The 286,014-nt window shown below is 46.5% G+C and overlaps 11 protein-coding genes across 15 annotated transcripts; 3 read left to right on the top strand and 8 right to left on the bottom strand.

Annotated features, from left to right (window-relative positions):
- Positions 1–25,745: 25,745 nt before the first annotated feature.
- Positions 25,746–34,836, bottom strand: RRAD (RRAD, Ras related glycolysis inhibitor and calcium channel regulator). The gene is made up of 5 exons (XM_063141007.1): positions 34,781–34,836; positions 33,196–33,589; positions 30,079–30,152; positions 28,711–28,915; positions 25,746–26,104 (listed from the first exon to the last, which is right to left on the bottom strand). The coding sequence occupies exons 2-5, from the start codon at positions 33,578–33,580 to the stop codon at positions 25,827–25,829; spliced, it is 942 nt and encodes a 313-aa protein (XP_062997077.1). The 5' UTR covers positions 33,581–33,589; positions 34,781–34,836; the 3' UTR covers positions 25,746–25,826.
- A 17,927-nt stretch (positions 34,837–52,763) lies between these two features.
- On the bottom strand, positions 52,764–72,258 carry TPPP3 (tubulin polymerization promoting protein family member 3). 2 transcript variants are annotated; one of them, XM_063141011.1, is made up of 4 exons: positions 72,208–72,258; positions 61,707–61,900; positions 55,112–55,265; positions 52,764–54,088 (listed from the first exon to the last, which is right to left on the bottom strand). In XM_063141011.1, the coding sequence occupies exons 2-4, from the start codon at positions 61,892–61,894 to the stop codon at positions 53,900–53,902; spliced, it is 531 nt and encodes a 176-aa protein (XP_062997081.1). In that variant the 5' UTR covers positions 61,895–61,900; positions 72,208–72,258; the 3' UTR covers positions 52,764–53,899. The 2 variants fall into 2 exon arrangements, with proteins under 2 accessions (XP_062997081.1, XP_062997080.1); XM_063141010.1 differs by lacking the exon at positions 72,208–72,258 and adding an exon at positions 71,226–71,335.
- Positions 72,259–86,083: 13,825 nt separating this feature from the next.
- ZDHHC1 (zinc finger DHHC-type containing 1) lies at positions 86,084–110,813 on the bottom strand. Of its 4 annotated transcripts, none has more exons than XM_063141127.1 (12): positions 110,432–110,813; positions 102,665–102,763; positions 101,202–101,420; positions 100,570–100,745; positions 99,090–99,191; positions 95,794–95,918; positions 95,322–95,480; positions 93,208–93,320; positions 92,297–92,382; positions 88,986–89,085; positions 88,067–88,184; positions 86,084–87,660 (listed from the first exon to the last, which is right to left on the bottom strand). In XM_063141127.1, the coding sequence occupies exons 3-12, from the start codon at positions 101,418–101,420 to the stop codon at positions 87,125–87,127; spliced, it is 1,734 nt and encodes a 577-aa protein (XP_062997197.1). In that variant the 5' UTR covers positions 102,665–102,763; positions 110,432–110,813; the 3' UTR covers positions 86,084–87,124. The 4 variants fall into 4 exon arrangements, with proteins under 4 accessions (XP_062997197.1, XP_062997195.1, XP_062997198.1 ...); XM_063141125.1 differs by lacking the exon at positions 110,432–110,813 and adding an exon at positions 106,791–106,963; XM_063141128.1 differs by lacking the exon at positions 110,432–110,813 and adding an exon at positions 106,791–106,963 and having other exon boundaries at positions 88,992–89,085.
- Positions 110,814–112,185: 1,372 nt separating this feature from the next.
- Positions 112,186–119,975, bottom strand: TMEM208 (transmembrane protein 208). Its single transcript, XM_063140868.1, has 6 exons — positions 119,899–119,975; positions 118,760–118,855; positions 117,143–117,202; positions 115,703–115,839; positions 114,916–115,000; positions 112,186–113,534 (listed from the first exon to the last, which is right to left on the bottom strand). Exons 1-6 carry the CDS (start codon positions 119,902–119,904, stop codon positions 113,397–113,399), a joined length of 522 nt encoding a protein of 173 aa, XP_062996938.1. The 5' UTR covers positions 119,905–119,975; the 3' UTR covers positions 112,186–113,396.
- A 245-nt stretch (positions 119,976–120,220) lies between these two features.
- On the top strand, positions 120,221–154,187 carry LOC134408701 (F-box/LRR-repeat protein 2-like). Its single transcript, XM_063141084.1, has 7 exons — positions 120,221–120,259; positions 139,750–139,851; positions 142,621–143,598; positions 144,689–144,904; positions 150,772–150,984; positions 153,057–153,274; positions 153,958–154,187. The coding sequence occupies exons 1-7, from the start codon at positions 120,230–120,232 to the stop codon at positions 154,130–154,132; spliced, it is 1,932 nt and encodes a 643-aa protein (XP_062997154.1). The 5' UTR covers positions 120,221–120,229; the 3' UTR covers positions 154,133–154,187.
- A 2,272-nt stretch (positions 154,188–156,459) lies between these two features.
- ELMO3 (engulfment and cell motility 3) lies at positions 156,460–186,482 on the bottom strand. Its single transcript, XM_063140939.1, has 21 exons — positions 186,277–186,482; positions 184,913–185,026; positions 184,382–184,422; positions 183,223–183,295; positions 182,822–182,872; positions 180,300–180,469; positions 177,688–177,787; positions 176,691–176,842; positions 176,024–176,102; positions 175,072–175,122; positions 174,629–174,751; positions 172,834–172,965; positions 171,155–171,259; positions 168,528–168,636; positions 167,210–167,346; positions 166,245–166,408; positions 164,294–164,406; positions 163,675–163,779; positions 162,668–162,750; positions 161,161–161,238; positions 156,460–159,195 (listed from the first exon to the last, which is right to left on the bottom strand). The coding sequence occupies exons 2-21, from the start codon at positions 184,988–184,990 to the stop codon at positions 158,983–158,985; spliced, it is 2,157 nt and encodes a 718-aa protein (XP_062997009.1). The 5' UTR covers positions 184,991–185,026; positions 186,277–186,482; the 3' UTR covers positions 156,460–158,982.
- Positions 186,483–189,269: 2,787 nt separating this feature from the next.
- E2F4 (E2F transcription factor 4) lies at positions 189,270–207,081 on the bottom strand. Its single transcript, XM_063141006.1, has 10 exons — positions 206,903–207,081; positions 202,253–202,362; positions 199,491–199,652; positions 198,618–198,661; positions 198,254–198,315; positions 197,451–197,739; positions 195,556–195,747; positions 193,570–193,617; positions 192,136–192,180; positions 189,270–191,332 (listed from the first exon to the last, which is right to left on the bottom strand). Exons 1-10 carry the CDS (start codon positions 207,029–207,031, stop codon positions 191,217–191,219), a joined length of 1,197 nt encoding a protein of 398 aa, XP_062997076.1. The 5' UTR covers positions 207,032–207,081; the 3' UTR covers positions 189,270–191,216.
- Positions 207,082–209,289: 2,208 nt separating this feature from the next.
- Positions 209,290–225,895, top strand: EXOC3L1 (exocyst complex component 3 like 1). Its single transcript, XM_063140999.1, has 13 exons — positions 209,290–209,341; positions 210,612–210,772; positions 212,010–212,229; positions 212,966–213,641; positions 215,183–215,300; positions 216,461–216,586; positions 216,724–216,824; positions 219,215–219,325; positions 219,454–219,595; positions 220,256–220,381; positions 222,924–223,079; positions 223,361–223,485; positions 225,709–225,895. The coding sequence occupies exons 1-13, from the start codon at positions 209,299–209,301 to the stop codon at positions 225,893–225,895; spliced, it is 2,292 nt and encodes a 763-aa protein (XP_062997069.1). The 5' UTR covers positions 209,290–209,298.
- Positions 225,896–235,516: 9,621 nt separating this feature from the next.
- Positions 235,517–236,518, bottom strand: LOC134408929 (leukotriene B4 receptor 1-like). The gene has a single exon (XM_063141442.1). It carries the CDS (start codon positions 236,516–236,518, stop codon positions 235,517–235,519), a length of 1,002 nt encoding a protein of 333 aa, XP_062997512.1.
- A 3,047-nt stretch (positions 236,519–239,565) lies between these two features.
- On the top strand, positions 239,566–250,651 carry CTRL (chymotrypsin like). The gene is given in 7 exon segments (XM_063141063.1): positions 239,566–239,620; positions 241,104–241,207; positions 243,217–243,296; positions 245,981–246,062; positions 247,604–247,784; positions 249,157–249,290; positions 250,404–250,651. Coding segments are annotated over 7 exon segments (798 nt in total). The 3' UTR covers positions 250,566–250,651.
- Positions 250,652–251,516: 865 nt separating this feature from the next.
- On the bottom strand, positions 251,517–280,255 carry PSKH1 (protein serine kinase H1). Its single transcript, XM_063140990.1, has 3 exons — positions 280,192–280,255; positions 275,850–276,868; positions 251,517–258,177 (listed from the first exon to the last, which is right to left on the bottom strand). Exons 2-3 carry the CDS (start codon positions 276,768–276,770, stop codon positions 257,860–257,862), a joined length of 1,239 nt encoding a protein of 412 aa, XP_062997060.1. The 5' UTR covers positions 276,771–276,868; positions 280,192–280,255; the 3' UTR covers positions 251,517–257,859.
- Positions 280,256–286,014: the final 5,759 nt, after the last annotated feature.

Raw genomic sequence — 286,014 nt, 5'->3', positions numbered from 1 at the left:
GGCGTAAGGGGCAGCAGAAGATTCATTCGTGTGTTTGGAGGGTCAGGGTGGGGTATCCTTTAAAAGCAAAGAGCTCATCACACAGGGGGGGAAATCACATTTGCTTCTCCGCCCACGCTTTTGTTCCTCATTACTTCCTATTTTGAAAGAGAAAGTAAACAACTTGCACATGGCCCATTCAGTGGACTGTTTTGGTCACGCTGCTTCTCTTGCACACAGCAGGAGATAGCGGCAACTTTTGCCTTTAAGAATAAGTCAGACTTACTGGGGTGTTTTTTTGTCACGCAAAGAAGGCTAGAAGGGGCAGGAGGCACGCAAGACACAGATGATGTCGTGAGAGGGACCCGCGAAAATCCATGACTGCCCAGTAACGAGCGTGCAATAAAACACTCGTCTGATGGAGCTCAAAGTCAGAATCAGGAATGTCTGGCAGGAGCTGCTTCTGCGCTCTGCGCTCAATTTTCCTGCTGAAATTGCTGCATTTCATTTCCTCTTCTTCCCTTCCCAACCAATGTGGCACAGTTTATTTTAAACTTTAAAATATTACATCCTTTCAAAAGGGGGGGGGGGGAGGGCAAAGTTTCTCTTAGGAGTGAAATTGATTAGACCAGAAGGCTTCCAACCTGATTTAGTCAATTTCAGATGTCCTACCTTAAGGACTAGAATTATGGGGGTCTAAGGGGAAGTGGCTGCAATTTAGAAAACGGGGCAAATCCACCTGCATTTGTATGGTTATCATGTAGTGACCGATGCCAGTTCAGGTCAAAGGCTACAGCAGCAGTAAGTAGAAGTTGCTTCTCTTCTGCCAAATCTTCTCTATGCTTTATGTCAAATGCTTGTGTTTTTCAAGCAGCTGCAGACTTGAATTAGACTGGAACCCTGTGATTTACCAAACCAAATACAGCTCACTGCATTGTACGTTGTTATGGTCTGTCCAGGGGTTCAATAAACCACCTGGTTTTGTTGTCTGCCTAGCAGCTGTGTAGTGGTCAATTCTAAACTGCAGGCACTTATTGTGACTGTCCCCATAGCCACGCCCCCAAGGAGGGGCCAAAATTTGCAGGCAGCTGTGTTAATCCATATCAACAAACCAGTTCAAGCAGTTTTCATCTCCACCAGGATCAGGGCTTTTATAGAGCTAATGGGTATCTGTTGTCAACTCAAGACCCAGCCACCTTAAATTTCTTTACATTACAGCAAGGAACAAGATATTGTGGCTGGGATCATCCATTTCCTCCTAGTCTTTGTTGTAACAATGGGGAAGACCTGCTGGATTCAGCCTGAATGGGTTGTGCTTCCTGGGAGGAAGCAGGAAGTAGTTAAGGGCAACACTCGCTGCTTCTGGCATGAGGAGAGTGCGGGTACAGCTCTGAGAGAGAGCTCTTTGCTTTAGTAACAGGTGGAAGTTTGTTTGGAAGCAGGGTCTGTTTGAATCTGTGGGCTGCAGTCATAGAATCATAGAACAGTAGAGTTGGAAGGGGCCGAAAAGACCATCGAGTCCAACCCCCTGCTCAATGCAGGAATCCACCCTACAGCATATTTGGTCCAGCTGCCTCTTGAATGCCTCTACTGTGGGAGAGCCCACAACCTCCCTAGGTAACTGGTTCCATTGTCGTACTGCTCTAACAGGAAGTTTTTCCTGATGTCCAGCCGGAATCTGGCTTCCTTTAACTTGAGCCCGTTATTCCGTGTCCTGCACTCTGGGAGGATCGAGAAGAGATCCTGGCCCTCCTCTGTGTGACAACCTTTTAAGTATTTGAAAAGTGCTCTCATGTCTCCCGTCAATCTTCTCGTCTCCAGGCTAAACATGCCCAGTTCTTTCAGTCTCTCTTCATAGGGCTTTGTTTCCAGACCCCTGATCATCCTGATTACCCTCCTCTGAACATGCCCCAGCTTATCTTCATCCTTCTTGAATTGTGGAGCCCAGAACTGGACACAGTACTCTAGATGAGGCCTAACCAGGGCCGAATAGAGAGGAACCAGTACCTCACGCAATTTGGAAGCTATACTTCTATTAATGCAGCCCAAAATAGCATTTGCCTTTCTTGCAGCCATATCACACTGTTGCCTCATATTCAGCTTCCACTACCTTTGAAACAACAGTGAAAATTCCAGCTAAGCTCAGAGGGAACTGGGAAGTCTGGGAGAAGTAGCAGATTTCCCACCATCTGGAGACTCCCCTGCTAATTAAAAAGTTCTAGTGTAACCCCTATGGAGTAGATGGTTTAGTCCCTTGGGCGGGGCTCTCACTTAGAGGGAGGAAGAAACAGCTAAAAGAAAGAACCAGTTCTGCTAAAAGCTGAATATTAGGGGGGAAATCTGTTTAATTATAAGCGCTTACCACCATGTATAAGGTAAATTGAACTGTTAATTGTGAACAGTAGCATTTCAAGGTGGTGGGGAATCATATATATATATATATATATATATATATATATATATTGCATTTTTTATATTTGTACTAATTATATTATTGCAGGGCTAATACTCTGAACTGTTGTGTTATTGGTTGGGGATTCCCCTGCAAAACAAAAGTTGAGAAAAAAACTCTACAAAAAGGACTTCCGAAATACTCAGCACCTGCAGATACACAACCATGCGGGACTGGGCTACAAGCAAGATAACCATGTTTTTGCTGTTTGCACATAGAAGGACAAATTATGGCATATTTCTGTAACTGGATGTTTACTAAAGACATATTTTGTTTAAGATATAGATAGATAGATTTCTTTGCAAATTTATTCTAATTAAGCCCCATAGAACCCACACGAGTAGAAGTTATACTAGCCCGGCTTCCCTACAAGCCCCGAGTCCACTACACCACTGCCGCCTGGCAGTACGAAAGAACAAGTGGTTCATTATCCTGGCAGGCTTCATTATGTGGCTAGTGGGTTGCTTGGCAGACCACAAGTTGTGCAGGCCTGCATTCAAGGGAGGCATCTCCTTTCAGCTTTGGAGTTCAACTTCCACTTTTCCAAAGGCTCCTCCGTAAAGTGTTAAGCTCCCGACGCTTGGCAAAGTGGTTTGACAACCCTCTTATTTCCTAAGCAGCTGGGATCCTTCCATTTCAATCGATCATGCTGTGGCCTTTTGAGGCATTATGTCAGGGATTTTGCCGTTTTGCTTTCTACTTTCCTTCAGGGAGAGCCAGATACACAGAGGCTGCGAGCAGAATGCGACCTCCGGGTGGAAATAAACAAAGAAGAAGTAGAAGGAAAAGAAAGAGAATGGCCAGGTTATTTTTAGCTGCTCACAATATTGCATCTGAACAATGACGAGCCAGATCTCATTATATTTTACATGCTGCACTTTATAAGCGAGGCTGGAAACAACATGGAAAACAAACATCAATTATGCTTCTAATGGGAGTTTATGGTAATAAAAACAACCAGAGCAAGCCAATATTTTCATTGCAGGTTTTTTAATCGATAGCAAGAAATGAACAGAAATAGATCTTTCCTCAATAATAGGAACCGTTTAGTTCTGTACGTGTGGGCAGTGCCATTCTTGTGCCTAATTTCTAACACATGCCAAGCATGCGTTTGCTTTGAAATTATGCCCTTTGTCTTGAAAGCCCTTTCCTAAAACTGCAAGCAGGAGGCCTCGATGAGGTTACCCAGTCTTAACAGACAGGTTCTTTGCATATGGTCAAGGGTAGTCTTTCCATATTATGACTTGAAATTTGGTTTGCATTTTAATACAAAATTCACACTTCTCGAACTAATATGTGAACGAGAATGCAGTTGCCCTTCTGTTTTCACATTTCTCCGGATGTTGTGACACAGTCCTCCAATTTTTTAAAAAAATGTTTACGTTAGGGCAAATTGCATACAAAAGGGCATATAATAAGGGGAAATGCAAAATTGCTTACAAAATGGGAAATTGCATAGAAAGATTTGTACAAATTTTCAGGCACATGAAAATGCAAATGGATTTCTAGGCAGACTTTTTTTAAAAAAAGGCAAACTGATAAAAACCAAACTTATAATTGAAAAAGGCACATGTTATAGAAAGCGAAATATCCCTAATTATGATGCCATGTCATTTTGCATGCCTACTATTTCCCACATATAAGAGGCATTCACATTTCTTCCAGTCTAACACAGGTATAGGAAAGAACCTGTACAAAATAATAGTAACTCTGCTTCCTCACACAATGTATTAATCAGGGCAAAACGAGATATGACAGTCATTGCACGAATGCTTAAAAGAATGCAAACAGCAGTACAAGCAGCATCAGGGCCATAGAAGTGCAAAGGGGAGTGTTATATTTTTCCTCTCGATGTGGTCCCCACAAAAATTGACATCAATCCCTCCTGAAGCTGCTATTTGCATGAGGAAGGAAACCTTGTTTGGCACCAAATAGAGATAATTTTTTTTACATCAGGACAATGGCAGGAAGAGAAGGGGTTAATTTTTTCTTCCACCCCTTTTTAAATCCTGGTACTGCTCAGCCCTCCCCCCCCTGCCCCCAGAGCTGCTATTTACATGTTAAACCATACATATGAATTGCATCCACACTGTTAATGCAAGCTCTAGCTTGGCCCTAACTATTTGGAGTAGGCTGCCACAAGATGGCCACTGCTTGGATGGCTTTAAAAAGTTACTTCTAGCAGCAGTTTATTAACTGCGATTGCTAAATTATACCAACGTGTTCAATGAGGCAGTATGCCACAGAATGCCAATGGATGCTGGGAAATTATGAAGAAAAAAGGCTCTTGCATACAGGCACTCCTTGCCGGCTTCTGAAGAGGCATGTAGTTAGCGTCCATGGGGAATACAATGCTAAACTACACTGACCTTCGACCTGCTCAAGCAGAGCCAGGGCTGTGGTTAAGGTTAGGCATGGTTGGGCACCAGCCAAGGCCCAAATCCGATAGGGGCCCACTGAAAAGAGCCCCCTGGAGTTGCTTCTCTCTTCACCATTGCAGTCTTTCACTCTTGATCAGAGAGTGATGGGGAGGAGGAGAAGCAGCAGCAGGCGGAGGAGATCCCACTTCCTACTTGTACACTGTTTTTCGAGCAAGCAAGTGGTAGCAATTATGAAAAAGAGGATGAGGAGCAAGAGAGCTGGTCACAATGCCTATGAGAAGGTAGACTCACCCAGGGAAGCTATCTTGACAAAGGGCCTTCAAAAACCTGGAACCGGTGCTGATTAAGGGTCTTCTCACCCATTTATCTTTCCAATTCTACTACAATCGCTGCCTTGAGAGCCACCGCCGCTCGTCCTAACCTCAACCTTTGTTGCACAGATGGGAAATGACATCATCTGCTACAGATTAGCTATTTCCGAGGAATGGAGGCAGCTTCACACCCAGCACATGTGCAGGCTAGATCTCCACAATTTATGCCTACAAGCGTTCCAGTGATTCATCCTCCTGTGACGTCGCCCTCGAATTCTCTCTGGCTAATTCAGACTAGAACATTTTCCTTTCACCCGCTGTCTGATTCACACCTGTGTCTGACACAGGATTTACTATTGTCACTGTCAAAAGCAAAATGAGGGCAATTTACAATAATTGTCTGTGTCATATCAAGCCGCAGTCGTTCGCAGCGACAGCGTGCGGCTGGATGAAATAATGGGCTGCCATGGAATGGTAGATCTTGAAGAGGCTAAAGATGACTGCACTCACATGGCTCGAGAGATTATTGTGTTGGGTGCAAGTGGGTAGCTTGATGGGAGGATATAATGAGTCATTCTATAGTTCAATCAGAAACTAACCATTTATGTACCCAGTCTTGAGTTTAATTGATTGGAACAAGAGGTGGGGAAGGAAGGAAGGCATCATAGCAGAGAACTGACATCACACTATCCAGTTTCAGATCTGAAGGCCGAACCCCACTGGACAGGGAAGATCTGTCTCTGGAAATCCTGAGGGTTTGTTTGGGCTTCTTTAGGTTAAAGGGAAATCACATTGCCCTACCAGGGCTTTGCTTCCTGCTTCACTTGTGCGATCGTAATGGGGCTGCATTACACAGCTGGAGAGGGGCAACCACTTGGTCTATAATGGAAAATTTCCCCTCCTCTCGCTGCTCATAGCCCTGAATGGGACAGCGCCCTCTAATGGGTGATTTGTAGTACAAATCCCCCTGTACGCAGTAGGAAATCCCGTGATATTTCAGCAGAATTGGGATATCACAGGTGGGTTTTTTTTTAATGGAATTGCCGGGGGAGGTGAGGTATGGAAGATGTACAGGAGGTTGCTGATGTCAAAAGGACCCACGAACTTCCGTAAGTGGCCAGTCATAAGCGTGCCTTATTTCACTTGTGTGAAGAAACCCACATTTTGTTTGTTTGCTTTTCCTTTAAAGCACGTGCAGGCAAGCTTGGAAAATGCCTCCAAGACCCTGATTATGTCTAGCTGGATATGAGAGCAATTAAGCTTCAACTTTCCAATGCGTTCAGCACACCAAGTGCAAAACGGCAAGATGTCAGCACCTTTTCCAGAGTTCCCTGTTAAAGCAGAGATTCTGTGCCTGGTTGTTAATCTTCAAATTCTGTCCCCCAAACGTTGCATCTTCTGTAATAAAAGCGACAGCATGGCATGAACCCAGAGATAACGATGCAGAGATAACGATTTCCACAGAAACAGAGTCAAATTGGAAAAAGAGTTTATCATCACCATCATCAACCTGCTTTTTTTTTTTTGCTCTTGTAAGGAACCCAAGGTGACCTTACATGGTCTTCCTCTTCTCCATTTTATCTTCATTACAACCCTGAGATAGCTCAGGCTACGAGTCCAGACTCACCCAGGTAGCTTCATGGCTGTGTGGGGACTAGAACTTGAATCTCCTGAGTCACAATTCAACACCCTAACCAATATACCACACTGGCTTACCATTAAAAAAAGTTATTCAAATACTGTTTGGGAATGATTGGGGGGGGGGGGCGTAGGATGACAGAGGAGCATTTTTTGCTTTCAAGCTACTGGAAAACTGTTCGGAAGCATCTGTATTTTACCGAGATAGCAGACTGCTCCATCCAACCTTGTTGTGTCCACTGTGATTGGAAGCAGCTTCTGAAGGACACAAGGTTGCTCCCAGTTCTGCACCCTGAAATCTTCTAAATGGATATACCAGGAAGTTAGCAAAGGCCATTATAATATGGTGGGTGGGAGAGGGCAGACTAGGGTGGCCATCTGTGCATCACTTAAAAAGAGGAAACAACAACATATAGCAGTTTGTATACAATCTGCCAAATAATTCTTCTAATTTAAATAGAAGTACAATAGATATCACAATGGCAGAGAAGACTGTGACCAGGTGACCTATGTGCCCACGCAGCCTGTTGTCCAGGTGTTATGGATAGACAACATCAAGGCCCCTCCTGCTCTTATGGGTCTTGAACTTTAATGTGGACTTTGACTGGACAGCCCTTCTGATAGAGGATGCCTTCAAAGAGAGGACTGCCCTCTTTACAGTAGGACACATGGCCAGCCTAGAGAGGAACCTCAAATACATAACTCTCACTCCAGAGTTTTTGTGTATGATCAGATTCACACGCAAAAGTTCAGCAACCATGGGCGTTCCCATTATCTTAAATGAAGGGTGTAGCCTGTACACACACAAAGCCATTTCATCCATTGAAAAAATGGGAAAACCTTTTCATGCAGGTCACCTCTAGTTTTATATTGATGCTATTAATCAGTTGTAAATCCATTGTATCTACTTTCAGTTTCGTCACAAAACTGAAATCCAAGCACCACACAAGGCGCGTTTCTTTCCCCATTTTTCAGCAACATAACCTCTAGGTGGCACTGTGATATAGTGAGATAGCACAAATACATAGGTTAAAAAAAGGGTTTTTTCACTTTCACAATTGAATGCTGCCTTTTCCCTGCTCTAAAAAAACTCGCTGAAAATGCTGGTTAGACATAGAAACAAAACTGGAGGGTCGTACATCGTCTAAAAAACCTGTAAACAATGTGAGTAGGAAATACCGAGCTCACGATAAATACCTCATGTATTTAGCCCTCAGGGACTCCCTACTTGGTCAAACGTTGGACAAAATGTAAACAAAGACTAACCAAGAGTAACCCAAATTTGCTTTTAAGCACCACTGATTTCAGTAGGAAACATTTAAGGATGTAATTAACGCTTCCCTTGAAACTAGCAGGACCGAAATGTGCCTTACATTGGCAGGATCATGTCCAACAATTCCTCCACGAAGTTTTGCTCTAGCACTAAGAATAATTAGAACTCATTCAAAACACGGAGGCTGCTGGTTTTCCTTTTGGGGGATGCGTGAAATATTCTCAACGCCCACACGTGGGCAAAGTAAAATCGAATCAGGGAGAGCGTGTGCTTGGCATCCATTTAGAAGGCGAAAAGCCAAACTGCGTTTGCAGATGGATTGAAATCCCAAATGGAATCACGGCGAGCTAAAAATACTGGCAGTGTGAAAAGGGACAGACCACTTGCAATTAGATAGCGTGAGGAATGGTGGACCGGGCCAAGAATAAACCATCCTTTATTTCTTTATTTGCCATTGCCATGGGGATGGAGCCACAAACCGCTCTTGTTTTAAACTTGGTGAAATGCACCCTGCCACCTGATTAGACAGACAGACATTCTTTCACCTCTGGTGTTGTGCAAAAAAGTTTTTAACAGCGAGAAAGTCAAGCAATTGGCAGCTGTGCTGATCAGGACCCCGTGAATCAGTGTTCAAATTAACAGAGTTAGAACCCTGTGCCAGAAGCCTCCATCTAATTTAAACATCCATGTGTTTATGTTACCGCTAATGTATTTCTTGGGTGCCTTTGTTTAAACATAGTGCCTTCTGCTGGCTGACTGTATCCTCAAACTATGTTGATGCGCTCATGTTCTCGTCCTGCCATGTGGGCTTTGCCCCTGTGTTGTGGGACAGCCAGCGAGAGCAGTCTTGGAGGGATGTTTAAAATAAGAGTTTTATTTCAAGTAATCAGGGGGGGGGGAGGGCTCTTCTCATTCCTAAATCTTCTCATTCCTAAGGGAATCCCTTCGGAGCACTAGTAAACAGAAACAATTGTTTGTCGCTGCCAAGTAAACTGTCCAATGATGGATGGAGAACATTACAGGCAGTATTCGGTAAAGCGACTGGGATGATGAAGTGATGGAGGCAGAGATTCCTGCGGGGCCTGTTCAGACATGAAGCCATGATCATATTATAAAAACAGCAGTGTCTGGGCTTGGGCGGAACAGTTGCATGGCCCCAAGGCTGGCCTTCCTTGAAGAGAGAGGTTGCTTAACTAGCAAACATGTGGACTCTTCCCAATCCATTCCAGCCTACATTCTGAATCAATAGTGGCCTGAAATGGTCCTTAGTTTAGGCTTCATACCCTTTTGTGCTTCCTAGGGTTGCTTCCAGACAGTGGAGAAATGGGGCTGAGTTCCCTCTTCCACTGGTGGGCCTTAGGGTGGCCACTTACTCATTGCCCTGTTGCATTTTCTCCCTCTGTCATAATGCTAGAACCCAATGGGGTCATCCTATTTATATATTTATTTATTTATTTATTTATTTATTTATTTATTTCACTTATATATCGCTCCCATAGCCAGGGCTCTCTGGGCGGTTTACAAAATTCTAAAATTAAGATAAAAACGAGTATATAAAATTTTAAATTCTAAAACACAGAACATACACACATAAAGCATTAAAACCGTTAAAAACTAAACGTGGGTGATTAAGATGTGCTGCCATATGCCTGGGCAAAGAGGAAAGTCTTAACCTGGTGCCGGAAAGATAGCAGCGTTGGTGCCAGGTGAGCCTTGTCAGAGAGATTATTCCACAGTCTGGGGGCCACCACCGAAAAGGCCCTGTCCCTCGTTGCCACACTTCGAGCCTCTCTCGGAGTAGGCACCTGGAGGAGGACCTTAAATGTTGAACGGGAGAGCCGTTCCATCAGGTATTGTGGTCCTAAGCCATGTAAGGCTTTATAGGTCAAAACCAGCACCTTGAATTGGGCTCGGAAACATACAGGCAGCCAGTGCAAGCGGACCAGAGCAGGTGTTATATGGTCGAACCTTCTGGTTCCCGAAATCAATCTGGCCGCTGCATTTTGCACGAGCTGCAGCTTCTGAACCGTCTTCAAAGGCAGCCCTACATAGAGTGCATTGCAGTAATCTAACTTGGAGGTTACCAGAGCATGGACAACTGAAGCTGTCTAGTAGGAGATTCAGGACAGATAAAAGGAAGGCCTTCTTCACAGAGCACGTAGTTAAACTCTGGAATTCACTACTGTGAAGGACAGGGGTGCAAATCTGTACCTTTAACTTTGCTGTTGCTATGAAGTTGTAAGATCTGCCCCTAGGTATGATCTGTGGTCTATTGTCCAAACTGGCTGTGCCAGGCTTTGGTGGCTGCCAGCCAAGGTCATCCCTGCCTCGAGCCAGTCCAACTCCCACCGGCACCTGGAGATTATCAGGGCAGTGGACAAATTAAAGGGATTCAGCTGTGGAGAAAAAAGGTGGCTTGGCCCCTACGGGAGGGGGGTGGGCTATAGCCCAGGAAGGGCACTGATTGGTCTACCTAGGTCATGGGACAGGGGGTCCCAAAAAGAGATAAAAAGCTCTATGAAGAAGATCCTCCATCTTCCTTGGAGGTGTTGCTTATGTCAAGTGGGAAGGTCAGGTCTGTGGCAGCCACGGAGGTTGCCCGGAGTTAGAAAGGGTTTTTATGTTTTGATGTGTGTGGTATTCTGGAGAAGGCCCACTGGATTTTGACTGGGTGTGGGGTCGTATGAATGCTTCTTGGGGTAATGGCTATGTATTAGAGCTTTCCCTCACCTTCTTTCCTCACTCCTCCTTTTCCACATCCCCACTTCCTCCCCCCTTATTCTCCCCCTTCCCATTTTAAAAGGGTCTGTTTTACGACCAAGGCCCTACGTGGTAGTTTTAGTGACTGCAATAAAGTTGCTTTGGTCTCTAAATGTGTGTCTGTGGCTTATTCCCGTGAACATCTGGCTCGTCCCGGTTGTGGACAAGGCAGGGAGGTGGGTTACCTGGGAGCGTAGGACGTTTGGTCCAGGAGCCTACCTTGCAGGGTTGTCAGGTGAACCCTGACTTCCTTTACAACTACCACAAGATGTGGGGATGGCCACCAATTTGGATGGCTTTAAGAGGGGGTTGGATAAATTCCTGGAGGAGAAGGCTACCAATGGCTACTAGTCCTGATGGCTATATGTTACCTCCAATATCAGAGGCAGTATGGCTATGTACACCAGTTGCTGGTGTACATAGAAGAAGAGGCAGTTGTCCTCCTGTCCTGCTTGTGGGTTTCCCATAGGCAGCTGGTTGGCCACTGTGTGTGACCAGAATGCTGGATGAGATGGACCTTTGGTCTGATCCAGCATGGTTCTTCTCATGTTCTTATACCCCCAAAAAGAGGAAATGCATTTGTATAGCATTTGCACATGCTGATATGTAAGATGTCAATTTAGAAATAATAACTATAATTTAAATAGAAATACTCCTTCTCGGTCTGCAATCCAGGAACTAACTGTTGATGGGCAACTTCAAGGCCCCACTCTCCATTTATGGGCTGTGTGTTTTTAATCTTTCAATCAGCCTTTGACTGAGCAGCCCTTGAAAAAAGAACACCTTCAAATACAGGCTATGCTGTGTGAAGTAGGGCACCTGGCCACCGCAGGGGCACTGCTGGAGGTGGCAGTCATCAGCGTGTTCCAAGCAGCAGGTCTAGTTTCTATTTTGATTTCCCACAATGCCCCAGATCGACGTTATGTAGTGGCATTGTGGGAAATTAAAATGGCAGCTAGACTTAACTGCCTGGTGCTACTTGAAGAACCAGGACCGAGGGGGGGGGGGGGACAGGTTTAAGGGAGGTCCAGGTTAGGTGCTGGGGAATGCTGGGAGTTTGGGGTCTAAACATGCATAGGATTGTGCCCTAAGAAACTCATCCCACTTTTTGACATCTCACAGTGGTTCTTTGCTTTTGATCTCGTTTACAGCAAATGTCCTTTTCAACACCCCTCGAGAAAGCTGGCCCATTGCTGCGGAATTTTCAGAGTGTCTTTTCCAAGATCCCAACCAGAGCAACGGGCCTTTTATAAGAAAACAGAAAAGGGCTGTCATGGATGTTCATGATCACTTACCTAAGTGGTTGTCTCTCCCACTGAGTTCAACAGGAGTATTTTATTCCCTAAAATTAGCTCCTTCCCAATGGCTGGTTCAAGTCAAAATCAAATGCCCTCCTGTGTGGCCTTCTGGCTCTGGGGCAATGGTTTTACAAATCCTCTGTTTTTTGGAAGGTCTCTGGTTCAAAAATCTTCTGGGGAACAGTTTGGAATCAATTAGAGTAATAATGAATACAAGGGGATTCTCCAACATGTGACCTGAGTTCTCGGATGTGCAGCTTGTGTTTGCTTCTTTCTGTCTATAACAATTAGCGAAACATTAGCTAATATGCAATTTAAAATGTTAACTAGCTATGTACAACAATGCCGTGTAGGGTGTCCCAGCCTCTAATTTTCACTGCAGGGAGGCTTCCTGATCGAAATAAACAAAGCAACCAACCCAGCAAATACAATATAAGTCAATACGACGGACCAGACTTACAAATCAGCACAATGCAACACTAAACAAACTGAACTTTTAATTTGTTTATAAGAAACCCCTGAAAATATTCTAGCCTCTCTTCTAAAAAACTTTTGAAGTTTAAAAATATACTGTGAAGTTTATCTGTCAAACTAACGATAGAACAGGGCAGCCTGAAAGAGAGAGAGACACACACACACACAGAGAGAGACTTCTTTTAGCTTGCTTATCTCCTCCCTGACATTTCGCCACCAAACATCAGTCAGCCAGAACGGCTGAACCGCCATCTACCACGGCAAAGGGCTATGGAACAATCCATCACATGGTTTCTATATTTTCTCTCTTGTTTACTGCATAAGTTCCATCCAACAGCAAATAAAAGGCAAGGTGCTAATCCCAAAGAACAAGGCACTCAGCTTCTCACATCCACACATACTGTTCTGGTTATCTCGACGTGGGAAGGGGGAGAGGCAATGAACAGCGGGTGCCATTGTGTACTTGTTCATATTTGCTCTAGCTTTACCAACTCCTCTCTGTCTGCCATCGCTTTTTCCCTAGACTAAAGATAATCTCTAGGTTGCTGCTTATAATGCAAACATTGTGCCATTTGTGTGAAAAGTCGTGTCCTTAAAAGACGGGGTGGGGGAGAGAGAGAGAGAGAGAGAGAGAGAGAGAGAGAGAGAGAGAGAGAGAGAGAGAGAGAGAGAGAGGAAAAAGCAATGCATATAATTTGCGTCTTTCAAACGCTTAGGCAAGGCCATTTCTAGGCACTTTGAAAAATTATTATTATTATTATTTATTTATATAGCACCATCAATGCACATGGTGCTGTACAGAGTAAAACAGTAAATAGCAAGGCCCTGCCGCAAAATCAGGGCACAAGCCCATAAGGTACAAATTTGCATAACATTTGCATTTGATAGATGGATGGATGGATGGATGGATGGATGGATAGATAGATAGATAGATAGATAGATAGATAGATAGATAGATAGATAGATAGATTCTATCTGTCTTCATTCAGAAGACACCTTAAACCACAGCTTTAGCCATGGTGGTTAAGCCAGAAAGCTGGGCTGCGTTCAGAAGACACCTTAAACCACGGCTTTAACCATGGTGGTTAACCCAGAAAGCCTTATTCACTGTGGTTAAAGCCACGGTTTAAGGTGTCTTCTGAACACAGCCTGGCTTTCTGGCTTAACCACCATGGTTTAAGGTGTCTTCTGAACGGGGCCAGTAATAGATAGATAGATAGATAGATAGATAGATAGATAGATAGATACAATAGATGCAAATTTTGGGCAGCTTCCAATGAAAAAACAAACACATTCTGTTAGGGCTTATTCTGAGCTATGGAGCCCAGTCCAGTCTATGTGGACTTGACCCTCTGTTCCAGCTCAGCGTGATAGAGCACATGCTAAGTATGCAGAAGGTTCCAGGTTCAATTCCCAGTTTCTCCAGGTAGGGCAAGGAAAGAATCCTGCCTGAAACCCTGGAGAGCTGCTGCCAGTCAGTGTTGACAATAGTGGGCTAGATGGACCAAGGGTCTGACTCAGTCTAAGGCAGCTTCCCGTGTTCCTAATGGTCTTCTCCGACTTTCTCAATGGGTGAATGGGGTGCTTTGGAAGGGTGTTGGTTGCAGAGCACAACTACAAGCAGTAGTCAATTAAAACACGAGTAAATCAGCACTGGAAATATAACCAGTACTGAGCAATACGTCTTGTTTTATCTTTACCAACTGTCTGTATTGACATTAAAAAAAAGCCTAGTTAGCGGAACAAAAATACATGGAAGCAATAAAACGGCGATGTTCTTCTCAGCCCATGTTAGAACTGACTAATGAGTCACAGAAAACACTCATTCAATGACAGATGGCCATTTCGACTGCTAACGGGGTGGGTGGGTGATATTTGTTATTTTAATGGAAAACAATGAAGTCCATGTGATTATTAAGAACTAGATTAGTTGTTTTTTTAAACAGAATCGAGGAGCATCCCTTATGTAACATGCTCCCTTGGCAGTTTGGGTGGGAGCATATTTTTGTTCCATGAAATATTTCACCCGGTTGCCTTTGCCTTTGCATAATGTCTTTTCTGGAGAGGGACTTTTGCACATCTGGCATGAAATCTCTGCATATTGTAGAAGAAAGAGCGAGTTAACTCAAGATTTGAGAGTGGGGGCTCCCTCAGCAAAATGCCCTCACTTGTGGCACTTATGTGTGGGTGGCTTCAAACTGCCCTACATCCCCTAAGCTACCCCCAAAGCTAGCTTGCCACCCTCAGGTATGCATGGGGTTGCTGCCTCCTCATCTGAGTTGAAGTAAGGTTCAGCAACCACCAGTCCCAGAGCCGGCCCTACCATAAGACAGTGTGAGGTGTCATGAAAAGGCAGTAAATAGTTGGTTATTGAATTTGTTGTTGTAATTTAACTGCCAGTGGTGGGGAGAGAGTTTTTTGTGGGATTTCCTGGCTATTGTGCCAAAATAGCATGGCTGGCTTTGGGTACTACACTACGCACTTTGACTTGGCTGTATGGGTAGGCAGTGACATTGCTGCTTCACCTCAGGCAAGAAAATGTCTTGGCCCTAGCCAGAATGGTCAGCCTCTGTATACAGACTGGAAGATGGCCACCATCCTGTCCTCTCTTGCCTCAGGCAGAAAAATACCTTGGACTGACCCTGATTGTAAACATATGCTGGGCTGGCCCAGAAACCATTAGCGAAGTGGGTCCCCATGACACCTCACCCCATTTTGTGGAGAAAAGTTATTCCTCAGTGTGTTTATGATCTGCCACCGGGCAGTAACTAAACTAGGGTGACCATATTTGGGAAACCAAAAAAGAGGACACCTAGCTGTCCTGCAGAAAGTACGTTATTCCCCCGCCACCTTAAAAAACCAGATTGGAGTGGAGGAGGGGAAAGGATTTCATTCTGCACCACCACCATCCACTCCAATTGGGGCCTTTTCTATAAGGTCCACGAATGACCCACTTTCCCCTTTAAGACCTCAATTGGAGCTCGGGGTGGGGGAATGATGTGCCTCAAGAAAGCATGTCATTCCCTCCTGCCATGCTAATGGCAGCCTTAAAGGGGAAGGTGTGTCATTCCAGGACATTATTGAAAATTATAGAAAATCCCCCCTGACACCATGGAAAGAACAAAAACCAGGACAAATCCGGGGAAATCCTGACAGTTGGTCACCCTAAACTAAACTTCTCCTTGCAGCGTGGAGAATAAGCAAGGTCTCTTATGATGAGCACTTCATTCACGATGCCTTACGGAACACCAGCCTCAGCACACAACAAAAAGTCCTCGTTGACATTTCAGCGAAGAGAAGCAAAGATGTAATCACACAGAGCACCTTATAACCCTCCAGTCTCTGTCACTGGCAATGCCTATTCTTGAAAGAGAGGGTTTTTTAGCAATTACCTGTGAGCAGAAAGGGAAGGATGGGGAGCCCACCTCCAAGCGGGTCAATGGAATACAATAGCAAATTAATGAATATTCCTCCATTGAGGAGGAAGGGCTCTGTGTGTGACTGTGTGCCCCTCACAGCCCTACTTGTGACAACGCATGTGGGTTGGTGTTTTATGAGCATGTTCTAGTGTTCTTGTGTGGGTGCATGTGTAATCAATAGTCTCCTACTGTGTTACCCATGTGCTTTTTCACCCCTTTATTCTTTTTCCTGCTGTGACTGGGACTTCATGCAGTCCTTTGTCAACTTGTTCTTTTATTCCTAATTACTAAGACTCGGGTCGTAGGATTCATTTGAAGGGCCTCGGGGCATCAAGCCGAATCTCAGGGCCTTCATGGGCCTACGATTTTGAGGGGGCCTACTCCAAGTCCCCCGGTAGAGGCAAAGGGGGACCCTTTGGTAAAGAATTGTTACAAAGTAGCTCTCCTGTGAGTGAGCAGTACCGACTCCATTTTGAGACAGCCAAAAAGCCACGGTGTCTTCACCCTCCCATCTCCAGCAGAGATGAGACAAAAGCACATGAATGGGAGAGAAATATAAACGAGACATATAACTGACAAATGGAGAGAAAAATAAACAAGACTGGCTGTATTGGAGCCAAGTGAAGCAGTCGTATTGTGCACCTTGTTTTTTGTTTACCAAGGGGGATGTCAGTTTGAAATGGGGCCTACATTTCCCATCTGGCCTAGGCCTATTACCAGCTTTGCCGGGCCCTGGGCTCCTTGGAAGTGCACAAGTGCACTAGACTAGCTGTCGCATGCCTGTCTGTTGTCATGACTGCACATGTAACTTGCACATGCAGCAGGAAACACTTATATATATATGCAGGAGCCGTAGATTACCCGGGCCATGCTGTTGCTAACTAGCCAGACAGAGAAGCACATGGAAACTGACCAACACATTGAAAGGGAACCTTTTTAATCCCATTTGTTTAAAGTTGTGGTATTCACTTGTTGGTAAGCAAAATGCAATCACAAAATGCAGCAACGTAGGCCTAATCTACACCAAGCAGGATATTACAGAATGAGAGCGGTATATAAAAGGCAGGAGCCACACCAAACAGGATATAGCAGTGCGAAAGTGGTATATGGTATCTGTCAATGGGCCTATACTGCTATAAAGCAGTAGTGTGGCTCCTGCCTTTTATATACCGCTTTCACAGTGCAATATCCTGCTTGGTGTAGTTTACGCTGTGGTCAAAGCAAGAATCAAAGGTCAAAGTCTTGTTTAAAATTGTACTTTTGAATGGTATGATAAAGATTCATCTATTGCTAAAGTTACTATTATGTTTTAGACACATTTAGGAAACTGAGTTTTTCTCCTGTGGGGAAAATAGCAGCTTTGGGAGAGGAAGCCATGTAGATTAGGAAAACTCTGGTGTAGTGTGGTAATTTTGCCACTAGATGGCAATGTTTCATGGAACTTAATGGTATTACCAAGAGGGGAAGTTTTCAATTCAAAATCAAAACCACATGGTCACTAACTAAAGAAGTACGTAATGAACGTGGAAAGATTCCAGAAGAAAGCCCAGTAAGGGTGTGAGTTTTTTCCTCTTAATGTAGAGACATCCTCAGTTGCCAAGAAATACTTCAGAAGAATTTTACTTCTTCAAGCAGTTTTGTTTGTGTCTTAATTCTGACTCAGGAGTCTTTCAAATCTCCTGAGAGTTGTAACTTTCCAGGGAAATGCTGGGAATGTACGCCTGCAGGCATATTTTCCAAGTGGGAGAGAGAGACCTGGCTGAGCTCAGAGATAGCTATTTGCAAGACATTGTGGATGTTTCCAGCACCATATGGCTTTCTAATAGAGTTTCATCAGGGAAAGGGGGATATTTATTGTATAAATAGGGAAGGAGTGGGTGATGCCAGTTTGCATGTAAATTGTTATATTCTCGGCCAAGAGCATGCATTCCCCTAGTCCCAAGGATGTGACTGAGTGCATACAGTAAGGCAATAGCCATGCTGACTGGGGATTATGGGAACACACCCGGAGGGCACACCAGGTTGGAAAATGATGCGGTAAGAGATGGAAGTATTATTGTAAGATTTAATGGTGGCAGTATTGCCGTCTATGATTTGAGAATAGCAGAGTTGGAAGGGGCCTACAAGGCCATCGAGTCCAACCCCCTGCTCAATGCAGGAATCCACCCTAAAGCATCCCTGACAGAGGGTTGTCCAGCTGCCTCTTGAAGGCCTCTAGTGTGGGAGAGCCCACAACCTCCCTAGGTAGCTGATTCCACCGTCGCACTGCTCTAACAGTTAGGAAGTTTTTCCTGATGTCCAGCCGGAATCTGGCTTCCTTTAACTTGAGCCCGTTATTCCGTGTCCTGCACTCTGGGAGGATCGAGAAGAGATCCTGGCCCTCCTCTGTGTGACAACCTTTTAAGTATTTGAAGAGTGCTATCATGTCTCCCCTCAATCTTCTCTTCTCCAGGCTAAACATGCCCAGTTCTTTCAGTCTCTCTTCATAGGGCTTTGTTTCTAGACCCCTGATCATCCTGGTTGCCCTCTTCTGAACACGCTCTAGCTTGTCTGCATCCTTCTTGAATTGTGGAGCCCAGAACTGGACACAATACTCTAGATGAGGCCTAACCAGGGCCGAATAGAGAGGAACCAGTACCTCACGTGATTTGGAAGCTATACTTCTATTAATGCAGCTCAAAATAGCATTTCCCTTTCTTGCAGCCATATCGCACTGTTGGCTCATATTCAGCTTGTGATCTACAACAATTCCAAGATCTTTCTCGTTTGTAGTATTGCTGAGCCAAGTGTCTCCCATCTTGTAACTGTGCATTTGGTTTCTATTCCCTAAATGTAGAACTTGGCATTTATCCCTATTAAATTTCATTCTGTTGTTTTCAGCCCAGCACTCCAGCCTATCAAGATCACTTTGAAGTTTGTTTCTGTCTTCCAGGGTATTAGCTATCCCACCCAATTTTGTGTCATCTACAAATTTGATCAGCGCTCCATTTTCTCTGTGGTTTGGCATGGTCTCGTGATCTCTTGACATTTGAAGCCAGTGAGAAAGTGATCCATACAAAAAGGATGGTTTAAAGTTCAAGAACCATAATAGGAAGGGGGAGCAGCAGGGCGGGCACCCCACTCCTACCCAAGTCAAGGTGTATAGTACCCAAAGCCAGCCACATTACTTTGGTACAGAATATCCCATAAGCACCTCTGCCCATCCTTGGCAGTACAAATACAATGACAACCAAGTAAATAACTAACAATTTGCTGCCCTTTTATGACACCCAAAATCTACTGCCTAAGGCAACTGCACCGCTCTGCCTCATAGTAGGGCCGGCCCTCATATCTCACCACAGCCACAAACTCTCTGGAGGCCTTAGACAAACTTCTCGACTGCTTTGTGCAATATAGGGCTATGAATACTGGCCTATCTTTCACGGTTGTCATAAGGGTTGTTGACCTACTGAGTTGTCAAGTACTTTGAACACCAGAAACATGCAACCTGAATATTAAGCAGAGGTATTTCAATATCCCGAGGAATGCTTAGCTGACAGTCCCTGTTCCTGGCAAATCTTTTTTAGCTCAAGAGAGTTATTCAGGAGTCCTCCTATCTATAAAAACAAAAACCAAGCCTGATTTACAATGCAATGTATTCATGAGCATAACCATTAACTGTGTCCTTGAGGAGATCCTGCGGTCACATTCACTCTGACGCGTTATTACGACTGGCGCATCACAATATATTGTGCTCAGAGAACAGCTGAGCTTTAAATAGTGATTTTTGAGCACATGCCGCCTTATACTTCTTTTCAAAAGGCATTTTCATCTTAACACTTATGAGAAAACAGCTGGAATTGTCTATGTCTCCAAGCCAAAAAAATAAATAAATCTCAATCTTGAAAAGCATCCTCCCCCCACCCAAAAAAGGCTTGACTGAAGTGCAAAAGCAGGGTTTTTTTTAAATAGCAGCCAAGAAGTTATTTTCTAATCCTGCCAGTAGCTGAAATGGGAGAGCAGGTTGAGATTGTGTGCATACCGAATACAAGTGAAAGTCCAATAAACGTCAGAGGTGCAAATCCCTGAACCCTGAAGAAGGGAGAGGGCCTTTTCAGTGGTGGCCCCCCAATTATGGAATGATCTCCCCGATGAGGCTCGCCTGGTGCCAACATTGTTATCTTTTTGATGCCAGGTTAAGACCTTTCTCTTCTCCCAGGCATTTAACAGCATTTAACAACATATGCTGAGTTAGTTTGGTTTTAACGGACCCCAGAATAGCTGTTTTTATAAGGATACTGCTGTTTTTATGCTTTTAACGTTTTTAAAATTTGTATATTTGTTTTTAATGTTCACTGTTTTTAACTTTTGTAAACCACCCAGAGAGCTTCGGCTATGGGGCGGTATATCAATGCAATAAAGAAATATAAATAAATATTTACAAAAGAACACAGCCTGCCAAGTGCCTTTGCTGTGCAATCATCATCAAAATGAACATGACCTGCACAAACACCAAACGTGCCCTGACAAAACTCCTGCTTTCTTCAGCTGGGTTGGGTAGGCATTCTTATCAATGCTGGGTAGGATGCAACTGAAGCATCCAGAGAGAGAGACATAAGGAATTGCGGCATCCATAACTAATACAGTGTGAACAAGGCAGGCCTGCTTGGTTAACTGTTCCAGTATTCAAACCAATCTAATCCTGGGGTCTCTGATACGATGTCCCTGGACACCAGTGTGCATATACACAGTTCCATGTTTATTTCGTTTCTTAAGATTTTATTTAAAAAAAACAAACCAGGGAGGGGACCTACACTAGTATATGAAACGTTGTTTTTACAGTCATTGAATGTTTTGTTTTTGAACGATTTAAACGTAGCAGTTTTTAAAACGTTTACTTACTTTTCTCTTTCCGTGGGAATGCATTCCTTTTGGCCACACTAAGAAAAGAAATCCGTTTTTTCTTTCCCCCCGTCTGCCAATTTCCCCTCCCACTTCCTCTTCTCTCCAAGAATCCTCCACTTACAAATAATCCAGCAAGCAGCCTCCCAAAAGTGAAACTAAAAGTGTCTGCAAAAAAGAGGCTTGAAAGAAAAAAAAACGGCTCCAACTTTGGGCGTGGAAATTACATAAACATGCCCCCAGGAATGTGATTGGCTAATTAAGAACTACAGGAAACCCATTTAATATGACATCAAACCAAATAGAACGACTTATTTCAGAGAAGTTCAAAATAAAAACCAGAGAACAGACAACAATAAAAGCTTATAAACTGAACGTCATGTGGTGAAATACACACACTTAAAAATGGTAAGACACATTCTAACTTGACTAGTGTAGATCCACCTCTGGCATGCTGCAAAGCAAAGTGCTGCCCTGTAGCACCATCTTGATTTGGGTTCCAAAGAATGGTTTTGTGTTATGGAGGTCAGATCCCACCTTGGCCTTGTATTTACATTCTTGGGAAAATTGCTTTTCTTTTAACCTCACCAGTTTGCATTTTGGGAAATGAATGTTTCAAATAGAGCACTGTCCACTGTAAAATAGTACACATGGCCACCCTAGTGCCATATTATGGAAATCACGGTCAGGGCCTTGGTAGCCTATTGAATCATCCCGCTCTGATCAAAATGACCTTGATCTCTGACATCTAAATAAATAAGTGCAGCATCGAGTAGCAATATTCTTGACTGCTCCCAACTTTTCTGCAGACTGCCTGAATGAAGCTTCTGGACTACCAGCAGTCCACAGAGTGGTTTGAGGATCTCTGATCTAGGGATATCCCCCACCTCTTCTTAGCTCTGCTTTCTAAAGACCAAGACAACTGTACACTCTCTGGGGGACAAAGGCATTCTAAGGCAGAGAAGAGCAAGCCTCTTTAAGAGAAAAGCTTACGTACCTCTCCCTTCTTCACCTCAACTGGCTGGTTTGCACATACCGATTCAAACACTTGATCCCTACAACGTCAAATTATGACATCCACATATCAATGGGTCATAGACCTTTCTACAGTAGAGAAATCAGGCAATGCACAGGTGTGTGTGTATTAAAGAGCTTCAATGTAACAAGTACTCACTGCTCTGATGAACAGATGCCAAGCAAGACCTCTACGTATTACCTGAAGAATTGCCAATTCAACGTAAATCAAAACGCATCTTCATGAACGGAGAGCAAAGACCCAGTCTAGTCTATAGGACAAGGAGGGGGAAAGTGTGATCCTCCAGATGTTGCTCCCAAGATCCCTCACTATTGGATATGCTGGCTAGTAGGGCTTTTGGGAACTGCAGTCCAACATCTGCAGTGCCACATGTTCCCCACCCATCCTAAAAAGCATATGGGACATTAAAACATAAGAAGGTAAGAAGAGCCATGCTGGATCAGACCAAGGATCCTTCTAGTCCAGTGCTCTGTTCACACAGTAGCCAACCAGCTGTCAGCCATGGACCCACAAGCAACAGCACCCTCCCACCCATGTTCCCCAGTAACTGGTCTGTAGGGCTTACTGTCTCTGATACTGGAGGCAGCCCATAGCCATCAGGACTAGTAGCCATTGATAGCCTTCGCCTCCAGGAATTCATCCAGCCCCCTTTTAAAGCCATCCAAACTGGTGGCCATCACGACATCGTGTGGTAGTGAATCCCATAGTTTAACTATGTGCTGTGTGAAGAAGTCCTTCCTTTTTTCTGTCCTGAAAATCCCACCAAGCAGCTTCATGGGATGACCCCAGATTCTAGTATTATGGGAAAGGGTGGGGGAAGTCTCCCTATCCACATTCTCCACACCATGCATAATTCTGTCCAACTGACATATAACGAACTGGTATTTAATGAAGGCTTGATAGGTTTAAGGGGCTCTTTGGAAACTGCAATGTTGAGCTGAAGCGTCATAGGAGGAAGGAGTAGGCAACTTTGCCAGCTTATTTTTAGATTCCCCAACACACTACTTCCCCAACTCAGAGAAACCCATACGCACATCAGGCCAGGTATCACCATGCAGCATCCTTGGGCAGCTTCCAAGTCTCAAGCTGTCATGTGGCCCAGCAGTACCTGCTCCAGGTTTTGGAGGGGCCTTGAGGAAGATGTCCTCAACAGGCCCCACTCCCTTAGTGGGACTCCTTTCTTAGAACCTGGTGTTCAGAGGAGGGCAACCAGGATGATCAGGGGTCTGGAAACAAAGCCCTATGAAGAGAGACTGAAAGAACTGGGCATGTTTAGCCTGGAGAAGAGAAGATTGAGGAGAGACATGATAGCACTCTTCAAATACTTAAAAGGTTGTCACACAGAGGAGGGCCAGGATCTCTTCTCGATCCTCCCAGAGTGCAGGACACGGAATAATGGACTCAAGTTAAAGGAAGCCAGCTGGACATCAGGAAAAACTTCCTGACTGTTAGAGCAGTGTGACAATGGAATCAGTTACCTAGGGAGGTTGTGGGCTCTCCCACACTAGAGGCCTTCAAGAGGCAGCTGGACAAGCATCTGTCAGGGATGCTTTAGGGTGGATTCCTGCATTGAGCAGGGGGTTGGACTCGATGGCCTTGTAGGCCCCTTCCAACTCTGCTATTCTATGATTCTATGGTCATCTGCTCCTGCTTCTTTTCTGTATCATTGCTAGAGCCAATGCAGGCCATGGCATCTGTTGTGTCTCTCCTAATTTCGATGGGAAGCAAATGATGAGGCTTGCTAAGTAATCCACAAAGCTTTTATTAAACAACAAATGCCTCTTCTACCTGAATAAAGGCTACCTCTTGGAAACAACCCCTGAGGCAACACTATGCAAACTAAGCAAGACAATTGTCCCTTCAAGAAGAGAAAGAAGTTACTTCTCAAATGCCCGTAACTTCAAAGCACCTGGTGCGGTGAGCGGTTTTGGCACAATCTCTCCGACTTTCTCAAGGCTTCTTTTTGCGCCGTGCGTTTCAGCTTCCGGCGGATTCTAGCATCAGTTAGTGTTTCAGAACGCTCGCTGCCGGAACCACCCTCACTTCCCACTGAGTCTGTAGGATTTGGCCTTGAGGAGATAAGCTCTGGAGAGAGCTGACTCCCAGCTGATGAATCGCCCGTGAGAGCTTCCTCCCCAACTGGTACAGGCTGGCTAGTGTCTGGCGCTGCCTCATCTATTTCCAAATCTGATTCTGATTGAGTACCTGAAACACCTTCTTCCAAAACATGAGCAGTAGGGTTAGACATGACACCATCTACTGCTCCGCCTTCTCACCACCACCATTCTCTGGGTCAGAGGCGGGTGAACAAGCCGGTAAAGAGGAGGGGGCTTTTGTGGATGGGCCGCTGATGGAGTGTCAGCTCTCCTCAGATGTCCTCGATGTGGGCTCTGGGGCCCACTGCTGTGCTAACGCCACCTCAAACTGGGAGCCTAACCCTGTTTAAATTAGGAATGCTTGCATGTGGGAAGGCATCTTGGGAGAACACTTAGAGTAGGAAGACAACCAACAGGAGAAGAATGTAGTACACTCCCAACACCCTTATAGTTCCTCAAAATTAAAGACTCTCAAGGCTGCTTTCCTTAAAAAAAAAAAAAAAACGCCTGTTGAAGTTTTGTTAAATGCTTTACAAATAACTGCTAGAGTATCCCTAACTTGGGGCAAACTAGACAGATGTATACCAGTTTGGTCTCAGGAAAGGAAAGGAACCTCTCGTGCAAGCACTGAGTCATTACTGACTCTTGGAGGGACGCCAGCATATATATGCCAGAGCGTGTTCAGAGGAGGGCGACCAGGATGATCAGGGGTCTAGAAACAAAGCCCTATGAAGAGAGACTGAAAGAACTGGGCATGTTTAGCCTGGAGAAGAGAAGATTGAGGGGAGACATGATAGCACTCTTCAAATACTTAAAAGGTTGTCACACAGAGGAGGGCCAGGATCTCTTCTCGATCCTCCCAGAGTGCAGGACATGGAATAACAGGCTCAAGCTACAGGAAGCCAGATTCCTGCTGGACATCAGGAAAAACTTTCTGACTGTCAAGGCAGTATGACAATGGAACCAGTTACCTAGGGAGGTTGTGGGCTCTCCCCCACTAGAGGCATTCAAGAGGCAGCTGGACAACCAGGTATGCTTTAGGGTGGATTCCTGCATTGAGCAGGGGGTTGGACTCGATGGCCTTGTAAGTCCCTTCCAACTCTGCTATTCTATGATTCTATGATTCTAATATCACACTGGACACATATAGTAAAAGACACTGGGAAAGAAAGGGGGGCAACGTAATAGCCTCTTATAATAACCAGAAATACTTTATTATAAAATCTGCATGTAAACAAAATAACAAATTAAACAGTTAATGAAAGTGCAAATTAACTTCAAAAAATTATATTTAAATCTATATATTTTTATTTCAAATGCACTTTGAATGGCACCTCTCCAGCCCACATTTAGTTTTTTAAAAGATCATTGCTTTTTTTTAATATATATTTATATTTATAAGAGAAAAGATTGTACGAGCCTGCGTACAAGTATTCAAGTTTTGCTCTGCAAAGGAGACGAGTTTATGGCGATATGCTTTCGTGTGTATTCCATGTATTTCCATGCTTATCTTTGCATCCCTGGTATCCACAGAATAGCTAGCAAAGATACACAATGAGAATGTAAGTATACAAAGCCACTGAATTTGAAATCGGTTCAGTGGCTTGCACAGACTGAAGCTTATAAACCTTTTGTTAAAAACCCATGAAGACACAGAAATCTCACTTCCAAGTCTTGCTTAGAAACCATAAGGCATGAAGGAGATCATTTTTCTCCCACTGTGTAGCAGTGTGTTCAGAGTCTTTTTTCCCCACCCCTCACTCTTAACAGTCAAAGACACGTTCACAACCCACACACTCGCAGCGTCTGGTCTGGCGGAGAGCCATTTTTAAAGCACTGACAAGTCGTGGCAGGACTTGGATTTGGCCTTAAACGCCATCTTCTTATTGTTCTTTGCCACAATTCTGCCAAGGAACCGCTTCGCCTTCTTACTGATGCTCTCCCTTCTCTTGGTGTTGGCCATCCGTCGGGCGTTGTCTTCTTTGCTGTCTTTGCGGAGACGGATTTGCCGAATGATGCCCTCGAAGAGGTCCTTGACGTTGTGATGCAGAGCGGCCGAGGTCTCGATGAACTTACAGTCAAAGACGACGGCACAGGCCCGTCCCTCTGTAGGGCAGAAGGAGGGCACCAAATTAACTAAAACAATAGCGGTGGAGAGCACCACACACCCTCTGCTCCCAAATACTGATGGAAACAGGACAATAGGCTAAGAGTCAGAAGCCACAAGACAGAAGATCATAGGAACATAGGAAGCCGCCTTATACTGAGTCAGACAAGCTGGAGGGGGTTTAGAGGAGGGCAACAAGGATGATCAGGGGTCTGGAAACAAAGTGAGGAGAGACTGAAAGAACTGGGCATGTCTAGCCTTGAGAAGAGAAGGCTGAAGGGGCTTTCCCACACTAGAGACCTTTAAGTTGCAGCTGGACAACCATCTGTCAGGTATGCTTTAAAGTGGATTCCTGCACTGAGCAGGGGGTTGGACTCGATGGCCTTATAGGCCCCTCCCAACTCAGTGATTCTGATTCTGAGACCCTTGGTCCATCTAGCCCAATATTGTCGACACTGACTGGCAGCAGCTCTCCAGGGCTTCAGGCAGGATTCTGTCCTGGCCACACCTGGAAATGCCAAGGTTGAATCTGTCGCTCTGAGCCCTCTCCCAAAGCAAGAGGTCAGGCAAGCAGGCTGAGGAAGAGAGCTCAGAGAGAGGGAGGAGGTGGGTGGGTTCTCCATTAAGGCCGCCCACCTGCCTGCCCACTCTCTCACTGTGAGGACTTTCCCAGAGCAAAAGATGGGGCAGGCAGCTGCTCCAGAGGGACCACCCACCTGCCTGCTCTCTCACACTGGGAGAGTGCCCTGGATGAGAGAGGTGCCCAGGCCCAAATTTGGTGCTTTGAGGGCTCCTTCCTCCAAGTGAAGCATTACAAGGTGGCCCCGGAGATTGCTTGTGTAGTCACCTCACAATTTATTGTTTATTTATTTCATTTATATCCCACCATTTTTCCTCCAAGGAACCCAAGGCGGCACACATAATACTCCTCCTTCTCTCCATTTTATCCTCACAACAACAACCCTGTGGGGTGGGTAGGGCTGAGAGTCTGTCAATGGCCCAAAGTCACCCAGTGGGTTTCCATGGCCGAGTGGGGACTAGAACCCGGATCTCCCGACTCCCAGTCCAACACCTTAGCCACTACACCACACTGGCCCAAATGCCTGGCTTTGGGGAAGGACCCCTCAAAGCACACCCGATCTCTCATTTTGGTGGGGTGAATAATGGGGAGTGGGCAGGTGGGGGTGGCAGTGGGCATCCTCTTCCCTCAGGCAGCGGGACATCTGGCACCACTACTACCAAAATTCTACTATTCTAGTACTAGGGGAGAGAAAGAAAAGATTCACTATGCATTTTCTCTATGCTGTCTTCTCCCTTATTTCTTGTTGCTTTTTCCATCCCTTACAAATTTAGTCAAGGAATTGTCTGGGTGGACACTTCTTCCCATAACATTGATCTGACTCTGCGTTTAAATCCAGCCCTTCTATTTCCTCCCCCTCCGTCACCGCCCCATCTCTAGGCTCCTCCCAAAGTGTCACAGCTTAAGTAGAGGGGAAAAGGCAATCACTCAGGGTGTGGAACATGTGCTTGGCATGTAAAAGATCTCAGCCCCCCTCCCTCGTATATCCAGGTAAGGCTGAGAAAGATTTCTGCCTGAAACCTTGGAGAGCCCATGCTGTCCACTGTCAACGATACTCGGCTAGATGCATGGGCCCATGGCGTGACTCAGTAGAAGAGAGCATCCTAAAACCTTTTCTGAACCACCCTCCCTATCCTGCTCCTACACTACAGTCAGATCTACACCAAGCAGGATATGACACTTTGAAAACAGTTTGAAAACAGTATATGGAGTGTGTCCTGGGCCCCAACAGTTATCACTACTGTTATAAACTGTTTTAAAGCACTCATGTAGATCCTGCCTACCACCTATTTCTATACTGGCAAAGAGGCTGGGTCAGCAGTGACATCCACCAGGACCAATGGGAAAGTCAGTGCATCCTGGCGCATGGCTTCTCTTGAAGCATTTTTGTAATGCCTATTAAGACTGGACACCTTTGGTGGTGGGATTTCACAGGAAGGTGGGAGGTCCCCCAAGCTGTGTCGGTAGTTTATAGTGCTTCGAGAAACTTAGATACTGCCACAGATAATGTGAACAAATTGAAATTGAGCCAAAGGGTCCCTGTTTTGCCACTTTTGCCAACCCCGTTGCACACGCCCAAATCGTGATTCAGCCCTTTATCCAGTCTACATCAGTTAATTTGATGACAAAGAGCTGGTTGGCTTCTCTACACTGGACTGGCAGTTGAGCATATGAACCAGCTGCCAAGCACTATGTTTGTACGGATTTTGCCTGGTGTGAGATCTAGGAAGGCTCTTTGGCACATGCAAGGCATTACTTGATCCTGCAGCTGAACAGTGGAGCCATGCATGTGTGGACCAGGTCAAACAGTGCAGAACCAGAGTTTCTGGTGGAATCTTTGCTTTTTTCCCCCCTGTAGCTGTTCTGATTTGTTTTGCCCCAGTTCTGCTGCAGAGACAAATGCATCGCTCAACAATTTAGCGCACTGATTTAGGAACCACAAATCACTATCAACAGAGCCTCACTAACTCCAAACAAAGTGTGCCCAATACTTGAGCTTATAGTAGGGTAATTAATGCCTCTTACCGTCCACGGAGACTTCCCGTGATCGGACCAGGTCGCTTTTGTTTCCTACAAGAATGATGGGGATGTCTTCCGTTTGCCTCGCCCTTCGTAGCTGGATTCTCAGCTCAGAAGCTTTCTCAAAGCTCACTTTGTCCGTCACTGAGTACACGATAATATAAGCATCCCCCATTTTCATACAGTGGTTTTGAAGCCATTGGCTATCATCCTAAATTTAAAAATAGGGAATAAAGAAGTGTAGGAGCAAGTTAACACTGGGTTAGGCGTTCTTGACTTTTAGACCTTCCATTTTAAAAAAGGGTGCAAAATCCTATGTATGTTTAGACAGAAAAAATGTCCTACAACTTCCATCATTCCCCAGCCAGCATGAGTAGCTGTGGAACGCTGGGAGTTGTAGGACTTTTCATTGTCTTAGCATGTATAGGATTGCAACATTAAATGCTTTTTAGAGCTTTGCACCACTGTTATCTTCTGCTGCTCAGTGAGTCAAGTTCTTGCATTTAAGGCATGAATTAAGTGTCAACTTCTTATTCTCACTTAATGAGCAAGCTGCTGGCCAATGGGCCCAGGTGATGAGCAGTATTTGCTCATTTGAGCAGCTACATAATAGCAGGTTTAAAGCTTCTACAGCCTAACTTCACTTGGACTGCAATCCTATGCTTATTTACCTGGGAGTAAGCCCCATTAAACTCAATGCTCCTTACTTCCAAGGAGATACACACAAGATTGTGATGCTAAGCTCTGGAAGAATCCATCCCAATGTTGTTCTCAAAACATACTATTAAGTTTAGAATTTGGGCTGTAATTGAGTTGGTTTTATTTATTGATAAATCACCTTTTACTGCAAATGCCAGTAATCAATCCAAGAGTGTGTGGATATATGCAGTCCTATGCACATTTATCTGGGAGTAAACCCCATGAACTCAGTGGGGATTACTTCTCAGCAAACACACCTGGGATCAGGCTGCATAGGAGTTTTATTGCTATGAAGTTTAAGGCACAATCCTATGTATGTTTAAACAGAAAAAAGTCCTACAACTTTCAGCATTCCCCAGCCACCATGGCTGGTTGATGTGGGAGTTGTAGGACTTTTTTCAGTCTAAATATGCATAAAGACTTTTTTCTGTCTAAAAATACATAGGATTGTGTCCTTAAAATATTACCAGTTGAAACAGGATGCTAGTGAACTCAATGAAGCCAAGTGCTAGAAAACAGTGACATCAATATGGCCTTGTAGGCCCCTTCCAACTCTGCTATTCTATGATTCTATGAATATGCTTGGATGCCAGTAATCACCAACGAAAGAAAACATTTTGGGCTATGAAATGGAATACAAGTGTACATGAGATATTTAAACAAGTAACACCTTACCTGCTCCCATATGTCAAACACCACAAGAGAGGCCTCTTCGCCATCCACTATAATAGATCTGTCATATGTATTGCCTGTAGGAGAAATTTAAAAAGCCATATTAGAACAGTTTTCCCCCCCACTATGGGCGTCATCACATGGGGGGAATATTGGGGTTCCTTCACTTCTCTACCTGCACATTTGTCCCTCATTACTTCCTCTTTCAAAAGAGGAAGTAAACAATGTGTGCATGGCCCATTCAGTGGGCCATTTTGATCCCACTGCTTCTCCTGCACACAGTGGGGAATAGCAGCAAGTTCCATCTCAAAAAACAAATCGGACTTACTGGGGCATTTTTTGTCATGCAAAGAAGGCTAGAAGGGGTGGGAAGTGTGCGGGACGTAGACGACATCATAAGAGGGACCTGTGAAAATCTTGAGTGCCCAGCAATGAGCGTGCAATAAAACACTTGTCTGATGATGCCCTATGACATTGATTGTAAACTATGTTAAGAAATAGATGTGTTGGGCTGCATTTTTCAGCATCCCCACAGCCTGAGTGATCCTAAATATATATATACATGCAGTATGATCTTAAACACGTTCACTTAGAAGCAAGTCTACGTAACAGGGCATATGACTGCTTTCTTAGAGAAACTTGTTTTATTTCAAAATCCTGGAACTCGTTTCAAAGCATACATGTCTTGGGGTGGGATACCAAGTCACTTGAAATATAAAATGTATCAGCTTAACTGGGTTGTTAAGCTAAGCACCACCTGAACAAACGAGAGATGGAGATGGAACTCCTAATCTAGAATATAAACAAAGCAACAGCTGTTACCCTTGTATAGCTTCCAATTATTTTCCCCTTCCAAATCTACTGTTGTACAAACAGTTCCAGTACAGAGATTGAAGGAAAAATAAACGGAAGGAATGTAATGCAAGCTACGATTTTAAAATGTTTTTGTTTTTACTCAAGTTTGGACTGGGATGGGGGTTTTCAATTGCCCAAGCCAAAAATAGCATGGGTGTTGCCCAAATATATACCACCTTGTTTCTTATACTTAGATTCAACAAACAAAATTTGAGCTTCTCTGTCTATTTTCTCTCCCAATAAGATAAAAAGTACATCTTTATGTCTACACTAGGTGAGATTGGGTAAGTGACAGTTTTAATACAAACATCCCAACTGTTCAGGTACTTATAAATTAATTAGAACCCCAAAGAATCTCTCTAAAAATAATAATTAAGCATCATTGGAGGAAAAAGAAATGCTATAAAAACCCACAAGACATTCTAGTAGTTCTAGGTAAGAACTACAAATAGTGTCACTAAACTAGATTTATTTACATGAACTTTTTATTGTTAACATCACTTCCATGGATATTTGTCTCCAGGAAAACCATGTTTTGTATTTGGAGTGCAAATTTTGTGTTGAAGTTTATTTATTCCAGGAGGCAGAAAACTGCAACCTGTATCAAATCTGAATCCTTTCCTCCCTCACTTTTTTTTAGAAGGTCTCTGTTTTAGCCTCACAACAATTCCAAGAAATAGACTAGGCTGAGAAATGACAACCCTGGACAGGTCACTCAGTGAGACTGTTCACCAACAGGGGATTTAATTTTTATTACTGGTTTGCCTCAAAAACAGGGCAATTCAGCACTTGAGTTTTGCAACAGGGCCAGAGAAATAACACCTCAATATTATATGCAGTTACTTTGACTACACCCAACTGTCTAAAGTGGGGGAAATTGAGGGTAAGCAACTTAGTGCGCTCCAGCTGTTTTGTCCTGCAGCATCCATAATCCATAATCATTGGCCATGCAGGGCTAGGGTTTATGGGAACTGTAGTCCAAAACACCTGGAAGGCACCATGATGCCTACTCCTTGAGACCCTAACCTGTACTTTAGAAGCCCTTGCTTGCTGGGTGATGGAAAGGTAGGGGGAAGCACTCTACACATGCACAAAGTCATCATTTCCTTAAGATGCTAGTTCCAGAACAGTCCACCTGTTCTGACCGGCCACAGCAATCCAAGATCTCCAGAAGAATCTGACACAGAGGTGTGCAGAAATGCTTTGCAACAAATCCATATGCGGGATGTTTTACATCTCGCTGGTTGTCGTCCTGTTTAAGCTGCCTTGGAAGTCATGCGTGTCTCCAGATATTGTTGGACTACAACCCCCAGCAGCCCCCAGCACAGCCAAACAAGGATGATGGGAGATGGAATCCAACAGCATCTGGACTGGGACTCAGGAGAACCAAGTTCTATTATTATTATTTATTTATTTATATAGCACCAACAATGTCCTTTGTACAACAATGTACAAAGTTCTAGTCTCCCGCACAGCCATGAAGCTCGCTGGGTAACTTGGGACTCTCAGCTTAACCTGCCTCACAGGGCTGTTATGAGGATACAAAGGAGAGGAGCACCATGGAAGCCACCTTGGGTTCGTTGGAAGAGGAAAGGAGGCCAGATATGTCATAATAATAATGATTATCACTTCCAAATTTGCATCCATAGATCTCAATTAGCATATGCAAATCTGTGTCCTTTGGGAGCGGGTGTTAATACATAAGTGGCCATCGTAGACTTGAATGTGTCAATTGGGGCACTGGGCTTTGGGGTCTCTCTATGCTCCACAGTATTATTCTTTTCATTTCTGCCCACTTTCTTCGAGGTCCATAAGGTAAAACTTTGAATTCCATGGCCCCTTATAAATTCAATGCACCTCATTTCATGATGGGCACCACAAAAGGAAGTGTAAATATATATCATGTGGTGTAGTGATTAGAGTGTTGGACTGGGAGTCGGGAGATCCGGGTTCTAGTTCCCACTGGGCCATGGAAGCTCACTGGGTGACTTTGGACCAGGACCAGACTCTCAGCCTAATCTACCTCTCAGGATTGTTGTGAAAGTAAAATGCAGAGGAGGAGGGTCATGCAAGCCGCCTTGGGTTCCTTGCAGGAGGAAAAAAGGTGGGATATAAATGTAATAAATAAATAAATAAATAAATTGCCGACTCCTTTTCCCCATCACCCGAGAGACAGAACCTGTTTGCTTCCCGCAGCGCAGCAGCGTGCATGCGCTTCTCCGCCCCGCCGCCGGCTGCCCTTTTCAGCCTCGCTCACTCACTCACCGGCCTCTTCCGCATCGGGGCAATCCTCGACGCCGCCGAAGATGCGGGCCAGGCTGGTCTTGCCCACGCCGTGCTCGCCCAGCAGGATGACTTTGTAGAGATTGATGTCCGAGTCGCTGCCCGAGGAGATGACGGAGTCGGAGGAGCCGTCGGACGCCCAGCCCTGCCGGTTCGCCTCCTCCTCGCCCGGGCTGTAGGAGGTGCAGCGCACCAGGCTGGAGAGCTCCCCGCGGGGCGACGGCGGCAGCGAGGCCTGCAGCTCCCGCTCGTCCACCGGCATGCTCCGCCGGTGCAGGTGCTGCTGCTGCTGCTGGTGCATGGCGAAGGGCATGCTGCCGCGCCGCTTGTCCAGGTACCTCAACTTGTCGCCGCGGTTCAGGGTCATGGGGCCGGCCTGGCGGGAGCCAAGGGGGAAAGAGTTCTTAGCGCATTCACACGAGACGTCCACGACTCCAGAAGAACCCGCGTCCGGGCTTTCGAGTCATGCGTCTTTGACCTGGCCGGTACAAAGAGGCAGGCATGCAGGAGGAGTGCAACGCTCTTCCACTCCGAATTGAATCCGGAGTAGCCACCCCCACACCCCAATGCCATCATAAGTCACACGGGGGGGAGGCACCCTGCATAAGTGCAAGGTTCTTCCACTCCGAATTGAATCCAGAGTAGCCACCCCCACACCCTGATGCCATCATAAGTTACACGGGGGGCGGGGAGGCACCGTGCATAAGTGCAAGTTTCTTCCACTCCGAATTGAATCCGGAGTAGCCACCCCCACACTCCAATGCCATCATAAGTTACACGGGGGGGGGGGAGGCACCGTGCATAAGTGCAAGGTTCTTCCACTCCGAATTGAATCCGGAGTAGCCACCCCCACACCCCAATACCATCATAAGTCACACGGGGGGGGGGGGGGAGACACCATGCATAAGTGCAAGGTTCTTCCACTCTGAATTGAATCCGGAGTAGCCACCCCCACACCCCAATGCCATCATAAGTTACACGGGGGGGGGCACCGTGCATAAGTGCAAGGTTCTTCCACTCCGAATTGAATCCGGAGTAGCCACCCCCACCCCACATCGTAAGTCACACAGCCACAACTAACAAATGTGTGGGCACATAGCCATGCAAAGAAAAAGGTGTTGAGGAGGGGGAGCGGGGTGTCCTTCACTCCTCAATAGGCAAGATTACAAGAGGGGCAGGGCAGTGCGTGTGTACCCAAAATCACACCGTTCTGCTCCAGGTCAGGCCATCTCCCGAAGCGGCGCCCACAAGGTCCAAGCCACTAATCCGGATCAGAGTTCCGACCCTCCCCGCGACGCAATGAGAGAAAGTGGGGGAAGGAAGGCGCCCTCGAAGCCCCCCCCCCCCCATTGCACACGCTTTAAATCGCGCACACAGCCGCAGCAGACCGAATTCTGTCAACGACAACCCCCTCCGAAAGGTCCTGGAGAGAACGGACCCGGGACATATCCGATCCTCTTGCCTCCTTCCCAATTGCTAAGCCGTCGAAACAAGCGCGTCTCGTCCCCGTCCCCCGATTCCCAAAGTTGCCCCACATTAACAACTACGCGTGCAAAAGCAAGCTTACCTCGGAAAGGCTGCGTACAGCGGAACTGGGACTTCGCGAAGCGCCCGCGACTCACTTTCCTTGCGGCTACTCAGCTTCTACTCCGCGCGTCACCAATAAAAAACCTTCCCAACTCCTCTTACCTTCCCGGCGCTTCTCGCTTGTATTTATAAGGCTTCTGCTGGCCCGGCTCCTCCTCGCATTGTGACGTCAGCATGAACCACAGGCCAACCAGGTTCTGAATTAGAATCCCTGCCCTCCCCTCCCCCCCCCCACTGCCTGGAAAATGGGAGTGGGGGGAGTGCGGGTGGAAGGTGACAGACAGCAACGTGTTTTAGTCACCGACATTTCTGCGCCCAGCGGAAAACCCGAATCGTGGAAGGCTTCCCTGCTCTTTTTAAAAATGGATGGAAAGAAACATGATTCCCAGTTATAAGCCATAAGCAGGTAAGCCACAAGAGATCTGGCAAGAAAGCAAGAAAGAAAGAAAGCAAGAAAGAAAGAAAGAAAGAAAGAGCAAGCTTTGGGAGTTACACAGAACTCTCACTGGCCAGAAAACGTTGAGAGCAAATAGGTAAACAGATATAAACATGGTTTTATTATTCAATGGATTTATTTTTAAACAAACAAACCAAAGTACAGAATCTAAGAATAGGACTATATGCCCAGAGTTCTGTGATGCACTGCTTCTTAATTAACAAACATTTGCATTCTAAGTAGTGTATTCATGCTGGAAATGTTTTCAGAGATTGCTTTAAATTTATGAGAATCACAACAATCAAATCATTAATACAGAGCTTACAAATTTAAACATGTAGTTTTAAGAATAGTCTTGTCTTTATAAAGTGACTGTCTTTTTAGTTACTATAGACTGATTGATCAATCGTTCTCAAGTTGGGTAACATCTTAAGCGTATATTAAGATGCATCAGGCAGTAATAGAAAGTGAAAAATTACCCTTGATTTGAACCAGGGTTACTGCAGCTTAAAACCAGAATGTGATGACACTGTCTCTGAGCATATACAAAGTAGTGTTTCCCAAATGAGTCATTTATGAGTCAAATGAGTCATTTATGAGTCAGGCATAGTTTGAGCCTCATAGTTATTTAATAATCATCCGGTACTTTTGAGTTGACCAAACAGGCCTCTGTTGTTACAGTCTCAATGGAGGGTAAAATACGCTAAGTGACTTGGCCAAGGAGATACAGCAAGTCTGTGGCAGAGTTACAAGTAGATTTTCTAGTTTAAAATCTTATGCTCTATCCACTTTACAATACTGCCTCTTGTGTACTTGAAAATGACAAGCTTTTAGAAATATTTGTATTTGTAACCACCTTAGCTCTCTGTAAAGCTGAATAACAGGTGCCTTTATTTATTTATTTCATTTATATCCCACCGTTTTCCCTCCAAGGAACCCAAGGTGGCATACATAAGCCTCCTCCTCTCCATTTCTATCCTCACAACAACCCTGTGAGGTAGGTTGGGCTGAGAAGCTGTGACTGGCCCAAAGTCACCCAGTGAGCTTCCATGGCCGAGTGGAGTCTAGAACCACTAGAAGAGGCAAATTGTTACCACCATGCCTGAGGGAGCTGGTCACCTTGAGGAACAGCCTTTCTCTCTTCCTTTGAAAGTAAATCTGGAATGTTACCATCTTCTGACAAATTGATTGCTGGCTGTTCTTGCTGCAGCTCTGGACTCCTTCCTGGTGCTCCTCATTCCAGAACGCATTAGGACACCCAGGTGGGGAACCTCAGGCCTCTGGTGGACCAGATCTGACCTTCTGGGTTCACAATCCGGAGAACCAATTGCCAGTCACTCTCAAGGGCCTCATGAAGTGTACTGGTATTTTGGTGGGACCCTGGACTGGAACCTTGGGTCTTAAGTCTGCACTGCTGTCCTAGAACCACATTATTCAAGGATTTGCCCACCTCTAGGCCCCCTGCCCACCATTTGTGGGGCACGTTGCTATGTATTATTTATTGTCTTGCTCTGTAGCTGCCTTATCGCATCCCTGCGATGGGAAGCTTCTGACTTGCTCCACATGCAGGGCTGGGACCATTTCGGCCCCATTCGCCTGACTGATTACAACGCCGAGTGTTAATGTGACAAAGAAAGGTCACAGGCCGCTCTCAGCAAGAGCCCTTGTCCTATCTCTCAACGAAGAGATGGGCTTGTCAGTTAGAATTAGTCGGAGCCACTGGTAAAGTAGGTGAAGACTTCCCCAGCTCCGTTAGATCAACTGGAGATGTCACCCTGCCAAGCTGTTCACTTCAACGGGCAGGGGTAAATCTCGCTTGAACCGACACGGCGCCCCGTGCACCTCCTAATGCTGTGCTGCCGTTTGCAGTTAGCTGCCATTCAAGCACAATTCCAGATGCTAGAATTAGGACCTTGCATGTTTTAGGCTAGGAACGGGCATGAGTAACTGCAGGACAGCGACAAGGACATACTCGCCATTAATGTATGGAATTCACCAGAGCCACAAGAGGTGTTGTTGCCCATTACCTTAAATCAGGGGTGGGAAGATTGTAAATCCAGATCTATTGGCAGTTACAGGAAGCCGGATTCTGGTTGGACATCAGGAAAAACTTCCTTACCCTTAGAGCAGCAGGACAGTAGAACCAATAACCTAGGGAGGTCATGGGCTCTCCCACACTAGAGGCAGCTGGACAACCATCTGTCAGGTGTGCTTTAAGGTGGATTCCTGAACTGAGCAGGGGGTTGGACCCAATGGCCTTATAGACCCCTTCCAACTCTACTATTCTGTGATTCTATGCTTTCCCCCATCCCTGCAGTAGACTCTGCAAAGCTTTCTAATTCCCAATTGTTTAACAACAAAAAAGGCTTAATTGTTTAACAACAAAGCCCACTCCTACCCCCACCTTTTCTAAATCAAATGGCTAAAAAAAAAGAACGCTTGGAGGAGGGGTGGTGGAAAACCAAGAGTGGGGTTTTGTGTGAAACGGCTGGGAGCTCAGCTCTATGGGCAGAGCATGTGCTTAGAGGCATTATTTATTTATTTATTTATTTATTTATTTATTTATTTATTTATTTATTATACTGCCCCTAAAGCCGAAGCTCTCAAGTCCATTAATTTTCAGTGTAGACCTCCCCTCCTTCCCCCTCCCCCCCACACTAATTCACACCTGGCACAGGTTGATGCAAGGTTCAATTAAAAAGTCAAAGTAAAACCTGCATTGCTCACCTTTGTCCATCCCTGGCTTAGAGTATTCAAGAGGGGCAGCCATGGTAGCCTTTTACAAGAAAAACAAAAGGGCATCTTGTGGTACCTTAAAGATGAACAGACTTATAGTGGCATCAGCCTTGTGATTAAGTGCCACGTGACTCCTTTATTTGTTTTCAGCTCAATTTTGAGCAAGGCCAGCATAACTTTGGCCTCGTTGTCCAAGCGGCTTCTCCTCTGTGAACCTTCATAGTCCAATGGAACTGAAAATGATCTGGAGTTATGCTGGAATGGTTCAAGATGCAGAAACCATCTATAGAAATGAGCTGTTACGTAACTCTCTGTTTCCAAGGAAATGTGTACCCTTAGCTTATGGTTACGTCTGACAAAGAGACTGACACACAGATAAACAGTTAATAAAGAAGGCATTTGCCAATTTGGGCCGGAAAATCAGAAATGATAAATAAGAGCCTTGCATTATTGTTTATTTATTTTGGCATTCATTTTTACTTGAGGCAGGGGGTCCATGCAGATGTATTCCTGGTCGTACTTCCATTGTAGGGTATCACATTATCTGGGTACTGAACAATAATTTATCACTCGGGAAATGTGGGGTTCTCTTAAATTCTCCTGCTTTAGTGCATCCAGTGGCAAGACACTCAAGCTGCAGTCCTAGGCATACTTACTTGAGAGCAAGCCTTAGCCTATGTGCAGATGTATATAAATTGAATAGTGATCCCACTGTAGAAGTGCATTCAGATAAACTTCCACCTTTCCTGGTTCAAATTCAGGGGGAACACTGCTATATATTTTTACAGTGGAGACTAGCTGTGCACAGCATTGAATGGCTGGAACTGGTGCTGTCACTAACCCATGCACCTGTTCCTCACCAAAGCTGCATTTCAGCATTTTTAACTAATATGTATGTATGTATGTATGTGTTCTTTTAAGGGGGATAATTTGACCAATGAATAAATGCACATGTACCACTTAAAAAAGAAAAGTGGATAGCCTGTATGAATCATTGGGAAGGGGGCACGGCAGATCACTGAAACTCTCGGTGTTTGATTTGCTAGCCACCTGTGAATGTTTGTTCAGCCTCTCCAGAATCAATACTTAGACTTTTGTAATATTATAACAACAGCAACAACCATTTTGAAGGTTGTTTTTCAACAATCTTGTTAAGATATTGCTTAGTGTTTGCTCATATTCATTACCTTTTAAAATGTCGTTTTTATTAAAATGTTTTCATGCTAGATCTTTTAAAAACATTTTATTAGGATGCTTTTGTTTGTCAGAATAGATGGGAATAGCAAATAGCTGGGGGGAAATGTAAAAGGGGTTCCAGTCTGAACTCTGCAAAATGAGAAACATCATTTCCATGGTATTACTCTGAGAGAGTCCATAGTTCCTCTGTTCTTTGAATGAAGCCTCCTGGGACAATAGTTCTCCCTGCTTCTTCTTCTTTTTTTTTTTTTTGTAAGGGCAGAAAGGATGAATCAATCAATTGGCACAAACCATTAAAAACTAGCCAGTCGTATTTTTTTTAATGGATTTCGTATGAGGATCTCAGCCCTTGCATGAATAGCCAACGCTGCTTTGGATACTGGACAATCTGCAGCAGAACCCTAACAGCCAGGTTTAAAATATATGCAGAACGTTTGGACTACGGTTAATTTCCATCTTCTATTAACTCATAATTTGCAACCCGAACTGTGGGTTGCCTGCTTCATGATCTCCTTGAATGCATTGACCCACCACTCACCCACCATCAACGTTCCTTGACTAATTGGGCACTTGCTCATGTCTGTGATTGGCTGCAGGGCCGCCAGTCAAAGGTAGGCGTGGTTTGGCACTTGCCAGCGGGGCACTGAAAAGACCTCCCTGGAGTTTCCCCTCCTCATCACCACTGAAACCTGATTGTTTGTTTTATTTATTTATTGTATTTATATACCACCCCCGTAGCTGAAGCTCTCTGGGCGGTTCACGTAAGATAAAACATTTAAAAGCAATATACAAAAATTAAGAACCACGAAAACATAACAAAATGTGCATACAATTAAAACCTCTGTAACAACTTTAGAAACAATGAGCCAGAAAAACAGGCCCAGGGTCATTACATATTGCTAAATGCCTGGGAGAAGAGAAAAGTCTTGACCTGGGGCCAAAAAGATGACAATGTCAGCGCCAGACAGGCCTCGTCAGGGAGATTGATCCGCAGTTGGGGGGGCCACCACAGAGAAGGCCTCTTGCTCTGGCCCAGACGATGGTGGTGGTGGAAAGGAGGAGGAGCAGACGCCCCTGCCGCAGATGCCCCTGCCTGCTTGCCCGCTGGCTCTCTGCCTGTCAAGCAAGTAACTGGTAGCAAGAATGAAGAAGAGGAACAAAGAGCAGCTCATGACAAGGGGGGTGGAAGAGAAGGTCGACTCACTGAGGGAGGGAGGACCATTGAGGCTGTCTCGCCCAACGATCCTCCAAAGCCTGGAGCCGGCACTGGTGGGCAGCATAGCTATTGGGACCATGGCACCCAATGCACACCACAAGGACAGAGCTGTGCAACAGCACCGTGGATGCAGGCACAACCGCTCCCTCTAGAAGCAAACTCAGCCGATGGGTGCCCACAAGACTGTAGCCAAAATGAGGCCGCTGAGGGACAAGAGGGAACTCCAAGCCTTGGAGAAGTACAATGAAAATTGTTTGAAAAACAATTCTAAGGAAGCCAAAAAAATAATAATAACTCCAAACACAAAAAGCGCAATGAAGATTGAGTAGGGGAGGCTGGGGGCTCCCATTGCAGTGGGGCAGTAAATCCGCTCCGGGTTTCAGTCAGAACTCTAAAGGAGCTATCCACCTTGGATAGCTCTGTTAAGAGTTCTGATTGGTTCTGACTGAAACCCGGAGCGAATTCACCGCCCCACTGACATAGGAGCCACCAGCCTCCACTGGGATTGTGCGTACTCAGTAGTCATTGGATGTGGAAGCAGAAAAGAAGAACAGGAAATTGAGCAGGGAGGAGACAGAGGGGAATAGCATCTCGGAAAAGGGCATGGAGCCCTGCCTGGAACCCTGAAATAGGAGCACTCCTCTTAGGTGACGAGAATATGTTGCAACATTTCGTTGCAGGTCCTGTTTGTTCCAGTTGTCTGCCTCTCAGTTACTCGCCTGCGGGAAATGGCTGCCGGCGGATGGCGAACAGCTTGGCTGCTCTTGGTTTTTCGAAAGCTTTCGGCGAAGCGAGCGTGTCACAGTCTGATTCCAGGCCACTGGTTATTTTTAGCCTTGGTCTTCCGTGATTTATTTATTTATTTATGTTCCTGGCGCGTGGCTCCAGATGATGTGCCCGAGTGTCAAAATTTGGGAAGCCTCTTGGTGCCTTGGAATGTTGGGCAGCTGATTCATAGAGCAGCCCTGGCGATGCGATCATCCGTCTGCTCCGACTGAATTTCACGGCTGGAACAAATTCAGAAGATGAGCTCAGAGTTGGGGTGGTTTCCCCCCACACACCCCATGATTTTCTTGTATACAATTTCAGGGTCAGGGGGCAGAAAGCAAAATATACATCATCTCTACCTTAGGTATGGATGGCATGCGAAGCATATTGTTACGGCCATTCAAGAACTGCATTATGGATTGTGCAGAATGGAAAAGAAGATGATCTCTTAGGCTAACATGCATTCTAATAAACCAGCAGCCTTCCCTCAACCTGGTGCTTTCCAAGTATGTTGGCCTGCTACTCCTTGTTGAAAAATCATACAGCAGAGTTGCCTTACACAGAGAAAGCGTGGCAACGCAGCATTTAATATTAAAGGCAATAAATGCAGACTAGAGCCAGCTGAAAAGGAGTTCAGATCAAGTTACTTTAGTAGTGCTTTTATACACTTTGTCAGAGAAGGCCATCTAATACTGTTTACCTACAAGCACCCGCTAAAGTTGGGTGCGTGAGTGTAAGTAAGCGAAGGTATGAGATATGGTTACTTGCTTCCTTCAGGGAGAGACCACATGTTGATTGTTGCAGAGGAAGGAGGAGGAGGAGGAAAAGGAAGGGGAGGGATCGGGGAAAACAACTGATCAGACAACAAGGAGGATTTTCAAGATAAGCAGTTGTTGATGCAACACATTCTCTATCGCGCTCTAGTGTCTGGAAACATGCGGAATTCCTATTACCCAACACTCTCATCATCTTCATGAGATTGTCATGGTGGCTGGGTAAAATGAGATTGTAGTTCAACATATAGAGGGTAGTACCCTGACCCGTCCTGCCTCACAGATCACGGTGTCCAGATATCATGTATTCCAGGACCTTGTCCTTCAGCTGTGGAATTCACTCCCCTTGCTGTTGTGGTTAACCGAGAGCTTGGAGGTGTTCAAGAAAGCTTTGAAAAACCTTTCTCCTTGAATAGATAGGTCTGTCTGGTTGTTCCTGAAGGAGAGCATGCTGATGGTCCTTGCGGTGGGCACTGCACACTTTATATGGTTTTATTTTAAGGTTTTATTGTTATAAAGACGCTCGGAGTGTGGCAACGAGGGACAGGGCCTTTTCGGTGGTGGCCCCCAGACTATGGAAAGATCTCCCTGATGAGGCTCGCCTGGCACCAACGCTGCTATCTTTCCGGCCCCATGTTAAGACTTTCCTCTTTGCCCAGGCATATGGCGGCACATCTTAATCACCCACATGTTTGGTTTTTTAAACGGTTTTTAATGCTTTATGTGTGTTTTAAAATTTTAAATTTGTATTCTTGTTTTTATCTTAATTTTAGAATTTCTGTAAACTGCCCAGAGAGCCCTGGCTATGGGAGTGGTATATAAGTGCAATAAATAAATAAATAAATAAATAAATAACCTTTTAAATCCAGTTAAGGACTTTTATTGGAACTATTGTATTTATTGTATTTTTGTAACCTGCTGACCTATTTTAATTCATGTACAGTGCTTTGTAACAAAGCGCTATATAAATGATGTTTATTATTATTATATTATTATTATTATTAGTAGTAGTAGTGGTAGTAGTAGATTGGAGACAGCCATATGGAGTGGAGTCGGGTGTGGCAACGCCAGTCCTTCTATCCTGCACATTCATTTTAGCTCTTTAGGTCATCCCAAAGGGGATAGTGCCCAAATTTAGTCTCCAAAGGTGAACAGAGTCTTCTATAATAAAACTATAATGTGGTTTTAGCTTTCTGATTGCAAATTATTTGCATTGTGGTAGCTGAAAGCCTTTGGCAATATCAGGCAGCCACAATGGATACTGATGCAAATAAGAACATAAGAGTCCTGCTGGATCAGACCAAGGGTCCATGTAGTCCAGTATTCTGTTTACACAGTGGCCCACCAGATGCCCATGGGAAACACACAAGCCAGTCACAAGTGCAACAGCACCCTCCTGCCCATGTTCCCCAGCAACTAGGAGGCTGAAACCATCAGCTGTTCATATCTTTGGATGCTCAGTTATTTTCTTTTGAAACAATTACTAGACATGATCTCAGACCCCGTTTGGGATTCAGATTTCATGATCAGTTCAGAATCAAAAGCTGAACTCCCCAACCTGTTTGGTTTGGGAAGTTGCGGCTTAGGTCAGCCTCCAGAAATGATTTGTGTTCTCACCCGGCTGTTGTGGTGAGTCAGCCCAGAAATTGATTCTATTTTGCTATCGGCCTCCTGCGCTGTCAGTCAAAACGGCTTCCCAGATTCCAAAGCCATGCCATTATGCTCCAACGGAATCTTTCCCATGGGGATTTCATTATCCACAGGGTCAGGTGGGTGCTCCAGGAAATTCCGTTTCAGCATTCTCAGGCGCTTCTCCATGTGTCAGTCTTGATGAATGGGGATTTCCAGTTGTATTTTTAAAAATATAGCACCAAGTAAGCACTTGGCTATTTATGCGTGGTTTTTAAAAAGAAACATAGTGATTATTCCTCACAACTGCAGTCTCACTGACCCTTCTGGTAAAGCAGGTTGTGCAGGGTTTTGTATTATATAAAAAACCTACAAACATAAAAACGTAAGAAGAGCCCTGATGGATCAGACCAAGGATCCAACTAGTCCAGCACTCTGTTCACACAGCGGCCAACCAGCTGTCAACCAGGTAACCACAAACAGGACACAGATGCAACAGCACCCTCCCACCCATGTTCCCTAGCAACTGGAATAAAAGGAGACTGCACTCTTCTTTAGTGAAGAAAAGGTAAATGGTTTACTCACAATATTCGTGCTTAAAAATGCAGGTACAGTGCAGCATTTCAAATCGAGTTTGTTCAATCCATTTCTTTGTTCTATAGTACCACCAGGAGAGTGTGAGAGCAAACACACAGCAATGGAGGAAGTCAGAGAGAGAGAGAGAGAGAGAGAGAGAGAGAGAGAGAGAGAGAGGAGCAGGAAACCACACTGTAGGCTATAGAGATCCTAAGGCCAGCTATGCCCCAAATTCCCACACATTAACTAGCTAGCCGCAACACTGCCCCCTGCCTGTAAGTTGCAGACAGGTTGCAATATTCCCAGCACACCAAATTTAAGCACAGATTTCAAGGGGCAAGATTGAAGCGCACGTTTGGTCACCCCACTGAAAAGGGCAGAGCGTAGAAAGTGCTTCATTTTAGCAGGCTTGACTATCACGTTTTCAATGGGCAAGATTTAAGCACATGCTGAGCTGTCTGTTAAAATTGACGGGACACAGAAACACACTTAATTTTATCTGTATTGGCTATAATCACCACACAGAAAGCAATGTCACTGTTTGCGGTCTCAGGATTTGGAGGCAGAGGCTGTAGACAACTGTTTTAGTCATCATGGTCTAATTGTATACAAAATAGGCACAGCGTAGCCTTGGTGTACTGACTGGTCACATTTTACGTATTTCCTCCTGACGAGAAACCAGTGAGTAGAAGTTCTTCAAGAATGAGGCAAGAATGAGGCAAGAATTCTATGCCTTTCCCCCCTCATATTAAGACAATTAGAGACAAATAATATTTCATCTGATTTCCCAGCTTTCCGAGGGTGATGGACGTACGTAACTAGGCAACAGCAAAGACTGCCGGCTTTTTCCAAGCAAGGCTGTTTGGACTGATCACGCACAGATGTAGAGGTGACGCCTCTACCCTTCTAAGAACATGTTCACTGAATGGAACAATGGACGTGATTTTTGTCATGTGGATATTTGTCTTCATGTTGCACAGAAAGAGGAGGCAGATTTTAGGGGGCTGGCTCCCGTACCGTACCATTTCCCGTGGAAGGTGAGCAATCCTATTTCTGAGTGCCCCCTCATAAATGCTCCCTGAGATTAGTAAACTAGCACATCAAGGAGGTGACCCCTAGCAAATCTTTCTCTCTGGAGTACTGGTTTACTATATGTCATGCAACAGTGGTACAGTCTGGAATTCTACCAGCATGTGTAAATCAGCTCATACAGTAATCAAGTCACACAAGGAAGTGTAAGATTGTGTGGTCCTTTTAACAGCAAACACACCACCATTGCTATCCATCTGATCAGGCCACATTGGGAATACTGTGTGCAGTTCTGGGTACCACATTTTAACCGGAGCATATGCAGAGGAATGGTGTGCGGTCAGGAAGCTAAACTCTACGAGGAAAGTTTGAAAGAGCTGAATATCTTTAGCCTGCAGAAGAGAGGACAAAGGGGTGAGATGATAGCTGTCTTCAAATATCTGAAGGAGCTGAGTTGTTCTCCAGAGGGTAGAACTAGAACAAATAGGTGGGACTTGCAAGGGAGTGGAGTTCAGTTAAACATGAGGAGAAATGTCCTAACAGTAAGAGATGTTCAGCAGTGGAATGCCTCGGAAGATGGTAGGTTCTCCTTCAATGTTAGTATTTAAGCAGAGATCACATGGCCATCTGTCAAGGATGCTGTAATTGCATCCCACATTGTAGATCCTGCATTTAAAAGGGTTGGACTAGATGACTTCCTAGGTCACCCAACTCTGTAATTCAATGATTAATCTAGTGCTGGTGCCCTTTGTAGCCTTCCTCTGCGTCAGCCAGGTTGTTCCCTGAGGTCATCTTTGAAGGTTCTCCACTGGGCGATTCCAAGTGGAGGCTGGTGGCTCCGATTTCTGTGGAGCTGTGAATCCATTCTGGGTTTCAGCCTGAAGGAGCTATCCAAGGTGCTGGACCTGTTTGGTGGATAGGGTTAGGCAAAGTGAGATGGTCATCTCAGGCAGCAGATGTTGGGAGGTGGGAGTGGCCAGCAGCCCCCTCACTGTTCTTCTCTGTGGGAGGACAGAGCTGTGTGAACCATGCAAGCTGCCCTGCAACCCCTGAGCTAGCGTACTGCTCTCAGGTGAGGAGGACACTGTCCCACCCTCACTGTTGAAGTATGGTTCAACTGTCAGTCCAGTTGACTTCAGTATGTGGAATGGGAGGGCGCCATCTTGTCCTTTGCCTCAGGCAGCAGCATGACTTGGGCTGGACTAGCTTTGCTTCCCTGTCGCTTGGAAGCTCTGGGCCAAATTATAGCTTTGTACGGAAGAGTTTGTTCTTCACCCATGTTGAGGAAATCATTACTTTGGTGTCTGACTGAGTGGTGACAGGGGCTGGGGGTAAACACTTGATATGTCCAGTTGCTGGGAGAAAAGACAAGTAAGGGGAGACATGACAGAGGTTATAAAATTATGCGTGGTATGGAGAAAGTGGATAGGGAGACATTTCCTCCCTCTCTCATAATACTAGAATCCAGTGGGGTCATCCTCTGCAGCTGATGGGTGGGAGAGCTAAAAGGAAGTCCTTCGCACAGTGCTCAAGTAGACTATGGAATTCTCTACCACATGACATAAGGACGGCCTCCAATTTGAATGGCTTCAAAAGGGGATTACGCAAAATCATGAAGTATAAAGCTACCAATGGCTATTAGTTCTGATGGCTATATGTTACCTCCAGTATTAGAGGCAGTAGGCGAATGTACACCAGTTGCTGGGGAACATGGGTGGGAGGGTGCTATTGCACTCATATCCTGCTTATGGGTCCCTGGTCGACAGCTGGTTGGCCACTGTGTGAACAGAATGCTGGACTAGATGGACCTTTGGTCTAATCCAGCAGGGCTCTTCTTATCTTTCCACATTCTTATGCTCTAGGAACAGCCCAAAAAATTCGGCATGGATTTGTCTTGCAAGATTTGATACTTTGGGCCTGTTCAGACAACATGTTAAGTCATGGTTAGGCCGCTAAACCTTTTGCAGCAAATGGTTAGCGAGCATGTTTAAACCATGGTTATGTAGCCACCATAGTTAGGAATGGTTCACATGATGCTGTAAGCCATAATGTTTAGCTCAAAATGCTTAACCACCATAGCTTAGCTTAGAACAGGGTCTTTGTGTAATTCTAGGTGACCCTAAATGCAGTTTATTCTGGCCACCATTTCTATGCTGTTGTCCAGGGTAAGCTTAGGGCACTAGCCAATCTCCTCCTCCTTGCTGAAAATCGTGATGTGAGTGAGGTGAAAGAGATGTGCCAGAAGTGGGACAATTTATGAACCAGGCTTGCTGCCAGACGAAGTGTTTATATTTTTCCAGAATGAATTCCCACCTGCATAAATCTCTAGCCCCATCTGGTGGTGAGACAGTCACATCGGAGCCTGAGCTACTGACTGCATCCTCTTTAGCTCATTTCGTTCATGATTCTGGGAGAAAGAGACCCTAAATGTGCCTCCTAGGAAGTATGTTGCTCCCCTAAACTCAGTAGGGACTTACTTTTGAGTAAATGTGCTCAGGTCAGGCTGTACTTTTGAACTACACAGAGCTCTTTGTAGATGTAGGTGTCTGAAAGAAACATTTTTAAATGGCATTATGGGTGCTCCCAGAGCAGGCTTTTTATCAGGCCATGACCTTGCTTCATTCACAGAGTCTTACAGGTGGTCCAGATGACGTCTTTCCCTTGTAACTCTCCCGTGTTTCCTTCCCGCCCGCTCCCTCGTCTGTCTTTTTCCATTCTGCAGAGAACCCATCAGATGGAATGGACTCAATGCAGACTCCAGGGCCATGTCTATACCACATGTCTATGCCATGTCTAAACCACACCGCTTTGCCTCCTGTTTTCCCCAAACCCCGCAGCGTCACTACTGTGAAGTGGTGGCAATAGAGTGACTCAGGAGGAAGCTGTTTTCAGCTGTTTCTTTTCCCCCAGTGGTAGGGGGAGGCTTCCCAGCCTGGCGCTCTCCAGAGGTGCATGACCACAACACCCATCATCCCTTGCATCATGGCCAACAGTCAGGAATGCTGGGAGGTGAAATCCTCTCTATTTGACCCTGGTTAGGCCTCATCTTGAGTATTGCATCTGGTTCTGGGCACCACACTTCAAGATGGATGCAGACAAGCTGGAGCGTGTTCAGAGGAGGGCAACCAGGATGATCAGGGGTCTGGAAACAAAGCCCTATGAAGAGAGACTGAAAGAACTGGGCATGTTTAGCCTGGAGAAGAGAAGATTGAGGGGAGACATGATAGCGCTCTTCAAATACTTGAAAGGTTGTCACACAGAGGAGGGCCAGGATCTCTTCTCGATCCTCCCAGAGTGCAGGACACGGAATAACGGGCTCAAGTTAAAGGAAGCCAGATTCCGGCAGGACATCAGGAAAAACTTCCTGACTGTTAGAGCAGTACGACAATGGAATCAGTTACCTAGGGAGGTTGTGGCCTCTCCCACCCTAGAGGCATTCAAGAGGCAGCTGGACAACCATCTGTCAGGGATGCTTTAAGGTGGATTCCTGCATTGAGCAGGGGGTTGGACTCGATGGCCTTATAGGCCCCTTCCAACTCTACTATTCTATGATTCTGTGATACTTTCTGCCCAACCCTGCGATAGAATACCAAAAGTGCATTGGCCATTAAACTAATTCCCTTTTGCCCAGAAGATGGCAGTGCTGCATGTGCTACTTCCTGTGCGCCTCTGCCTACTTCATTGTGCAGCGCACTTGAAGTGTTGTTGTTGTTCGCTTTTACTGTCAGACGAAAATTATATTCTCCTTTTACAACCTTTCTGCTAATATGGTTTGAAAAGCTCATGTTTCAGTGTGCTTGTATAAAACAAATAGCTAGTTGTTGTTTTTAACCACGGTAGTTTAATATAGATAGTTCAAAAATATGGTAAGTGGAATAGAAATCTATTAAATAAAACAAACATCAGGTCTGTATGGCCCCAACCCATCCTTTTCTTGGCGTTCACTTGAGCATACAACTTGTCTAATTTCCTTGAGCCAGCTGACGTTTCTCTGCTTGTGGAACACTTAGAGCCACGGTGATGTAGTTGTTAAGAGTGTCAGACAAGAAGCATTTTTACACCAGGCTTTTATCCCACACCTTTACTGAGGCTTCTGCTTCCCAATTCTTTGTGGGATTAAGATTGGTTCCTTTACACGTGCTCCCCCCTCCCCGCCCCCAGTGTGGGTGTTTTTCTGCCTTCCTATACATTTCATTATACAACCACTAGATGACATTGTGGTGCGGCAGAATTGTGCAGTTTACACAAGACTTATTCTGCCATTTATACCGGTTCCAGGTTTTTGTGGCTCTTGGGCGTGACTCGCTCCGTGGGCCCCTCTCTCGGTGAATCGATCTCCCTTCCATTGCCATCAGCTATCATTGCTCTTCATCCTTTTTCTCGTCATTGCTACCGCTTGCTTGCCAGCCAGTAAGCAAGTAGGCCACGGCATCTGCTGCTCCTCTTGACATCACCACTATTAGGCCAGACCAAGAGGAAGGTGAACAAGCAGGGTGCAGTAGTGAAGAAGTGAAGCAAACTCCAGGGGTCTCTTGTCAGTGGGGCCCTACTGGAACGTGGACCCTCAGCAGGTGCCTGAATAGGCCTACCCTTGACTCTGGCCCTGACGCCCACGGCAGCCCCTACCTGGCTGTTCATAGAATAGAATCATAGAATAGTAGAGTTGGAAGGGGACTACTCCTTTCGTCGCCAGCTGAAGACCTTTTTATTCTCTCAGTATTTTAACACTTAATTTTAACTTAAATTCAAATTTTACTGTTCTATTTTAATCTTATATCAATCTTGCTGCGTGGTTTTATCCTGGTTGTGCTTTTTATACTGTATTTTGTATTTGTGCTTTTAACATGTTCGTTGTTTTATTATGGTTTTAATTTTTGTGAATCGCCCAGAGAGCTTCGGCTATTGGGCGGTATAAAAATGTAATAAATAAATAAATAAATAAATAAATAAAAGACCATCGAGTCCAACCCCCTGCTCAGTGCAGGAATCCATCCTAAAGCATACCTGACAGATGGTTGTCCAGCTGCCTCTTGAAGGCCTCTTGAAGGCCCACAACCTCCCTAGGTCACTGGTTCCATTGTCGTACCGCTCCAACAGTCAGGAATTTTTTCCTGATGTTCAGCCGGAATCTGACCTCCTGTAACTTGAGCCCATTATCCCGTGTCCTGCACTCTGGGGTGATCGAGAAGTGATCCTGGCCCTCCTCTGTGTGACAACCTTTTAAGTATTTGAAGAGTGCTATCATGTTTCCCGTCAATCTTCTCTTCTCCAGGCTAAACATGCCCATTTCTTTCAGTCTCTCTTCATAGGGCTTTGTTTCTAGACCTCTGATCATTGTGGTTGCCCTCCTCTGAACACGCTCCAGCTTGTCTGCGTCCTTCTTGAATTGTGGAGCCCAGAACTGGACACAATACTCTAGATGAGGCCTAACCAGGGCCGAATAGAGAGGAACTAGTACCTCACGTGATTTGGAAGCTATACTTCTATTAATGCAGCCCAAAATAGCATTGGCCTTTCTTGCAGCCATATCGCACTGTTGGCTCATATTCAGCTTGTGATCTACAACAATTCCAAGATCCTTCTCGTTTGTAGTATTGCTGAGCCAAGTATCCCCCATCTTGTAACTGTGCCTTTGGTTTCTATTCCCTAAATGTAGAACTTGGCATTTATCATTGCTGCACAAAGAGCAAAAAGGCTGCTTGCTGAAATGCAAGGCTGCCCTGAGAGATGCCACCAGTAGCCTGGAAGCTACATTCAGCTTGGCAGTTGCCTATTTTGTTAATAGGCCTCTGTTTCTTCCAAGCCTTGTGGCAATGCATCCTTCCGGGGAGCAAGCACCAGCTAGAAGGGAAGGAGATCCACGCTGGGAAAGGACGGAGGCTCGGGCCGGTTGAAAACGGGGAGCAGGTGAGTAGCCGGGTCAGCTGGGATGGATGGTGATGCTATCTGCAGAGAGAGAGAGAACCACGTGTGCGTGTGCATTTGGATGTGGTGAGGGTGTAACCTGTGCCAGGAAAACGGATAACAGAGGCAGATGTGAGGGAGAAAATAACAGCAAGGCCATAAAAATCCGCAGCTGAGGTATTGGCCCACACAGACTCCGAGAGGCCCGGCCCAAAGCCATCCCCGTCGCAGGCAGGGAAATTCCGCGCTGGCTGTAAAACAGCACCCTCCCTCAGCTGGTGCTTCTCTTCAAGCCCACAGAAATAGCTGGACACCAGGAGAGGAGATGCCAGCAATACTCTCCCTGAAGGAGACGCAGAACTCTACCCAGACGGGGGTTGTCGGCTGGCATTTCCCAAGGTGCGAGCAGCGCCAGGCTAAAGGACAGCCGCTGGACCTGCATCTGGAAGCCCTGCATGGCAGAGCTGTGGAGACCTGCCCTTATAGACCGAGTCTTGGTTCATTTAGCCCAGCATTGTTTGCACCAGCTTTCCCCAACCTAGTGCTCTCCAGATGGATTGGACTGCAACTCCAAGTCCCATCATGCCAGGCTGTCAGCTGGGGATGACTGAAGTTGTAATCTAACCCAGCGAGAGGGCGCCAGGTTCTGGAAGGCTGGTTTGTGCAAACCAACAACGGCTCTATAGGGGGACTGGGAAAACTGGAGGGTTTGAACCAGGGAGTGTCTTCATGCAAAGCACGCCGCCTGCCACTTCTCTGCAGCCCTTCTCCACAGTGGCAGCATGCCTGACCCACATGCAGCTTCCCCCCATTTACCCAACAGTCATAGAGGGCCACTGAAGATGGGCCCAGGAGATGCCCTACCCTTGGTTCTAGCAGGGAGGCTGGGGGATTTGGGCCTTCATGGAAAGAGGAGGAGCCAGTGTGATGCAGAGAGACAGTGTGGCGTAGTGGCTAAAGTGTCGGACTGGGAGTCGGGAGATCCGGGTCCCCACTCGGCCATGGAAACCCACTGGGTGGCTCTCAGACCAACCCACCTCACAGGGTTGTTGTTGTGAGGATAAAATGGAGAGGATGAGGAGGAGTATGTATGCCGCCTTGGGTTCCTTAGAGGAAAAAAGGCGGGATATGATGATGATGATGATGATGATGCACTCAGATATATTTCTGGGCCTACAGCAGCTGAGATGCAACCCCAAGGATGTGGTTCCTCAGGTTGGCTGCAGAACATGGAAAACAGAAAGAGTTTATTGTAGGCGGGTTACATCTCAGTGCTACGTACAGAATTGCATTCCAGTATAGCGGGAATCCCGTAGGTTCCATTTTATATCAAGGAGCTCAGAGTCAAAAGCCTCTTTATCCAAGGCCAACCCAAGGCCCTGCTGTCTGAGGCGAAGGAAAAGTGGGCGCCCGCTCCCATTCCATGTACAGAATCTGTCGGGAGAGGCAGACAAATCGGTCGCCAACACTAAGGATGAGGCAACATCCTGAAGGCAGCAGGCTAGACAAAGGGCCACCGGGTAGGCTGCAAGGCCCACGGCTCTCTCCTCGGACACCTTGCTGCTGCGACTGCCTCACCCTAACGATAGGACTGGCCCTGTCCTAAGCCCAACCGAGAAGGTTTGGGTCTCCTTGAGAGCTGAAGAAGGTGCGCGTGCAGTTAGAGGTACGGTGCTTAAAAGGTACAGTCCTTGCAAAATGATTAGAAGTAGCACTTTATTTAATATACTGCTTTTCTTGTACAGCACAGAAGCAGTGAGATGGTGGCATAGGGCAGCCGTATCCAACCTAGAGCCCTCAAAATGTGTTGGGCTACAATTCCCATTATCCCTAGACAGTGTAGCCCACGTGGAGGCTGTAGTCCAACACATCCGGAGTGCTCCCAGCCAGGGAAGCCCACCACAGCTGCAAGTGGCGAGTGAATGAGGGCTATGAGCAATAGAGGCTGGCGGCTACGATGTGGGTGGGGCTGTGAATCCGCTCCGGGTTTCAGCCAGAACTCTAAAGGATCTACCAAAGGTACTGAACCCGATCCGCAAAAGGGGTTCTGCACCTTGGATAGCTCCTTCCGAATTCTGGCTGAAACCCAGAGCGGATTCACAGCCCCACCGACATCGGAGCCGCCAGCCTCTGCTGGCTACGCGATACTCTCGGAAGCCTGGGAACGGTGGGTCAGGGTCGCCATCTTGTTCCCCTGACAGAAGCTCGGTGCCTTTAACAGCAGCATGACAGGCAGACGTTCAAAACAAACAAAGCTTTCCCCGTGGTACAGAATACTCCCGTTATTAGCACTAGTGAGCAGAGCAGGGTGGGTGGGAGGCAGTGTGTGTGTGTGTGTGTGTGTGTGAAGCTACAGAAGCAGAGGGCAGCTGTGGGAAAGGGTGGTCCAGAGTGACGTTCAGGGAACGAAGACATCTGAGGTATAGAGCAGGGGTGGGCAAAAAGCAGGTCTCCAGATCATTCTTCTTCAGGACTTCCAACTCCCAGCAGTCCTGGCCATCGACCACGCTGGCAGAGGCTTCTGGGAACTGAAGTTCCCAACATCTGGGGATCTACCTTCCGCCCACCCCTGGCGTAGAGACCCTTGGTAGGTTTCGTAGGAGAGCGTCACAGACGTGCAACTGGGCTTGTGTAACATTGGGAAACCAACACAGGGCCTGGTCGGACGGCAGCCGCCTGGGGGCAGGCACCCCTTCCAGCTCCAACTCCAAGGCTGGGGGAGTAGGCCTGACGAAAGCCGAACCCCCATGCGGGAGGCGTGTCATTAGGGCGGCCCCTCCTCCAGACGGGCACGGGGTGGGTGGGGGGAGGGAGGGAGGGAGGGGGCAGCTGCTCCTATTTCTTCACTTTGGCGTCGTACGTGCCCGCGTGCTTGTAGGCCGACACGTAGCCGCTGGTGTCCACGATGTTCTCGCGCCCGCTCTTGCCTTTGCCCTTCCCGCTCTCGTCGAAGCGCTCCTTGTGAGAGCCCGTGTACTTGGTCGTGTCGGTGAGCCTCTCCACAGCACCCACGGACTTGGCTTTCTGCCAATTACAAAACCGAGGCAGGGGGTCAGAAGCAGCCTTTGTTCAACACGGCACCCGCCCCACCACCTTGGAAGGCTGTCACCCTTTGCTACCTGTGACAGCCTTCCCTAGCCTGGGGCCTCCAGATGGGCTGGACTGCAGCCATAGCAACTGAGGAAGCTGCCTTAGACGGAGTCCAGCCCAGTACTGTCGACACGGGCTGGCAGCAGCAGCTCTTCAGGGTTTCAGGTCGGTTTCTTTCCTCGCCCTACCTGGAGATGCCAGGGATCGAACCTGAGACCTTCTCCAGGCAAAGCAGGTGCTGCACCACTGAACTACGGCCCCATCGCATCTAATAGAGGCTGTGCCAGACTGAATCAAGCCACTGATGGGGCCAGATGAGTACTGCCTATCCACCAACTAGTAACAGCTATCCAGAATTAGGTTGCTAACCTAATCTACCTCACAGGGTTGTTGGGAGGATAAAATGGAGAGAAGCAGGATTATGTATCTCACCACGGGCTCCTGGAGAGAAAGGTGGGATATAAATCTAATACATATACAAATTGGGAAGAAGACAGGCAGACAGAGATTCTAAAGAAGCAAGCACAGTTGCACATACATGAGAAGTGAAGGAAGTGTGTGTATGTGTGTGTGTTGCTATTCCTATTCCCTGCAGACCTATGCAAAATGTGTATTGCACAAATCAGCGTGGCATCACACGCAGGAAATTTAGAAAGCAATGCAGGTGCCGCTTGCAGAATCTCCCTCGGTGAGCTTAGATTTGAACCCAGGACCACCACTATGAAAAGATCCAAACCCAGTCTAGCCCTTGCAGCATCACCCATCAATGCTGTGACTCTCCTTGGGGATCACATCCTTCTCGGCTTCCCAACCACACTTGCCCTGGTTCCGACACTCTTGTTTCCCACCCACCCCCACTCCCACCGGAGGACTGATTCCTATGCCCCTCCCAAGGGCGTTCTTTCTTTCCCCACAGACCCTCCCTCCCTCCCTCCAGCAGTGCCAGAAGCTACTCACAGTGACGCCCACGTTGGTGGGTTCTTTGCCTGCCACCAGCTGGCAGATGGATTCAAACGCTTCCTCCTTGCCTTTGTCCTTAAACCTCTTTGGGGCCAGCTCCTCCAAGGCCGTCTTGAACTCTGCGTAGTTTATGACTCTGGCCGTCTTTCCTCTGGAACGGAGTGGGCACAAGGGGTTCAGAGCCACCTCACAAGACACAGCTCCCTACAGGCCGGGCGACGTCTACGTTCACCCCTCAGCCCTCTGAAGCAACACAGAACACTTCTGCTCATCTTCTGCATGGCAACCCTTTCAGATATTTGACGTATTATTTTCTTCCCGATCCTTTGGAAGCGTGTGCGTATTAGCCTATGCAAAGTCTCGCCTTGTCAGTTTCGTAGAACATGACCTACTCCATTTTGGAACTTCCTTTGACAAACTGTAACGTACAAGGAAAGTGACAAGGCGAGACAGGAGAATCTGCCTTCTTGCAAAGCATTGTGGGGAAACCAATAACAAGAAGAAGAAATCTGTGGGGCTCAGAGAAACCAGATAATCAATAAATGGAATGGAAACTTTAAAAAACACCCGGGATTAAAAAAAAATGAAATGAAAGATGTAAGAAGGAAACTCTGTAATCAACCAAGTGTGGGGAGGGAACGGGGAGAGATATAGAATAAGTATTGATGTGTATAGTTTTATGTTTTATTTTTATTCTTGATTTTTGAGTTCAATGTATTTAATAAAATATTTTTAAAAAATAATAAAATTATGAACCCACTTGATTATTCTTGAGGCACCTAAAAAAATATTTTTAAGGTGGCAAACAAAGGAAGAGCTCTGAAAAAGGAGATCAATCCTTTTTCCTGGGAACGTTTCCTGCTATACTGCAGCCTTCTTCAACCTGGGGCGCTCCAGATGTGTTGGACTGCATGTGTTGGCGCTCCAGATGTGTTGGACTCCAGATGTGTTGGACTTTAGTCCAACACATCTGGAGCGCCCCAGGTTGAGGAAGGCTGTGCTATAGGGATGAAGAGACAAGACAGGCTGCCATGCAAAAGACACTGCAAGCCTGAGGGGAAAAGAGGCCGTGCCAAGTCACCGCACACCTGCTCGTCTGTCAGAAGTTCCGTGGGTTATTCAGTGAGCAACCAACCCATCGTAGCTTGTTCCCCAGGGTGGCTTAGTGTGACATGCGAACCGGCCCACTGACATCAGGGTAGTGGAGGGGAAACCCAGGGGTGCAGCTCTGGGACTTTTTTCAGAGCACGAGTGAATACATTGTCTGCCAGAACCCTAATGTAATTCATGGACCCTCTTTGCTCTGGCAAGCGAATGAGCTGATAATGAGGCTTCACAGTTGTTGGTGACAAATCAGCATATATATAATCAGACAATGGGGGAAATAATCAGAAGCTGAACGTTCCTTTCCTTGTCTTCCATGGGGCTCGCAGTCCGAATGCTAACACTTCTTTGCAAGGTTGTTTGCATTTTTAACTAAAAGTGAAAGGTTGCATTTCAGCTGGCTGAAGATATTTTTTGCTAAGTCTCAATGTGTGTTGTTGTTTTTTACAAGTGGTACCTATGGAACCTGCTCAAACTGGGAACCTTCTAAATGGAACCTTCTCAAACTGGGGAGAGGCAACGAGTGGGGTACCGCAGGGCTCAGTCCTGGGCCCAGTGCTTTTCAACATTTTTATTAATGATTTGGACGAGGAGGTGCAGGGAACGCTGATAAAATTTGCAGATGACACAAAATTGGGTGGGATAGCTAATACCCTGGAAGACAGAAACAAACTTCAAAGTGATCTTGATAGGCTGGAGTGCTGGGCTGAAAATAACAGGATGAAATTTAATAGGGATAAATGCCAAGTTCTACATTTAGGAAATAGAAACCAAAGGCACAGTTACAAGATGGGGGATACTTGGCTCAGCAATACTACAAAAGAGAAGGATCTTGGAATTGTTGTAGACTGCAAGCTGAATATGAGCCAACACTGTGATATGGCTGCAAGAAAGGCCAATGCTATTTTGGGCTGCATTAATAGAAGTATAGCTTCCAAATCACGTGAGGTACTGGTTCCTCTCTATTCGGCCCTGGTTAGGCCTCATCTAGAGTATTGCATCCAGTTCTGGGCTCCACAATTCAAGAAGGACGCAGACAAGCTGGAGCGAGTTCAGAGGAGGGCAACCAGGATGATCAGGGGTCTGGAAACAAAGCCCTATGAAGAGAGACTGAAAGAACTGGGCATGTTTAGCCTGGAGAAGAGAAGATTGAGGGGAGACATGATAGCACTCTTCAAATACTTAAAAGGTTGTCACACAGAGGAGGGCCAGGATCTCTTCTCGATCCTCCCAGAGTGCAGGACACGGAATAACGGGCTCAAGTTAAAGGAAGCCAGATTCCAGCTGGACATCAGGAAAAACTTCCTGACTGTTAGAGCAGTACAACAATGGGGTCAGTTACCTAGGGAGGTTGTGGGCTCTCCCACACTAGAGGCCTTCAAGAGGCAGCTGGACAAGCATCTGTCAGGGATGCTTTAGGGTGGATTCCTGCATTGAGCAGAGGGTTGGACTCGATGGCCTTGTAGGCCCCTTTCCAACTCTGCTATTCTATGATTCTATGCAGTCAAAGAAGTGATCACCACTGAGTTCAGTGGAACTTACTTCCAGGTAATTGTGCACCTGACTGCAGTCAGGCCCTGTAAACTTCATTGCGAGATTTTATTACTGGTTTGTTTTGGACAGCTGTGTTTTATGACGGAGTTTTTATAATGAGAGTGCTAGTTCCTTTGAGTACAAATAATATATAACATTAGTGCCCAATAGCCGAGGATATCTGGGAAGTTTACAATTAAAACCATAACATACAACAAGATTTAAAACTTTTAAATTTTTTAAAAAGATCATAAAAAAACGGAATAAGTTATAGTCCAGGGAAAGCTTGTCTGAAAAGATATGTTTTCAGGAGGTATTTAAAGAAGGCCTGATTAAAGAAGGCCTTTAAACATGTGATGCCGTGTTTAAAGGATGTTACATGTTCTGCCTCCTGAACCGCACAAGGGAAGGAATTCCAGAGGGGGAGTGCTATGGTGACCATATGAAAAGGAGGACTTGGCTCTTGCATCTTTAACAGTTGTATTGGAAGGGGAATTTCTGCAGGTGTCATTTGTATATATGGAGAACCTGGTGGAATTTCCTCTCCGATACAACAGTTAAAGCTGCAGGTGCCCTGCCCTCTTTTAAATCTGGTCACTCTAGTAGAGTTCCTGCAGCTTTAACTGTTGTGATGAAGAGGGAATTTCACCAGGTTCTCCATATATACAAATGACACCTTCTGAACTTTCCTTTTCTAGGCAACTGTTAAAGATACAGGAGCCCTGTCCTCCTTTTCATATGGTCACCCTAGTGAGTGCTGCTACAGAGAATACATATATATATATATATATATATATATATATATATATTGCTGGGAGTGTGACTGGATTTTTTCGCTCCTGCAGTTTAAAATGCACCATTATACCACTGGCCCATGAGCAAACACCAAGTGCATTTCCTAAACCCCTGGCTAAATATCTGGGATTTGGGCTTGGATTTTAGAGGGCCTGATCCCTGGGAAGATTTAAACCTCAGTTTCTCCCTTTTACACAAATTAACTTCTAGCTGCTGCTGTTGCTGCTGCAACCAAAGTGCTTTTCCTTACAAGAGAATTGCGCTAGCAAGTAATCGGTCTAGCCATGTTTTCTGCCAGCACCAAATAGCAGCTGACATTGAGCAGATAGAAAGGACAAACAAAAGTGTTCCTGCCAATATTGCTGAATCAAACCGGGACGGCACCATTGAGCAACATGCTCCAACTCCCCAGAAACACAGATGTGATACACAGCTGTGCCAAATTAAAACTGGCATGGAGCCAAGGGAACTGTGTGTGTGTGTGTGTGTGTGTGTGTGTGTGTGTGTGTGTGTGTGTGCGTGTGCTTATTTTGAAACTGGTATTTGGTGCAGAAACATAAGCCTCATTTCTGTGGGATGGATTGTTTTCCAGTGTGCCTGCATCTGGGCAAAAGACAAAGTGTATTCTGAATATGTGCAGAGTTTCTATCTCACCTTTGATGTGGGTTTTCTAGGGGGGGGATTAAGTGTTTGATTGGGGGAAGTGTGCTTAGTGAAATGAAGTGCGCTTAGTGTGATTTACAGTAAAATGTTATATTCAAAACAAATTCAAAACTTTACTTGGCAGTTTTTTTTATCAAGTGAAATACTTGTAAATATTTTAAGACTTGATAACTTAATAGCATACCCTTCCCTTACAACGTTATTTAGATTTTAAGGAGGGAAATAAAGGCACTGAAAACTTTTAACATATTTGTTCCAGCATGAAGGAATCTGTGTCTCAAGATTTCCACCTTTTAAAAGTTAATCACAAGTTTGACTTTAGAGCTAACTGTTATAGAAACCATTCCAGTTTTCCAATTTGTATTGAAGTCACTCACAACATTACTAATTAATTTTATAAAAAACAACGCATTTCTAAAAATGGAGCAGGGGAATCCATCCCACATCACTGCACACCATATTGGCTGGGTCCCCACAACACGCTAACCCACACTAAGTGCTTAAAAGTGGGTTATTGTTGAACCGTGGGTTTGTGTTGTGTCTGAACCCAAGTCGTTTTCTGCAGTGTGTCTTCTTAACCACCTAAACAACCCAACAACAAACCATGGGTTCAAATAGTGGCTTGTTTGAGAAAAATAAGCCACACTGCACAGTTCACAAGTTCCCCTGTGGAAAATGTCCTGGTTCAGACAACACGACAACACACAATAACAAACAACCCATGGTTCAACAACAACCTACACTCAGCCACTGAGTGTGGGGGTTAGTGTGTTGTGTGAACTCAGCCACTGACTCACTACACCTAAGGCATATGGGATCTAAAGGTCTCTAGCTTTAAATGGCAAGTCACCATTCATGGTGAATGGGGATATGCATATACCTTTAAATTTCAACCATGTAGGAAACTGGTTTATACCAAGCCTAGTATTGTCTATATTGTCCCGGTTTGCATGTCACCGCAGCAACCTGTGGGTTATTCAACCCACAATTCAAAGGGATGCATGCCGATTGCAAGCCGATTGCAGTTTCTGTAAACTACCTCCTATCAGCCTGATCGGAGGTTGTGAGCATGACATGCAAACCCAAACCAATGTGTTACTTAGGGGCTAAACAATCCAACAACAAACCATGAATTAACCTGTGATCTGCTGCCATTACATGCGAACCTGTAGTTTTAATTTTTGTGAACCGCCCAGAGAGCTTTGACTATTCGGCAGTATAGAAATGAAACAAAATGAAATAAAATAAATAAAACTAGCCCAGCGGGATTCAAGGGTTTCAGTGAGGGGTCTCACCTGGCCCTCCCTGGGAGATGCTGGCAATTGAATCTGGGCTCTTTTGCATGCAAGGTTGCCATACCAAGGAAGTGCCTGAGTCAGTTCTCAGGCACTCTATGGCGCTGCTCCACTGAGCAATCAGCCTTTGGGCATTTCCCACTTTCGATGTCTATGTATATTGTGGCAGAACCAAATAATTTGAATGCACTATTTGCCAGTTAACACGTTTTAATTCTTCAATAGTCTGGAAATTGTGGTGGCCACGTTGGGTGAGGTGGCCTGGTTTGTGGACAACACCAAATTATTTGAGATGGTCCAAACAGAAAGGAGATTGCAAAGAACCGAGGGAATGTGGCATTAAAATGGCAGCACGGGTTCAGTGCAAGCAAGTGCAAAGTAATGCACAATGTAACTAACTTCACAAATACACTGATGGGGTCTCAGCTGGTGGTAACAGACCAGGAATGTTTTGGTACAGAGCTCTATGGAAATGTCAACCCAGGCTGCTTTTTTTTTTTAAGGCAAATTCCATGCTGGGGATCCTTAGGAAAGGAACTGAAAATAAAACCGTTAATATCGTAATGACTTTATGTAACCTAGGATGTCACCACATTTGGACTATTGTGTAATGTTCTGGTCGCAGCACCTCAAAAGGGCATTGCTGAGTTGGAAAAGGTGGAGAAAAGCGTGCCCCAGATAATCAAGGGGCCGGAGCAACGTCTACGAGGAAAGGTTGCAACTTTCAGAGCTCTTTAGCTTGGGGGGAAAAGGAGGCTAAAGGGAGACACGACAGCCGTGTACAAAATTAGGCACGGTGTGGAGAATGCGGAAAGGGAGACATTTTTCTCCCTCTCCCATCATACTAGAATCCAATGGGGGTCATCCCATGAAGCTGACTGGTGGGAGATTCAGGACAGATAAAAGGAAGGACTTCTTCACACAGCGCATAGTTTAAACTATGGAAATTACTACCACAAAACATAGTGCTAGCCTAAAGAGGTCTGATCTGGCTCTTTTTATGTCCTGGTGCTCTTATGCCCACCTTTGGCTATTTTAAGGGTGGGTATTTCTTTTGTACCCAAGCTCAAAATGGGAAGCATCAGGGCTGTGGTCCAGACTTATCCAGGGACTTGGGTTCCTCCTAAAGCTTCCCCTTTTCATAAATGAAATGTTGGCACAAAGCAAGAGGAGTTGGAAATGGGACGGGAAGAGGCACTTACTTCACCTTGCTGAAGACAATGTCGACGTCTGTGCTGGTGACCCCTTTGCCATCAATGACTTTGCAGTCCTTGCAAAGCTTGGACCAGTTCTTCCCATTCATTTCTTGCCCTGTAGCTTTGGTATCTCCGTAGATGGCGAACTTCCGGAAGCTCTCCTCCAACGACGCCACATCTGTGCTCTCGGCCATGATGCTCTGTAAACACAGGGGCGTCTGCTCAGATCCGGGCCACAGGCATTACAGGTGCCCTTGTGTGGGTGCAGAACTCTTTCCGCCCGGGGCGAATCCCCCTTCGGAGAAGCTCTTGGAAATGCGGGCAGTCCTTCCTGTGGTGGGCAGGGCTAAAGGGTCTGGGGCCTAAAATACTAGTGTATTGTAGCTTAATGCTCTTTCTGCCATTAACTAAGCCTTAGAGCAGAGCTTTCCAAACTGTGTGTCGCGACACGTCAGTGTGTCAGCTGCAGTGTGTAGGTGTGTCACGCAAACGTAACGAGAAACCTCTGAGTCTATGTGAAATAAGCAAGACCAACTTGCATGCATTTTTACGCAGCAAAGGTGCCAATTAGTATGGTGCACTCGTATATTCCCCTTCCGTCATATCCGTGTATGCACACCACGGTCGAGGGAATAATACAGGTACTGCGCATGCGCAGTATGCATAATCGGGTCGAAACGGCTGATTCCACGTCACTTCCGGTGAAGCGACACATTCAAGAAATTCCATGGGTCCAGTTTTTTGATAGAACACCGTCTCAACCGCCGCTTGATCACAGCTCGACAAAATTGGTTCAATTTGAAAAGTCTTGGAAATGTATGTTATGATCTTGCAAATCATATATTTTAAAAAATATAAATGAAAGGTTTTCATGAGATATGTTGTGTCCCCGTACATTTCGTTATTACAATTTGTGTATGTGTCCGTATCTCTTATAAGGGGTTAGTTTAACCTTCAGTTCGCTAGTAAAACTGAATTACTGTGTCGCGAAATGATGCATGTCTAAAAAGTGTGTCACCAACATGATAAGTTTGGAAAGCTCTGCCTTAGAGCATCTCTACATTGGGGGTGGGGGTGTTCCATAAAGTTCAATGAAACAGTGCCATCTAGAGGCTGCATTATATCCCACAATAATTTTAAATAGTGATGATCTCTGCTCTTTTTAAAAGCAAGATTACATGGGGAAGGCATGGGAGATGTCCTGGAGGTTGACAGCGTCATGTAAATGACCCGTAAACTTCCTTGACTGGCCAATCATGAGTGTGCAATAAATCACTCATGTAGAGAAGCTCTTAGGAGAGGTGTTTCAACAGTTTAGAATGGGGGGAAACTGCATGAAAGATGGGAAGGGGGAAAGAAAGGGGACGTAGCCATCTGGGGCAAAGTTGAGACCCAGGAAGGCCAGATTTGCCTTCTGTCTTGGAATACACACTTTCTAAAGCCCATGTGGTTGTTACCTTTTTCTCCCACTCCCTCAATGCAGTGCTACTTGCTATGTGGATCTTTTACATCCCATGGAGAAAAGGGGCACAAGCCTATGCATAATTATAGACAGAAAAAGGTCCTACAAATCCCATGCTGGCTGGGCAATGATGTGAATTGTAGGACTTTTTTCTGTCTAAACATGCACAGGGTGATACCGTGAGTCACTCAACCCTCTGTTTGTTTAAATCCAAAGGTCAGCATAGAAGTCAGACAACTAGACTCTACTACTGAACGTGATTACCGATCAGAGTCTTAAGGTGAATCTTTCCTTAAATAGATAGTCTTAAATAGCTGGAACTAGTGAGAGGGTTCTGTTGAGTTCAGAGGGACCGGGAACTGCATGCAAACTAAACTGAACAAATGCAGAGTCTGATACTCTGATTTCTTCCTTTTATAAGCCACAAGCAGGCTCCTATTCTTCCTTCCAGGCTATTATTATTATTATTATTATTATTATTATTATTATTATTATTATTGGTGTACAGTATTGTCCTGAGTTGAATGAACTCCGCCTTCCCCATCCTGACGCCCTCCAACTGTTTTGGACTCCCATCAGCCCCAGCCAGCATGATCTGGGATGATGGGAGTGGTAGTCCCATCAAGACTAGTCCAGCCTGGGTCTAGCCTTTGTTCCATCCATGGCATTCTGAATGGATCAAGGAATGGATCTGCCACAAACATTACCCCAGGTTCAGAACCAGTTTCATGTCACTTTCAGGCTCTCTGACATATTAACAGCCTCCAGGCACGTGTTCTGGCACTGATGTGGAGACTCTCTGTGTAACTATGAAAGATCCAGGTGGCAACTGGTGCTACATCTATCAGCCACGGTGTACAAAAGCCCCAGGTGTGTGGAGATGGGAAAGACCTTTGCACCAGCCTCCGTTGGGGGTCAGCAAGATGTAGGTCTTTATTTATTTATTTTATTTATAATATTTATATGCCGCTCCCCATTCAAAATTTTGGAGTGGTGTACAAGATAAAATAAAAACAAAATAACACAGCTTAAAATAGATTTTTAAAAGAAGCAAAATGAAAAGTGAACCATGAACCGTGGCTGGTCATTAAGGAACAATGACTTTTTCAGGAGGCACTGAAAATAATACAAAGTTGGTGCCTGGATCTTAGAGAATCATAGAGTTGGTGGGTATGAAAGGAGGAGGAAGAGGAGGTGGAGAAGAAGAAGAAGAAGAAGAAGGAGGAGGAGGAGGAGGAGGAGGAGGAGGAGGAGGAGGAGGAGAAGAAGAAGAAGAAGAAGAAGAAGAAGAAGAAGAAGAAGAAGAAGAAGAAGAAGAAGAAGAAGAAGAAGAAGAAGAAGAAGAAGAAGAATCCACACAGTCATATAGATCTAACCCCTCTCAGCCCAGTTCCCCAGAGTGGAGAACGCTGTTTATCTTCTCTGCATGGACATGCCTATGAATAGGTGGGTTATCTTAACACTCTTTCCTGGAATCCTCTCTTTCTCTAGATCCCTTTGTGTTAGGCTAACAAGCGTCACGCCTGTGAGAAAGATCACGGATCCTACTCTGTTCAGAGGCCACAACACAAATACAAGGGAGCCAACAAACATTCCTAGATACCATGGAGATGCTAGATGCTAAGCTAGATGAGTAACATTTACAAGCTTGTTCTAAAAACTGGACACACACACCTTGCTTCACTTGATAGATAAAAGAGACAGACCCGGATTTAAACAAACAGCTCAAGCTCCATCAAACCTAACTTGGCTTTCAGGGAATGGGGGAGGATTTAGAAGCCAGTGTGATGTGGCAGTTAGAGGGTCGTTTTAGGGCCAGGAAGATCCAAGGTCAAGTCTCCCTCAACCATGAAACTCACTGTGGGTGACTTTGGGCCAGTCACTATCTCTCAACCTAGCCTACCTCACAGGACTGTTGTGTTTTGGGGTGGCTGGAAAATCTACCTCTCAGGATTGTTGTGGTGGGGGTGAACCTCATACACTGCCTTCAGCTTCTTGAAGAAAGGGTGGAGTTAAAATAAGGTGGGAGGTACAGTCCCTTAATACAAGGGACTGTATCTTCCATGGAAAGTTCCAGAAGGCTGGTCAACTCATGAGGTGCATCAGCGTTGGTTTCTCCAACATTCATCAGTGTTAGGTGGACAAACGTCACACATTCTTACAAAGCCCTGCTTCACTCTGGATAAATGCCGACACCAGTTGGTGTGCCTGTGTGTGCCTGGAGATGTTTCCTATCTGAAGCCAATTCCCTGCAAGATTTTAGCAGGGCCTTTGGTCGTCCAATCCTTCCCTCAAGAAAAGCTCTCCATGTCTCATGGACGTTTGCCCTTAGTTACCCCTTTCCTTTGGCTCTCAGCCAGGATCCACCCATGCCCGGGGCAACCTGTTCGGTCACCAGCCAGCCTGGACGGGTTGCCAGGTCTAAGACCATAGTTACAGCCTGACATTAAACAAAAACAGGCGTGTGGGCTTGGCTGCTGGGGCGGCCACAGTTTGTGTTGCCTGGCGACAGTTGCTATGGGCGGGCTGTGCTACTTGGACGCTGTTGCCGTGGGGAAGATGGTGTGAATTAGCGTGTGTACTTAACTCCACACAAACAGACAGACACACACCACACACATGTGTACGAACTTTCCTCCCTGCTCAAAACTTTCCTGAAAATGAGCAAGGAGAGTTCAGGGATCACAGCTCAGGAGAAGGCTCAAAGCCATGCATGCAGCCACGGAATTGCGCCAGTGCGCACATTCTGTGCACACACACCTATATGCACGGAAATATATGCCACAGGTGCATGAATGCACAACTGTAAACAGAGGGGCCGAGATAGGGAATACTCAAGCCGCTGGACATGAACGTACAAAAAGACTCGTTCTTTTGTAGAGCCATGAGCCTTGACACAGAATTACCTGTGCAGACAAACACACGCGTGTGTGTGTGTGTGCACCAGTAATTAATTTCAAGCAACAGAAGCGCAGTGGCATAAGCTTGCCCAAGATCTGCGGCCCTCATTATTCAAAAGCCTCTTCCATAATTCCATATGTGGAGGTGAGCTAAGGTTATTCTCTAGTGGCAGAAGAGCACTCTGTGCATGCACAGAGGCACTGCCCTATTACTTCATATGTTCTAAGGTTCAGGCTTGGCACTGAAACTAGTTCCTAGTCATATTGGCTCACATTAAGTCATGACATGTATATAAATAGTCCTATGGGTGCATTCAGATGCTGACTTTTCAATTTAGTACAAACATGTGCTTTACCCCCGAGTATGGCCCAAGTGATACATGCAGTACAGCCAACAACATCTTTTCTAGAAATTAAAAAGTATACTTTGCCACACATTTGCGTCCCAGTGTTCATTCAAAGGCCTCAGAACAACATAGAAGGGTTTCATTTTATTCTCACAACAGCCCTGTGGGATAGGCTAAGCAAATGGATACCGACTGGCCCAAGAACAGCTGCGTGGAGATTCGAACCTGGGTCTCCCCAGACCCAGTCCAACAACACAACCTTCCCCAGTCTGGTACCCTCCAGATATGCTGGACTGCAGCTCCTGTCATCCCAACCAGCAGGGCCATGTTGGCTTGGAATGATGGGACTTGCAGTCCAACCCATCTGGAGGGCACCAAGCTGAGGAAGGTGACTCTAAGCCCATCTCTACACTCCATCTCCTCTCCCCCACTTCTCAAGGATGTTGTGCCTGCACACATATTTATAAGGCTGAGGTTGTATTTTTAACCATTTTGTGTACCCTGCAGCATAGAAATACCATGAATAAATACTAAATAAAAGAATTCATGCACAAAACCTGGATGTCACCTTTCCAAAGAGGTGCTTTTGACAGCAAACACAAATGATGGACACAAAGAAGGTACAATTTTTTATTTTATTTTTTAAAAAGGTCATTGAACCTCCCCTAAAATGCAAACAAACAGCCCAAAGCATCTGGAGGGCACTCAGTTGGGGGAATGCTAATTTAGGGACACACGCTTTATCTGAAGCTTGCCGTCTGAGAGCACCCTTTTACCCCATAGTTGTGGGTTTTTCTTTTGCATTTCAGGGACACTCACCTGCCCATCAAATTTGACATGTTTACTGTGGGCGAACCCACTGTAGTCACAGCAAACATGACTGACATGTAAACTATGGAGTAGCCAGGTAGAGGAGCTGCAGCACTTAATCCTCATCTTTATTTAAAACATTTCTTCTATTCTGTCTTTGACCAGTTGCCCCAAGTTATTGGCTCAAGCATCGCTCAAGGTATGTAGTGAACCTTTCACTGGGTTGCCTAACCAGCCTAGTTATGGCTCACGGTTGGCTGGGGGTGTCTCTCCAAAACTCCTGGATACATAAACAAATACAGACGCACAACCTGTGCTGGCAACGTGACACCCTGGTTCAATTCAGATGCCACACCAAAACCGAGCATAAAGCACGGTTTGCACATCCGCTTGGAACAATGCTTTGTGTTTCTAGCCAATCCCAGTTCCTGATGGCCCTTTTGAGCCTTTGATGGGACTCTGGGGTTTGTTAACTTTTAACAATTTAAGGCTTGCAGCAGCTTCCCCCCCTCCCAACCCTGTGACAAACGCAGTCGAAGCAGGCAGGGTGGAAGGATTTTCTTTGGCAATCCAGACCATCAACACAACCACTCCAGCCGAAGAAATACTACTACTAGACACATTTCATGAAATCGTGCCATTTTTCAGCTCTGAGCCTAAGGTATTCCTTATTTCTGCCCTATATGGCCTATGGTTCTGCAATCTCTTAGAATAATGGAATATCCCCCCAAAAAAACCTTGAAATAAGGTGTATGCTTAGATAATATTTAGTCAGTTTTAAGAAGGAAATTGACAAATTAGAGTGTGGTGTGGAGAACAGCGATCTTCAAATATCTGAAAAGCTATCACACTGAAGACAGAGCAGACACGTTCCCTGCTGCTCCAAAGTGGGATACTATAACCAATGGGTGGAAATTGCAGAACAGATTTTGGTTGAACATTTAGAAGTAACTTCCTTATGGTAAGAGCTGTCTGACAATGGAGCAGTCTACCAGCAGAGGCCAACTGTATTTGCATTGTGCATGCAGATCCAGCTTTGAATAGGAGGGTTTGGCTAGATGGTCTTTAAAATCCCTTCCAACTCTAACATTATTATATGTCGCTATGATTAATTCGTAATCTAGGCCACAGTCTTATGCATGTCTAGACAGAAATACATCCTACAGCTCCCAGCATGACCTAGCCAGCTAGGAGCACCTTTTTATCATATCAGGATGTTTTTAAATTGATCAATTAGAGGCGCAACCCTACGCATGTTTAGACAGAAACAAGTCCTGCTGGCTAGGGCATGCTGGGAGTTGTAGGACTTATTTCTGTCCAAACATGTATTGGATTACGCCCCTAACTGATCGATTTAAAAATACCCTGATATGATAAAAAGGTGCCCCTAATTAACGACACAGTGTATTATTTTTAATCTGTATGTTTGTTTACTAAAAGTACTTATTAAAAAAACCTGCAGATGTCAAAAGCTATATCTTAAAAGAAAAGAGATTCTTTCATTGCCGTTTCTGCAATTAGGTTGGCTGCAAGACATGAACGCAGCGTGCTTTTTCTCTTTACAGGGATTGGTTTTTCCCACATGCCAATGTACGCGGATTTACGCTGCCACTGTATGCACAGGAACTCGGAAGTAAAGCGCAGTGATTTCAACGGGGCTTTCCCCGTAGTAAGCGTTCACGGGCGTGCAACTAATCTTCAATCAAGTGGTAGTCCTAATATTTACCATTCAGCTCTGCCTTTTCTCCAAGCTGAGCTCAGTTGTGAGAAGCCAACGTGGGAGAAAGAATATCACCAGGCCAGAACAATGTCAGTGACGCTCAGAGGAGAGCGTCTTGCTGACCTAATTCCTGACAGCGTGTATAATTCAGACACACACAAGAAGGGAGAAGGGCGTTTTCACGCATGGCACTGAACGCATCTTTTTATACTTTCTCTTGCGCTGTTGGGGTATGCTTATGAATACCGGCAATGCAGAACAAAACAAACAAACCAAAAAGAGAGCCACTTTTAGGACTTCCGGAAGTTGCCTTATATCAAAGACTGCTTGTTCATATAGAGCTGCATTGTCTGTTCCAGGGATGCCTTTAAGCTGATTTATTTATTTGTTTCATTTCTACACCGTCCAATAGCCAAAGCTCTCTGACCGGCTCATGAGATCCATTTTATTTTTCACTAGAACTTGCAGTCCACCAAGCGAAGCCAGGTGCAAAATAGTGCTACTAAGGACCACGAACGAATGGAATTGAGGACCAAGGTGCTCTCAGCCCAGGAATTCGTTTTCAGGACCAGATCTTTGGCTCATACATGCATCCTTTCACACCCAAATCTACTCCTGCTTCCCCACAAGCCTTCTTGGGTTTGGCAGCCTAAATTTAAGAGAGGGGAAAGGCTTTTTGTTTTTCGCTATTGTCGCACCATGCAGAGTCAGAAATCCTGGCTGAACCACTGCAAATTACCCAGAAATCCACCAGTAAATCCCAATCCACCTTCTGCCTGGCTGGTCTACTCTGATTGCCAGCGGGTCTCAGGGGTTCTTCTTGCACATCAACTAGGATGTGATCCTTTAAACTGGAGATGCTAGGGCTCAGACCTCTGACTTCCTGCATGCATGCCTTGTGAATCTTAGGAAGGTTTTAAATTGAATAGGCATTCTAGTCCAGGAATGGCTGAAGGCAAGCTTTGAACCATCCCTGGACCACTGGCCAGTTCCCAATGGGCCATCCATCAAACAGCTGTTGGTTTGCTGCAATTCTCATGTAGATGGATGGGCTAAAGTGTGTCTCTAGTCTGATCCTACAAGGCGCTTCTAGTGTTCATAAGCAAGCGCGCGTTGAAGAGTCCCTAACACCAATTAGTGATGCTTCAAAGGTTAAAGGCACAATCCTAGGCATATTTAGATAGCAAAAAAAGTCCTACAACTCCCAGCATTCCCAAGGCATCCTGGGAATTGTAGGACTCCCCCCCCCCCGCCTAAACACGCACAGGATCGTGCCCTAAGAGATTGCACATTGTAAATGTACTAAATGCATTGGTTGATAGGGTGGGAAGGTTTCGAAGAAAAGAAGTGGGGAAATAGAAAAAGTCCAGGTGAAGTCAACCCACAGGGTTCTAGAGTCACTGCAGACATTTTCAAATGTTTACAGGCAATGCAAAAAGTAATTTCAGGCATCAAGTGCAAAGCAAAGCAAAGCAAATAAACAGAAAACCCCTCTAAAGCTGTAGTTCTATACCAAATGGAGAATCCCAGGAGTTGCTGGATTTTTTTCTTTCTTTCTAAGCATGCATAGGAGTGTGTGTGAGATATATACCAGCCTTTCGAACATACTTATAGGGAACTAGAGATTCTCATCGGTGTTCGTTAACTGTGAGCATGAAAAAGGAGGGGGGAGGAGGAGTTATTCCGAATTAGTTAGACTGGAGCAAAACGATGTCCTCATTTTCTGCACACTACAACAATAAATAACAAGAAGTAGGGGAGATCCTCCCAGCGCCCCAACGGTAACTATTACGCCTCGACAACCTCAATCCTCCGCACCAGGTTTACTCGGAAGTAAGCCCCGACGACTTCACTGGGATTTAAGAACATAAGAAGGGCCACGCTGGATCAGACCAAGGGTCCATCTCCGCCAGCATTCTGGCTGACACAGGGGGGCCACCAGCTGCCCACGAGAAACCCACAAGCAGGACAGGAATGCAGCAGCATGCGCTTCCCAGCAGTACCCGTAGATCGCCACCTTTAATCACGAACGAGCCGACATCCAAGAAGAGCGTCGGTGGAACAGACGGGGCGGGATGGGCAAGCACGCCTAGTGGTTGCAGGAAAGGGATTTTATTTATTTATTTATTTATTTTGCTGCTGCTGCTGCGAGCGTGGGGATGGAGAGACGGCGCTCCTGCAAGCCTCCGGCTGCAAGCCTGCAGAGTTGGACCCCACCGGCCCCGTCACCCTGCCTTACCTTACCCCGGCTCCCAGTCCTGCTACCCCGCACCGCGCGGGCCTTACCCTGCTCGCCTCGCTCCAACCACCACGCTGCGCCTCCTCGCAACCCCCGCTGGCTCTCGGTGCGCGCTGCGGCCGTCGGGGCGAGGCTGTTGATTCTGGTCTCCATGGAGACCTCCGGGACACAGCGGGGGGAGAGGAGAGGGAGGGAGGGAAGAGCGGGCGGGGACTGGAGCCCGGGGGGGCGGGGGGCAGAGGGAGCGCCCAGGCGCCTCCCTCCCTCCCTCCCGCGGGGCTGGACGACGCATCCACACGCGCGCGCACCCAGGCCGCGCTGCAAAATCTCGGGCCCGAAGCCAAACGGGCCATTAGGGCGAGGGCCGGCCGCGGTGACGCCGGAGACCTATTGCTGGCTCCGGAACATTCGCGTGGAGGAGATGGATGGCGGCGTCGCAGGTTGCGGGGAGAACCAGCAAGGCGTCGGGTGGGGTTCGCTCCTGGACCTGCCTTTCCCTTCTTGCAGGGCGGGGGGGAAGGAGAAAGGGAGGGGGAGCCCTCTCTCAGCATATATATATATGCATTCCCTATTCCCCCCCCCCTCCAAAGCTACGCCATCGTTTGGTCTGAGCTCCGGGACCCATTTTGCAATCTGTGCTGTATAATAAAAAATAATGTGTATAATAATAATAATAATAATAATAATAATAATAATAATAATAATAATAATAATAATAATAATAGATCCGCGCCAACATGCAGAAAGCAGTCATACAAACAGGCGCAATAGTCAGTCAATTCCTGAAGCAGTAAAAGACAGCGAAGTCATGAAACGCCACCGCGAGTGAGAAAAAATATCATCATCAACAACATCATCATCTGTGTGTATAATCTCTCCCCCCGCCCCCCCCCCCCAAGCTTCCCTGCATCCATTTACATGCTTAGGAATCATATATTCACCACCAGGTTTTATAAACAACACTGGTGGTGGTGGATCCCTGGAGTTTTTCCTTTCGTTTTCAATATGCCAGGAAGAAAAGATGCTCACCTTCCTTTCCCGGTGTTGTCTGCTGCGACTGGGCGTGGCTGTCCTCCTCCTCCGCCTGTCCTTTCGTCTTCTTTTGAACCGGAGATGACAAAGACGTCCGGATTTGCGACCTCCCGCAGGTCCTCTGACAAGAACTACTTCTTTCACTCTTTTTCTACCCGCTCCCCCACCCACCCCCAATGCTCACATACCTCCCAGCCCCAAACTCTCCGCCTCTTAAATCATCTTTCAGCAGTTTATAGTACAGGGAATAGCAACCTCTGAACATGTGCAGAACGCTTTTCTTTTTGTACGCAGGGAGCGTGGAAGAAGAAAAGCAGTTGGCACATGCTCAGAGGTGAACCCTTGGTATCAACTTGCCCTTTACTGAATAATGATCAGAATCAACCCCATCACCTGTATGAGATGGGGGGGCACGAATGCGTGGTGGGTTTCAGGTCTAAAAAGAAACTATTAGACTCCGTTGCCCTGCCTAGAGTGTCTCTCTGTAGCCCCAACTTGCTATACTACCAATTATTAGAGCAGTACGACAATGGAATCAGTTACCTAGGGAGGTGGTGGGCTCTCCCACACTAAAGGCATTCAAGAGGCAGCTGGACAACCATCTGTCAGGGATGCTTTAGGGTGGATTCCTGCATTGAGCAGGGGGTTGGACTCGATGGCCTTGTAGGCCCCTTCCAACTCTGCTATTCTACGATTCTATGATTTGGCCTGAGAGGATAAGCTGTCAGGTGAGCAATTGTGTTGCTAGGCTCCAGACACACAGATTGCATAACATGTGCATATGCTAATTTACATCTATATGCAAATTTAGAGATAATTGCTAGGATTTATTTACATTTCACAGAAGGCAAAGCCAGCAAATTAATTTCTCATGCCAGTCATCCCAAATAAAATACATTCTTTAGTTTGCATCCCCAAGATGTTCCCAAATCAAGAATTCTGCTTCCTTTCCCCTTAACTCGCCATCTCTCGTGTCGTATCCACCACCCACCATCTCCTCCTTCTCTCTCTTTCCCTCCTGTAGGAAAATTGCCCTCTCCCGGTGGAGGCTGGTGGCTCCGATGTCAGTGGGGCGGTGGATCCGCTCCAGCTTTCAGTCCAAACCAGTCAGAATTCTAAAGCAGCTCTCCAAGGTGCTTTGCACATTTGCACCCCACAAAGGGGGAAATGGACCAATGCAAAAGTCAGTGGGAAAGAGATTAATCCCAAACAAAGCTAAAATGCTCATTTGCCAACTTAATTTCTCAGAACAAATAACTGTTTGTAGAGACTGCTATTTATTTTTATTCATTACTTTTATATCCCACCTTTTTTTTCCTCTTGCAAGGAACCCAAGGTGACGTACATGGTCTTCCTCCTCTGCGTTTCATGCTCACAACATGCTCACAAGGTAGTTTTGGCAGAGAGTCAATGACTGGCCCAAAGTCACCCAGTGAGCTTCATGGCCCAGTGGGGACTAGACCCTGGGTCTCCTGAGCCCCTGTCCAATGCTCTAACCACTACACCGCACTATTACAGGTAAGGAGAGATATCCTGGGCAGTACCGAATAATATAAACATATCAATTCAAAGGTACTTTAACAGCGGAATCCAACACAGGTCGACTCAGACGTATGTCCCATTGAGTTCAATGGGATTTACTTCCAGGAAAGAGGGTATATGGGATTGCAGCCTAACACTGGATAGCCTCTTCCACTGGGATATCTTGTCTTTTCTTTGGCTCCCACACAAACGTATTGTTGGTCCATTACTAACCCAGCATAGTATTATTATTGACAATGCCATCTAGCAAGCAAAACTAAAAGGTGATGAATTATATTACAGTGAGAGGGCACTTTCATAGAACGGTCAGGATCCATCGATTCACTGGGCTATTTTTGTTTGTTCATGCCATCTTCAATTAAAAAAAAAAAGATTTAAGCTAAAGACAGCATCCAGGACTAGTTTCTATTCTGCTAGTACAGAAGCTATTACATAGGGCAGAAATCAGAATTGGAATAACTACTACTACTACGACTACTATTTGTACTACTTCTCCTCCTCCTCCTCTTCCTCCTCCTCCTCCTCCTCCTCTTCTTCTTCATCATCATCATTATAATTATCATCATTAAAAAGTTCTAGCCCATAAGGTAGTGAAGATTGCCCACACATTTTTCAAAGTTGGTAAAATCTTACAAAGCGAGAATAGATTTTGAGTAGGACCTCTTGGACTCCAATTTTGCTTATGAAGAGCAACAGTTCCAAACACCCAAGCCTCCTGCCACACACGATGCAGAGCATTCGTTCACTGAATGATATGGTAGAATGATCTATACAACTTCAAAAAGGTGGGAGAGGTATCCTATTTTAATGCCCCCATATTGTGGAACTTTTTAACAACACATTTTAACAACAATTTTTCCTTTCCTTTCCTTTTTAACAACAATTCCCTGCAGATAGAAATCTAGCAGACCAGATGGAGGGATGGAGCCGCCCCCCCCCCCCAGCTCTCTTTTTCTTCTGGCAGGAAATGTTTTAGGTGGAGGAGTATTTGAAAATGGTAGCCCCACCTCCAGTCTGAAGCAGTACAATTCACGCAACTATCTTAGGGCTCGACTATCCGATAAATGTGTTAACCAGACCTCGGTTTGCATGAGGCATCAGCCAAGCCTTGCTGTCCTCCATTGGGAATGTCCCCACACTGCAGAAGAAGATCACTAATGGCAGCAAGTAATCCACTCATTTAGGTCAAAGATTATCAAATTGGAGAACCCCTTCTAAACTTCTGGCCCTGAACCTTCCCCTTTAAAACTTTTTTGCCCTGGTGTCTGGTGCTCTGATCAGGTACCGGGCAGAGCCATTTTAATTTTCCACAACACCCCTGATGTAACAGGAGAGGAAGCAGCAGCTCTTTCATTGTGCTTAGATCACTGCATTACCTGCTGAACTTAGCTGAATTTACCCTGCTTAGCTTTGTAACTTAGGTGACTGAATTTTTCCTCCTCCTTTCCAATCCCTTTTTCTTTTGGGGTCATGTCTTTTTACATTGTACGCCTGATGGAAACTCTTATTCCTGAACTTTTTGTAAACCAGTTTTGGAGAGCCTCCTTTGACTGGAGAGTGAGGTTAAAAATGCTGCTGCCGCTCTAGAGTCTAGAGCATTGTGGGAAATTAAAATGGTTCTGCCTAGCACCAGAGTACAGCCGTTGCCTGCCACCAAGGCCCACCGAGGCAGCAAGGCACCCAATAAAGGGCACATTTTAATACAATTTATATTGTAAAATTTCCACAAAACAAAACCACAAAGAGGAAAAAAGAGATTATAGCTACATAGATTTGAATATAGCCATTTCATTGCATGCATATGAAATATGTGTGTGATATATAAACGCACATATTTTGAAAATACAGCTTTCTAAGAATTGTACATCAACAAAAGCAGACCAAATATCCCTATCTGTGTCCGTTTTAATTTCCCACAATGCTCCTGAAATATATCACCCATTCAGATGTTGAAAGCGTTGTTAGGGCTTCAATCCATTGCATTATAGGCGGTGAGCATTTCCCCATTTAATGTTGTAATATCAATCTTTTCAGCTGTCAAAGGGGGCACGGAGAATCCATTTGCACTGGACTTTCAGGAAGCAGTTGAAGAGGACCTGCACATCAGTAAACATTAAATAATAAGGGCACTTTGCAGAAACCACTCCACTCCCCACTGCAATGTGAAGCTCTGCCTGTTCTAAGGAGCACCAGGGATCCTTTGAAAGCCACGGGCCTAACTGAAAGTAGCAAATCTCACCCTTGGACAGCAGAGAGCTCAGATGAGCTGAAGCAGGTGACGGGAACCCAGCGGCTGCTCTCCCCCCCCCTACTATTATCATGTGTGATTAACTGCTGAAGCAGAGGCCTTGTCTGGGCGGATTGCCAAAACCATGTGCCAGTTCTAACAATTCCTATCATATATGGGCGCAACATCCAAACTGTAGCCAAGGCTGCAGCTCAGTTTGCAAGGATCTGGTCTTTGCTGCTATGCTTCCAGCTACCCGTTGTGTAGCTATCCTGTTTTGAAGCACACGACCCCGTTGTTAAGCAAAAACTGACAGTGCAACCAGCAACTTGCCGTCTGGGAAGCCCCACAGTAGGACAGGGGAGAGCACAGCACTCTGCATCAGCTCAGCTGCGACAAACTGCCCTTCAGCTCTTCCTGCCCCACAACTGTGTCCTCAACGGCTCTTCGACTTGGTCACGATGTAAATTTGGGTGCCTGAATTTTGCTTGCGTTTTCCTCTTCCTTCCCCAAATCTCTTCCTTTTATTTCACACCATTCAGATTGGAAAACATTCTGTATCAGGTGGAGAGCTACCATGGGCAGAGGGGGATGGTTTTACTTTTCACAAAGTCACCCTCTACACAAGGCAGACGTCAAGGGTATTATTTATTTCATTTCTATACCACCCAATAGCTGAAGCTCTCTGGGCAGTTTACAACAATTCATAAGACAATAAAATACAGCATAACATTAATAACAAAAATTTAAAAAAACAGCTAAGCTCAGTTTCAATAAAATACTAGACCTGTTTAGATGACTGGCATAAAGTCCCCATCCTATGCCTGGGAGTGGAGTCTTGACCTGGTGCTGAAAGGATGACAACGTTGGCGCTGTAAGGGTAGGGCGAGGGTTAACCGGACCTTGGGACTGGCATGTCTTTTAATTTATGAATTTTATGGTTCCCTAGGAAGGGAGATAAGAACCAGGCAGCTGGATGAGGGGGAGACGACCGGAGCCAAGCTGATTGTAACTGTTTTGTGTCCTTGAGTGATTAACCATCCCGGGCAGAGGTGTGAAGAAACTCCACGCATCAAAGCTGAAGGGAGGGGGGAAGGAGCAAAAAGAATAGTATAAAGACGTTCCTGTTATTAGAACAGGGGGTGTCGGCTGAGTGCGGTGTGGGTGACGTATGACTTTGTAGTTTTAGTTTTTAGCTTGCTTGGTCTGGGTTCTTATACATTTATGCATGCTTTTATGGTTTTATTCTACTAATCCCATGTATTCCTACCCTTTTCCAAATAAATGGTCTTAAACCTCATCTTGTGTGAGCTGTGAGTGTCTGAGCCTGGGGATCCGTGCTAAATCCAGTCAAGAGCCAGCAGGTTGCTGGGCACTCTTCCTTTACAGGCGCCAGGCGGGCCTCTGTGGGGAGCTCATTCCAGAGTTGGGGGCCACCATTGTGAAGCCCCTCTCCCTTGTTTCTACCTTCCGAGCCTCTCTTGGAGGTAGGACTCGGGGGGGGGCAGATGTTGATCGTAGTGTCTAGGTACGCTCAGGTCAAGAGAGGCATTTCACCAGGTATTGCTGTTGTGAGCCATATAAGGCTTGATAGGTTAAAACTAGCACCTTGAATTGGGCTCGGAAACATTCAAGCAGCCAATGCAAGTGGGCCAGAATTGGGGTAGGCCTGGTTGGGCACCTGCTGAGAGCCCACACCCCAGCAGGGGCCAACTGACAAGAGCTGCCTGGAGCTGTTCCTCCTCCTCCTCCTCCTCCTCTCTTGCTACTTGCTGGTTCACTTGCCTCTTACTCCAGCCCAGACAATGGTGTTGGTGAGAAGCAGCAGCAGCATTTGCCACTGTCCACTTGTCTGTCAAGAAAGCAAAGGGTAGCAATGATGAGGGACAGGGTGAAGAGCAAAAAGAGCTGGTGAAGGTAAACTCAGTGAGGCAAGGGCTCATTGCGTGTGCCTTTCTCAAGGCCCTCCAAAACCTGGCACCCACGCTGCCTCCTCATGTAGAAGATGATGGCGGGAGGTGAGAATAGCGCGTTCCCTCTCCTCGCGTGTTCATTATCCTCAGATTTTGAACGCCTGAAGAAAGAGGGAGGACGACCTAGAAGGCCGTGGCGGTGACACATTGTGTGGTTCTGCTCCTTGCTAAGTCAGCACCCAGGAATTCGGGGACTGAAACGTTGAGCCTAGACCCCTGGAGCGCCTATAATGTTGGCGGCCGTCTGCTCTCTCTGCCCTGAGGAACGAAGTCCACATGAGCTCATCTGTTTTCTTCCCACACTCTGACAGAGGCACTTCCTCAGTCGGGACACACAGTTCCATGACCTCCCTCCACTTGATGGGATTCAGCCTGAGCAATTTCAGGTTTATAACTCTCCGCCCAACCTCGGCTAAATGATTCCTCCCCCAACTTGCTCTCCATCACTTAGTCGGACTCAGTTTTTGCCTCCTCTTGCTTATTAAGCCACGTAACAGGGGAAAAAGGGCCCACGCTTCCAGCCCAGCCCATGGCGTGGGAGCATGGCGGGTCATTGATGTGACCTACGCCGTCAGGAATCCAGGGGACTGTGGGTGAGACCCAAGGAATGGAGGGCTGAGAAAGGCGGCTGAGCAGTCTCCATGGCGTCAGAGAACATACAACATCAAAGCTTTATTCCTGCTGCTGCTTCATGGACTGAGTCGAATGGGGTGGGGAGTGGGGGGAGAGAAGGGGAAGGGAAGCAGGCAGTAAACTGGGATTGGGGCAGAGCTGGGTGTGTGTGTGGTGGGGGGGAAAGAGGTCAATGGACAGTACAACCCGTCACTGCCTTTCACATGCTGCATTGTTTCATTCTGAATGGAGAGGATGCCAAAAACCGAACAAACAGGCTGCACAACAGAGCAAGGGAGAAATGTTTTCAGCTGTGTAGTGAAAGCAAAGGCGTCTCCACGGCAGCCGGGCCTGTGCAACTAGCAACCAGGGCAGCACCCGAGCCAACCCGCCCCAGCCCGTCGGCAGCATCCTGTGGATCACGGAGGTGTCCCCTCACCAGGAAGGGAAAGGGGGCAGAGTCGCTCAGCTAAGGGCTCCCTAGGGGAACAACTCTCCCAAGCTCATTCCCAGCTTAGAAACGTTCTGGCTCTGACCCTGGGATGAACTCCCGCAAGGCAGATCCAGCGCCAATGGTTTACGGCTCGCTCGGTTATAACTTTGGGGCCCTGGGTATTTCTGTGGAAGGGAAAGAGAACCCGAGTTCCACAGCCCAATGAAGTTACGCAAACAAGCCGTACTGGCACGTTTAGCTTTGCAACGTTTCGTACTGGTTCCATCGTCCAGAATTTCAAATTGCTCGATGCAAAGGTGGAGGAGGGTGGGTGTGTCCAGAATCTCTGACCGTAGGCTGTGCTGGCTGGGGCTGATGGGAGTTGTAGTCCAAATCATCTGAAGGCACCAGGCTGCCTATCCCTGTTCTTGAGATTCTGCTCATGTAGCCAGCTGATTTGGAGTAGTTTCCTCTTAGTGAGGCAAAGGAATCATAGAATTGTGGAGTTGGAAGGGGCCACAAGTATCTTCTAGTCCAACCCTCTGCAATGTGCAGGAAAACCAATGAAACCATCCATGAGAGGTGGCTGTCCAGCCTCTTCTTAAAACCATTCAGAGATGGAGAAACAACAAGCTCCAGTAGTTTGTTCCACTGTGGTACAGGTCTTACCATCAGGAACTTTTTCTTTATATTTAATCGAAATCTAGGTAGCTAGAACATATATCCATTACTTCGGGTCTTAATTTCTGTGGCAATGGAAAATAGTTCTTGACTATCTAGGGAAAAGCTCTGGTCTTTTGTGCTGTCCAAATCGAGCCACATTTCTGAGTTCTCTTTCTAGTTCTGCTTTCCCCAAAATGATGCCCACCAGATGTATTGGATGAGAAGTGCCATCACCTTCTGCCAGCATGGTGTCTGGGATGATAGGCAACACATCTGGAGTGGGTGGCTTGGGAAAAGCTTTTGGTTCCTATATTTCCAAAAATATGTAGAACAGTGAGATGAGTTACCTGCATTAGAATAAAGAATAAGGCGAAATGGTCAGATGGCCAGCTTTTACCCTGGATGAGCAAGCTTCACATATGCATGAAAAATCAAGAGAAATGCAAATTATGCACCTTCCCAGTCTGGCTGGCAGGAACACTAAGGATTAGGATGTTTGGCCAGTAGTAGAGCTGTACAAATTTTGTGAAATCTCTTCCATCTGCGTTTCGCAGATTGTCAGGTGCCTTTTGTTCAATCATCTTATTGACCGAATCGGATTTTCCCCAATATGCCCAAATTTGCACTTGTGCAAATGCACGCTTGCAAAAATGTGCAAATCCCCCCCCAAATGTGCATGTTTATGCTTTAGCTTATTGAGGAAATGCACATCATCATCATCATCATTATTATCATCATCATCATCATCATCATCATCATTATTATTATTATTATTATTATTATTATATTTTTCTATGACTAAATTTGTGTAAAATTCCAGGTGGTTTTTTTTTTTTTTAGGTCTGCAAGTCTGCATAATCCATGCAACTCAGGAAATGGTGGTCGGCTGCAGAATCCGTGGGTCGGATTCATAAAAATCCAAACTCATTAGATTCCATTGTATATTTCTCCAAGTTCTCTGACCAGCTGGCTACTAGCCTATGCTGAAAGAGGTTTCTATTTGAGGTTCAAGTCACTGCTCCTCTTTCGCAGTCCTTGTTTTTTAAAACTGAAGGAGTGCCAGCAGCCAGGTGAGCAAATGTCCGATTTTCCAGAGAACAGTCCTCTGTTTGAAGGGCTGTCCAAGTATATACAGCCATATCCACTGCCCCGCTCGTGCTCTTCGCTCCTCTGATGCCATGTTTCTCGCCTGCCCAAGGGCCTCTACTTCCCTTGCTCGGCTTCGTCCATTTTCTTCTGCTGCCCCTTACGCCTGGAACGCTCTTCCAGAACATTTGAGAACTACAAGTTCAATCGCAGCTTTTAAAGCTCAACTAAAAACTTTTCTTTTTCCTAAAGCTTTTAAAACTTGATGTTGTGCGGACTTTATACTGTTAGTTTTACCCTACCCTGTGCCTGCTTACCCTACCCTGTGCCTGTTGGCATTCTCTTCCCCTCCTTATTGTTTTACTATGATTTTATTAAATTGTAAGCCTATGCGGCAGGGCCTTGCTATTTACTGTTTTACTCTGTACAGCACCATGTACATTGATGGTGCTATATAAATAAATAAATAATAATAATAATAAGAAGAAAGGCAAGCAGGGCTCTTGAATATGCCCATCTGCAGTTGGCACCTGGACAGCAGGTGGGCACACAGATCACCTGGTGGCAATCTTCCCCACTATGGGAACATTTATTTATTTATTTGAGCATTTTTATCCCGCCCTTTAGCCAAAAAGGCTCTCAAGGCGGCTTACAAAAATCATTTCTTAAGACAGTCCCTGCCCACAAGCTTACAATCTAAAAAACATGACACAAAAGGAAAGGGGATTGGGAGGGAGGAGGAGGAGGGAAGAAAAGCAAATTCAGGCACTAGATTCTTAGTTGCAAATACAACATGCATTGTATTTCATTTTAAATTAGTCAAGGATTATCAATAACTTGGCGCCGTTATTAAACACAATGGAGACAACAAGAAATCAGAAGAAGCTTAGGACTGGTAAGGTGACTATGAGAGGTATGGGGGAAACCCTTAAAAGTAAAGATATAACACTAGAAACTAAAGCCAGGATTATTCAGACCACGGTATTTCTGATCTCCATGTATAGATGCGAAAGTTGGACAATGAAAAAAGAGGATAGGAGGAAGATCAGCTCATTTGAAATGTGGTGTTGGAGGAGAGTTTTGCAGATACCCTGGACTGTGAAAAAGACAAATAAGTGGGATCTAGAACAAATCAAGCCAGAACTCTCACTAGAAGCGAAAATGTTGAAATTGAGGCTATCCTACTTTGGACGTATAATGAGAATGACTCATTAGAAAAGACAGGAATGCTGGGGAAAGCAGAGGGCAGAAGGAAAAGAGGAAGACCAAACAAGAGATGGATTGAATCCATAAAAGAAGACACAGACATGAAGTTACAAGATCTGGATAGGATGGTTTACAACAGATGCGAATGGGGGTCGCTGACTCATAGGGTCGCCATAAGTCAAAGCCGGCTTGAAGGCACATATCTAACTACTAACATGCTGCACACATATATGCAACTTTTACGCAAAGCTGCACCCTTTTGTTCTCTCTCTTTTGGTGACACAGTTCCTCTCTTTGTTTGGTAATGTGTAAGTGGACCAGTCTGGTCCAGAAGACAGTCAAGGTAAATGAAAGGCACTGCAAGTCTAAAAGTGGTGAGGTCCTGAGTCTTTCGGTTCTGCTATACCTACTGGAAGGAACCTCCCATCTCTCTTTTATCTTAAAGAAGCTGTTTGTAAAAAATTTAGAGATTTGTGACCTGCCTGGAGACAGCTTGGTAATCACAGGCTTATGGGAACCAAACCACCCAGGTTTCAGATTCTGCATCCTCACTAGACACCCACCCATCACTGAGAGAAACCCCATACCCCAATCTTGCCTCCCTAGAGGGCATCAATGCCCATTAGCATCAGCCAGCATGCCCTATAGTTAGGAATTCTGGGAATTGTTACACCAAACATCTGGAGTGCATTAATTTGCTTCCCCCTGATCTGGGCAGTAAAGCTAAACCAAGCACTTTCAGAGAGCTGGGCGAATCTTCCGCCCCTGTCCTTGGCTGACATACAGCACATAAAACCAGAGCTTGCCGCCGGTTTCCACCGCCCTGCAAACCATTCTCCTAATTGGATTTCCCATCAATGCTTTGGGCTTCTAGCCAGCTTGCAGCACTTCCATCGATAGATCAATTGCTAGACCAGGCTGAAGGCAGCTGGATATTGTTTCGCCCTCAAGAGACAAAAAATGCTGACGATTTATCCATCAACTGTGCGGCACACACCTGCCCCTTCATGCGCTGTTCTCCAGGGCGAGTTGTCATGTGCCGAAATTATCTCCTCCTCCTCCTGAGTTGTTCCAAGGGGTGGGGGAACTGAACCTCAGCCAAACTTGGGTGTGGCCCAACAGCTAGGTAGACCAGATCTCAAGGCTGTGGTCCGCGGTTACTTACATCACTCTGATCTTATTTGTAGCACTGGAACACGGTGAGTTTGTTTGCTTGTGAAAGGACAAAAACCCACCTGGACATCATGCCCATCCAACATTGGTCAGATGAAAATAGGAGTCCGGTTGCCGCATCTCCACTCTTATTCCAAGGACTGTTTTGCAAGCTCATCTCTCTCCAGTTATACTGCACTGCTCTAAGGCTATGCAAAACAATTTATATGGGGAGGGAGGAAGAAATGTGTTTAAGCTCAGATTTTGTGACTAAATATACCGACTAATAAGGGCAGAACAAAATGGCTTCCTTTTCAGCCTTAAAAGAAAATGGCAATGGAATCCCCAGGACTGTTCTACACGTCCATGTTTCTTACCCAATTACTCTCTGTACTTTCCATGAACTGGTTGGCTGTGTTACCCCCATGGAAAACCACAATCCTTAAGTACATGTGTGTGTGGCAGGCAAGGGATGGAGACTGGGGATGTTGCTGACAGGCAAGAACAAATAATTACAGAGATCTTGCAGAGCAATCTTCCAGGTACGGAGTGTTCCTGGAAGCAAGATGTGTTGGAGGTGGGTGGGGGAGGACAACCCGAAGGGGACCTAAAAGGAAATGAGCTGATGCAAGCTACACACAGCAGGCATCCTGCAACCTTGTGGGGCAGCTGCTGGGTTCCTCTTGGCAGCTGAGCACACAGCAGGGGGAAGGAAATGAGACACGAGAGCAACTGCAGTCTCCAGGGGCGATCAAGGGATGCACAGCAGGGGTGCAACAAGCCTGGAGAGCCCCAGCCAGGCCCAAGGCACCGTCCTCGGTTTTCAGTGGTGCTCAGCGCCGCCATTTCCCCGGCATAGCACATTTTACAGGGTTCATGACAGCTGCACAGTCCGGTTTTCTCTGGACGTGGGAGGGGAAGAACACGCCGCTCCCCATAAGGTTCCTCTTAGCTAGGGAAAACTGGGCTCTTCATTGTAAAAGGAACCCTGCTTCAAATTGCCCTATAGCAACATAGGCACTACCATAGGAACTCCCCCCTCCACACACACACACACACACACACACACACACACACACAAACACTACCACCAGAATGGAGGCTGCAACAAGAGGAAGATCACAAGTCTTAGAACTACTACCTTTAGACTCCAGAGCAGTATTAAGCCAGGGACAGCAGAAATGAAAGGTTGGAACAGAGCAAGGTGTCACAATACACAGAAGGATGGATGGAAAGCCATCTCCACTCTGGATTTGGCTGTGGATATGCCTTTTAAGCCACCTGCACACGCTGCATCTCGAGGGTCCGTCCAAGCAGCAACAAAAGATGTTTCATTCCAGGTCCAGAAAGGACCACCTGTTTTCACCTTAAATCTATTCCAGCTGCTTCCAAGTGGTTGCAGAGAGCTGGACAAACAAACCAGCCCGAAGTATGGGGGCTACACAGCTACTGAGATTCTGCCCTCTAGAGGCCACCAGAGGTTTTGTAAGTTTGGACAAGTCCTTGATAACCTATGACGTAAGGACGTAAGAAGAGCCCTGCTGGATCAGACCAAGCGTCCATCTAGTCCAGCCCTGTGTTCACACAGTAGCCAACCAGCTGTCGACCAGAGACCCACAAGCGGGACACAGTGCAACAGCACCCTCCCACCCGTGTTCCCCAGCAACTGGTGTCCATAAGCATCCTGGTTACCCAAGTTGAAGGCACAACTAGATGTGACAGCAGCCAAAGGGGAATGCAACCACGAGTACGACACTGGGGGATGCTGGGGTAGGTTAAATCCCTCTTCCCTACTGTTTCCCCAAGAAAAGTCATCTCTCGAAGTTGCCATTTGCCCATAGAGCTACACATGGAGGCATCAATACCATTCATAGATGTCCTGCTGCAGCATCTTTTTGGGGGTCTTTAAAGGACACCTGCTTGGACACCTCCAGGGCAGGTAAGGATTGCAGGTGAGTTTAGATCAGCAATCCCTCACTTCCGACAGCTGCAAGTGCTGGCTGCTACGGAACTAACAAGACTGCTGCACTTTCTCGTTTCTCACTTCCGGCAGACTAAGGTTGTGGAGCTTGCAAAGATGCAGGATTGTGTTCCAAGCCTCTTATGCCGTGTGTTGCAATGTGGGTCATTTCTAATATATTGAACGCATGAAGCTGTTTTATAGCAAGTCAGATTACTGGTCTGTCTAGCTCAGTATCATCTTTCCCCAGGGTCTCTGACTGACTATTGATCCTTTTGTTCACAATGCCAGGGGCTGAACCTGATATCATCTCCATTCGAAGCAGGTGCCCCATCCTTTCAAAAGGCGGACTTTATCTGGACTGCTAACATCTGGGAATCAGGACGTGATCCTATGGTTTGTGCCCTCGATGCTTGTAATCCCCCGAACACAGAGGCTTATGATCATTCTGTGCAGGGTGGGAGCAGCAGCAGAGGCGATCTTCGCCTCCACGCCCTCCTCCCTGCATTTCAGCTAGATGGGCTTTTTGCCCGCAGAGCAAAAGCATTTCGCAGGAGAGGAGGAGGCTGGGAAGGCCCCGGGACAGCTTCTATCTTGGCCTCTCCAGCCTCCTCCCCGCCTTGACGACCCAAACACCACCTTTCCCACTTCTCCGAGGTTGTGTCCCCAATCTCGGAGAGGCAGCCGGCGTGGTTCTTTCTGCTCTACCTGCGAGCAGGGCACAGAGCTGCAATTCCCAGCTCCGAGGTCAGAGCAGTGTCTCCGACCTTGGAGCTGGGAATCCGAGGTATCCTATGGTCCCTTGGACACTGCCTAGGGGCCAAAGGATTGCTCCCTAATTGGCCGAAAAGTGCAATGATTTGAGGAGGGGTTTAAGTGTTGGCTGGAACCCACAAAATACTTACAACGTGACAGCAACCAAAAGGTGCTGCACTCAGGACCTGCAGCGAAGTCAAAACTGCTGCTCCTCCTCACCAAAGGATAGGGGATGTAAAGAAAAAAAAATGTATTTAGGAAAGAGCATAGAAAAGATTTATTGTGAACAGAGGTGTTCAAGGAGTTCCAGAATATTGGTGCAAGAACGTCGGAAGCTGACATTACACCAGGTCAGACTATTTGTCCATCTAGCACAGTATGATCGACTCTGACGGGCAGCTGCTCTGCAGGGTCTCAGATAGAAAAGGGGTTTTCCCATCGGCTGCTACCTGATTTTTTTTTAAACTAAGGATGTCAGGGATGGAACCTAAGGCCTTCCAGAGGCAAAGCATGGTCCCTCCCCAAAAGGAAAGGGGAAACCGCTGAGGTAGCTCAAAAGCTTTTCCCGGACTGTAGGGGGAAAGTTTGCCTGGTTTGCAAGCCCGAGGCCAACAGAGGGGCTTCACGCTGGCACTTTCTCTCACAGGAATTCATCAGGCATGTAAAGCATCCTCTGCTACCGAGAGAGCGCACGCAAAGGAAGCTGCCCGAGTGAGGAAACTGGCTCCACTGCGAGGCCTCCAAAATATGAGCTCGCATCACAAGGCAAGGATAAAGCCATCGCAGAGGAGGGGAAGCCCGTATGGGACGTGACACGCTCTGCATTTTCCCTTTCAGGCACAGGAACAAGGACAGGATTCCCGGAAAAGGGTGTAAACACCCCCTCCCTGCACGGTGGGTATGATGCAGCATTAAGCAAAGGGCACGGGCATGCTTCCGACGAGGTCCGCAAGAGAGCTTGGGATAAAAAGGCAGGGAGCGACAAGTCTTAACCCCGAAATCTTCAAATGCCTGGCACACATCTGTGAGGGAAGACGGTTGACCTTGAGCAGTTTTCGACAATTTGCTCTGCAAAAGGCAAACGACTTAGCTGCAGGAGCAACAAAGGCGACGGAATAAGCCCACTTCCCCATCCACAAAAGGCAGGTAAGAAGGAGCCAAGGCCAGCCAGCTCCAGAGAGCGAGACATACCACTCGAGATTAGATCCTTGAACACCAATATATTTGGAGAGTGAGCAGCTCACACACTCTTGCTCCTCCCGTGGCCGTTATGGCTTTTAGGACACCAGAGGGTGGAGAGGCGTTTATGCTGCCGTTGAACCGGTGCTGGAGTCCCATCTGCTGAAGTCTCGATCAGCTTCGTGCCGTTTACTGGAGCATTTTCTGTGAGGGGGTTCAGATGACGTTTCGCCAGACCACAGGTTGGGGATGGGTGGCTCCCCGCTACTTTTGCTCACAAACACGGCGGGGATCTTGAGAGACAGTTCCAGCTCTTCCGCCCGCTGTCCTGTGGCCGATGGACAGTTCTTGCTTTTCGCACTGGGCCCGGGATCCTGGTGCTTTTCTCCTCCCCCTCTGGAGTGGACGGCGGGGAAAGGGAGATGCCGAGCGCCGCTCTTGGAAGCTCCGTTGGGGGCACTGCTCCCCAGGCGCGTCTGAGCCACGGGGATCTCGTCCATAGACTCTGCCGACTCGGAATGGTAGTCAGCCGGAGGGCCGGCGGCCTGGACCAGCCCGCTGCTGTCTGTGGGCGTGACTATTTTGGGAGGGAGAACTGGTACGGGCAGGCGAAGGCTGGAGGACGAAGAGGTTGAAGAGGTGGCAGCTGTGATGGACAATTCTGCAAAGGGAAAAAGGGGAGGGAAGAGTGAGTAGGTGTGTCAGGGAATGTTCTTTCCCACCTATAGAGAGAAGCCCAGTAGCAGACTGAATGGAGCATCAGATCGTCTTTTCAGCCTTCAGAGTGTGGAAGTACTAGTAGCCGTTTGATTCATGGAAAGAAATGAGCGAGACACAAGGGACTTGACAGTTCTTTGGTTAAATCTGGAAGTTATCAACTGGACATCTGGTGATCATAAGAGTTATAGTTTTCTGTTGCTGAGAGAGCATACCACCACGTTTAGAGGTTGTGTAATGCGGCAAGAAGAGATCCCCAGAGGCTGTTTGGCCTGGGAAAGAGCCTCTAGCACAATTCTAACCTGCCTGAGAGTGACGGCATTAAAAATGTCAATGCTTTCTCATCTTACCTGGCTCTAAAGCTGGAAGAGAGGACCATGGGGCAGCCATCACCTTAGATCTTTCTTCCAACAGAGAAGAGGGAACCTTATGCAACTTCTTCCTCTTTTTCTTCTTCTTTTTCTTCTTCTGAAGGTACACAGGAAGACAAAGTAGCAGCAATTGAGAGCAAGGTTAGACTAGATTGAAAAGGCTGGGATAGAGAGTCAGACCAGGACCAGGGGGATCTGAGTTCAAATTCCCATCCAGCCACGAAGCTCACAGGGGGTGACCAAGGGCCAGTCACTCTATCTCAGCCTAAGCTTCCCCATAGGTTCTTGAGTGGATAAAATGGGGTGGAGGAGACATCGAAGAACCATATAGCCATTCTTAGCCTCTTGGAGGGAGGGGGTTAAAAGGCAGCTAATTTGAGGCAGCTAATTTCCCACATGGGAACCAAATGGGTGCACATCTGGCCCTCTTTAAAACCTCAGTACAGCTGTGCTTTGAGAGCATTCAAGACCCCATTCATCATACTGCAATCATTGGAAAAACTCTAATTTTGCCAATGGGAGCGTATATATCCCAATAAGGGATTAGTAACTACAGAAAAGAAGGTGTCAAGGACAAAAGTTCAGCCATGGAAGCCTACAGATGAGGTGGGAAGTGCAGTATGCCCTATTATTATTATTATTATTATTATTATTATTATTATTATTATTATTATTTATTTATACAGCACCATCAATGTACATGGTGCTGTACAGAGTAAAACAGTAAATAGCAAGACCCTGCCGCATAGGCTTACATTCTAATAAAATCATAATAAAACAATAAGGAGGGGAAGAGAATGCAAACAGGCACAGGGTAGGGTAAACAGGCACTGGGTAGGGTAAAACTAACAGGATCAGAACCATCGTAACCGACAAGCATTCATGGATATATACTCACACTCACCTGTGGTTGGTCTCCAGCATGCACCTCTGTGAGCTCAGGGGACAAGAAGAGCTTGGACTCCGTGCCATCGCTGCGGGCGCAGAATTTGGGCAGGCTGAAAACAGAAGAGAGCGAGCATTCATTTCTCACATACCGACCCTCCTGGAGTTCCTATGCATGGACACAGGAAGCTGCCTTACAGCATTTGTCCATCTAGCCCAGTACTGGCAGTTCCCAGGGCTCAGAAAGGGTCTCTTCCACATCCTGTAACCTGACTCTTTTTAAAATTGGAGATATAGGAAGCTACAAGAAGTTACAGGAAGCCAGATTCCATCCAGACATCAGGAAAAACTTCCCGACTGTTAGAGCAGTACGACAATAAAACCAATTACCTAGGGAGGTTGTGGGCTCTCCCACACTACAGGAATTCAAGAGGCAGCTGGACAACCCTCTGTCAGGGATGCTTTAAGGTGGATTCCTGCATTGAGCAGGGGGTTGGACTCGATGGCCTTATAGGCCCCTTCTAACTCTACTATTCTATGATATCAGGGACCAAACCCAAGACCTTCCACATGCGACGTTGAGTCATGGCTCTTCCTGTTTGACTTCAGTTGTATGGCAAGTTGTTCTTTCCCTAGAGAACCCTTCCACAACCTGATGCTCTCCAGGACTACCACTCCCAGCATGCCCCACCAGAAAGCTGCCCTGCAGGATACTGCCGGAGCATGCTCGGGTTCTTTCTAGACATTCAATTGCTCAGCTAAAGATGAACTCAGCTATGGTGCTTTTTCGTGAGCAGGAAAAATGGGACCAGCAAATAAAAGGCTATTATTATTATTATTATTATTATTATTATTATTATTATTATTATTGGAAAGTTGGCACAAGGCATAATCTCCTGGACTGTATTTCATGTTGATGCTGTGGTTTTGTTATGGCTCATGCCAAATAAATAAGTTTACGTGCTTATAAAGCATAACGAAGCCCGAATTAAGGCGTACGCACTGTCCCACCTGGCCGCATAGGCCTGCGTGTTCTCACTTGACTAGCAATTAAGTGTAACTATTCCTGATCAGTTTTATGGCCTTGCATGCATGGGAAAGGGTAGGGAGTCAAGGCTTTGCAGAGGAGCTGGAGGCCATCTGGCCTATTTAGCGTCAGCATTTGTCTTTCTACGAACAACCATCCTGCTGCCCACTCCCTCCTATCACATCGTTATGGACCCTTCAACATGCTTTCAGTAAAAAAAACAAAAAAACATGTTGGCCTAAAGGAATCTTTGGGTGTTCCGGTTATATCCCCCAAAGATGTTCTCCCATGCGCTTTCCCAATGGATGATCATGCAAGAAAAATAACATGCTGGCAAAGTAAAATCAATAGCTTTGTATCCTCTGCCAATAAAGCTACCTTGATTGACAGGGGCAGGTACATGCACCCCTTGCAGCCCACCAGCGTGGCCCCTGCCACGGGACCCCCAAAAAAACATTTTTAAAAAAAATTGGCAAAAACTCTGGCATCCAGAACTCTAGGGAGGCACAAAAGGGTCAAATCAGTTTGTTTGCAAGTGAGTTTTGAACCTTTGGGCACTCCATAGCAGCCCAGATGCCATTTTGCTATGTTTTTTTAAAAATTTCCTCTGGACCTCCCGAAATTGCCCATTCCTGTGATACGACACTGAAATGATGTTGCATTAATCCTACTTTCATGTGGTGTTCAGCCGCTAATTATAAAAGGAGGTGACATATAAGTGGCACCCACTTCTATCCCCACACAGGTTTGAATCTCAGCTCAGCCAGAAACTCACTGACCTGGTTCACATGATCATTGCAGCCACAGTGCCCGGCAAAATCCAAATATTCAAGCCACAACTCTGGCTTGTCATGGCATCTGAAATCCAGCAGGGGTGGACTGTGCGAGAGTTAAACTACCCTTGTGTAACCCTAAAACAAGCCAATGCCTTGCAAGGGTTGTCTAACCCTTGCACAACTACCCCCGCTGGGTTTGAACTTGAAACGTCGTGTAATGAATATTCAAAATGGTGGCCCACAGACCATTTAATAAGCTAGGGTGACCATATGAAAAGGAGGACAGGGCTCCTGTATCTTTAACAGTTGTACTGAAAAGGGAATTTCAGCAGGTGTCATTTGTATATATGGAGAACCTGGTGAAATTCCCTCTTCATCACCACAGTTAAAGCTGCAGGTGCCCTGCCCTCTTTTAAATCTGGTCACTCTAGTATAGCTCCTGCAGCTTTAACTGTGATGATGAAGAGGGAATTTCACCAGGTTCTCCATATATACAAATGACACCTGCTGAAATTCCCTTTTCTATACAACTGTTAAAGATACAGGAGCCCTGTCCTTTTCATATGGTCACCCTAAATAAGCCACAGTGGAAACAGTGGGAACCAGCCCATTGAGTGACCATCAACAAAACACTGGTTTGCACTTAATGTTAACCCATGGTTTATTTGACAGATGACCAAACTAACTAACTGTGGTTGTCTGTTTCCCTACGCCTTTGCCCCCTCCCTCCCTGTACCCTTAATCCCTACGCAGCACTGTAGTATGGGGCCTGCAGAGCACCTGTTTTCTTTTGTTTTCTTTTACCATTCTTGTCCACCACCCCTGTAGTCTGGCAACAATCCACAGTTCTGGGTTTTCATGAAACGACAAGCCTTGGATTAAACAACCCAGAGTTTACAACCCAACAACAAACCATGGGTTCTCTTTCCAGGTTGTTCGTGGATAACAAACCATTGTTTGTTAGTGTGGCCACATTTAACACATTACGCTAATCCAGAATTCAACAACCGACATGATGGATTAGCGTTATGAGGAAACTATGCCACTCCCTCTCTCTCAGCCTCAGCCCCAAGTCTGCAAAATAATACTGACCCACTCTAAGAAGCACTTGTAAAGATTTACTCCAGTAAGGCATGAAATGCTTTGAGCACTCTGGAAAAGTGCCCTAAACATAATGACTTGTTATTGTTAAAAAAAAACACTGCTCTCTTTGTCACTCCATCAAGCTTGCAGTTCTACTTTAGCTATACTGTCAGAATTTCTTCTAACAGAAGAAATGCCTTTAGCAACACTTATATTCAGGACACAAATGGGGGAGACTGTCTTATACCCTAATCACACAATCAGCTAACCTCTCTACTTGTAACTATGAGAATATCTAAGTTAAGAATGGTGTTAAGACTTCTCAAATACTTGCAGAAACAGGAAGTGCTAATACATTTATTTGCTTATTCTTCCATGATGACAACTTCTGAGTAAGCTGAATTATGTGAGAATTAACTTAGCATTAGCTCTACTCACTCTTTCCCAGATGCTAATCCCGAAGAGTCCTCCATCTGAATCTCAGAATTGGTATATCCGAGGCTTCCAGCATAAAACTGCATTTCCTGAAATGTAAAAGAATTATTTTAAATGAACAGCCAGGGCATTCTGGCAAGTTATCGTCCCTCTCTTTATTAAAAGTGAAAATGACTGTGAAACCCTGTTCATACAGCTGCCTCCACATCTCAGACTCGTGAAGAAACACATGTGCTCTAAAGATACACAGGCACATCATTATTTCAACACCATTATTCCAATAACATTTAACAAGTCCAGCCTATGTATACTTTCCATAAAGTAGGTCCCATTATGTTCCATGGGGTTTCCCCTCAAGTGAACATACATAGCTTGTAACTTCAACCATGCATGAGACCTTAAAAGTTCCGGTTTTTGCAATTTTCTTTTTGTTGATGAACGGGAAAGGATTAAGCATCCGGTTATGAATAATACAAACATTTTGGCTGAGTTTAATTGAGAAGGACCAACAATATCAATATATCTAATAAGGGGATATCTCCCTACCACCTCCCCGCCAACACACATACACAATTCTGGTGTCTTCAAATCACAGTCTGCAACTCCCTCTGGTAGCTCAGTCTTCGCCCAGTCTAGCTTCACCTAAGTATCTTATATATACAGCTCCTAACTAGACATTGCTGTAGAAGCTGAACTGTCTCTCACCAGGCATCAAACAGAGTGAATTCATGGGAGGGAGGGAGGCTAAGGGGGTTGTGGTTCAGCTGAGCATATTTTGCCAAATATATACAGCACAGTATTACGTGAATAAAGACTCACAGAAATACAGTAGACATGGTGATCCCACGGCTTCACTGAATATGCATAGCTCTATTTATAAAAAATGGTGTGGAAGACAAAACCACAATGTTTACCTGAACAGGCCGCACTTGGGGAGGACAGGATTCTAGCTGTTTGACAGGATCCTTCATCTCCTGTGGGGGACGCTGCTGCACAATGTATTCATAGGTGCTTAACCGATGCCACACTAAGAAAAGGAGAGTAAGGCTCAGTTCAGACAACACGTTTGTCAACAGTGGTTTTAGAACTCCAAGGTGGGTTTTACACCACTGTTGAGAAATGTGTCATCTAGTGGGAAAACGTAACGGTAGAGGGGTTTTTTTGGAAGACACTCCACGCTGAATATCCACACTGTGCAGAGGAGAGTTCCTGCACATCCGTTGTGCTGTGTGGAGAGCTCCATGGAGTTTTCCATTGCATTGTGTTGACTTTTCCCACTGGCTACAGAGTTCCTTGGCAAGAGCGGCAAAAGAAGCGAGTGCCGCTCTAGGAGAGCCGCCAGGATTGGTTTTTTGCAGCACTGGCTGAAGGGATACCATTGGGAGGCGCGAGGGAGGAGAGAGGTCAGAGGAACTGTCAATCAAACATCACATTGTCTTTTACTTAACTCCACGATACCCCACAGTCACACAATGGTGGAGTTAGGACTTGTGGTGTGGTGAGTACCTCCTAAAAACTCAAGCTTTGAGTGGAGTTTTCATACTGTGCTGTCAGAACTGAGCCTAATTTAACTCAAAAGGACAGAAACTCTGCCAGCTTGGGCACAAAGCGAATAAAGCTGTAATGGAGGAAGAGCTCAGAATGACGGGTGTTTATAAGATGCTCTGGGAGCCTTTTTGGCTAAAGAGTGGTTAAAATCAACATCCATTGATTCTCAATAAATAAGAGGATATTAACATTATGTCAAAAGGTTACATTATGTTATACCTGAGAAAATGCTGCACGCAAATTCCTCCCGTTCAGGCAAAACAGTAATTGGTGGCCTCTGAAGAAGCAAAACAGGGGACTCCCACTAGGCTGCATTGCCTATCCAGATAATCAGTGAATATGTGCCCCAGCCACATTTTAGCCTTTACTCAAAACCTACATTCAAGTTCTGATTCAAGAGCAAGTTAGCAGAGTATCTAGTACAGGCATAATGAATGGATGATTGATTGCATTTATATCCCGCCTTCTTTCCTTCAAGGAACCCAAGGCGGCATACGTCATCCCCCTCCTCTCCTTTTTAATCCCAACAACAACCACCTTGTGAGGAAGGCTGGGCTGAGAGTCTGTGATTGGCCCAAAGTCACCCAGTGGGTTTCCATGGCCGACACGCTCCCTTCGCCTAGCTGGGATTTGGCTCCAACTCCTCTCCCAGAACCATCTCCTCAGTGGGCATTCCAGTGGGTCACTCACTGCAAGATCAATTTTGTAACTGTAAGAGTTGGTATCTGGGTGTGCTTATTTCTTCCTCCCTCCTAAGTCTTTCGCACTGTGTATAATAATTGTACTGTGTCTACTCCTATTAATGCTATTTTGGGCTGCATTAATAGAAGTATAGCTTCCAAATCGCGTGAGGTACTGGTTCCTCTCTATTCGGCCCTGGTTAGGCCTCATCTAGAGTACTGCGTCCAGTTCTGGGCTCCACAATTCAAGAAGGACACAGACAAGCTGGAGCGTGTTCAGAGGAGGGCAACCAGGATGATCAGGGGTCTGGAAACAAAGCCCTATGAAGAGAGACTAAAAGAACTGGGCATGTTTAGCCTGGAGAAGAGAAGACTGAGGGGAGACATGATAGCACTCTTCAAATACTTAAAAGGTTGTCACACAGAGGAGGGCCAGGATTTCTTCTCGATCCTCACAGAGTGCAGGACATGGAATAACGGGCTCAAGTTACAGGAAGTCAGATTCTGGCTGGACATCAGGAAAAATTTCCTGACTGTTAGAGCAGTACAACAATTGAACCAATGACCTATGGAGGTTGTGGGCTCTCCCCCACTAGAGACATTCAAGAAGCAGCTGGACAACCATCTGTCAGGTAATGCTTTAGGGTGGATTCCTGCATTGAGCAGGGGGGTTGGACTTGATGGCCTTATAGGCCCCTTCCAACTCTACTGTTCTATGATTAATATGACTGTTAGCCTACAGGTAGGGACTTCCTTCTTTAAGTCAAAATTCGGTACAGTACTTAGAAAGCGATACCTACTGAGATATATGTGGAAGACCAGCAGGTGACCCAACAGGAACAGTGTCAGCAGCCCCAGGAGAATTATAATTCCAGCCAAAGCCAAAATAGCAGGTGCTTGAGTCTCAATGGGAGCAGCAGGAAGGAACACAAACCACACATCTGTTTGATTCTTCAAGCCTACAAAACAAGAATCAATGGGATTTATAGCCAGGTTTCTGCCATGCAACATTTGCAGGGAGAAAGTAGTACTGAGCATGTGCAAAATGCCTTTGCTTATTGGACAGTAGAGGGTGCAATTTGTAGGCAGCTTTGAGCCTGGATGTGTCTTTTTAGGAGTTAACTACTCAAGCCTCTCTTGAGCTCTGAGAACAGCGTACAATTGTTAGAACGCTTATCAAGCAAGGTGCTCCCTGATGGAGAGGGCCCAGGCAGACAAAGGGGAAACCTTGCCCCTATGAGACAGTCGCCCATGCAGAGTATAAGTTGATACCTTCAAAGTGCTGGTCAGTGCGCAGCCTCATGGGGTTAAGGAAGAACTCCACAAAGACGTAGAAAGCGATGAGCAGGGTTAGGAGAAGGCCCAGGATGGCAGATATCACACTGTTCAGAAAGAGCCTGCCAAGGAAGCAGAAGATCCCTTAGCAACATCTTAGCAGGATTTTTAATGGAGGTTAACTTGTGGCCATGGATGCTACAAATGATATCAGGAGTGGGAATCATTGGCACAATTTGACAAGTTTGATGGTATCCTCCTGGATCGACTCCGTGGGATGGGCAGCGGAGGCACTGTGTTACAGTGGTTCCGGTCCTACCTACGGGGTCGTTGTCAGAGAGTAGCATTGGGTGACCAGTCCTCGGCCTCCTGGCAATTGAGCTATGGAGTGCCGCAGGGCACCATCTTGTCCCCAATGTTATTTAACATCTATATGAAGCCGTTGGGAGCGGTCCTTAGGGGATTTGGAGCTAAATGCCATCAATACGCTGATGACACGCAGCTCTATCTCCCTGTGACAACTGAATCAGGTGAGGCTGTGCAGGTCCTGGACCAGTGCCTAGACTCAGTAATGGGCTGGATGAGGGCCAATAAACTGAGACTGAATCCTGGCAAGATGGAAGCCCTGTGGGTGAGTGGTTCCCGAGTCCGGGAGACAGGCTCAATGCCTGTTTTGGATGAGGTTGCACTGCCTCTGAAAGAACAGGTTCATAGTTTGGGGGTACTCTTAGACCCATTTCTGTCGTTGGAGGCTCAAGTAGCTGCCACGGCTCGGAGTGCCTTTTACCATCTTCGGTTGGTTCGCCAACTACGGCCTCTCCTGGACAGGGATAGCTTGACCACGGTGGTACAGGCATTGGTAACCTCAAGATTGGATTACTGCAATGCGCTCTATGTGGGGCTGCCCTTGAAGCTGCTCCGGAAGCTGGAGCTAGTGCAGAATGCTGCAGTTCGGCTGTTGTCTGGAGCTGCCCCTTTCCGGCATGGAACTCCTCTGCTGAGGGAACTGCACTGGCTGCCTATTCGCTACCGGGCCAGGTTTAAGGTTCTTGTACTTGTGTACAAAGCCCTAAACAACTTGGGACCAGGATACCTGAGAGAGCGCCTTCTCCCTTACCAACCTGCCCGGTCATCCGGGCGCCTGCTCCTGGTGGTTCCACATAGATCTATCCTCCGATTGGAATCCACCAGGGGAAGAGCCTTCAGCGTGGTGGGCCCCCTCCTGTGGAATTCCCTGCCTCTGGAGGTCAGGCAGGTGCCAACCTTGTACTCCTTTCGGCGCCTCTTGAAAACATTTTTATTCCAAGAAGCCTTTCCTTAATATGCAGCCTTGGATTTCTGTTTTTGCTTCTTTTTAAATTTTGTTTTAACTGTTTTATTCTGTTCTTATTTTCATTTTATCTTGTACACTGCTCCAAAATTTTTCAATGGGGAGTGGTATATAAATATTCTAAATAAATAAATAAATAAATAAATAAGAGTTGAGATAAAGCATAGTCAGGCCTGCACTCTTGCCTTACTCTGACAGCTGGTCAAGAACTCACTGCTGCTGAAGATTTGTGTTTTCTGGCTGGGGATCTAAGTCAATCCTTTTTTGGAGGACTAAAAAGTCTCTTTGAAATCTGAAGAACAAATTCAACAAATCCTCCTCTTTCCCCACCCATAAGCGGTGTTAAGTTGCTGTGATATTCTGACTCTGACGCTTTTTCACGCACTGGTTATTTCCCGGTTGGACTACTGCAACCTTCTTCTCTCTGGCCTTCCTTCTTCTCACATCAGTCCACTGGTTTCTGTCCACCACTCTGCCGCTAAGATCATCTTCCTGGCTCGCCGCTCTGACCCTGTTACTCCACTTCTGAAATCTCTTCATTGGCTTCCAATTCACTTCAGAATCCAATATAAACTTCTCCTGTCGACCTTCAAAGCTTTTCATGGTCTAGCTCCTTCCTATCTCTCCTCTCTCATCTCACACTATTGCCCCGCTCGTGCTCTTCGCTCCTCTGATGCCATGTTTCTCGCCTGCCCTAGGGTCTCTACTTCCCTTGCTCGGCTTCGTCCATTTTCCTCTGTTGCCCCTTACGCCTGGAACGCTCTTCCAGAACATCTGAGATCCACAAGTTCAATCGCAGCTTTTAAAGCTCAGCTAAAAACTTTTCTTTTTCCTAAAGCTTTTAAAACTTGACGTTGTGCGGACTTTATACTGTTAGTTTTACCCTACCCTGTGCCTGTTTACCCTACCCTGTGCCTGTTTGCATTCTCTTCCCCTCCTTATTGCTTTACTATGATTTTTATTAGATTGTAAGCCTATGCGGCAGGGTCTTGCTATTTACTGTTTTACTCTGTACAGCACCATGTACATTGATGGTGCTATATAAATAAATAATAATAATAATAAAGAAGCCGGAGGCCTGTAGCTTTGTGATTGTGAACTGTTCAGTTATCACTCTGCTTTTGCAAACCACTTATGCTCTGTTATTGTTAACAATTTGTTTAGCTTCGTAAACTATTTATGCTTGATTATTGCAAAACCATTTGTTTGGTGTTTGTAAACATTGTATTCTTACGTTTGATACATGGTAAGTTATATGAAATGTTTGTTCACCTATGATAAGTTATATAAAATGTCTGTTTACCACCCCAGTTCTTTTGATATCATTTAATATTTTAGCAGTTGTGTGCTGGTTGGCATTATTCTATTTTGTCAATTCCAACTGCTGCCTTCTGCAGTGTTGCATTGTTACTCTCCAGCACTACAGTGCTGGTCTAGGTCAGTAGAAGAGGAGAATAACTACCATAAAGTCCAAAGGGAGGCATATGTGCTGTATCACGCATAGGAGAGTGGCTCTGTCTGATACTTAGGATCTGAGTTGTGGCACACATGCCAAAAAAAAGTCAGTCACAGCCGGCATAAACCACTCAAGTCCTGCTGAAAGAGCATGAACTTAAGTCTTCACTAGCCAGAGGGACCAGAGTGAGAGAGTCAACTGTATGTCCAGTTGTCTGAACCAGGGTTCAAGTTAAGCATCTGGACCAGGCTCCCAAATATTTGACTTTAGACATTCTAAACTGTGCTCACTTTTAAGGGCTAAGGTAAGAAGTGAGTATAAAGTTTTGATTGTGCTTTTAAGTGTGTTCCCTGACCGAGGAAGTACCCTGCAATTCAAATAAGGGAGGGAAATAGGCCATTGGGATTGTCTTGATACCACACTGTACAAGAAGGTGCAGGGATGGCTCGGCTGTCCTGCGGTAGCGCTGCTTGGGTGGGTTACTGTTGCGAAGTACGCGCCCCATACCAATAGTTCCTCTCTCCTACACAGTTGTTGAGCCACATGCAGTGATGATCAAATCCGCACACGCACTTGTTGCAAGTCCCACAGTGTTTTGATTTGGAGCTCCTACAACGAGAAAGGAAGGTCCGTGTTAGTGCAGATAAAAACCAGCAAAGCAGACCTAGTTACACTCTACAGTTGTTCTTCCCCCAACTCACCCCCTGAATTTGGGATGCTACATTAGATACCTAAAACACAATGAAAGGGGGGAGATTAGCTAGCACATCTGGCTCTAAAGCCTAAAGCCACACATATCCTTTCTCAGACTCAGACACAATTAAGCCTATTCCTGTATTTTGCAACACTAAAATGCATTGGGGGGGGGTGCACGAGACCATGACTGTGCTTGTACCTAGTGTCGGCTTCTAGGCCTCATGCTGGTACATCTTTGTAAGATCGTTCTAGCCTCTGTTATTGAGGCCATCATAGAGACAGTGAGCACCCTGTTGTGTAAAGACAGACCCACTCTCAGCACAAGCAGTAGCGCTCCAGTGCTCCTGCAACGTCAATGACCTCCTGCCACCAGACAGTGCAGTGGTGCCTCTGGCATCGAGTGAAATTAAGAGGCAGCAGGGACACAGAATCCTATTGGTGTGTATAAAGTCATTGCCATGACAATATTAGATTGCGTAACTTGATCCAGAAAAAAAGGGGGGATAGTATTGGACTGCTATATGGTGCTTAATAAACCAGGAATGGCTATTTAGATGACCCGTTCACAGGGTACGGCCTCATGCTCAGTTCTCCGGTGGATCATGGTGCAAGTAACCGCCCAGAGAGCTTCGGCTATTGGGCGGTATAAAAATGTAATAAATAAATAAATAAATAAATAAATAAATAATAAAGTAATCAAAGGCGAAGTATCACTATTATGGTTCTTGCATGCTTCAGCTGATGTTTCCAATACAATTTATTTATTTACAGTATTTATATGCCGCTCCCCATTCAAGAATTTCAAAGTGGTGGACAAATAGAATAAAAGAATTAAAACACATTAAAAACACATTTTTAAAAGAAACAAAGTGCAAATAAAACCACAGCTGGTCATTAAGGGGAGGCTTCCTGGAACAACAATGTTTTTAGGAAGTGTCAGAAGGAATAAAAAGTTGATGCCTGCCTGAACACCACAGGCAGGGAATTCCATAGGAATGGGGCCACCACCCTTAAGGCTCTTCTCCTAGTGGACTCCAATTGGACCACAGATCCATGTAGAACCACCAGAAGCACACCCTCAGATGACCTCAGTGACCAGGCAGGTTGACAGGAGAGAAAGCACTCTCTCAGCTATCCTGGTCCCAAGTTGTTTAGGGCTTTGTACACTAGTACTAAAACCTTAAGCCTGGCCCAGTAGCCAATAAGCAGCCAGCAATTGCAGTCTGTGAGAGGATTCAGTGCAATGACCTCACAGAACAAACTAGGAAAGGCAAGATTAATTAGTACTCACACATCAACATCACAGATGTGGCAGTGGCGGTTTTCAATGACATGAGTGTGCTGGTTCCGATTGAATGTGGCAAGTGGTCCCTGGTAATTCTTCTCGCGCACTCTGTCATCAGCTGGATCAATGGAAACTGCTGTAAGATGAACTACCAGATGGCAGATAAAAAACACTCCAGGACACTGAAACAGACACAGTTAAGGGTTCTCTTTGCAGATGTATTGCCTTCTACCTTTCAAAGTTCTATTTAAGTGGACGCCGCATCAGTTAAATATATTTTCAAGAAAAAGGTCTGTCCCTTTTGCCACCATCTGAGTTTAAATATTGAGATAATTATTCCCTTATTTATTTATTCACTGGGCACAGGAAAAGCAAAATAAACAGGAGATATGGTCAAAGTTATCAGTAAGAAGCACTCTCACAACAAAATTGTGTTTATCCTTTATGAAAGTATAAAATATTGCTCAAATGCAACAATCCTAAAAAACTAGAGAAAAGTAAGGGAGATGACAGGAACATTGAATGACTTTGGTCACCAGACGTTCACCACCATTCCTAAATTACTATAAAAATCTCACCACTAGTTTGGGACAACTCTATCTGCAACATGATACTGAAACATTAACCCACAAGGATACAATATACCCAGCAGGAACCCAGTGGACAGGTAGGAGTGGCACAAGGATGCCAAAGCTGACTAGCGCAAAAAACAGGTACAACAGCCAGGCAACAAACTGGAATGGATGCGGAGGCCAGCTCCAGCCATTTCTCCGGGCATGCTGGGATTGGACCTCAATAGCCGCTTCATCACTCTTCTCTGGTGCGGTCTTATTAGGTGGTTTGTTGCAGATGTTCATCTAACATAAGCAGAAAAGAAAAGAAAAGAGCCCTTGACTGAAAAGGAGAGAAGCTGAGAAGATGCTTTCGTAAAAGAGCCCAAGAAGGCAAATTTACGGTGGCAAATCTCTTGCAATCAAAGCCTTCAGTGCAGAAAAGGGCCCTCTTAAAGACCACTGAGATGGCCACGTCACATACCGTATTTCTTCGATTCTAAGACACACTTTCCCCCCTATATAAACATCTCTAAAAACGGGGTGCGTCTTAGAATCGCAGGTGCGTTTATTATTTCTTAGAATCAAAGCTTTTTTGTTGGTGGTACTGAAATTAGCGTGCGTCTTACAATCGATGGCGTCTTAGAATCGAAGAAATACGGTATTACAGCATGTGCAGTTTTCTTTAGAGAAGGACTATCCAATAAGACAAAGTAAAATGACATCACCTGTCTTTGACCATTTGGGGGCATTACTTAGGCTAGGTCTAATATAGTTACACTTACCATATTATAAGGTACTGACGGGGAAATGAGGTGCAATGTCGCCCTGTGTGTTGCTCTAGACAGGTTTTGTGGGACACGTGGCATTTTTCCCACAGTAGTCATTGATGTTTCGTATGTATAAAACCACAGAGAGAAAAAAAGAGCCAGATTGTCTCTGCAAGATCTGCTGTCCTCACCACTGCACAAACTGCTCTGGCAGACAAATAATTTCCACAAGAACTGAAAGCAAGCATTACATTTACCACAGACTTCAGCCTTGTGGAATCTACTCTGGGGTTTTTCTTTTCTTTTTTTTGCCAGAACCGGTAAGATCCACCAACTGGAGCTTGGAGCAAAAGTCTTGCACTTTGAATGAAATAATTCTGAGCTGAGCAATTTCTTTTACGTACCAGAACTCAGATTCCTTCCACACTCAAATCCACTTCATGGGTTCTTCATTTCAGCAGTATAATTTGGAGGAAGAGTCATTTTGTTGCCGCTTTTGCAAAGTCATTGGGAGTCAGAAATCCCTACTGATCTACTGAAAATCACCCAGATGTCTATCAGTAAATGCAGATCTATCGTCTGCCCACTCCTGAGATAGCACACACAACTATCAAGGAATGCCTGGGGTGAAAAGCAGGTGATTCAATTAAGCACAACACCCTCATGTTATTCATTGCAAAAAAGGAAAGATATCATGAGGTGAGCATGACATTTAGAACTGGACTAATGAAAGGCTGTTGGAAGGCTAAAAGTTTCACACGGCATGGAGGCTTCCCTTACCCCAGCCACAAAACGATGGCCTCAATTTCGCAGTTCAGGCCTCCTTAATCTGATCATGTAGCTCTTGAAGTGTTCTCATAAGGCCCACAGTCTTTTTCTCTGTAAGCAAAATAAATTCAAAGTAAATTAGAAGGATTAACAAATATTAAAAACATTAAGGTTTTGTGGGTGTTTTTTTAAGGAATTAAAGGCTTAAGTGCCTAAGCCTTCAATAAAAATGCTGTTTGTTTTACATGTTGAGTTATACTACTTTGAAAGTAATCTTGTAACTTTTGCTGGGCCCTTTCAACCATTTAGTCTCTACCCATTGTAGATATGTTTCTGTTGCAGGCAATGTATCATACTAGTGCAATCCATTCCTGTTAAGTGAAGACTGCTTTACTCTCCATAGATTAAACTGTCTGAACTTCAAAAGCAAGAAAAGGCAAGTTGTTCAACACTTTTTTTGGCAGGTTAAACTGGGACACAACTGATATTTCTGCAAGAGGAGGGGGTTCATAATTCTAAGAACATAAGAAGAGCCCTGATGCTGGATCAGACCAAAAGCCCATCTAGTCCTGCACTCTGTTCACATAGCGGCAAACCAGATGTTGACCAGGGAACCACAAGCAGAACATGGAGCAACAGGACGCTCCCACCCATGTTCCCCAGCAACTGCCGCGGATACTAGACGTAGCCCATAAGCATCAGGGCTGGTAGCCATTGATAGCCTTCTCCTCCAGGAATTTATCCAACCTCCTTTTAAAACCATCCAAATTGGTGGCCATCACTACATTATGTGGTAGTGAATGCCATAATTTAACTATGCGCTGTGTGAAAAAGTACTCTTATATTACACAGGAAACACTAACTATAAACACAAGGTCGGATTCATACCATGCAAGCATATGTGTGATGTACAAACAACATCTCTGGCGTATTGCTAAAGCCTCCTAGGCACACATTCGTGGAGGATAAGGCTACAGTTACCAGTCCTAATGGCTGTATACTACCTCCACTATCACAGGCGGAATGCCTATGTACACGAGTTGCTGGGAAATAAGGGAGAGTGCTATTATACTTCTTCTGCTTGTAGATTCCTGGTCAACAGCTGGTTGGCCACTGTGTGAACAGAATGCTGGACAAGATGGACCCCTGGTCTGATCTAGCAGGGCTCCTCTTATTTTCTTGTGAGAGGCAAACAATGTGTCCCCAAGTTGGAAGGAAAGGGAAAGAAGTTTTCCAGGTGATGTCCCATATACTGATTGGCCAAGGTGGCTAACCAAACAACAGATTTTCATTGGTCAGGCCATCAGAAAATACAGCGAATTGGTCCCAAGTAATTATTTCATAGACAAGGTTATAAAATGGAACCTGAGAGATCAATTATTTTTAAATAAATGGAATAAAAGATGCATACTCCTCCCAATTCCGCCCCTGACCACTTTGTACACACTCTCTCTTTCTCTATCTCTCATGCATGCAGTGGGCCTGGACACCTGCCCCTTTTGCTCATTCAGTAAAAAATACCTCGTCTGAAACTAACACCTCCTACTTCAATTAAAATCCTTCCGAAAAAAGAGAAGATGATAGAGTTCATAAATCCAAAAGCCTCAGACAGGATTTTGGAAAAAGTCAGTCAGTGGAAGAAAAGCACAAGTAATGGAAGGCAGGTTTTTATTCACAGCCCTTAGAAGCAGATTGCTGGGATTTAAAAACATAATAATTGCCTTGCTGGGCAAGACCAAAAGCCCTTCAAGTCCCTGAGTATTCTGCCCTGAACACCTTGGAAGAAAGGCAATATGTGATAGACAGGCAGACACCATCATTCTGACACTAGTATTATCCAGGGCAACACAGGGACATCCTCTATTTGTCCATAGCACCTGGAAATCAGAGGTTTACTCCCTCTGAACATAGTTTCCATTTTAGATGTCAAGGCTAACACGCACTGATCTTCTGTAAATTTGTCCTTTTTTTTAAAAAAAAAAAGTCTTTCCAAGGTAGTGGATGTTTCAGCATTTTGTGGCAATTAATTCTGCAAGTTACTGATGCGAAGAACCAATTCCTCTGGTCTGTCAACCTGCTATCAATTAATTTGGCTAGATGACCTTGCACAACAAACGCTTCCCCTCAGTTAGAAGGGGGGGGACTGCCCCCCAACCAACCTATTCACTATCCCATCTTTTTACAAGTCCATGATTCACTTGACCATCTCTGAAGCCTCCCTTCCATATATAAGCACAGATCACAAACCGCCTGGAGAGACACAGTCATTTGTAGGTTCTGTAGAGCAGAGGTGTGCAGTGTTCTCATTTGCAGGATCTACTTCATTTTTTACTTGAACCCCAAGATGTACCAATTGGAATCAGGTTAGGGAGAGAGAGATTTCAAATTTAGAATTAATTCTTGTCAGAATTAAAAATCAAGATGCCTTTTCGTTTTCAATACCAGAACTAAGTTCACAGTTTTCTCACACAAAAATCCACGTCTTCCTTTATTTTAGCAGCCTAATTTGGGGTGTGGAGGGGGGAATGAGGGAAAGCCTTATTGTTGCTGATTTTGTTGAACAACTGGAAGGCAAAAAAAAAAACACCCCACCCTTTACTGATGTACTGGAAAACGCCACTCAGAGATCTACCAACAGATTCAGAAGTACTTTCTGCCCACACATGCTGGAGAGCACTGAATAATACTGATTAAGTATAAACAGTTTGGAGGGCTTTTTAAAAAGCGATTTAAAACTTTCAGAAGCCTAGCCATGAGAGAAAAGTGCCATTCAGATGTGACTAAAGTAAAATAAATGGTGGGGTGAAGAAAGGAAGCGGGGAAATTCATATGAGGGAATGGAAGAGTCTGTGAGGTGGAGGAAAACATGATTAGATAATCTAAAGATCTGGGTTGTTGTTTTTTCTTTCAATCTAACCTCCAGCAAAGGAGAGGAGGCAAAGAAAGATGAGCCTATTTTCCCTGGGCACCAAACAGGGGACAGTGAACACAAAGAGTCATGTGGCCCCTTAAAAACAGATTTAAGGGTAGCAGTGTTGCAGGAAGAACAAAAGAACCTTGCGCATCGACTAACAAATTTACTATGACATAAGCTTTTGTGGACTGAAGACCACTTCAGGCTAAACCCATTAGTCTTTAAGATGTCTAAAGAGCCAGTGTAATGTTGTGGTTAGAGAGTTGGAATGGAACAGGGGAGACCCAGATTCAAATCCCGACTTGGCCACAAAGCTCACTGGGTGACTTTGGACCAATCACTGACTCTCAGACTACCCCTACCTCACAGGGCTGTTGTGAGGATAAAATGGCAGAGAAGGAGGAGGATCGTGTACCCCACCTTGGAGGAAAGGCGGGATATAAATGTAACAACATAAATAAATAAAATAATCGGTGGGTCACCCAAGGCCACACTCCCTATTTTCCTTACTTGACAGCAGCACATCCTATGCATGTTTACTCACAAGTCAGCCCCACCGAATTCAGTGTGTCTTTTACCTGCAGATAAGTGCACAGTCCAATCCTGTATTTGTTTCCTTGGAAGGAAGTTTGCATTAAGTAAGTCGTTTCCTTGGAAGTTGTGTAAGTGGCATTAAGTCCAGCAGGGCTTCCTTCCACAGCGCCATCCTATGTACGTTTACTCAAAAGTAAACCCTTCTGCGCGGATAACTCAACGGGGCTTACTCCTAAGGAAGTGTGCACCGTGAGCCAGTGCCGACTTACTTCCGAGTAGACGTGCCTAGGACTGTGCTGCTGATCATTTTGGTGCAGCGCCTAATGTTAAGTCTAGCAATGAGTAAAGAGAAGACTGCAGCACCAGCATTATACTCGAGAGAGCAGCCCTTCTCCAACCTGGGGCCCTCCAGATGTGTTGGACTGTAGTCCAACACATCTGGAGGGCGCCAGGTTGGAGAAGGGCTGCTCTAGAACCAGGGAAAGGCCGAAGAGAAAAAGCCCCAGCACAGCTACCCCGTGGCAAAGCGCCACCCTCCTCAGGACTTCCCTAGGAGTGTGTAAGAAAGCCACACGCACCCTCACCCCATAGGCAAGGCCGACCCCCTGTGCACACGATAGCCAAAAGCCGGCACCCCCACACCCCACACCCCACCCCGAACCTCTCCCGCCGCGAGTCCTTCCTTCTCACCTTCCCCCCACAGCTCAGCGGTGGTTCCGGGCGGCCACGCATCCGCCTCATGCCCGGGAACGGGAGGGCGCTGAGGGGGGCCCTTGCTCAGGGCGAGCCCTGCTGGTCCAAAGGCTCCTCGGAGCGGGTCAGGCCCGTCTCCATGGCGACGGCAAGGGCAGCCGCAGGGCTCCTCCCTCTTCCCTCCAGGCCCCGCCCCGGCCCGGCCCACACGGCGCGCTCGCGGCACCCGCCCTAGCCCGCCCCCTCCTGGTAGGCAGCGGGCATCGCACCTCTGGCCTCAAAACGCAGGCAAAGCCGGTTGCCGTGTTTCTCCGTTCCACACCGGCTTAGGAAGACTGTTTCAGACCAGATCTACACTACTACTACTACTACTACTACTACTACTACTACTACTACTACTACTACTATTATTATTATTATTATTATTATTATTATTTATTTATTTATTTATATATATAGCACCATCAATGTACATGGTGCTGTACAGAGTAAAACAGTAAATAGCAAGACCCTGCCGCATAGGCTTACATTCTAATAAAATCATAATAAAATAATGAGGGGAAGAGAAGGCACCAAACAGGCACAGGGTAGGGTAAAACTAACAGTATAAAGTCAGAACAAAATCAAGTTTTAGAAGCTTTAGGAAAAAGAAAAGTTTTTAGCTGAGCTTTAAAAGCTGCGATTGAACTTGTAGTTCCCAGATGTTCTGGAAGAGTGTTCCAGGCGTAAGGGGCAGCAGAAGAAAATGGACGAAGCCGAGCAAGGGAAGTAGAGGCCCTTGGGCAGGTGAGAAACATGGCATCAGAGGAGCGAAGAGCACGAGCGGGGCAATAGTGTGAGATGAGAGAGGAGAGGAGAGTTCATAAACAGTGAGGAGAATTCCTGTAGAAGGAAGGTGTCGGATAATTAAAAGGAGATTTGGACTTGCCATCTCCAGCCAACACCCATACAACTTATGCTCGTACATGGCGACTCTTAATCATAGAATCATAGAATAGTAGAGTTGGAAGGGGCCTCTAAGGCTATTGAGTCCAACCCCCTGCTCAGTGCAGGAATCCACCCTAAAGCATACCTGACAGATGCTTGTCCAGCTGCCTCTTGAAGGCCTCTAGTGTGGGAGAGGCCACAACCTCCCTAGGTAACTGATTCCATTGTTGTACTGCTCTACTGCTTATAACGGTTTATAATGGTTATGACAACTGTTCAGGCCCAGGACACATTACTTATACTGTTTTCATAACGTTTTTAAAGTGTTATATCCTGCTTGGGGTATTGTCGACAGTAGCCTGGTTCAGGCAACACGCTAAACCATGCTGCTTAACCACAAAATGGTGGTTAAGCAACATGGTTTAGCGCAGTGGTTCCCAAACTTTTTCAGGTCACCGCCCCTTTGGTTCCACAAACTCATGCCCAGCGGCCCCCTACCCTACGCTATAAAAATCATTATTCAGAATAGTCGTTTTCAACGACCCACTAAGGAAGATAATAACAATAAAATTCAAAACTAACAATTAATTGAACATTTATTCAAAATCCAATTACATTTTTTTAGTTTATTCAATTAAACATAATTGATTAACTTGATTCAGTGATTTCATCTTTTCAAAGTCTGATAGTCATTTAGCAAGAATATTAGATATCACATTTAGTAACTAGGATAGAGTACCTCACCATTCTGTAAATTCTTAATGTGATGGATGGGCTTGATGAAGTGATACCAGTTTCCCAACGTCTGGTTTAAAGTCACTTAACATGAGTCTTAAATCACCACATTTAGTAATCTGGAGTCGATTTCTTTGCTTGGAGAGAAGTAGGCAGACAACACTAAAACCACCTTCCACTAAATATGTTGAAAATGCAACCAGGAACTTCTCAACCACTCTCCATAGTGCAAGATAGCTATCAGAAATTTCCTTCTGTAACCAAAACTCCTGGTACAATTTCTTAAACTTTGGCTTCAGCTCAATGTCATTTTGTAGCTCAATTGACCCCTTTAAATGGGAAGCACCCGCCACAGGCTTGCCGGGGGAGGGAAAAGAGAGCGAACACCTCTGTTTTGCAGCCAGTGTGGCGGGGCACACCAAGCAGGGTATGTCTCTTCATTAGCGTTTTGGTGCTTTTGAAACATTTCAATTCACCATTAAAAGGACTCTTCTTAAACGGTATTAATACATGTGTGGATTTTTCCCCTATATGGCTTGAGACCAAACTATCTTCTCCCATAATAATGTCCCTGGGTTTTAAGACCTTCTGGAGAGGCGCTTCTCAGAAAAGACCTCGAGCGCCCCTCCCTGCCTCCCCTTTGCCTCTTAGCACTCCCCTGCCACCCCCTTGCCTCTTAACGCCCCCTATGCAATCTCACCGCCCCCAAGGAGGCAGTACCGCCCACTTTGGGAAACACTGTTTTAGCGTGTTGTCTGAACCAGGCCACTGAGTGGCAGCGGTTCTTCAGAATTTCAGGCAGGGATTGTTCTTGCCCTACCTGGGGAACCTTGTAATTTGCTGCATACAAAGCAGGTGCTCTTATCAGGGCCGGATTTAAACTTGCTGTAGCCCTAAGCTATAAAATGAGTGAGGCCCTTCCCTCTTCAACAAATAAAAAAAATTAAATTCAAAGTACAGGCTGGACAATTAAACAGAATTTGATAAGTTGTGTAATATAGGTATTAAAATGCAAGTTATATGTGTGCACTGAGTAAGGGACCCCTGGAGATAATTTAGACTGACCCCAACCACGTAACACTATTCCCCCTCCTGAAGAGGTCTTCATTTTGTATGATATTTATGGTTTCCTGGTGGCAATATTGTAAACGTGTTTTCTTCTTTTTAACTCCAGGCCCCTCATAACATGAGGCTCTAAGCTGTAGCTTGTTTAGCTTGTACGTAAATCTGGCCCTGGCTCTTATCACTGAGCTCAAGACCCCCCAAACCTCCTCACACCGAAGTCTTCAAATCAAGATGCCTCCCCCACACATTCAAGAATCCCAAGGCAACCTCAGCTTTAAATACAGAGGGCAATGTCTCTCAACCTCAGTGAAAACGCAGATAGCGCTGGTGAAAACCAGATCTCATTCATCCTTCCCACTTCAAATTGACACCTCTTTCATATCACGCTCTTTTCCACTTTAGAGTTTCATTTGCAACTTTAGACCATCTTTAATTTGAGCCTTGGAGAACCTGCTGTTGCACTTTTTTTTCATCCGGAAGCTCATCAGAGATTGAAATATAAGGTGCCCCTGAACATACTCTTGAGTCTTTCGCTCCCTTCAACCTGTCCCCCTATATCTGAAAATTAAAGGGTAGGATTTCCAGATGGTTCAGACTCTAGTAACACTATTCTTACCAAAATAAATGTATCACTGATTACGTATTTCACAAGAGTAGAATTATGGATAATATTCACCAGTGCCTAACTGAAGACTTCTATCAACATGGCTGTTCCATCTCAGATTCCTATTTTTGTCCTAGAATGCAGATACAGACGACTGAGCAAGTGAATTCAGAAACGTAACATTGATAGGCATGCCAGATATAAAATATTTTAGAAACTATAATCAAGAGCCATTTCCCTTTTCTATTATAAATGGCTTTTAAAGATTTATTTTCCCTTGAGGTTTTGTTCTGAAGATTGTACTTACATTAAATTACTCAAAAGCTTCCACTGCTGTTCCAAGAACATTATGCACACAATCGCCTCATTTCTGCTTGAAGACCAGGACACAGTGAAACTTTAAAACTTGCATTCTTTCACCAGCGAAGGCCTCAAAATGGAGAAAACCCTTCCCTCGTCTTACTGTTGCATGTTTATCTCTCTTAAAGTTAATACCTTACTCCCAATATCTCAGGAATACAGGCTCCCATTTAAGTCCCACCCAGCAGTACTGGTGGAAACTGGCTGGTTGGCAAACATTAACAAATCTCAAAATAGAACTACTGGAGGGAATCCAAAATGCTGGAAGAAACCTAATGTGAAAAATATTTAAAAACAAGTGGGTTGCCACTCCCTTTCTCTGGCCTACGACTTGGAAGCTGTGCAAAGCCACACCCTGTCAAATCATCACAATAAACCACGTGTACAAGTTGACACACAAATATTATAGTGTAGGGCTTTTTCAGGGGAGGGTATTGAAGGGACTGCCAGGTCTTGATCATACGGCAGACTTATGCAAGTTGCATTTCAAAGTAGTGACCTCAGAGTTCCTTTCCTCTCTTCTAGCCATTCCCCTCTGGTCCTGATGCTACTTTCCATGTGGGCTTGCATCTACTCAAATTTCCCACTTCCTCTTCCTTCTTATCATATGTTTGAATGGGGCGGCCCTGGGCAGTTGGTAATGGAGCATCTACAGGCTTTCTCTCACTTCCCCACACTACACAAACATTTGCTTCGAGAGGGAGGATTCCCCTTAGATGCTTTTCTCATTTTTGGCTCTCACACAGCCTTCCATTTCATCCACTTCTCTCTCAACAGTCATTTCCAACTTGATTCTCTCTGGCTTTGCTTCAAGCAGGCATGCAGAGAAGCCATGTCAAAAAGAGGAAGCCAAAAAGCAGTTATTTGGCACCGTCTACTCCTAGGTAGGTGGGTTGGGAGTTTCCTATTCCCCAAGTCATTTCCTTGTCCTTCTGTATCACGCAGATTCACTTAAGCACGGAGCCAAGCCTGTCTGACTCCAGTATAGTTCTATTAAACAGGGATCCCTAATGCAATGCAACACCCATAAACACCTCCAATGGCATTCACGAAGGGTGCCCACAGCCTCCTGATTTTTTTAAATTCCCTTTTATAAATATACATACATGTATTTGTATGAAATGCATACAATTTCCTAGCAATCATTCGCTGGCTTCATCAAAAGCAGATCCATATCCAAATAAACGTAGTTTCAAAATTTATACTGCAGTTTTAAGCTATTATATTTTATGCAGTATTTTGTAGTTTAAATTTTTGTGAACTGCCCAGAGAGTTTTGGCTATTTGGCAGTATAGAAATGTAATAAATAAAAGATCCACTTGAAGGTGCCATCTATATACCAGCCCTTCAAATAATGAAAATGTTGCAAGGTTCTCAATCCATTACGTTATAGGAAGCATTTATCAGTCTTTTAGTTGTCAAAAGGGTGCAGTGAATCCTTTACACTGACCATTTGTCAATTTCCATGATGCAGGTAAATAAATTAACCATGAGTGCATCAGTCAATATTAAAGGCTGTTCCACGCCACATCCATCTTTCCAGCCAGGAGAAAGGCAGCCGCAGCAGCCCAAACATTGCCGAGTTAGACACTAATACAAGGTGAGAATATAGGTTGAAACGTCCCTGTTGCTAATTTCCTCCATTTAAGACATTTTTCCAGCCCGTTCCACACCATTCAACATAATTTCTCCTCTAGTAAAAACAAGCAGAACTCCTAATGTTTTATTGATTGAAGCCGACGTAGCATAACAGTTGTGAAGACACATTACAGTATTAGCACCTGCCCCGCTCTCCCATTCAGCTGCCTGTCATCAAATTTCAGGTCATGATGTGTAAACCAACCCCTGAATCTAAAAACACAGAGCAGCTTCACGTCCTTCCGTCTCTCTATCCGCAACCAGGTGCCAAGTACTTATTGTAACAAGCAATATTAGATTTTGATCACAGTATCCAAGATGTGATGCTTTCTATTCAGACTCCTGTTGGGAACTGAGGGTGTGTGACCTAATGTTTTACCCTCCAAAGCCCTCTGAAGCTTGGTGCAGATACACGTCAGGGAGTATCACCCCTACAGTGTACAAATCCTTTAGCCCACTAAAATTTGCAGATGGGACTCTGAGCTCCTTTGGCAAGAAGTCAGACTCTCAGGAAGCCAGTGCAGGGACTTTTTGCTGGTGGCCCCAGCACACTCCAATTCACTACGAAGAGAGATGCACCCAAGCTCATCCCTACAGTCTTGCTTTGGGCTAAGCGGGGAAACATAGTTACATACGAGGTATTTACACACCTCCATTCTAGCAGAGCTTCCTGTGTCCCTCTTTAAAAATAATAATAATACCCAGGCTTTCAATGTGAGATTCTTTTGACCATCCCTGCAATCTTCTCTTTCACCTTTGTTCTTTTATGAGCTCTAGCTTTAATTATTGTTTTGATTGTTGTTGGCTGATTGTTTTGTATTTTGGTTTCACACACTGCACCTGACTACTGCGATTTGGCAAATAGGCAGGGTCAAAAGTGGGATAATATAAAATCAATGTACTCTCATATAGACTCTGTAGCTTTGTGGTTGTTGGGGTGTGTGTGTTTAATGTACCATTTCTTCAAACCCAGGAACACCTCCACCCTTAAGGTTCTTATTACAGCATCGTTTTATAAAGATATTTACACAATTTCAGTCCGCCAGAGGTTCCACCCTTGTCACAAGGCAGACAAAGGTTATGTATTTGCCTGGTGACATTGCCCCTGAAGCAATTTAGCCTCAGAGTGAACTGGCATCAACTGGGGTGGGGGGGGCAGAGGGGATAAGCGAGAGAAGCCCCTGATGTTTTCAGATTGGTTCAAAAATCACATCCCTGATAAACAGCCACATGGAGACAACAGGTGGCCACGGCATCCGTTCCCACGAGCGCAGCTAGAAACGCTTCATCTGCCGGCGTTCCTGTCGGCGCTGTTTCTTCTCGTTGGGCTCCTGGTTTGCAGCCGAAGAATCTGTGGTGAGCCAAGGGCCCAGGATGTTAACCCACAGAAGATAGAGCGCCCGCCCCGGAGCCTGCAAAAGAGGAGCAAGGAACTGTCAGGGCCTCCAGGCAAGCAGCAACTCAAGTTACTGGAAAGTACAGCACATAATTAAATGATGGGATTCACTACCTTAGGATGTGGTGATGGCCACCAATTTGGATGGCTTTAAAAGGCAGGTTGGATGAATTCCTGGAAGAGGAGAAGGCTATCAATGGCTCCTAGTGCAACCACCAGGATCCGAGGCAGTATGCCTGTATACGCTAGTTGCTGGGGAACATGGGTGGGAGGGTGCAGTTGCACTTATGTCCTGTTTGCGGGTCCCTGGTTGACAGCTGCTTGGCCACTCTGTGAACAACAGTGGACTAGATGGACCCTTGGTCTGATCCAGAAGGGCCCTTCTTATGTTCTTACAGCTGAGCATCAGCAAAGAGCTTGCTGGACGTTAGGGGACACTAAATTAAATCCCATTTATACCTATAATGATTTTAGAATACCTCTACATTTATACTATTTTAAGAGCCAGTTAATTCCAATCTCAAAACATGAAGGTCTGATTGCACTGCTTTTGCTTTTTAGGACATAATCGTAGATTGGAGCCCTCTGTTTATTCAAAGTCCTGGTGGGAAAAGCCAGGCAGGGAGGGGAGGGCAGAGGCTTATACATCCTCCATTTTTTAAAAAAATCAACTACACAGGCCTCTCAGTCCATCTAGTTTGCTTACCATAGTGTGGATGGGGATGGCTTCAAAGAGTTGGGTGGATCTAGACCTCTCCTTCTCTCTGCTCTCAACTAGGACGCCCTTTTTCCTCCCTCAGTTGCAACCTCGTAAGACAAGGTTGCAAGGAGGGAGACAATTTGCAAGGTCCTAAGGCAAGGTGGTGGGAGGGAGGAAGATCACGATCAGATCTCCTCCTTCATGGTCATAGCTCTCTCTACAGCTGTGGAAGAGAAGAATCTGCACCATCCTACAACTCCCCAGCAACTGTCTGGGAACCACAGGATTGCTGTGCCCATGGGGAATGTCTAACTCCTTCACCAGAACCAGGAAGCTCAGTCCTCATCATGTCTCAGATTTATCAGTCTCTCATTCTCTCTTAGGACAGTATCAGAAGGCGAGATGAGTCGTCATTTCTCCCTGCCTCTGGAATTTGGAGAAAAGCCATGACCTTACTCAAACGCTTTTACACTCCCTGCCAATTATTCACTTGCAAAAATAATAATATTGAATCAAACCCTGAGTGAAGTTCTATGCAAACAGAGTAATGGTTATATGATTTCCCGCTGAGCAGGTGTCAGCTTGCAAAGACTGCAAGTGACACAGACATGCAATCTTCGGACAAACTTGGACAGAAAAGGCAAGTTAGGGTGTGTGTTTTTAGGTACTAGGCAAATGAGCTGGAAAAAAGACTTACCAAGAGCCAGAAGTACCACACGTAGAGAGAAAAACAGCTGAGGACTTGGACTATGGCTGTAAGCAAGATCACATCCTTCAGGTGCCTGAGGACAAAAAAAAAAGTCAGACAGTTCTTTGATGTTTGGATCCTTTCCACAGTAGGGTTCCTCTCTTTTTTCCAGGACTCAAGAAAGACTAGCAGGAAGAGCTATAGAGGACAAGCCTGGCTATAGGGGTTTGATTGGGGGACAGAGCCTGTGCTCGGGGCTCCCTCCCCCAATCACAGGATGTTCCCAATGTAGCCTCATCAACAGCCACAAAGAAACATGACTAAAAGATGATGCTGAGGAACTTGGATCTGTGGACAAAGTTCACTCATCTACATTACTGTGTCCAGTTCTGGGCATTTTTTTATTGTAGATATTATACATTTACTGAGCGTGGTTTATTCCGTTGACAAAGATGCAGATTTCCACGGTATTTGGGCAGGAAGGACGAAGCGTGTGGGGAACAAGAGGAGAGCAAAGGGCATAAGGGCAAAGTGAGAAGGAAGGTCACAAGAGCCCCACACTTCCTAATCACTGGGAGCCCTGTACATCCCTCCTATAGGTGAGGGCACACAAAGATGAAAGGAAGGTATCCCCCTCCCCTGCTTTTCTGTATAGAAGCTGGGGAGAGAAGCTTTGGGAAGCCATAGGTGGCTCCCCCAAAACACTGGTACCTTCCAGCTGTGGGGCGAAGGAGTCTGTGTATGCGCTCAGGCAGCAGGTCCTGCTCACCTGGACTTGTGTAGTGTAGACACTCACTCTGCCATCCCCTGCTCCATATTCAGGTCAATTCCACCATCAGCAAGGCTGCCGTCATCCGCGAAAGAAGGTTTCGCCATGGAGCTCATGGAGCGGTAACTGGCCCCGTAGATCAACAAGCTGAACACAAATGCAATCTGCAACAAGGACACACGGATGAGCCAGGAAAAGCAGTGGGGCTCTCAGATGAAGCTTGGGGAAAGGGAAGAAGCATCAGAACACAAAGAGGGGAGTAACCAATGTTCTACATAAAGCAGACTCATTTCAGTGGGTCTAGTCTACATAGGACTAACATTGGGTAATAGGTTTGCAGTCAGCAAAAAGGGATCTGAATGCTTCCCAGTGCACAAAACATTTAGAAAGCTACAAATTGATCAAATGGACGGCATAGGGAAAAAATGAAAGGAACCTCTCGTGCAAGCACTTGAGTCATTGCTGACTCCTAGAGGGACGCCTGCTTTCGCTGACGTTTTCTTGGCAGACTTTGTAGCAGGGTAGTTTGCCATTGCCTTCCCCAGTCGCGGTTACCTTTCCCCCAGCTAACTGGGTACTCATTTTACCGACCTCGGAAGGATGGAAGGCTGAGTTGACCTGAGCCAGCTGCCTGAAATCAGCTTCCGCTGGGATCGAACTCAGGCCGTGGGGAGAGTTTCTGCTGCAGTAACTGCTGCTTACCACTCTGCGCCACAAGAGTCTTTGACAAATCCACTCATCATGGCACCGAGATTGATGAGCAACAAGCCACGCAGGCCCAAACTGAGACTGGCTGGACACTGCTGCTCAGAGACGCCTCCAGGCAGTGTCATCCAACCGGTGATTTCACAACGTAAGCAACCTGATCACCTTAAGGAGGTTACAATCTGGAGTGATGCAGGAGTAATTGTGGGAGTAATTTCCCAACGTGGATAACTTAAATTTATTTTGGTAAGTTACGAACATTTCTTTTTTAAAAAAAAGATCAGCCTGAAAATTGCGAATTTAATTATAATATATAGATTATTTTTTTAAAATACATTTTTTTCTTTGCTAGTTCACAGAGAATGACCAAGCAAAAAATTACAATACCCATCCTCCATTTAAATCAAGGCTTAAACAAAAATGGTAAGTTTTAATTTGGTCAAAACAGCTATGATAACTTAACAAAAGATATATATATATATATTGTATCACTATTTGTATTTATTTTTTTCTTTATCTCTTCATTGTGTTTATGGAGGTCACTGCGGAAGACAAAATTGTCAAAATGTGTTCGGCCTCCTTGTGATTTGTTTTTAATTCTTTTAATGTAATAAATATTTTTGTACACGTATTTGTCAGCATAGCAATCAAGTTGTAACTGCTGGTGCCATTTACGTTGTTTTCCTTAATCCTATTGCAGTCATTCAGTGTTTTTTTTTGTTAAGGACAAGTGTTGTTTTTCGTTTGTGAGACAGGACTCACCCAAGTCCAGACAGTGGCTGTTGCATAGAAGATCACAAGGTTTACAATTCCATAAATAGCCTGGAATCAAGAGAAACAAAACTCAGAAACCAAGTAAAAAATTAGAAATCAGACACAAAATAGCTTTTAAAAACAAACAAACAAGTCCCATCCTTGAAAATCTGAAATGAAAACTGTCAAACCCCAAATTCACTTTCCTATTTTCAGATACAGCACTTTATGAAGCAGCAACTTCATGCTAAGTGACTTCCTTCTTGGACAGATAAGGACATGGGCTTTCCACGTTGCTATTGATAGCTCTGTGTGTGTGTGTGTGTGTGTGTGTGTGTGTGTGTAAGGTTTTGGTTTTCTTTTCTTTTTTTAGCAAGGAAGACAGGCTAAGACCTACTGAGTGCTTCAGAAGAGCATAGTAGCTGGACAAGATCTGATTTTCCCCCTCCTATCCTTTCTCCAAGGAGCTAAAGACAGTGCATATTGATTGGGACTTCAGTGCACATGTAGCGGTTTTCCTTGTGTGTTTTTTAAAGCCTCTTTATCTCCATGCTATGATCCCAAAGCTGCTATTTGCCCTGGAAGGGAAGCTCCCACTAATACCAGTGACTGGCAATAGCAGCTTTGGCGGGCAAGGGATGTTTTCATTGGGATTACAGCACAGGATGAAAGGGATAAACAACCTCTCACCATGGTCCTGATGTTCCTTGGGGGCCCCATAATTGCTGTCTATAGTAATAGAAAGGCACATGCCAAATGCGGGGATTTGAATTCTGAGTTTCCTGCAGCCGACACTCTAGCCAGTATGACACATGGGATCTGACCATCACCTAGTGGCTATGGAGCACCAAAAGAGCCAAATTTATGTTGCAGACAAGTGAAATTTAACCCTTTGGGTGCTCTGTATTGCCTACGGACATCTTTTTCCTTTCTTTTTTTGATGCAGCCTCATGCTCTCTGGTAAGGTAGGATCTGCTACACATCAAACTTAACCAATTCATTGCTTATGCTCAGAGCAGAAGTTTACACTCAGAGCAGAAGCCGTACCATCCATTTCATGGCATACCAGAAAAACTGACCCATCAATCAAGAGGAACAGTTGAGGGGGCTTTTGGATATCCTCCCAACACCTTCGACTTCACGTCAGGCCCTCACCCACACAATGTGCGTGTTTGCATCCCCTCTCCTCCACCCAGTTCTCAGACTGTGTGGAGGAGACCCAAAGAGCCAGAAGTGACCTCACTCCCTCCTTGCTGAATGTGAGGCACCAACCCCTGCTCCATCCCTTGGACCCAGAACAAAGCAAAACAGATGGGCCGGAGGCCTTCAGGATATCCGCTTGCTTTGTGCACAGTGCTACAAGCCCAAAGCTGCACCCTGCCTTCTGAAAGCATGAAGCAAGGCACCATTTCCAACCCAGCAGGCACTCCCCAGTGATGACACAGACACCTCAGGGGCATGTCTTCTTGCATCACACTGAGGTGATGACCAATCAGCAGTGGCCTTCACAGGCTACAAGCATCAAACAAGGCACAATTTCCAGTTGGGGTCCATTTTCTGCTCAAGATCCAGGCAAGTCGTCAGCCTTAGCATGGAATTTACACAGGCAGCGCATCACACACTCACATTAGCACCAAGGATGATCCGCAGATAGAACTTGAGGGTATCCTTGTTTTCTTCAAATATCTGCTTTTTACCTTTGGTTCCCACCTTTCCCTTTGGCTGGAAAAATAGAAAAAGGAACTAGTAAATCAAAGGGCGGGTGCGTCACTTCCTTATATGTCCGAGTGCATCCCAAATCCAAGGCTATTAGACAAAACTTCACTTTTTTCGTGTGATTTAGCAAGGCAGGGAGGAGGATACAAAAACAGAATGGACATATCACTAACAGCAGCAGATTCAATTCCACTGGGTCAGCCTGTATGGGGCAAGTTAGTTCTCTTTTCCAGTCTCTCAGAATGGTTTGGGTGGGTTATTAATTGTTTTTAATAACAACAACAACAGTGGTTAAAGTTGAGACACTGTAAATCCAATTCAGTTGGGATTTGAACCTGAGTCCCATATACTCAAACACAACACTCTGGGCCAGTTCAGACTGTCACAACAAGCTACCATAACTTGTTGTGAGCTGTGGTGAATGCCAGGCACAATTTGCATAATCACCACCTGGGCATAGTTTATGTGTCATCCAAACCCGGGAGGAATGGTTTGTTGCAGGCTTAAACAACCCTCAAATAACCCTGGACGATGGAGAGGAAGTACCAGTGAGGTGTAGTGATCTGAGCGTGGGACTGGGAGCCAGGAGATCTGGGTTCTAGTCCCCACTCGGCCATGGTAGCTCACTGGTTGATTCTGAACCAGTCACAGACTCTCAGCCCAACCTACTTCAGAGTTGTTGTCATGAGGATAAAATGGAGAAGAGGAGGATTATGTATGCTGCCTTGGAGGAAAATGGTGGGATATCACCACCAAGCGTTTTTAATCTAGGTTAGGAAAAAAACCCAAACTATTTCTACAGGCGCTTAAATGACCGGGCGCCCTCCAGATGTGTCAAACGTCAACTCCCATCATCCTCAACTCCCATCAGCTGGAAAGCACATTTTAAGGTGATTACTGGCACGGGGAGAAACCGCACAGAGCTGGAAAACTGTTCCTGGGATACGGCCGAGCAGAGACACGCAGACTCCCGGCCAGGGATATGCACCAAGCCCACCCCGATCCCCTCCAGCCGCAGAAACCCTGCCAAGGCCGGTCACTGCACTCACCGCCATGGCGACTCTACAGCGAGGCCCAACGCCAGGCAGGCACAAAACCCACCAGCTCAGCACTGCAAGACTTCCGGCGCCGCTGCAATTACGTCGTCCAGCAGAACAGGCGCAGGCAAGAGACGCCAGTGACGGAAAGACTTCAGCTCCCGGCAAGCACCGCGCCGTCGTCATGGGGATTGGGTCACGCTGTGGGCGGGGAGAGGCGGGGGAGGAGCTACCCGGGGAATGGGGGCGTGGCCGGGCCGTTGAGGTGACCGGGTTGAATTCATTTTTTATTTATTCCGCTTTTACTTTGTCTGTGCTCTGACACACGGTTGGGCTCCGGGCAATGATGGAGGCGTGGAGGCTGCCTGTGGAGGTAAGGCTGTCTATTTGGGTGGAAGAGGGGCTCTGGCTTCTGCTCCCCCGCAGCATTGGGTCTGAAACGCACCTCGTTCAACACGCGTTGTTGCGTGCAGACGTGTCTAGAAACACGTATCGGTACGGGATTCCCCCACGCACGCACGCACCCACCGCGCTGGGCTTCACACACCACTTCGCATTCGCTCCTCATATGACCTGCGTCCCTGCCTCTGGATTGATGGATAAACGCCAACTTAAGTCCTATTTGGAGTAGACCTGCTGAAATAAATGAGGCGTCAGTCATGTCCCATTCATTTCAACGGGTTTACTCTAAGTAGAACTTAACTTGGATTTTACCCAATAGCTGGGCTGCATTGTTAATTATTTTTTCCATCCTTTTATTATTTCAAGTGGCTCGCAACCGTGTCTGATTTAGATATTTCCCCCCAGGGGCTTTTCGGGTTGTTTTAATTGATTGGTTGTGAATTAGTTTAATTTTGCGCTAGTATTTTATTTAATGTGTATTTACTGGGTTTTGTTTAAATTGTTGTGTTTTGTTTAAAGTGTTGTGTTTTGTACGTTTTGGTTAATTGGAAAGCGCTCTGGTACAGAGTGCAATATTAATTATGATGATGTTTATTTTATTTTTATTTTTTAAAACTTGGGTTAACTGCTCCAGGGAAGTGTCTTGATGATTTTCAGAACTTAGGACTAGCCTCTCATTGCTGTGCTGCAAAGGGAAGGGGGGGACATATTTCCTCTGAGCTCAGTGCTCAGGAGAAGATTGAAAAAGGACAAATGCTGTTAAACAGACACATTGCTGGTTCAAATGATGCGAGTCTCCATGTGCCAGGAGCAGCCTGAAAAAGCAACGTTTGTACTCTGGTGCTTCAACCCACCTCCCAATATGCTTTGGGACACCCCGATTCCTACATGGCTGCACCAAGACACTGTCCCCCTATGAGAGCCTAAATTTACGTTTTCACTCAAGGCGCTCTCGAGAGTGATATCCAATTACAGAAGTAGATCACAGAAATTCAGGCTACAAGTAGCTTGTGCGAAAATGAAACTTTGGGCTGAACAAGGACATCTTGAAAAGGGCACTCTCCCCAGGCAGGCTGGTGGCTCAGGTTTGGGTGGGGCTGTGAATCCATTTCAGGTTTCAGTCAGATCTAGCCAGAACTCTGAAGGAGCTATCCAAGGTGCTGAACCCTATCCAAAGCCCAATTCTTTTGTATTGGCGAAGAAAGAATACAATTGGCATGGCAGCATCATACTTGGGAATTTACTTTCCATCCAGTGAGCGTAGGGCCCTTCGGATCCTTCCAATGTTGGGCGAACGAGCTACCGTAAGGAGGATAAATACCAATTCTTTATGGGTAAGAGAGGGATTTAGAGCATTGGGCAGGGACAGCAGGGACAGGCTTGGTTCTGGCAAGATTATCTGATCAGTGGCCTTAGAAATTATATTGAAGATAGTTTCCCAGAACTGCTTCAGGGCCTTACACTCCCACCACATATGTAAGTAAAAGCCCTTTTCATCGCATCCTCTCCAACACAACGGGGAGATTGAAGTCGTTGAATTGGAGTTATATACCATCTTAATATAACCTTGAGGGCTGACTCCTGTATGCGGGACGATATTGTTCGAAGGGGGGGATTTATCTAAATTTGTTTCCAATTTGTATCTTCAATCTGTATATGTAGATCAGTTTCCCATATGCTCCTCAGAGCCAGGGAGAAGCCACCACCCCTCTCAAGCAATAGGTCATAAATTGCTGAGATCACGCCTTTATCTTTCCCTTTGGATCTCACACATAGATGCTCAAAGGGGGAGAGAGGGCGAAAATCTGTCTACAGAAATCGTGTTTGTGTATTTATTAGAAACGCTGTCTGACTTGTACGTTTTTATATATATATTTAACTTTTTTAACCGCTTTGTTAAATAGAGTTTAATAAATTTATTTAAAACAAAACAAAACTTGGGAATTTACTTTGTAGGTAAAGAAAGCTTTGGACAGCATGCAATGGTCGGATATCTCCTAGAACAGTCTCTGGTGGCAGAGGCGTGTGACTGGGATGCAAAGCCTCCAGTCCCTTATTCATAGGTACCTAGACTGACAGTGTAGCCACCTCCATCCCAATTAGGTGAATTTGGGTAGACTGCGTTGTTGTTATATTTATTTATATTCCGCCTTTTCCCCAGTACTGGGACTCAAAGCAGTTCACAAGATTGATACATGTACAATAAAAATATATAAATTTACAAAAGTTTAAATCGAATTGAACCCACAGTAAAATTAAAAGCATTTCAAAAAAATTAAAAACAGTAACAATTTTTTAAAAAAATCCAATGCATTAACATGAGTCCAGAGTATTTCCAAAAGCCTGCTGGAACAAAAAAGTTTTTGCCTGCCTCCAAAAGTGTAATGCAGAGGGAACCAGTCTAGCTTCCTTGGGAAGGGAGTTCCAGAGCCTTGGAGCAGCCACCAAGAAGGCCCTCTCCCGTGTACCCATCAGGCATGCCTGTGATGTTGGTGGAACTGAGAGAAAGCCCTCCCCAGAAGATCTCAGAGCACGGGCAGGCACATATGGGAGAATACGGTCTTTCAGATAAATTGTACCCAAGCCATGTAGGGCTTTAGAGGTGATAACCAGCACTTTGAATTGTGCCCGGAAACGGAGCAGAAGTCAGTGGAGCTGTTGTAACAGGGGAGTTGTATGCACCCTGGTAACCAGCCCCAGTCAACAATCTGGCTGCAGCTCTTTGAACCAGCTGAAGTTTCCAAACACTCTTCAAAGGCAGCCCCACATTGTCACTGACAATAAGAAGCTGAAGCAGAAACAAAGAGAGTCGGAAAGAACTGGGCATGTTTAGCCTGGAGAAGAGAAGATTGAGGGGAGACATGATAGCACTCTTCAAATACTTAAAAGGTTGTCACACAGAGGAGGGCCGGGATCTCTTCTCAATCCTCCCAGATTCCGGCTGGGCATCAGGAAAAACTTCCTGACTGTTAGAGCAGTACAACAATGGAACCAGTTAACCAGGGAGGTTGTGGGCTCTCCCCTACTGGAGGCCTTCAAGAGGCAGCTGGACAACCATCTGTCAGGGATACTTTAGGGTGGATTCCTGCATTGAGCAGGGGGTTGAACTCGATGGCCTTGTAGGCCCCTTCCAACTCTGCGATTCTATGATTCTATGATCCAAATGAGGCATACTCCAGCAACTGATGTGACCACTGAACTTATTAAATAGCTATTAAATCAGTGTAGTTGGTGGAGACAGGTGGGTGTTTACTAAGAATGGGGTTGCAGGGAACCATGGTTTTCAGGAAATGAATTGAACTGAACTGAGCTCAGATCAGGGAAAAGTTTGTGGGACTAAAATCAAGGGGGGAAAACTTGAGCATGGACCAGATTGCATAACATACCCTTAGTATTCAGTAGCAGTTATTCTTATAGCACAAAAAAGAACCTGAAAGTACCTTATAGGCTAATATGATACTTATGAAAGAAACTTTTGTAGACTAGAGCCGACTTCTGTATCCTGTCTGGGTGTGTGATATATATAAAATATCAATATGTGCCAAATAGGAATAATACTTTATGCATCCAACAAGCTTGTGCCACAATAAACCTGATAGAGTTTAACATGCCAGAAGATTCATTTTCTGGATTTATTTGAAGATAGTGACAGTTTTTCCAATTGGTGTGATCATGCTCATATCATTGCTCAATGCTGACCGCTCAGCTGACCTGGTTCACACATAATGACAACCCAGTCTACAGGTTGAGTATGGGTTGAGCATGAGTTGTTGTTGAATTGTGGGTTTAACTATGCACTAAGGTTTATTATTATTATTATTTATTTATTTATATAGCACCATCAATGTACATGGTGCTGTACAGAGTAAAACAATAAATAGCAGGACCCTGCCGCATAGGCTTACATTCCAGAGTTCACAACCCAACAATGAACTATGGCTGAGTTTGGACAACACACTAATCAACTGGGGGTGGGGGTAATAGGAACGGAATGGGAAACAACCATTGATTAGCGTGTCGTCCGAACTCAGCCTATGAGTTCTTTTCCAGGGTTGTTTGTGGTTAACAACCCGTGGTTAAACCATAGTGCAGGGTTTGCATGTAACGGCAACCCATGATTCAGCAACAACCCATGCTCTGGGTTGCCGTTACGTGCAGACCACTGTTTCTCCTTTGGAAAGGTTCTCCAAAGAAAAGGGGCGGCTCGTTTGCATCTGTGAACGGGCTTATATAGTGTTTATTAAGCAACAGGAACAGGCAAATTATGGAAGCGTGCCCCCTCTTTAGAACCACAGTATGTAAATTAATATACTAATTAAAACAAAACAAGCAACCAAGAATAACACGTATTGGGTTTCAGCTGATCAATAAACATTGCCGCCTTAATTTTTCTCCTTTGGATGCTCTGTTCAACTGTTAGCATAGAGATCTTCACAAAAGCTGATCTGCCAGCATGTTTCTCCCTCATATGCAGGGACCAAGGTCTAGCGTGTGTTTCATTATGTTGAATATCAGCCAAGTGCTCCTTATTCTTGTGTCCCGCAGTTGTTGTCACGAAGGCAATACTTCACAAGATGTTATCAGGGCAGTATAAACAATGTTCGCCTTGACGTTAGGGCAATCAAGGATCTTTTGGGCTTCACAGATGGGATTTTCAAAATAGGAAGTCCTCTGGTCTGCCTCCCATTCCTAACAGCTGGAAGTGTAACCTATAACCATTAGCCTCCTCCAGTTTTACTCCTTTTTGTGGGACACAGGCACTACCTGAATCCGTGTGGAAGATAAGGGGGAGTGTACAGTTAAGGGTGCTATTTTCAAAATTGAGAGTTTAGAACAGTGGTTCCCAAAGTGGGTGGTACTGCCCCCTTGGGGGCGGTGGGATTGCATAGGGGGCCCCTAAGAGGCAAAAGGGCGGCAGGGGGGCGCTCGAGGTGGTCTTTTCTGAGAAGCGCCTCTCCAGAAGGTGTTAAAACCCAGGGACATTTTTATGGGAGAAGGCAGTTTAGTCCCAAGCCATATAGGGGAAGAATCCACACATGTATTAATACCGTTTAAGAAGAGTCCTTTTAACGGTGAATTGAATTGTTTCAAAAGCACCAAAACGCTAATGAAGAGACATACCCTGCTTGGTGTGCCCCGCCACGCTGGCTGCAAAACAGATTACTAAATGTGGTGATTTAAGACTCATGTTAAGTGACTTTAAACCAGACATTGGAAAACTGGTATCACTTCATCAAGCCCATCCATCAAATTAAGAATTTACAGAATAGTAAGGTATTCTACCGCTCAGAGAGCTTTGGCTATGGGGCGGTATATAAATGCAATAAATCAAATCAAATCAAATCTACCCTAGTTATTAAATGTAATATCTAATATACTTGCTAAATGACTATCAGACTTTGAAAAGATGATATCACTGGATCAAGTTCATCAATTATGTTTAATTGAATAAACTAAAATGTAATTGGATTTTGAATAAATATTCAATTAATTGTTACTGTTTTGAATTTTATTGTTATTATCTTCATTAGTGGGTCGTTGAAAACTGCTATTCTGAATAATGATTTTTACAGTGTAGGGTAGGGGGCACTGGGCATGAGTTTGTGGAACCAAGGGGGTGGTGACCTGAAAAAGTTTGGGAACCGCTGGTTTAGAATGTAATTGCTTTTACATTGGTGAAACTGGAGCACTTGGCTGATATTTGAGAGCCAGTGTGGTGTAGCAGCTAGAGTTTTGGACTGGGAGTCGGGAGATCCAGTTTTTCCATCCCCAGTCGGCCATGGAAACCCATTGTTATTATTATTATTATTATTATTATTATTTATTTATATAGCACCATCAATGTACATGGTGCTGTACAGATAACACAGTAAATAGCAAGACCCTGCCGCATAGGCTTACAATCTAATAAGTTGTAGTAAACAATAAAGAGGGAAGGAGAATGCAAACAGGCACAGGGAAGTGTAGACAGGCACCGGGTAGGGTGAAGCTAACAGTATAGAGTCAGAACAAACTCAATATTTGAAGGCTATAGGGAAAAGAAAAGTTTTTAGCTAAGTTTTAAAAGCAGTGATTGAGTTTGTAGTTCTCAAGTGTTCTGGAAGAGCGTTCCAGGCGTAAGGGGCAGCAGAAGAAAAAGGATGAAGCCGAGTAAGGGAAGTGGAGGTCCTTGGGCAGGCGAGAAGCATGGCATCAGAGGAGCGGAGAGCACGAGCGGGGCGATAGTGTGAGATGAGAGAGGAGAGATAGGCAGGAGCTAGACCGTGAAGAGCTTTGAAGGTCAGCAGGAGAAGTTTACATTGGATTCTGGAGTGAATTGGAAGCCAATGAAGAGATTTCAGAAGTGGAGTGACATGGTTAGAGCGGCGGGCCAGGAAGATGATCTTAGCGGCAGAGTGCCAGTCACAGACTCTCAGCCCAGCCTACCTCACAGGGTTGTTGTCGTTAGGATAAAATCGAGAGGAGGATTATGTATGCCACCTTGGTTTCCTTGGAGGAAAAATGGCTGGATATAAATGCATAAATAAATAAATAAATAAATACAGCATAATGAAACACAGGCTAGACCTTGATCCCTTCACATGCTGGCAGATCACCTTTAGTAAAGACTTCTGTGCCAGTAATTAAATGGACCCTTCAAAGGAAAACGATGATAAGCTGAAACCCAATATCAATGCAACAGATGCGATGGAACAAGGCATGATGTTTATTAATGCAGTTTGGTTGGCCGTTAAATACAGGTGCTGGTGGTTAATCTTTGATTCCCTCACTGAGGTTTGGTTTGTTCCTCATTGGTTCTGACTCAGTTTATAAGCGGCGTTTTATAGCATCGTCTTATTTATGACTGAAGCTGGTGTTTTATGCTGAAACGTTTCACATTTCAAAACCTGTTTATAATTTTAAAAACTAAACTGGATGTGCTGTTGTGGGTCATTTGTTTTGCTGTGTCGTTCGCATCACTTGCATATCGGTTTAAACCACTTAAGGCGTATCAAGGTCAAGAAAAGGAGTAGAAGAGAGATAATTCAGAAATCCCGTTTTCCATAAAACAGTGCAGCAAGGTTAGAGCACACCGCCACATTCCAGAGATATGCCCATCTGCCTATAATGGGTGAGCAATGCCAGCTTTAGCCTTTAATGTCTGCTTTAATTGGTACCAATCAGTTGTTTTGGAAAAGTAGAAGAAGGGGGCTGAGTTCAGTCCTCCAATTACCAAAGAGCTGATTGAAGTAGGAGCTAATTTGTAGCTCTGTGGCAATTCATATTCAGCATCCAGTTCTGTGGAGGGTGTTTGATCCAGCAGTGAATCAACACGTGGGACTCTTTCTTTCTTTCTGCACATTGCTCTCATGGTTCAGGGTGTTAAACAATACTGAGGTTAATTGCTCTTCTTGTATGGTCTGAAAGTAATCTCTCTGTTATAAAACCACTCTGATTGTAATATATCTCTATCTATCTATCTATCTAAATATCATGGATCAGTTTAATTTTTTTCCCTGCACATTGCAGAGGGTCGAACTAGATCAGTGGTTCTCAACCTTCCTAATGCCGCGACCCTTTAATACAGTTCCTCATGTTGTGGTGACCCCCAACCATAAAATTATTTTCGTTCTTCTCTACACGATCCATTGTCATGGGATGGTTTGCTAATGAAAATAATACATAACAATAGCTTTAATAATACAAAAGATGATACATGACATAGTTCAGTCAATACAGTTTCCTAAGACCATCGGAAATATGTGTTTTCCGATGGTCTTAGGTGACCCCTGTGAAAGGGTCGTTCGACCCCCAAAGGGGTCCCGACCCACAGGTTGAGAACCGCTAAACTAGATGGTCCCTCCCAATTCTATGCTATTGATATAATTTGATTCAATCTTTGTGTTAGTATTGCAACTAGAATCTTAAAATCTGGATTCAGGAAAGATATCAGTCAGGATGATACTGTTACATAGGGTGACCATATGAAAAGGAGGGCAGGGCTCCTGTATCTTTAACAGTTGTATTGAAAAGGGAATTTCAGCAGTTGTCATTTGTATATATGGGGAACCTGGTGAAATTTCCTCTTCATCACCACAGTTAAAGCTGCAGGTGCCCTGCCCTCTTTTAAATCTGGTCACTCTAGTATAGCTCCTGCAGCTTTAACTGTGGTGATGAAGAGGGAATTTCGCCAGGTTCTCCATATATACAAATGCCCCCTGCTGAAATTCCCTTTTCTATGCAACTGTTAAAGATACAGGAGCCCTGTCCTCCTTTTCATATGGTCACCCTACTGTTACAGGAGGGTCTATAATCATGACCAAATTTATTCATGTATTGGTTTATTTTTCTATGCTGCCTTTCAATTTAGATATTTTCAGGATGGCTTCTATAATAAAAAGATGAAACAAATATAACAAGATAATAACTTAATAAAGAGTGTAGTCCTGTGACCCAGAGACAACATCTGAGGAGCCATAATATCTCCTCCTTAGAGGCTGGAGACTTAGGCCTTGGCTAGACCTAAGGTTTATCCCGGGATCATCCTTGTTCATGTAAATGACACACAGGATATCCTGGGAGCAGGCAGGGACGATCCCGGGATAAACCTTAGGTCTAGCTAAGGCCAGAGATCCAAGCTTGGTGCAGGAGATCTGATTGTGATCTCCCCGCCCAAAAACCTTCCCATTCCCTCTGACTCCTGGATGGGAGGACTTGGGGGTTCTAGGGAGGGGGAGGGAGGGAGAGACCATGGATCCAGCAAGGTAAGTGAGTTAGATAGTTAACAAAAAATGCATTTTGAAAAGCTTCTGCCATTTCTCCCACTTCACTGGCTCTTGCCAGCAGGGCCTAGGATCTCAGAGCCCTACATCCCATAGCATTGCACCTGAAAAAATACAGAACAGCAAGTAATACCTGGCAACAATAAAATTGTCACAGTTTAACCATTAAAAGCATGGGGAAAGTAAATAGTCTTCACCTGCTGTTGAAAGGAGAGCAGCAGATGCTTGTAGACAAACCTCTCCGGGGAGCGAATTCCATAAATAGGGTGCCACCACTGACAGGGCCTTCTTCCTGTCCCCACCCATCTAATGTTAAGGGCAGTCGAGCCTTAGAGTAAGATCTCAGTGCATGAGCAGACTGAAGTAAAGGCAGGTACTCCTTTGGGTACCCTCATCCCAGGCTATGCAGGGTTTTAAAGATAATAAGCACCAGCATTTTCAACTGTAGTCAGAGAGGGACTGGTAAGCAATGGAAATGTTTAAGAATCAGTGGGACTTGTTCCCAATGTGTTCGTCCATATCAAAAGCCGGACAGCTGTAGTTTGAACTTCTGAAGTTTTCAAAGGTAGCTCCATGTACAACACACTGAGGAAGCCTAATCAGCATGGATAAGGTGTAGGTTCTCCCTATTCTGAAGCAGCCACAGCTGGCGCACCAGCCTTAACTGGTGAAAGTTACTCCAAGCCACTGCTGTCACTTGGGGCTCCAGTGACAATGCTAGATCCAGGAGCATCCTCAGACTATGCACCTGATCCTTTTGGGGGAGCATGACCCCATCCAGAATAGGTTGAATGACATTGCCATGGGTAGGCAAAGCATCCACCGACAGAACGTACATCTTGCTAGGTTGGACCTCAGTTTATGGGCTTTCGTCCAGCCCATTACCAATTTCAGGTACTAATTCAGTACCTGCACTGATTCATCTGACTCATATGCAAAGGATAAATTCAGACAGGGTGGATAAAAATCAATGATTTAAAAAATATGTTTTTTAAAAAAATCGTATCTTTTTGATTTAAATCGGATTTTTTTGATTTAAATCGGATTTTCTTTAATAAAGTGCTTTTTGAGGAAAAATCTATGTAAAGATAGTTTTCTATTTAAGGTACATTATAGTCCAAAGGTTATTCATCATGAAACAAGGATTAGTTTTTAATTATGTAGCATGGGGCTGTTTAAATTTTTCGGTAAAGGAATTCCATTAATCCATGCTCAACGTCATGCTCTTCCAGAGGTTTCTGTAAGATTATTTTTCTCCTTCCAATAAAGTACAGCAGAAAAGTTGTCCAGATATGAATGATTTACCTATTCAACTGGAGATAGTTCACCTCGCAATAATTTCATAATTATCTATCTATGATGTGTCTCTAATAGTATAACCAAATCAGTATTTTTTAATATAACTGTAAAACTAATCTGAAAAGTTGCTATTCTAAAAATGAAACCTTCATCTGATTGTAAATGTTAAGATTATACCAGCAAGAATGAGTCTTTGGTAACTCTTGAGTTGTGTAAAATATAGCAAGGAAGAGTGCACTTTTGGGGGCGGGGAAGTCACATGATTAAATCGAGTCTTTCTGAGTAGTGATTTAAATCATGATTTAAATCAAATTGATTTAAATCAAATACACCCTGAATTCAGATGAGTGTCATCAGCATATTAATACCTACCAGATAATAAGATGACCTGAATCAGTGTAGATGTTGAAAAACAGTAGAGTAAGATGGAATTTTGTGGGACCCTTTAACGTGAATGCTGAAGGGCTGAGCAGAATTCTCCCTGCACCAACTTTTGGAAATTTGCCTCCAAGTAGCAAGAGAACTACTCCAACATGTTGGGCCAGTTCACGCAATCACCATTTAAGCCGTGGTGTGTTGCAGCCAATACTGGCAGCCATTGTTAATGTTCAAGCCAGCTTGCTGTAATGGTTGAACCCAGCACAGGGTGGGTTGTTGCTATGGTCAACAAACCACTTGCAACCTCCACAAAACGGCCCATGGTTTGTCATTGGTTTGTTAACCATGGCAACAACTCACCTTCTCTGGGTTTGCACATCATAATAAGTTGCGTTAACCACCCCGCCACAGCGTGAATATCCACAATGGCTGCTGCCACAGACAACAGACCACCATGACTCAAATGTGCCACAGTGGACTACAGCAATCATGCAAACACGGCCAATGTCTCCAGCCCCCAATTCACCGAACCTATCTGGTCTTGAAATCCACTGAGAGACCCAGGAGAATGAGCAAAGTAGAACTCTCCCTTGCCCCTGCCACCTTTCTGCCAGCATAAGTCCTCTGTCGGAGCAATCAAAACAGGTTCTGTGCACAAACCAGGCCTGACATGAGATTGAAACAAATCCAAATAATTAGCATCATCTGTGACTGCCCTGTCTAATTCTCAGGCTGCTGTAACTGAAACTCATCCAATAAAACACAGCCAGCCAGAGCTCTGCACACCCTCCTAGACTGTACGGCAAAAATAATCGTGTGAGGTGGATATGAGCAATTCCCCCATCAAAATATTTAGTAAACATGTCACAGCATGCGTGCAAGGGTTCCGTTGACATTGCCAAATATTCCACGAAGCACAAATGATGCTTGAAGAATTGGCTTGCTGCCCACTTCTTTTGAAAGCTAAAGTTCGTTTCTTTTCATTTTCTTGTAACTGTAGGCTGACCCTGGTGTTCCAGGATAAAAGCCCAAGAGAAGAACTATTCAGTGAATCATTCAAATGTATAGGAACCTTATTTAATACTTACTCTTAAAAAAATAATTCATTAGTATGGGTCTTAAAATTTAATTTCATTGTTTCACAATAATGGTGAACTTAGCATTTGTTTCAAACGTATTAATGATTAAAGTAGCTCTTGTTGTTCTTCTAATAAAGGGAAAGTTTTCAAAATACTTCACCAATCTTTGACCAGTGAATTGATGAAATGTTTTTGGTCCAAGCTAATGCCTTGCTACTTGAATCACAATTGGCTCCATGATGTTTGTGCACCTGTCTGAATGGAGTACGAATTGGAAAATATTGGTGTTCATATTTTAGAGTCTTCACCATCTAGTATTAAATTTGATTAGGGCAACAATCCTATGCATGTTTAGACAGAAAGAAGTCCTATAACTCCCAGAATCCCCCTTATTCTTTTTTATGGAGCGGTGAACATTCTGAAGGTGGAACCGTTGTCCCAGGCCTGCCTGGGAAACAGTTTACCAACGAGCACATAAATACCCAAGTCTTTCAATCACACAGATCTCTGGGCCCTCACAGGGCTTCCCAATTAAAAATGATCGTTGTTGTTCTGCAGTTTGGACAATTTCTAGAGGACAATTACACAAAATTAAAAACAAAGCACCATAATCTCTGTACACAAAGGTGTACCAACAACAGAAGTCTCACGGTGTGTTTTCCATTTGGATTAATTTCACCCTTGCAATCCTGCTGAGTCCAAATGACCTTTATGGAAGCAAACTTTGGAAGTGAAAGAGACTAGAGGTATGAATGAGACAAAAAAGGCAGGGCCACCCCAAAATATTTTGAGGCAGAGCAGGAAATTATTATTATTATTATTATTATTATTATTTATTTATATAGCACCATCAATGTACATGGTGCTGTACAGAGTAAAACAGTAAATAGCAAGACTCTGCCGCATAGGCTTACAATCTAATAAAATCATAGTAAAACAATAAGGAGGGGAAGAGAATGCCAACAGGTACAGGGAAGGGTAAGCAGGCACAGGGTAGGGAAAAACTAACAGTAGAAAGTAACAGTAGAAGTCTGCACAACATCAAGTTTTAAAAGCTTTAGGAAAAAGAAAAGTTTTTAGTTGAGCTTTAAAAGCTGTGGTTGAACTTGTAGTTCTCAAATGTTCTGGAAGAGCGTTCCAGGCGTAAGGGGCAGCAGACGAAAATGGACGAAGCCGAGCAAGGGAAGTAGAGGCCCTTGGGCAGGCGAGAAACATGGCATCAGAGGAGCGAAGAGCACGAGCGGGGCAATAGTGTGAGATGAGAGAGGAGAGATAGGAAGGAGCTAGACCGTGAAAAGCTTTGAAGGTTAACAGGAGAAGTTTATATTGGATTCTGAAGTGAATTGGAAGCCAATGAAGAGATTTCAGAAGCGGAGTAACATGGTCGGAGCGGCGTGCTAAGAAGATGATCTTTGCGGCAGAGTGGTGAACAGAAACCAACGGGCTGATGTGAGAAGAAGGAAGGCCAGAGAGAAGAAGATTGCAGTAGTCCAACCGTGAAATAACCAGTGCATGAACAAGCGTCTTGGCAGAAGAGACAGACAAAAATGATCGAATCTTGGCAATATTATACAGGAAAAATCGACAAGATTTAGCTACTGCCTCAATATGAGGAATAAAGGAGAGCGAGGAGTCGAAGATAAAGCCAAGGCTACGAGCTTCCTTGACCGGAGTAAGCGTAACATCATTGACAGTAAGAGAGAATGAGAGATGAGGAGAAGGTTTAGGAGGAAAAACAAGCAATTCAGTCTTTGCCATGTTAAGCTTCAAGCGACGATGAAGCAGCCAAGCTGAGATATCTGAAAGACATGCCGAGATACGATCGTGAACATCAGGAGAAAGTTCCGGAGATGACAGATATAGTTGTGTATCATCGGCGTACAGATGATATTGGAGGCCATGAGATTGAATAAGCTTGCCCAAGGGCAACATGTATAAGGAAAACAACAATGGGCCAAGCACCGAGCCTTGCGGAACCCCTACTGAAAGGGGAAAGGAGGAAGACGAGCTGCCATTAGTCAACACGCTGAAAGAGCGACCCGCTAGATAGGAGGCAAACCAGTTATAGACAGAGCCACAAAATCCAAGGTCATGAAGGGAATCTAAGAGAAGATCATGATCAACCGTGTCAAAGGCTGCAGTTAGATCAAGGAGAATAAGAACGGAATAATGGCCTTTAGACTTGGCAGTAAGGAGATCATTGGTGATCTTAGTAAGGGCTGTTTCGGTGGAATGCAGAGGACGGAATCCAGATTGAAATGGATCCAAAGCAGAGTTACTAGAAAGAAAGTCAAGACAGCGAGAGTAGACCGCACGCTCCAGGATCTTTGAAACAAACGGCAACAAAGAGACAGGTCGGTAGTTAGACAGAGATAGCCTATCAAGAGTAGGTTTCTTGAGAATGGGAGAGACTGTAGCATGTTTAAAAGCAGAAGGAAATGGTTCCTTTGCTTCACCCACTTGTTATGCATAGTACCGATAGTCAGCCGAGGTATTTTGGTACCTGAGACAGATAATCTTGTAAATGCCTCCCTCCCTTGTAATAGTAGTAGTAGTAATAATAATAATAAAATTTTAAAAATCCGAGTGCTTTGTGGCACCCAGAATCAGTTGCCAGAGGCAGCTGCCTTGCTCTACCTAATAGGTAGGGTGGTCATCAGCGGAGGCTGCTGGCTTGGATATCAGTGGACTGTGAATCTGCTCTGGATTTCTAAAGGAGCTATCCAAGGTGCTGAACCCTAACCTCCAAATGGGGAGTTCAGACTCTTGGATAGCTCCTTTAGAGTTCTGACATGGCCTCTACTAGTGGCCATGTGCCCTACGGAGGACAGTACTCTATTTGAAGGGCGGTCATAAATAGGATTGCCATACGTCCTGGGAAACCGGGAATGTCCTGATTTCCAGGAGATTCTGAAATGTCCCGACCGGCTGGGCAAGAATCCCAGATTCCTGGTCCAGCTGGCTGGAGAAATTCTGACTTCCAAAATGGTGCCTTGAGCCTGTTCAGCGAAGTGGCAGCAGCAGAGAAAAGGACGCATCAATCCAGAGCTTTTTCCAGAGCGTCACCGCTCCTCCACAGGCTCATCTGAGTCACTCACCGAGACTCACCTTATTGAGCTCAGTTTTTACAAAAATCGTAGCGCGCGCCCCCCATCAGAAAATGGCAACCCTAGTCATAAAGGACTGTCAGCAGGAAGAGCTGGGCCTTGAACTTGTTCCAAACATGGACAACTACCTGAGCAGGCACACAGATGCCCCTGGTCACAGTCTTTTCCACAATGGTGAGATGTGTTGCATTTCTATTTAAATTCTAGTCATCATTTCTAAATGTGCATCTACATTTAGATGCAGATTTGCGTCTAAATTATGCAAATCTGTGTCCTCTCTTTTTAGCTGATGCTTTTATTTTATTTCTTTGGTAACGTGTAAGTGACCACGCTGATGGTAGGACCAGCCCTAAGACTTTTAGGAACACAGATATGCGAATTTAGTTGCCTTAACATCTCGCTTGCTCAGAGAAACTATTTTATGTTTTAAAAACTGATTTCCCCCCCCCCAAATATTTCCCCCCCTTCATAATGGGATTTTACCCACTGGAATAGTTTCTTGTAAAAAAAAATGGGTGGGGGAGAGAAAAGGACAGCACCAAAGGTGATAAAGCAAAAACCCTGCATTGAGCAGGGGGTTGGACTCAATGGCCTTATAGGCCCCTTCCAACTCTACTATTCTGTGATTCTAAAGCTCATAGATGCCAAAGCAAAAACAAAGATCAGCCTCAAATGAGAATTTAAAGGCTCAAATAAAATGCCCAATGCACTTAGCCAAAATGTCTTCAACAGTGCTACCTCAGAATTCGAATTCACACACGTTTCATTATTTTGTACAATCAACTCCCAGTCAATCATTTACTGCTTTTATGGCTTTATAATATCCAGTCTTTGACAAGCATCAGCAATGTCTGAGGGTTTTCTTTACAGACAGTTGAGCAGAAAAAATGAGATATCAACACTCACAGAAGGCTTTCTCCACCAAAACAAACAAACCGCTCTGATTTCTCAGAATGTATGAACACATCTTTCTCAAACCCCTTCCCCACCCCAGTTCACGTCATTCTTCCTGTATTTCTTAAGGCAGAGTCAAGCAACCCAGAGTCCTCAAATTATATTTTAAATTAGTGGTTCCCAAAGTGGGCGGTACTGCCCCTTTGGGGGCAGTGGGATTGCACAGGGGGCATTAAGAGGCAAGGGGGCGGCAGGGGGGCGCCAAGAGGCAAAGGGACAGCAGAGGGGCACTCGAGGTGGTCTTTTCCGTACCAGGAGTTTTGGTTACAGAAGGAAATTTCTGATCACTTTTGGTTACAGAAGGAAATTTCTGCACTATGGAGAGTGGTTCAGAAGCTCCTGGTTGCATTTCCAACATCATATTTGGTGGAAGGTGGTTTTAGTGTGGTCTGCTTGGTGTGCCCCGCCACGCTGGCTTCAAAACAAGAGGCATTTGATCTCTTTTCCCTCCCTCGGCAAGCCTGTGGCGGGTGCTTCCCATTTAAAGGGGTCAATTGAGCTACAAAATGACATTGAGCTGAAGCCAAAGTTTAAGAAATTGTACCAGGAGTTTTGGTTACAGAAGGAAATTTCTGATAGCTACCTTGCACTATGGAGAGTGGTTGAGAAGTTCCTGGTTGCATTTTCAACATATTTGGTGGAAGGTGGTTTTAGTGTTGTCTGCCTACTTCTCTCCAAGCAAAGAAATCGACTCCAGATTACTAAACGTGGTGATTTAAGGCTCATGTTAAGTGACTTTAAACCAGACATTGGGAAACTGGTATCACTTCATCAAGCCCATCCATCACATTAAGAATTTACAGAATAGTGAGGTACTCTATCCTAGTTACTAAATGTGATATCTAATATCCCTGCTAAATGACTATCAGACTTTGAAAAGATGATATCACTGGATCAAGTTCATCAATCACGTTTAATTGAATAAACTAAAAAAATGTAATTGGATTTTGAATAAATATTCAATTAATTGTTACTGTTTTGAATTTTGTTATTACCTTCCTTAGTGGGTCAATGAAAACCGCTATTCTGAATAATGATTTTTATAGGGTAGGGTAGGGGGCACTGGGCATGAGTTTGTGGAACCAAAGGGGCGGTTACCTGAAAAAGTTTGGGAACCACTGTTTTAAATTATGATAAATGTATTTTGAATAACCTGGTTTTAAAAGAAATGTGCATTTAACGCAAACGGCCATGATAAAGTCTACCATTGACTCCTACGACCCTGCTCCCACGTCGTAACTCACTGCATTAACTAAGGCTTTTTAATAAAATCCCTTATGCCTCGAGTCTCTGCTCTTGCCGGAGTGGCAAATTGGAGGATCTGCCTCATTATTTGTTCTACTGCCTTATCTATTCTCAAATTCGTTCTAAATATTTAGATTGGGTTTTTTGAGAAAAAACCCAGCTGGTCCGATTCAGAAAGAATGTACTTTTTGTTTACATGCAATATTATTATTATTATTATTATTTATTTATATAGCACCATCAATGTACATGGTGCTGTACAGAGTAAAACAGTAAATAGCAAGACCCTGCCGCATAGGCTTACATTCTAATAAAATCATAATAAAACAATAAGGAGGGGAAGAGAAGGCACCAAACAGGCGCAGGGTAGGGTAAAACTAACAGTATAAAGTCAGAGCAAAATCAAGTTTTAAAAGCTTTAGGAAAAAGAAAAGTTTTTAGCTGAGCTTTAAAAGCTGCGATTGAACTTGTAGTTCTCAAATGTTCTGGAAGAGCGTTCCAGGGGCAGCAGAAGAAAATGGACGAAGCCGAGCAAGGGAAGTAGAGACCCTTGGGCAGGTGAGAAACATGGCATCGGAGGAGCGAAGAGCACGAGCGGGGCAATAGTGTGAGTTGAGAGAGGAGAGATAGGAAGGAGCTAGACAGTGAAAAGCTTTGTAGGTCAACAGGAGAAGTTTATATTGGATTCTGAAGTGAATTGTATAGAAGTGACTCTATACTGTTAGCTTCACCCTACCCGGTGCCTGTTTACACTTCCCTGTGCCTGTTTGCATTCTCCTTCCCTCTTTATTGTTTAATACAACTTATTAGATTGTAAGCCTATGCGGCAGGGTCTTGCTATTTACTGTGTTATCTGTACAGCACCATGTACATTGATGGTGCTATATAAATAAATAAATAAATAAATAAATAATAATAATAATAATAATAATTGGAAGCCAATGAAGAGATTTCAGAAGTGGAGTAACATGGTCAGAACGGCGAGCCAAGAAGATGATCTTAGCAGCAGAGTGGTGAACAGACTGTCGTATTGTCATTAGCCAACTTCATACATACATTTTATTATGCGGTCACAGACCCAATAAAAACAATACCAACAATCATTAATATAAAACCATAAAATCACAATCATTTGTTCATTATATGAACAGGCTAAAAGAGTTATTTAAAACATACACATATTTAAAATATATAGGCATAGTTAGAACACCTGGTACAAAAGATAAGCAACAGCAGCATGGGATAGAAGTTACAATTAAGATGAGATCAATTTGCGATTCCTTTGTATGGAGAGGAGGAACTTAGCCACTAACTCTGTTGTTAACTTGTTTGTACCTGCCAGAAAATATTCCAAATACTGTTTGGGCGTCCAGGGCATTTTATCATAAGAGGGCCAAGAAATCTATTTCCCAAATGTATAGAGCAAAATTCCTGACCTTGCAGAATGTATGACTTGTTTTAGCATTGTTTTTATTATGCTTGTTGTAACCATTGGTTGAAACACTAATGCTTTACTACTACTACGATGTAAAAGAGAACTATCAGAGGAAATGATGCCTGATCTCGGAGGTCTGATGTAAATATGATGTAGTAGGCTATGTATTATATTTAACTTGGGGCAAAGTATGAATGTTTATAACCATCAACCAAACAGTATGAATATTTGTAAAATACTGTTCGACCCAGTGATTGCGGGCCCTCCTGCCATTCATTTCACAACGGCACCCATTCCACAATTGTACAATTGCACTCATCGCTAGCCAGATAACTATGTAGTGTACATCAGCAGGAGGACCAGAGGTTTTGGATTATGCTTCCCAAGAGGGCAGAAGCTCATTTTTATCTGCAAACCAATACGTTTTCATTGTTTTAACACCTATTGAATATCCATTCTTATTCAGGAAAGATATGGAGATCTTGAATCAAATCCACGATTTAAATCAGTCTTGCTTCTTGGTGATTTAAGGCAGGAGTGGGGGATATGTTTTCTTTGTTGAGGGGCTCAATCCCTCAACTATAATTTGTCAGGGTGGCCTGAAGCCAGCAGTAGGTCAGGTCTTTTTTCTTTCACTCTCCCTCCCTCCCTGGCTACCTGGGGAGGGACAGAGCCCTTTACCTGTGTACCTACCAGTACACTACGATCAACATCTGAGGTCCTCCTCCAAGTCCCTCCTGTGAGGGTGTTTCAGAAGATGGCAACAAGGGAGAGGGCCTTCTCAGTGGTGGTCACCAATTGTGGAATGCTCTCCCCAGTAAGGTCCACCTGACTCTGATATTGTCATCCCTTCAGTGCCAAGTTAAAACTTTCCTCAACTCCCAGGCATTTGACAGGATGTGATGGGCAGTTGTTGTTTTATTGGGTCACGATAGTTTTACCGTTAATTGTTTTAAACTGTTTTACATTCTTGAGTGTTTAAGGTTTTATGCTATGTTTTATCATGCTGTGAACCACCCAGAGAACTTTGGCTAGCGGAAGGTATAGAAACGAAGGAATCGCTTGCAGAGGGCTTTTGAAACTAGGCTGAGGGCCACAGGTTGCCCACTCCTGATTTAAATCAATCCACCACGCTGCTGCTGAAGGGCTCAAGCACCCATGAGCTGGGCACTTTTCCTCTTCATGGTCTGTCTTCTTTGCAGATTATCACATATATCCTGAGTTTCCTGCCCATCTCGGATAGGAAACAGGCCTCTCTGGTGAACCAAACCTGGTACTTTGCAGCCCAGGACTCCCTGCGTCAGGTAAACTATTATTTGAATTAAACTCCGACTTGCTAATATGTCAAGAACATAAACGTTCCTTACGGCCTTGGCTTATTAACAAATCATAAACTAACCAGATGGCGTCCTGTTCAGACATAGCAAATTACTCTGGCTAGTTAGCGAAAGCTTTCAATCTCCTGGCAGCTGTTCCACGCCAGGGGAAGAGATGGGAGCGCACACAGGGGAGTGCTCATTCACGTAACACTGATCTGTAGGTTTAGCATTACTTCCGGAATGCGCCATAATGGCCAACCTCCTTCTTTCTGTAGCCCACCGAATGCTGATGCCGCCGCAAAGCTACCAAACTATTAAAAGTGGGTTAAAAATGGAAGGGCAGTGAAGCTGGAGTGAGCGTAAACAGACAGGACGCGGGAGATTTGCAATCAGATCAATGAATTGGTCAATATGTCTTCATTGCCCAGCAAGAATGTAGACTGATAATATAGGCAAATCCACAAGAATGGTGTTCACTGGATTGAATCTCCTTATATGGAGATTCAGTCCAGGATTAAATCTCCGTATATCGGTGTGTCCCGTTCTCCACTTTACTGGTGCTGGAGTAAACACCAGGGGTGTGTGGGAGGGCATTTGTGACTTTTCCCTAAATCCAAAGCCACTAGACCCACTGCTAGACAGGATCCAGCTGCCTTCTCTTCCTTTCTGTAGCAGGTTTAATAGCAGCTTCTGGGAGGTGACTTAGATCAGGAAATGGCTCCGGGGAAAGATTACCCCCTCTTCTTTCAGCACTGCTGGGAACTGGAGCCTCCTACGGCTGCATTTAGCTAAAAATAGGAATGTGAAGTGCAGAAAAGGGCAACTAAAATGATTAAGGGGCTGGAGCATCTCCCCTTTGAGGGAAGGTTTCAACAGCTGGGATTGTTTAGCTTGGAAAAAAGGAGGCTTAGGGAGGCTAAGGGGAGACATGGTAGAGGTGTACCAAATTAGGCATGGTATGGAGAATGTGGACAGGGACATTTCTCTCTCTCTCTCTCTCTCAAAATACTAGAACCCAATGGGGTCATCCCATGAAGCTGATTGGTGGGAGATTCAGGACAAATAAAAGGAAGGACTTCTTCACACAGCACATAGTTAAACTATGGAATTCACTACCAGAAGATGTAGTGAGGGTCACCCATTTGGGTGGCTTTAAAAGGGGGTTGGATCAATTCCTGGAGGAGAAGGCTGTCAATGGCTACCAGCCCTGATGGTTATGTGCTACTTCCAGCATCCGAGGCAGTAAGCCTATGTGCACCAATTGCTGGGGAACATGGGTAGGAGGGTGCTGTTGCTTTGTGGGTCTCTGGTCGACGGCTGGATGGCCACTGTGTGAACGGAGTGCAGGACTAGAAGGACCCTTGGTCTGATCCAGCAGGGCTCTTCTTATGTTCTTAAGTTTGAGCCTGTGACCGTGAATTCAGTTGTAGGGGGAATGCTGGATGTAGAGCAGGGGGGCTAAGCCCAGCCTGACCCTCCTGGGTTCCCCAAATGTCCACAGTGGACTACAGTGATCATGCAAACATGGCCAGTGTCTCCCAGCGTTTGCATGGTCTCTCTCTCTCCCCACCCCACCTCGCCCCACCCTACCCATTCCAAACAGTTGAATTGCCCCTCCTAAGATTTTAATTACTGGCAATAAGACCCTTTAAGTTAAAATATGCTGATATTTTTGGCATTTTGGAACCTGTACCTTTTGCCTCTGGCAGCCCTCCCCCACCCCATCTTCTCCAAAATGGACTTTGGCCCCCCTTGCTGAAAGCGGTTCTGCATCCCTGACACAGAGCCCAAGGTTTCTACAGTCTGATGTGGCCACATATGGACCAGTGGAGGCTGGCGACTCTGATGTCAGTGTGGGGCAGTGAAACTGCTCAGGGTTTCAGTCAGAACTATAGAGAAGGTATCCAAGGTGCACCTTGGGTTGAAACCTGGAGCGGATTTCACTGTTCCACTAACATCGGAGCCACCAGACTCTACTACTATGGCCCACTCTTATATCAACTCATACCTGTTTGCCTTTCTAGCCTAGTATCATCTACTCTGGCTGAGAGTGGCTCTCCGGGGTCTCAGGTAGAGGATACTTCTCATCACCAGCCACTCAGTCCTTTTAACGGGAGATGCCAGAAACTGAACCTGGGCCCTTCTGCATGCGAAGGAGGTGGCCTACTGCTGAGCTGTGGCCCTTCTCCAAAACCAGACCCATCCATCCATCCACAAATCCCCTTGAGATCACCCTATGCAACTCAGGCCACAGTGCACCACCAGGAAAGAACAAATGCCTATTTATTTGTTTATCATACTTGCATCCTGCCCTTGCTCTAAAGAGCTCAGGGAACATATCTTTTTAACTTCTACAGCCCTGCAAGTTGTGTTAGGCTGAGAAAGAGAGAGGGTAATAACCTGCCCAAGGAAGCGATCCTCTTCCTTGCTCCCTGAAAATCTGAAGCCAAGTCTCTCCAATCCAAATCCAAATCCTCTGCACTACACCAGGGGAGGGCAGAAAGTAGATCTCCAGAGGTTTGGGACTTCAGCTCCCAGCATTCCTGACCATTGGCCAGGCCGGCAGGGGCTCCTGGGAGTTGAAGTCCAAAACCTCCGGCGATCTCTCTTCTGCCCACCCCTGCACTATGCAACCCCGGCTCTGAATGCAGGAGAGTTTATGATGGATTGGTGACGAGCTCTGAAGCTGACGTCCCCTTTCGTCTCTCTGCGGACATCTTCACCGCGTTCTCTCCTCCTCCCATTCAATTCCAGGAGGATATCATCTTCAACATCCCGGCGAGCTCCGCCTCCCTCAGGACCATCGTAGGCCTGGCCCGAAGGCACGTGTGCAACGTCAATATGCTGAACCTGGACAGTTCCACCACTTCCCGGGACATTGTCAGGTACGTTGCCAGGTACCTGGGGCCCCACCTGAGCAGCTTGTGCCTGCAAGGGAGCAGCCTGACAGAGGCCAGCTTTGAGGAGCTCCTCCTGGCCTGCCCCTCCCTCACAGCCCTGGATCTCAGCGGCTGCAACAGCCTCTTCATGTCTGGGACGCTGCTCTCCAAAAAGGAGTCTTACCTGCAAGCCCAAAAAGCTTTGGTCAACCTGCAGGAGCTTCACCTGTCCGGCGTGCGCTACCTGTCCGACCTCACTTTCAACCGCTTGACCGGCTGCTCTCCGCGCCTGGCCAGGCTCTCCCTCGCCCGTTGCCACGTCACCTTCGAGTTCGACGCTTACTACGGCTCCAGCAACTACAACTCCTCGGTCCTGCTGTCGTTCCGCAATCTCTTGCAGTTGCTGAGGGAGCGAGCCGGCACCCTGAAGGCTTTGGACTTGAGCGGGACCAGCATCTCCAGCCAGGCCGTGAAGTCCCTGGTCCAAGTGGAGCACCTGCGCCTGCGAGAGATAGTGCTGCAGGCCTGCCGGGATCTGACCAACGAGGCCGTGAGCCTCCTGTGCCAGCACCAGCCTCACCTCACCACGCTGGACCTGAGCGGCTGCTCTGAGCTGACCGACCGGGCCGTCCTCGTCATCAGCTCCCGGCTCTTGGCCCTTCAGCATCTGCGGCTGGGGAAGCTCCCGCGGCTGACCGACACCGGCTTCCAGGGCATCTCGCACCTGAAGCATCTCCGAAGCCTGGATGTGTCCGAGTGCAGCCTCGTGAGCGGCAGTGAACTGGTGAAAGCTTTCAGTGCCGTCGAGCCCAAACCGGTCTCCCTGAAGGTCGCCTTCTGCTGTTTACTACGCGTATGTTCTAAGATGTTTGTGGGGCGTAATGATGATGATGATTAAATTGGGACGGATATATATCAGCAGCAGTGTTCGTGTTTCAGAGTTCGTGATCAAGGGAAGCCCCAAATTGGAGTAGGTGATTGACAAGGAAATTGACGAGGTGACTGTAGCGCTGAAGGCTATACAGAGTGGACAGGCAGATCTGTGCACTAGCACACATGCAAAGGACCAAAGAGAGGGAGAATTACGGACCCTCGCGCATGCTTCCAAAGCAGCAAGGGTGGGGGAGTTGTGACTCAGTTACGGTCATTCCAAAGTGCCATTTCAGTATCAGTGGAGGGGTGATCACTAACATGATCACAAGGAGTGGCTGGGTTTTCACCGCAACAAGCCACCCACAACAAGCCATGGGTTCTCAGGGTGGCTTGTGGGTGGTTAATAAACCATGCTGAATCATTGGTGGTGGGTTCAGATGTCACAATAAGCCACAGTGACACAAACCAGGCTCACAACCCACCATGGCTTATCGTGTCATGTGAACCCAGTCATAGTGAACGTCATGGCTGAGTCAAGATTTGAACCTGGGCCTCCCTAGTTCTGGGCTGATGCTCTAACCATTGACTCTCCCCAGTGTTTCCAGATAAAAGGATCTTGAATCGCATGGTTAGGAAAGAACCCTGTCTGACACTCCAGAGAATCTCTTCCAACCAGGGCAGAGAGTGGCTGGCCTAGATGGACCAACAGTCTAAGGCCAAAGAGCCAGTGTGGTGTAGTGGCTAAAGTGTTGGACTGGGAGTCAGGAGATCCTGGGTTCTAGTCCCCACTTGGCCATGGAAACCCACTGGGTGACTTTGGGCCAGTCACAGACTCTCAGCCCAACCTACTTCACAGGGTTGTTGTTGGGAGGATAAAATGGATTGTAGGAGGAGGATTATATACGCTGCCTTGGGTTCCTTGGAGGAAAAAAGGAGAGATATAAATGCAATAATAAATAAAATAAAATAAAGGAAAAAAATCTGAATTCAAGGGGTATAACTACAAACCCTTGGAATAAGTGTGTGAAACTAAAAAGAATGAATCAAGCAGCCTATTTTTCCTTCCATAGGACAGCTCGGTCATCTCTCTGGCTGAAGCCCTGAGCAGCAGCCTGCGGGTTCTGGATCTCTCGTCCTGCGTAGCCATCACCAATCGGAGCGTCCAAGCGATCTCTTCCCACCTCTTGCGCTTGACTGTCTTGCGGTTGGCCTGGTGCAAAGAACTGACGGACTGGGGCCTGCTGGGAGTTGAGGAGCCCAGAGAGGAGCGTGAACGTGCCAGAGAGGTGAGAGCACGCCCACACACACTTTTGTGACTGGTTGACCTAGGGATAAGGGAGCAGAAATGTTGTGCACTGGTAGTATCAGTATTAGCAGCACTCTGATTATCAAGGTGCGAGAGGAGATCCTATTTCTCTTTCCTTGTTTTCATAATGAAAATCTCCTCACTCTTAACCCAGTACTTAATTTGCCCTATTAGCCAAGAGAGAGGCAGGAGCCCTTTGGCCCAATTGTAACCTGATGTCTATGCTTTTGTCTTAGTAGGAATGGGAGTGGCTGAGACCCCCATGTTCATAAAGGGATGGATGGGGATTGGAGTTATTTGGGGGCAGCAATCTGACCTAGTGGCTGGTAGCTTGTCCAGACTTACCTCATTTCCAGGGTCCATCCTTCTGATCCTCACGGTCTAGCTGCAATAGTATAAGCCCTGCTGATTCACACATTTTAGGAGGGCTCAGAACAGGCCCAGTCATGTTCACAGCTGTCTCCTCATAATCACTGCAGCATTATCCCAAAGGGAAAAGCCCAGATATGGAAAGGACTAAAAAGACTGGTGGCTATTTCTCAGTTTTCCAAGTTGTGGTAGTTGTTCTTACTCTCTGGAGCCATTTTGGTTAATCCCAAGAACAGACAGATAGAATCATAGAATAGTAGAGTTGGAAGGGACCTATAAGGCCATTGAGTCCAACCCCTGCTCAGTGCAGGAATCCACCCTACAGCATACTTGACAGATGGTTTGAAGGTCTTGAGTGTGGGAGAGCCCACAACTTCCCTAGGTCATTGTTCCATTGTCATACCACTCTAACAGTCAGGAAGTTTTTCCTGATGTCCAGCCAGAATCTGGCTTCCTGTAACTTGAGCTCATTAGTCCGTGTCCTGCACTCAGGGATGATAGAGAAGAGATCCTGGCCCTCCTCCGTGACAACCTTTCAAGTATTTGAAGAGTGCTATCATGTCTCCCCTTAGCCTTCTCTTCTCCAGGCTAAACATACTTAGTTCTTTCAGTCTCTCCTCATAGGCTTTGTTTCCAGACCCCTGATAATCCTCATTGTCCTCCTCTGAACCCCCTCCAGCTTGTCCACATCCTTCTTGAAGTGTGGTGCCCGGAACTGGATACAGTACTCAAGATGAGGGCTAACCGGTACCAAATAGAGGGGAACCAGTACCTTGCACAATTTGGAAGCTATACTATTAATGCAGCCCAGAATAGCATTTTGGGATGCATTCATAGCAGATGGTCAGCATCTGATTTTGCAGAGGGCCAAGTGGCATTCAACCACTTGGGATTAATAGGAGAGCTGTGATCTGAAGTTTTATACTCTACGTTTCTTTCAAGGAGGCTTACAACAGGTTGCAATAGGGTGACCATGAGGGAATCTACACGTCGTTGTGAGGGCGCTTGCATGCGCCCCCAGTGCGCCCCCAAAACGACTGTGTAGATCGTGCCCTGAAGAGACGGAGGAAGAGGCGGAGGAGGAGGAGGCTGGGGAATCCGGCCTCGTCCTGCCGCCGCCCACCTCCCCGCCGGCCTCCTGCTGCCAGCGGAAGACCCAGCCAGGTTGGAGAGCTTCTTCCGCTCTCCGCCCGCCTTCTTCCGCCGAGCTCTCCAGCCCGGCCGGCGGGGAGGTGGGCGGCGGCGGCGGCGGCGGCGGCAAGGACGCGGCCGGATTCCCCAGCCGCCTCCTCCTCCGTCTCTTCAGGGCTGGCTGGGTCGGAGAGCTCGGCAGAAGAAGGCAGGGGGGGAGAGAGCGGAAGAAGCTCTCCGACCCGGCTGGCTTCCGCCGGCAGCAGGAGGCCGGCGGGGAGGTGGGCGGCGGCGGCAGGACGCGGCCGGATTCCCCAGCCTCCTCCTCCTCCGCCTCTTCCTCTGTCTCTTCAGGGCACGATCTACACAGTCGTTTTGGGGGCGCACTGGGGGCGCATGCAAGCGCCCTCACAACGACGTGTAGATTCCCTCCATATGAAAAGGAGGACAGGGCTCCTGTATCTGTAATAGTTGCATAGAAAAGGCAATTTCAGCAGGTGTCATTTATATATATGGAGAACCTGGTGAAATTCCCTCTTCGTCACAGCAATTAAAGCTGCAGGAGCTGTACTAGAGTGACCAGATTTAAAAGAGGGCAGGGCACCTGCAGCTTTAACTGGTGTGATGAAGAGGAAATTTCACCAGGTTCCCCATATATACACAAATAACACTTGCTGAAATTCCCTTTTCAATACAACTGTTAAAGGTACAGGAGCCCTGTCCTTCTTTTCATATGGTCACCCTATATAATAACATACACACATACAGCACTTCCCCCAAGACTCACACACACAGTACACAGCAGCCCTCCGGCTGATGGATAGGGCTAGAGCGTGCTTCTCTTCTACCGTGCTGCCCCCGGAGGTGATGAGGCTGAGAGGAAGAAATAAATTTTGTCTTTCCTCCCATGTTATTCGGTTGAAAGCGCAGGTGGTTGGGATAGGGGCAAGGAAAGTGGAGGCGTGTGACAGGTAGTTGGAATGGCTTTGGCTTATGAGTAGCAGAAAACACGGAGGAGCGGAAAGAGAAAGAAAGACAAAGAAAGACTGTGAGGGAAGGGATCTCATACCGATAGCATCAGAGAAGAAGGAAGGTGCTGATAATGAGTAGGTGGTTTGTAGCAGGGAGGGGGTGGGCTGTCTTCAACCTTCCCCTATGATAAACTGGGGTTTCTAGGTCCAAAAACAGATACCTGGAGTGGTTCCAAGCCCTGTCCTCCAATGTAAGAGGAGGATGAGATGAGAGTGCTCAGGGATTAGGATCTAGTGGAGAGCCGGCAATTGGACCTGAATTTAGGATGGGGGGGGGAGCCGAGTTCAAGCTTGGCGCATCTCTTTTTCCCACCTCATTCTTGCTCCCGAACACAGGTGGGTGGGTGGGTTCTGAATAGATGGTTAAACTGGATATGTATTTTGAAGTGCATGGTGTGTGTGTGTGTGTGTGTGTGTGTGTGTGTGTGTGTGTTTAAAAAAGAAAACATTTGACTAGCGTGATTGTAAGCTTGGGAATGAGCAGTTTTTTTCTTGAAAAATGCGACCGTGTTTGCCCTCGGTGTTGCGAGCGGGGCGTTTTCGTCTATTCTTCAAATATCAACTAAATTCTTGTGCAACCCTCGCCGTGTCCTCTTTCTGGCAGGTCGAGGGAAAGCGAGCCTTCTGTCTGATGGAGTTCCCAGGCTGATGATGGCTGCTATCCGAGATTAGTTAAAAAAAAAATAAGATTAGAGAAGTTCATGGAGGATAGGGTTATTTTATTAACCAGGACAGCTAAAATGGAACCCCCATGTTCAAGTCTAGTATACCTTTGATTCCTGGACTTAGGAGATGACCATCACCTTCATGTCTCGCTTGTGGACATCCCAGAGGCACTTTTGTAAGCATAATGTTGGACTGGATTAAGCTTTGGTCTAACTGAGTGGGCTTATTCTTATCTTAAACTCGCTTATTATGCCCTACAGCACAAACGCAGCAGATGGAGAGATCATGACCTTCCCAGCATGCTAAAGCAACTGTTTGGCATTTTTTGCGTGTGTGTGTGGCGTTACACCCCACAAGTCAGTTCCCTAATGTATGTCTGTGGAGTTAGAATGTCTTGGGAGTGGGAGGAGTGATATATGAGGGAATGACTGAGGGGATTGTTAGTGCTCTCTGTGTGTTAGCTCTTGGTGTTTAGAGTACTTGGGTCTGGAAAATTTGAGGTTCAGCGTAGAGAGGGGTGTCTTTGGAGTGTGGTGTGCACATAGTTGATGTATATTAAACAATACTGATAATAAAGAAAGCTCAAGAGTGATTGTGAGAGAGAAAGGAAAGCGTGTATGTGAATGGGTGAAAGGATTGGATGAAAGGTTTCAAAAAGGGTTTTAAATGTTTTATTTTGAAACAAAGCTTGTGAACTTTTAAAATAAATTTTAATTATTTTGTTTTTAACGACCACAAAAATCCCACGTGTCTGTTTGGCATTTATCATCTGAAGTTTATACATTTAGCACCCACTCTGACAATAATTCACGTCAGCACATATAGCTCACAGTGTATTATTTTATATATTGAAATCCTTCTCCATTTAACCCCTTTCTCCACATAGTTTGGAGGAAGGTGGTGTTTGTCCCTCGCCTCAGGCGTATCAAGCGGTGGTGCTTGGCTTGAGCAGGGAGTAGCCGCGGCCAGGCCTGGTGTTCAGAGCCTGTGTCGTGGCCAGGGGGAGTATGATCTCCCTGGGAAGAACGGCACCTCAAGGTAACTCTCCATTCGGTGGTGGGTGTTTGGGGCACCCGCACGGGCTGCTTGTGACCCACGTGCTTCCTCAGTCCCTAGCTGTCATGCTCATTTCTTTTATTTTATTTATTTTATTGTGAATTTAACAAAACAGAGCAGAAAACAAATTGTGAGGGGGATAGAAGAACAAACATTGCATGCATAGAAATGTCTTATTTTTTTCATCAGGTATTTTTCATCCATTTAGAAAAGGAGGAAGAGAATTATGCATAGGTTTCAAGAAAAGCAGACCAAATATTCACATCTTTATCCATTCGCAAGTGGCGTCTATCACCCGTTCAAATGTTGTTAACGTTGTTAAGCCCTCAGTCCATTGCCTTATAGGAGGTGAAAATTTATCCTTCCAACATAGTAATATCAGTTGTTTAGCTATCATAAGAGCTCAGAAAATCCATTTGCGTTGATCCTGCATTAACTTCCAAGAAACCAGTAGTTTATTTATTTATTTATTGCATTTCTATACTGTCCAATTATCAAAAGGAGGTGCATAGAGTTTATAGTTGTTTTAAGTGTGTGTGTGTGTTCAATTTTTTAAAAAATTGTGCTTTTATGGTTTTCAGTTTTGTATATTGATTTTTAATGTTCAGTGTGTTTAATCTTTGTAAACCACCCAGAGATAGGATATATGCTGACAACTAATAGCAAAAAATTGGAAGACGCCAAGGATGCTAACAGTAGGCATGTGGAAAAGGGAAATTTGGGAAATAGCAATTAGTGAAAAATTGACACAGAAGTTACAATTTCAAAGAGGAGTAAAGCAAAGAGATAATTTTAAGAAGGACTGGCAAAATATATAAAATATATGAAGAAAGAAAAGAATAGAACAACTTTGGCAGAAGCTTATAGGACTCTCTGGGACTCGTGAAAAAGAAGTAGGGCTGTAAAAACAATATAAAATAACACAAAATAAAATGGAAGATATAAAGAAAAAACATATATACCATCCGGTTGTGGAATGAGCTCCCTAAAGAAGTCTGCCTGGCGCCTACACTGTACTCCATTTGTCGCCAGCTGAAGTCCTTTTTATTCTCTCAGTATTTTAACACTTAATTTAAATTTAAATTTAAATTTTACTGTTCTAACTCTGTATTTTAACCTTATATCAATTTTGCTGCATGGTTTTATCCTGGTTGTGCTTTTTATACTGTATTTTGTAATTGTGCTTTTAACATGTTGGTTGTTTTATTGTGGTTTTAATTTTTGTGAACTGCCCAGAGAGCTTCGGCTATTGGGCGGTATAGAAATGTAATAAATAAATTAATAAAATAAATAAATAAAAAGAAAAAATAGGGGAAATCCATGTGAGACGGACAGGGCTGGGGGAGGGAACAGGGAAAAGGAATAAAAGGTGAAGCTTGTAAAGAAAGTAATTTTGTTAAAATTTCTGGCTGAAAAATGTTTACTGTATTTTGTATGTTTGTTTATACATATTGGAGAATATATATATATATATATATATATATATATATATACTGCCCAGAGAGCTTCGGCTATGGGGCAGTATATAAATGTAAATATATAATAACATTAATTAATAATAATTTAACCCTCCCCCAACCTGTTGCCTTGACAGAAGGATGCTGGCCCAAAGTTCAGCAGGAATTTTGGCAACATGGGCTTCTTCCAGCCACCTCCACAGGATCTGGAGCAAGACAGCCAGATTCTCATGGACCTCGCCAAGCAGGATGCCCAAGAGACGTCCCAAGCCTCCTTGAGTGCCCTGACCGGCCTGCAGGAGCTTGACCTGACCGCCTGCGGGAAGCTGACGGACCTGAGCCTTGCCAAGGTCTGGACACTGCGTTGGCAGAGACGCAAGCCGCTAGGGAGGGACCGTAGCGCAGTGGTAGAGCACCTGCTGTGCTAGGCGGGCCCATGGCAAGCTGCCTTTTCCCAAGCCAAGGCAATGTTCCTATGGCCCAGAGGGGTGTCCTGGCAAAAGGAACCAACCGGGGCTGGAGCACCATCATAGGACCCATTCAGAAGACACCTTAAAAACCATAGCTTTAACCACGGTGAATAAAGCTTTTTGCTTTATTCACCATAGTTAAAGCCATGGTTTAAGGTGTCTTCTGAATACAGCCCGGCTTTCTGGCTTAACCACCATGGTTAAAGCCATGGTTTTCTGGACAGGGCCACAGTCACATAGGAAGCCACCTTATACAGAGTCAGGCTATTTTCCCATCTAGCTCAATACCATCTACACCGACTGGCAGCGTCTCTCTGAAGTCTCAGACGGAGGGCTTCCTCAGCCCTACATGGAGATACTAGGGTCTGGGCCCTCCTTCCTGCCTGTAAAGAGTGTGGTCTGCCGCTGAGCTTGAAGTGACACCTATTCAGGTTCAGCTTTGATAGAGCACTAACGGTACAGGATGTGGAAGGGATCCGATGCTGGTGGGAAGACTGACGTTAGGCACGCAAAGGCCAGGATGTGTGGGTTGTCGTGGCGATGTCTTGACTTAGCAAGGGCTTGTCCACACGACAGTTAAGGTCAGAGCTGCGGGGTGGTGGTGGTGGCAGCTGGCCTAGCAAGGCTTAGAAAAGGCTTGGTTAACGAAGTGAGTCATGAAAGCAGGGGAAGCGGTTTGGGGCACTGAGGGGGAGAAAGCTTGTCACAGGCACTTTGAAGAAGGAAAAAAGGGGGGGAGTGGGGGGAAGATGGAAGGGGTTGACAACAGGCCACCCTGTGCAGAAGATGCCAGGGAAGTCATAACAGGATGTGCATAACTGGGGCAGGGAGAGGGGACGCTTCGAGCTCCTGCTTCTTACGTGGTCAAAGCTGGGTAAGGAAATGCTCCATCACCTAGGAAGCAGACTCCTCCCGAGTCAGGCCCTTGGCCCATCTAGCCCAGTATTGTCGACACCGGCTGGCAGCAGAAGCTCTCCAGGGTTTCAGGAAGAAGTTTTTCCAGCTCTGCGTGGAGAAGCTGGGGATTGAACCTGGCACCTTCTGCAGGCCAAGCAGGGGATCTGCCACGGAGCTTTGGAACCTCCCCATAGGACAGCAGTAGGGCGCCTGCTTTAAGAGATAGACTAGGTGTTCAGAATGATAGCATGGCACAGCCCTTGGGGACTGTACCACTCAGATGGCAGGGAGGGCTCCATGTGGGGGAGCACTTGCACAGCCCAAATTCCCTGCCCGTGAAAAGCTAGCGGCTCAGGGCGAAGGCTCCAACTCTAGCCTTCTTCCTGATGTGTTTGTTTTCCCTGGATAGGGAGCTTTTGACCCAGGAATCCCTTCACCTGCTCCCTCACCTGCAGTCTGAAGTGGTACAGTCCAGAAAGCTTGTACCGTGCAATTGTTCGGCCTCCCCACCAAAAAAGTCACCTTCCTCCGCTGCGATGGCATCACCGCAGTTTGCCTGCCGTAGTTTGCAACGTGTCGTTTAGCTCTGGTTTTGGACACGGTCGATTCTCAGTGAAATCTTTAGACACCAGGAATAGGCAACCTTTTGGGGCCATGGCACACTTTGGCCATTCAGGCACCACTACAAAACAGCTACCACGGGAGGCATGGCAAAGGGCAAGTGACCTGCCCAAAAGACAAACCCCAAGGCAGAGGTGGGGTCTGAGCCCCAACACACGGAACAACTCCTTTACCCCCCCCCCATTTTCAGCACCCACAGAAAACTATTCCACAGTGATCCCAGAGGCTCGTAAGAAAATGTGTCAATTGGGTGGGAAAATGCTGGAGGCTCAGGGCACCAAGAAAGGGGCCAAGAGACACATTGCAGCCTGTGAGCACCACGTTGCCGACCCCCGATGGACACCATGGGCAGGATGTGAGCCTTCATCGCAATGCCTGGGTGCCGCCAAGCTGGTTTCCTCCTGCAGCTTTTTGTTCTGCCCCTTCCTCTCCAGGTCATTGGCTTCCCTGAGCTCCGCCAGCTGTCCCTCAGCCTCGTGCCCAATGTCACAGACGTGAGCCTTCTAGCCGTTGCTCGCAACTGCCGGGCCTTGGAGCACCTCTCGCTAAGCCACTGCGTGAACCTGACCGATCAAGGCTTTGTGGAGGCAGCCGGCTCACTGCCTAGACTGCAGCACCTCGTCCTCTCTGGCTGTAATCAGCTGACACCAAAGTAAGTCGTGTTGCAGAGTCCAAAAGTTACTGGCCTGGGTGTGGCTAGCGGGTAAGAGGAAGGGATCGTAGAATCATAGGAGAGTTGGAAGGGGCCCATAACGCCACCGAGTCCAACCCCCTGCTCAATGCAAGAATCCACCCTAAAGCATCCCTGACAGATGGTTGTCCAGCTGCCTCTTGAAGGCCTCTAGTGTGGGAGAGCCCACAACCTCCCTAGGTCCTTGATTCCATTGTTGTACTGCTCTAACAGTCAGGAAGTTTTTCCTGATGTCTAGCCAGAATCTGGCTTCCTGTAACTTGAGCCTTTTATTCCATGTCCTGCAGTCTGGGATTATTGAGAAGAGATCATGGCCCTCCCGTGTGACCCTTCAAGTTCTTGAAGAGTGCTACCACGTCTCCCCTCAGCCTTCTCTTCTCCAGGCTAAACATGCCCAGTTCTTTCAGACTCTCCTCATAGGGCTTTGTTTCCAGACCCCTGATCATCCTTGTTGCCCTCCTCTGAACCCCCTCCAGCTTGTCACCAAGAGGGTCTTAAAGGCTGCTGCCAGGCCAGGCCTTCCGTGTGTGGGGTGTGTGTGTGTGTGTGTGTGGTGTGTGTGTGTGTGTGTGTGTGTGTGTGTGTGTTCAGGGGGCGGGCAGGGAATGGGATAAAGAAAAACAAAAGTGCCCTTTCCCTTGCAGGACACTGAAGGCCATTGGCCAAGAGTGCCAGCAGCTGAAATGCTTGGATGTCTCCATGTGCAGCCAGATTACCATGGCCGACGTTGAACATTTCCAAGCGCACCTCCCGCCGCAGAGTCAGGCTAGCATCCAGTCGCGGTTCGTGGGCGGGGCAGACCTTTCCATCACTCTCTGAAATGGGGGCTTTGTAAGCCATCAGCCCAGGGAAACGTAGAGACAACCTGGTAGCCCACCCCACCCCCCGCCCACCCTGGAGGAGAATGGAGAAGGGGCTGCTGTGGAAAAACAGCTCCTGCCTTGGTAGTCTCTTTGCCCCACCGTTAAATACAGCTATGCCACTGCCAATGGGTGGGTCCATAGACCTACCAGTCCTTCTCCCAAGCCTGCCTTGCTGGTGCTGGCCATCGAGCAAAGGAGGTACCGTGATCCCCCACAAAGCTTAAGCGGCGAAGTTTGCCCTGGCCCCGGAAGACATTACCTGGAGCGAGAGAGACGTGACGCTGGAAGGTATGTTGTCCAGCAGCAATGAGGCAAGACGAGCAGCTCCCAACGAGCGCTTCTTCTGAACCCTGCTTTCGGCAGCCGTGGCTTCCCTCTAGTCCAGAGGGAGACACATTCTCAACTCCCAGCCCGCCTCCAGGTGACCTCCTCCTTCAGGCCCGCCCTGGTATGCTGCTGCCGAGTTTGGGGGAGCCTCCAGCAGGCTCCTCTGTGCCCTGATACCAAAGCAATCCTTGAAATGTTGTTCAGGCAACAATGAAGAGATGTTTCAGTAATCGAGAAGTCTCAGCGAGCTCCTTGCCGCCAACGGGAGGGTGAGAAAGGTAACAACCCACCAGCCCTGCTTTGTCTTTTCCAAGCCTGTCGTGAACTGAGATATATAGACGCACGCACACGCACACACACACAGCGCCATTCCACTCATAGGGCTTTGGGATCTGTGATTCACACTTTGGACGTTACGGTTGGCGGGAGATGCAGGACAGATAAAAGGAAGGACTTCTTCACACAGAGCAAAGTTAAATTATGCAATTCACTACCACACGGTGTGGTGATGGCCACAAATTTGGATGGCTTTAAAAAGGGGTTGGAGAATTCCTGGAGGAGAAGGCGATCAATGGCTACCAGCCCTGATGCTCATGTGCTACCTCCAGTATCAGAGACAGTAAATCTGTGTGTGCCAGTTGCTGGGGAACATGGGTGGGAGGGTGCTGTAGCACCATGCCCTGCTTGTGGGTTCCTGGTTGGCCACTGGGTGAACAGTGCTGGACTAGATGGACCCTCGGTTTGATCCAGCAGGGCTCTTCGGATGCTCTTATGACAAAGCAGCCTATTAAACAGTGCCCTGCCCTACTTGGCCAATAGTAGCTGGCATTCCTAGATTGCAGCTATGGAATGCCACTAAAGCAGGAAAGGGGAACCTTCGGCCCTCCAGGTGTTCTTGGGACTGCCCGCCTAGCCAAGGGTGAGGCAGGAGGGGAGCTGCACTCCAAGAACATCTGGAGGGCCACATGTTCCCCATCCCTGCACTACAGCCTCCTTCCCTAACTGGGAACCTTCCAGATGTGTTGGACCACAGTTCCCATCATCCTCCGTCAGCACAGCCTTGTGTGCTGGCTGGGAATCATAGGCCACACATAGCTGGAAGCCACCTGGCTGAAAAAAGACTATGCTACAGCTAAAGGCCACATTTTCCAAACATCTTCTAGCTGCAACACCCAGGAAGGGGGAATAGTTTTAGAGTGTGCGGAGCATTAGAACTATCAAAAGAGCCCATTCCCTTGCATTTGTGCATGAAAATGACAGGCAAATAGGAAGCTGCCTTACGCGGTAACCCCACGAAAGAAGCCAGTGAAGAATATTTCAAAATATACAGCTTGAAAGATTGCTGTCCACGCTGTTTTTTAAAAAATGGTCAAAATCCTTGCCGGGCTTTCTTGATCAGGTCCGACCCTACCATTACCCGGGCTCATATCCCCACATCAGTTGGCAGAGCCAGAGGAGCAAACGGTGCTGTTCCGCCCCCTCCAGTGGCACGTGCCCCAAAGAGCCAGGCCATCTGTTCTCCCAGTGCAAAAGATTAGGGGGTGGGGAGACGGCGGCCCGCAGCAGCACGAGAGGGCTGAGGCCACAGTAGTGGCAGCAGCTCAAGTTGCCTCTTGCGTCAGGCGGCAAGAGAGCTTATGCCGGCCTGGTTCTTATTTATTTATTTAGAATATTTTTATCCCGCACCTCAGCCAAAAAGACTCTCGGAGCGGCTTACAATTGATCATTAAGAAGACAGTCCCTGCCCTCAGGCTTACATTCTAAAAAGACATGACACACAAGGCAAAGGGATGGGGAGGGAAGAGGGAGAAAATAAAAATAAATTAAGGAGACTGTTTTGGCTGGTGGGAAGGCCCTGCTTTCCCAACAGAGCAGCCAGCAGAGAAATTTGCTTCCTATCTTGCATGGACAGGCCACCGCAAAGCTGCAGCCACTTACAGTAATACCAAAACTCCATAAAGATAATTCCCTTTATTACAATTATTATAACTATTCAGGCCTCTTTGCCAGAGGCAGGTACCACAGTGACCATGTTACAGTAGAAGCACCTGAGCAGGAAGGAAGCCAAGAGGTCCCGGACGTCCCCTGACGGGAGGCAAAGGTTTCCTATTAGTCAGTGGGCAGCTACAGCGCTGCAAGAGAAATTAATACACAGAGAGGTGTGAGGAAATGGTCGCTCCAGTGCAATGGACTCAGTGTTTCTGAAGGGGGAAATGGCGCCGCGGGGAGAGGATACATACAAAATTGACATAAAGAAACAAAACACGTAATCACATTTACCGTCAAATCAGCTAGCAGAGAAGGACAAAGAAAGCAACTGCCGACGAGGACATCCCCTGAGCTCTTTCTGGCTTGACCCATCACCGCTCCGCCTCTACAGGCCCGTTGACAAGAAGGCAGCTGGTGCAGGACCAGTTTAGTGGAGGCTCCAGTCAGTTGTATGTCATGAAAGCACAGCACTGGAACAGGCCTTGTGGGCCAGGCCGCCTCCTTCTCAAGGCATTCTGACATTACCCCCAGGGTCCTTCTAGCACAGGGCTGCATGTGGGACCCCCCATCTCACCCTGTTGCTGAATTTGGCCATGGCAGATTTATTTATTTATTTTAAAGGGGAAATGGTGTCATTTTGTTGCAGCCGAAAAGTGCTGCAAGGGTCAAATTTAGCTTGCAAACAATCTAAAAGTTACCCTTATAGCACTATGGAGTAGCTCGCTGCTGAAATTCAATGGCAAACTGCTGGTCTCTTAGATTTTTATTTTTTAAAAATGGGTATGCTGCCTACGGGGGGGGACGGGGACAAAAATGGTCTCCACATGTCCCAAAGTTGCCCTCCCATGCTCTAGAATACCAAAAGTTGCCCTCTGCTGACAACTATTAGTTATTCCAGCAGCTACACGCAGGGGCCGTGTGTGTACGCCAGATTTTTCTTAAGCAGGGCGCATACAAAACACATTGCCAGGAGCAGCATTCAGTTTCCTGAGTCAGCTTTCCTTGACGTTAATGAAGAACAGGTTTCTCATTCTTCTGAAGGCAAAGACGTGCTTCCAGGTATGTGGGAATGTCTGGTACAACCTCAGCAAGTTGAGGACAGAATAACACGTCCGGTGCCTAGGCAGGGTGTGTGTGTAGGGGGGGGTCAGTGCCTGCCCGGCTCTTTGTCTCCCCACCCCCACCCCGCTAGCAAAACCAGAATAAAAAAACATATACAGCATAGTCAAAATGGCAAAAGTAAGAGACATTATTTAAAATGGGCTTAATAGGCATGATTTATGACAACTACAGATCCCTCAGTGCAGAATTTAGACAATGGTTCAAAAGCAAAGAACGCAAAGGCGTAACTACTAAGTACCAAGTAACATACCCTGAAAAGGTTTTTTTTAAAAAAAAAAAGAAAGAAAAAGCTTTGGATGCATTTAAAGAGACTTTTCCCCAAGCAGGATCAAAAGTCACTGGTTTAAGAGCCTGCCAAGAGAAGAATTCTTAGAAGAGAGCGGCTCACCAGAAATCTCTCTTCCTCCATGCCCTGCTTCACTCGCAGCAGTCATGGAAAAGAAAAGAAAAAGGTTCCTGAAAGGTAGTTGTGCTACGGTTTTGAACAGAGCATCGTGTGGCTTAGTCAGATCAGAAATAGACGTACACGGCCCCGTTGTTCTCACAGAGCAAGGGAGCCGGTTTTGTAAAGTGCTAGTTTCCGCCTAGCAAAAATGTAGCAAAAGGCAGACCAAGTACCGGCAGTGTTCAGGCTAACCACAGTAGGAAAGGGAGGACCAGCTATGGGAAGGGGGCCCAGGAGGTGAAGAGTGGGAGACGAGCGAGAGCTGGGGGTGGCTCAGTTCTATTCCCTCTTCATAGTGTTCAGTTTCTGTCCTTGAGACCACCCACCCACCCCCAACATTCACAGGTCCCTGACAAAACGAACTGGGGGAAACCATCTCAAATTCTGACAGATCCCAAACAGTGCAGCTGGAAGAAAGCAATTTAAGTGTGTGTGTAAGTAATATATGCACAAGTGCCCATTAAAAGAAAATGGATTTTCTGGACTCAGAATTAGAATTTCATAAAACACATTTAAAGGCTCAATTTGGTGCATTGAAAACGTGCCACAAACTAGCCCACTCCGTCCTCTCCCCACTTTGCATTAAGTGTGATTCGTCGCAATTTGGTTTGTGGTGATGTCTGAATTAGTCAATCTGTGATAAGCGCTAATCTCCAAACAATGATTTGAAACTATGGTACAAAGTGGGTTTGCATGTTAATGCTAACCATAGTTTGCCCAAGGTTGATGTCACAGTAAACACTGGTTAGAAGAAACCTGGATACTGAGGAGGGAATGTGCACGCAAAGGGGGAGGAGGAAGCTCACGGCACGTTCCTCGTTTGGTCCGGAAGATCATTCGAACTGAGCCAGGGAATCTGAGAAGCAGTGTACATCCCGCACAAATCCTGATTAATGGCAGCACATGCTAGAAAGAGGCAGGTGTTACTGTTCTATGTGGGTGAAATCGTAACAGAAGTTTAAATTGCTGGGGGGCTTTGGGATGGCAGGTGGGGCATCTGGGATGGGAATGTTCTCCAGATCCAGTAATCGCAGCTTGAGCTCCATAGACAGCAAGATATCCAGGTCGCTCTGCGTCCATTCACTCACCATCTCTCGGCCCAGGAGGACATTCAACCCATCGGTCCACAAACAGAACTGCACAGCAAGGGAAAAGGCATGGTGGTCAATCATTCCCAAGCTTCAGCCGTTGCATCGAAAAAGGGAGTTCACACAGCTACTTCTTTTAGCATGTCCTGCACTCGGGTGCTGCTGGTGGGTTTCCCACGGGAATCTGGTGGGCCACTGTGTGAACAAAACGCTGGACCAGAAGGAACCTTGGTCTGAGCCAGCAATGTTCTTATGAAAAGGAGGTTGGGGCTACTTGTTGAGCGGCAGGGCTACAAACCCAAGTCTCAGCTCAATAGCTGCAAAGCAGGGGGGCAAAGGGAGAATTTGCAGCAAGCTGAGAGAGGTGTTTAACCCTTCCCCTGCTCACTACTTTCCTCCTACAGCCTCCTACTAACCGCTTTTTTGCATGTTGCAGCAACCTCAGGGGTTAAAGTAACCTTGGAGTTTTTCTTTTTTTTCTACAGGCACGATGATATATAAATCCGATCACAAGGAGGTCCCTTTACTAGAAAGCTTAATATGAGGATGGGCTTGGGTGGGGGTTGGGATAACAAAAGCTAGCTGCCCTATGGAAACTTTCCTGCAACAAAACCAAACAAGATTGTGCAAACTTGCATAGAACACGCGGAGGTGGCGGAATGCAGCTTTTTCCCAGTGCAAACCTCCGATTTGATCTTTAGCGCGGAGTTTTTACCATTTCTCCGCTGCGTTCTATCCTTACACAAAGGCTAGGCTGAATTCCAGAAGGGGTTACTGAAACTTAGCCAGGAATGTGGGGATTTCATGCAGAAGTCCCCGTGCACGTTCGGCCCGGCCCGTGGGAGACTTCTGTCATCCCCATCTCTTAAGGAGCTTTGGCACAGGGCACGGGGGCGTTGGGGCAACGCTACCAAGCAGGCAAAGCAAGCATCAGAGAGCTGCGGAAACGTCTTGCCCAGGGCAACATGGGAAGCCACCTTATACTGAGTCCCACCTGTACCAATACCATTGGGCCATCTACCCCAGTATTGCCAACACTGACTGGCAGCAGCTCTCTGGGGTTTCAGGTAAAATTCTTCCCTAGCTCTACCGGGGGATCAAACCTTCTGCCCACAAAGCAGGTGCTCTTACCACTGATCTACGGCTCTTCTTCAACAGCTCCGGGAACAGCCTCGGTCTGGCTGCTGCAGCGCAACTACCCAGGGTTGGACAACCTTGTTTGCTCCTCTTGCCATGGTGAAAGGCCAGCCAGGCTCTGGCAAGCGTAACAACCCCAAAACTTCCTCCCCATGCTGGGGCTTCACAGAGAAAGAGGTGATCCCCTTCTCCTTTCCCAGTCCCAAACACGGACAGAAGGTGGAGATTTGTTTTCGCCCTGCGTTTGCTCGGCACAAGCCGAAAGCCAAAACAAACCACCACCTCCTATCTTGAGTTCTGACCTGGAGGGGGACGCCATCGCCACAGGCATGTTGGCTGGTCTCTACAGCCCCAACCCTCTCGCACATCCCTCCCCAACCTGCTGCCCTCCAGATGCGTCAGACTGCTAATTCCATCCTCCCCAGCCAACATGCTGTTTGCAGTCCATCACATACAGAGGGCGCCAGGTTGGGGAGCGCCCTCCGTCAAAAGCAGGGAAACCCCTGCTAGATGCTGCCACCTCTCACCAGCTCTGAGCACAGGGACAGTCGAAACCTGGAAGCTCCTCTGCCCTAGCGGGGAGGTTGCAGCAGCTCCAGGAAGGGAAAGCCCAGATGTCAACAGCTGGAGAGGAACAGCAAGTCGGTCGTCTGTCCCTGACCTCATCCTGCATTTTAAAGAGGAGGCATGAGGTCAGGGAGAAGACCCTGTCCACGGACATGTCCAAGGCCGCCCAGATTTTGTCAGCCTCTGCTATCACCTCCCCCACTCCTTAAATCAAGCTCCACTGACCATCCATGTTTTAAAGAAAAAGAAAGAAGGCAGGCATGCACACACACACACACATCCCGCAAAGGTTCGTCTGCAGCTACTCACCTCGTACCGTGTGGGAGCGATAAAATTCAAATGCTCCCCAACGTCATAGCTAATGGAAAAGGCAAGGTCCAGGAGATCCTGGAAGGGGAAAAAAAAGAGGTGAGAAGGGATTCCAAGGGTACCTCTTCACACCATGTTTTGTTCAAGGTTTTCTTGCTTGGGGACTTTGCGTTGGCATCTGATGGCCACCGTGTGAACAGAATGCTGGACTAGGTCAGATCTGATGCAGCAGCACGGCTCTTCTCCTGTTCTCAGGGATCAAGACAAGAGGTGCAGGGGTGGGGTGGGGTGCAGGGGTGATCCTCAGTACTAACTTCAAGCCAAAGAAGATCATACGATTTGGTACACGTGGTTTTACCAAGCAACTTCAGCTTGGCTTCCATGCAGGATTCCCCGGACACATGCAAGAGTGGGTTTCCTGTCCTTTCCCTGCCACACTTTGGTCCCTTATCGGGCTTCCTCAGGTTTCTTCCCGAGAGCTTATCTTTGCTATCAGCGAGCAACCTACTTCCCTGCCAATGGCGAATGGAGGCGCCTTCCACACAATGCAGGCTGCCAAACCTTCCTAGGCCGCCCTGTTAGCTGCTTGCTATTCAGAGACCGTGCACCAGGCCTTTCCCTCATCTCCGGCTCCTCGAAGGCACAGGAACACCAAAGAGAAGGAGACCCCATGCGGTTTATTTACTTATCCACTTAAGATATTCGTATCCTGTCCTTCCATTGTAATAAGAAGGTGGGGAGAGAAATGCTCAGGGCAGCCGACCGTCTAGCAAAACAACAACAACACATACTTCATAAAAATTAAAAGATGTCCCAAGCTAAGAAACCCATCTGTGCCTGCCCCAAACTAGGAAGAGCTGTGAGACTTGAACCAAAACTTATCCGTCACAGTGGATAAAAAAAAGTCAACGCCATGCTTCAGCCCAGCACGCCAAAGGCCAACAAAAAAGACCAGTGCCTTAATAGCAAGGGATGATTAGAAAGCAAGGGTCAAAAAGAACATCTCCTAGCCAGGTAGTTTCACAGCCTGGGTGCTACCACGAAAAAGGCCCTCTTCTGCATTTGCCAGGACACAAAGGAGAGCTTCCCACACACATCTGAGTGAGTGGACAAGTTGATGAGGTGCTGGAAACAATAGTAGGGCTGGGCCTAGGAGGATATGTAACACCAGGGAGATGAAGCCGCCTGTGCAAACACACACACACCACGCCTCCATATCGGTGGTGCACAAATCTTTTGGCTTCTTGGGCTGCATGCGTAGACACACAAATGCACGGATAAGCCTGGCTAGAGCTAGCAAGAGAAACGCTCCCCTTATCTCCCCGGGCTCATCTGAGATAACAAAGGGATTCCCTTGCTAGTCAGACAAACCCCCAGGCAGGGTTGCCAGAATTTTGGGGGCCAGTGGCAGATGCAGGGCGGCAGGGGGGGCACAGAGCTGGCGGGCCGCACCTTTTGCACCACGGCTCTACACGCACGGGGAAGAAGGAATGGAATCCAGGCTGACCTTGTTCTGTTTGCCGGAGGTCTTCTCCTTTGTGTGCGGGCATTCCCGGCCAACGAGCAGCGCTTTCATGTCAGCTACAGGAACTGTGGACAAAGATTTGCACAAGTTAGTGACCTTGAGCTACTGCTCTTCTGGGCTACAAAAGGAGATCCACACTTGCAGAACTCAAATCAGGGAATTGCCGGATTTGTCGAGGATGGGGGGGGGGGGGAATTGAGTCGTAATTATATGCGCTCGACCTCTGCGGAAATGTAGCGAGTTGTCCTGGGCTCCCCCTTATGCAGGGTTCCTGCGGGCATTACTTTTTATCTGGATGGCTCAAAAGAGCTACAAGGATGTTAAGTATCTTGAGCTTCTTATCAGTGCCAGACCTGAACCGTTTCTTATCGGTTGAATCTCTGTTTCGTTGAGGGACAGGCTTCCAGGTTTACTGCTTGATTTCATGCCAGCTTCACTCCCAACATCTGCCTTGGGATGAAATATGCTTCCAGCTTGTGTGTGCATGTGCACATATTCCCCTTGAGATTCTTCTGGTGCTTCCACTATTCCAAATGGCAGCCACAGGAGAGGTAAGTGCCGTATCTGTGGGGATACCCTTACCTTTGGGTTCCTCACTAACATGGGGTCAGTAGACCAAGGCCATGGCTAGACCAGGCCTATATCCCGGGATCATCCCTGTGCATGCAAATGCCACACAGGGGATCCCGGGACCAGGCAGGGATGACCCCTCCATTTGCCTGAGATAATCCTTAGGTCTAGCTAAGGCCCAAAACGGTTTGTGCATTTCAACTGGATAAGCATTCCTGTCGCCATCATTAAACTTTTTGTTCGGCGCTCACAGCGTGCACTTAGGCGAGTGCTGTTCAGAGCAGCAGTCGAGGTCCTACTCAGGCTTAACATACAAAGAGTCTCAACTAGGAGTGGCAAGGAAGGAAGAAGGGACTCGTGTCATACTGAAGAGCATGATATAAATCTTGCAAATCAACAGCTGGGACCAGGGCACGTACCTTTCTCCTGGAGGTTCTCAATGGGTGGGCTTTCTATGCCCTCATCGACATCTCCGTAGTGCAGAAATTTATGGTTGGGAGAAAGACGGCAGTACCAGAGCTTATCTGCCGGAGAGGAGGAGAGGGAAACCACAGTCACAGCACGGAGAGCCAGTCCGGACGGAAGCCTCGCCTCCAACTTGCAGCGTCAACGAAGCCCCACTTTCCCCAGGAGTCTGATCTCCCAACGCAAAATGTCGGGAATGCAAGACGTTCACGCTCTCGAGCCACAATTATGTGGATTTTGAGCACTACTTTAGAATTCTGACTCCCAAGCCCTTTTCTTCTAAGCGTGCGATCCAAAAGAATTCTTGTTAAATCTGGAGTCTCCAACGTGGTGCCATTGTGACCACGGATCCCTCTCTTGGCGCCCACAGGCTCCCTGCCCCTCCTGATATTGATTTTATTCCTTAAGGTATTTTCTAAATGATGGTTGTTTTTAACAGAGAGGTTTGCCGCGCTGCAGCGCGAAGTGCTGCCCTTCAACACCATCTTCATTTGGACTACCCGAACATTCAAGAAGCATGTTGCCGCCTGCTCTGTCCTGGTCGGCCACTTTGCTGGCATCCCTCCTTCTTACCTTGTCTGCGCCGGCTGCTAATTTTGCGGAAAAGCGTTCCTTCGCAGAGGTGCAAGAGTCGCTGCTGCTGGATCAGCTGGAGAAGCTCAGGTTTCAGCCGCTCTCTCAATTCCCTGGGACAAGATGGAGAATAAATAGGACCACTGCCTAACCCAGGTCCAGTGACTCTTCAACAGGCCTCCAACCTCCTTCTGCCCACCACTGTTTCTACTTCCAGAACAGAATATTTTGTCTATGTCAACATAGAGGCAGAAAAAACTTGCAAGCACCTCTCTCCTCCTCCCCTCCCCCCCCCGCCCTGCCCCAGCGGCTGTAAAAACACAATACTAATGACTGAAAGAACTAACAATTTGCTGTCCCTTTATGAAACCCAAAATCAGCTGCCTGAGGTGGCTGCCTCACTTTGCCTAATCAAAGGGCCGGCCCCACTTACATGCCAACTAGTCTGACCCCCTGCTTGCGGCAGGAAATTCAGAGCTCCAGCTAAACTTGGAACCTTTGAGGCATATCCAGAAGCTAAATGGCAGCCGTACAATAGATACCAAAAATAGCCCTATACAGGAAGGCAGCAGCCCTGTGCACAGAAGCCTTCAGTCTGAGGGGGAATTCTAAGCCCTTTTTTCATCTTTGTAAGCTGCCCAGAGAGCTTCGGCTATGGGGCGGTATATAAATGTAATAAATAAATAAAATTCTTATCTATTTAAAATATATCTTAACCACCCTTCATTGAAAGGAATCCCAGGTGGGGAACAAGCATGTGAATGAGGCGATCACCCCCAAAATATAAATATAGTATCTTACAAGCATTACATAACCGTAAGAGAATATAGAGAACCATGAGGCAGAATAAAAAGGGACCAAAGCATAAAAATTAGGGGTGTGCACAGACCCCCCAATCCGTTTCGTGGCCCGATCCGGAAAATCTGGATTGGGCCCGATCCTCTTCGCGCCGCTCTGCAGAGCGAGATCCGGCTTCGCCGCCGTCGCTACATGGATGGCAGCAGCGACGGCGGTGCAAGATAAGCCACCCACCCTACCCCCTTACCTACATCCATCACGGACTTCAATTGAGGCCCCGGTTGAAGCCGGAAGAGGCCTCGGCCTTCACTTACGCCTTCAACCGAGGCCTCAATTGAAGCCCGCGACGGATGCAGGTAAGCATCCCTCCTCCCTGCTCCCTTACCTGGCGGCGCCGGCAGTGCCAGATGAGTCCCCCTCTCCCCCCCCCCACTTACCTGCAGGCGAAGCTCCGGATTGAGACGATCCTCTTCGCCTCGATCCGCAGCCCCCCTGACTCTCTTCGCCTCCGCCTTTTCCGGAGGCGAATTAGACCGCCTCGCTCCTGCTTCTCTGAACCGAAGAGAAGCGGAGCACATCCCTAATAAAAATCGAACAGAGCAAAATTCGGCTGAACACGCTTACAGTCCAGGCCGCAATCGGGAACCCTCTGCATTCTCAATGCGCGGAGGTCTCTGGCGTTCGGGGTTGGGGCGGGGCGAAGAGTTGGTATGGTCGGGCACCTGCAAGGGCCCACACCTTCTCCGGGGTGGGTGGGAAGGCTCAACCTGCTCCTCTTCAGCTTTGCAACCCGCTTGTTCACCCACCTCTCACTATGGCCCAGAGGGACTGTGCTGTCATGCAAGCAATTGGCAATGGTGAGAAGGCGCCCTGGTATTTGCTACCGCCCGCTGGCTCTGCTTGGTGAGGAAGCAGAAAAGAGGAGCAGCAGCTGGAGGCAGTGGGAGCGAGGGCAGAGGCCGACGGAGGGAGGGAGGCCCATTCAGGCTCTCTTGTCCAAGGGCCTGCCAAAATCTGAAGCTGGCACTGGGGCGCTTGCACTGCCATCTCCACAACCTGAATGCCTGAATGTTGATTTGACACAGTTCCCCATCTCTCTCTCTCTCTCACGCACACACAAACGTCCACAAAGCAGCAAGGCCTCCTTACTCACAGAACCGGAGCAGCCAGGATCTCCTCCTGATGCATTCGTTCCGTCTGCCGGAGACGCAGGATCTCGCCGTAGTTCAGGGCGTTCACTCGGCTCTTGAAGAGCTCCAGAGACGTGGGTTTTAAGTTGAGGGTTCTGGTGATCTGCTCCCGAACCACTTGCATCACCTGCAGGGGTCACGGAGCGAGATAGGATGCCTTTCCTTCCACCCCCACCCCACGTCCCCCCTCCAAATGCCATTCTCTCATGCTGTGAGCCCTTGAAAGCTGCCCCCCGCCCCCGCAAGCCCGCTCACACAGCAAAGTGCTCCAATTATTGGAGAAAGACTTGGGGTTTGAAAACTGCATTCGCCAACCTCCGGTGCCCCCCGGCCAAACAATTTGGGCGAAATAGTGCCCAAATTGGAGCCATCGCAAAGGGGATTGTTGCTATGAATCAAGCACTGGACTGTTTACTTTTTATATGGCACTTCACATCAGTGCCCAATAGTTTAGCAACTCTAACAACGCCTCCTCTCCCCATGTCCCAGGCTTCCTTTCCCTAGCCAACCCATCCTATTCATGTGATGCTTTCGCGCCAAGTTTACCGTGCGAGAACAGAATTTTGTATCTAACTGTATTCTGCCGGCAGCACATAATCAATTTCGATCACCCAATTCTGGGGCTGTCCTAGCCTTGATGACAGCTCCTAGACTTTCGGAGCCTGACAGAGACTGTAGGAGAACTGCACTGCCCACCAGCCCACAGCCCAAGTGTTGTCAGCTTTTCCTGAACTTCCCCATGCACACATCTCTCTGACTTAGGTTTCCTGACGTTTTAATTTCCTGGGATGCTTATTGGTACAGATCCTGTAAAACTGAGCAGGCCAGTAAAGCAGCAGCCAGACGACGGCCGTGTCTGACCTGCATTGCAGCCTGCCCAATAGCAGCCAAACAGACCAACTCCACGAGATACCCAGGTAGGCCTCACCTTGTCAAAATCCTCCTGCGTAGCACGCATCTCCTTCCAGGTCTTGTTCAACAGCTGGACGCAGACGCAGAAGAGCTCCTCAAAAAAGTGCTCTTGGCCGAAGAACATGGGATAGAAGGCTTGGGCCGTCTCGGAGCCTGTAGTAGCAGAACAACACAACCCTTGGATGGTTTTTCCCCGTCCCCTTCTCCTCCTCCTCCTCCTCTCATTTCTGCACCTCCAAATATGACCCCAAACCTCTGGAGCAAACTCCCATCGGAGGTCCACCATGCACCATCCTTGCAGTCTTTTAAGAAGGCCTTCAAAACATTTTATTTTACTGTGGCCTTCCCATGATGAGTACCGTTATTGCTGCTATTGTTCCTGCTGGTTTTATTGTAAGTTTCATTGGTCAGATCTACACCAATCAGGATACAGCACTATGAAAGCGGTATGAAAGAAGTATATGGTATGTGTCAGTGGGCCCCAATGGTGTACTTCAATACTGCTATAAAGCAGTAGTGTGGCTCCTGCCTCTTATATACCATTTTTATAGTGCAATACCCTGCGTGGCGTAGATCTGGCCATTGTTTTTAATTGCTATTTTATTGTTACGTTTTTATCGCTTTTAATATTTTAACTGTTTTTATGAATTTTATTGTTGCAAGCCGCCTTGTGAGGGCTTCTGCCCTGAAAGGCGACCAAAAATTGTTTTAAATAAATAAATAACCATCCATGAAGAGGCTCCACGGGGATCAACTCTTCAAGATACCTCAGCCCCTTTCTCTCTTAGAAGTTCAGCGCCCTTGTAGAACAAGACAAGAGGGTCCTAAAGGCTGGGGTGGGGAGAATCCCATCTATCTTCACAAGGAGCAAAGATTAAAAATGCTCAACTCCATTTTCCACAACTGAACCATCTACTCTTCTCATCCCCGTCAAAGGCACTTGCCAGTCACAGATGTACCATGTTTTCTCTCACTCCTATTTTGTTGGCCTTGAGTGACACACCTAGGACTATCATCTACTACTCTGCTCTTCTCGACTTAGGGTATCAGTCCTGCAGGTATGTGAGCTTTACTGCATAGCACATCCTCAACTGCAGGGATACTCAACCTGGTGCCCTCCAAAGGTTTTTTACTACAACTCCCAGAAGCCCCAGCCAGCATAGCCAATGGTCAGGGAATATAGGAGCTGTAGGCCCAAACCTCGGGAGGGCACCAAGTCGCCTAGCCCTGCTCTACTGGCTCATAAAGGAGGCCTCCATGGCAAGCTGTGAATGAGAACAGTGGGACCACAATAGCAAAGCATTCTGGGTTGCAGAGAGGAAGGAAGTACTCACAAGGCTCCCCCACGTGAAGGATCTCACAGAGCATGAAGGCCAGCTGGATGCTACTCCGGGCGAACGGGCACTCGTGTTTATCTTCTCGGCTGCTGTTCTCAAGAATGAACTGAGAGAAAAGGGACATGGTCAAGAAGGCCTCCTCAACCCCGAAAGAGCCTCAGCAAGCAAGGTTCAGGGAGGCAGCACAGATGCTAGGCCAGGGGAAAGAGAGGCTTTCTTATAGGCCAAGCAGCAACATCCTAGAAGCACCCTGGTCCAGCCCATAGAGGTGGCATCGGAGGACTAGCAGGTAGGCATGGGACAGGGCTGGTCCAGCCATGAAGAAGCAAAAAACATTTGCTTCAGTCAGCAGATTCCAGAGAAGGTTGTCATTTTCCTGTTTTCCTCTCACAAGTTAAAACACACTCAAACAAACCTATGTTCTAACTCCCAGCACGGAAACGTCATTTTGACTTTCTGCACTTTCTTCTGTAGAAATATCCAGGGCCCAAGCTTTTGGAGGAGTTAAGGAACTGTTCGCCTGATCCCAGGTCAACTTTCATCCATCGAAAAGGCCTCAGGTAGGAGTTTAAAATGGCCATGTATGTGACATCAACATTGTCCTTCACCCCATCTTTTGTGCCTCAAATCTTTGCCTCTCTCACACAGCCCCAATAAATCTTTCTTAAGGGTGCTCCTTCAAAAACCAACACGTTTGGACATGGAGACTTCTAAAATTTGGCATCTGTACAGTAAAAAGAGCTATGTCCATAAACGAGATATTCCTTCCCTACCCTGGGCCCAGCTCTGGAGCCGTTTCATATTTGGTTTTCATTTCCACCAAATAAAAGTTATGCTGCTTGATTAATACCAAACACGTCTTCTGATTTTTTAGATCTCAATGTTATTTTTAGGAATGTTTAGAGATGCCCTTTACACTTTATACCACGAGGCAGCTAACACTGATGGAATTCTGGTAAAGGCATTTGTCACCAAACATGTAAAGCAGGACTTATTCAAAACCAAAATGGTGCCTCAGAAACTTATGGGGTTCAGCAGAATTAGAATTCAGTCACAGGAGGCTAGCAAGGAAAACAGGCCATAAAAGGCACAACAAGAATCCCATTTGTTCCCATAGGTACATTCTTAAACGGTTTGTGTCCTAATGGTCTATTCACTTCAAATGTATGAACCTCCCCAGCACTGAGGTCTTATTTTGGATTCCATCTTATAGGGAGATGACAGTGCCATCAACCAGGAGCAGGGCCTTTTTTGTTGCAGCCCCAAGGCTGTACAATTCCCTTCCAAAGGAACTCATCCCTGCTGGCTTTCCGCAAACTGATTTGTTCCAGTTCACCTTTGAAAACTGGCATTTTGACTGCTGTATCCCATGGCTACATTTGGCTAATTATGGCTAATTTTGCTATGGTGTTTTTCTTCTTGCCTGTTTTTAACCAAGTGTCATTTTAGTGAATTGGTAAAACGTTGAAATAGATCATGAACTGTGGTATGTAAATAATTTCAAATAAAGAAGAAAATAAAACGTCTTGATTCCAGTCCACATGGGAGGCAGAAGATTACAAGTGCGACCTGTGACAAAATGTGGTTCCTGTGAAGTGTTCCAGCGGTGTCCTTTTCACGATACTGCAATGCATTCAGTTCGCCCACCTTGCATTTGCCAGGACCCTCAGCATCCTGTGGCCACCAGGGGGAACTGTTGGCTCTAATGTCAGTGGAACTGTGAATCCATTCTGGGTTTCAGTTAGAACCGGCCAGAACGCTGAAGGAGTTCTCCAAGGGGCTGAATCCTAGCCCCAAAATGGACTCAGAGCCTTGGATAGCTCCTTTAGAGTCCTGGCTGGTTCTGACTGAAACCCAGAATGGATTCACAGCCCACCAAAATCGGAACCACCAGCCTCCATTGGTGGCCACTGAATAGGGTGACCATATGAAAAGGAGGACAGGGCTCCTGTATCTTTAACAGTTGTTGAGAAAAGGGAATTTCAGCAGGTGTCATTTGTATATATGGAGAACCTGGTGAAATTCCCTCTTCATCACAACAGTTAAAGCTGCAGGTTCTCTGCCCTCTTTTAAATCTGGTCACTCTAGTACAGCTCCTGCACCTTTAACTGTTGTGATGAAGAGGGAATTTCACCAGGTTCTCCATATACACAAATGACACCTGCTGAAATTCCCTTTTTCATACAACTGTTAAAGATACAGGAGCCCTGTCCTCCTTTCCATATGGTCACCCTACCACTGAATATCCTCAGTTCTCATTGGACTGGGTTGGGAGAGGGTGGAGTACTTAGTCTTTTCCCCCTGAATATTTCCTGGGGTATCTCCTGGGTTGTGCCATTTTGCCTGCATCAAGATCCACACTCGGAGAACGAGATTGCTATTAGAATGTAGAAAGATAATGCTGGGAATTTAAGCATTGCCATGTGAGGGGCAAAATATACACCATCTATCTGATAATCCTGCTTTCAAATAACAATCTCAGGCTCAAAAGCAAGGCATGATGGGAAGACCCAACTCTATTTGTTAATCCCAAAGCACCTGGTTGTTACAGCAGAAACCCAGGAAGCGGAAAGCAATCAGAAAAAAAGGAACCGCCTCCCAAGGAGAACAGGCCCTTCGGTTACCCTGCTGTAGGCACTTGGGAAGTGCCTGGAAAAATAGACCATGCTGTCCAGAGCAAGCAGTCCCGGAGGGATACGGTGCAAATCCATTGCAGGGTTGCTGTTATTCTGAAAAAGAAAGATATAGTGCAACTGTAGGACCTCTTGGACTCCGGGGAAAACAAAACAACAACCCTCAAACACACACACACACACAAAAAACACAAAACAAAAATACACAGTAGAGATGGCAGCATTTTGCAGTATGAAATCAGGCAAATCTATCTATCTGTTTTTGGGCATGTCTACACCATGCATCCTGGGATCATCCCTGCGCATCCAAATGACACACACGGGATCCCGGGAGCAGGCAGAGACAATCCCTCCATTTGCCTGGGATAATCCTTAGGTGTAGAAAGGGCCTCTATCTATCTATCTAAAATTATTTCTAGGTTGCCTTTAAAGATGAAACCCTAAATTTATTTGCCTATGCAACCCAACTACAGCTTTGATTTTTAAATATTTCTAGCCCCTAAGGTTACAAATACGTATTTAGAAATATAGGGAGTGCCTATTTAAGGCTCTAGAGCTCCTGTACCTGATGGCTGCCCACCCCTAGTAATTTTCCTTCCCTTATCCACTCCTCCCCCTCTGGCCTCTACCTTGATTTCTGAAAGGCGGGGGGACCAGAAAGAAAGAAAGAAAGAAAACCAAGGGGAAAACTTCTTAAACTCATTCAAATATTAGTTCAGAAAAACAACAACCAACGTATGCCAACAGAGGACATGTACAAAATAATATACAGATTTACACATATTGTATACAGTTGAAATATTTATTCCGAGAGAAAGCCGTGAAACGTATAATCTTCATTTCCATATTTGTAAGCCCATTTAGAGATACCAAAATCCCAAAGATTTGCACATTCGTTCCCTGCTTTTAAATCACTTTTTAAAAAGGGGCTAAATGAATGCGTGCAGTTACAAGAGAGCCGACGTTTTGCAAAATGTGGAATTAATCTGCAACACGTTCAAATGATCAGCATTTTTTGAGCTTTAAAGGTCCTGGTGGCAGCGAAAGAGAGTGTGTGTGAGAAAGGGTGATTCCTGCTTGAAGGTGAGAAAGGCCTCAGAGGAAGGGAATTCTCACTAGGAGGAGGGCCGAAACACCACACTACCCTTTCAACAAAAATCTTCGAATACTTGAGGCTCTCTTTTCTTGTAGCCCATCATATTGGTTTGGGTCCAGGCTACCTGCGGGATCGCCTTCTCCCATACAATCCGCCCCGCACACTCAGGTCCTCTGGGGAGAACTTACTTCAGTCACCCAAAACTGTTACCCAGAGGACTTTTTCTTCTGTCACCCGCAGACTGTGGAATGGCCTGCCAGAGGAGAATTGTCAACTTAACTCTCTTTCTCTCTGAATTTAAGCCCGCTTTAAAGACTAGCCTTTTCCGGCAGGCCTACCCAGATGAATTTGAAACCTAACGATTTTTAAAGATGTGTTGATTGTTGTTTTGTATTGGTTTTACATGCTCTTTTAATTCATTTTATGTATTTGATTTATACTGTATTGTTGTAACTAATGTTGTTCCCCGCCTCGATCAAAAGGGAGAGGCAGGTAAGAAATAAATAAATAAATTATTATTATTATTATTATTATTATTATTATTATTATTATTATTATTCTCCATGACACTCACCACAAAGCCTAGCTTGCGGAACTCCTTGGCGCAAAGGGAGTGTCGACGCTCCGTATTCGAGCTGCCGGTGGAGGATTCATTCTCGGACACAAAGGCCGCGTGCCGCAGCGACTGAAGGAGCTCTCTCTGTTCCTGAGCACAGAATATAACCGAGGTTAAACCGATTCACTGGAGAGGAAGGGGGCTGAACCCAAGACCTTCTCCATGCTTAAACCAGTCTTATAGTTAAGCCCCTGTCTGGTCACCACTGGCGACAAAGCTACTGCATGCAGGCGAGTGAGCAGGCCGGCACAGGAGGGACAGAGTGTTTCAATCCTCTTCCGCACCCAGCAGTGAAACGCGGTGAGCTGCCAGAGGAGAGACAGAGCGCTCCATCTTTCCTCTGCCAGCCCTCAGCAAGCAAGTATAGCAGGTTTATTTATAACCTACATTCTCTGGCACTTCGGCTGCTCTTGTCCAACCGTGACGAACACACAGGACAATTCAAGGTCAGCCCGAGGAAGAAACGGGGTCGGTGCTTGACAAAGCAAACACACTGAAAGATCACAAAGGAAAGAAACAAGTTCTCAGGACGCAAAATAGATTTATTGACAAGAAGCCCGACATGTTTCAACCTGTCCTTTATTTTAAGGCCTTCTTCAGAATTTTTGCAGAATTTCTTCCAGCAAAAGGATTGTCTCCAGTTATTTATATATTGGTGACTTTACTAATCTGTGAATAGCCAGTACATTGATACAGGAGACAATCTTTTCGCGGGAAGAAATTCTGCAGACACGTCCTTCTAATAACCCCCTGAAGAAGGCCTTAAAATCAAGGGCAGGCCGAAATGCGTCGGATTTCTCGTCAATCAATCTATTTTACATCCTGAGAAGTTGTTTCTCTCCTTTCTGACCTGCTTTGGATGTTCAACCCTTTCTGGTTCTTCTGGTCCTGACTGAATCAGAGTGGATTCACAGGGCCAGTGGACAATGAAGCTACCACCTTCCCCAAAGTCTGCAATCCTTGAACTCCCTACACACATACACACACACACAGTCATGTCTAACCCTGCTCCCCCTGGGTTGGAAGAAGGTGTTTCAGGTGATCAATCAGAATCAGACTCTGAAGTAGAGCAGTCAGCGCCAGAAACAGGCCAGCCTGTAGCAGTGGCGGAGGAAGCTCTCACTGGCTCTTCACCAGCTGGGAGTGAACCCTCTTCAGAGCTTATCTCCTCAAGGACAAACAATACACAGTCAGTGGGAAGTCAATATACTTCCGAGGGGAGAGCATGAAGAGGTTAGCCGATCCTAGAGTATGCCACAGACTAAAATGGGCAGAGCTAAAGGAAGGCGAGAGAAAGTCAGCTCGGCTGGCATCCCATCAGAAGCTGCCTCAGAACTAGTTTCTCAGAAGTTAACGTGTTTTGGGAAAAAGCTTTCCATTCCTCTTGAAAGGACGATTGTCTTGCTCAGTTTGCATAGTTTTACCTAGGGGAAAGTTCCTAGAGATTAGACTCTCTTCAGGTGGGAAGAGATGTTTATTGCTTGAATAAAGCTTTGTGGATTACTTAGCAGGCCTCGTTATTGTCTCCCAAGAAGGCAGGAGGTTTTGAGAAACATCACTCTCGCACACACAAATCTCTCCAGTCACTTCTTCATTCAGCTGAGGCAAGACCACATGCCTTATTCTACCTCAGCGATGCCACTCATAGCAGAGTGGGGAAAGGGCTGTAAACCGCCCAGACAGCTTTGGCGAATGGGCAGTACATAAGTGTAACGAAATAATTCACTAAACAAGTGAGGAAAAGGAAGCAGACCTGTGAGTAGGGGTCCATTGGGCTCCTCATCCTACGCTCCAGTAGGTTCAACGTGAGGGATTGCAGCACGTAGAGATAGTGGGCCATCTCGTCTCCAATGGGCTCTGAGGCGTGGACGATGTTCTACGGGAGACATCAGACAGGGACAGCTCATCCCCCCAGCCAGTCACCAGCACCGGCTCACCCTTGACCCCGATGTCCAACTGCCCCACGGAAGGGCTCAGCGAGGACAAGGTGTCCATCCGCCAAGGTGAAAGTGGAGCGGAAGAGAGCAAGGAAGGGAGCGAGAGAGGCACGGAAACAACAGGCCCTGCTAGAACGAGGAGACACAGAAGCTGGACGAGTCACTCAAAATGTTAGAAGCAGGAGCCCCTGAGGGAGCAAAGAAGCTAAAGATAAGAAAATGGCTGCCGTGGAGCCCTACGGACCACCTGCACACCCACCTTGTGGATAAATTGCCTGAGATTCTTCTCCCCCAGATAGTCCATCATGTCCTAGAAATGGAAAGGAGGCAGTCAGACAGCGCCAAGCCTATCACCCTATCTTCCTTTGATCTAAACTTTTTTGGGGGGTGAGGGGTTATCTTTTATCTTGAGGGGCAGTGTGGTGTAGTGGTAGGACTTGGACTTGGGAGTTCCGGGTTCTAATCCCCACTCAGCCATGAAGCTCACCGGGTGACTTTGAGCCAGCGGAGGCGGAACAATCTAAATGAGAAACGTGGGCCAGCTTTGACCAAGCTGAGGGAAATTATTTCGACACAGGCCGCTGCTGGGAAGGAAATGGGGCGAGGGAAATGTATACAGTCTATAAATTTAATTTTAACTTTGCTGTTTTAAGTTTGTATTTTAAATTTGTATTTCTGCACTGCTGCGGATTTTATCCCAGTTGTGCTTTTATATTTTATTTTATATGATGCCTTTTTTTTTACTATTTGTTTTATACTTTGAATGGTTTTAATTTTTGTGAACTTCCCAGGGAGCTTTGGCTATTGGGCGGTATAAAAATGAAATTAATTAATTAAATAAATAAATCCCCTGCCAAGGCCCAGTGGCCCCGAGTAAAGAAAAAGCTGACCCTCAGCTACACGCCATGTGATCAGCAAAAACATGTTGTCTGGCTCTTGTGCCCTACAGTGCCTGTGCAGTAGTCGCACAGCTGGAGCATCTGTTCTAGCTACAGGTCGGTTTGGGAGAAAACTGGGTCAGTGGGGATGAGGCTGTTCCATGCACACACAAATATTTGTTGTCACTATTGAAGATGGGGGGGGGGGGGCTCTACCATCTCCTACAGGAAGTAAACCCCTCCTCCTACAGCAAGACGCCTGGCTAAGGTTTCCCTCACCTCCTTCCCTCCCAGGTGCAGCCAAATGCAATGGATCCAAGAGCTGACCCTTACCCTCCTCTCTGGTTCGCTGGCATTGAGGAGCAGAGCAATCAGGAGAGCCATGGCTTTGAGCTGCAGCTGCCGATTCATCCTAGAAGAAAGAGCAGATGAGCAAAGGGGTTAGTGGCAGTCAAACGCCAGAGCGGACTGGATCTCACCACAGCCCCTCTGCCCCACACCAAGGGCCCTTAGTGTGACAACCCAATGGAACGTCCACTCGTAAAGGCAGTATCATTCCCTCTGTTTCTCAGAGATAGTGGAGAAATCTGCAACCAGGTTTCTATGAATCCAACTTGCAGGTTCTGCACCGGACCAGCTTTTTCCAAGTCATGCGGAACTACGAACCAGTTTTTAACTTTTAAGGGGGGATTTACACAGCTTCGCACTTGCGGCTGAAAGAGGTCCTGCACAGCTATTGCACAGAGTAAGAGCGTTGGTCCTTCTGCCATGCTGCAGGCAGCAGGCTGTGTTGTTAAGGAAGCATCATGTGAACATCCAACAAGCCCTGCTGGATTGGACCAACATTCCACCTGGTCCAGCCTCCTACCAGACCCCTCTGAGAAGGGATGGGGTGTACGTTGCTCTCTGCATCCAATCAATTAAACTGAGAAGGGTAGAGATAAAGGGTCAAAACAGCACCTGGGCGCAGGGCAGGTCCTCAGCCTTGGTTTGTGCTTACACTTGCAGAAGGACAATAAGGCGCTCCAGGGTCACTTGTTGCTTGACCAGCTCAAAGAGAGTGCGGCTGGTGGGCACCATGTTCTCCAAAATGGCCAACGAAATCTGCTGAATGGAGGCGTCCATCGGGATTACGTTGACATAGCTCACAATCTGCAGCCAGGCAAAAAGAAAAGAGAACACAGAAGAATAGGATCAGGAGGGACCAAAGCCCAACGCCCACTTAACATAAGAAAAGAAGATCCACGCTGGATCAGACCAAGGGTCCATCTAGTCCAGCAATCCGTCCACATAGTGGCCAAATAGCTGCCCACGGGAAACTGACAAGCACGACGTGAATGCAACTGTCGATCAAGAAACCACAAGCAATGGCACCCTCTCACCCATGTTCCCCAGCAACTGGTGTACATAGGCATACTGCCTCCGCTAATGGAGGTAGCGTGTAGCCATCAGCCAAAGATGTCTGCTTGAAGAAGGCTGCTTTAAGTATGCTCCAACAATTACCCTGACAAGGAAGTATGAGCAATTCTTTATCCCTTACAGAACATGCTAGAAATGGAAACCCCTCACACCTCTTTTCACAAGAAAAATGCACAGGTTCCCCTCTTTGTCACTTCCTGGAACATGCATGAGCCCACCATACACAGCAGTAGCTGATATTTTAGCAGGGCCGGCCCAAGACATTTTGCTGCCTGAGGTAGAGCAGCCAATTGTGTCTCCCCCACTGCCCGAGTCAAGGTGCATAGTGTTCAAAGTAAGCTGAATTGTTTGGTACATCATGAGGCAAAAAATGCCAGAAGTATCTCTCTCTGTCCATGGAAGTAGAAATACAACAACAACAAGGTAAATAACTAACAATTTAATGACACCCAAAATTTGCTGCCTCACTCGGCCTCATGGTAGGGCCGGCCTCGTATCTTAGAATGCACAAAGCTCAGCTAACCTCTCAGCTGAGACTGTCAGATCTCTTGGGCCCCTGCTTCCAAGGTAGCCCTTACCTTCTTGATGAAAGCCGGACTGAGAGTCTCCCAGGAAACGAAATCGTGCTCCATCAGCTCCACGAAGGCCTTCAGAGCATATGCTAGAACCTCCCCTATACTGGAGCAACAGACAGCAAACAGGGTAAGAGAGCCCCAGAAACATCACCCTGGAGGGGGCCAAAGTGCAGCTGGAACAGAGAGACCCAGAAACCAGAGGAAGGATGCAACAGAGGCACCTAGAAAGAGAAAAGGAAAGAGAAAGGAGAGAGGAAAAAAGGAAAGGAGAATGGGGGGCGGGGGGAGAGAGAAGGGGAGAGAGGGAAAGCAGTGAAGAAAAGAAGTTTCTGTATGAACTCACATTCCCAGAAAAGGCCAAGGAAGATTTCAGAAAGCACAAGCAGAAAGCGTACAATTTTCCTCAGAAAACCTCAATTTCCACCCCCAGAAACCCTGAATTTGGTAATTGGGATGTAGCGAGAAAATGTGTGCCTTTGCTTTAAAATGTACATCATTTACACAATTTATTCTGACCCGTATAAACAACCATTTCCCTTCGGGTATTATTACAGTTTGCTTCTCTCAATCTAATCCACCTCACAGGGTTCTTGTGGATAAAATGGGAGGGAGGGAGAGGACGATACATACACGCTGCTCCTCAGAGGTAGGAAGAGATTAAAATGTCTTTAAGGGATAAAATCCGGGTCTGGAGTGCATCACCTCCCTTGCAATGCTAAGCCACTGACGGTGGGAAACGTTTCCCCTGCTTTTGACGCCAGGGAAGGTGGTGGCCAAAATTGTGGACACTTTTTGAAATTTTCATGTTTTGCAACTTTGCATGCTTATAGAAAATGTTCTGTTTCACGAAATTCAAATGTTTATCTATCAATTGAAAGAGAATTTAATGCTGAATTCAATACAAAAAACAGAATGCAAATAGCTGCAGTACAAAAACAGTTATGCTTACTTTAGCCTAAAAACAAACACAGGTGTGATTGAGTGAAGAAGAGGATTTGAACTGCAAACCCTACTGGGCCAATCACAGTCCTTGTTCTGGGGACCAATCACATGGCAGAAGCTGCGATACATCATGTTTCAAGTCAGTTTTGCTGTTGGTTCTGTAACCGAAGCGCCATTGGAGATTGTGTGAATATTTGAAGTGTTTCTCAAATCAAAAGTGTACGTACGTACATCATAAATGGAGCAATGGCACCAAAGAAAAGCGTTGATTGGACACCCAGGAAAAGAAGCAGGATTGTTGTAGTACGTGAATCAGGTCTTTCAATTGATATATAAACATTTGAATTTCGTGAAACAGAACATTTTCTATAAGCATGCAAAGTTGCAAAACATTAACATTTCAAAAAGCGTCCACCATTTTGGCCACCACTGTATGCTACTTGCGCAGGGCTATGTCACGACGCAGGAGTCCAGCAATGACCCAAACACAGAGGCTGAGGGACCAGCAGTGCCGATGGAGGAGACCGCCAAGATGCAAGAGACCCCTGGGACTGAGACCCCTGAGCCAGGACCAGAGGCCGGGGCCAATATACTTGCCTCACATTCCACAGAGCCGGCGCACCAGTGTAGAAGAATCCCCGGCATGACCTCATGGAAAGATGCTGCCATATTAGGCTCAGCCCTGCACCTTTAAGGCCTCCCTCTTTTCAAGGAGGTGCGGAGCCTAAGAGGATGCCAAGGCATAAAAGGCTTCAGTCTGGTCCCAGATATTCTCAGAGAAAGTTGTTCAAAGGGAGCTCTCCTTGGTGCGGTGATGAAAGGCCTGCCTTGTCCAATAGCACCCTGTAGGCCAGGGATCCCCAGCCTTTTTGAACCTGTGAGCGCATCTGGGAATTTGAGGAACTGCTGGGGGCACCACCACAAAATGGCTTCCATGGGGCGTGTGGCTAGTCACTTAATGGCTGCCATGGGGCCTGGCTAATCAAAAGAGGTGGAGGGAGCAAAAAAGCGAGGCTAGAGGCTGGGAGGGAGGAGGAAATAGCAAGGGGAAGGGGGAGAGAAAGAGTGAGGGTAGAGGCTGGGTGGCTAGGAGGACAGATAAAGAGCTGGGAGAGAGAGAAATAGTGGCGCTAGAGGCTGGGAGTGGAGAGAAATTGCAAGAAAAATGGGTGAGTGGGGCAGAAAGAACAAGGCTAAGGGTTAGGAAGGGAGAGAAAGAGCGAGGAAAGGGTTGGGTGGAGAGGAAGATCAAGGCTAGCAGCTGGGAGTGAAGAGAGAGTTTGCAAAGGGGAAAGGCCTGCATGGATGGAAGAAGACCGGGAGGGGACAGGAAGCAATGCCCTCCATCACTTCCTGCTCGCTGACGAACAGATCAGCGGCAGGTTCAGGCCCACAAAGGAGAACCTGTCGCTCAAAGGTTTTTCAAGTTTTTGATTAAAAAGAAATTTTTGAAAGGTGGGGCAGGGAGCAGAGAACTTCACAGATGCTGCAGTCCCCACGGGACCCATGGAGGGGGGGGGCTGAAGGCTCTCCCCTTGGGGCCAGAAAACGTTAGCTAATCCCTCAGGAAGGCATTTTGCAGGAAAGAAGCAGCAGGCCCAGCCAGGTGCTTTATGTGAGGCGTTGGGGCCTCCAAAGAATCCTCCCCCCCACCCCCGCCCTCAGATACTCACTTATCATCCTCTTCCACAATGAGGAAGAGTTGGTTGAGTCCGTTCCTGCTAATGAACTCCTGGGCAAAGGCGACATCCCGGGAGAGGCCGGCCAGCTTCTTTAGAGAGTCGGTCTTCACGTCCACGTTGTTGCTTTGAATTCCACCGTGTAGCTTCGCCGCTTCTTGATCCTGCCAAGGGGAAATGTTTAGATACGCCTTTATACCAATCTCCAGTATTTGGAATCTTACCGTGTGCAATTCCGGTCAGCCCCATCTAAAAAAGGGGATTGTAGAGCTGGGTAAAGGTGCAGGAAAAGGATAATTGCACTCAATTTGATTTATTATTTATTTATTTATTACATTTTTATACCGCCGAATAGCCGAAGCTCTCTGGGCGGTTCACAAAAATCGATCCAAAGGGAGAGGCGGGTAAGATGATGATGATGATGATGATGATGATGATAGTAATAATAATAATAATAATAATAATAATAATAGAAAGGCTAAAATGTTTGTGGCTTTTTAATGGGGGAAGGGGGAACCAGCAACAGTGAAGGCGAAGTTGGAACAAATGATAGGAGTTTTATAAAAATGATGCCCAGTGTGGAGAAACTAGAGAAAGAAACGCCCAAATTACTGGTCACCCAATGACAGACAGCAGATTGGACTTCTTCCACAACGCCTCATTAACTTGTGGAATTCACTGTCACAGCATAGGGCAACTGCCAGTGGGGGCAATGAATCTGCTCTGGGTTTCAGTCAGAACTCTAAAGGAGCTCTACCCAAGGAGCTTTGCAAGAGCTTAAATCAACACTGGGAAGAAGGTAGTTTGGGATCTACTCATGATCTCTAGGTGATTCACAGCAGTTCTCCCAATACTTTAAACAACATCAACTAAAATTCTAAGTGGGGGAAAAGGTCTGCCGTAGCTGGCCTTGTGCTCTATGCTTATCTTTCAGCCTCAGTGTTCCACATCTGTAAAATAGGAATACTAATTGTGTGCTTTTGACAGGTCTTTGTTTATCTCTGCTGGCCAGTTTTAGAGACCTGTGTTAGAATCCCTGGACTCCGGCAACTCTCATGTCAATCTGTATATATCCCAATGTATGGTAGATACCACTGATGATAGATAATCAATTCTTCCTCTGACACCATTTTGTGTCTGGCTTTGGTTGGTAGACCCCAGTGGTCTAGTAAAAAGCAAAATAGATTCTGCTAGACTGAAATCTGCCTACTCCCTGGCTTAGTTTTAAAAGGAGACACTCAAATTCATTGGAAGACAGGTCTATGCAAATAACAATAATAATAATAATAATTTATTTCTTACCCGCCTCTGATTAGATCAAGGCAGGGAACAACAAGCATAAAATACTATGCAATGGACCCTGATACCCTCTGCGTTCAGAGGCAATATTTTTACATTTTTTAGTTAATAAAAAAGCACTAACATCTCAAAGATACCAGAGGCACAGAGGTTTACCACTACAAGCATAATAAAACATATAGAAAGGAAATAAAAGAAAAATCCCAGGGGGGGAAAACACATGTAAAAGAGCCAACCTTAATCCCACAAAGAATTTGGAAACAGAAGCCTCAGTAAAAAGCCTCATGTAAGAAGCCCTTTGCCTCCCCTGCTACTACCAAAACCATATACATTTTTAAAAATGCATTCTGTGAAATAGTTCAGTGGTACAAAAGTTTAATATTTGCACCCTGCTTTTTGGGAGGACAACCAAAGCGGCTTACAATAAAATCAGCGAAGGAAATTCATCAAATGATATGAAGACATCATAACATTTTTTTAAAAAAAGAACCAGCAAAAGTGAACACATTCAAACAGTAAAACAGACAGCAGTATGAAAGTAAAAAACTAAACGCTCGTCATAAAATTAACTCCGCCCTCCCCAAAAGATAGTGTTACTTTCTAACGCCTTTTCCCCTACTTTCTAATTCCTTATGAGACTAACCAGTAAGACCAAAAATGATGAGAATAAAAGGTGCGAAATCTGTCCGGAGCCATAAGCAAAAGACAAAAATAGAAAGTCAGAGAGTGTTGATCTAAACAGGAAATGGAGACAGAAGCTAGCTGCTATTCTTAATGGATTTTCTGTGGTTAAGAAAGTTGGAAGAAGTGATGGGAAAACATGGGAGGGTTACGAACAGAAGATGAAACTTGGACTCCCGTAAGATTCCACAAAGAAGGCAGGGCAATTGCAAAGTAAAAACAACGTGTAGCACCCTATATTAAGGCTACCAGCTTTCATGTCTCTCATTTTGGCTGAAGAGCCAGGTAAGCAAACCAACAGACAGTGCAAATGGACAAACGGAAGTTACTTGCCCACCACGTGGGAATTTGCTTCCACCCCTGTTCCTGAGGATGACAAAGCATCTAGTATGAAGCAAGGAGAACACCTAGTATGGAGAAAGGGGTGCAAAGATGGCCTTTTTTCGGATCTGGATTATATAGTTCAAATGTCAGGGCAAATGTGTGAAGGTGGACTTGGCAACCTTCTGGTCTTACAATTCTATGGCAGAACCTACCGGAGCAGTGGTCAGTTGCAGGATGCTTCCGTTCTTAATCTCGCCACGATTCTAGCAGATCAAGACAAGAAAATGATGACACGCTCAAAACCCTGCATCCAGCACAGCGCACAAAATCAGCCAAAAGGGAACAGCTTTTTAAAGAAGATTCTCTAGATCGGACTTGTAAATAAGCCCATAAAAGTTACTAGCCTGCAAAAACAACTCATAAATGAATACTTTGCTGGGAACTGGTGGGACAAAACTATATTTCTATGCTGAGCACAGAGGAAGGGCAGAGTGCTCCATCCCTCCTCTGCCAGCGCTCATTCACCTGCATGCAACTCCTGATCGCCTAAGGCGAGCAGGCGAGTGCTTAAAGTACAAGGATGGTCTAGATGATATACCAAACGTGCACTCACCGACTCCGTGATGTACGCTTGCTGGCCATCCACATATTGCAAAGCATAGCGGTCTGAATTATTCAGGTTCCACCTATATTAGAGTCAACCAATCAGAGGTCTGCCATGGCAGGAATCACAGAAGGCATCACCCTGCAGGCAACACGGTCAGGCCCAAAAGGCATAATCCCATCCCACAGTACAAGAAAGAGATTGGATGCCAAGAGTCTCTTGCTGGCAAGAGGCAGAATAAATTCTATACCGACCCTGTTCTTAATAAGCACCCTGCTCATGGTGCTTAAGCATTGTGAGCTAAACATTATGGCTCAGTGTGTTGGGTGAACCATGACTTAGCATGTCAGATAAACCATTCCTAACCATGATGGCTACATAACCATGGTTTAAACACACTCACTAACCATTTGCTGCAAAAGGGTTAGCAGCCTAAACATGGCTGATATGTTTTCTGAACAAGCCCATTGCCCATTCCTCCCAGAGTGCAGGACACGGAATAACGGGCTCAAGTTAAAGGAAGCCAGATTCCGGCTGGACATCAGGAAAAACTTCCTGACTGTTAGAGCAGTGCAACAATGGAATCAGCTACCTAGGGAGGTTGTGGGCTCTCCCACACTAGAGGCATTCAAGAGGCAGCTGGACAACCATCTGTCAGGGATGCTTTAGGGTGGATTCCTGCATTGAGCAGGGCGTTGGACTCGATGGCCTTGTAGGCCCCTTCCAACTCTGCTATTCTATGATTCTATGAAAACAAGGGAAGTCTGACCAAAGAGGGCCTTTTTAGGGCTACAACATTTAATTAATGAAAACCTTTTAATTCAACTAAAAGCTGCCCTGATTAATCTTAAGATGCATCCCACCACCTCTTAGAAGAGGGAATGCCTCTTCTAAATAGATGCCTGGTTATGACACTTGTGTGTATCATAGAAAACCAAAGAAAGCAAGCCATGGTGGCTACATAACCACGGTTTGAACACACTTGCTAACCGTTTGCTGCAAAAGGGTTAGGGGCCTAAACATGGCTTAACGTGTCATCTGAACAAACCCTATGAGAGATTCCTGCAAATATTTACTGGGTGCTACTTTCTATCTAGAAAAAAAGCCTTTGGAATGATCTCTGGGTTTCTCCGTTTCAAAGCGAAGGCAAAAAGTAAGAGTTACTCACGCATCGCAAACCTCTTTCACAACCGCAGACAACGGCTTGGCCTGTAATCAAAAGCAAACAGCATGCTGATACTTGGGGAGATGGCTTGAGAACATTCCACATTGGGAAGAAATGAAACCGATCATTTTCACTCCATAAGGCAGAGGTAGGAAACTTGAGGGATGGATTCCAATTTGTAAAAGCTGTGTGTGTATGCAGGGGGAGGTACATTCCAGTGGGTGGAGCCAAAGGCAAAGGGGTGTGGTTAAAACACAAAGAAGTCCAGTTCTTTTTATCTTAAAGGTCTTCCTGCCAGTAACTAAGCCTCAGGGAGAGGGATTTCAACCCTTTAGAAGGCCCAAAAGCTGGAAGCACATGGCCCTTTGGAGGGGTAGTTTTGGCCCCTGGGCCGGATGTTCCCAACCCATCCCTGATATAAGAGATCCAAATCTGACTGTGGTCCTACTTTCTAGGGAGTACGTCATGTAACAGTTAAGCCGGGCACCCATTCCTAGAACATGGCAGAGAATGGCAAGGATGCAAAGCACTCACCTGGTTGAGTTCTATGAGCTGGGGAATGGCACCCATCATCTGGACCGCGATTTTCACAACATCCTTGGAGGGCGGCATGGTCCCACCTCTCCCACTCCCACCTGCAGGCAGCTCCTGAAACAGAACAAGGAGGTAAGAAGACCACCCTAGCGTAGCCGGGGGACGGATCGCATGGAAGGAAGGCCACAAGAGCAATCCTCCCGTTTTATCGCTGGGATAAAACCGTAGCTTTCTAACATCATGTCCTGCAGCAACAGCTGCATAGGAAGCTGCTTTATAGCGAGTCAGACTTGTAGTCCATCTAGCTCAATACTGTCTACACTGATTGGCAGCAGCGGCTTTCCAGAGTTTCAGGCAGGAGTTTCTCCAGCCCTACCTGGACACACCAGGGACCAAACCTGTGACCTTCTGCATGCAACGTTGGTGCTCCACCACTCAGCCACAGCCTCTTTCTGACCTGTGCATCTGCAACATTTATGCAAGCATCATCGCCTGTCCTCCATGAGAGCGTGCAAGAAGCCAGAGAAAAGATGGAGCAAAGTCTGGGGTATTTATTCAATTTATATCCCTCCTTTCCACCTAAAAATTGGTGCTTCAGGCAGCTTGGAGAAATGTAGGTTTGGAGTTATAGTCTTTTTTCCCCTTCTTTTTTTTTTGCACTCTGGGCAACACCTGTCAGGCAAAAGCAGTGCTGATTGCATTTCCAATGTGCTATTTGTGGGGGTAAAGCGACAGAATGAGCTAATAAAGAAACAATCCTTTGCTTAGGGCTTTGGTTGTGCTTTTATATTGCATTTTATACTACGCTTTTATACTGTTTGTTTTAAATTTTGAATGGTTTATATGGTTTTAATTTTTGTAAACTGCCCAGAGAGCTTCGGCTATTGGGCGGTATAGAAATGCGATCAATAAATAAATATCCTGACGGAAACCACCAGGAGTTTGCATTTCTATCCCTCCATTTTTTCATGCATATTCAACAACTTGGCAGAAACAAAACCAAAAAAACCTTACTACTCTTAGCCCAGCCAACCTTACAGGGTTGTCATGAGGATAAAAGGAGAGAAAGCCTTTTTTTTTTAATGGCTAATAATGTATTGCATCAAATTGATACCACGGAATTAGCCAGGAATATTATTTGGTTTGATTTTAGGTCATAGGGAAGAAACATTCCCCAGCTGCTCCAGGGAAGAAATCCCTCTTTTTGAAACTTTGGACGGGAGACGCTCTACTCTGTTCCGGCCAAAATTCTGCTCCGGTTCGGCTGCATTCAACTCCCCAAATTATCTCTTTCTCCCTGGTCTCTCCCCACCCACCCCCCGCGCCCCGTAACCCTCGTTCGTCGTTCCAGGGGGGCTCCTCACCCTCTTCGATCCGGCTGCCTCGGTGCGACCCCCCTCTCCAAAACGAGGGGCGGAGATAGATCGGCGCTGCAGGCGAGTGGAAGGGCGGCGGCGGCGGCCCGAAAGAAGGCACGCAGCCCACGCGGGGAAGAAGCGCTCAGCACCCGGGCAGCATGAGTCCCGGCTCGGCCGCCGCCGCGCTTCTGCAAGCCGTCGGCCTTCTTGGAGGATAAGATCCGGGCGCTCGCTGCGTTGGGCGTCCTCCTCCTCCTCCTGCGGAGCCCTCGGTAGTTCCGGGGCGGTGGCTCGGCTCGGCTCTCCCTCCACCCCCCTCACCGCGAAGGGTGCAGAGGCGGAAGACGAGCGTCCCCGCCTCTGGGGAGGGCCAGGAAGGCCGGATCCACCCAGCGCTGGTCTGTGCGCCTTCGGCCGGCGCCGCGCCGCCCATCACCGTGCCCTCAGGCCTGGGAAGCCCGTCGGCTCGGCTCCTTTCCTCTCCAACGCCCTCGCTCGCCTCGAAGCGGGACGGTGCTGGGTCCCTCCGACGGCAGCTGGCGCCAGGGGTCGCGCTTCGCCCCCGACCCACAAAGGGTCCCGGGGCGCTGAGTTTGTGGGCGTTCAACGGGGCACGGGAGGCTAGCTACAAAACCGAAACGGCGCAGGCGGCGAGCGTTCCGCGTAATGGGCGACTTGCCCACGGTCACCATGCTTCTTCTTCCTAGGCGAGGCCTGCTGCCGGGGTGCTGTTTTTCAGGGGTGGGGAACCGGAGGCGCTCTGGAAGGTGCTGGACTCCAAACCCCATTAGCCTCAGCCAGTCTAGCCAATGGTCAGGGGTGATAGGAGTGGGAGTCCAAGGCCATGTGATTATCTGTAGCAATGCCACAAACGAGAAGGATCTTGGAATTGTTGTAGATCACAAGCTGAATATGAGCCAACAGTGCGATATGGCTGCAAGAAAGGTCAATGCTATTTTGGGCTGCATTAATAGAAGTATAGCTTCCAAATCACGTGAGGTCCTGGTTCCTCTCTATTCGGCCCTGGTTAGGCCTCATCTAGAGTATTGCGTCCAGTTCTGGGCTCCACAATTCAAGAAGCTGGAGCGTGTTCAGAGGAGGGCAACCAGGATGATCAGGGGTCTGGATACAAAGCCCTATGAAGAGAGACTGAAAGAACTGGGCATGTTTAGCCTAGAGAAGAGAAGATTGAGGGGAGACATGATAGCGCTCTTCAAATACTTAAAAGGTTGTCACACAGAGGAGGGCCAGGATCTCTTCGAGATCCTCCCAGAGTGCAGGACAGGGAATAACGGGCTCAAGTTAAAGGAAGCCAGATTCCAGCTGGACATCAGGAAAAACTTCCTGACTGTTGGAGCAGTACGACAATGGAATCAGTTGCCTGGTGAAGTTGTGGGCTCTTCCCACACTAGAGGCAGCTGGACAACCATCTGTCAGGGATGCTTTAGGTTGGATTCCTGCATTGAGCAGGGGGTTGGCCTTGTAGGCCCCTTCCAACTCTGCTATTCTATGATTCTATGATCTCCACCGTAACAGTTGCCAGTTTGCCTGAGGGAAAATAGGCAGGGACCCCCTGAGCCCACCCAGCAGGTGAATGCAGGGAGAGTGTTACTGCATCTTCTTGTTCACTCACTTGGACGGGGGCCGTGAACAGACGGAGACAGTAAAGATGCGGAGCAGCAGCTGGTAGAGGGGGTCCCTAGTGGCCCCTCTCTTTGTAAATCCCCTTCAATGCCAAACCCTGACCAAGAGCAGGACCTTTTCAGTGTTGGCTCCCAGGGTTGTGAAACACCTTTCCCCAAAAGGCCAAACTCCTTTCCAAGAGATGAAAACACTTTTTGGTGCTGCAGAGTTAGGTTTACTTGAATGAATTTATTTTTGTGATTGTGGAACACTACTTTGTGACCAGCCCTCTGCTCTATAAAGTGGCCTGTAAATTTTAAAGTTTTTTTCAGCAATGAAGACCCACCATGTTCAAGGCCCATTACTCCATCGAGCTCTGTGTTGGCTGCATTCAATCCAAGATTTCAAGTTTATGGGATCTACTTTGTTTTTTACTAGAAGCCCAAGATCCACCAACCAGACAGAGCCTGGTGCAAAAGAAATTTCACTTAGAACTAAAGAGGCTTACCTGGTGCCTACAATGTAGTCTTTTCACTGCCGGGTGGAGACATACACACACCTGGTCAGTGGCTTTATAAATTAAGATGAACATTTGGGCTACTTGCTTCAGCTGTTGAGTAGATAGCCTGCAACAGGTGTGATTTCCACCACCATCACAGCTTGCCCTCCCAGGTTGCCCGGGTCGCCTGCCACAAAAGCTGGCCTTACAACTATGCATCAGCGTTAGGTTAGAAACCTGAAAAGGTGGAGTGAATACAGGGTAGAAAAGCAGGAGAAACAGTCCTACAGCTGGAAGCTAAGCCTCTAGGAGCTGCCTTCCCGACGCCCATCTTTTCTGGCTGCTTTCTCCACCTCCATGGCTCTGAGGGGCATTGCAGAAATTAGGGCGCCTGCTCTTCCCTCTACCTCACCAGGAACGGCACACGGACTCTTGCAGGGGTGAACCCATGCGTAGGGGATACACACGCAAAAGTAGTTTGCTTCCCTTTTGTTCTGGCATCACGACCGCTGGATTATGGCATTAGGCAAAAAAAAAACCAAACACCAAGATGTCATAGCTCTAGCAGCACCTTTGCTCAAGCACTTAAAAATAGAGGTGTGGAAATCTCTAGAATTTCCTGTTAACATTTTAAGAATTTATTCAGGCCGACGTCTTCACGCATTTCATAGGCTAATCTGGGACTGGCTGAGACGACTTGAAAAAGAAACAAAAATAAGCAGGTCCTGCTGCTTTGGTAGACAGACGTTCCCCCGCCTTGGAACATCTGATGGTCAAATTCCTTAATGCAGCATTGCAAGATGGCCGCCTTGCAGCATCAGCTGTGTGTGTGCAGTGCATGAAAGGGCTTGTTCCAACTGGCTGACGGGAGACTAACTTTTGGAAAGGTTCTGTTTATTCACTCAGGAAAAAAACAACTGTACAAATATTACAGGCAAGTCTCTTGTTGCAAGAAAAGTATAAAAATAATCTTTATATACGAATCAATTTCCCCCCCATTGTACATTTCCTCTCTTTATCTTCTGTGGGACGTCACTGAACAGAGGGTGACAGGCAGACCGCAAAGGTGAGGAAGGGGCAGCCGCTCAACAAGGCCGCTCCTGACCACACGCAGAGGCCAGGGGACCAAGGCTAAAGAGCAAGCGGGGGAAGCCCTCTGGCTTCCTGGAGGTGTCTGTGTATAGCCGGTGCTAGAGAAGCCCAGGAATTTGCCCAGGGAGGACATCAGATGCTGTTCTAGGCATGAGCTCCCATGCTGGAGGCAATGGGAAGGAATTATGGCCCCCATTGCCCACCCAAAGGAACTTGAGCAGGGATATTTGGCTTGCTGCCCTCTGGTTGTTTTGGACTACTAATCCCAAAAACCGCAGCCAGTAGTGAGCAATGACGGAAGCTGCAGTCTAAACCCTCTAGAGAGTAGGCTGCCTACCGCTGAACTGGAGAATGTATTCAAGTATCCTTTGCCAGGCTCAGGAATAACTCAGATCAGCTCGCCCTGGCCAGGCATCCCACACCCCCATGACAAGCATCCCCTGCTTATATGGGTGGCTCCAAGGTGCCAGTTCATGTGAACCCACCTGCAGCCTTAAGCATGCTTGTCACCAAATCCCATGGAAATCAGGCGTTCAGACAAGCAGCACGGTTAGGGTTGGGATGCAAGACCGCTCCACCTTCAGGCTGAACCTCCCCGCCCCCCCCGCACCAGCCGCTCACCTTCTGGGGCCGTGAAATGTGCAAAGGTTAACGGCCAGAGGGCGCAAGTTAGGTATTGGCATCCGATAAAAGACAAGCACAGGCTGGAGGGCAGAAAGGAGGCGGGGATCAAGAGAAGTGCAAAGGTGGCACGGGGGGGGGGGGGGTCTCTCCTGCCCCGGGTTACGAAGGGCCCGGAAGGAAAGGGCCGAGGGGAGGCAAACAACGCTTGCTATTAGAAAGCAGGAAGGACGTGTCGTGTGCAGGACTCCGGAGACAAGTCGAGCCGCACGAACAGGATGGGCAACTCCATGCAACCGGCAGCCCCGCAAGTTTGGGACAATCTGTTTCTCAATCCCGACTCTTTGGAGGAAAGTGACTGTGCAAAACTGGCACCTTGTTTGTTTTCGCTTTCAACCTAGAAGGCTGGAGGAGAGGAGTTGGGCATCGTGTGCTTCACGTGTGCCTGGGCGGTCGCCGAGACGGGGAGGGGACCGGAGCGCGACATGTGGCTTCTAAGCACCTCTGCGGGCAATAAAACCAATAATCCATGGATTTGCTGAAATGCCCTCATCGCTTTCACCTCTCCCCCATCCCTCGCGTCAAAAGCGTGTGTAAGTTGCTAGAGAGAAAGAGAGAGGAGGGGACGCACGGGCCGTCTGAATGACACAGGCAGGCTTAAAAAGGCGGGCCGACACTAGCTTCTCCCTCCGCCCCCCCCGAGATGATTTGGCTGCAGTCCAACTCTCTTCTTCCTTTCAAAAAGATGCAAAGTGCCTCCAGCAGTGCAAGGAAGCCCCAGGAGGGCTCGTGGACGCGAGGAAGCTCTTTTGCCGTTCGAGAAGATCCGATAGCAGGCTTCCTTGAGAAGGAGGCCCAGGATCCAGTGAAAGGACAGCTGCGATGGAGCGGGATAAACCAGGGGAACGCCGCTGGTGCATCGTGGGAAGGAAGAGGCTGGTGAAGACCATCCCGCTTGGTTTACAGTCTAGACCACACCAGCTCGGTGTGTGTCACTCAAGCGCTGGCAGAAAAGGAATCCGGCAACAGAGGGACGGGGATTTCCCCCGAGACAGGTTGGTGGGTTGGTTTTAAAAAATCGGTATCCCAAAGTCCGTCCAGACTCCCGGAGTCAGAGGTTGAGGATCGGCACGTCGAAAAGGTCGCACACCCCTTCGCTCTCGTCCAGGTTGTAGATGTAGTCGTGGTCTCCAGGGGGCGGGGAGAGGCGAAGCAAAGGTGCGAACACTGCCACACACACACATACACACATGGGAAGAAGTATGGTTAGCCCGGCTGCACATTGTGCCTATACGCTGGCCACTCTGCCACTAAAACCAGCTTGTTTGTGTAGGTGGGGCTGGGGGAAGGGGGATGTTGATGCAAGGGGGGAGAAGGGGGAGCACATGTTGCAAATGCCTGATTCAAATCCCACCCACCCCGCATTTGTACCCAGAGTAAACTAAATTACGAGATCCAACCACAGACCTCCCATATAGTGAAGTTTGACCATGAAGATTCACCATTAAACATGGAACACAGAAGCCAGTTTTGATGTTGCAATAGATAAGCGGAAGTCAACCAACGTTGCTTGCCAACTAAAATTTGATTATTGCCAGGAAGATCTCCTTCCCGAAAGAGGCACGGTCTTGTCCCTGGACTGGCTGCTCCATCTCTGAAACGCAGCAGCAGGTGACCAGGGAAAACTCTCCCAGCTCTCATAGGTACCCTCACCCAAAAAACTGCAGAGTCAGGAGAGGATCCATGACAGTCAAGCAGAACCAGGATAAAAATGTGTAGCACGGAAGCGTGTCCTCTGGCTAACTTTCTTTGCTGTTTCTAAACGCAGGCAGAACGAAGCTATGTTTCGTTCCATAGGGCAACCCACCTTCGATCCGGTCCCAACCCACAAGCTAGAGTCTTCGCCCATTCCGTTACTTTCAGTGCAAGCAGAGCGCCGCAACCTGCAACACCCTGGTTTTCTAGCCATGGCCCTTGCCCAACCCGTATCCTGTCCCCAAAACTGGAAAGTAGCAAGAGCGGAGCCTTACCTTCAGAGGACATGAGTTCTTCGAGCAGCTCAGAATTCATGCATTCTGTAGGGAAAGAGGAGGAGATGTGAGAAAACACACTGGGTTTGGCTCCCCGGGCTGCAGCCTTGCTCTCCCCGTGTCATTCATCCACGGCACGGCCAGAGGCCTCAACCACATACAACCGACAGGATAGGCTTTGCAGGATGAACGTCCGAAAGGAGCAGCATCAGAAAGGAGCAGCTGACAAAGGGCAGTGCCGATTCATTTTTAGCCGCTGCTTCCTGCCCTGACACGGAGCCTGGCCTACACAGGCAGCACAATGAAGAAGTGGGAGAGACGGAAGCACTCCAGTGGCGTTGTGTGCAGAAAATCACATTTTTAAAAGCTCCCCTAACATTCAAAAAAACAACAACCCACCAACCCTGCAAGCAGAAAGCTAGCACAGCAGGCAGTGCCAGCACCAGGTTTTGGAGGGCTCCTAGACAAGGTCTCCTCCATGGGGCCCCTCTCTCCATGACTTTGCCTTCTCACCATCCCTGTCACCAGCAGCTATGGCTTCTCAGCCTTCCTCTCGTCATTGCTAGCTTTTGCTTGCTTGACGGACGGAGAGGCAGAGAGTAGGGAGGCATTGGCGTTTATTGCTCCTTCGTCTCACCCCCCCCCCCCCGGTCTGGGCCAGAGGAAGAGGCAAGTGAACAAGCAGGTTGCAATGGGGAAGAAAAGGAGCCCCTCTTAGGAGTTCTTGCCAGGGGCCCCCTGCAGAGCTGTGAGCCCTTCACAGGTGCCCAACCATGCCTACCCTTGACGCCAGCCCTGACAGCAGGCATAAATCTAAGCTGGGACATCTCTTCCTGTGCGAGCTGTTGTTTTCAACATGAGAAAGCATTTGAAACTCATTTCGGGGCAAACAATCAGTGCCACTTCAAACTCTAGCAGGGGCGCACCATTTACGGACGTAAAAATGAAACTAAAAAGCCACTGCTAAGTTTGCTGCGTGAAACAGAGCCACGTGAGTCAAGACAGGCCTCCTCTCTCCAGAGCGTCTGCCCGCTCTTGTGTTAGCAGCGGGGAGGTCACAGTTACATTCTGGAGGATCAAGGATCAAAGGAGATTAGGAGAACAACTGCTTATAAAGAAACGCCACCCACCAACACAGCAAATAATACTGCGCATGATAAACAGCGCGCCACAGACACCCTAGGTTCGGTGTAGGTAGCATCACGACCACCGCACAAATGCGCTCGCATGAGCTGCTATTCCACAAGTCTCCAGCAGAGGCCACTCTTGCCATGAGACAACATGCTCTCTCCAAACCGCCACACAGTAATGGCTTCTGCCAGCCAGCCCCCACACACACCCCCCCGAGCACATGGCGGAGACACATGGAAACCAAGCAGAACCGAGCCAGCAGAAGAAAACATGGTTCCACTCAAGGGACTTCCAACAACGCACCTCTGCTTGGATCGAACATCTCCGAAAGCTCTTTGGGAAGTTCCAGTACTGAAAAATAAGAAGAGACAATTCTGGCTTTCATGCTGCTCCTGAAATGGTGAAACCGATATGGTTTGCTCACCCCTGCTTGGGTAGCCTTGCCATCATCATCAGTTTCCCATGTTCCATGGAAGCGTGGCATAGTATCAGGCAAAAGGCCACACCTGCTAGCCAATTCAGTTATAAAAGCTTCTTCTATTAGGCACATACATACCCTATGAACAAGAAGTAGGCTTAGTTTAGCACTAGTTTAGCACTACCAAGTTCAAGCAAACACCCAGGAGGAGGAGATCGGAAACGTCAGCTACCTGGTTTAAACTAACCACAGTTTGTTGTTGCTGCATCTAAACCAAGAACTGTGGTTAATTTAAACTACAGTTTGTATTGGAACAATTCAGGATAAGACAGGATCTGACAGCAGCTGTTGCTGGGGGTGGGGAGCCTGCAGCCCTGCAATGGTGCTGAACTTCATCTCCCAACAGCCCCAGCCCTTATGACCAATGATCTAAAACAATGGGAACTGTGACCCTCCAGATGTTGACTGACCACAGGTATATTATTTGTCAAACAAATGAACCACTGTTAGTTTAAGCCAGATGCTTCCAAACTTCTCACAGCTGCGCTGGAATGAAGGAAAACCCAGGCTTGTATTCACTGCGATAATTATGGTTTTGCATTCTGTCTAAACCAGTCTGTGGTTTAGTATCCATCCCCACACCACAGAGAATCCTGGGTGGCGAAGGACCGGCAGAGAATCTCATTTCCCCTGCCCTGGCCCCTACAGTCGCTAGATTCCTTCTGAGAAGACAAGAACACTGAACTGGCATAAAACCAGATATAAATCTCCTCTCAAAATCACTCCCCGCAATATCCTAGAAATCCAATCTCACTTTCCTCCGCACTGCTGCCTTATGTTGCAGTTTGGGGAAGGAGTGACCTTCCCCAACTCCGTGGTCCACTTCATCTGGAGAGCACAACTCCCATCATCCCCCCCAGCCAACACAGATAACCTAGAGAAAGGTTTTTCCACTCAGGCAGACACTGAATGGAGTTTGTGGCTCATCGAATGAATGGAGCCCATTCAGTCGATCAAACATTTAAGCCACTGTGCCAATTCCTGTAATGTATTCCAATCACGGTGAAGTTTCAGAATCTTGATTTTCTCGTTTGCAGAAAACTGAAGTCCCTCGTAATCAGATTCCGAGGGTGCTTCTGGGAGTTCAAAACGCTAAGGTGCCATCCCAGTTTCAGTTGCAGCGTCATAGGTGAACCACATAAATAGCTTCAGTATACAAGAGCTGATGATCACTTTACTCCAGTCTCCTCTAAACTGCTGCCTTCCAGATGGTTTTGGACTTCAACTCCCATCAGCCCCAGGCAGCATGGTCAAGGGCCAGAAATGCTCAAAGTTATATGTAGGCCAAAACATCTGGAAGGCACCAGGTCAAGGGAAGCTGCGATCTTATCGCAAGGGAGAGAATGGATCCACATGGACCTCGATGAAGGAGCACGTGTGAAAGAGGTCTCCGCGCTCCTGTTTTAGAATCCCGGAAGAAGCAGGCCGCCATTTTGTCTTCCCCTCTGCTCTGGGGGAATGAGGAGCTGCCATGCAACAACTCGTCCAAATCTTGGGCAGCAGCTACCTTGGCTGATCAGCTAGGGGAGAATAGCAGCAGGATCAAACAAGCCACCGTGGCTTAACTGAGCCATGATGGCTTGTTTAAATTGGCAGGGTGTGCTGGGTGCCTTTAACCGACTTACACACCCGGGTGCAGCTTCTTGTGTTGTGTGAACCTGGGCGGCACGGCTTGTTCAAGGGGGAAGACAACCCCTTCAAAAAAAACCAACAGGCAACGCACACGGTTTTGAAAGAAGAGCTCGGCACCCCGGTTTCAGAAAGCTAGAATTAAGACACCCCCCCAAAGCCGAGAACAAAAGAAGACTCACTTTCTGTGGGATCGGGCTTGATTGGCTCAAAGGAGGTGGAGGGGCTGGGCAGGACGGAGCTGCTGTCTAGGAGGGCGGAGGACTGGAGGGGCTGCGTGTCCAGCCCAGCAGGAGGGCTAGCGGGCGCCGTCGAGGGCGTGAGGGGGTCCAACGCCCCGCTGCTTTTCGACTCTGCCGCTGAGATGCCACTGTCTGCAAAGCAGGGAGGGACAGAAGCACAGAGAACAGCCATTTTGAAACATCGCATGGATTCTACCCTGCATGAGCCGCCGACCAGTGGACGGCACTCATCCGGCAGACCTCTCAGGGCAGTCCCTGGGGTGCACGAATGCCAACCTGCACTCTTCCAGCCTCGGAAATATCACGAGCGCATGAAAAGAGATCCCGCTCCTGTCAAAAATCACTGCCTGGTCACCAGAAGACAGCTCTTACTCGCCACAGGCGACCACCCAGCGACTGCTTAGGGGCATGATTTACATGATCCTTCCAACTCCCGAGGTGACCGCTTTCCTCTTATGATGGGGCACAGAGATCTTGCGACTAGGTTGCATTCAGCAAGTCTGAGTAAGCAGATGCATGTGTGCCCTGAACTCAGTACTCTCCCCCCGCAAGGCATGTAGGGGAGATCTCCATCTTCCAGAGCGATCGCTGTCGTCTTCATGCTGAATGATCAGTTTCCCTTACTCGCTACGCACACCATTATGGCCTGGATCTCACACAGCTGGCAAACCTCTGGCTGGCCTGTATCATGCTAGATGACAGCTTGAGGGTGGGAAAGGGAGGCTCACATAACGGAACGCACTCCCGTTCAAGGAGACGACATCCCCTGCACACAGAAAACTAGCCAGTCATGGAGAAACCTAGGCAAGAACCCTTCTCCCCAGCCTGCCTGTTGTCTGGTATGGAAGAGCATCCCGTTACACAATCTCCCAACTCTTGAGCCCAGATGCAGATTTAATTGGGGAGAACCAAGCCTTCATGTCGAATATCAGACTTTTTTTTTTAAAAAAGCATACACAATTTAAAACTGTAGCTGTATTTTTCATTACAGTCCAGTATCTCAGAAACCAGAGCATTCTCCCGCAAACTGTAAACACTTCATCGGGGCGGGTGTCACGTCGAAGCGTTTCAGACAAAGCAAACAACCCACTGCGTGAACTTCTTACTCCTGGAATGCGGCTCAAGGAGTGGAAGACCGCAGCCCAGGCCTCAAGAAGAAGAAAAACGTACACACAGAGTGTAGGATGCAAAGTAAATATTTGTCTTAGGCAGGCCCTGCCTCCCTCCAACGCACGCACACAATCCTGTCACTTTCTGGTGCATTTGTGTTGTCAGAAAAGAGGAAAGGAGCAGCCTTTTGGGATGCCTGACGAGACTGACCATGGTTGGGGATCGAATGCAGCCTTCCTCTACCTTAGCCACCCCAGCTATATCTGAACAGCACCAACCGGTGCAGAATGTGGCGGTGGACGGCTTGTTAAAACTGGTACGGACCTCTGTAAACGTATCATTCCAGTCTGAGGCCTAAGTACCCTGCAGTTCACCAGCTGATCCGTTTTCTTAAAAATGTGCTTACACCGCTTTCCTACAAGCTCAGAATAGTTTACAGCAAAAGAAACAAACCAAAAAAAAAACCCCACCACATACATGAAAGAGCAGAGGGGGAAATAAATCCTCTCTTAAAGGCTTCGTTAAGTGAGAAGGTTTTTACAGCCGTTGGGGAAAAGATGCGAGGCTTCCTAACCTCGGCTGGGATGAGGTTCCGCACCTCCAGGGCCACCGCCATCCAAAGCTCTCGCATGGAAGGAAGAGGCAGCAAGGCCAGCTGGCTCTCCTTAAGTCGGCGAGCGGGCTGGCCTGGGGAGAGGTTAGGGAGGAGCTCCTCTCCGGCTCACCTGCGGAGCTGGTTGTTTCCTGCGCAGCAGAGATGTGGTCCTGCGTGCTGTTGAGGGCGGGGGCGGCAGGCGGGGTCGCGCTAGGAACGGAGGCCTCCTGGGAATGGGCGACGGGCGGCCTCTGGGGCTTAGAGGGAGTGACCGGCTGACACTGGATGAGGTCTTCAGGGGGCGGGACGGGAAGGACCACCGGAGGAGAGCTCCAGGCATCTTTATTGACCAGCAGGACGTCAATTGGGCCGCTTGTACTTTTCAGGTGGATCTGGTATTTCTTCTGGCCGTTCAAGCCCTACGGAGAGAGAGAGACAGTGGCGCTAAGTAATGCAGCTCTTTTAAAAGGGGGTCCCCGTCCTCTCCACCCCGCCCCAGGGAACGCCCCACTCCACCCCAGGGAGAGACAGAACTCCTTCACAACTTGTCGAGACTGAAAACCAGCTCCAACCCAGTCACACTTCGGGGAGGCAATAGTCCACTTTCTGGACGATTTCTCCTGGTGGAGCAGCGCCCCCAGGTTTCAGGCAGCCATTTTCTCCAGCCCTGCTGTGTAAGGTCCTTTTAAATAGAGGTGCTAGATTTTAAAGTAGGATTTTCAGCTGCGCCTCCCTAGCTGCAAGGAACCTGTGGCTGCCCAGATGTTTCACTCCAACTCCCATCGGAAGCCAGCCGGCTTGACCAAGGTCAGTCCCGATGGGAGAGCAGTCCCAGCAATATCCGGGGGGTACCAGGCTGCAGACCTCTGATCTAGGGCTACAGCAAAAAATCCCCCAGCGTTCCCTCTTTCGCTACCCACGTGCGCCACCTACCTCGGGGACAGGGACCTCTAGCTGAGTACCCGACGGGGCTCGGATGGCTAGCAACGTGTCGCCTGGAACGAGAGCACAAACACAGCATCCACTAAGCTCGGTTCAGAACAGAGCAGGGGCCACTGCAAGCCAAGTTCCCCCCCCACACACACACACACTCATTTCCCTTTTGTGCCCCAAACTGATCCTCCAATTATTGGGATCTCCCATATTCCCCTCTCCATTCGCTTGGAAATGAAAAGCAAGTTCTTCTGGGGAACCCAAATCCTTTCCAGAAGAATCTGCCAGGTTAGGGGGGCAGCGGAGGAAAGAGTTACGTCAAACAGGTGGGGACCCCAGCCAGAAGATGCCGCTCCATCCTCACCTGGAAAGCATTTGCAGAGGTCCTCATCAGTCACGTAGGCCAACGTTCCGGACGTTAAGAGAAAAGCCAAGCCGTGCCCAGAAGCAGCGAGATCATTCAACCAAAGAAATAAGAAGGAATGCTTCAAGATGTCTCAGAAGTTGCAAGAAGCTAAAATCAATGACTGGGTTCGCCAAACACATTAATCCACAATCAGTGGTTGAGTGTAGGCTGTTTGTTGAAACGTGGGTTCGCGTGTTGTCTGAACCCAGGACATTTTCTGCAGGGTGTCTCGTTAACCATGCAGCATGGCTTATTAGTCTCAAACCCTTGAAAACCCGTGGTTTGTTGTAGGGTTGTTCAGGGTGGTTAGGAAGCCACACTGCATGGTTAAGGCACCCTGTAGAAAATGCCATGGGTTCAGGCAACACGCTAACCCACGGTTCAGCAAACAACCTATGGTTCGCTAACAAGCCAGGTTCAGCCGCTGAGTGTGGGTTAGCGTGTTGTGCGAACAGCCCCAATGGCTCATTCCCAGGCTTCGCTACGGAGGCTGCCGCTTAAAATGTGTGCGTTTTTTCTCCCCGAGGGTGTATCCGTATAAAAGAGGCCTTTCTAGAACTGACAGGTTTGCTTATGAAACTGACACGGTCAGTTTCGCAAACACCAAATAAGGGGAAGAAAAGACTTCAAAGAAGGGATATGGTAAAGTTCAAGGAAAAGGACATCTAAGAGGAAGGATGCAGCCTTGCTGGCTGGGGAAGATGGAGCTGTAGTGTCAAAATGCCTGGAGGACACCTGGTTGGGGGAGGCAGCAACAGAGGGGAGAATGCAGGCCTCTAAGCCAAAGGGGCGGGGGAAGAGAAAGAGGGCCGCGGCGCACTCAAAGGATATCGGCTGTTCTGTACGTCGTCGGTGACGTTTTTGATGCTCTGCTGCACCCACATCTTCTGTTGCTCCAGGTCTCGCTCCCGCTGCTCCAAATCCTCAATCTCTGCCTTCAGCTCGATCAACTTGTGGGCAATTTCACGGGTGTTGCAGCCGGGGCCCACACCTCTGAAGGGAAGGAGAGGAGGCATGGGAAACAGAGCCATGGGGGCGGCCTCTTTCAGAGGGGGGATCAACACTACTGCTTTAAAGAGCTTTATAACAGTTTTGACAACTGTTGGGGCCCAGGATACACTGCCTATACAGGTTTCAAGGCGCTTTCAAAGCAGTAGTGTAGATCCCACAGAGTTTACCAAGAAGGGGGCCTGAGCATGTGAGGCACACAACGCAAAGGACTGCCCAGTCGTGCTAGGAGCCAAATCTTGCGCTCTTCCGCTTCAAGTCCAAGACCCTCCAAAGAGAAATGCATCTGGCGTCTCTCTCCAACACAGAGCGCATCACAGCAGTGCCCTGTGACTATAACTAGCACGTGGAGGACGATGGCAAGGTCTGCTTTCTCCAGACAGGGGCACAACTGGAACATCAGTCAAAGCTGATAAAAAGTACACCCGGTCAACGGCACAACGCTACTAGTCCTCATGGCTACACACTACCTCCAGTATCAGAGGTAGCACCTGTTGGTAGGGAACACAAGTGGGAGGGTGTGATTGTGCTCATGTGTCCTACAGGCCACAGGTTGGCCACTGTGGGGACACAATGCTGGAGGAGATGGACCCTTGGTCTGATCTGGCATGGCTCTTTGTGTGGTAGCTTCACTTGCCCTTCTGTCACTAACGCCAAGTCCGGGAGAACCTCCAAGTTGGGTACTTCATCTTTCAGGAGGGCGGCGACTGCATTCACTATTAGCAGCGCCAACCCTGCCAGCCACCCGACTTGGCCAACTCTCCATCCACAGGGCCTGCATCTTATCTGGGTTAAGCTTCAGTTTGTTAGCTCTCATCCAACACTGAGCTGCCTCCAGGAATCTATTCAAGACTTCTGCAGCCTCCTTAGGATCGTGGCGATGGAAATACAAGATGGAGCTACGTCTCATCAGCATACTGAACCTAAGAAGAGCCCCGCTGGATCAGATCAAGGGTCCATCTAGTCCAACATTCTGTTCACATAGTGGCCCACCCAAGGGAGACCCACAAGCAGGACACGAGTGCAACAGCACCCTCCCACCCATGCTCCCCAGCAACTGGTATACATAGGCATCTTGCCTCTGATACTAGCTACCTCTAGTATCAGAGGCAAGATGCCTATGTATACCAGTTGCTGGGGAGCATGGTAGCGTATAGTCATCAGGACTAGTAGCTACTCATAGCCTTCTCCTCTGTGAATTTGTACACCTCAGTCCCACCTAAGGTGACCTGAGGTCTCCAACATGGTGCCTGCAGGCATCTATCTTGGCACCTCCCAGGCTACCTAATTCACTTGATTTCTTAAGATTTTTAAAAGAAATACAGGAGTTTGGCTTGCTGCAAAGTGAAGTGCTGCCCTCCAGTGCCATCTTGATTTGGGTTCAAAAGAATGGCTTTGTACTGTTGAGTTCAGACCGTTCCACTACCTTCCACTTAGATCCTCGAGGGCGGGGGATTCTTTTAGCCTCACCAGCTCGCCTTCTGGGAAATGAGTATGGTGTGGCCAGCCATGCCCACCATGGTAGCTGTTTTATAAATGGGAAAGCCCAGCACACACATACCCCATAGCAGCCATTTTGTGAGAGTGCCCATGACTCCCTCTCTCAACATTCCAAAAGGGTCCACTGGCCTACCTGTTTTGAAGACCACATAGCCCAAATCTCTGGGGGATCACAACCCTTCCCCCAACAGTTTCACAGTGAAAAGGCAAAGGTGACGAGATGGAGCCCTGAGGCTCCCAGAGGCTGCTAGTATCATACTGCCTTCATAGAAACCTATGGGGCGACCACAGTTAGAATACTGTGTACAGTTCTGGTCACCACACCTAAAAAAAAAGATATTATACAGCTGGAAAAAGTGCAGAAAAGGGCAACTGTGAAGGAAAGTTACAACAGCTGGGTTTGTTTAGCTTGGAAAAAAGGAGGTTTTTTCATAGTGATAGTGTACAAAATTATGCATGGTGTGGAGAATGCGGATAGGGAGACACTTTCCTCCCTCTCTCAAAATACTAGACCCCGGGGACATCCCATGAAGCTGATCAGAGGGAGATTCAGGACAGACGAAAGAACTTCTTCACGCAGCGCATAGTTAAATCATGGAATTCACTACCACACAAGCTATTTGGATGACTTTAAAAGGGGGTGGGATAAATTCCTGGCGGAGAAGGCTGTCGATGACTACTAGCCCGGATGGTTATGTGCTACTTCCAGTATCAGAGGCAGTATGCATATATGCACCAGCTGCTGGGGAACATGGGTGGGAGGGCGCTGTCGCACCACATCCTACTTTGTGGGTCCCTGGTCGACAGCTGGTTGGCCACCGTGTGAACAGAGTGCTGGACTGGATGGAACCTCGGCATTTCTGATGTTCTCATGCTAAAGGCCACTGAGTGGAGGGGAACAGGAGTCCCCCAGCACCACATTCACGTCGCCAGCCGCTCAAAGGCCACCTGCTCAAAGTGTGACACACAGAGGCGGGGACAGGCGGCATCTGCAGGCCTGAGAGTGCAAGCGCAGCCAACGCGCTACTAAGAAGGGAGCCTGGTTTCAGGATCTCTGTCCTACGTCACAAGTACCAGCCACTCACTTCCACTGAATGCTGTTCTTGGACTTCTTCTCGATCAGCCCAATGCCCTCGAGGACATTCGTAATGTCATAAATGCGCCGTTTCTGCCGCACCGCCAGGGTGTCCGCTGCCTGTGCGGGTAGCAAAAGGAAGAAAGAAAGGTTTTGCATCACTTCAAATGCACCGTTATGGTCTACCCCACCCATAAATATAATATCAGGACTGGCCGGCGAGATCACATTACGCCAGTCCTTTTACAACTCATTGGCTGCCAGTCCAGATCCGGGCCCGATTCAAAGTGCTGGTATTGACATTTAAAGCCCTAAAGGTTTGGGACCAGGTTATTTGAAGGAACGCCTCCTCCCATATGTACCTGCCCGGACCTTAAGATCATCTACAGGGGCCCTTCTCCGTGAGCCCCTGCCAAAGGAAGTGAGGCAGGTGGCTACTAGGAGGAGGGCTTTCTCCACGGTGGCACCCCGGTTGTGGAATGAGCTCCCCAGAGAGGTCCGCCTGGCGTCTACACTGTACTCCTTCCGTCGCCAGCTGAAGACCTTTTTATTCTCTCAGTAGTTTTAACACTTAATTTTAACTTAAATTTAAATTATACTGTTTTAACTCTGTATTTTAATCTTATATCAATTTTGCTGCGTGGTTTTTATCCTGGTTGTGCTTTTTATACTGTATTTTGTATTTGTGCTTTTAACCTGTTGGTTGTTTTATTATGGTTTTAATTTTTGTGAACCGCCCAGAGAGCTTCGGCTATTGGGCGGTATAAAAATGTAATAAATAAATAAATAAATAAAATATTACAAAGCAAAAAGCTGCCTCCAGCCTTTCTGTTCGTTACACAGAGCAGGAACGGGGAACATGTGGACAGCAACTCCCAGCATTCTTCACCACTGGCTAGGACTTTGGGGGAGGGGGTACATGTTTCCCACCACTGACATACAGGAACATGGCAGGTCTCTTGTTTTTATTGTCTTGAGGTTGGGAGAGAAATAATCAATTAAGCCTCTGGCGTTCTTAAATTCCAGAAGTGTAACATACAAAGTGGGCCCACGCTTGCTGACCTGAGAGTTTTGAGATGGGGTGCATGAGAATTTCATTCCTGTTTGCATAACATGCAAACACTTCCTGTTCGGAACCGCGAACGTGAGCTGGAGCAAAATTCTCAGGAAATGTTCGCAATTGCCAGAGCTCGCGTTCACGTTCAAAAGCACCCACTTGTGCAAGCGCCCACTTCCAAAAACCCTGCACCCGTGCAAGTGCGTACTTCCAAAAATGCACGTCCCCCTCCTCCCTTGCCCAAACTGCAGTTTCCTGTTAGCCGCAGTGGGAAAAGCGTGCATTTGGGCTGCATGGGGGTAAAAGTGCAATTTCTCTGTGTTTGAAAATGTGCATTTTTTGTGTTCGGGCGGGGACGACGACTCCAAGTTCAAACATTGCTCCTTCTCCTAGCCCTGGCTCCAGCTGGCCCTCAGGACTGTCTGATCTCACAGCAGATGAAGTGTGCGAACCTCAGCCAGAGTGCAGCAGTAATTTCTCAGCTTTTGAGAGCACACAATCCACACACTACACAGAAAGAGAGACAGTGTGGTGCAGTGGTTAGATCAGGACTGGGGTGACCCAAGTTCAAATTTCCACTCAGCCATGAACCTCATGAACTGGCCTTGGACCAGTCTCTTTCTCTCTGTCACTCTCTCTCTCACACACAAACATTCACACTCAGCCTAACATACCGTTGGGAGGTTGGGAGAGAACTCTATAGACCCCTCTGAGCTCTTTGGAGGAAGGACAGGATATAAACATAATAATGTGAAATCAAGTTCTGTAACACATAAGGTGGCTTCCCATCCATGACTTCAAAGGGTCTATTCATCAGTTGTTCACAACAGTCATGTTAATAGGAAAAACTAAGTCATCCTCTCAGAATACAACAGCTTAAAGTCATAAACTGAAACTGACAAGAGGAATAAAGAGTACTAGTAATAACTTCGCCCAGTACATCAATACTCCAACAGAGCTCATAGCTACAGGATGTTGTGAAGGCAACCAGCAAAACTACAATAAAGCAGGGCTGGGTGGAGGGTAGATCTCCAGATGTTTGGGGCCACTCCCAGCATTCCTGACCATCAAGCCATGCTGGTAGGGGCTTCTGGGAGATGAAGTCCAAAACACCTGGAGAACTACCTTCAGCCCACCCCTGCAGTAAAGGAGGCTGCCTTTGAACAAGTCCAGGCTATTCGTCTGTCTGGCCCAGTACAATCCCACACTAGAGACCATCAACATGCAGTTGGACAGCTACCTGCCAGGCATGAGTTAACGTAGATTCCTGCACTGAGCAGGGGGTTGGATTCGATGACCTTATAGGCCCCTTCCAGCTCAACTATTCTATGATCCTTTTAACTGGAGGTTAACCTGGGATCTTCTGCATGCAAATCATGAGCTCCCACACGGAGCTACAGTCGAACAGATGCAGGGGAGTTCCATCAGTGTTTACCACCCACGGCAGCCCCCAGTCTCAATTTTCAGCAAACTCTGGAGACAAGCCAGAGGGAGATATCATTATCACACCCTTCTTGTGAACTTCTTGAAGGCATCCATCCTGCTGAACCACCTCGATTATTGGCCAGACTCAAACCTTCCAGGGCCTTCTGTGGTAAACCTTAAGGATGCTGTGCTCCGAAAAAGAAGTAAAAAAGGATGGCTCTGATGTGAAGTTGCCAACTTTGCTTTCATTACCAAGTCTGCTGCTACAGAACTTCGCCTCAACAAACCACAGGAGCAGATAATTCCCTACAGAAAGGAACTGTTGCTCTTCCAGGGTTTGATGATGACTATTGATCTTGCTATGCCAATTCATCCCCAGCAGTCGTCAGTCAAGAGCGGACCAGAACTATGCCTCTTGGACCTTGTTTTCATTTGATCAGATTCTGTTTTCATTTGTAGCACTGCATGGCAGTACTGCATCACTCACCACAATCTCTTGCGCCACTTAACTTTGGGTGTATAAATATGTGACAATTTCATGCATCTGAGGAAGCAGGCTTTGATCCACAAAAGCTCATGCCACAATAAATTAGTTCAGAGCACAACCCTATGCATGGCTACTCAGAAGTAAGCCCTGCTGAGTTCAATGCAGCTTACTCCCAGGTAGATGTGTACAGGAGTTTCCTTAGGTGCCAAAAGACTTAGTGTTCTTACTGAGAAAGGAGCAATGTGTCTACCCCTCTGGAGCGAACAAAGTATAAGGGTTGTCTCCATGAGACTGCAATCCTATGCACACTTACCTGAGAGCAAGTTCCACTGAGCCCAGGGGGACTTAGTTCTGAGCAAACATACATAAGACTGTGCTGTCAAGCCATCTCCAACCACCTGAGGCAGGAATCCAGCAGGAATGTTCAAGCCTTCCCACTGTTACTCCTTTCTGGAACAAAGGCCCTCAGATTGCCCTGGCTCACAGAAGACACCGCGTGTGAATTCAGCAACACCTCGCCAATGCTTTGCTAAAAAGCAGCCTGTGGTTCACAGGCATCCGAAGCTTCTTCCTGCCCACTGTTCAGCTCTAGATTCTCCATGTTGTGTCCTGGGCATGGCCTATCGCACTGCTACAAAGAATTTTTAACTGCAGAGTAGGGTGGTTTTTTGTTTTTTGTTTAAAGAGCTCCCTGCATTGCAGCGGAATGGAGTGAAGACTTCAGTTAAGGTTAAGCATTCCGGGCAAAACCAAGAACACCTGCAGTCCCTTTCACATAGATACGGCTGTTGCGGTAAAGTAGAAGCCCTTGGAACTTCTGAAGTTCTGTATTTCGGGTTTAAGTCAATTGCACCTGCAACTAAGATGTAGACAGACAGACAAGTTTGGTCTACAGCTCCGACACACACACACACACACACACCCAGGGGATCCTTTTGTCATGCGAATCCACTGTATCTCCCTGTTCGGTGGACCCTGAGCCATAGCAGGGCATGCTTCCTGAAAAATGCTTCACTGGTGCAGGGTGAAAGAGAAAAAAAGCTGCTCCTGCCGGCTGGAGGGAGGCAGAAGACAACAGCCAGGGGGAAAGCTAGACCCCTTAAATGGGGCTGCCCCCAACGTTCACCCATCCGAAGGGAGGACAGAGAGAAACTACTCATCCAGGACAGCCAGATCCCCAGCATGACCTATTTAATCAACCTCCCCCAAACCCAACCGCCCTCCAGCTGTGGACGGTGGGAGTTGTAGTCCACCGCATCTGAAAGATTGGGAATAAACTGTATTTAATTGACTGGGGCTGCCCCCCCCGGATAGATTACAACCCCTACCATCCACAACTATGGATTGGTGGGAGTTGTAGTCCGACACAACTGAAAGGTTAGGGGGAAACTGTATTTAACCGACTGGGGGGTGCTCCCCTACGATAGGGGAAGAAAGAGCCGGCACCGGGGACTCCCTCCGCCGCAAGAGGGGTCGGGCAGGGAGAGATGCTGAGCACGGCCGCCTCGCAGGGCCTGATCCTGCCCCACACGCCGTGAGACCGATCCTGGCCCCTCTCGCTTGCCTAAGAGGCGAAGGATCGCCGCTCCTTGAAGGGGCCAGCCGGGGGCCCGACCCAGCCTGAGGAGAAAACAGGCCCTTCCTCCTCCTCCTCCGGCCCCGATCCCTCCTCTCCTCCTCCTCCTCCTCACCAGCTTGAGGTCGAGCACGCCGTCCTTGGCCTCCTGCAGCAGCGACACGAACTTGGTGGTGAGCAGCCCCAGGCTCTTCTCGTGGCGGCTCGGGGCGCCCCCCGGGGGCTGCGGCCCGGACTCCGCCATTCGCCCGGCTCACAGCCGCCGCAGCCGGTGCCGATTGTGGGACTCCGGTGCGGCCCCCGCGCGATGCCCCCTCCGCCGCTTCCGGCCGCCGCAGGGCATGACGGGAGGGGGAGGAGAGACGGCTCCATCTTGAGAGGGAGGGCGGGGCGCCGCAACGCTCGCCCCGCCCCCTCCTTTCATGACGCCCCGCCCTGCTTCCCTCCCTCCAATCGGCTTTCCACCGGAGGGGAATCTCAAGTCCCGCAGCGACCCCTGCTGGCCAGGGGGTTGTAAAGGCTCTCTAAGAACATGAGTCACGCCGGATCAGACCCAGGGTTCATCCAGTCTAGTCCAGCATTCTGTTTACACGGTGGCCAACCAGCTGCCCATGGGAATCTTTCTTTGTGGGGGAGGGAGGGAGGACTGAAAGAAATCTATTGTCAAAGGAACACCCGATTAATATGTCGCCAGTAGAGTTTTGAATCCTAACTTTACTGAGCAACATGCATAAAACGCCTTGCACATTGGAATCTACATCTTTTAATAGATACAAAGTTTGATTGGTTTAAAACATTTCTTGGAGGTCTTCCAGGGCAGAATCCCTTCCAAGGAGGCTTAGTCGTTGGTTCCGGGAGTCTGGAGATCAGGGTTCTATTCCCCACTTGACTGGAATCTCACTGGGTGACTTTGGGCCAGTCACGGACTCTCAGCCCAACCTACCTCACAGGGTTGTTGTGAGGATAAAATGGAGAGGAGGAGGATTATGCATGCCTCTTTGGGTTCCTTGAAGAGAAGAGGCGGGATATAAATGTAATAAATTAATAAATACAGCTAAAATATTAGTTGACCTTTAGCCTCGGGAAATGGCTTCAGATTCCTGTTCACCAATGGACTGAAAAGAGATGGCCTTAGACAATTCACTTCAATCCCAGGATCAGCTTCCTATTTACAAAGTATGGATAACAGCCACGATCTGTTTCACAACAAGCAAAATAAATATTATAAAGCACTTTATACACATAAACAATACAGAGCTTTCTGAAATACAAGAAAAGTTTACAAACCCAACAATGCATTTATCCCTGAGCCTTTGCCTCCGCTTACACTGACACCCCAAAATCTCTTTGCCTGTTCACTTATCCCAATGTCTTTACATTCCTTGTTCTCGGCTCTCTTTGCCTTGTAATGTAAACCGATTATCTCTCGTTCTCAGACATAAATTACTTCCTGGTGATTTGAGAATCTATGGTTACGACTGGTCTTTAGGTTGAAAGGCATGGTTATCTTCCTTGATAGCGGCTACAATTAAATAACTCTCTGATATGCAGCTCCCGGCTGAACAGTGGGTGTGGTAACCCACTGTAGAAATATCTTGCATTGCAGCACAGGGCGGGAACTGGATTTCTCCGCCCTAAGAACCCCAACCCATTTGTGCACGCCCAGCACAAACCATGACAAACACATAGCAGTAATAGCCAAACTTAAACCACTTGACCCATGAGTGGCTTTTCCTTTCACCTTGGAGCTCTAGCTCTTCAGGCTGGGAGGCACTGATTAAACTGAGCAATGCAAGCTGATTAGGTTCCCTCTCATTGAAGAAAGGAGCACTTCATTTTGTTTGGGTGCACAGCCACATGCATTATTATTATTATTATTATTATTATTATTATTATTATTATTATTATTATTATTTACATTTCTATACCGCTCCATAGCCGAAGATCTCTGGGCGGTTTACAAACCATCTGACCACAGATGGTTTGTCTTAACGCAGGGGCAGAGCAGGGGGGATATCATTTTGGGGGATGTGCTAGGCCCTCAAAATGAAGATTCTGGTTTGGTTTATTTGCAAGTAAACAGATTTTCAGAAAGACACTATAATTCTGTTGTGGTACATGCACAGCATCCATGTTCAGGGGTGCACCACCTCCACGTTGAGGGCCACGCATCATAAGCAGTGGAAAGCAGAGAGAGACATGCATGGATACTGGCAACTGGCAATCCACGTGTGGGTGGGTGGCGTGGACAGGGGCCACCAGGTGCATGAAGGCAGAGCATTGGCATGCGCCTGCTTCATCTGCATTCGCAAAGAATGAAACTGCCCAGTGCATTTGCTGCTTTCCCCGCCTTCCCATTCCTACATCCTGAATTCCTACATCCTGCAGTGTTACAGCACAAGCCCCTGAGGAGCTGTGAGTAGTATCACTGACGGAAACTGCTATTGCTGGCTCTGCTTCCTCAGCCCAGCCCAGCCCGGAGCTCTGAACCTGTACGCTGCAGCTGAAGCTATGGGCACGTCTGCAGAGGAGGACAATTCTGCCAGCCGCAAAGGTAATAATGGGGAAAGTACCATCCGGATCCCGATGGCCATCTTGTTTAGTGGGGTGTGAGGAAGATGTGGTCCTTCCTAGGGGGGCATTGGGGATGCATGTCTCCCATTTGTGTGGATCTCCCTCTTCCCTTGAGGAGAGGGACGTCCCTGGCCTTCTGGCAACTTCCTAGGTAAGAAAAGCCCTTTTAAAATGCCTCGTCCGCTAAACCTGTGCTGAGACCTCAGACTATTTTCTGTGCTCCGCACAGAGAGAGAAAAACTTGCATGTGGCAATAGGAATTGTCATTTCTGGAAAGAAACTTGTCCTGCAAGGAGAAGGAGAAAGAGACTTCGGGAAAGCCAGCAGCTAAATCCGGGGGTGCATTTGTGGTGTTCTGTAGCAGGGCAGGCACTAGCTGCTGACTGTGAGGAAAAACTGTTCAGGGCCTCAGGTTCTGGGTGGGGCTTGATTTCGGCCTGCCAGATCCGAGAGCACCAGGGAGTGCTCCATGTTATTGATTTTTCTAGGGCAGGGGCTCTCCAGAAATTTTGGACTACAACCCCCATACATCCCAGCCAGTATGGGCAATGGTCTGGGATTGTGGGGGTCGAGTCTAAAATAACTGGAGGGCACCTTGCCGCTGTTCTAGTGTTTAAATTGCAGAAGTCAGTTTAAATCACAGCTGGAGGATATGCCTAAGGCCTAGTTCTTACCAAAAAAAGCAAGTTTTGTCCTCGTCAACCTGTGTGTATTAAGGATACACACTTAAGGATGCTTAAGGATGCAGGTGGGAACTCCCTCATGAAAAAACTCATTATACAAAGAAAACTAGCAGGGCAGGGCGAGAACTAGGCCAGAATCCTTCTCCTGCTGTGTAGTTCTCTATGTGCAGGAATTTTTATTGATTGATTGGAGGACCATTGTATCATCTAAGTCCCATCTGTAGCCTGAAGTGGTGCTATCCAGATTTTGTTTCACATCCTACTGTTTAGGAGAGCTACGGTTTCTCTTATTTACAGGGGTGAAGGAACAGCTATCACACTCCAGCCGTTCTCTTAGCACCGCAGACACCAACTCTCTCTTGTCTGTGCCGCCAGCATGTCCTATTCCCTCCCACCCTGGGCCATTGTGTCTTCAAGCACCAGAAACGGGCCCTCCATCAAAATCCTGGCGGCTCCCGCCCCACCTCTCCTAGGGTTATTCAGGCCCAGGCAGTCACATCCTGTTTCCTTCCTGCATCCTATGGAAGCAACTGAGATGGTTAAAGCGACAATGCTTTTCTGTCTTAGATGGGCAATGGCCAGAAGTGGAGAAAGCTGAAAAATTAGCAAGAGGAGCTGCCTTAAAATGGGCGTCTGGGGTGTTTTACCAACCAGACAAACTGGAGGGTCTCGGACAGTATCGGATTCGGGAGATACAACGCAACAGCTCCATTCAGTCCCGCATAAAGGTGGGTGGCCGTGGCAAGGAACATCTCCTGGAACATCTAGGGTTGGCTCTGCCCCGATTTTTATTTTAAAAACAATCCTTTCCAGTTAACTCTTATTCCTGTGCTCCAAACACATTTCTTTCTTTATTTGTTTAAGTTTTCTTAAAATGCTTCCCTTCAGTAAAAATTTTTGCAAGGTTTACATAAAAGGAAAATACAAAAACAATTAAAATTGAAAAACCAAGGCGATCTAAATAGTCGTAATAACACAGGAACTAAAAGGCAGCAAGATCTTTATAAAGCCAGATTGATGATGATGATGACCATCAGGTATGCTTTAGGGTGGATTCCTGCATTGGGCAGGGGGTTGGACTCGATGGCCTTGTAGGCCCCTTCCAACTCTACTATTCTATGATCAGAATGAGTTTCCAGATCCTCACACTTCCTCACAACTCCAACATAAATGAACATAAGAAGAGCCATACTGGATCAGAACAGGGTCCATCTAGCCCAGCATTCTGTTTACACACTGGCCAACCAGCTGCTCCAATGTGAAACCCACAAGCAGGACATGAGGGAAACAGCACCTCCCACCTATGGTCCCCAGCATCTGGTGCACACAGGCTTACTGACTCTGGAGGTAGCACATAGCCATCAGGACTAGTAGCCATTGTTAGCTTTATCCTCCATGAATTTATCCAACCCCTTATAATGCCATCCAAATTGGTGGCCATCACTACATCTTGTGGAAATAAATTCCATATTTTAACTACACACGGTGTGAAGTAGGCACCTTTCTGGTCACATTCTTTCCGTCACTTCTCTGTGTCTTTTTGGACCCTATGTCAATGCCACCCAGACCTTACGCCCCTATTATTATTATTATTATTATTATTATTATTATTATTATTTATATAGCACCAACAATGTACTTGGTGCTGTACAAAATATACAAATAAAACAGTATTTAAGTAGCTTTGATTTGTTCCTCACCTTTCTACCAAGAAAAATTGCCCTCAACCATAAATCAAACTTGATTAAAGCAATATTAAACACATTAAAACCTAGTTAAAAGCACAACAATAGCAGAATAAAAGCAACATCCAACCCAACAGACTTGCTACACTCATGGGTGGCTCTGCAGCCCTGAATTCGATAAAAGGTTTGGGGAGATCCAGATCCGCGTCTCACACATTGCTGACTGTGATGCGTCTATGTTCTCTTTGCCATTGTATCCCTTTCCTTTCTCTCTCTGAAGTCAACTGTGCAGTCCTACCTGGAGGGTGTGAGCATGGGCCTGGAGCAGCTGCATTCAGCTCTGGCAGATGTCCACTACGTGCAGCAAGAGCTGGAGACCGTGCAGCAGGACTTGGAGTCCGGCACCAATTCTTTTTCAACCCTGCAGCAGCTTCGGGAGGTGGCGGTGGAACATGCCCAGCTGGGCGCGGTCGTCCAGACGTTGCCCCAGCTTTTCTCAGGTGAGGCATTCATGGCAAGATGACTTTGCTTTGCGATTTCAATGGGTGGATTCAGAAGACCATTCTTTGCAGACACTTTAGGACAGACATCCATAGATGAGGAGGAATCAGGGGTAGAACACATGGTTTGCAGGTCCCAAGTTCAATCCCCAGCATCTCCAGGAAGGGCTGAAAAAACGTTTGCATTAGACCAAGACTAACGGAACTGATAAGTTGACCTTGTTTTCTAGATCTAGGTTTTCTCTTTACCACATTATGCTTATTTATTTACCGTATTTCTTCGATTGTAAGACGCCATCGATTGTAAGACGCACACTAATTTCAGTACCACCAACAGAAAAGAAAACCCTAAGACACACCCGCGATTCTAAGACGCACCCCATTTTTAGAGATGTTTATATGGGGGGGAAAGTGTGTCTTAGAATTGAAGAAATAGGGTACTACATTTGTATCCCACACTTCCTTCAAGGAGCTCAGGGTGGCGTGCATGGTTACCCCTGCCTTTTTATACATATACTCTCCCCAGTTTTGCGAGTTAGGCTAGGTTGAAAGATAATGGCTGGAATTTGAACCTGGTCTTTTCAGTCCTAGTCAAATACTCTAGCCACTGCACCATACTGTCCTCCTCCTTTTCCAGGTTATGCTGTTGAAGCCTAAAGGTCTTCTTTCTCTGTGTGTGTGTCTCTTTCTCTCTCTCTCTCCCTCCCTCCCTCCCTTTTTTTTCTTCCGCACTCAGTTCATCGACTCCTTTCTGAGACTTTCGACCTCCTGCAGAATCAGCGTCTCCTGGAAGCCCACACAAGGCTCATGGACCTGGAGAGCTTACGGGATGACATCCTGTCTCAGCTGCATCAACACAACCTGCTCAGTCCCTTGCACCTGGCCAGTGTAGAGTCCTACTTCGGGGGCCTCCTGGAACTGAACGACGCCTTGGCCCGGCATCTGTGGCACATCGTGGCCGATGGCACAAAGCTGGTGTCTGAGGACCCATCGCTTTTTGTATCCGCTGTGCGCATCATTGAGCGAGAGGAAGGCATCGATGATGCCCTACTGCTGAGATCCCAGCCTCTTGGCTTCCTCCCGCCAGGGCGCCCAAAGTGCTGGAGACAGAAGTTCTTCCAGGTCATCCAGGACACCTTAGCAACTGCGCATTTCCAGGCGGTGTCAAGCGATGCTCAAGGCCGGCTTCTCACTAGACACTTGGCATCCTTGCAGAGCAGCATCTTGGCTGAGCTGTGCGTTGTGAAAGACCTGATGGTCCAGTGCTGCCCACCTCACTACGACATCCTTGCAGCCTTTGCTGCCATGTATCACCAAGGTCTCGTTGGCCACCTGCATCACATCCTCACTTGGGAATTGGACAAGCAGGAGATCTTTGCCCTCCTCCACTGGGCAATCCACGTCTACCCAAGGTCAGTGCCACTGCTGGTGGGTTTTGTGGGTCATAGGGAAGGGCACCAGGGGTTGCTAATCTATATACATAAAACACTTAGGTATGTTTCCATAAAGGCTTCAGCTGATACAGGTTGCTAAGCAACAGTAACAATGTGTAACGTCAGCTGATACAGGTTGCTAAGCCCCTCACCCGACTCCTCCAGGCTTTCCAAGGTAATCCTACCCCCCTTTCTGCCTCTTCGCTCTCCCGCCCCCCCACCACCACGAAGGGGGCAGCGCCACAGTCTGGAGCATGAGCGAGGCATGGCCGGGGCCCTTGGTGGCTGGGTGGGAGGCCACTTGCTTGCTGCGAGCTGAGCCCCGGCCTAATCTCATGCAAACTGGGCGGGCAGCCCAAGGCTGACAGGAACCCCAGGGAGAGGGGGACACCTGCTCCCCCGACCTCCCTGCCCCCCAGGTCTGCCAGATGGTGCTGTATTGGTGGCCTTCAAGCAGCCCGTGCCCCCGCGATGATATTTGATTAATAAACTTTAAGATATGCTACAACGATGTATGTTACGCCGGGTACAGCTAGTTTTTAGAAAAAAGCAGTGCCGCAGGTCACATTTGCCTAGCAGCCATGCTTCTTTTGAGGACCGTGACCTGAATGCTTGTCCCCGTTTGATCCCAATCCCTTGTCCTCAGAAGAAGAAGCTCCAGAGTTAATGGTTCAGGGAGAGGGCTATGGAAAAGCATCATGAGGCTTCTATCTCCCTGGGTCCCAGTTCTCCAGAAAGACCCCTGAAGTCTGCTGTCTTTTATGCAGAAGAGATCTCATCATCCTCAGATTCTGAGGACTCAGAGCAAGAGGAAACTAGTGTGCCATAGCCACTCTCACATCAGCACAGTCAAGGATTGCTAAAACAAGCCAGGTCCCTTTAAGAGACAAAGCCTCAGTTAGTAAGGAGGTAGGGCCAACCAGCCTAAACCCAAACTCTTATTTAAGGTTCAGTCTTGCTCTGCTACTTGTTGGAGCGAAATACAGACAACCCTGTCTGGTTTCCAGCTCAAGCACCACTTGGAGCTTTCCGTGGTGCTGATCTATTTATGTCTGGCTTACTTGTGAAACTTGGCCTTTTATTTAGACCTCTGTTAAAGACCAGATGATAGCAGAACCCTGCAACCCAGAGTTCTTCACAGGACATCAACAGAACCCACGACCTGAAATGGTACAACTTCTGGCCTGGAAACCTTATCCCTCATTCCTGAGCTGCAGGGAAAGTTCCCTGCACATGTTCAGAAGCACTATTCTTTATTATTTCTTCATGTGTTCCAGAGATCGGTCTCAGCACTGAAATCAGAGTGAGCTCTAGAGCTCATCTTGGTCTGACCCATTTGGACTTGAGGGATAGCTTATCTATGAACCAAGACTCTGCCTTTCAGAATCCCTAGGTTGTGTTGCCCCCTATGCTTAAATACAAGAAATACTGAGCCTGTGACCATATCATATAGCAGTGGGCGTAGAGAACAGCCAGGCATCTTTCAAAAACGTGTCCTGGACCTTCTTGTGGTTCCACAGCTCAGAAATGATGGCACACCCGAACCTTCTCCCTGAAGTGGACGTCTCAATCTTGGGTCCTCTGTTTCCTGTGGATACAGTAAACTATCTGGAGGAGACCTACCTGGGGAAAGTACAGGTGAGTAGGAGGGCCAGGGTCAAGATTCTGGGGATCAAAAAGACATGGACATTGAAGCATAGTGTCTTGGGTTTTGCTAGTTGCGATTGGCCCGGAGCTGCTCACCGCTGCCCCACATGGTGAGCCACATCACTGCAATTTCTTAGTAAAGTTCCAGGGGCTGCTAAATATCACCCCGTGTGGCAAGCTGTGGCGCTACAGCCTCTCAGTGAAGAACTGGCCATTGTCTTCTCCTGGGCTGGCAGCTTTATAAGAGGATTTCCTGTCCCAGTGGAACATTGCCTAAGCAACAAGGTCTACCTGTGCTCTGGAATGTCGTGTGTTTCTGGTCTTCCTTTTGGGCCCTGCCTCTTGCTTTGCCCTTTGAACCTGATTGCTCTTTGGTCCTGAGTCCTGATTCCCAGCTCCTGAATTGCTCCAAGCTGCTGACCATAGCACAGCTCTGACAGCACCCAAATGAACCATGGATGTTCCACCATCCCTCCTCTTGGAACAGATGAATTCTGTTTTGCAGTGCCCGTGGTTTGCAGGTGGGGAGGAACAACCTTCCCTCAAAATACGTGTAAATGTCCTGACAGAGACATCTTGTTCTTCTCTGCTGGTGTGAAACACGTAGGCTTTGCTTTTGAGGCCTTGCTCTCCTCCACCCCCCTCTGCCCACACTAAAATAAGAGGCTGCTGTTTAGCAAAGATTTTCCGACAGCACCGCGACTGTGAAGAAGCAACCAGAGCTGTGCTGCAATCCTGCAGGAACTAGAGGGAATAAGGGGCAAATCACACATTCTTAAAAGCTAAGGTGTGTAAAGCAACCCTGAAAAGCTCCAGGAGGGATCCATTTTGAACGGGAAGGTGGCAGATGGGAAGTGGGCACTTAACCCTTTCCCTTCTGGGCACTTTCCTTCTCCAAATTGCCTCCCTGTTTTTGCCCCACATGGGGTTCCAAACGCAGGCGAAGACACTCTTGGGGACTCCGTGGGGCGAGAGGGCGATTTGAAGTAGGAAAATGTCTGCTGCGGAAAGGACTAAGCCATCAAGGTTGTGCGCTCCTGAACTAAGCAAGGAATGTGTTTGTTGAGTGGCATGCCTGTCCAGTGGAAGGTCTCTAGACCTCACTTAAGAAGAACGGAGTTCCTCTGGATGATCCCGTCATGTCCTTCTAGGCCAGCATCGCTGAGTGGATGCAGAAGGCGCTGGAGATGGAGTTCAAAGAGTGGTTCAGCGAAGAGGAGCCGGAATCAGACTATCAAGGCTGCTTCCAGACCAGTCTACCTATCATTGTTATGAAGGTCAGAAAGAGTCGGGTGGAGAGGAGGAAGAGGAGGCCTAGCTCATTTCCACACGGCGCATCCTTTTAGTCGCAGAAGCAAGCTTGCACCCCTGTTCACCCAATTGCCTTGCTCTCTCCTTTCTGCATCTACCCCAGATGCTGGATGAAAATGTCCGGGTGGCGTCTCTCATCTCTGACACTCTCCAACAGAAGGTGCTCAACATGGCTCTGGGGGAGTTGGAGGCCTTTCTGGGCAGGTCAGTCCTCTTCCTGTATTCCTACCTCATAGTAGGGGTGGGTTGAGAGCCAGGATACGTCTGCCCACCACAGCATCAGTGGAGCTTGCAAAGGATCTTTGGGTCCAGCCCTAGGAGACATTACCATTGCCGCAGGGCTGCTTCCAATTCGATTCTCCATTCACTCGGTCAATTATATTGTCCAAAGACCCTCCAAAACCTGGAACTGGCACCGCTTCATGGGGGCTCATTTCTCTTAATCCATTTCAACTGAGGCTGTATTTCCCATATGAAAAAAGGCCTTCGTCCCACAGTGGACATGGAATGAGACACATTCAGATTATATCTGCACCAGCATTCCTTGCTTACGTTTTGTAAGGCTTTTAAAATTATTATTTAAAGTTTTTTTTTATTTCTATGTTTTTCAGTTACAATTAGAAATCAGCAATTCATTAACCAACACTTCATATTCATTATTACATTTACTGTATATCCTGCCTTTTCCCCTCTTGCAAGGAACCCAAGGTGATGTACGTGGTGTGTGTCCCCATAGTTTTATCCTCACAACAGCCCTTTGAGGTAGGTTAGGCAGAGAGTCAGTAAGTGGCCCAAAGTCACCCAGTGAGCTTCATGGCCAAGTGGGGATAGAACCTGGACCTCCAGAATCCCAGCCCAACACTCCCACCACCACATCACACTGGCTCTCGTATTTGAACGTGCTTGTTTCTGTCGTGTTCCTCAGAGAGTTCCTGCTTTCGATGGGAGTCAAATGATGAGGCCTGCTAGGTAATCTACAAAGCTTTTATTAAGCAGCAAACATCTCTTCTACCTGAAGAGAGTCTAATCTCTTGGAAACTTACCCCTAGGCAAAACTATGCAAACTAAGTGAGACAATTGTCCGACCAAGGAGAACAGGAAGCCCCTTCCCAAATGCCCGTAACTTCAGAGAGCCTGGTGCAGAGGCAGGTTCTGGCGCAATCCTAGTCGGTCCGACTTTCTCACAACTTCCTTCCGGTGTGTGTGTTTTAGCTTCCGGTGGACCGTAGCATCAGCCAGCTTGTCGGGGTGCTCTCCTCCGGAAGAAAGCTCACTTCCTTCTGAGTATGTAGGATTTGGCCTTGAGGAGATAAGCTCTGGAGAGGGCTGACTCCCAGCTGGTGAATCACCCATGAGAGCTTCCTCCCCCACTGGTACAGGCTGGCTGGTGTCTGGTGCCGCCTCTTCTAGGTCCGAATCTGATTCTGATTGATTAGTTGAAACACCTTCTCCCAAAACAGGGGCAGTGGAGTTAGCTATGACAGTTTCAGACAAAACAACCAACGTTCATGTACATACTATCTTTTCAGAGTCACCAGAGACGAAGCGCATCCGAAGTATAACACAATGGGCTGGTTCGCTCATAGTGATAAGCCAGAATTCCAGCTTACAGGGAGAGACAAAGCATGCTGCTCCATGGCGCTCGATTGCTGCCGCTTGGCTCCTCCTGCTAGGAGGAGTGGCTAAACAAACCAGGAAACTTCCATCTGTGGCTTGTTTAGGGTTATAGCCAAACAAGGATTCCTGGTTTGTTGCTCTTCTAACAAGCCAGAATCATAAATCAGGGTTTGTTCTTGGCTTTTGATTCTGGCTTGTTGGGAGAGTTAAAAGCCATGGAATGCTTTTTGTGAACCGCCCAGAGAGCTTCGGCTATTGGGCGGTATAAAAATGTAATAAATAAATAAATAAATAAATGCTAAACAAACCACAGACTGGTTTTCTGGTTTGTTTAGCCACCCCTGCTGGCAGGAGAAGCCAAGTGAGAGTGGCCCAGTAAGCTCCACCAGCATGCAACCCAGTTCAACATACTGCAAATATATAAGATCATTTCTAACATCAATAAAACGGTGTGTAAAAAGAAAAGTTAGCCAGTGTCAATATCACACTCTAAACACAGGATTGAGTCTACCCAGTCTTTTATACACACATGTTTTCAAATTGATATATGTGAAAGACAAGAACTGTTTTTCCAAGAAATCATCTTTGAAATTAGGGAGCAAAGGAGCCCTAATCTGCGTGGATATGTTACCCAATCCAATTCCCATCGTTTGTTCAACCACCCCTTTCGGCTGTGCCTTGGGACGTTTTCCCCATGAAGCCAGTCCCTGCCCTATTGCGTTCTGCATTTCTAAATGGCCTCCAGTGCAACGTGAAGCAGGCTTCTATTTGATGCACTGGCGAAATGGGCTGAATTGCCCCACTACCGCTAGATGAGCTTACTGGCAGCTTTGCATCAGTGTATTTGGTTGCAAGCTGGGAGCACGGTGGTGATGCAGCCACGTGGTGGCTTCACCATGTGCGCCGTTGCACTCGCCGCGCGCCCCGGGACTGCTGAGCGCTCAAGATGCCGTGACGACCTCTGTGCTTCTCTGCAGCCTCTACGAGGACCTGGTGGGATTTGGCAAGGAGCATCAACAGGAGCCCACGGCGTCCAAGTTCTACGTGCCTTACTTGCTATCAACCCTCAACAACTGCTTGGCTCTCAGGTAGTCCCCTAAACCTGAGATTGGCACCTCGACTTTGCCTCCCCTTCCGCGACTGTCGTCCTGCACCCTCTGGCTAGCAGCCTGCCACAAGCCCACTTCCTAAGTGCTCTTCTTCTCTATACTGGCAGCACCTCGATCTCCGCCCTATATACAGCTGGGGCATCATTCTTGGAGCCGACCAAGATGCCGTGGTCCCTGAACGTTGCCCTTGAGAGGACCCAGAAGAAGGCGTGCCGGCTGCTACTGGAGGAGATGCTGGCCGATCTTCAGGTACGCATTCGTTGCCGGGAACCTTTCCCAGCCTATGGAAAATGGAGCAGGGATTCCCACCTCCGTGGTGTGATGTACCCTTTATGGGGCTGCCCTGTTTTGATTGTATGGAGCTACAGGGTAGCATACTGAACCAATTAAAATTGATTAAAACTATACATTAAAATGCAACAATTTTGCATCGTGCGTGTGCAAGACATTGATGTTTTGCGAATGCTGAGATACAGTGCTCACCAAAGATGGCGCCTGGTTTTGTGGGGCAAACACGGGAAAGTCCCTGCATCTTAAGCTTCCAGGGACCAGACTCCTGATAAAACTGAACGGGTGAAAGCTGTGCCAACCATCTGCCCTGGCTCCATCCAGCACCTACCCAAAGGAGATCCACTAGAGCTTGAACCTTCAAAAGGTTTTTGAACAGGGCCTTTTAAAGCGATCTGTGTACGTGTGGCTTTCTGCGTGTACCCGCCCTGGGTATATAGTAGTGTGCCATATTTATAACTGAGTTCTATGCCGTTATCTATGACGTTTGCCTGTATTTTGATTGCTGCTTGGTAAACTACTCTGAGCAGGAAGGAGAGTCAGGGGCGCGGCAGGGTGGGAGGGCAGGGCATGAGAAATACCTTTTAGAAACAAATCTGTAAATCTCTTGTTTTGCCCCAGCCTCTGTTCGCACAGCTGCCTTCCCATCAATGGCTGTCTGACGAATCCCAGCTGATGAGCGGCTTATGCAAGGAGATAAACAAGCACGTGAAAGCCTTTTGCAGGATTCGCAAACCAGTCAACGCGGTAAGGTCCTCCTGCCGCTGGGGGCGATGGCGGTGGGAAAGACGTGTACACGACTGGTTGGAATATGCTCCCTTTCTAAATATTGCTTCTAGAACAGTGGGTCCCAAGATGTCATTGTCCTCAGAACATAAAAGGAGCCCTGCTGGATCAGACCAAGGCTCCATCTAGTCCAGCACTCTGTTCACACAGTGGCCAACCAGATGTCAACCAGGAGCCCACAAGCAGGACATGGGTGCAACAGCACTCTCACACCCATGTTCCCCAGCAACTAGTGTGTGATACTGGAGGCAGCATAGAGCCATGAGGACTCGTAGCCATTGATAGCTATTACCAGAGAGCTTTGGCTATTGGGCGCTATAGAAATGCAATAAATAAATGAATGAATAAATAAAAGCCTTCTCCTCCATGTGTTTATCGAATCCTGCTGAAGCCATCCAAATGGGTGGCCATCACTACCTCTTGTGGAAGTGAATTCCATAATGTAACGATGCGCTATGTGAAGAAGTTCTTCCTTTTATCTGTCCTGGAGCTCCCATCCTCATCCCTGACCATTTGCCATGCAGGCTGGGGATGATGGGCATTCTACTACAAAGACATCTGGGGACCCGAGGTTGGAGCCACTGCTCTAGAAGGGGGCATCTCCCCAGTGCAAGGTAGGGCAAGAATAGTATCCTGGATCCACCAGCATGCAGACGTTGGCTGGATCAAATCATTGGTCCATCTAGCCCAATGCTGCTTACTCCAACAGGCAGCAGCACCCTAAGGTCTTCCTGGCTCTCCCATCCCTAAGATCCTTGTAACTAGGATCACACCTGGTCCCTTCTGCTTGCAGTTCTTTAAGCGATGGTGCCGATAGAAAGTGGCCTTGTCAGACCATTGGTCCATCCATCTCAGCAGTGTCCTAATACCAGGAGCAGGCAGCGGAGGCTAGTGGCTCCGATTTCGGTGTGGCCGTGAATCCATTCTGGGTTTCAGTCAGAACCAGCCAGGACTCTAAAGGAGCTGTCCAAGGGGCCGAACCCTATCCCCAAAATGGGTTTCAGAATCTTGGATGTCTCCTTTAGCGTTCCGTCTGGTTCTGACTGAAACCTGGAGCGGATTCAGCACCCCGATGACACCGGAGCTAGTAGGCTCCACTGCCCGAGTGTATACCTGTATGCGACACGTGTTTGTTTCATTCCTAAATTGCTGTTTTAGTTGTATACTTCAAAAGATCTTCAACTTTTCTCTTCTCCCAAGCATTTAGCAATATGTAATGAGCCTGGGTCTGCTCTTTGGCTCATCATTTGTAAAGTTGTTAGAGTGGTTTTAAATGTATGTGCATTTTGCATGTTTTTGTGGTTTTTAATCTTTGTATATTGTTTTTAAGTGTTTTTCTTTTATGCAAACCACCCAGAAAGCTTTGGCTATGGGGCGGTATATAAATGCAAATACTTTATTTATTTATTGCACTCATATACCGCTCCCATAGCAAGGGCTCCCTGGGCGGTTTACAGAAATTCTACACCTCTATGCAAAGCACCCACAGTCTCAAGCACTCGCAGCATAAAGGAATTGGGTTACACTATAGCTATATAATTCTGGCCTAATCTACACCAAGCCAGATATTGCACTACGAAAGCAGTATATAAAAGGCAGGAGCCACACCAAGCAGGATAGAGTGTGTTGAAAGTGGTATATGGCATGTGTCAATGAGCCCCAATAGTTGTCAGTGCACTTCAGTACTGCTACAAAGCTGTAGTGTGGCTCCTGCCTTTTATGTACCGCCTCGTGTGGCGCAGAGTGGTAAAGCAGCAGTTTCTGCAGCCGAAACTCTCCCCACGGCCTGAGTTCGATCCCAGCGGAAGCTGGTTTCAGGCAGCCAGCTCAGGTCGACTCAGCCTTCCATCCTCCCGATGTCGGTAATATGAGTACCCAGTTAGCTGGGGGAAAGGTAATAACGGCCGGGGAAGGCAACGGCAAACCACCCCGCTATAAAGCCTGCCAAGAAAACGTCAGCGAAAGCTGGCGTCCCTCCAAGAGTCAGTAATGACTCAGCCTTCCATCCTCCCGATGTCGGTAATATGAGTACCCCGTTAGCTGGGGGAAAGGTAATAACGGCCGGGGAAGGCAACGGCAAACCACCCCGCTATAAAGCCTGCCAAGAAAACGTCAGCAAAAGCTGGCGTCCCTCCAAGAGTCAGTAATGACTCAGTGCTTACACGAGAGGTTCCTTTCCTTTCCTTCATTCCATAGTGCAATATCCTGCTTGGTGTAGATTAGGCCAATGGCTCATAGAATTCAAGCTGGTGGGCAGGGGGGAAGTAGTTGGGGAATTCTCATGGGCCGCAACCAGCCTGCAGGCTGCTGATGACCCACCCCTACTGTAAACACTTCAGAAGTGCAGAAGACTCAGGTTCAGTGGACACATACACACACACATACACAGAGAGACCACATTTCTGCCTGATGATTCAGTGCAGCTCCAATTAGGAATAGCCAGAATGACCAAGCCACATTTCTCCCCCTTCCCTGCACTACACCCGCCCCACTTGATGTCCAGTATCTCCTGTCGGAGACCGAGCATTTGATCATGGGCCAATACGTGAGGGCCCTCCTGCAGAAGCGGATGGTGTGCCGGAAGGCGGAGGAGAGGAGCCAGATGGCCCGGCGGATGTTGCAAGATGCCGCTCAGCTGGAGGAGCTATTCTGCAGCCTGGTGAGCTGGGAGAAGGGAGTGGGGAGTGGAAAGAGCACGGCAGCCATTAAGGTTCCCCCAGGCACATTCCAAAATGGCGACCGCCGCACCACGCTGATTACTTGACTCATTTCAATCCAGGTTCAGGCCTGGGTCCGGTGCCAGAACGGCCTCGGTGGTCCTTCTTGATCTTTACCACGAGGATAAGGGGCCCCATCGCACAGTCTTGGAACTGCTGGGCTTTGGTCTCCGCTGTGTAGGGCGCATTGCCTTGAACGCCTCCTGCTTCCTTTCCCACCCAGGGCCTGGAAGAGACCGAGCAGACCCTCAAAGTGATTGCTGATCTGCAGGAGCTCATCGGTCTCAGGGATCCTTCCATGCTCAGCCTAGAAGTGCTGGGATTTGTGACGAAGTATCCCGATATCAGGTAGGGGCCTCACACACACCACAAACCCAGCTACCAGATTCCCACCTCCTCCGATCTGCATTTTGCCACTCAATTGGAAGTGCCTTGCCACTTTCCCTCCTCTAGTCTAGTGCAGCCTTCCCTAACCCAGTGATTTATTTATTTCTTGATTTATTTATTTATTTATTTATTTTATTAAATTTATATACTGCCCCCATAGCCGAAGCTCTCTGGGCGGTTTACAAAAGTTAAAAACAGTGAACATTAAAAAAGTATGCAAAATTTAAAACCATCAAAAATATAAAAACAACAGTATAAAACAACAGTATCCATTTAAACAGCAACAGTTCGGGGGTTCATAAAAAAAACAAGCAAACTTAGCATATGTTGTTAAATGCTGTTAAATGCCTGGGAGAAGAGAAAAGTCTTGACCTGGTACTGAAAAGATAACAATGTTGGTGCCAGTCAAGCCTCATTGGGGAGATCATTCCATAATTGGGGGGCCACCACTGAGAAGGCCCTCTCCCTGGTTGCCATTCTCTGAGCTTCCTTCAGAGTAGGCACTCGGAGGAGGACCTTAGATGTTGAGCACAATGTACGGGTAGGTTCATGTCGGGAGAGGCGTTCCATCAGGTATGGTGGCCCCAAGCCATGTAAGGCTTTATAGGTTAAAACCAGCACCTTAAATTGGGCTCGGAAACATATAGGCAGCCAACACAAGTGGGCCAGAATTGGTGTTATATGTTCGAACGTTCTAGTTCCAGTTATCAATCTGGCCGCTGCATTTAGCACAAGCTGTAGCTTCCGAACCGTCTTCAAAGGCTGCCCCATGTAGAGGGCATTGCAGTAATCTAATTTGGAGGTTACCAGATTGTAACACCCATCATCCCCACCCAGGGTGGCCAATCCTGGGAGCTGCGACCCAACACCTCTGGAAGGCACCAGGGAAGGCCGGATCTACCACGAATCTAGTCCTTGCTGTCTTTGACGTCATCTAGCGCCTGCCGGCTTTATCGGGAAAGCCGTCTCACTGTGGATAAGCTCTATCAGCCTAAAGGCGACAGCCACAGTGCTCTCTGGCAAAGGGAGGTCACCTGATGCCTTCCAGGTGTTTAAGACTACAACTCCCATCAACCCCTGGCCATGGCCATTCTAACCGGGGTGTCGCTATCCAAAACATTTGGAGGGAGTCATACCACTGCTCTAAGGGGGCTATAACTACACATGTCAGTAAAGATGAGATTAGAAATCGGGTCATTGCTTTTACTTTAAAAATAAAATACCAGGGGGGGTGTGTGTGTTGGGAGGGGGGTAGTCAACAGTGCACACAATTCGCATCAGGGTCTTATCTTGACCACAGCGCTTTTGCTGCTCTTTCCCTGGAAGCATTGCAGCTGTGGTGTGGGACCATTCATCTTCATTGCAGGAGGGACCGCGGGCTTTCCTGGCTGAAAAGGCTACAGCGCAGTGGCCATGTGGCCCGTTGAGCCCACCCCACCCCTCTGCCCTGCCTTCTCGGCTTACCACGTCCTATCCTGGGCCTTGATCCACTCCAGGAACACCATCAGGTTGAAGCCAAAGCAAGGTCACTACCAACAGACAGAAGAAAGGAGGTGGTGACCTCACAGCAAAGGGAAAAGACAGCTACTTTTCCAGCACGCAGTTTCATCTCAAAAGCCCGTGGTAGCTGCAAGTTGGCAGTTGCATTGTACAATCGGCACAGCGCCACTGTGCAGCCACTACGGCTACGCGGGGCGTATAGACAGCCCCAGGAAGAAAAAAACCTCCCGAGGATTTTGAGAGGTTGAAATTGCAGCTGGCAGGAGGCAAATGTAAACCTGCTGATGAATCATAATCCTCACCCCCACGCCTGGTATAAGCATTTACTTTTAATGTCATCACAATTGCTAATCACAAAGTTAGGGTCACCTATAGCTCAAATGTTGGGGAGAGTTTTTCCAGCAGCAACTCTGTGTTGGCTGCGCAATTCAGGCTCGGTGGGTAAGGTAAGAAGAAATGAGCTCTTTGGGCCTTTGAAGAAATGGGTTTATTATGTAGGCTCTTCCCTTCCCACCAGGAGAGGGTCTCAGGTGGAGCTGCAGGTGAGCTCAAGGGCTGGCTGATGGGAAACAGGCCACCCCAACCAGACAGGTGCCCTTCTGTTGATCTGCAGGCTCTTCTGCAGAGCTGGTGGCAAAGGGACCGAGGGAGAGACCACCTTTCCTCTTTCTGTCGTTTCTCCAGTGATGACCACATCTCCACGCTCCTGGACCTGCGTGGCGACATCTCCAAAGAAATCCGCCATAACGTGCTGGAGATCATGGCGCAGAATCCTCAAGTCCTGCCTGAGAATTACGAACCCATTTTTAGCAACATCTTGGTTCCCGCTCCAGAGCCGCCCTTCTGCCTCGGCAAGTCGAAATGCGCCTGACACGGCCTGGGATGCTGCAAAAGCAAATTGCCAGCTGCATCAGGGTTCCAGGAACAGCTGCTGGCGACCCTCGGCAGGGTGGACATTGAGTGGGTTTGGGTTTGTTGTACTCCAGTTGGTTTCCAGTTCAAAAAACCCAAAACAAAACCCTCCCCTCCACACACACACACAGCCACATCCCAGTGGTTCAAAATACACTGTGCCATTTGGAAAGAAAAGAAGTAAATTGGATGGTGTGCGCTGTCTCTTGCTTTTGCACTCACAAGTGCCTTGTGCAACCTCAATATTCAAGCCTGCCCAACCTAGAGCCACGCACGTGGTTTGGACTTCAACTCCCATCAGCCCCAGGCAGCATGGCTAACGGCCAGGAATGATGGGAGTTGCGATCCAAAACACCCGAAGGGGACCCAGCGGGGCAAGGCTGCAATATTCTATATAAGATTGTAGTCAGGAGTATCCGCCCTTGGCTTGTCTCGTGTCGGGTGTCGACGTAGGCTCAAATGTACCCCACCAACCCACTTGTGAATTCTGTGTAACACTTGTGTGTGCTAACGAGCGCGGGGGAGCACGTGCCTTGTAGTGTTTGGAAAGGATGCCTGGGACTGGCCAAGGGCAGCTAAGCTACCCCCCCGCCCCTCCACATCGCCCCTGCCCAAAGACCATCACTGATCGCATTTATCTTGCACTTGATGCAAGCAGGGTAACGTGTTGCTTTTCTAACAGAATGGTCCACACCATGTAAGCTGTGGAGCACAGACAACCTATTCCTCCATTAAAGAGCATATCTATAGACACCACGAACCTGCTTTTTACTGCTTTAGCTGCCACGGCGTTCCCGGAAAGAATCCTGGGAATTGTCATTTGGTTAGGGTGTGGGAAATATTTTGTAAGAGATCCCCAGCCTTTCACACAGAACTAGATTCCCCAGGGTTAATCTTTACTTACTTACTTATTGCATTTTTATACTGCCAGTCAGCCGAAGCTCTCTGGGCAGTGCACAAATAAAAACCATAAAACACAAGTATAAATTTTAAACATTAAAAGTTTACTCTCTTCCATCCAGATTTTCGTGGCAACTCCCCTGCCCCATGGGACGTTCACTGGAATGCTCTATAAAGCTCCTGGATTGAATCTTTACTCGTCGCATTCATAACGTCTCCGACCCTTGAGAGGTCTGTGACGTCTCATAAACGGATCTAGTGTGTAGGGGGGTGAGCAACCCTTTTGCGGCTGGAAGCAACATTCCCACTGGAAAGATCTGTTGGGGGCTGCATGCCAGTTATGAGGGGCCCCGGCCAAACATGGGCCGGGCCACAGCTGTCCCAGCACACACCCTTCCTTTCACCTCCCACCCATCCATTCCACATTTTTCATTCCTTTTGCCTCCTCCAACATTTCTCTCTCCCCCCCTCTCCCCCCCCCTTTCTCTCTCTTACCATGCTTTCTCTTCCTCTACTTCCATTTTCAGTTGCTTCCCCTTTAGGGAATAATCATTTAAGGGCCCAATCCTATGCATGTTTAGGGCTTCTCTACACTGAGGCGCTTATCCTGTGCTCATCATTCCCTACTCATGGTTGTTTATGGGCTCCTTAGATGACATTGTGACCCTCAAGTTTTGCTTCTGTGTCTAACCAGCACTTTTGGCGTATTTTTTTTTAGAGGGGAGAAATCCTGCATTTAATTATGAAAGGAAAAGAAAGCATGGTTTTCTCTTGTGTATTTGTGCTATTCTGCTATATATAGCACAGTGCCACCTAGAGGTTATGTAGCTGAAAAGCAAGAAATGAAATGCCCCTTGTGTAGAGCGGTGAAACCGACGAACAGCCTGGTATAAAAAAGTCGTTAGAGAGGAGAAAGGCCTACAACTCCCATCATTTCCCAGCCAGCATACAAGTGGTAGGCCTGTTTAAACATGCATAGGATTGCGCCCTCAACCAGTTTACATCTTTAATGAAAATATGCCCTCAATAAGCCTAATGCTTATCGATGTTCGAGATTTCTGTGGCTCTGATCCAGTTAAAGTTAGTCATGAGTAAGTTTGTTTGTTTGTTTGTTTATTTATTTATTTTACTTATATACCACCCCCATAGCCAGAGCTCTCTGGGCGGTTTACAGAAATTCTAAAATTGAGATAAAAACAAGTATACAAAATTTAAAATTCTAAAACACAGAACACACACACATAAAGCATTAAAAACCATTAAAAAACCCAAACATGTGGGTGATTAAGATGTGCTGCCATATGCCTGGGCAAAGAGGAAAGTCTTAACCTGGCGCCGGAAAGATAGCAGCGTTGGCGCCAGGCGAGCCTAGTCAGGGAGATTGTTCCATAGTCTGGGGGCCACCACTGAAAAGGCCCTGTCCCTCGTTGCCACACTCTGAGCCTCTCTCAGAGTACGCACCCAGAGGAGTTCCATTGATACCGATAGAATAAGAGTCACTCACAACTAAATTAGGTTCCATTGTTTTCAATGGGAAACAATGGAGCACAGACAACATACCTCTCATTTAAAGAGGGTATCTACACTACAAACAACGGTGCCACAACTAACTGAAGCTGGATTGGAACCTTTATAGTGTACTCAGCTGTTGGCCAGTCTTCTAAAGAGTTCTTCCCTTCCCTGTTTTATATAAATGATCCTGAATCTGGATGTTTTAAAAGCCTGATATCGAATTCACATAAGAGCAGATGGTTGGATCAATACCATTATGTACCACTAGACCATTTTTTACAGCTCCTACGCCAGCGTACGACTGAAAAGAAGTAGGTCAAGAATTAATTTTTATGTGCCCCAATAGTCGGACACATTTTATTTATTTAGAAATGCATTATCCTGCCCTTCTGGTGCTGAAAACAAACCAAATTATAAATATTCCCAGTATTTATAAATTAACTTTCAACACACACTGTAGATGTGTACAATTCTAAATGTCTAGCAGAATAAGTATGTCATCGCTTGTTTGTGTAAACAGACCATGCAATAAGAGCAAAGGTCTGCTGAAGAAGAACGTTCCTTAATCAGCTGGGGCCAAAACAGAGAAGTCTTTGCTTCCCATAGTTAAAACATTTACATTGAGGAGAGAGGGAACCTGAAGCAGTCGCTCATTAGCTGATATAAAACCAGAGGTGGGAGAGGGGGAGAGATAATTCTGGGGAAGGCATTCCTTAAGTTATTCAAAGTCCAGATCGTGAGCTTTTAAAATCAAAATCAGCACCTCGAATTGGGGCAATGGAACAGACAAATTGGTAACCAATGCAAAACTCCCGGAACCAGCGTCTCTCGTGATTCTGAACCCTCCTGCCAAGATGTGAGGCCGTAAAGAGGTCTGCCATGCCAGCCACAAAGCTTTATTCAATAAATAGGTATCTCTTCATACCTGAAGGGAGTGTGAATGCTAGGAGCTATTGTTGTTTATTCGTTCAGTTGTTTCCGACTCTTCGTGACTTCATGGACCAGCCCACGCCAGAGCTTTCTGTCGGCCATTGCCACCCCTAGCTCCCCCAAGGTCAAGTCTGTCACCTCCAGAATATCATCCCTCCATCTTGCCCTTGGTCGGCCCCTCTTCCTTTTGCCTTCCACTTTCCCTAGCATCAGCCTCTACTCCAGGGTATCCTGTCTTCTCATTACGTGGCCAAAGTACTTCAGTTTTGCCTTTAATACCATTCCCTCAAGTGAGCAGTCTGGCTTTATTTCCTGGAGTATGGACAGGTTTGATCTTCTTGCAGTCCAAGGCTAGGCTTAATTAGCTTATCAAAGCCAAGCAGTTGCTTAAGTGGATAGTTTCTTGCAGTGCTCCGCAGGCTTTTGCCCTTCAGAGAGGGTCTTCAAGTTATAACTCTGGCATGTGGCTAACCTAGCAGACCACCTCCCACCTCTGCTCAACTCCACTCACTTGACCCTGCAGTGGACTCTGGGATCTGTTCCCTCCCCTCTCTGACAAAGACTGAGTTCTGAGGGGCGGGCAGGATGATCTCTAAGCCTCCTGTCCAATAAGCTCCTTTGTCTTCTTTGTCTCCTGGAGAGTCTTGGAGAATTTCCTGCCCTGCTTCCTGTCTTAGTTGGTCTGCTTCTCCTTCTTCTTTTCCAAGCCTGATTCAGGATACACACCAAGGAGACCAAGCCTAATGCTGACCGGTGTCTATGCCAGCGTCAGCACCTGGCATACTTGAGCAGCTGCTGTGGCCCCAGAAGTCTAGGAGGAACCACTGTTGACACCTGTCTCAGGCTTCACTTAAAAAAAAACACAGTCCAGTATTCCAAGAAGTGCTGGGTGGCCGCCATTTAAGTTTCCCACAACGCTTGAATGGCTTCACTTGCCAGTACTTGCCTTGCCAGTAGCTTCAAAGGCTTCACTTGCCAGTGCTTGACTTGCCAGTAGCTTCAATGGCTTCACTTGCCAGTACTTGCCTTGCCAGTAGCTTCAACAGCTTCACTTACCAATACTTGCCTTGCCAATAGCTTCAATGGCTTCACCTGCCAGTACTTCAGCTGCCACTAGCTTTGCTGGCTACCGGTACTGCTGGCAGATGAAGGTACTGGCACGCGAAGCTAGTGAAGCTACTGGGTACTGGTAGGGTAGAGACCTGCCAGTAGGGCTGTGCACCGCTCTGGATCCGAATCCAGAACCCGAACCTAATTGGGGTGATTCAGACCTCTCTAAAACAGATCCAGGGCAGATGTATCCAGCTTACCCTTCCAGTACTTCAGCTGCCAGTGGCTTCAACAGCTTCACTTGCCAGTACTTGCCTTGCCAGTGGATTCAGTGGATTCACTTGCCAGTACTTGCCTTGCCAGTAGCTTCAACGGCTTCACCTGCCAGTACTTCAGCTTCCAGTAGCTTTGCCAGCTACTGGTACTGGCAGTAGCATTCATCTCCATCATTTTTAGAGATTAAAAGAGGAAACTTAGCACCATGATGACCTGCCAGTAGCTTCTCTGGCTTGGCCTGCCAGTACTTGACCTGCAAGTACTTGACCTGGATCAGTACTTCAGCTGCAAGTAACTTTGCAAGCTTCACTTGACAGTACTTACCTTGTCAGTAGCTTCAATGGCTTCACCTGCAAGTACTTCAGCTGCCAATAGCTTTACCGGCTACTGGTACTGGCAGGCAAAGGTAATGGCACATGAAGCTGGTGAAGGTACTGGTAGGACAGGGACCTGCCAGTACGGATGTGCATCACTCCAGATCAGTATCCCTAATCCGAACTGGTTGATGGTGATTCGGACCTCGCTAAAAGAGATCCGAGAAGGATCAGGGAGGTCCGAATTGATATGAAGCGTATCAGATTAAACAACTGTGAGTGAAGAATTACGAGTGCACAATAAATATCTCAAGTAGAAAAGCTCTCAGAAATAATACTCAGTTTTCCCACCTCTGAAAAAAACAAAAACAAAAAGTTGGAAAGTGCCCTTAAAAAAAACACAGAAGTGAAACTGGAAGGTCACGATGTTATCTAAAGAACGGTAAACAGTCATGAGTATGGAATCATGAGAGCACGATAAAAGCCTTGTGAGAAAAAGATCATATTGTGAAAATTTTAAGGTTTTGCCATTTGCTGATCGTCCTGTCTTTTTCAGCACTTTTCCCAGCACCCCAGAATTGTTGTTTTTAAATGGATACTGTTGTTTTTATACTGTTGTTTTTATGTTTCTGATGGTTTTTTTAAATTTTATACACTTTTTAGTGTTTACCATTTTTAACTGTTGTAAACCGCCCAGAGAGCTTCAGCTATGGGGTGGTATATAAATGAAATAAATAAATAAATAAATAAATAAATAAATAAATAAAGATATTGTAAGCTGGATAAAGTGCAGAAAAAGGCAAGCAGATGATCAAAGGTCTGGAGCAATTCCCCTAGGAGGGAAGGTTACAACAGCTGGAATTGTTTGGCTTGGGGGGAAAAGCCGAGTAAGGGGAGACATGATAGTGTACAAAATTATGCATGGCATGGCAAATGTGGATAGAGAGACATTTTTCTCCCTCTCTCATAATGCTAGAACCCAGGGTCAACCCTTGAAGCTGATTGGTGGGAGATCCGGGACAGATAAAAACGTATCACAAGATGTAGTGAAGGCCACCAATTTGCATGGCTTTAAAAGAAGTTTGAAGAAATTAATGGAGGAGAAAGTTATCAGTGGTTGCTAGTCCTGATGGCTATATTTATTTATTTATTTATTTATTTATTTATTTATTACATTTTTATACCGCCCAATAGCCAAAGCTCTCTGGGCAGTTCACAAAAATTAAAACCATAATAAAACAAACACAAATACCAAATACAGTATAAAAAGCACAACCAGGATAAAACCACGCAGCAAAATTGATATAAGATTAAAATACAGAGTTAGAACAGTAAAATTTAAATTTAAGTTAAAGTTAAGTGTTAAAATACTGAGAGAATAAAAAGGTCCTCAGCTGGCGATGAAAAGAGTACAGTGTAGGTGCCAGACGGACCTCTCTGGGGAGCTCATTCCACAGCCAGGGTGCCACAGCAGAGAAAGCCCTCCTCCTAGAAGCCACCTGCCTCACTTCTAGGGGTGTGCATGGACCCCCCACTCCGCTTCACTTTCAGATCCGCCATTTTTCGGATCAGGCCGCTCCGCCCCGCCCCCACTCCGCCTATGCCCACTCCGCTCTGCTCGGAGCTCCGGATCCGGATCGGAGCTCCGTTCCCCCCCCATAGGGGGGGTTACCGGGCCCTGCTGCCATCGCTGCCCATGCGGCGACGGCGGCAGAGCCCGGTAAGGGGGAGGGGGGGCCTTACCTGCCTCCGTCCGTGGTCCGTCGCCATCTTCAATTGAGCCCGCGGTTCCACCAGCTTGCGGCCCAGACTTCCTGCTGGAACCACGGGCTCAATTGAAGACGCTGACGGACCACGGACGGAGGCAGGTAAGGGAGAGGAGGGGGGTGTTTACCAGGCCCTGCTGCTGTCGCCGCATGGGCGACAGCGACAGCAGCAGGGCCCGGTAAACCCCACTTACCTTTCCGGCGGAGCTCCGGATCGAGGCGAAGGATCCGCCGGCCCCCCAATCCTCTTCGCCACGCTCCGCCGGCCCCCCAATCCTCTTCGCCTCCGCCTTAAGGGCAGGCGAAGCCCCCCGCTCCGCTTCTAATTCGCCGGTCCGATTAGAAGCGGAGCACATCCCTACTCACTTCCTCACAGATATGGTACCTCCAGTATCAGAGGCAGTCTGATATCTGTTGTAGGGGTACATGGGTGGGACGCTGCTGTTGCACTCCTCTCCTCTGTGGCTTTCTGGTCAACAGTTGGTTGGCCACTGTGTGAACAGAATGCTGGACTAGATGGACCCTTGGTCTGATCCAGTGTGGCTCTTCTCATGTTGGACCCGTGGTCTGATCCAGCAGGGCTCTTCTCATGTTCTTATGTTCTTAAGTTAGGCTTGTTTTCATTAGGAGATAAAGATTATCTAGTTGCATATCTGTTTCACGTAAATAGTAAGTAAATGATTTCCCAACCTGTTCCCAGAGGCAGTGGCTGACCAGCCCATCTGGGAATGGGAGCAGTGTCACACACCTGCCTTGGGAAGATAGCGTGAGCTCCACGTGCCACAGCAGCCCAATTCTCACAGTCAGAAACCCCAACCATTGCATACATGAATTCATTGTAACGTTCCAGGGCGTCGTACACTAAAAACATCAACACTTGTCAGCGCAGGATAGGTTTTTAATCAGGTCATAGCATATTGTTTGAATACGTGTATGTGCTCTGCTTATATATTTATTGCTCAACGGTTTTTGTTATGCATAATACTGTGTTTTTAAGGTTTTAAATTTTGTAAACTGTCCAGAGAGCTATTGGACAGCAAAGAAATGCAGTAAATGAAACAAACAGATCAAAACGTTTTAAACGCTAAATGCTTTTGAAGGGCCTGGAAGAATAACAAGGTATTTGGTTGGCACTGAACAGACAGCAGTATCAGCGCCAGGTGAGCCTTCTTGGGGAGGGAGTTCCATAGCCCAGGTGCCAGACCTGAAAACACCTCCTCCCTCACCTCACCTCACCTCTGACAGCAGAGGCACTCAGGGCAGAGCATCAATAGGTGAGCACAGGGTACTGGGCAGATTGAGATGGGAACAGGTGTTCATTTGTAAGGCTGCTAGTATATACATAGAAACACCTACACACGGGGTCCCTCCCCAGATGTCTCTGGTATGTGCATCTTTTGCTATGGCTTTTAGTCCTCTTTGACTGGCTATCATGTCCCACCATATACTCATGGCCTATTTTCTCCCCTTCTGCATTTGGGCAATAAAAAAAAAAACATTTTCATTTCCATTCCCTAGCAATGATTGAACCAGATCCATCCCAGCACCTGTCAGGGCTACTTTAAAAGCTGCTCTGCCACTTTTTCTGTAATGTTTAGTGACAGCGGTCTGTTCCCATTTTGGTTCAAGTGGAGTCCATCTGTCTCATCGCAAAATGCTCCCCGTCCCCTTCCTGCCCACCCTGCCCACCAAAGCACCCCCCCCACTTTGGTTACCAAAACACCCCCTTTTCCCCTTTCCGCTCCGGCTGCAAGAGGGAGGTGGGCGAAGTTCCAATTCCCAGCTCCAAGTTCGGAACGCTGTCTCTGGAGTTGGATCCAAGGAATCAGAATTATCCTATGGGCCCTCAGATGTTATCTAAAGGCCATAGGATCATTCCCTGAAGCTCTTACTTCAGTAACTAAGCCTCAGGAAAGGCATCTCAACCTTTTAAAAGGGGGGGGGGATGTTCAGAAACCAAGTGATCAATGGTTGGGGGGAAATAATGGGGCCAAGAGAAATGGCTGTGGTTCTCTGGTGCACCCCAGAGATCCAGACTGGTGCCCCAGGTGGGCTGGATTTGGACATCCAAGGCCTGGCATTCTAGGTCCTAGTTAGAGCAAGAACACAAGCAACAAATAGCTTGGGGATAGACAAGGAAAGTGTATTTTGTTTTATGTCATTCACTAAACTATTTCTAAACCACCCTTCATCCTTATGAATACCAGGGTGGTGTCCAAAGGCACATGTCCAATTAGCCACACACACACAAATTGAAAACAAACAATCATGAGCAAACTAGTAGAATACAAATAATAGAATTTGGCTGGGGTAGACATGCAAGGGTTTCCCACACAAGAGAGTGGCTAATGAACTACAGGGGAAAATGCCACACAAATGGAAATTCTCCAGGTGCAGAGGGCTGCCACATGAACATGAGCCTGCTCTCCTCTCCATTATTCTGCCCCAGTGTCATTTGAAGTCCCTCCCTTTGAATATTTATATATACAGATCCTAGGTGTGCACAAGGGTTGTGCCCGGTGTGCCCAGGCACACCCTAGTGTCTCAAGCAATAAGCATCTCTCAATCCTCCCCTCAACGGCCTTCCCATTGTCAGGCAAGCCGAAAACGTAGTAAGGCATCAGTATCAGCAATGTTAAATAAATAAATGAATTTTAAAAATGTCCTTTTTGATTGAGAATTCAATAAATGTTCACCTTTAAAAAAAATAAAGTTCCCTGGGTGCACTGCACACCCTAATGAAATGTGCTGTGCACGCCTGTGATACAGATGTAGGATCTCCTCTCAGAGAAGGAAGGTTTTGTTCTCAACGTATCTCCTATCCTGCTGGAGTTACAAACCCTGCATTGAAACAGTATTGCCTCCGGTAGGTTTTTCCTCTGTGTCGTCATGCATTTTGCCAAATAACTTGGCGAAATTGGTCTCTCGCAGCCCTCCGCGGAAGCTCCGCGCAGCGAAGGCGTACAGGATGGGGTTCAGGCAGCTGCTTAAAAAGGCTACGGCCCCGTGGATGTTGGTTAAAGCTTCCGTTGTCTCTAGCAAGGCCCTTGCTGGGTCTGGGTGAGTACTTTTCAGCAGGAGAGCAGAGATTATCATGAGATTTAAGGTGTGGTAAGGGAGCCAGCACACAAAGAAAGCCCCCACCACAGCTGCAACCAACTTTCCGGTCTTCATTTTCTTGCGGCGTTTCAGAGTCCGAATCCTTCTCACCACGCAGGAGTAACAGACGGACAGCACGGCAAAGGGGATCACAAAGGCAAACAAGGTCTCCACGATGTTAACGGCGAGGCGCTGCCCGTCAGAGCTGTATACGTCATCCGTGCATTCCCCTTCCGCCCTCTGGGTCGAGGAGAACATCAGAATCGGGCACGCAAAAGCCCCGGCCAGCAGCCAAACGCCCAGCAAGGTACCACGCACCACAGGCGGCCTCCGCCACCCTTGGGAGGCAAACGGAAAGACCACGACGGCAAACCGGTGGAGGCTCATCAGCGTGATTAAAAAGATGCTGGCGTACATGGTTAAGTAGACAAGGTACAGGAGTAGCCTGCACATGACCTCTCCAAAAACCCAGCTGCGGACGAAGTAGTAAATCCAGAACGGCACCGTCAGCATCACCATTAAGTCAGCCAGCGCCAAGTTCAGGATGAGTATGATGGTGAACGAGCGCTGGGGGAACTTGGTAAGAATCGTCCAGACCACGAGGCTGTTCCCAGGCAGGCCCACCAGGAAGCAAGCACTGAGGAACATGCTTGGAAACAAGTTGCTCTCCAGCCATGATGCCTCAGCCACCGTGTGGTTTCCTTCTTGGGTCTCTGTGGCATTGAGCAGGGCCATCACGCAAAGCTCACCTTGGGCAAACAGGAGGATAAGTAGAGCTCCTGGGTGAAAGGGAAAATGCCTGGGGCCGATGCAAAGTTCACAGATGTCTCAAAATGCTGATCAGAACCATTCCTCCTTAAGGCAGAACTTCCCCGCTGATCCTTTGTCCTGCTGACTCAAGCTAGGACTTCCCAGCTGGTTTGCAAAAGATGTGTATGCTTAATAGAGAAGCTGCATCACGCCCACCCACATCCCTGTAGAGGATGCGTGCTTATTTCCCAATCATTCCGGTGCTGAGAAGGAGCCCTGCTTTAACGGCACAACCGTGGTCAGACTGTGTGATTGCATGCAACAGTTCTAGGAGGGAAAGGCGCTGTTACAGAATTGCACCTAAATCACAGATGGCCACACTTCCTGCCTGTCCAGGCTTGGGCGTATGTTTTCACACATGTCCCTTGTATCGCAGGTCCTTCAGGGAACGGGAGGCTTGAGCTACCAGTGGAAAGGCATGTGTGTGACAAAGAATTGTACATGTCTTATGGGTAATAGGTTTAGAAACGAGAGCATGACCTTCGTTTGGAATCACTGAAATGGAAGAACAAGGTTGGAAGTCCCTAATAGATGTGGGCTGAGTTGTCCCATGTTGGAGAGAAAAATGTGCAGACGACTATGAAACGTCGAGGGAGAGCATTGTGGCTGGAAAGGCAGCAGCAGCAGAGGAATGGTGTAAAAAATTTTTTTTCATTTAGTTAGTTATTGATTTAATTTGTACTTTGCCTTTCTACCCCAAAATGACACTCAAGGTGGCTTACAGGCATAATTAAAATGGGCTGAAACAATAAATCAATGCATTAAAACGCCATGGAAACATGACAATTACAGAATAAAAACAGCACCCAACCCAAGAGACCCAGTGACAAGCCAAAGGCCTTCTTGAATAAAGTGGTCTTTGCCTGCCAATGGATAGAAAAGGTGCACTCTCATGTCGCCACCAAGCAGGCCTCTAAAGATGGTGATCTTGAAAGAAGTCTCTCTCCAGAAGATCTGAAGAACTGGGCAAGCTTTGCATAGATTTGTTGGTTGTGGACAAAGGGAGTAACACCCAATGTAAGTCCTACTTAGAGTTAGACCCATTGAAATGAATGGAATTTAAGTTAGTCATGACCAACTGAAGCTCCATTTATTTCAATGAATCTACTCTAAGTGGGACTTAGATTGGATTTTCTGCAGGGTGTTTGGGAGGTTTAGAAGGAGGCTGAATTTGGTGGGAGATTTGCCCCCTTAGGTATTCTTTAAAGATTTTTTGAACTTCTTGAGCAGGCTGATACGTCCCTCTTGTTTCTATTTTGGCTTCACAGGGTGTCTCTACATTAAGGGGGGAAACCCACATTCTTACCAGGGTTTCTTCTTCTGGAGTCTTTCCGAGTTAGGACGGGTTTCTTTAGACGGTGACCACATGATTTTGAATTGAATCGTCAGCACTCATTGTCTGAGTTTGCTATCATAGGGAATGATTTACAGTGCAATCTTATACATGCCTACTCAGAAGTCACATTACATGCAATCAAGTTCAGCCTTCTCTACAAGTATAGCTTCAACAGCGTGCTTTGCGCTCTGCAGAGTAAAAACAAGGCAACTGGTCCCCGCCCTCAGGATATTACAATCTAAAATTTGAGGGGAGGGAAAAAGGAAGTTACAACGAACAGAGGGAAAATATGTCCAATTCAGTTACATGTACTTAGGTGGATGAGTAAGGACTGAAGTCTAAGCATATATACTATTGGCATATCTATCTCAAGCAACTCGCAGGAAGCATAGAGAAGGATAGGCAGCATTTTGCCTTTGTGTGTGTCTAAGATTACTTTGTTTTTAATGTATCTATGTTTTCCTTGCAGTTCTTGTTTTGTTGTGTTGTGTGTATGTGTGTTTTGGCTGTAGGTTTTTGTGTATATGTGTGCATGGTTATTTTGCTGTGTTTAGGTGGTTAGGGATCCTATGAGCACCACCAGTTTTCCTTCTGTGAAATGGGTGTTTTGTTGTCCGTTGTGAAGACAAATATGTTCTTTGAAATTTGGGGCTCAACTTCTCCCTTGTACTCAAGTTTCTTGGGCAAGTTACTTGCCCTTTTTGAATACCCAGCCCCCCACCGTAACAGTTTTATGAGTAGCCATACCCCACCATCATAACGGCAGCCATTTTGTGGCAGTGCCCGGGGCAGTTTCTCCCATTTCAGAATACGCTCACAGGCCCCCAAACTTTGAAGACCCTTAAGGTGAGGGAAGCACTTGCTATGCAGGGTCTCCTTCTCGTGAGATGTGATGTGGGGGGGAGTTGATTTGCTGCCTTATAGGCTTGCCTGTTTGCCTCCACTTACACGCACTTTGTAAATAATAATGCAACTACCACAAAGATGCCCTCCATTTCCAGCGCTCCTTTATCCAAATCCGGCAGCACTGCCCCTGAAGATTCTCCTCACGTGGACAATCAGGGAGCCTCATGTAACAATGGTTTTGCCGCCCATCCCGTTGTTCTAAGGCTGAGTGCTGAAACACTGATTCCGACTGGACATCAGGAAAAACTTCCTGACTGTTAGAGCAGTACGACAATGGAACCAGTTACCTAGGGAGGTTGTGGGCTCTCCCCCACTAGAGGCATTCAAGAGGCAGCTGGACAGCCATCTGTCAAGTAGGCTGTAGGGTGGATTCCTACATTGAGCAGGGGGTTGGACTCGATGGCTTTTAGGCCCCTTCCAACTCTACTATTCTATGATTCTAAAACAAATGCCTCTCATTCAAGCCTAAAAAGGAGGCAGTTATGGGAAACAGGTGCTGTTGGCAGCTGTGTGATCCTGGCGGGGAAACCTCTTGGCACAGCACTTGCCCACAACACAAGGCTAAATTTGGCCCGCTGCTATTATCAACTCAAGGACTGGGGGCGGGTGTGTGTGTGTGTGTGGGCAACGGGTGCAGGTGCCAACGTGTTCCTAGGCGCAGCTGCCATGCCGGTATAAAAAAAGGCAGTGGCACTAGGCAATTTGACTCTCCCTGGGGATACCAACCGAAATGGCTTTCCTGTGGGCATCTGCTGTCTACCTAGTCCTCCTTGGCTCTGTCTCTGGTGAGTAGCAGCAATGCACTCATCACAAGCTCAGGGTTATACCACTCTTGCTCCTTGGTCTGCCCATCCCTTTGTCCTATCCTTGGTTCATGACTGATTTTATTTATTTATTTATTATTGCATTTATATCCCTCCTTTTTTCCTCCAAGGAACCTAAGAATGTAAGCCTGAGGGTAGGGACTGTCTTCTTTATCGATAAATTGTAAGCCGCTCTGAGAGCCTTTTGGCTGAGGTGCAGGATAAAAATATTCTAAAATAAATAAATAAATAAATAAATAAATAAGGTGGCATACATAATCCTCCTCTCCATTTTATCCTCCTCTCCATTTTACCCTGTGACGTAGGTTGGGCTGAGAGTCTGTGACTGGCCCAAAGTCACCCAGTGGGTTTCCATGGCTGAGTGAGGACTAAAACCTGAATCTCCCAACTCCTAGTCCAACACTTTAGCCACTACACCACAGCTGGCAGGGAGTTACTGTTCCCTTCCCACAACACACACACACACACACTTGATGGCCACTGAAACAGGCTCACAAACCATCCTGCCCAATGTACTTGCTGGGAAAAGTGGAGAAAAGAGCAACTAGAATAATCAAGGGGCTGGAGCATCTCCCCTGTGAGGGAAGGTTACAGCAGCTGGGATTGTTTAGCTTGGAAAAAAGACAAGTAAGGGGAGACATGATAGAGGTGTTCCAAATTATGCATGGTGTGCAGAATGTGGAGAGGAAGACATTTTCCCCCTCTCTCATGTTACTAGAACCCAATGGGGTCATCCCATGAAGCTAATTGGTGGGAGACTCAGGGCAGATTAAAGGAAGAACTTCTTCACACAGAAGAGAGTTAAACTATGGAATACACTTCCACAAGATGTTGAGATGGCCCTGAATTCAGATGGCTTTAAAACGGGATTGGACAAATTCATGAAGGATAAAGCTATCAAGGGCTACTAGTTCCAATGGTTATATGTTACCTCCAGTGTTAGAGGCAGTAGGCTAATGTACACCAGTTGCTGGGGAACATGGGTGGGAGGGTGCTGTTGCACTCATGTCCTGCTTGTGGGTTCCTGCTCGACAGCTGGTTGGCCACTGTGTGAACAGAATGCTGGACTAGATGGACCCTTGGTCTGATCCAGAAGGGCTCTTCTTATGTTCTCACAGGAGAGAGGAGCAGACTGCAAAGGGAAGGGAATTTCCTGTTCCAGCCCTATGGGTTTCCTGACATCTTTTTTTACACCCACACAACTGGATTTCCTGTCTCTTTCCAGCGAGCCCCTCATTTGCAACCTGGAATTACAGCTCTGAGAGAAGGGCCTCTTTCCCCTCCCCCCCCCCATAGTAAAACTGCACGCACAGATGTAGGATATTCGGAGAAGAAAGTTTCACATTACTGCAAATAGCCAACTAAGCTGCTTGGAGTAACTATAAAGCACAACCAGCAAGGATGCTGTATTCTATCTTACCAGTGGCTGCTTGTTGCTTTCTAGGCTGTGGGAACCCAACAATTAAACCAAATGTAAGGGACGCAGAGAGAATTGTCAACGGAGAGAATGCAATATCAGGCTCCTGGCCCTGGCAGGTATCGTTGCAGGTAAGGCTGCTTCCCCATTGGTTGGGGAGGGTGGGGGGGTCTCTTTCAGGGCCTCAAAGGGGGAAAAATATGCAGCTCTAATAGCTGTGGCATATGGACCCCTCAAGGAGTGATCATTTTGATTTGGACTGTCACTCTTTTTAAAAAATAAATAAATCATATATGGATGTCGGTTGACTTAAAAATTAAACATGCATACATTTTCACCTGCCAAGTAAGGCAGAAAGTTCACCATAGAGGAATATCAGCTGAGAAAGACAAGGGAAGAGTGCTAAGTTGATTGATTGATTGATTGATTGACAAATTTCTGGAGGTTGGACAAATTTCTAGAGGAGAAGGCTATCAAAGGCTGCTAGTCTGGATGGCTGCATGCTACCTCAAGTAGCAGAGGCAGGATGCCTATGTATACCAGTTGCTGGGGAACATGGGCAGGAAGGTGCTGTTGCACCTGTTTGTGAGATTCCTGTGGGCAGCTGGTTGGCCACTGTATGGACAGAATGCTGGACTAGATGGACCCTTGGTCTGATCCAGTATGGCTCTTCCTATGTTGGATCAGGCCTTGCTGGATCAGGTCAAAGGCCTTCTCATCCAGCGTTCTGTTCCTAGAGTGTCCAATTAAATGCCTGTGGGAAGCTCACAAGCAGGACCTGAGCGCAACAACGCCCTCTTGCTCATATTTCCTGAGCAGCTGGAACTCTGAGGCACTCTACCTTAGATACTGGCGGCTGTACAGAATCATTGACAGCTTTATCTTCTGGATTACACACTGCCACTAAAGATGTCTCTTTCCCACCAGAAATTTTTGGAAACCCGACCGATAAATTTCAGCTAAAGAGAGCTCAGAAGCCTTGAGTCACTCAGCTGTTCACCTGGAGCACAGGCTGACTAAATGCAAAGGGGACAGAAGCAGACAGGGATGGTGTACTGTTTGTTGTATAAAAATGGGGATTTAGACCGGTGCCACTTATTATACCACAGTATAATAGAGGGCTGAGAGAAGTAACATGTACTGAAATTCCCTCTTTTACACAACCATTAAAAGTACAGGATTCCTGTTTTTGTTTTTCATCTGTTCCCCCTAGAACCAGGCATAAGTTTTGCACAACAAGCTAATCCCCACTCAGTAGTTGAGTGTGGGTTGTTGTTGAACCGTGGGTTAGTGTGTTGTCTGAAACCAGGCAAAGTGGCTGGTTAAACATGCAGTGTTGCTTATTGTTCTCGAACAAGCCAGCTTGAGAACCCAGGGTTTGTTCAGGTTGGTTAACGAGCCAAACTGTATAGTTAACAAGTCACCCTGTGGAAAACATCCTGGGTTCAGGCAACATGCTAACCCACAGTTCAACAAACAATCCACGGTTCAACAACAACCCCCACTCAGCAACGAAGTGGGGGTTAGCGTGTTGCATAAACAGCCCCGCTTGCAAAAGGAGGCTCTTCACGGCCACTATTTATTTATTTATTTATTTATTTATTACATTTCTATACCGCCCAATAGCCGGAGCTCTCTGGGCGGTTCACAAAAATTGTGAACTAGGCTGGAAAAGAAGAAATAACCCGGGAGAGTTTGCTTGAACAATGCCATCTCTTAAGAGAGAGCATTAGCAGAGATGAGCCAAGTTCTGGTATAAGCTTTTGGCATCCATGGAAAGGTACTGGCTAAAAGAGATGACCCAAAAAAGTATTTCTCAGATAGAATCAAGGGGGAAGGCGGATCGGGGGGCTATAAGGAGCAAGATCTTCACCCAGGAGGCTGTAGTGAGGTTAGGTATTGAATGGTTTTATGGGTCCCCCCAAACTTGAGATGATAATCACTTCTTTCAAAATGTGGTCAGCCAGTTCAGTTGCATTTCCTGCCAATTCTGCTGAGAGGGCCCCTGAGCTCCTGCCCCAAAGCCCTACCCTAATGCCACCATAGCCATTAGGTCTACAGAACTACAAAGCAATTGCCTCCGTTTTCTTGCTGAGTTTTACTCCAAGGGCACTTCCTTCCTTTTTTAATGTTTTTCCAGACCAGTTCCAATGGCCATTTCTGTGGTGGTTCCCTGATAAATGCAAACTGAGTTGTTACCGCTGCCCATTGTGAGGTGAGGTAAGCAGTAAAGCTCCGTTTTCTTGGTGGCATCTTGTGGGTTATCGAGACAGAGGGTCTTGTTCAACAGCTTGAGGTAAAATTTTGGTGAAGCCAAGCCACAGGTAAGACAGGTGCTGTCTGCCCCATCTAGACCTCCAAGAGGCAGCGTGGTATAGTGGCTAGAGAGTTGAAGTATAACCAGTGGAGGCTGGTGGCTCTGATGTCAGTGGAGTGGTGAATCTACTCCGGGTTTCAATCAGTGCAAAGCACCTTGGATAGCTCCTTTAGAGTTCTGATTGAAAACCGGAGCAGATTCACCACCCCACTGACATCAGAGCCACCAGCCTACACTCAGAAAATGCCGTGTTTAAATCCGCCCCAGCCATGATTTTACTGGATCACTTAAGGTCCCTCACTGTCTCTCAGCCTGACTTATCTCAGTTATTGTGAGGAGAAAATTGGGATAGGGGAGAGAAATGGTAACCATATATGTAACAAATAAACACAAGGCAGTGGTGGAATTAGGAAAGGAAAGGAACCTCTCGTGCAAGCACTGAGTCATTACTGACTCTTGGAGGGATGCCAGCTTTCGCTGAAGTTTTCTTGGCAAGCCTTATAGCGGGGTGGTTTGCCGTTGCCTTCCCCGGCCGTTATTACCTTTCCCCCAGCTAACTGGGTACTCATTTTACCGACCTCGGGAGGATGGAAGGCTGAGTCGACCCAAGCCGGCTGCCTGAAACCAGCTTCCGCTGGGATCGAACTCAGGCCGTGGGGAGAGTTTCAGCTGCAGAAACTGCTGCTTTACCGCTCTGCGCCACACGGGGGGTATGAACAAAAAAGAACCCCAAGAGGTGACCACCATAAGAATAAAATTAATCAGTCAAAGTAATTAAACATTGTTTAAAAGACCACATTATTCACATACATAAACAGTATATCTAGACCAAATCAGTCAAAGTTACTTTGACTGATTTGGTCTAGATATACTGTTTATGTATGTGAATTGTGTATTGTTTGATTGCACATTACTCTCATTACAAATGGGGTCCTAGTTCAATGTATTGACTGGTTTAACATACATGTGAAAGATTGTTAATGATATTAAATGTTATACTGCTACACTGATGTGGCAGGGAATTGTTTTCTGATTTGTATTATTGTCATATTGAATACATTTAACTGAGTATAATATAGTTGTGTAAAGATTTGAATAACAATTATTGTACTGGTTTAATTTTATTCTTATGGTGGTCGCCTCTTGGAGTTCTTTTTTGTTCAACCATATATGTTAGGGTGACCATATGAAAAGGAGGACAGGGCTCCCGTATCTTTAACAGTTGCATAGAAAAGGGAATTTCAGCAGGTGTCATTTATATATATGGGGAATCTGGTGAAATTCCATCTTCATCACAACTGTTAAAGGTGCGGGAGCTATACTAGAGTGACCATATTTAAAAGAGGGCAGGGCACTTGCACCTTTAACTGTTGTGATGAAGAGGGAATTTCACCAGGTTCCCCGTATAAACAAATGACTCCCGTTGAAATTTCCTTTTCAATACAACTGTTAAAGTTACAGGAGCCCTGTCCTCCTTTTCATATGGTCACCCTAATATATGTTGCCCTGAAATTAAAAGGAAGGATGAAACAAAAATGTAAACTTGGAATGCAAAGCCAACCAGTACTGTTCAGCTGTTTCAACTAGAAGTAGATTCTGAGGAAGTATTTATTCAAAGCATTTTTTACTCCTGCTTTTCATGCAAAAAAGCCCTGAGGGCATCTTACATAAGATAAATAACAACGTCCGTACACGTCTGCAGGCCTACAATGCAAAAGATGCGACACAAAAGGAAAAAGAGAACATTGCTTGATAGTTATTGTGACCAGCTGCTGGAATAGATAGTTGAGGAGGAGCCAAACAGAGTGGACCTCTCAGCAGAGCCAATGGATTTGCTTTACATCTCTCTGCTACATGGATTGGCTGCTGCTAGGAGACAGCTGAGGGAGGGAGGAATTTGACGGAATGGCCTTGCTTCCCATTCTCTCCCTCTATTTAGCACTTCTAGGAGGAGTTTCTCCATTTCTTGCACAGTCTGCAGATCTCATCTTGCTCCTAGCTTCACTGAGGGCTTTTCTACACAAGGCATTTATTCTGCGCTTTATTCTGCACTCACGGTTATTTACAGATTCTGTAGATGATGCTGTGACCCTCCAATTTAGCTTCTGTGTCTAAAAAGCATTTTCGGCGAGGATTTTTTTAGAGCAGGGAAGGTGGGGTATTTAATTGTAAAAGCAAAAGACAATGCTATTTTCATTTGGATTTTTGCTCTGTTCCGCTACACCACAGTGCCACCTAGAGTTTATGTAGTGGAAAAGCAGGAAAGGAAGTGCTTTTCATATAGTGCTTGAATCTCAATTCTGCAACAAGACTGAAAGTAGTTACAGCCAATGAACACCATCATATAGGAAAACTCTGAAAGATGCTACTAAGACTACCCTTATCTCATCTCTTTTCTATATAAAAGCTTAAATTACATTGCAAATCTTAAGTGCAGCTGTTGGCAGTGTGTGTGTGTGTGTGTGTGTGTGTGTGTGTGTGTGTGTGTGAGAGAGAGAGAGAGAGAGAGAGAGAGAGAGAGAGAGAGAGCATCTTAGGAGACTGTGTGTATCAACATCAACATCCTGAGCATTTTCTTTCCCTCCAGACCCGGGTCACATTATGTTATTCTGGGAGAATATGACAGATACTCTGGAGCAGAGCCAATCCAGAGGAGATCCATTGTCAAGGTGAGTTGGTTATATTGCGCCATGCAGCATAAGAACTCATAAGAACATAAGCAGTGCCCTGATGCTGGATCAGACCAAGGGTCCATCTAGTCCAGCACTCTGTTCACACAGTGGCCAACCAGCCATCGGCCAGAGATGAACAAGCAAGACATGGTGCAACAGCACCTTCCCACCTATGTTCCCCAGCAACTGGTGCACACGGGCTTATTGCCTTGAATACTGGAGATAGCACACAACCATCAGGGCTAGTAGCCATTAATAGCCTTTGCCTCCATGAATGTATCCAACCCCCTTTTGAAGCCATCCAGATTGGTGGCCATCACTACATCTTGTGGTAGTGAGTTCCAAACTCAGAAGGAGCACCTCATTGGGAACAGAAAGAACACTTCCCAGTAGGGTTCGTAGCAGCTGAGTGCTGTTCAAACAACCGGCCATCGCTATTAGGGATGTAGGAGAATTTTGTTCCTGCCATGCTCACAACCCTGAATGTAAACCTGAGCAGGAGCACAATCCTTAGACGTTTTTGCAATTGCACAAATTTGTGTTTGCGTTTGAAACTGCACTTGCAAGTGCACATTCCCACCCCCACCCCCAATCCACATTATGACACTTTAAAATAGGGAGGGGAAGAGTGCGTTTTGGTAAATATGTACGTTTTCCCCTGATCAAAAAATGCACCATCAGAGAAGGGGGAGGCAGAAGTTGATTGCGTTTGGGAATGCAAACTAGGCAAACTGAGCTTCAAGGAGGAATTCAGAGAAACGCCCCAGCTTTAGAAATTTTCCAATGTGAGGCTCCACGCAGGCACAGAGCCCATATGTGTGATGCACAGAGACCATGTTCAAGAACTCATGCTTCAGATCTTCATAACCTTGTGTTTCATGGTGGAAGTTATTCTGCCAGCTAAGAAGAGAAGATGTTAAGAAGCCATCCAATGGACCTGTCCCTTGACCTGTCCCTGGGAACAGGTCAATGGACCTGTCCCTGGGAAAGGGATAAAAAAAAGAACATCCCTTCATAAAGGCTTGGATCAGGGTGGGCAGAAAGTAAATCAGGATTGACTGGGTCTCTGGGTGATTTACAGTAGATCAGCAAGGGTATCCAACACCCAATTATTCAATAATAGCTCAACAGAAAGGCTTTTTTTCTTCCTAAAGTAGACTGCTAAAAACAAAGAAATAAGAAATAGTTTATGTATGAAAGGACATGTGTGACACCAGTTCTGAGATTGAAAACAAATTCCTGGGCTGAGCACACGTGGAATAAGAGGCACCTTGTTCCACAATTCTATGTCCGTCTTCCTGAGCCACTACTTTGCATCTGGCTCCATTTGATAGACCTTGGGAGTTCTGGCAAAAAAATGATTCCACAAGTCTCAAGTCTGCCCTCCCCTGGCTTGGATGGACTTTGTTGGCTAGCTCAACAGTCTTTGTTAGCTAGGTCAGCTCTCTGAGGTTCCAAGAGGGAGAGAAAGAGACCTGTGAGATCTTGAGGCCCATACATCCTTCTCTCTCTCTCTATTTCTGACTGATGTTTTCCAGGCCATCACTCACCCCTACTGGGACCCTAGAAACATGAATAATGACATCACCCTGTTGAAGCTGTCTTCCCCTGCCCAGTTGAATGCCCGTGTATCTCCTGTCTGCCTGGCTTCTCCCACTGAGACTTTGCCCTCAGGGCTAAAGTGTGTCACCACTGGTTGGGGACGAACCAGTGGCACCGGTATGTGGGGCTGTTTGGGGTGAGGAAGGCTGGGGAAAGGCAAAGCGGCCCAAAAGGATGATACAGAGTCAGCACTGGGGTACTGTAGTGCAGCCAGATGCAACAGAAGACAAGGCTTCTACACCATTAACAGTTAAGAACATAAGGAGTGCCAGACTGGATCAGACCATGGTTCCATCTAGTCCAGCACTCTGTTCTCACAGTGGCCAACCAGCCGTGTTCAGAGGGCAACCAGGATGATCAGGGGTCTGGAAACAAAGCTCTATGAAGAGAGACTGAAACAACTGGGCGTGTTTAGCCCTGGAGAAGAGAAGATTGAGGGGAGACATAATAGTACTCTTCAAATACTTGGAAGGTGGTCACAGAGGAGGGCTAGGATCTCTGCTCGATCCTCCCAGAGTGCAGGACACGGAATAACGGGCTCAAGTTACAGGAAGCCAGATTCCGGATGGACATCAGGAAAAACTTCCTAACTGTTAGAGCAGTACGACAACGGAACCAGTTACCTAGGGAGGTTGTGGGCTCTCCCACACTAGAGGCATTCAAGAGGCAGCTGGACAGCCCTGTCAGGTATGCTTTAGGGTGGATTCCTGCATTGAGCAGGGGGTTGGACTCGATGGCCTTTTAGGCCCCTTCCAATTCTACTATTCTATGATTCTATGAACAACAAAGCAGGACATGGGTGCAACAGCACCCTCCTGCCCATGTTCCCCAGCAGCTGGTGCACACAGGCTTACTGCCTCTGATACTGGAAGTAGCACATAGCCATCAGGGCTAGTAGCCTTTGATAGCCTTCTCCTCCATTAATTTCTTCAAACTTCTTTTAAAGCCATCCAAATTGGTGGCCATCACTACAGCTTGTGATACGTTTTTCTCTGTCCTGAATCTCCCGCCAAACAGCTTCATGGGATGACTTTGGGTTGTAGTATTACATGAGAGAAAAATGTCTCCCGATCCACATTCTTCACACCATGCATAATTTTGTACACCTCTATCACGTTTCCCCTGAGCTTCCTTTTCTGCGCAGAAGAGAAAAATCCAACAGGTGTAGCTTCTACGCAACTATTAAAGGGGTGGGAGCCCTGTTGCTTCTGGCCATCCTAGTTCACTGTGAATGTCGGAATGAAACCAGAAGTTTATCAGACGGAGATGTGCTGCGGGCAGCTGCAGATTAGGGCACAGGTCGGAGGGGAAGAGTGGGAATATTCATTTCCTCAGTCCACTTCTTGCTAATAAGCACACTCCTGCCTTGACAGTAATGGTGGCTGTAGGGTGCGTGATACAGAGAGGAGGCAGAGAGCGGTGCTGGAGAGGGCGGAGGTTCCCTCTTTCTTGTCTGGGACTGACCTTTTGGGTTTGCTTGTTTCACCAGCAAGTGGCTCAGCAGCCCAGCTGCAGCAAGTGCTTCTGCCTCTGGTGACCGTGAACCAGTGCCAGCAATACTGGGGCAGCCAAATCTCCAGTTCCATGATATGCGCTGGGAGTGCTGGGGCCTCTTCCTGCCAGGTAAGAGTGCTGGTGTGATAGCACGGGGGGGGGGGGTATTGGATAAAAAGGGAGGCACTTTGCTGAAAGCGCTTTTATTTGATTTGATTTATTTGATTTATTACATTTATATACCGCCCCATAGCCGAAGCTTTCTGGGCGGTTTACAAAAGTTAAAAACAGTGAACATTAAAAAGTATACAAAATTTAAAACCATCCAAAACATAAACAGTATAAAAACAACGGTATCCATTTAAAAACAACAGTTCTGGGGTCCGTTAAAAAACAATCAAACTTAGCGTTGTTAAATGCTGTTAAATGCCTGAGAAAAGAGAAAAGTCTTGACTTGGCACCGAAAAGATAACAATGTTGGTACCAGGCGAGCCTCATCGGGGAGATCATTCCATAATTGGGGGACCACCACTGAGAAGGCCCTCTCCCTTGTTGCCATCCTCCGAGCTTCCTTCAGAGTAGGCACTCGGAGGAGGACCTTAGATGTTGAGCGCAGTGTACAGGTAGGTTCATGTCGGGAGAGACGTTCCATCAGGTATTGTGGTCCCAAGCCATGTAGGGCTTTATAGGTTAAAACCAGCACCTTGAATTGGGTTCAGAAGCATATAGGTAGCCAATGCAAGCAGGCTAGAATCGGTGTTGTGTTATATGTTCAAACCTCCTTGTTCCAGTTATCAATCTGGCCACTGCATTTTGCACAAGCTGCAGCTCCCGAACCATCTTCAAAGGCTGCCCCACGTAGAGGGCATTGCAGTAATCTAATCTGGAGGTTACCAGAGTATGGACCACTGAAGCTAGGTTATCCCTGTCCAGATAGGAGTGTAGCTGGGCCACCTCCCATTTTGTTTTTGGGAGGAGAAGGAGCACTCATTCTCTCAAACACGAGATGGGCAACTTGTGGAAGTCCAGCTGTTTTGGCCTACAACTCCCATGAGCACTAATCAGCATAGCCAATGATGAGGGATCAAGGGGGCTGCAGGCCAAAATTTCTGGAGGGCCACGAGTTGCCCACCCCTGTCTCAAAACAAATAGCTTATGGGTGCCAAAGCATGAGCAGAAAGGCATTCATCAGGGAGCTAATGAGGTTTTTTTTTAATGGCAACCCCTTTTGTGTCCCTTTAGGGTGATTCTGGTGGCCCTCTTGTGTGCCAGAAAGGCTCAACATGGACCTTGATTGGGATAGTCTCCTGGGGCACCCAAAACTGCAACATCTGGGCTCCTGCTGTCTACACCCGCGTCTCCCAATTCCGCAATTGGATCAATGAAATTGTGGCTTACAACTGATGGTGACTGAAGGCAGAAATGCTGTTGCCAGGGGGTTGTTTTTCCATGTAGGAAAGGTATCTAAGAACATCAGCACAACCAAGGGAGCAGACGCATCTTTCATTGCAAAGTAATAAAATAAAGGCTCGCCCTGCAACCTTGATTCATCCTACTTGTCAATGTGGTATTCCAGTATAATATGTCCAGATGCCCATACTACAGGTCTGAACCTGGTTCCAGCTGCTGTAGTCTCTGCAAACCAAAGAAATTAAGGAATGAACTCCCAGGCCAGGTGCAACTTCCATGGGTCACAGCACCTTAAAATAGTGAAAACCTACTCCCTGCATGCTTTGACAACTCTCTGGTGTTTTTCCCGGGGTGCTCCCAAAGAGAGGGCTCCTAGCATTAACAAGCAAGAGGTATTACGCAGCTATTCTGCCTCTTTTTCTCCCTTAATTTCTTTTTCCTGGTAAGAAAGAAGACAGTGGCGGGAAAACATAGGAGGGCTACAAACTGAAACCAATAACATCTGGAATGTCTATAAAATACTGTGAATGAGGCAGGGTGACTGCACAGTAAAACCCTTCTCTGGAAGCACCACCACCATTATCACCATCCCAAGCCGGTCAGGAAAAATACACTTGGAACAGATTCACATTATACAAGCCACTTGGCTCTAGTTTTCACCTGGGCAAGATGTGGACACTATTCCATCCTGTGCTTTCTCAGTGTCTCAGAAGAGTAAGATATAGGAATATCAAGCGTCGATGCAGGCTTAAGAAAAATACAGGATAGGTCAGGGACATTTGCTCCGGCTCAGAGGGCTCCATAAAGCATGCCTGAGCCTCCACTAAAATGCACAAGAGCTACTAGCACTTCCAATATGGATACACCACTTCCCTTGTTCACAATGCATCCATTAAAGCAGCCACTGCAAACCGGCCAGCCAAAAGAAGACCACTGAACACTGAGTGAGGATCAACATTTTACTGAATAAACAGGATACATTTACAAATTTAAAAATTGAATACACAAAATAAATAATTCTATACACTAATTTCAACATTACAGGTTAATTGCCATGTATCAAATCACACTCTAAAAAAGTAGATTCCCATAGTGTAAAAAAAAAAAAAGGCACTGGAGTTTTTTTTAAAAAATCACAGACATGAATACTTGAGACAACAAGAAGAAATAGCCCACTGTCCCACAGAGAAGGAAGGAGAGACGTGGACCAATCACTGTTGGCAAGTCGGATGTGGTGAGAGAGTCTGCAAAGCCAGAGGAAGTTCCTCAAAACCTGCAGTGGGGAACTTCCAAGAGGCACTGAAATGTCAAGACTGAAACATTCACAGGACACGGGAGGTTAAGGGCAGGCAAGAGGTTGAGTTCCCCAGTCCAAAAGCCACTTTGGAAAGTCACCCGCTACTACTCAGAGATTACCCACAGTGGGCCTGTTCAGAAGACACCTTAAACCCTCCCTGCTAGTTAAGGCTTTTGGTTAAGCAGCAGGGTTTAACGTGTCTTGTGCAATGAATTTTGCTAAACCCTGCTCACTCACTAACCAGTTAGACCAACTGCAGCAGGGTTAGCGGCTTAAAATGTTGTGTGCAACAAAACTCTTCGTGGTTAGCACTAACCCCAGGGAACCACAGTTTCGCTAACCACAGAGCCTGAAGTGTCATCTGAACAGGCCCAGTGTGACTTGTTAATTTTAAGTCATGGTTTTCGATCCGATTCCCCAGAGAACGTTTATCAGGCATTCCTCATGGCGAAAATCAGCCACGGCAAACATGTTTCCCTAAAAGACAACTTGCCCGTCGCTACTGATCATCGCCAGCAATACTCAGCTGGTGTGTTCCAAGGCGCTCTCATTTTCTGCAAGGTCAGCGCACAACGGGCCTGGCCAGCAACCACGGCTCTGGGTGTGACCCTCAACAAGCTCCTAAATCCTTGCGGTTCCTCTCCAGACAAGCTGGTTTGGGAAGGGACTCTGAAAGTCCAAAAACCACCGAGTTAAAACATTTGTATCCAACCTTTCACCTTATGGCATTGGGGCAGTTGAAGCAACGATCAGGCAGAAGGAAAATAGCGACGGGAAAGCAGGAGGAAGTGGTGGATCTTTCACTATGGGGGCCTGAAAGCAGGATGCTCTAGATCTTCTATAGAGGCCCCTCAAGTCAACTAACACACTTCACTTTCTTTTCTTTTTTTTTGCAATGCCTCTGCTCGTGAGTGACCAATTAGCAAGAGGATCCAAAGAGCAGCATTAGGGATGCCCAATGGTTCGAGTGAGAGAGATTTTTCACTTTATTGTCCCCCCCACCTTTGAATAGTGGCCCCTTATACCATATCAAGCTTCTTTCGGCACACTTCCCAGTTTCAAGAGCCGTTTGTAGTGCCGCATGTGGGCTCTCCCACACTAGAGGCCTTCAAGAGGCAGCTGGACAACCACCTGCCAGGGATGCTTTAGGCTGGATTCCTGCATTGAGCAGGGGGCTGGACTCCATGGCCTTGTAGGCCCCTTCCAACTGTACTATTCTATGATTCTATGAAAGGGGAGGCAGGTGTATGAGAGACAAAAGCGTGAAGACTCATCCGGTGTGCATGACTGGCGATGCAGTTCTTTGGATCTTGATTTAGGGGTTCCAAGGGCAGAGATGGAGTGGTTTAAATAAGGCACTGGTTGGCAGGCAGAGAAAAATCTGAACGGAGCATGTAGCATGGGCAACTTTTCAAAGGTTGCAGGGGTGCATATTTCAGATAAAAGTTGCAAACACATCCCCCCACCCCCAGGCATCTTTTTCTGGTGCGCTCATTTGCAGACAAATCCTCTGAGGCCCATCTCAGCTGTTTCATTAATATTGCAGTGCACTAAACAAGATGCCTGATGCATTTTGTTCAACTGCAATCAGGACAACAAGTTCCCAGACTTTGGGTTAGTGTATGTCAGGAAGAGCGGAAGATAGCCTTGGCCAGAGTGTATCTCCATTCCTTCGCACTATGCTCAACCACCAGAGGCTTCCATGACAGGAGCCCTAGGTCACTCACAGGCTTGGCTGGCTGAGGGTCAAACTACATCCCATGGCAGACACAGGATGTCTGCTGAAAATGGCTTCCCTGCATCACACCCACCGACCCACCCTGCAGTAACGTCACTTGCCCTTCCCCACCTTGGCTACTACTGGCAGGGAAATGCATGATGTATCAGTGAAGAGGGAGAGCACATGACACAGGGCGGGCACTGGTGCTACAAACTGCGGTTTGCCCTTCAGTGACTGGAGACCTGCAGTCTGGAAGAGGCTCTCTTTTCTTATAAGCCGGCCACAGGGCGAGAGGAAGCTTTGCCTAACCCTTCTGGCTGGTGTTAAAGCAAAATGACACGTCGAGGTACTATCCAAGGAGGGCGCTTTGGAAAGTGGCAGGAAGGGATTTGGGTATCTGCTGATGCCCAGATGCAAAACATGGAACAGACACATGACACACACACACACCCATTCCTGGTTACGTCTCTGGAATCCCCTCATATTAGCAAAATGGCACAGAACCTAATGCTGGCATTGTCCTCAACCCATTTCCCTGTGGACAAATAGATTTCGTATCACGAGATCTGAGTTTTCTGTCTTTCTTTTTTTTTAACACAGTATTGCTAAGTTCCAATATATTTACAAGATTTACTTTTGCAACAGGGAGGTGAGGGGCACGGCAGAGACCAATCTCAAAACCTAGAGAGGATTCCATACCCAAATACCGCCATCTTGATGCTTATTTTAGTAAATATACACCACAAGTCCGCTCGCCAGCTACTATTGGCGTGAACCCAGAGCAGGAGAGAAGAAGGATGTGCCAACCACTATGCTGAACCCAGGATTGACACAAGTGTGAGGCTATGAGGTTATTTTTCTTGGCCTAGAAACTTTTTTTAAAAAACATTGCAATTTGTCTCTCCTTACGGGCTGGCTGGCATGCTGCAGGAAGTCATGTCACATGCAGCAAGTCATTCACCCCGCATGCTTAGGTAACAGTGACCTCTGCAGGCAACAGCATAGGCCCAAATGAGTAATCCACTTCCAAACTGGTGCCCTGCCCAGAACAGACGGTAGGAAATAAGAAAGAAAAAGGAGAGAGACTTCTCTTCTACATCTGGATATCTTCTGAAGCACTCAATACACACACCACAAAGGCCAATGAGAAGGCCTGAGTTGCCCCAGTACAAGGCAATAATTTTTAGTGAGATGCAATTTAACAGGTACATCTAACTGCCAACTAACCTACAGTGAAATTACTGGGCTGGTTCTGATGATCAAAACAGCCCACCATGGTTTATTTAAACCATGGTGGTCTGCAGTGTGGGCCAGCCAGGATTTGCATATTCAACAGACAGCCTCAGCTCGCCATGTTGTACCAACCCAGGGACTATTGGTTATGCGAGGGTTAAACAGCCCTTGCCTAACCCAACAACAGACCATGGGTTATGTGAAGGGTGTTTAACCTTTGGATAACCCACAGTCCCTAGGTTTGCGCAACACGACAAGCTGTAGACAGGTGTTGAATATTCAAAATGGCTGCCCGCACGCTCTGCAGCCCACTGGACTTAAATAAGCTGGCCAGTGCATGCTGGCACTCCCGTGGGCTGTTTTGATCATGCAAACCAGGTCATTGTATTGTATGGCATGAAGCCAAGCATCAATAATGGCCTGCTCATCGACAAAAGAATGAGAGTATCCTGAACCACTAGATGTCACCCTGGCCTGAGAAACAGTTTCTGCACAGTGCAGCTCTAGAACTATTGCAGGAATACAGAGATGAATCTATCCCACTGTAGCAGAATTAGATTAAACCTTCCTAAGTGCACAAGCCCTGTGTTCCATTTACCTTTACCATGTGAGACTCACGATTTAACAAATTGAGGGCAGAATTAGATCCATTCCCAATGAACAAGACGAAGTCACAGCTAGAGTAGCAGCCGCTGCCCAGTCTGTGCGTGCAAAAGGTAATCCATTATATGACATCCCTCGCAGACACCTCCGTCACCCCGACTCATGACACTTCCAGCTTAGTCACTGTTCATCAGAACAGGAACAGCTTTTGATAGTGCTAATAAAACGTAGCACCATTTAACGGCCCAAAATGATATGGCCACCTGCCTACCATGGCTGATGTGACGCCCTTAAGCTGATTTCTGATGACGTATCCTGACACATCAACCCAAACAGAGAGCGTTACCCAGCCGAAACAGGCTGTTGCCCCAGAGGATGGAAGTAGCTGATTTCTGTGGAACAGAGCAGTTGCTGGAAGGGCCCAATGCCAATTAGCAACAGGGCAGAGAAAGAACAATTGAAGGTCCCAAACTCCACTTGCTGGCTGCCCTATTCTTACCTTGGACTGTACAAGAGCAAATGCAAGGCTAAAGCATCTGCACTTGTCACTTCATCTGGAATAAACATCTCCCAGAGCCTTTGGGAAGCCTATTGAGTGAGCTTTGCTTCACACTGGGGGGGCTACAGCCTGGTCTACACATGCAGTAGAATGTGGGAATAGAATGCCGTGAAGCATCTTTTTTTTTTTTAATCCACTCCCATCTGTGAAAACGCACCCTGCATTTTTTCTTTAAAAACTAGCACTTCTGATTTTCTCCTAGCTTGCTAGTTTTCCATTTGCATGGAGGTATTTTTCCACAGGGGAGCATTCAAAACACAATCCCCCCACTTGCTGTCTGACAGTCAATTCGACCCTTTTAAGATGGGGGTGCCTCATTTTGCTACATATTTAAACCTGACCTAGCCGGGGACATAAAAAAAACCCTCCTCCCCCTGTTCAGATTGGCTGGTGACTTTGGAGATTTGCTGCTGTAATATGCAGCAAGTATCTTCACTATAACCATCCAGATTGCTTCATGTTACTTGATTCTGGCGTGAGCAACCTTGTTTGCTCTCTGCGTCTTTGCTTGCAACACACTAAAACCAGGAAAAAAGTGGGTTAATCCATGAAAGGGGGCGTGCGGGCGTGGAGTGTAGATTATCTTTGGGTCCCATTAAGCTATGGTGATTTTATGATTCTAAGCTGCACTGTCTACACCCCACTGTGCCATCTGCAGAGGCGGGCACAGCCATTGCTCGAACCCACTCAAGCTTTCAACCCAAACCTTTAACGGGGGACCTATACCTCTGATGCCATCACCGTGGTGGGAGGCCCTCTGGTACACGCGCAGGATGCTGGAAGAGGGAAGAAAGCTGCCCGAGGTTTCCTCGGTCGTTTTCAACGTTGCAGCACTGAGTCACACGCAGGACGATGACTGGGTTGGCGAGAATTCATCATCCCAGCATTAAATGGAAATATATAAGGAGACCAAGACAATACTCCAAAATACAGGGGAGGAAAGAAGGAGGGACAAAGCCCAACCCAGCCATTCCCAACTAGACTATGTAGTTAAGGCACATCCATTTCTCTGGCTTAAGAGGCACAAGAGAGAGCAATAGGAAGAGAGGGGGAAAGAGCCCCACAATTGATCATTACGGACTTCCTGCGCCAGACCCAAAGCAGTCTTTGGTCCCCATTTTTCAGCAATATGCATGGAAGGAAGCTGTTTAGTGCAAAACCAAGTAAAAACTGAAGCTCAGACTTTGAGTAACAGAGGCCAGGGGCTTTCAGACTCCCCCATTCCAGCCCCTGGTGTCCCGTCCCCCTACACACACACACACACACACACACACACACACACTCTTCAGATGATACCAGACACTCTGGAGTAATGTTTGATATGGTGCAAGAGGCTGCAGCTGGAAGAGAGAATTAGCCATCCCTTTCTGCTCCCATGGAAGTGCCTTGGGCACATCCAGGTGTTCTTTGATCTTAGCAGTGCAATACTATACATGTCTACTCAGAAGTAAGCCCCACTGAGTTCAGTGGGGCTTTCTCCCAGGAAAGCGGGTATACGATTGCATTCCAGATCACCCATCCACCAGACCCTGTAGCAACAAGGACTGTCTTTTATCAACTGGAAGTCAATAAATAGATAAGTATAGCAAGGATTCCAGGTTGGGAAAGGACTCTTCTCTTTGTGTGGCTCCAGTATTTCAGGCAATGAAAGAGACGTTTCCAATTCCCCATCTTAGGACAGATACTGTAGCGGACCCTACCCAGGTGAGGTGTCCCAAAAGCTCCATCTCCTTCAAGATCGGAAGCTTGACATGGAGGTTGGTCTTTGAGAAAAGACGGCAGCTGGAGCCTGGCCCCCTCTTGCTTAGCAGACATGGTGCAGAATTTGTCCCAATGATGAAAGAAAGGCTGGGCCGAGCCGCCTCCTGCTGAGTAGTCAGCCATTGCACTGCTGCTGGTAACGCAAGTTCAGCTCTCGCAACTCCCGTTCCCGCACCCGCCGGGACTTGTTGGATTTGGTGGAGCGGCTAGAGCGGGTAGACTGGGCGGATTTGGTGCTTTGGCAACGAGATGATGCCCTCTTGAGCAGGTTCTGAGAGATAGAGCGGTGCAAGTTCTTCATGGAAGAAGATGCAGCCATGCTGACCACCCAGGGGTGCTTTAAGGCTTGAAGTGCTGTCATCCGGTCATTAGGATCCACTGTGAGCAGGCGGTCAATGAAATCCTTAGCGAGATTGGACACGCTGGGCCATGGCTGAAAATTAAAAGGGGGGGAGACATCATTATTCACAACTTTGGTAACAAACATAACCATCCAACCCTGAATTAAGAGTGACAATGAGGGAGCTAACATGTTCATTTTAAATACGTAAGCGTTCTCAAGGCATTTGCCTCCAGAAGGAACCACATCATTTCTCATTCCTACATTTCCTGACATAAGCATGGGAAGAAGCTACAGTTGCTGCTCAAATTTGGCTTATGTGGCCGAAGGATGTTGGATTTCTCTGCCTAAACGCTTTCCAGGCAGGGTTACTGTCAATTGCAGAGCTGGAGCTGGGGGAAGAGATGTCCGTTAGGATTGTGGCTGGCTGGAGAGGGAAGAGTTAAACTTCTCCTCCCTGCGTACTGTGGTGCCCCCTCCCCGCAGTCTCTCTCTCACACACACACACACACACCTTGGATTAACAAATTTAAATACCCCGTACAATTAATGTACCATGAAGTTATTATTATTATTATTATTATTATTATTATTTATTTATTTATATAGCACCATCAATGTACATGGTGCTGTACAGAGTAAAACAGTAAATAGCAAGACTCTGCCGCATAGGCTTACAATCTAATAAAATCATAGTAAAACAATAAGGAGGGGAAGAGAATGCAAACAGGCACAGGGTAGGGTAAGCAGGCACAGGGTAGGGTAAAACTAACAGTATAAAGTCCGCACAACATCAAGTTTTAAAAGCTTTAGGAAAAAGAAAAGTTTTTAGTTGAGCTTTAAAAGCTGCGATTGAACTTGTAGTTCTCAAATGTTCTGGAAGAGCGTTCCAGGCGTAAGGGGCAGCAGACGAAAATGGACAGAGCCGAGCAAGGGAAGTAGAGGCCCTTGGGCAGGTCCTGAAGCCTCTCCAATTCAGCTACCAACTATTCCCACATGTATGCAAACCCTATGTTACATACGCCGAAGGCCCAATAGCAATGCTGGCTGGGCGTCATGGGAAACTCTCGTTCCATGTCTACTGGATGCCACAACATCTCTTTAATAAGAGATTACTTTATTTTGGGGCTGCCCTTGAAGCTGCTCCGGAAGCTGGAGCTAGTGCAGAATGCTGCAGCTCGGCTGTTGTCTGGAGCTGCCCCTTTCCAGCATGGAACTCCTCTGCTGAGGGAACTGCACTGGCTGCCTATTCGCTACCGGGCCAGGTTGAAGGTTCTTGTACTTGTGTACAAAGCCCTAAACAATTTGGGACCAGGATACCTGAGAGAGCGCCTTCTCCCCTACCAACCTGCCCGGTCACTGAGGTCATCCGAGGGCCTGCTCCTGGTGGTTCCACATAGATCCATCCTCCGATTGGAATCCACCAGGGGAAGAGCCTTCAGCGTGGTGGCACCCCTCCTGTGGAATTCCCTGCCTCTGGAGGTCAGGCAGGCGCCAACCTTGTACTCCTTTCGGCGCCTCCTGAAAACATCTTTATTCCAAGAAGCCTTTCTTTAACATGCAGCCTTGAATCTCTGTTTTTGCTTCTTTTAAATTTGGTTTTAACTGTTTTATTCTGTTTTTATTTTAATTTTATCTTGTACACCACTCTGAAATTTTTCAATGGGGAGCAGTATATAAATACTCTAAATAAATAAATAAGAGTTCATCAAAATCAGCTAATTGCTGGAGGGCTAACACAGCTAATGCTTTTTTAACCAAATGATTTGGCAATGCTCTTTTTGGGAGGAGCTTATTATACAGATAAACCTTGTATTGGAACATTCTTTCATATTTAGTGATATGCATGTCCTCTTAAATGATCTCCCTGCTTTGTGGAAGTTAACAAACAGTCCACAAAAACGGATTCTCCGCATCTTTTTGACAGTTAAATGACTGGTATTACAACATTGGAAGGATAAACACTCACCTCCTATAATGCAATGGACTGAAGACCTAACAACTTATATGGATATTTCATCTGCTTATGTTGAAGTTTATGTATAATTCCTAGAAAACAGCATTTTCATATTTTTATACACATTCACATTCACATTCACACACACACACACACACACACACACACACACACCTACGTAGCTACATTTTCCCCTTTTCCTCTTTGTTTTATTTTGTTTTGTTGAAATTTTATAATAAAAAAGTAATTATTAAAAAAATACTTATGTAAGGAATCTTGCCAGATTGCGATCTGTGTCTACAGTTTGATACTCTATGCTGTTATCTTGGTCATTACAGCAATACACAATTTTCAGTATGTGCCTCAATTCCAAAGATTTGTTATTTCCATAAATCCACAAACTGGGGGTTAGTTCCCTATTCAGAGCTGCTAATAGTTGTATATCCAACAAAGTTCGTTCTCTCTCTCTCTCTCTCTCTCCTTGGACTAGAATTTATACAAAATGTAAGCAGGAACTCGTCAATTTCCATAATGTGTTTTTAAACCAGAAACAAGTATTAATTATGCTAGTTCACATCATAGTGAAACCTCTTAAAAATAAGTCCTACCAACATTTTAAAGCAACTCTTGAATAAGGAACTAGGACAATTGGAAATAAATTACCACCTTCAGTTTCGACAGACGAGTCAGCATTACCCGCTCAGTTAAGTGGAGCTAAACAGAAACAAACTCTCAAACAAGAAGGAATTGGATTTCTTATCCTTTCAATTACTCCAGTGCCATCAGAAATGGGGAGTACAGAGCACTAGTAATTAGAAATCTCTTCTGGTCAGCAAACACAAATCGGTTTATTGATCTGTTTATGCTACTGGAGGCTTCACCTGCTGTACTGTACGTATCTTTGGCTTGATTTAATTAAGCTACCCTCATGAAGAAACAAATACACACACACCCTCCTGAAGTTACAAGTAAGTTGAGTTCACCAGTTTCTTTATATAGTTCTTGACAAAGCTGGTCCATGGCGTAGTACCATACCAGCCGGCTCAGCCTCTATGCTGAAATTGGGAGTGGGGATAGGGCCAAGCAACATCGACAAAAATGAGAGGGCAAAACGACAAAATTCTCAACAAAATCTCAACCTGAACGTAGGTATTAATCTTTGGCTTTTAATAACAGTTTTAGCATGATGGAGAAACTGAGGTTTAAAGTGATTTTCCCAAGGAGGATCAAACTAGACACAACGTTGACCACATCTTTGAATTCCATGCTTAGGATTGTCCTCCATTTTAAAACAAAAAGAGCAACTTCACAGAGGGGAGGGATATTCAGCAGAAAAGCGAGAAGGAAAAGGCTAACACACACACACAGAGCCCTAATCAGACTCCTCACAGCTGAGGAGAGCATGGAATTCAACTATCATGTCTAGTTTGACCCTCAAGTGACTCCTAGCAAAAGGGAACTGATAGAAGGTAGTATATCCTTACATTAATATTCCAATCTACAAGCTGCTGGGGGCAGGAGATAATGGGGGGAAATCTAATGGGCAACATAAGCAACTCCATATGAATAAATCAATTGGTCTCAGATTATTGGTCCATCTAGGTCCATCTACCCCATGGGGTAGGCAACATGGTGCCAGTGAGCATCAATATGTCCCCAGACACCTTGCTTGACACCCACTGAGGCACCCTATGCCTCCCCCAATTTATATTTAAACAATATTTTTGTATTTTCTTACTGGCACTTGCGATTGCTTCAAAATGAGGCTGGACCCTCTAAGTGCCACCATCTTAATTTCCCATTAATGCCTCTGGGAAGGTTATTTTTCCTTTCTGACTAGCCATGCTCACCCATGGCAGCCATTTTATGATTGTGTCCAGGACACTTTCTATATGAACCCATGGGCCCAAAAAGTTGCCTACTCCTGCTCTACCCTGCCTATGAGTAGTTCTCTAACGTCTCAGGCAGAGTCTTTCTCAGCCTACCTTGACTTATTGTGGACAAGCTACATGCTAGTGCAAGCAGACTTCCAGCAGCAGGACCAACTAAATTAACCAGAAATCAAGAAATAATGTGTGTCATCTGAACAGAGTTCCTGGTTTGTTGCATCCCTTACAAGCCAGGATCAGAAATCAGGGTTTGCTCTTGGTTGACAGATCCTGGCTTGTAAAGGGAGAGACGAGCCAGGAGTCATGGGTTGTTCCACCAATGGTTTTATCATGCAAGAAGCAGATGCTTCCCGATGCAGAGTGAATGAAAAGAATGCATAGGAGCTCCTAAAAGTTGTTACACAAAATTGAAACTTACCATTTAGGTAGGCCCCGCAATTGGCCCAAACAACACCACAGCTTGTGAAGAGTTTGCCTGATTAGGTGGCTGTTATTGTGATCTATGGTTGTTATTGCAATAGATTTGCAATGTGTCGCAGTCGATGAATCAAATTACATTATTCTTCACAATGCACGTGTGAGATTGCAGATACAGGTGTTGGAAGAGAGCTGTTGAGTTCTATTAGACTGGGGGGGGGAACGTTGGTACAACTGCAAACTAGGTTCATAGCAGACAAGTGAGTTCTTTTCCCAGCATGCAGTTCACGGGGGGGGACGACGACCCACCTTATTTCTAATGGAGGAACAAAAGCAAACCCATTATGAACATAAGAAATTACTTTATCCTGAATCTATCCGAATACTAAATAACACTGGAGAGGCAGCCAGCATGGTTCTCTCCATGCCGGCTGCAAGTGGGAGGAGGTGTGAAGCTTGGACTCCTGGGTCCAAGGTCGGAGCGCAGTCTCCAACCTCAGATCCAGAAATCAGAACTATCCCACAGCCCAGAGTGCTCTCTTAAAAGCCGAACACTTGAGTTCCTGCTACAGAGAAATGAGCATAATAACATCTCAGTGGTAGAGCACATACTTGGCATGCAGAAAGCCTCAGATTCAATCCCTGGCATCTTGAGGTAGGGATGGTAATGACTCCTGGCTGAAACTTTGGAGAACTGCTGTCAGAGAAAAACTGGGGTAGATGGACCAATAGCCTGATCATTATAGGACAGTTTGCCATGTACATGGGAGTGAGAAAAAGCTGCCTGAGATCGTGGAGATCTAGCCAGCATAGACAATACTGAGCTAGATGAATCAGTGGTCAGACTCAGCAGCTTCCTATGGCAGCTAAAGGCTGCTCTCAGCTCAACATGTACTTAAATGAGCACATGACATATGTGCAGTTGGTAATTCCTTTTAGTAGAGCAAGACAATCCATGCCATCTTCATATATTCATTTTCTAAATAAAATATTTATTCAGTTCTCCTATTAATCTTTTGTTTGTTTGGCCATTTAGCTCATGTGCTCAACTGCAAGCCCCTGTGAGTCAGGCTGAGCCACAGGTCTGCCAGTGGCTGAATGTTATTCTAGGAGTAAGAAGTGCTACCATTTCCCTTGACGTAGCATTAAAGTCCAGGTCTGAAGCAGGACAGACAGGGAATCAGCAGATAGAACCACAACCTCCAGAATGAAAGCTTTTCGGGGAAAGAAACGTCTGTATCTGCACACTCTCTGATTTCTTGGGGAGGCAGTTCGATCTGAAACTAAGCCCTGCTGTGAACTAAACACTAGGGTTGCTTTACTGGAAAAGTGGATTATAATCTTTCACAGCAAGACAAATGAGTTAATGTCTGTTGTAGTACAAGGGAGCTTTCTGGACAGTAAGAAGAAATACGCTCCTAATCCTGCAATAAGCTCCCAAGGAGCTGGCTTTGCCACCAGAACTTTATAATCTTACTTTTAATCTTACATTAAGGAAGATTAAAGAAAATCTGAACCACTCGTCTAGCTTAAAAATTTGACCAAAGGTTTGTGGTCCATAAGGAGCTTTCAGCACCAAGTACACAGTTATCCTCCCCTTGTCTCTATCATCATGGATGCTATTTCAAACCACCACTCTGCATATGAAAAACATTTTTTTTGGGGGGGGGGAAGGTTGGGACTTTATTCACAGAAAACAAGTTGCCTGTACTATTTGTTTCAAGCATAGATTAGAGTCTGTCATACTGCTGTAAACTTCTCCAAAGTGGATAGAATGATGGCATGCCAAACTGCATTGTAAACCACCCAGAGAGCTTCGGCTATGGGGTGGTATATAAATGTAATAAATCATAATCCATCAAACTGTGCTGCAATTTGTGGTTTTGGCCAATCCAGAGGTGTCGGAACAAGCCCTAAGTTTTTTTTTTAAAAAATGACCTGTGCTGTCTGAGAAATACCGTATTTCTTCAATTGTAGGACGCCATCGATTGTAAGACGCACACTAATTTCAGTACCATCAACGGGGGAAAAAAACCCTAAGACACACACTGCGATTCTAAGACCCACCCCGTTTTTAGAGATGTTTATAATGGGGAAAAAGTGTGTCTTAGAATTGAAGAAATACGGTAACTTTTGTCATAACGAGGGCAGGCAGGCATCTGGAGTGGCCGTGACCATTTCAGCCTGGGGCAGGCAGACCCCTTGGAAAAGAGAGGGAACTGCCTCACTTGTGTATGTGATGGACCTTAAAGTTGCAAGCAAAGAACATCAGGGAAGCAAAAAGTTGGGAATTCAGTGGATCCCCAGGAAGTTACAGCAAGCAACAACTTCTTTCTTATTCTCTGCTGTTCCAAGATCAAGATGATGCTAAGCACTATCAGAAGAAACATGAGAACGCAAGCAGCAGCAATGAGAAGACTGACAGAGGCTCTCTACAGGTGAGTGTAGCAGATGCTGGTATCCTTAGTCACCCAGACTAAGGGGACATTCTCACCAGAAATCAGCACTATACTCCAACGACACTCTATGCAGTGGGGAAAATCCTGACATTAAGAACTGTCAGTGAGCCTTTCATCAGGCTCTTGTGGAAATGATGAGGGACCTACCAGCATCTAATTGTTGAGTCTGAGTGTCTGAGAGCTCTCATGTCAAACCAGGGCTGTGTCTCAAGGCACAGAACTATACAGCCAAGGTTACAAAACTCCTGAGAGTTCTTAAACAACTAGCCCTTGACAGTACAGAAGGAGAAAGAACAGATAAGAGAGGGGCGAACCCTTTAATAATCCACAGCACTCTAGGGATATGTGACCATCTGGTGCAGTTTTCTCCTCTAACCTAGCTTTTTTATCAAATGAAAATAGCCAACATGGCCCCCCTCGTACAAGCACCTTGCCAGAAAGGGATCCCAGGATACTAAACAAGTGCTCAAAAATAAATAAGTCACACACGTAGTTTATGTTAAGAAACTGAGAAGTCTTAAAGCGTACCCATCTCTACTTCGATTGGTGTGCTGTCACGCTAAAGGCAGCCATATTTAAAACTAGGCTCTAGGGAACCCCAGGCTTAAATATATCAACCCCACTCAAGCAAGCAATACTGTTTTTCTATACACCAGAGAAAAGAAGTTAATGAATCCTGAGGAAGATGACCAGCAAGATGGTGGTAGTCAGCAAAAGACAGAGCAAGCCAAGCAGCTAAAAATCTTGTAAAACACTAATTGAAAAACTTCAAAGTTGTAGCAGTTATTTGCAGCGGCTTAATGGGCACCATCTTGTAAGAACTCTGGCGCACTTGTTTTGTACTGGTGGCCAAATCAGTCTTATTTGTTAGTAACTCAGGGCACATCTACACCAAGCAGGATATTCCACTATGAGAGTGGTATATAAAAGACAGGAGCCACAGCAAGCAGGATATAGTGGTATATGGTCTGTGTCAATGGGCCCCAACAGTTGTCAGTGCACTTCAATACTGCTATAAAGCAGTAGTGTGGCTCCTGCCTTTTACATACCGCTTTCATAGTGGAATATCCTGCTTGGTGTAGATGAGCCCACAGAAGTACAGAAACAGATGGCAGTCATGTGCAGTAGGTATCTCGCATCTCCTGGAATAGAGAGGCAAAATACTGGCAATTTAGAAGTCTGACTAAATTTGCATACAATTCCGGAAAGTAGAAAACGGTCCCCAAGTCCGTGTGACTTGGAAAAAGCTGGTCTGCTGTGGACTCCATGGGTCAGATTCATAGAAAGCTGAACTCATTTGAATCTGTTGCATATTGCTGTGACATCCCTATCCTCCACCCACGATCTGAAATGGTGCACTCTATTCTACCGCCTCATTCATAGATCAGAACCAAGATACCAAAACAGGCCCTCCTCCAAGGCCAGACTGATGGGAACAAAGGATAGGGCTTTTTCAGCAGTGGCACCCTTTCTCTGCCTTCAAGGTTTTACTTTAAAAACAACAACAGAAAATTCTGTTCCAAGTTAATCCAAAAACACTCAAAGGAAGACTGAATGATGCAACATGCAGGCATCAAGCAAATTTAGAAGAGCTACATGCATTATTTGGTAAGTCACGGGGAAAGGCGAGAAGCTAGGTAGGTTGCAAAAGCCCAGGTCGCTGCAAATCCTATTCAGCATGCGCCAGGCATGCCCACATACTTTCAAGTCAATCTTTACAATCTTGAGGACTAAAAACATAGGTTTAAGAAATAAGATGAAAAAGACCCCCAGGATTCTAAATGATATAACCAATTCAAAATGTTTATGCATGCACACAGTCCTGCCTATGATTTTACAACAGGCTCTTGGCTGCAATATTACTTGGAGTGACCCTTCAAAGTCTCGTTGGGGTAAGGATAACTTGTTACCAATTTGCCGGAGGCTGGTCCAGCCCAGCCATTAGGTAAATGAAATGTGTGATTCTGAAGTGGTTACTCAATACCAGTGCCAAAGTCAATGGAAGCAGCCAGTATATCAGAAGCAAAGAATGAGGCTGAGGGTGGGAATGTAGGATCGCAAGGACAGAGGGGCAAAAAGCCAGGTCCTAGCCAACTCAGCCCTAATTGCCACAGGCTTTGATACTCAGGTGAGTAGAAGCAGGGTGTTCACCAGCAGCAGACAAGCCATGAACAGCTCTGGGTGTCACTAGGAAATGTCACAGCCAATATTCTAGATTAAGTTCAAAACACACAGCAGCAGCGGGATGAGTCCCTTGGAATGGATTGTATACATCGTACAATCTGCAGAAGATTGGAACCACCTTGGGTCTCTGATAGTGTAGCTGTCGGTTAGCTACCCAACAACTCTCTGAAATCAATCACCTGAAATATCTCAAAAATAATAGCTCCCCAGAAGAGAAGCACCTCTCTGAGTGCAGTACAAGGCAAGTGTGGTAACGCGGCAGGCTACGAGACGTTGAGGAGGAATCCACACAGCCAAGCCTGCGAATGTAACAATAGCAGGTGTTACTAACAGGAGACAGCAGGAGGCTTCCTCCCCACAACCAACAGTCTGCACAATTTACCACTTTACCAATCAACACTGATCGCTTGCTTGAGCCAATTTCTCAGGTTTCGGCGGAACCCCGCAAGCCTTCCAGAGAAGAATTTAAGTCCAAACAAAGAACTAATTGGGAAACGTGTTTGGGAACTCCAGACTGACACTCTCCCAGAGCCACAGGAGGGGAATAGGGGAAGTGGGGGGGGGATGGACGGGGGTGTGTGGGTGGACAGAGCTACCTACATCCATTCAATAGACTGAACCACACAAGGAAGGGGGGAACAAACCAAACAAGAACCAGAGCTTGGAGGAAAATGCTAGAGACATAATTGAACAAGGAGACTGGAAAAGTCTGCTCAATTTTTTTTAATAGTTCAATTAGTTTTCCTGCTTTTACGATAGCCGTAACACAAAACCAGTAAGGAAAATATGTAGGAAATTGTGGGTATTGTGAACTTATGCACATAAGGTTGTCCACATTTGGACAAATAGTGGAGATTAAATAAGGTTGCATGTACAAAAGATTGCTAAAATAAATTGACTGCGTCATCATGCCTGAATTAATAAACTCCATAAGACTTAAGGACAACAGAACGATTAGATTTGTTGAAACTGGCTATGCTTGATTACCTTTTGGAACAACCAAAAAATAAAAGTCAATAGATGTTAGACACATATTTTACTTATTTTATTCTATTTTCTATTACTGTAGGGACTACTACCATATTTAATTTCTGACAAGTTAGCTACATAAAAATAAATAAAGTCCATCACACAAAATATAGAAGAGTTGGGTAGCTCAAATGATCTCTAGAACATGGGTATTCATGGGTATTTCATACGTTTTGTATTTTAAACCTTACTAGCGCCTATCTTTCTGTGGCTCTGATTCTTCAGGAACGTTACTTGGGCCCTTAACAGGATTTTGCAAGGCCCTGTGAAGGAAAAATGAAAATGTAATTCTGTGCATTATAGCATCATGGCCCAACTGTTTCTCTGTCAAAGAGTTGTGCATTATACTCAAAGTTCTTTGCTTTACCTTGGCGTGTCAAATTATGCTTGTCTGCAAAGGGATTGATGTCCAGAACATTTTAATTTACTGTGAAAACCCCATGTGTTTATATTGCCAGTGCTGTGAACAAAGAAGTTTAGGGATGTACAATCTTTTCTTGCTCTGTGTACCAGTCTGAGGATATGCTACATGAGAAGTATTTTCTTGGTTGTTCCAGAAGACAATCCCTTCTCATTTTAAATGGATTGAACAACTTCAGAAGGCAATGAAATTACAAGACACACTATGCATTCTTTAATTTACCATCTAAATTGGAGCCAGAAGTTCTGTGCATATATACCTTTTTCCATGTCTGCTTTTATGTTGTCCATTTCCTCTAAATAAACCCCTTTCTTTTAAAATATGCTAGTTATGTTCCACTGTTCAAGAACCACTCATCTCAACGCGCACAAGCATTTGTTGTGTGATGTTCAAACTACTTCATTTTATTGAGGAATTTTTGGTCCATTTCTCTCTTAGAGACTCAGAGTAGTTTACAATAAATAATGCACCATAATGGAAAGTGGAAACATAAGATATAATACACAATAATTTGTAGGAGCTGATTGGAATGTTGGAAATTCCAGCTATTTGTCTTGTATTTTCAAGTATGTTACCAAACTGGATTAAGAAAGCAGAAGGTGGTGGAAGCAAAATCATGAGTTTCGATGCCAGGGTTAATCCTGACCTTGTGTTCAATGTGTTTACAATCAGAAGAGGGTGTAATGCAGCTTTCAGGTCTACGTCCACCAAAGCTACCAGCCCAGATATACTTTTGTTAGTCATCTTTGCATTCCCCTCCTCTCTGTCCCAAAAGAAACACCTTTTGCACAGCACCTCTGGCTGCCTGGAGTCAATCTCACTCACCATCCGCAACCAAGCACATGGCTATTTCCAGCCTTGGACTTATGCGTGAGCAGTACCCTAGCTCAGCTAGATGACTCCTTGGTTCTGTGAGAGTTTTTGCCACTGCATGAGGGCTGGCCATACAGTTCAGCTAATCAGGCCAGCACAAAAGCTACTCAAGTACATCTGCACTAGCCTTTAGTTGAACAGTTGCATTACGGGCAAGGGAAGGAGAGAAGAATAAGAGGCAGAGCAAAAAAGGCTTCAGAGCCTCACCACAGAGTGTGCATTTGTCAGGCTGACCTCAGTGTACCACCTCAGGCATGGAGGCAGCCTATTTCAGGCTCCATTCAATGTTCCTCTTTTTTTAAAAAAAAAGGAAAAAAGAAAGACAGAAAGAAAGACAGAAAGAAAAAGACAAGAACACTCTGTCTCTTTAACAGCCCCCTCGGGTCACATGCGGCCTCACCAACACTTGCTCAATGCCCTCTTCAACTGGGACACAAGAGCACATTCCTCTGTAAATGGATTTCTCTTCTTACCGGAGATGGTAGTGACTCTCAGGTGTACTTAAAAGCTGAGTTTTCCAGCTGCTATTTATTCCAGTCAGGATTTTCATGGATTTGTTTCTTCATTCTTGCACACACTTACACTTCTAGGCCTCAGTGCAAAATATCTATAACACTTAATGCATCTCACGGAGGGGGGAGAGATGCAAAAAGACCAAAGCAGATAATCATAAGAACTCAAAAGTTGCTACTCAAGCACCTTCCGATAAGACAACCAGATGGATTTTCACATCTGGACAAGGAAGCAGAAAAGTCTACAAGTAGGCAAAAGTTATCTAAAGGTTTCTTTCAAAGGGCTCTCAAATTCGTGCTGATTTTGAGTACATTGTATTCACTGAGATGTATAAGAAGCAGCCAGTATGACCAAGTACGGAACATGTGAAAGTGTATCCTAGCTTGCCCCCCAAATGTCCATTCTAGTGGTAGGAAGGGATGAATAATCCTTTGAAATAGGCATCCATCACGTTTCCACTTTCAAAAGGCAAAACAGATAAATCAATCACCAGCAGAAAGGAGCAAACAACCTTCCAGACCCATTTAGTGGGCAGTGATCGTTTGCCTTCTGGGAACAATGCATCATAACTACAGAAGAAAGGTAATATCCACAGGTGCTTCAGAAAGACTGTGTGGCCTAATCACATTATCCAAAGGACTTCCTGTTCCTTGGTTAAGATCAGCCCCTTTGAGGATTCCTACCTTTGGAAATGAAGTGATGTCTACCAGAGACAGGGCCTTCTCGGTAGCACTCTCTTTCATGGAGCTACTTCTCTGTGTTCATTCATCTGGTGCCAAATGTGATTCCTTTCATGGGCAAGGGCCAAGTAAAACCAAGTTCAGGGCCAAGATATCTGAAGCACCAGCTCTTCCCACGTTAACCTGCTTGCAATTTGCAGTAATCCGAGCCCCATTATATGTTCACCACCTAAACAGTGGTGTTTAGGAGGTGTTCAGGTCATTCAGTGGGAACGACACAGGGCCTTTTCCAGAACAGCCCCTTGATTATCAAACTGCCTCCCCAGGGAGGAAGACTGGCGCCCTCTTTATGGTGCTTCAGACAAACAGCAAAGCCAGTTTTGTTCCATCAAGCTTTTAATGGTGTCTAATGTTGCTCTTTATTTTTTTAGATTCATTTTATGGTGCTGAAACGTTTTCTTTCTTTTGACTCCTATTATTGTTTGATTTCATTTGTATATCTTTGAGTGCCTATTAAGTTGAGGAACTTAAACTGTTTTACTTTCCTCAACTTTAAAACCACCATCCTATGCATGTTTATTCATGAGAAAGCTCCACTAAGTTCAGTAGTACTTACTCCTAGGCAAGTATAGAACTGCAGTCTTAGAATGACCAGTCTTACTGCTGCTTTATCAGAATGGTCTTATTTGTTTGTTATACAATATTAATGTGATTTTGCAGGCCATCCTGGGAATTATGGATTGAAAGGGGAGGTAAGAATGTTTTAAATAAAGGAAAGTTACCAGCTCCCAGTAATTTTGGTTAAGGTAGAATTATTTTCAGCAATACCACATCTGACCATTAAAATATGCACACCTTCTAGTAAAGGCACTCCAGATAAAAGTATGCCTAAGTCCCACCGAGATCAATGTATTTCAGCACTGCTTTGCTTTAGATGAGACTTGAGCACATCTAGATTTCTTTTAGGGATATGTGAAAGCTGTTCCTTTATTTCCATGGCTATTTCTGCCTTCTGGCAAGGCATGCTAACGTTGCTTATTCAGGATACTAATCCGCAAGAACAAACCTGCAGTTTTTGCATCAGGAATGGAGAAATCACAGATATTTACAACACCCCAACCATTCTTTGGATTGTACCCAATGAAGCTGATTCAGTGAAGCAAACAATGTTGCATGACACCATGTTCCAGACAACATCTGCACCAAGACCCTTCGAAGTGCATTGTGCGTCAAGGTGTTTTAAGACTCATACCATCTGGAGGTGGCATTCATCAGAGAATAAAAGCTGGTGTGAGTCACAAAGCAACAGGAAGGGAGGGGGTGACGTTGGTGGACCATTTTCCCAGGAGAGCCAACAAATATATATGACAATAGATTTCAGCCACCTTTAAGACAGATAATGCAGCCTCTACTTTTCTAAAATTTATGGTGGGGAAAAGTTTATGACGTATGTACGTAAGTTTCTCATTTTGGTTCCAGGTACTTCACAGTCTGAGAAACACTCTGCACAGGTCTTCTTCCCATCTTATTTTTCATGCCTTAAGTTAAAGCAGATCTTGAATTAAGAAGGCAAGGCAGGATAGGACATGCTATATGCCTTCTTATCCAGCTCAGTAGTTGTGCGTTCTCTCTTGCAAACACAATTTCCTTCTCCTGCAATTACTTCATATAAGACACAGGTTTATCCGTGTCTAACCTGTTGCAGCAAACACAATAAAAAGTCTTCCGGCATCTCTTAAACACTAGCAGATTTAGTATGGCATAAATGGTTGTGGACTGGAGCCCAATATGCGATGAAGTAGACTCTAATGCAACCTTCCCCAACCCCTTGCCTTCCAGATGTGTTGGACTACAACTTCCATCATGCCCAGCCAGCATGAATGGGGATGCTACTTGTTCCATGCTGCCTGGAAATGGTGGGAGTTGCCATCTGGAAGGTGCCAGCTTGAAAAAGGCTGCTCTAGTCAATGAAAGCTGATGCCCAAAGGATTCTCTTCTCACACACAAGGCTTCTGAGTGGGATTATTACAGCATGGACATCAACGCACCCATGTCGGATTAGAGACAAACCTGAAACAGGGCAGGTAAAGCAATGGAAACACAGGAAGCCTGCTAGTTTTGCTCCTCCATGTTGCCAGTGGTCCCTTCTCTCCCCAGTGACACTGAGCGCAAGGTTTCTATGAATATAGCTGAGGAGCAAAGAAGACTAGTTGCTTGATAGCATTCACCTCACCCTCCTCTAAACATACTTGTACCCCTCCCAATCACGCACTCTAACAGTTTACTCGAATGCTGAGCGTGGACAAGACTAGAGCCCCAGTGGGGTCACTGAGAAACAAGAGGGAGATATCAGCATGGTTGGTAAAACCGCAAAGTTTGTAGTAATACAAAACTATTCACAAAAAGAAGAAAAAAACTAAAGTGGGAAGGAAGCAACCCAAAGCAGACTGGTAAGAACTCAAAATGTCAGCAGCCATGAAATACAGTGTCATTTAGAAACAAAAAATGGGAAATGGGGAGATGGAATGGAATTTCCTGAAGGAGGGCATGGCTGGCTGGAAACTTGAACAGGAGCACTCCTGCTAGAAGTTGAAGATACACTGCAACAATTTGCTGCAGGCCCTACGTCATATTTAATAATATTTAACATTTGTATAGCGCTTCCAAGTGTTCAAAGCAGTTCCCATGCATTATCTAGCTGTAATCGTTACAAGAACCCTGTAAGATAAGTCACTATAATTATCCCCTATATTGTAGATGGGGGTGGGGGTGGGGGGTGAGTCTGACACAGAAAGAAGCTTGCCTAAAACAATTTGTTGAGTTTGAGTCGGAGGGTGAGATGCAAAATGGGCTGTCCCAGATTCATAGCTCTTTTAGCCACTGAGCTACCCCAGCTCCCAAGCACTAGGTAGTCTTTTAGGCTAACAGCTTCCAGCTCCCACCCTTCACAAATTATGCCAAGTTGCAGGCATGTCCTTCTCAGAATAACTTCTCTCTGAAGTTTCAACATTTAAGAAGTTGGAAGCCTTCCAGTTTATTATCTCAAACCAGAAATGCAGAGAGTGACTGGATATATGTCTGCAAAGCATTTGGCTTCTCACATATTCCTGGAATCATCAGAAACAACAGAAGGCACTTTCTGCTATGTAACCTGTAGGGCTTCTCACGATAAAACTTCGCTCCCTAGCTTATTTAGTAAAATCCTGATAAAGCAAAGAAGGAGCTGCAGGAAGCAGGGGAGAACACAATTAGTTCCTGATGGATAGGCTGCACTGATCCAGCTTTGATAAGCAGCGTAAGCCTTACCCAGGGAGCTAACATCATCAGAAGCACTTGCCAAGTCACTTTTCTCCAGGCTGCTGTAAACTTCACGCCTTCGCCATCAACTCTATACCATGCAGGAGCCAAAGAATGATAATTAGAGCAGTTGAGGTCAGCAGGACCTGAATGAGCTATTATGGTATAGCTCGCCCATCGATCGCTTAATAGCCGCTTGAAAACAGACCCTGCACTCCAGGAATAGAACCCCAACGGTAAGCTCTCTGCTGCTCTGTCAGACAGCCACCGCATTAAGTTGGGTGTCAGCTCATTTCTTGTCAAGAAAATGGGAATACTTCACAAGTCGGCCTGAATTTCAATTTTCATTTCTCTCAATAGGGCTCTATGATCACAGTTTAGTTTGGTGCCCAATACATTTATCGGGGAGGGGGGGAGAGGAGAGACTCTCTCTTTTTGAATTCTTCTATGATGCAAGTTCTCTTCCTGTCCGTAAAATTCTAAGACAGCCTATGTTTCAAGACACGTTCCCTGCTGGTTCAAAAGCACCTTTCTCATGGCAAGGCCCAAAAGGTCACTTCTGATAAGCCAATAACACTATGATCAGATCTCCACAGAGCTGTCTCTTGGGAGTGCCTCTGTCAGAGAGAAGGTCACAACCCAGAGTTAAACCATAGTGCAGGGTTTGCACATAACAACAACCCACAAGTCAACGGCAGCCATGATTCAACGACAATGTATACTCGAGATGGTTGTTACATACGAACCTAGCTGGTATAAATGCATGACAGAATCCAACAATACGCATAGGCAGGCTACAAACAAAAAGAAAAAGGTGAAAAAGGTTGCCAGCTGAACATTATTTGGAGGATGTCTCAAGTCTCACAAAGCCACAAAACTTCTCAGGAGGAAGTTTTATAGAAGAGCATCTTATATTTCTGCATCACCTTATGTATTTAGCATCAGGAACATTACAACCCAAACACCACAAAAAGACTCTTCATCCATTACTGAAGAGTCATCACAGCCTCATGTTCTTAAAATGCCAGAAATATTAAGCATCCCATTTGCTTTTCAGACAGTTATTTTACTGTCACTTCTCAACCCCCGATTTCAAAAATTGCTCTTAGTCATCATATATGAAGTTGGCTCAGCTCTGGCTGGGATACTACTTGGGCTAACAGCTGAACCATTTCCATTTCGGAGTATTACATCCAGAAGGAACAAGACAGTAGGCCCATCTCCACACTTAGAGGCACTTTTTTTCTAGAACCACATGGCAAAGAATGGAAGACTCCAAATGGTAAAATGGCAGACTGAAATCGTGCATGCTAGAAGACCCTGCATCTCGCTCGAGGCATCTTGAGATGTATATAACACCAGCTGGAGAAGTCTGACCTATCCCACTGCTGTTCCTTGATACTAGGCAGATTCGTAGAGGGAACTGGCTTTTCAGAGAGCAATATTTCAGAGTCAGCAGGTCATTCCTGGCTGTTTCCTCTGAGGCTGCAATAAAGACCAAAGGTGCCCTGCTCTCTCTTTCCAGAGGAGCCAGGAGAGCAAGATGTCCCTAACTGCTTAACAGCTAACTATTCCAATGCCGAAGATGTTAACATTATGCTTACAACATTACATTAATTATTCTGTATTTTAACGATGCTTTAAGAATGTTTTTTGGCATAAGCTACTTTGAGAGCTTGGTTAGCTGAAAAGGAACAGATGTATAAAAAATAAATAAAATGAAATGAATCAGGATCCGTGAACAGAGGAAGACTCCCGATTTCTATTCTGAAAAAGCCTGGCCTAGCAGGGGGAGAGGATGCCACTGCTCAGAAGACACCAAGTCACTTGTTATTGCTGCTTTGACCAGTCATCGTTTGACAAAGCAACACGTTTTCACAAAAAGGAGACTTAATTTCTAAAAAAAAAAAAAAGAATACTATATTCCAATAGCTGTAATCTTTTAGAATTTGGGTTGCAGCAAGCATCAAGATGTAAGGACGAGGGGGCTTCTCGTAGTGACCAGAAATTTGAGACCATCACAAAATACTCTTGCATAACACTCACCTCCCCTGAGTAACTGTACTTTCCTTTCAGAATTTGCCGGTACAAGCGAGTGCGATTGTCATCCTCAAAAGGCATTGTCCCACTCAGTAGGATGTATGAGATCACACCCAGCGCCCACATGTCTACAGAGTTAGTGTAAGGCTTCCTGACCAAGATCTCCGGGGCAATGTACTCTGGCGTCCCACAAGTGGTCTTCATTAAGCAGTCATCTCCTTTCTTTCGAGCACTTGCCAGTCCAAAGTCCGTGATCATTATTTTAGAATCCATGCCTGGATGATAATATAGCAAGTTCTCTGGCTTTAAGTCCCTGTGAGTTATGCCCAATGTATGTAAGTACTTAACCCCATCCAAAACCATCTGCAGCACCCGGGTGGCATCTCTTTCCGTAAATGAGCCTTTAGCAATGATACGGTCAAACAATTCGCCTCCAGTGGCCAATTCCATCACCATGTAGACGCGCTCCTGAGTCTCAAACACTTCAATGAGCTGGATAATGTTGGTGTGCCGCACACGACGCAGCACGCACAGCTCTGACTCGCACACTTCTCGCCCCTCGCGGTACTTGGTCTCTATCAATTTGATTGCATACGGCTGCTTGGTAGCCTTGTGCTCCACCCGTACCACGCGGCTAAAGCTGCCTCGGCCAATCAGGGCTTTGATATCATACTTGGCTGTCACTCTGGGATCAAATTTGGCACGATACTTTGCCACTCTGTTCTTGCGGGGCTCTGGCTGTTCCACATGTGGGTTGGTGTGACAGGGAGGAGAAGGGATAGCAGATTTGATGGCATCTCCATCGCCCTTGATGAAGTGCTTATATATGTCAGTTTTATAACCAGTGTACGGCTCAACTTTTTTAACGAGATCCAACTGAACATCCTTGGGAGGCTCGGGAAGTACTTTGCTAGTCCCACAGCCCATCACTGAATGGTGCTAATCATCCATCAAGGTGTTCTCCCAGAGCAACACCACAGCAACCATGTCTGGAATAATCCAAATCTTCGCGACATCCCAAGAAGCTGTGGGGGGAAGAAAAGCCCATTAATGTACTATACATTTCCAAATAAACGCCCCCTCCCATTCTGCACATTGGGTCTGTTCAGATGTCTTACCTAACCATGGTTAAGAAATGTTAACTACAATTTAGTGTTATGTTTAAACTGATAAAACTATCGATTTGTGATCAGCCAACAAACCAGAATCAGAAACAATAGCTTGAAGTAGGCTTGCAAATCATCACTTGTGCTGACTCTGGTTTAGCACGATGTCTGATACCTTCAGAATCAGCTGCAGCTTATGAAGTGAACTTATGAAGCTAAATGCTGAGAGGACGGAAAATGAAAGCAAACAAGCAGCTTTAAACCATGGTTTACCTGCTTTATATTTGGACACTCAAGATAAGATTTGGATTTCAAGTTATGATTAGCATAAATAGACCATGGTTTGGTGTGATGTCTGAATTGAGCCATATTAACACCCTTCCCATTCCTTACCCTGCTTGTGGAAATCACTTAGAAGTTGTCTCCACTGTAAATTAGAAAATGTGGATTCTCAACAAATATGATTAGGAAGGGAGCTTACATATGCTTTACAGCTATACGTCAAGAAACCAAGGAAAGAAGTGTCACGATAGCAGCAGATCTCTCACAATAAAGTAAAGTAAGGTTCACACATTCATAGTTATATTCTAACTTCAACTAAATTACGTGATAGTCCAATAGTTGTAAGCATCTGAGAACTTCGAGTATACAGCAAGAATATCAATTTCTTAAGTCATCCCAAAAAGAATAAGCTAGACCAGAATTATTGCAATCTCTGCAAAAGTTGTATGTTAATTACTTGGGAGTAAAAATGTATTGCCAGTGCACATTCACTAGAAAGAGAAGGGAGAGAGGAGAAAGGGGAAGAAAAAGTTATGTCAGCACTGACATTCCATGGGTATCAAGGACTTAGTGCTCACATTTCATGAGCCTTTCTTGGTCTTCCCACTACCATTCAGGTGACTGAATTTTGCACCAAGATTGGAACAAAAATTCCTAGGGAGGAGCTAAAGAACTTGCCTACACACTATTGCACTTTGCCAGACAGTTTAAGATTTTAAATTTTGGCCTGTGGGAGAAGAAAGAAAGCCAAAACTCAAATTACTGAAAGGGGGATGCTGGAAAGCTATTGGATCTTCCCAAACATTTGCTGTCATAATAGATTTTACCTTTCCTTTGATGTACATGAAACCTGAACAACTGTAAGAGAATCCCATCTATTAAGAGCTGAACAAGCAAGATTTTAAAAGCATGTCAGAAAGAAATTTCACATTCAGTCTTGGAAACAAACAAAGCTTAAGAAAGTCAGTGCTCAAAGGTTAACAATTAATCCTAAAAATCTCTTTAAAGCCAAACCTTCTTGCACAGGATTGGAATGATTCTTAGGCTCAAGAATCAGAAAGGCAAGAACAAGACAAGGGCAACGAAACTACCCAACTCTCACTCTGCTGATGGCTTACCGGATGTCTATGACAATATAACCACCTGCAATGTACATCAATCATGCATTGTTTTAGCATTCAAAATATCAGGAAAACAGGCTTAAGTGTTGTATGTTACTCAGACTAAGCGGATGTGATCTAATAAAAGCACTTAACTGAGTATGTTAAAAGACTGCCCCTCAAAGATGAAAAATGTATTTTTTAAAAAAATTACTCACTTTCCTAGAAACTAACTTCACAAATTTACAAACCAACTACACTGTACATTTGCCAGAGAAGTAAAATGTTATAAGAAAGTGATTGGAGGGAAAGCATGATTGTCAGGTCTTCATCAGCTGATGGTGTCACTCCCTTCTAAATCTTCAAGGCAGTTAGAGAAGCAGCAGCTGCAACGTTGGTCCTCTTGACCACCATCTCTCCTGCCTAGAATCTAGCTTGCTGATGTAGACAGGAGTAAAGGATTGCTATAGTATCAACCAATGAAACATAATACTTCCCTGTCTGTATTCCACAGGGGTCCTATTGTCTTAAAACTGTGTATTACATTCTCAGACCCTGGACTTAAGTCAGGGTACAGAAAAGTCTTAGGCTTTGGCACATACCACATAAGCCAATAATGCACAATTCTGGGATTTAATAATTGACAGCAAAGGCAAACATGTGGGCTGAAGTTATTTACAAATGAAAGGAAGTATTTTTATATTTGTGCAGTGCATCTGTCCTCTCAACCTGATGTGTCACAGGGCAGCTTGAGAGACAGCCATTGTCCTGCTTCTCTGAGGCAGACCTATTTGAAAGGCTGCATTACTGTAACCAGGATCACTTATATCATAAACAAGCATTAAGTGATCATAAAATACTTAGCTGTTTGAATATGAAATGTTAGCAGGTTCCAAACAGTTACAAAAACCCAGCAAAACACTTCGCTTGTTACACCCATTGATCTTTATATTTAGCAAATTCACCAAATTAATTTTTACAATAGTAACAAGGGCAGCAAGGTATGACACATCCACAGGGGCTCTCTTGATTTCAGATAGGGTCAAAAAAGTTAGGAAACGGCTATCTACTATATACACTCCCATTCATTCTCTCTCACATCCCTCAAGAGTTTCCTGTCATGCCAAGCTAAGTTCTACTAGCATCAGGGCATAGAGCTTCATGTTAGCTTCAAAACTGGTTCGTGGCTGACTAAAAGAGGAGGGACCAAAGCTCTCAATGAAGCATACATTTTGCACGCAGAAGCCCCCAGGTTTAATCCTCAGCAGTTCCAAACCAGGTGGCAAGTGATGTGAAAGACCCTCTGGCTGAGAGACCCTGGAGAGCCTCTTCCTGTCAGAGCAGACAATACAGGGCTTGATGGCCCAATACTCTTATCTAGTATAAGGCAGCTTCCTATATTTAAGTGTTGCTGTTGTTTTAATAAATCCCTTCCCTCTCATTGGCAGTCACATGAACCAGTGCTGTCAACACCCACCATTAAACGTTTTTGCTTCTTCACGTTCTAAGGACAAGGCGCTGCCCTGAAGCCCCTGATGTGGAAGAGCTCTGAATGCTGAGGAGGGGCAGCCTGGGGGTGCTGATTTGGGAGGGCTAGAGAGGCTCAAGGCGAAAGCCCCCAAGCTCAGAGCCAGGCCAGGGGGGTGGGGGTGGGGGTGAGGAGGAATCCGTAAGGCAGGCCTTGTGCGAGGGGCAAGCAGGAGAGCGAAGTACAGGCCCTTCTAAATTTACGGCGTCCGAGACCCCCGGCCCAGGCCCAGGCCCGCCGAGACGACGCGGGGGAGGGAGGCGGCCAGAGCAGGCGAAGCGCTCCGTCCACCTCAGTGTCTTCTGGGGCTGAGCCGCCCCGCACTGACTCACCTCAGCCCGCCGCAGGGTGGGCGCCGGGTCCAGCCCAAGCCCAAATGGGGGGTTATGGCCTGGCGCTCGCGTCATTGCGTCATCAGTGCGCGCTCAGGGACACAACGCATGGCGCGCGGCCGCTTTCCCTGGCTCGGATTGGTGGAGGCGAGTCATGGGCGGGGCCATCTTGGTACTTGGTCGTGGAGGGCGGGGGAGAGAGAGGGGAAGAGAGGGCCGGGGTTGCTATAGAAACCTAGGCTTGGCCGGGAAGATAACAGCAGTTGCTCTTTTTTTTATTTATTTATTGCATTTCTATACCGCCCAATAGCCAGAGCTCTCTGGGCGGTTCACAAAAATTAAAAACATTCAAAGTATAAAACAACAGTATAAAACCATAATATAAAATACAATATAAAAGCTCAACCAAATAAAAACAGCAGCAATGCAAAATTACAAATTTGAAACACCAAGTTAAAATTTATTTATACACCGTTAAAATGCTGGGAGAATAAAAAGCGCCCAGACTCCTGCCTCCGAGAGGAGGAGGAGGAGGAGGAGAAGTTAGCGGAGAGTGGCACTGTCATCCTTGGGGCTCTACGTTTCTAGTTTGTGTGAATAAGTGTCCCGTTGTTTTCAGTGGGGCTCATTCTAGGTCAGCGTGCGTAGGATCGCAGCCTCAGGGCACAAATCCTATGCGTGTTTAGACGGGGTGGGGGGAAGCCCTACAACTCCCAGAATTCCCCAGCCAGCCCTACTGGGAGTTGTAGGGCTTTCCCCCCCTCGCCCCCACAGCGCCCCATCTCTCTTTAAACATGCGTAGGATTCCGCCCTAAATTTTGAGTGGTTTTCGGACAAGTCGTGCAACCAAAATTATGTTATCAGCATGAAGCTAGCTCAGGATATACTCAGAGGGACTCTTGTTGCTAAATTGTAAGATTGAATCTCACACCAGTCACTATTTTGCCTGCCCGGTCACTGAGGTCATCCGAGGGTCTGCTCCTGGTGGTCCCACATAGATCCATCCTCCGATTGGAGCCCACCAGGGGAAGAGCCTTCAGCGTGGTGGCGCCCCTCCTGTGGAATTCCCTGCCTCTGGAGGTCAGGCAGGCGCCAACTTTGCACTCCTTTTGGCGCCTCGTGAAAACATAATTATTCCAGGAAGCCTTTCCTTAATGTCCAGCCATGAGTCACTGTATTTGCTTCTTTTAAAATCTGTTTTAAATATTTTATTCTGTTTTTATTTTCATTTTATCTTGTACACCGCTCCAAAAATTTCAATGGGGAGCGGTATATAAATATTGTAAATAAATAATAAATATAAAAAAGCAAAGTAGATTTCCCATTGCTGGTTGATTCCCTCTTTCTTTCCCGTTCCTTTTTTCCTTGTGTGTCCTGTCTTCTAAAATCGTAAGCTTGCGGGCAGGGAGAGCCTGTCTAGTTGATTGTATGTAAGACATTCTGGGGGGCCTTTTTGGCTTTGGAGCAGCATAAAACTACTCCAAAAGGATAGATCAATATTTGAGTGTTGGAGCTGATTTGAAAGATACCACTTCCCCACCCTTTTCTTTGCAAACAGGCGTTTTTTGGGAAGTGGTAATAGAAAGGGATGAATGCACATCAAATGGTATAGTGTACACGTGGAGCTTTTTAAAAAGGCAGCCCACCAAAGCAGTGGGGGGAGTGAATTGTTAGGTGATGGATTTGGCATTGGGATGTCAGTTTCACCCATTTTAAGGGCAGTAGGAAATTTAGGATAACCTACTGCAGGAGAAGCGGATGTCTGTTTCCATGTCAGTAAAGCAGTGCTGTATAATGAATGGTATGTAGCTGAGCTGGGCCATTGAGATAATCAGTTGTAGACTGGGTTTCTTTGGGGGATGCTGTTTTCTTGTGGGATGTGGCCTTACCTTCTGGCCCTGGGAGGCATTGATCAGATGTTGCCTGCCACCCTTGGTCCATGGGGGCATGATGAGTTTGTAGAGGAGTCACATGACTCCTGTCCAGTGATCCCTCCAGAAATGGGACTTCCAGGGATGGGGTTGTACTTCTAGCAGGGGCAGAGTTAACCACCTGTTACATTAGAATAAGGCAAAGGCCTTCCAGTTTGAAGTAACGGAGCCTTTTTCACTCCTGGGTATGTTGTGCCAAGTGTGCACGTGTGGGAGATCACACCGCCCTCTGCCCCATTGCAGGCTGAACCGGCCACAGAGATGGTGTCCTTATGAGGCAGATCAATGGGGCACAGGAGAGAAGGGGGTACATCTCCAGAAAACACCATTGGAGAGCAACTGCTGGGATGTCCTGACAATCTGACATCTCTTCTAGGACTGGAGGGAGGTATTGGGCCATGCAAGGCCACCATAGAAGCGAGGAGCAATCTTAAATTAAAGAGTCCTCAGAGGCTGATGTTCAAGAGCAGGCAGGGGAGAAGCTTTGACAATCCAAGAATATCAAATGCTCTGTAACAAGTGCAAAAAGCAATTTTAGGTTGTATCAATGGAAGTGCATAATTCCGCTCTACTCTGCACAGACCTCACCTTAGGTTTGGACACAACATTTGAAGAAGTATTCATATGAAGTAGAATGATCCTGTTTTCCATTTTTCTATTCAGCGTTCCATGGCTACTGACTGAGCATGCTCAATTCTCACAGCTGTATTTTCGAATTGATTTTACCCTCTTAGGTGTTATTTTATTTATTCTACTTCTGCAAACCTTGGGGTTCTCCTGAGTATGCTGATACTTCTGTCTTCTTTCTCAGTGGCCCCATTTTTGCTTCATTTCTATCTGCACTCACCACCTGAATTTAATATTAGAGGGAAGGATGAGAATATAAGCCATCAGGGTGCAGCATTGAGACCTTTGTGGCCATTAATAAATACATGACGCTGGGTGAAAAGAAGACGGTGCTGGTCAGCCCGTTGAAGGATTACACTTCCTCGAAGTTTGCTCTCAGAGTTGCGATCTTCTTACTCCTTCCTCTAGATTAGTACTGTTTACTTTAATGGGGCTACTTTGGCGTAAGAGGATTGCAGCCTTATGGCTGGATTAACAGATTTTCTTTTCAACTTAATAAAGCTGAAATTGGAACATGGCACAATGCATTTAAACCAGAGATGAGGCTGGGCTGCAGGCGTTGCTGCACATTCAAGCAAAGTTGACCACAACTGTGTTTCCCTTTTACAGTAGCAAGAGCTGTGTCAAATGGCTTTCTGGTGGTGAGGATCTGCCATTCCCTTCCTTAACAGGTTTTTTGTGGGAGGCATACAAATGGAAAGTTGCAATATATCAACCCCCTATAAAATTCCATGTTTGAGGCAGGGCAATTGCAGAATAAAAAGCCTCATCTGGAAGTACCACATCTGTGAGAGAGAATCATTGTTTGTACCAAGCCAACCAATCTAGAAATCATGATTCATGGCAAAATAAAATTGTGTCAAATCCATCAATAAATACTAGTTCAGCAGCCTTGTGCTCAACCAGCCATGTAAACATTTTTTATTTTATTTTTTGCTTGTGTGTGGAACGGACTGCCCTAGGAGACAGTACTGTTCGCTCTGGTGTCTCTGAATTGCCATTTCTAATGCCCAATTGGTATTCAATCATTATTTTTCATTGAGACTGTCCTGTTTGTCCTTTGTAAATTGTAAAAAGGCATTGGACATCATGTTGCCTGTCTAGATGTGAATACAACAGATGGTGCCACTCTGTCCTGGGTCAAACCTCCATGCATGAAAACACCCTTTGACTCAAGAGCTAGTGTCTCTCTTCTGTTCAACCCAATTCCTGTGATGCTTCTCTTACTGATGCGCCTCGTTTCTTTGTGGAAGATAGTAACCTTCTGTCTCTTGTGTGTGTGATGTCACTGGAAAATAATGCTGTTAGTAAACCCCAATATTCTCATGAGAATTAATAGAATCCAGTTCATTATCCCATTGATGCAACACTACCTCAAGACATCTTGATAATGCATCTGTGCGCTGCAGAGAGCTTTTATTCTAGACATTTATGAAGTGATTAATTGCAAACCTCTTGTGTCAAACAGAGTTTGGGTATCTTTCGGTAGACTCTCATTCAGGAGATCAGTTCCTCCCCCTACTCAGATCTTTTTTAAGGGAAAAGGGAGCAGAGTGTAGGATGATCTCAAGCTCCTTACTCTAGATTTATTTCTCCTTTTTTACACAGTTGTGTGTACACTCGGATCCTGGAAATATTTATAATGGCTACTACATGCATGCATTTTATTGGGCTAAACGCCACTCAGTGACAATATTAACAGACTACTATTCCAGCAAATCACAAGGTAGGAGAGGATGACTGTTGCCCAGGGAACATGTGAAGCTGTCTGACACTGAGCTCCAGACCACTGGTCCATGTAGCCCAGCACTTCTGCTCTTGACAGGAAGTGTCTCTCCAAGGTGCTTCCCTGAGTCTTGGCTCTTCCCTACCAAAGTGGGTCAGAGGTAGCCCAAGACCTTTTGCTGCCCCAGGTGAAGGACAAGGTGAACCCCCTCTTACTCCATGTACAAAAGCCAACTGGACTAGCAGATGGATCTGTCATCAACACTGATAATATCCTCCATTGCCCCTGAAGGCTGCAGGCTAAGTTCAGGGGTGCTGTGCAGACCACATGGCTCACAGTTCTCTCCTCCAACACCTTGCTACCGCCTCCCAGCATTTGCCGCCTGAGGCAACTGCTTCACTCTGTTTAATGGCCAGTCCTGTAGTGGGCTCTAACCAGAGCATGGAATACTTTAAATCCAGGATGGGGGACTTGTGACACTCCAAATGTTGCTGGACTACAACTCCCCATTATCCCTGACCATTGGCCAGAAAGACGGGACGTAAATAGCACAAAATAAATAGCAAAGCTGGACTTCACAAGTCAACTGATTTTAATGCAGGCCCAGGGCAAGGAGAACATGTGGTAAGAAAGGTGCCAAAAAAAGTGGGGATGAAGTGCTAAATTGGGGGGAGGCCAAAAGGGATGGGTTCATGTTCAGTTAAATCTATTTAAATCCAACTTCACACATGCCTTCTAGAAACATAAGCTCATTTCAGTAGAGCCAGCAGTAGCTTGATCCTTTGCAGTGTTAGGTGCGCCTAAGCCAGCTGAAATCAAAGAGGGTAGCCACATAGGATCAGGCTGTGAGTAAGGCTTCCATTTTGCGAGATAAGGTGACTTTGGATTAGGGTGGCCACTTAACGCATGATTGAGGCTGGTGACTCCAATGCCATGGGGCGGCGGATCAGCTCCGGGTTTTATTCAGAGCTCTAAGGGAGCTATCCGAGGTTCTGAATCCCATCCCCCAAATCCTCACAACTTTTTGGAAGTTTTTCAAGACAGCTAGTCTTACTTGCTTGACGCCGCATCGTTATTGTATGCCAACTTTATCCAATGTGAAATAATTGGGCAGGGGGATAAGCCTGTGGAATTTTCTTTTTTTAAAAAAGTCTCCGTACTTAACCAAACTGAAATGCCAGAAATAATTATGATGGAACATATGTGTCTGCGATCTTAGCATCCCATTCCTCTTTCTCCCGAGTGACCTGACAAAGAAGATTTTTCTGTTGCCTGGTACACTGAGATAACTATGATTGATTGATTGATTGACTGCATTTTTATACTGCCCAATAGCCGAAGCTCCCTAATTGCAGGTAGTTCCAGCCCTAGGTAGTAGTTACCTAGTAACCATTAGCAGGACAAAACAGAGTAAGGCCCTCCTTTGCTCAAGGGATTAGTAAAGCCATTTAGAGGCTATTCAAATAGTGGCCAAGCAAACCATCCCACTTTGTAATAACTACCCATAGTGGCTCAAAGACAAGCTGCCCAAAAAAGACA

This window comes from Elgaria multicarinata, chromosome 14 (assembly GCF_023053635.1).
Source record: "Elgaria multicarinata webbii isolate HBS135686 ecotype San Diego chromosome 14, rElgMul1.1.pri, whole genome shotgun sequence".
NCBI classification, from domain to species: domain Eukaryota; kingdom Metazoa; phylum Chordata; class Lepidosauria; order Squamata; family Anguidae; genus Elgaria; species Elgaria multicarinata.
The sequence above is the reverse complement of the archived record's forward strand: the minus strand, read 5'-3'. Positions and strand labels throughout refer to the sequence as shown.

Coding starts and splice junctions, on each gene's coding strand:
- RRAD (XM_063141007.1), bottom strand. CDS start 33,580: ATGACCCTGAACCGCGGCGACAAGTTGAGGTACCTGGACAAGCGGCGC. Junction 30,153..33,195: donor CCCCGATGCGGAAGAGGCCG/GTGAGTGAGTGA, acceptor TTTCTCCTACAG/GCAATACATATGACAGATCT. Junction 28,916..30,078: donor TGTTTGACATATGGGAGCAG/GTAAGGTGTTAC, acceptor TTTTAAATTTAG/GATGATAGCCAATGGCTTCA.
- TPPP3 (XM_063141011.1), bottom strand. CDS start 61,894: ATGGCCGAGAGCACAGATGTGGCGTCGTTGGAGGAGAGCTTCCGGAAG. Junction 55,266..61,706: donor ATTGTCTTCAGCAAGGTGAA/GTAAGTGCCTCT, acceptor ACTCCGTTCCAG/AGGAAAGACGGCCAGAGTCA. Junction 54,089..55,111: donor CCACCAACGTGGGCGTCACT/GTGAGTAGCTTC, acceptor TGTAATTGGCAG/AAAGCCAAGTCCGTGGGTGC.
- ZDHHC1 (XM_063141127.1), bottom strand. CDS start 101,420: ATGAACATCTGCAACAAACCACCTAATAAGACCGCACCAGAGAAGAGT. Junction 100,746..101,201: donor GGGTTCCTGCTGGGTATATT/GTATCCTTGTGG, acceptor TGTCTGTTTCAG/TGTCCTGGAGTGTTTTTTAT. Junction 92,383..93,207: donor CCCAAGTGCGGCCTGTTCAG/GTAAACATTGTG, acceptor TTTACATTTCAG/GAAATGCAGTTTTATGCTGG.
- TMEM208 (XM_063140868.1), bottom strand. Junction 115,001..115,702: donor ATGGAGCAGGGGATGGCAGA/GTGAGTGTCTAC, acceptor TTTTGTCCTCAG/GCACCTGAAGGATGTGATCT. Junction 113,535..114,915: donor TGTGGTACTTCTGGCTCTTG/GTAAGTCTTTTT, acceptor CCTCTTTTGCAG/GCTCCGGGGCGGGCGCTCTA.
- LOC134408701 (XM_063141084.1), top strand. CDS start 120,230: ATGATGGAGGCGTGGAGGCTGCCTGTGGAG. Junction 144,905..150,771: donor AGCGTGAACGTGCCAGAGAG/GTGAGAGCACGC, acceptor TTGCCTTGACAG/AAGGATGCTGGCCCAAAGTT. Junction 153,275..153,957: donor TGTAATCAGCTGACACCAAA/GTAAGTCGTGTT, acceptor TTTCCCTTGCAG/GACACTGAAGGCCATTGGCC.
- ELMO3 (XM_063140939.1), bottom strand. CDS start 184,990: ATGCCGCCCTCCAAGGATGTTGTGAAAATCGCGGTCCAGATGATGGGT. Junction 174,752..175,071: donor TCAGGCAATTTATCCACAAG/GTGGGTGTGCAG, acceptor TGTCTCCCGTAG/AACATCGTCCACGCCTCAGA. Junction 159,196..161,160: donor TCGCTCCCACACGGTACGAG/GTGAGTAGCTGC, acceptor CTTGCTGTGCAG/TTCTGTTTGTGGACCGATGG.
- E2F4 (XM_063141006.1), bottom strand. CDS start 207,031: ATGGCGGAGTCCGGGCCGCAGCCCCCGGGGGGCGCCCCGAGCCGCCAC. Junction 197,740..198,253: donor TAGAGGTCCCTGTCCCCGAG/GTAGGTGGCGCA, acceptor CTCTCTCCGTAG/GGCTTGAACGGCCAGAAGAA. Junction 191,333..192,135: donor AGAACTCATGTCCTCTGAAG/GTAAGGCTCCGC, acceptor TGTGTGTGGCAG/TGTTCGCACCTTTGCTTCGC.
- EXOC3L1 (XM_063140999.1), top strand. CDS start 209,299: ATGGGCACGTCTGCAGAGGAGGACAATTCTGCCAGCCGCAAAG. Junction 215,301..216,460: donor CCTACCTGGGGAAAGTACAG/GTGAGTAGGAGG, acceptor ATGTCCTTCTAG/GCCAGCATCGCTGAGTGGAT. Junction 223,486..225,708: donor ACGAAGTATCCCGATATCAG/GTAGGGGCCTCA, acceptor TCGTTTCTCCAG/TGATGACCACATCTCCACGC.
- LOC134408929 (XM_063141442.1), bottom strand. CDS start 236,518: ATGGCCCTGCTCAATGCCACAGAGACCCAAGAAGGAAACCACACGGTG.
- PSKH1 (XM_063140990.1), bottom strand. CDS start 276,770: ATGGGCTGTGGGACTAGCAAAGTACTTCCCGAGCCTCCCAAGGATGTT. Junction 258,178..275,849: donor AGTACAGTTACTCAGGGGAG/GTGAGTGTTATG, acceptor TTTAATTTTCAG/CCATGGCCCAGCGTGTCCAA.